The sequence below is a fragment of the Pteropus medius genome, unplaced genomic scaffold, assembly GCF_902729225.1.
Source record: "Pteropus medius unplaced genomic scaffold, Ma_sr-lr_union100, whole genome shotgun sequence".
NCBI lineage: Eukaryota > Metazoa > Chordata > Mammalia > Chiroptera > Pteropodidae > Pteropus > Pteropus medius.
Window position 1 is genome coordinate 26213801 of NW_024352787.1, and position 288358 is coordinate 26502158.

Below are 288358 nucleotides of genomic sequence, written 5' to 3' on the forward strand. Positions count from 1 at the left end.
TCTTTTGTCTTTCCCTAATAGAGTCTGAGTGGTGGCCAGGGGTCAAGTTTCCAAGCCTGTCCTCTCTGAGCAAATGCAGCCTTCAGTCCTAGGCACACAGCAACAAGCCTTCTTTATGGAAGAGAAACTAGAACAGAGACTGTGGAGATTGGCAACAAGCCTGCAACTCCTAATAGAAAGTAGTTGGCAGCCACAGGCCCACAAGGTCTAGACAAACCAAATGGTAACAAAGTCCAGACTGAAGACCTAGGCCCACAACACCGAGCCTGGCCCCGGTACCATAAAGTCTTGTGGAGACATTTGCCCACAGAACCAAGATGTCATCTCCCAGGAGTAAGAAGTACGGAGGATTCAGTTCACGGCACCAAGACTGTCCTCCCTTTAAAATATTTATGACAGAAATTTGGGCAGATGAAACCAAGCTTCTGTCATCCTAACAGTCCACTCAGCACAAACTGGTCCGAGGGTACCAAATTTCCCTTTTGCCATTGATTGAAAGTTGACTGTAATCTACAGCACAAAGCCTTATGCTGGTAAGAGGAGGTAATGTGAGCACTTATACATGTGGCACAAAGTCTAGACTCTTCTTTTAGGAATTTGAAAGGAGAGAATGGAAGCATGGCCAAGCAATGTTCCTATTTCTAGGAAGTAAAGTAGAGACCTTGCACCAGAGTATCTAGCCTAAATTTTCATAACGGAACCTTTGGTGGAGGATATGGCACACGTAACAAGACCGTCTTGGTAAAAAAAAAAAAAAAAAAGCATCCGATAGAAGTGCATGACCCAGGACCCTGTCTACTGCCTAGATCAGGGCAAGTAGAGTGGATGTTTTAAAACACGACACCATTCCAGTCTCATTTTCAAGGTAAACCCAAGTGGAAAATGTTTCACACACAGTCAAGCCTGGTTCGTTCTAAGAAGTATAGTGAAAATCTACACCCTCAAAAACAAAACCAGTAACCCGAGTAAGAAAGGAAACCCATGAGGTTTGCCATGACCCCCATGTGTATCCAGAGAGGTGTTAACGTGACCGGCACATAATTCCCTAGTTATTGCTACATGATTTTAAGGTGATTTCCACCTCATTCCTCTTCCCCTATCCTCAACCAAATATTTTCAAAACATTTCTCATAAACTGCACATTTTTAATATTTCAGCATTCATGCATGGGACTTTAACCGATTCCTCTCAAAGATAATGGCCTAAAGTATCCTCCAAGAATACTGGGAGAGTCACACCAGTAGCCTTTAAAAGTTATGCTCAAAATGACTCAGCATTTTGCTACAATAGAGCACAATGTAGGCTGCAGCTTCCTCCGCTCCAAAGTAGCCTGATCAAACCGACTCACCCTCCAAATTTCAAAGCGGTTAATGTGCGACAGCCCCTGCCCTTGCCTTTAAGCAGGTTTCCAGACCAAGCCATAACTTCAGGCCAATTATCTAAGGGTCATTGTTTGGTAGCTTACTGCTATTCTTAAGCCAGTCTTTCCATGTAGACCTGACCTTTCGATTAAATGGCAGTAGGTGGCTGTCTTGGCCATGCTCTGGTACACAAGGACTCTCCTTTTCACTGTGTTTATGTGAATTTTACCAAGGTATGGAGAAGGGTAACTCAAAATTGAGCGCCACACCATTACTCAATGTGACCAGATCAACCTATGATGCCCTCAGGCCATTCTTTAGATTGTCATGTGATTCCCCTGCAACAGGACATGAATATCGAGAGATCCCATGTCCTTGCTATGAGATTTTCAGGTGGTGTACACTTCATTTGTTGCTGCTGGCTAAAACAAGAATTTCAAAAACACGTTGAAGGAATTGCCTCAATGTCAATATCTCAGCTTTCTTTCCATGGTCGTAAAACCAATCCCTCTCAGAATTTGTAGTCTAAGGATTACTAGAGAGGAATTCTGAGGCAGCCGTTCTTTTCATCATAAAGAGGTATGTTCACAATGATTCAGCATATTACTTACAATACAGCAAGGTGGTAACTGCTGTTTCTATCACTCCAGAGTTCCTTCCTCAAGTAAACTCAGACTCCATATTTAAACACGGTTAATGTTTGGAGCAGCTCCCATCGCCTACAAGCAGGTTGCCTGACCACAACTGAAACCTCAGGCCAGTTATCTAAGAATCACTATCTGGCAGCCTACACTGCTGTCCTCAGGTAGTCTCCTCATGCAGAATTGATCTTTCCATTGAAGGGCAGTGAGGTGGCCTTCTTGGCCACGCTCTCGTTCACACGAACTCTTTTTCTCTGTTTTTATGTGAATGTTACCAAGGAATATAGAAGAGTAACTCAAAAGTGAGTGCCACACCATCACCCAATATCACGTGTCTCCCTGTGATGCCCTCAGGCCAGTCTCTTGAGTGTCATGTGTTTCCCACGTGGCAACCATGTGAATATCATGTGATTCCCGTGTAGTCGCTATATGATTTTCAGGGGACTTCCAACTCATTTTTCTCAGCTGGCCTAAACAAGGGTTTCCAGAACACGTTGAAGGAACTGGCTCAATGTCTAATTCTCACCTTCATTCCCATGGTCGTTAAGCAAATCCCTCTCAGAATTTGTAGTCTGAGGTTTGCTAGAGAGAAATTCTGAGGCAGCCGTTCTTTGTGCCATGAAGAGGTATCCACACAATAACTCAGCATTTTACCCACAGTCCAGCAAAATGGCAGCTGTTGTTTCCACCATTACCCAGTAGCTTCCTCACAGCACACTCAGTCACCAGGTTTCCTTGGGCTCCATATGAGACCCCCACCTCATTAACCATAAAGCAGTTTTTCTGACAATACACAAAAACTGAGGAGAATTAAGGATCCTTGTCTGGACACGTATACCGTTATCCACAAGTACATTTTGTGATGTGGATATGACATACGATTGGGGGGCAGTTAGGAGGCCTTCTTGGCCACCATTTAATGCACACAGAATAATGTTTTCTGTGTTTATGTGAATTTTATGAAATGATATGCTTTCGTCATTCCAATTCGTCACTATTTCATCCACATGTGTGACAAGATCTCCCTTTGTTTCATACAGGCAGGTCTTTGAAGGGCACCGAATTACCACAGAGTTGGGGGTCAGGAGATACTCTTGTGACTCTTGAGGGCCGATGGTCCCGAGGTTAACACTGTATTATTTTGAACAGACTACGCAAAAGCTCTACTCACACTACAAACTGTGTAGACCTTATGACAGAAACTATTGTGAAGTGCATGGCTCACAGACCAAAACTGTCTACTTACAGAAAACAAAGGAGACCTTTGTTCACGGTAACAGCACTGTCCTCCATTCCAACGAAGTAGATTGGAGACTTGCATCCATGACTGAAAGCTAGTCTCCTCCTAACAATAATACAATGGAGCCCTGGACTGCAGCCACCAAGCCTGTCCTCATTGAAAATTAGTAGTCTGGAGTCACTAATCGCAAGGCCAATCTTTTCTCTGGTAAGAATATCTTTCTTGTAGAACTAGAACCTTGGCTACATGCTTTTAATTTCTCTTATGAGTGAGAGTGGTGACTTTGGTTTGCAGTTCCAATCCCTTCACCTTATCCAGGAATTAGAGCTGAGACATATTCCCACAACATTTCTAATGTTATTTCCCAATAGAGTTTGAAGTGGTGCCCTGGGCCCACGGATCCAAGACTATCCTTCCTGAAAAAATATTGAGTGGTGTCCTAGGCTCACTGCAACTATTCTTTCTTTATGCAAAGGAAACTAGAATAAAGACTTAGGCCTAGTACACCAAGTCTGTAATCTCCTAACATGAATTGGAGTGCAGGCCTAGTTTCACAAGATCAAGACCGTCTAATTGATAACAGATTAGACTAAAAAACTTCTCACACTACACCCAAGTAGCCCCTGTGAGCAGAAACTCATGTGAACTTTACAGCTCACAAACATAGTTGTCTTCTCTGAACAAAAGGAAGAATGCAGGCCTACATTTGTGCCGTCAACACAGTCTTCTCTTGAAAGGATGTGTTGTGGTGACACAGGCACAAGGAACTTAGCCTGGCTTTTCCTGAGTATTAGTACCAGGAGACTGGTGCCCATGGCAATAAACCTGTGTCCTCTGAAAGCCAGTATAGAGGAGACCTTACCCCACAGAGCAAACCTGTCCTAAGGTAAGAGAACCTGATCTCAAGACCTAGGACCTTGATCCTGCCTAGATTTCTAATCGGACACCAGAGTGCCGACCTTGGTTTGCAGTTCCAATTTCTTCCCCTATTTTCAGGAACTAGAGTTTAGAACTTGACACACAGCATTTCTTCTGTCTTTCCCTAACAGAGACTGAAGTGGTGGCCTGGGGTCAAGGTTCCAAGCCTGTCCTCTCTGAATAAATGATGCCTTTGGTCCTCGACACACAGCAAAAGCCATCTTTTTAAAAGAGAAACTAGAATGGAGATCAGCACCAAGCCTGGAATTCCTAATAGAAAGTAGATGTCAGCCACAGTCCCACAAGGTCTAGACCAAGCAAATGGTAACAAAGTCCAGAATGAAGTCCTAGGCCCACAACACCCAGCTGGTCTGGTAACACAAACTCTTGGGGAGACATTGGCCCACAGAACCAAGATATCATCTCCTAGGAGCAGGAAGTACGAAGGACTTGGTCCACGGCACAGAGACTGTCCTCCCTTTAAAGTATTTATGATAGAAATTTGAGCCAATGAAACCAAACTTCTGTCATCCTAACAGTCCACTCAGCACAAACTGGTCCAACAGCACCGATTTTACCTTTTACCATTGATTAAAAGGTGACCATAACATACAGCACCAAGCTTTCCGCTGGTAAGAGGAGGTAGTATAGGCACTTATACATGTGGCACAAAGCCTGGACTCTTCTTTCAGGAATTCGAATAGGGAGATTGGAAGCACAGCCAAACATTGTTTCTATTTCCAGGAATTAGAGTGGAGAACTTGGGCCAGAATATCTCATCTATTTATTTATAACAGAACCTTTGGTGGAAAACTTGACACACATGACAAGACCGTCTTTGGGAAAAAAAAGCCAAGAGAAGTGCATGTCCCTGGACCCTGTCTACTGCCTGGATCAGGGCAAGTAGAGTGGATGATTTAAAACACAACACAATTCCAGTCTCATTTACAAAGTAAAGTCAAGTGGAAAACTTTTCACATTCAAACAAGCCTGGTTCATTCTAAGATGTAAAGTGAAAATCTACACCCTCAGAAATAAGACCGGTCACCTGAGTGACAAAATATTCCCACCAGGTTTACCTAGACCTCCATGTGTATCAGGCGAGGTGTTAACGTGACCGGCGCATGATTCTCTAGTTATTGCTACATGATTTTAAGGTAATTTCCACCTGATTCCTCCTCCTCTATTTTCAAACGAGTATTTTCAAAACTTTTTTCATAAACTGCACATTTTCAATATTTCAGCATGGATGCATTGGCCTTTAACCAATTCCTCTCAACTGCAGTGGCCAAAAGACCAACTCCAAGAATAGTGCAAGAATCACACCAGAAGCCTTTAAAAGTTATGCTCACAATGACTCAGCATTTTTGCTACAACAGAGCAAAATGGTGACTGCTGCTTCCTCTGCTCCAAAGTAGCTTGCTCAAGCTGACTCAGACCCAAATTTCACCGCGGTTAATGTGCAACAGCCTCTGCTCTTGCCTTCAAGCAGATTTCTGGACCACTCCGTAACCTAAGAGAAGTTATTGAAGAATCATTGTTTGGTATTCTACACCACGGTTCTCAAGCCAGACTTCTCATGTAGACCTGACCTTTCGATTAAATGCCAATAGGTGGCTGTCTTGGCCACGCTCTGGTACATAAGGACTCTCCGTTTCTCTGTGTTTATGTGAATTTTACCAAGGAATGTAGAAGGGTAACACAAAAGTGAGCACCACACCATCACCCAATGTGACCAAATCAACCTAAGATGCCCTAAGACTATTCTCTTGATGGTCATGTGATTCCCACTGGAAAAGACCTAAGTATCTAGAGATTCCATGTCCTTGCTATGAGATTTTCAGGTGGCATACACCTCATTTACCACTGCTGGCTAAAACAAGAAATTTCAACACATTGATGGAGTTGCTTCAATGTCAATATCTCAGCTTTCTTTCCATAGTCGTAAAACCAATCCCTATCAGACTTTGTAGTCTAAGGTTTGCTAGAGAGGAATTCTGAGGCAGCCGTTCTTTCCGTCATGAAGAAGTGTGTTCACAATGACTCAGCATTTTACTTACAATACAGCCAGGTGGTAACTGCTGTTTCTATCACTCTAAAGTACCTTCCTCAAGTAAACTCAGCCTCCATATTTGAATGCGGTTAATGTGTTGAGCCTCTCCCACTTCCTACAAGCAGGTGCCTGAGAACAACTGAAAACTCAGGCCCATTATCTAAGAATCATTGTCTGGTAGCCTACACTGCTGTCCTTAGTCTTCTCATGCAGAGTTGATCTTTCCATTGAAGGGCAGTGAGATGGCCTTCTCGGCCATGCACTCGTACATACAGACTCTCTTTTTCTCTGTATGTTTATCTGAATTTTTCCAAGGAACGTAGAAGGGTAACTCAAAAGTGAACACCAAGCCATCACCCAAAATCACATGATCTCCCTGTGATGCCCTCAGGCCAGTCTCTTGATGGTCACGTGATTCCTGCAGTGCAGCCACATGACTATCGCTAGATTCCCATGTGCTTCTTATAAGATTTTCAGGTGACTTCCACCTCATTTTCCTCAGCTGGCCTTAACAAGGGCTTCCAGAACGCATTGAAGGAACTGGCTCAATATCAAATTCTCAGCTTTCTTAACGTGGTCGTTAAGCCAATCCCTCAATGAATTTTTAGTCTAAGGTTTCCTAGAGAGAAATTCTGAGGCAGCCGTTCTTTACGTCATGAAGAGGTAACCACACAATGACTCAGCATTTAACCTACAGTTTCGCAAAATGGTGACTGTTGTTTCCAGCGTTATCCCGTTGCTTCCTCCCAGCACACTCAGCCACCCAGTTTCAACATGCTCAATATGTGACCCCCTGCTTCCTTTGCCATAAAGCAGTTTTCTTGACAACACACAAAACCAGAGACGAATTAAGGATCATTGTGTGGACACATAACCGTTGACCTCAAGTAAGTTTTGTGATGTGGATACGACATACAATTGGAGGTCAGTTAGGAGGTTGTCTCAACCACCTTCTGTTACACACAGTCTAATATTTTCTCAGTGTTTATGTGAATTTTATCAAGTGATACGCTCTTGACATTCCAATGCAAGCACTACGTTATCCCTATGTGTGACATGATCTCCCTTTGCTTCATACACGCAGGTCTCCTTGTGCACCGGATTCCCAAAGGGTGGTCAAGAGATTCTGTCGTGACTCTCAGGGGCCGATAGTCCAGAGTTGAACACTATCTAATTTTGAACAGACTATGCAGAAGACCTACTCACACTACAAACATCCTAGATCTGGTGACGGAAACTATTGTCAAGTGCACGGTCCACAGACCAAAGCTGTCTAATCATACAAAAAAAGAAAGGAGACCTTTGTTCATGGTAACAGCACTGTCCTCCATTCAAATGATGTAGACTGGAGACTCGTGCCCATGAATCAAAGCCAGTCTCTTCCTAATGATAATATAATGGAGCCCTGCACTAAAGCCACAAAACCTGTCTTCACTGAAAATTAGTAGTTGGAGATGTTCGATCGCAAGGCCAATCTTTCCTCTGGTAAGAATATCTTTCTTGTAGAGCTGGAACCTCGGCTACATACCTGGAATTTCTCTTATGAGCAAGAGTGGTGACTTTGGCTTGCAGTTCCAATCTCTTCACCTTATCCAGGAATTAAAGCTGAGACCTATTCCACAGCATTTCTTCTGTTTTATCCTAACAGAGTTTGAAGTAGTGGTCTGAGTCCACGGTTCCAAGCCTGTGCTCCCTGAACAAATGTCGAGTGGTGTCCTCAGCACACTTCAACAATCCTGTCTTTATGCAAGGAAAACTAGAATGAAGACTTAGGCCTGTGACTCCAAGCCTGGACATTCCAAACAGAAATTAGAGTGCTGGCCTAGCTTGGCAAGGTCAAAACTATCTAACTGATAACAGCTTAGACAAAACAATATGTCACACTACCCCCAAGTGAGCCCCTGTGAACAGAAATTCATGTGAACTTTACTGCTCACAAACAAAGTCGTCTTCTCTGAACAAAAGGAAGAATGGAGACCTACGTTCGTGCAGGCAACACAGTGTTTCCTTGAAAGGAAGTGTTGTGGCGACACAGGCCCAAAGCACAAAGCCTGGCTTTTTCTGAGTATTAATACCAAGGAGACTGGTATCCATGGCAATAAACCTGTTTTTTCTGAACACTAGTAGAGAGGAGACCTTACCCCACAGGGCAAGCCTGTCTTCAGGTAAGAGAACTTGATCTGAAGACCTAGGACCTTGTCTCCTACCTGGATTTCTAATCAGGAACCAGGGTGCTGACCTTGGTTTGCAGTTCCAATCCCTTCCCCTATTTTCAGGAAGTAGAGCTGAGAACTTGACCCACAGCATTTCTTCTGTCTTTCCGTAACAGAGACTGAAGCAGTGGCCTGGACCAAGATTCTAAGCCTGTCCTCTCTGAACGAATGCCGACTTTAGTCCTAGGCACACAACAAGAAGACTTCTTTATGGAAGAGAAACAAGAATGGAGACTGTGGAGATTGGCACCAAGCCTATAACTCATAATGGAAGGAGTTGGCAGCTATAGGCCCACAAGATCTAGACCAACCAAATGGTAACAATGTCCAGACTGAAGACCTAGGCCCACAACACCCAGCCTGGATCTTGGTATCAAAAATTTTTGAGGAGACATTGGCCCACAGAACCAAGATGTCATCTCCCAGGAGTAAGAAGTACGGAGGACTCAGTTCACGGCACCAAGACTGTTCTCCCTTTAAAATATTTATGATAAAATTTGGGCTGATGAAACCAAACTTCTGTCATCCTAATAGTCTACTCAGCACAAACTGGTCCCAGGGCACCAATTTTCCCTTTTGCCATTGATTGAAAGGTGACCGTAACCTACAGCACCAAGCCCTTCCACTGGCGAGAGAAGGTGGTTTGGTCACTGACACAGGTGGCACAAAGCCTGGACTCTTCTTTCAAGAATTTGAATGGGAACATTGGAAGCACAGCTAAGCATTGTTTTTATTTCCAGGAATTAGAGTAGAGACCTTGGGCCAGAGTATCTCGCCTGAATTCTCATAACGGAACCTTGGGTGGAGGACTTGGCAAATGTAACAAGACTATCTTGGTTAAAAATAATAATAAAAGTTGATAGAAGTGCATGGCCCAGGACCCTGTTTACTGCCTCGATCAGCAGAAGTTGAATGGATGTTTTCAAACACAACACCATTCGAGTCTCATTTTCAAGGTCAACTTGAGTGGAAAACGTTTCAAACACAACCAAGCCTGGTATGTTCTAAGAAGTATAGTGAAAACCTATGCCCTCAAAACAAGACCAGTCACCTGAGTGAAAAAGTATACCCACGGGATTTGCCATGACCCCATGTGTTTCCCGCGAGAGGTTAACATAACAGGCGCATGATTCCCTAGTTTTGCAACGTTTTTAAGGTGATTTCCACCTTATATCGTTTCCCCTATCCTCAAACAAGTGTTTTCACAACTTTTCTCATAAACTGTACATTTTCAATATTTCAGCATTGATGCATTGTCCATTAAGCAGTTCCCTCTCTACAGTAGTGGTCTGAGGTCCGAATCCAGGAATAGTGCAAAGGTTGCACCTGAAACCATAATAGTTATGCTCACAATGACTCATTATTTTTGCTACAATACAGTAATATGGCAGCTGCTGTTTCCACCGCTCTAAAGTACCTTCCTTAAGCAGACCCAGCCTCTTAATTTCAACTCGTTTAATGTACTACATAAACTCCCGTTGCCTTCCAGCAGGTTGACTGACCACAGCAAAAACCTTAGGTAAGATTGAAAGATCATTTGCTGGTAGACTAAACTTGCTTTATTCTTAAGCAAGTTTAGTCCTGCAGACCTGACCTGTCGATTGAAGGGCAGTGAGTTGGCTGTCTCGTCCACTCTTTTTTACTAACAGACTCCCCCTTTCTCAGTTTTTATGTGAATTTTACCAAAGAATATAGAGGGATAACTCAAAAGTGAGCGCCACACCATTAACCAATGTCACTCAATCTGCCTGCGATGCCCTCAGGCCAATCTTTTGATGGTCACATGATTCCCGCGAGGCTTCACCATGAATATCGTGAGATTCCCGTGTTCTTGCAATGAGACTTTCAGGTGACTTCCATCTCCTTTTCCTCTTCTGGCCTAATGCACAAGTTACCAGAACACATTGAAGGAACTGCCTTAATATCAACATCCCAGCTTTTTTTTTAAGGTCGTTAAGCCAGTCCGTATCAGAATTTGTACTGTGAAGTCTCCTATAGTGGAATTCGGAGGCAGCCATTGTGTACCACATGAGGAGGTATCCTACCAATAACTCAGTATTTTATCTACACTACAACAAAATGGCGGCTGCTCTTCCATCGCTATTCAGTTCCTTCCTCACAGCACATTCAGTCTCCAGGTTTCAACAGGCAATATGCAATTGCTGTCTCCACTGCCACAAAGCAAGTTTTCTGACGACAGACAAAACCTGAGGTGAACTAGGATCATTGTCTAACCTCGTATACCGTTCACCTCAAGGTTTGTAATATAAACACAATATTCGATTGCAGATCAGTTAGGAGGTTTGTAATATAAACACAACATTCGATTGCAGATCAGTTAGGAAGCTGTCTTGGCCACGAATGTAACACAGACTAATATTTTCTCAGTGTTTATATGAATTTTACCAAGTGATAGGCACTTGTCATTCCAAAGAGAGCATCACGTCATCCCCATCTGTCACATAATCTTCCTTTGTTTCATACAGGCCATTCTCTTGATGAGCACTGTATTCCTACGAGGCAATCACCTGATCTTGTCCTGACTCCCATGAGGCCATGGTCCCAAGGTTAACATTGTCTAATTTTGAACAGACTAGGAAAAGATCTGCTCACGTTACTAACAACTTAGACCCTATGATAAAAACTAATGAACAGTGCATGGCCCACAGACCACAGTTAATTCTTGTTACAGAAAACATAGAAGACCTCTTTTCGTGGTGACAGTACTGACCTACCTCCAAATGATGTAGACTGAAGACCAAGGCCCATGACACAAAGCCACTCTTTTTTTAACACTAAAACAACTGAACCCTGGTCTAAAGCTACCAAATCTGTCCTCGTTGAAAATTAGCAGATTAGAGACTTTAACATCAAGGCGAGTCTTTCCTCTGGTAAGAATAACTTTCTTAGAGAACTAAATCCTTGGCTCCTGTATGGAATTTCTCTTAGGCACAAGAGGAGTGACTTTGGCTTGCATTTCCAATCCCTTCATCTTTTACAGTGTGTAGAGCTGAGGGCACATCTCACAGATTTCTTCTGTCTTTTCCTAACAGATACTGAAATAGTGGCCAAGCCCATGGTTCTATGTCTGTCATCTCAGAACGAATGTCAAGTGGTGTCTTAGGCCCACAGCAACAAGCCTATCTTTATGCAAGGGAAACTAGAATGAAAACTTAAGCCTGTGACACCAAACCTGGACTCTCCTCACTGGAACTAGGGTGCAGACCCAGGTTCCCAAGGTCAAGACCGTCTAATTGATAACCAACTAGACAAAAGAAATACTCACACTATACCCAAAGTAGACCTTGTGAACAGAATCTCTTATGGAACACACACCCACAAACAAAGCTGTCTTCTCTAAACAAAAGGAAGAACAGAGGACTCCGTTTCTCCCAGCAACACTGTCTTATCTTGAAAGAATGTAGACTGTTGACACTGGCACAGTGCACAAAGCCTGTCTTCCCTAACAATAACTACAAGGGTGACTGGGACCCATGGCAAAAAACCTGTCCTCTCTGAAAATCTGTAGACAGAAAATCTCACCCCTCAGGGCAATCCTGTCTTCAGGTAAGAGAATTGTACCTAGAGCCCTAGGACCATGTCTTTTGGATTTCTAGTAAACTTCTAATCCAGAACCAGAGTGCTGACCTTGGTTTGCATTTCCAATCCATTCCCCTATTTCCAGGAAGTAGAGCTGAGAAATTAGACTACATCATTTCATCTGTTTTTCCTTACCAGAGACTAAAGGGATGGCCTGGGCGATTCTAAGTCTGTCCTCTCTGAATGAATGTCGCATAGAGTATTGCCACACAACAACAAGCCTTCCTTATGGAAGAGACACTAGGACGGAGACTGTGAAAATTAAAAACAAGCCTGGACCTCCTAAAAGGAACTAGTTCAAAACCTCAAGCCCACAAGGTCATAACCATCCAACTAGTAACAAAGTCCAGACTGAACACCTAGCCCCACACACCCAGCCTGTCAACAACTTCCAGAAACTCATGGGGAAACCTTTACCCACAGAACCATGATATCATAACCTAGGAGGAGGAAGAACGGAGGACTCAGTTCAAACACCAAGACTGTCCTCCCTTTAAAGAATTTGAGATAAAAATTTGGGGTAATGGCACCAAACTTGTGTCAGCCTAACACTCCATTCTGCAAAACCTGGTTCCACGTCACCGATTGTCCCTTTTGCCAATTATTGAAAGATAATCATAACCTACTGCACCAGCCTTTCTTTCCCCTTCTATGAGAAGGTAGTGTGGGCACTTCGAGGCTTGGCAAAAAGCCTGGACTCTTCTTTCACCAACACAACTGGGCAGCTTGGAAGCACGGCCAAGCATTGTTCCTAATTCCAATAAGTAGAGTAAAGTTTGTCCCACAAAACCTACCCTAAATATTCATAACGGAATCTTAGGTTGAGAACTTGGCACATGGTACAAGACCATCTTGGTAAAAATAAAAAGTCAATAGAAGTTCATGGCCCATGACACAGTCCTCTGCCTGGATCATGAGAAGTAGATTGGATGTCTGAAAAGAAGACACCATCCCGGTCTCATTTACAAGGTAAACTTGAGTGGAAAATGTTTTCAGACACACTCAAACCTGGTCCAGTAGAGTGAAAACCTACACCAACAGTAAGACTGCTAGTCACCTGGCAGACAAACAATTGCCGCGGGGTCTTCCAAGTCCCTCATGTGAATCCTGCCAGGTGTTCTCTTGACCGCCGCGTGATTCCCTACTGCCTGCTACGTGATTTTTGGGTGACTTCTACCTTATTCCCTATTCTCAACCAAATGTTTTCAAAACATATCTTATAAACTACACGTTTTCTATATTTCAGCATTGATGCATTGGCTTTTGCACAATTCCCTCTTGACAGTAGTGGCCTGAGGTCAGCATCCAAGAATACCACGGAAGTTTCACCTGAAGCCGTTAAGAGTTATGCTCACAGTGACTCAGCATTTTTGCTAGAATACTGCAATATGGTGACTGCTGTTTCAACCGCTCTAAACTACCTTCCTCAAGCAGACTCAGCCTCTTAGTTTTGAGGCGTTAATGTGCTACATCCACTCCCATTGCCTTCCACGAGGTTCGCTGACCACAGCCGAAACCTCAAGCCAGTTATCAAAGGATCATTTTCTGGTAGCCTACACCAATATCCTTAAGCAAGTCTAGTCAAGCAGACCTGACCTTTCGATTGAAGGGCAGTGAGTTGGCTGTCTCGTCCACTCTCTTTTACCAACAGACTCCCCTTTTCTCTCTGTTTATGTGAATTTTACCAAGGAATGTAAAAGGATAACTCAAAAGTGAGCAGCACACCATTACTCAATGACAAGTGATCTGTCTGTTATGCCCTCAGGCCAGTCTCTTGATGGTGATGTGATTCCTGCAGGGCATCTCCGTGAATATCATGAGATTTTCGCATTCTTGCAATGAGACTTTCAGATGACTTCTATCTCATTTTCCTCTTATGGCCTAATGCACGGATTTCCAGAACACGCTGAAGGAACTGCCTCAATGTCAGTATCTCAGCTTTCTTTTTATGGTCATTAAGCCAGTCCATATCAGAATTTGTAGTCTGAGGTCTTCTATAGAGGAATTCGGAGGCAGCCGTTCTGTCCACCATGAAGAGGTGTCCTCACAATGAGTCAACATTTTACCTACAGTGCAGCAAAATGGCAGCTGTCATTCCCATCGCTATACAATCCCTTCTTCACAGCACATTCAGCCTCTAGGTTTCAACATGGCCAATACGCAACTGCTGTCTCCACTGCCACAAAGCAGGTTTCCTGACAACAGACAAATCCTGAGGCAATAAAGATTCATTTTCTAGCCACATATACCATTGACCTCAACTAAGTTTTGTAATGTGGACACAACATTCCATTGAAGGTTATTTAGAAAGCTATCTTGGCCACATTTGTTACACCAAGACTAATGTTTTCTTAGTGTTTATGTGAATTTTGCCAAGTGATAGGCACTATCATTCCAAAGAATACACTATGTCATCCCCATCTATCACATGATCTTCCTGTGTTTCATATAGGCCAATCTCTTGATGGGCATGTGATTCCCATGGGCGGTCATGTGATCTGCCGTGATTCATGAGAGGCCATAGTCTCGAGGTTAACACTACCTAATTTTGAACAGACTAGGCAGAAGAACTGTTTACACTACTAATAACCTAGACCCTGTGCCAGAAACTAATGTACAGTGCATGGCACAACAGACCACAGTTATCTATTATTACAGAAAAAATAGGAGACCTCCATTCATGGTAACAGTACTGGCCTCCCACCAAATGATGTAGACTGAAGACTGGGGCCCATGACACAAAGCCACTTTTTTTTTTTTAACAATAATACAACTGAGCCCTGGTCTAAAGCTACCAAGCCTGCCCTTGTTGAAAATTAGTAGATTAGAGACTTTAACATCAAGGTGAGGCTTTCCTCTGGTAAGAATATCTTTCTTGGAGAACTAGAACCTTAACTTTATGTCTGGCATTTCTCTTAGGTGAGAGAGGGGTCACTTTGGCTTGCATTTCCAATTCCTTCACCTTTTACAGGGTGTAGAGCTAAGACCACATCCCACAGATTTCTTCTGTCTTTTCCGAACAGATACTGAAGTAATGGCCCAAACCCATGATTCTAATCCTGTCGAATCAGAACATATGTCCAATGGTGTGCTAGGCCCACAGCAACAAGCCTATCTTTATGCAAGGGAAACTAGAATGAAAACTTAAGCCTGTGGCGCCAAGCCTAGACTCTCCTCACAGGAACTAAGGTACAGGCCCAGGTTCCCAAGGTCAAGACCGTCTAATTGATAACCGAAAGAACTACTCACACTACACCCAAGGCAGCCTCTGTGAAAAGAATCTCATACGGAACGCAAGACCAACAAATAAAGCTGTCTTCTCTAAACAAAAGGAAGAACGAGGGCCTCTGTTTGACCTAGCAATGCTGTCTTATCTTGAAAGGTTTGGTCTGTTGATCCTGGCACAATGCACAAAGCCTGTCTTTCCTAACAATACCTACAAGGGTGACTTGTACCCATGGCAATAATCCTGTCCTCTTTGAAAATTAGTAGAGAGGAGACCTTACCATTCAGGGCAAGACTGTTTTCAGATAAGAGAATTGTAACTCGAACCTAGTACAATGTCTTTTAGATTCTAATCCAAATTTCTAATCTAGAAACCAGAGTTCTGACCTTGCTTTGCAGTTCCAATCCCTTCCCCTATTTTCAGGAAGTGTAGCAGAGAAATTGGACCACAGCATTATGTCTGTCTTTCCTTAACAGAGACTGAAGGACTGGCCAGCGCCTCCTATTCGAAGCCTATCCTCTTTGAATGAATGTCGCCTGAAGTCCTAGGCACATAGCAACAAGCCTTCCTTACAGAAGAGACACTAGAACGGAGACTGTGGAAAAAGGCAGCAAGCCTGTACCTTCTAAAAGGAACTAGTTGGCAACCCCAAGCCCACAAGGTCATGACCATCGAATTGGTAACAAAGTCTAGAATGAAGTCCTAGCCCTACAACCCAGCCTGGCCACTGCTTCAAGAAACTCATGGGGAAACCTTGGCCCACAGAACCGTGATGTCATCTCCTAGAAGAAGAAATAATGGAGGACTCAGTTCAAGCACCAAGATTGTCCTCTCTTTAAAGCATTTACGATAGAAATTGGGTGCGATGACACCAAACTTGTCATCCTAACCATTCATTCCGCACAACCTGGTTTCAGCATTGATGCATTGTCCATTAAGCAGTTCCCTCTCTACAGTAGTAGTCTGAGGTCCACATCCAGATATAGTGCGGAAGTTGCACCTGAAGCCGTTAAGAGTTATGCTCATGATAACTCAGCATTTTTGCTACACTATAGCAATATGGCGGCTGCTGTTTCAACCACTCTAAAGTACCTTCCTCAGGCAGACCCAGCCTCTTAATTTCAAAGCGGTTAATGTGCGACAGCTGCTGCCCTTGCCTTCAAGCAGGTTTCCTGAACAACCCGTTACCTCAGGCCAGTTATCTAAGGATCATAGTTTGGTAGCCTACATAGCTGTTCTCAAGCCAGTCTTCTCATATAGACTAGATCTTTCAATTAAATGGCAGTAGGTAGCTGTCTTGGCCACGCTCTGGTACACAAGGACCCTCCTTTTCTCTGTGTTTCTGTGAATTTTATCAAGGAATGTAAAAAGATAACACAAAAGTGAGTGCCACACCAACACCCAATGTGACCAGGTCAACCTATGATGCCCTCAGGCTATTCTCTTGATGGTCATGCGATTCCCACAGGAAAAGACCTGAGTATCTAGAGATCCCATCTCCTTGCTACGAAATTTACACCTCATTTGCCACTGCTGGCTAAAACGAGAAATTTCAACACATTGATGGAACTGCTTCAATGTCAATATCTCAGCTTTCTTTCCATGGTCGTAAAATCAATCCCTATCAGACTTTGAAGTCTAAGGTTTGCTAGAGAGGAATTCTGAGGCAGCCGTTCTTTCCTTCATGAAGATATATGTTTACAATGACTCAGCATATTACTTACAATACAGCAAGGTAGTAACTGCTGTTTCTATCACTCCAGAGTTCCTTCCTCAAGTAAACTCAGCCTCCATATTTAAACGTGGTTAATGTTTGGAGCAGCTCCCATCGCCTACAAGCAGGTTGCCTGACCACAACTGAAACCTCAGGCCAGTTATCTAAGAATCGTTGTCTGGTAGCCTATACTTCTGTCCTCAGGTAGTCCTCTCATGCAGAATTGATCTTTCCGTTGAATGACAATGAGGTGGTCTTCTCAGCCATGCTCTGCTACACACGAACTCTCTTTTTCTCTGTGTTTATGTGAATTTTACTAAGGAATACAGAAGGGTAACTCAAAAGTGAGCGCCACAACATCACCCAATATCAGGTGATCTCCCTGTGATGCCCTTAGGCCAGTCTCCTGATGATCACGTGATTCCCACAGGGCAGCCACATAAATATCGTGAGATTCCCACGTACTTGCTATAAGATTTTCAGGTGACTTCCACCTCATTTCCCTCAGCTGTCCTAAACAAGGGCTTCCAGGACATGTTGAAGGAACTGGCTCAATGTCAAATTCTCAGCTTTCTTCTATGGTCGTTAAGCCAATCCCTCTCAGAATTTGTAGTCTGAGGTTTGCTAGAAATTCTGAGGCAGCCATTCTTTGCACCACGAAGAGGTATCCACACAATGACTCAGCATTTGACCTACAGTCCAGAAAAATGGCGGATGTTGTTTCCACTGTTATCCAGTCGCTTCCTCAAAGCACACTAAGCTGCCAGGTTTCATTGCACTCCATATGCGACTGCTGCTTCCATTGCCATAAAGCAGGTTTCCTGACTGAAAAATAAAGAACCTGATGCAAAATAAGGATCCTTGTCTGGACGCGTATACCGTTGACCTCAAGTACATTTTGTGATGTGGATATGACATACAATTGGAGGTCAGTTAGTTGGCTGTCTTGGCCACCTTCTGTTGCACACAGACTAATGTTTTCTTGGTGTTTTTGTGAATTTTACCAAGTGATATGCACTCTTCATTTCAAAGAAAGCACTATGTCATCCCCATGAGTTACATGATCTCCCTTTGTTTCATACAGTCAGGTCTCCGATGGCCACCAGATGCCCACAGGGTGGTCAGGAGATACTGTTGTGACTTTCAGGGGCTGATGGTCCCAAGATTAACACTGTCTAATTTTGAACAGACTACGCAAAAGACTTACTCATACTACTAACATCATAGACCTTGTGACGGAAACTAATGTGAAGTGCATGGCCCACAGACCAAAGTTCTCTAATCTTCCAGAAAAAAAAGGAGACCTCCATTCATGGTAACAGTACTGACCTTCTCCAAATGATATAGACTGAAGACCAAGGCCCATGACACAAAGCCACTCTCTTTTTAACAATAATACAAATGAGCCCTAGTCTAAAGCTACCAAGCTTGTCTTCGTTGAAAGTTAGCAGGTTAGAGACTTTAACATCAAGGCGAGTCTTTCCTCTGGTAAGAATATCTTTTGTAAAAAACTAGAACCTTGGCTCCATAACTGGAATTTTTCTTAGGCACAAGAAGAGTGACTTTGGCTTGCATTTCCAATCCCTTCACCTTTTACAGTGTGTAGAGCTGAGGCCGCATCCCACAGATTTCTTCTGTTTTTTCTTAACAGAGACTGAAGTAGTGGCCCAGCCCATGGTTCTATGCCTGTCGTCTCAGAACGAATGACGAGTGGTGTCCTAAGCCCACAGTAAAAAGCCTATCTTTATGCAAGGGAAACTAGAATGAAAACTTAAGCCATTGACATCAACCCTGGACCCCACACAGTAAGTAGGGTGCAGCCCCAGTCCTCCAAGGTCAAGACCAGCTAATTGATAACCGATTGAATGAAAGAACTTCTCGTAATACACCCGAGGCAGCCCCTCTGAACAGAAACTCATATGGAACGTACGGCCCACAAACAAAGCTGCCTCCTCTAAACAAAAGTTTGAACAGAGGCCTTCGTTCGTCCCAGCAACACTGTCTTTTCTTGAAAGGATGTGGACTGGTGAACCTGGCACAAGGTGCAAAGCCTGACTTTCCTAACAATAACTACAAGGGTGACAGTAACCTATGGCAATAAACATATCCTCTTTGATAATTACTAGACAGGAAACCTTACCCCTCAGGGCAAGCCAGTCCTCAGGTATGAGAATCGTAACTTGAGACCTAGGGCCATGTCTTTTGGATTTCTAACCTGGATTTCTAATCCAGAACCAGAGTACTAATCTTGGTTTGCATTTCCAATCTCTTCCTCTATTTCCAGGAAGTGTAGCTGAGAAATTGAACCACAGCATTTCGTCTGTCTTTTCCTAAGAGAGACTGAAGAAGTGGCTTGGGCCCCCAAATCTAAACATGTCCTCTCTGAAAGAATGTTGCCTGAGTCCTAGGCACACAGCAACAAGCCTGCCTTATGGAAGAGACACTAGAACAGAGACTGTGGAAATCGGCAGCAAGCCTGGACCTCCTAAAAAAAGTAGTTGGCAACCCCAAGCCCACAAGGTCATGACCACGCAATTGGTAACAAAATCCAGACTGAAGACCAAGCCCACACACCCAGCCTGGCCCCTGCTTCCAGAAACTCATAGGGAGACCTTGGCACACAGAACCATGATGTCATCTCCTAGGAGGAGGAAGAACAGAGGACTCGCTTCCAGCACTAAGACTATTTTCGCTTTAAATCATTTACGAAAGAAATTTGGGCCGATGGCACCAAACTTGTGTCATCCTAACCCTCCGTTCTGCGCAACTTGCTTCAAGATCACCAATTTCCCCTTTTGCCAATTATTGAAAGATGGCCGTACCTACTGCACTAAGCCTTTTTCCCCCCCCTGGTAAGAGAAGGTAGTTGGGCACTTAAAGACTTGGCACAAAGCCTGGACTTTTCTTTCAGGAACTCGATTGGTGGCCTTAAGCATGGTCAAGCATTGTTACTAATTCCAATAAGTAGAGTGGAGACCTTGGCTCACAGAATCTCGCCTAAATATTCATAACAGAACCTTAGGTGGAGGACTTGGTACACAGTACAAGACCATCTTGGTAAAAATAAAAAGTCAGTAGAAGTCCATTTCCTTGATTCAGTCTTCTGCCTGGATCATGCGAAAACAGTGGTTGTCGAAAAAGAAAATACCATGCTGCTCTTAAATTCAAGGTAAATTTGAGTGAAAACGTTTCACACACATTCAAGCCTGGTTCATTCTAAGAAGTAGAGTGAAAGCCTACACCCACAGTAAGAAGACTAGTCACCTGATAGACAAACGATTCCCGTGGGGCCTTCCAAGACCCTCATGTGAATCCCGGGAAGTGTTCACGTGAATGCCACATAATTCCCTATTGCCTGCTACTTGATTTTCGTGTGGCTTCCACCTTATTCCTTTTCCCCTATCCTCAACCAAGGATTTTTATACATGTCGCATAAACTACACATTATTAATATTTCAGCATTGACGCATTGGCACTGAGCCATTCCCTCTCGACAGTAGTGGCCTGAGGTCCACATCCAAGAATAGTGTGCTAGTTGCACCTGAAACCAATAAAAGTTATGCTCACAATGACTCAGCATTTTTACTACAATACAATAATATGGCAGCTTCTGTTTCCACTGCTCTAAACTACCTTTCTCGAGCAGACTCAACTTCTTAATTTCAACATGTTTAAAGTGCTACATCCACTCCCAGCCATTGTTTCCAGCAGGTTGGTTTACCACAGGCAAAACCTCAGGCCAGATATTAAAGGATCATTTTCTGGTAGCCTACACCAATATCCTTAAGCAAGTCTAGTCAGGCAGACCTGACCTTTCGATTGAAGGGTAGTGAGTTGGCTGTCTCGTCCACTCTCTCTTACTAACGAATTCCCCTTTTCTCTCTGTTTATGTGAATTTTACCAAGGAATGTAAAAGGGTAACTCAAAAGTGAGCGCCACACTATTACCCAATGTCACGTGATCTGCCTGTGATGCCTTCAAGCCAGTCTCTTAATGGTGATGTAATTCTCGCTGGGCAGCCACGTAAATATTGTGAGATTTTCCCGTTCTTGCAACAAGACTTTCAGGTGACCTCCATCTCATTTTTCTCTTACGGCCTAATGCACGGGTTTCCAGAACATGCTGAAGGAACTGCCTCAATGTCAGTATCTCAGCTTTCTTTTTATGGTCATTAAGCCAGTCCCTATCAGAATTTATAGTCTGAGGTCTTCTATAGAGGAATTCGGAGGCAGCCGTTCTGTCCACCATGAAGAGGTGTCCTCACAATGACTCAGCATTTTATCTACAATACAGCAAAATGGCGGCGGCTGTTTCCATTGCTATCTAGTCCCTTCCCCACAGCACATTCAGCCTCCAGATTTCAACACGGCCAATATGCGACCGTTGTCTCCACTGCCATGAAGCAAATTTCCTAACAACAGACAAAACCTGAGGCGAATTAAGGATCTTTGGCCGCATAGACTGTTGACCTCAAGGAAGTTTTGTAATGTGGACAGGATGTTCGAATGGAGGTCAGTTAGAAGGCTGTCTCGGCCACGTCTGTTACACAGACACTAATGTTTTCTGTTTTGATGTGAATTTTACCGAAGACAGGCACTCATCATTCCAAAGAGAACACTGTGTCATCCGCATCTGTCACATGATCTCCCTGTGTTTCATACAGGCCAGTCTCCTGATGAGCACGTGATTCACATGGGGCAGTCATGTGATCTTGTCATGACTTCCACGAGACCATGTTCCCAAGGTTAACACTGTCTAATTTTGAACAGACTAAGCGAAAAACCTGCTCACACTACTAACAACCTAGACCCTGTGCCGGAAACTAATGGACAGTGCACAGCCCACCAACCACAGTTATCGATTGTTACAGAGAATATAGGAAACTTCCTTTCGTGATAAGTGTACTGACCTCCCTCCAAATGATGTAGACTGAAGACCAGGGCTCTGACACAAATCCACTCTCTTTTTAACAATAATACAGCTGAGCCTTGGTCTAAACCTACCACGCCTGTCCTCTTTGAAAATTAGTAGATTAAAGACTTTAACGTCAAGGTGGGTCTTTTCTCTGGTAAGAGTATCTTTCTTAGAAAACTAGAACCTTGGCTCCATGTCTGAAATTTTTCTTAGACATGAGAGAGGTGACTTTGGCTTGCATTTGCAATCCCTTCATCTTTTACAGGATGTAGAGCTGAGACTTCATCCCACAGATTTCTTCTGTCTTTTCCTAACAGAGACTGAAGTAGTGGCCCGAGCCCATGGCTCTAAGCCTGTCGAATCAGAACGAATGTCGAGTAGTGTCCTAGGCCCACAGCAACAAGCCTATATTTATGCAAGGGAAATTGGACCATCAAGCCTGTACTCTCTTCACGGGAACTAAGGTGCAGGCCCAGGCTCCCAAGGTCAAGACTGTCTAATGGATAACCATCTAGATGAAAGAACTCCTCACGCTACACCCAATGTAGCCCCCTGTGAACAGAAACTCTTATGGAACGCACAACCCACAAACAAAATTGTCTTCTTTAAACAAAAGGAAGAATAGAAGACTCCGTTCATCCCAGTAACACTGTCTTATCTTGAAAGGATGTGGACTGGTGACCCTGGCACAAGGCACAAAGCCTGTCTTTTCTAACAATAACTACAAAGGTGACTGGGACCCATGGCAATAAACCTGTCCTCTCTGAAAATCAGTGGAGAGAAGACCTTATGCCTCAGAGCAAGCCTGTCCTCAGGTAAGAAAATCTTAATTCAAGAACTAGGTCATTGTCTCCTGCCTGGATTTCTAATCCAGAACCAAAGTGCTGACCTTGGTTTGCAGTTCCAATCCCTTCTTCTATTTCCAGGAAGTGAAGCTGAGAAATTGGACCACAGCATTTCATCTGTCTTTTCCTAACAGAGCCCGAAGGAGTGGCCTGGGCCCACGATTCTATTCCTGTCCTTTCTGAACAAATGTCTCCTGGACTCCTAGGCACACAGCAACAAACCTTCCTTATGGAAGAGACAGTAGAACAGAGACTGTGAAAATCGGCCGCAAGCCTGGACCTCCTAAAACGAACTAATTGGCAGCCCCAAGCTCACGAGTTCATGACCATGCAATTGGTAACAAAGTCCAGACGGAAGACCTAGCCCCACACACCCAGCCCAGCCACTGCCTCCAGAAACTCATGAGGAGAACTTGGTTCACAGAACCATGATGTCATCTCCTAGGAAGAGGAAGAATGGAGGACTCAGTTCAAACACCAAGACTGTCCTCCCTTTAAAGCAGTTACAAAAGAAATTTGGGCCCATGGCACCAAACTTGCGTCATCCTAACCCTCCATTCCATACAACCTGATTCCACGTCATCGATTTTCCTTTTTACCAATTATCGAAAGCTGACCATATCCTACTGCACCAAGCCTTTCCCCTGGTAAGAGTAGGCAGTGTGGGCACTTAGAGACTTGGCATAAAGCCTGGACTCTTCTTTCAGGAACTCAACTAGGGTGCTTGGAATCACGTCCAAGCATTGTTCCTAATTCTATTAAGTACAGTGGAAACCTTGGCCCACAGAATCTCGCCTAAATATTGAGAACAGAACCTTAGGTGGAGGACTTGGCACATGGTACAAGACCATCTTGGTAGAAATAAAAAATCAATAGGAGTCCATGGGCCATGACCCAGTTCTCTGTCTGGATTGTGGGAAGTAGAGTGGACATCTGAAAAGAAGACACCATGCCAGTCTCATTTACAAGGTAAGCTCAAGTGAAAAACATTTCACACACACTCAAGCCTGGTTCATTCTAAGAAGTAGAGTGAAAGCCTATGCCCACAGTAAGACGACTAGTCACCTGGTAGACAAAAGATTCCCCCGGGGTCTTCCAAGACCCTCATGTGAATCCCGCAAGGTGTTCACGTGACTGCAGCATGATTCCCAATTGCCTGACGTGTGATTTTCAGGTGAATTCCACCTTATTCCTCTTCCCCTATCCTCAACCAAGTGTTTTCAAAATACATCTCATAAACTGCACATTTTCAATATTTCAGCATTGATGCATTGGCTGTTAAGCAATTCCCTCTCGACAGTAGTGGCTTGAGGCCCGCATCCTAGAATAGTACAGTAGTTGCACCTGAAATCATTAGAAGTTATGCTCACAATGACTCAGTATTGTTGCTACAATACAGCAATATGGTGGTTGCTGTTTCCACCACTCTAAAGTACTTTCCTCAAGCAGACCCAGACATAATTTTAACACGTTTAATGTGCTACATCCACTTTCATTGCCTTCCAGCAGGTTGGCTGACCACAGCAAAAACCTCAAGCTAGTTATCGAAGGATCATTTTCTGGTAGCCTGCAACGCTATCCTTAAGCAAGTCTAATCATGCAGACCTGACCTTTCGATTGAAGGGCAGTGAGGTGGATGTCTCAGCCATGTTGTTACACACGGACTCTCCTTTTCTCAGTGTTTATGTGAAGTTCACCAAGGAATGTAAAAGGGTAACTCAAAAGTGAGCGCCACACAATCACCCAATGTCACATGATCTCCCAGTAATGCCCTCAGGCCAGTCTCTTGACAGTCACATGATTCCTGCGGGGCAGCTACATGAATATCGAGAAATTTCCACATTTTTGCAACAAGATTTTCAGATGACTTCCACCTCATTTTCCTTGGTGGCCTAAAGAAAGAGTTTCTAGACCACATTGAAGGATCTGCTTCAATGTCAATGTCTCTGTTTTCTTTTTATGGACGTTAGGCCTGTCCCTATCAAAATTTGTAGTCTGAGCTCTGCTGTAGAGGAATTCGGAGAAAGCCGTTCTTTCCGCCATGAAGCTGTATATTCACAATGACTCAGCTTTTTTGCTACAATACAGCAAAATGGCGGCTGTTGTTTCCACCGCTATCCAGCACACTTCCTCACAGCACACTCAGGCTCCAGGTTTCAACGCGGCGAATATGCGACTACCAACTCCATGGCCACAAAACAGGTCTCTTGAATCAGACTAAACCTGAGGTGAATAAGGATCATTGTCTAGCCATATATACCATGGTCCTCAAGTAAGTTTTGTAATGTGGACACAACGCTCAATTGGAGATCAGTTAGGAGACTGTCTCGGACACCTTCTGTTACAGAGAGACTAGTATTTTCTCAGTGTTTTTTGTGAATTTTATCAAGTTATATGCACTCGTCATTCCAAAGGGAGCACTATGTCATCCCCATGTGTCACATGATCTCTCTGTGTATCTGGGACTCATGGCAATAAACCTGTCTACTCCAAAGCTAAGAGAGAGGAGACCTTACCCCTCAGGGCAAGCCTGTCTTCAGGTAAAAAATCTTAACTCAAGACCTAGGACTTGTCTCCTGCCTGGATTTCTAATCAGAAACTAGAGTGCTGACCTTGGTTTGCAGTTCCAATCCCTTACCCTATTTCCAGGAAGTGAAGCTGAGGAATTGGCCCACAGCATTTCTTCTGTCTTCTCTAACAGAGACTGATGGGGTACCCGGGCCCATGGTTCTAAGCTTGTCTTCTCTGAACGAATGTCTCCTGGAGTCCTAGGCACACAGCAACAAGCCTTCTTTATGGAAGACACACTAGAATAGAGATTGTGGAAACTGGCACTAAGCCTAGATCTCCTAAAGGGAAATAGTTGGCAACTCCAAGCCCACAAGGTCATGACCATCCAATTGGTAACTAAATCCAGATTGAAGACCTAACCCCACAACACCAACCTGGCCCCTTTCTCCAGAAACTCTTTGGGAGACCTTGGCCCGCAGAACCAAGGTGTCATCTCCTAGGAGGAGGAAGAAAGGAGGACTCGGTTCACAGCACCAAGACTGTCCTCACTTCAAAGTATTTACGATAGAAATTTGGGCTGATGGCACCAACTTTGTGTCATCCAAACAGTCCAGAACAGGGAAATACGTTTAGGTGTTTTTGGTTCTTTATGGTGTTGGATTAGCAAGCACCGAATCCAAGAGTGGATAGAGAGTTTATTGACACAGGGGCAACTCCCTCAGCATTTAACAACCTGGCAAGGAGCCAATTCCAACATGCTGCTTGGATGGCTCCATGAAGATTACATACGACAACAAAATATAATGAGTTGGAGATGCTGGAACTCCCTGTCTGAGAAAAGAGGAGGCTTGGACAACCCTCCCTGGGAGGGTTCAGAGGACTCTTTCTTCACTCAGGACAATAAGATATGCCCTGGTGAGGGATCTCTAGCATTTTTGAGAAGCTTGGGAAACTAGGCTACTCTGAAACTACAACTACACTCCCAATGCAGACTGTAGGCTCCCAGAACAGCAGAGCCAGGTGGTTGGACTTCATCTTCAGAAGCACAGTTGATGGGCTTGCTAGAACAGGAAGCAAGGCAAAAATAGTGCCTCAACACCAGCAATCCACGGCATTGGCCACCTGACCATGGTATTCCGAGGGATGAGATGTAAGGGCAGACACCTAGAATGCTTCCTCGATTAGAATAATTGTAAAAAATCTGGTGAGTGGAAGGCTGACATTGGTTAGTACACTGGAAAATTAATCCTTCACCAAGTTTTAAGATCTAAACCAGTTCTCAGAGTGGGGGAGGCTGGGTCCACTTGAGGAAGGACCCTGCAGAGCCACCACAAGCAGAGTCAAATAGTCTCCTTATCATTTCCCAAGAAACCTATGATTATTTACCAGAGTTAACTAGACAATGGAGAATGAGAATAACCAGATCTTCTAAGAGCTAGATACAGAGTCTGAGCTGGGGCTGGGGACAGGGGGTCGAATTCAATCTTCCCCTGCCTTTTTGTTCTTCAGACCCTCAGTGGGTTGAATGAGGCCCACACACACTGCGGAGGGCAATTTTCTCTGCTCAGTCTACAAATCCAAATGCTAATCTCTTCCAGAAGCACCTTTACAGACACACTCAGATATAACGCTTAAGAAATAATGCCTATCTGGGCATCTCGTGGCCCAGTTAAGTTGACACATAAAATCAACCATCACAATTATTACTATAATTATAAGACATTTATGTATTTATGAAATGAGTGTATAATTTTCAGCTACTCTTTCATGGGACTGTTTCTTTAAATTTATGGCCTCTGATTTTTCTGGTTTTAAGTCTCTGTTCTTTTGCAAACTGGCAATGCTGATAGAAAGTAGCCTTTTAAAAAATCTTTGTCAGAATTTAAAAATTTATAACTACATGTGTGTCTTTTGAATTTCTAAAACATTTTACTTTTAAGGAATATACAAAATACGGAATGGTGGTTTGAGATATGGGGGCTAAGGGGTACAAAGACAAACTCTACAATGTGAGTTATGACCACTGGGTGGCGATGCTTGCCTAGCAATTTTGTGACTCCCGATAATGTAGAAACAGGAAAAAAGCCTAAAAGCCGTTTCGGCCAATGAAAAGCTGGATTTATCGTCACAACTGGGCTTTTATTTTACTGTCAAAACCCGGTTGGCTTTATATGCTGGCTGTATGCTGGCAAATACAGTACTTGCATTTTAATCCAAATTGCTGTTCGGAATAGATGGTCCTACAGCAAAATATCAGCTACTCCAACATATTAAAATGTCTGCTAATGTTAGCCAAGCTAAACTTTCCCACCACCTATAAAGGCATTTTCCTGTAGATGGTCTAATTTTTTTGTTACTATGGAGTAGCTGAAATTCTCTAGTTTGGGAACAAGCAAACTTAATTAATCTTACATATTTTAATTTTTATTATTAAATTTTAATCATACAATTAACATGATTTTTACCTTTGTAAAAAATTAATAAAACACTATATTAACCACAGACACATATATGTCTAGTGCTATAGAAAAATATTATTTTTGTTATGTGTGTTTAAAGATAATTAGAATAATATGTATGCCATTCTGCAACTTTTTTCACTCAAAACTATATTGGATATAATTTTATAACAATTTGTTTGGGGCTACCTCATTCTTTTTCTCTCTTTCATATTAGTAGAAATAAATTACATCTTATTTAACCATTCTTCTCCAGGTGGACATTTGGGATGTTTCCATTTTTTGCTATTACAATGAATATTCTTGTTTGTTTCCTTTCATACCTGAGTATCTCCTGGGTAAATACTGATAAGCAGAACTGCTGGGTCATAAAAATGCACATATTAAAAAACTAAATAGATGTTTTCAGTTTGTTCTTCAAAAGTGTGCTTCAATAGTATATGAGTGAATTCATTGTTTCATATATCCAACACCTGATTACAAACTTTTTAAATGTTTGCCAATCTGATACCTAAAGCATATCTCATTGTTGATTTTACTTTGTATTTCTGTGACCTCTAGGGAGGTTGAACATTTGTGGTTACTGGCATTTCATGTTTCCTCTACTGAGAATTGTTTGTCTATTCATATCCTTGACCACATTTCTATTGGGTTCTCTCATTATTTTATAGAAGTAATTGATATATTCTGCATAGAAACATTTATGTTAAAATTTTTTACCTTTTTACTTAATTCATGGTCTTTTGTCCTACAAAATTTTATTTTGATGTAGTCAGTTTTATTAATTTTATCCATTAGAGCTTTTGCTTTCTGTTTGTTATTTAGGAAGACTATCTATATCCGAGATATAAAGATATTGTATTATATTCATAAAACACTTCATCTGATGCTTTTTTATATTTGATTTGGAGTTGATTTTTTCAAATGATATGAGACTAGATTGTATACTTATTGATACTGTTTCAATGAAATCAGATTGTATGTTTCCTGAAATTTTTTTTTCAGTTATCTGATTGTCCCAAAATAATGTATTGGCTATTTACAGACTTTACCTGAAGATTTGCGATGCCACTTATAACATATGATAAATTTCCATATTCATGGGTCAATTTCTGGAAACTATTTTGTTCTACTGATTTATTCTTGAACCAATATGACAAGGTTTCAACTGCTACAGCTTTGTAATATGCTCTGATTTTTATTCAATGAGGTCTCTCTTCTTTGTTCTTTTACAAAATTGCCTTTGCTATTCATAACATTTACTTTCACATAAATTTTAAAATCATCTTGTCAAGTTGCATTAAAAAATTCCACTGGGGTTTTTATTGGAATTGCTTTAAATTCATGAGCTAATTGAGAGAAATTAACTAGGAGAAATGACATTTTATAATCTTGAGTATTCTTATATCACATAAATGTGGTGTAATATTACTATTCCTCTAATAGTACCATTGGTTTCAGTCATCTACTTGAATGAATTCAGACCTCTGCTTGTAGATAAATTCTTCTTTCAGTTTTCCGAGAACAGGATCTTCCAACTCTTTAGGATAGTAGTCTCCAAATTATTTTGATTACACATTCCTATGGATAAAATTTGTGAGCATGAAAAAATACAAATTATTTACACACATTATTATACAGTTTAGAAAACATACAAAGTAATTATTTAAATAATAAGATACAGTTTAAATAAACAATGATTTTTAAAAACAAATATCTTGTTTTGCAAACCATTTGATCTCATTAAAAATCGCAGTGATTGGAAAATAGCAGTAATAAGATGATTTTAGCAAGAACAATGTGACCACATATACTTAAGTAGTTAACATTTCATAATATAGAAATGTGAACTGCTGATTTTTTTAAATTAACATAAAAATATACATAAGGGTATAATTTACGTATAATAAACTGCACTTGTTTAAATTGTACAGTTTGATAAATTTTGAAAAATGTGTAATGCATTCACCTGTTTGAGCATCACCACAATCAAGATACAGCATAATTCCATCCTCTGCAAAGCATCCTCATGTCCTTTGTAGTCAATCCATTTCTCCACCCCGGTGCTAAGAAATTGATATGTTTTTCACCACTATGAAATAGTTTGCACTTTCTAGAATCATATCATAAAATATGGACTCTGTTATGTGTGGCTTCTTTGATTCAGCATGATGATTTTGGAGATTAATCCATATTTTGGCATGTACTCAGAATTCGTTCTTTTTACTGCTATCACTCAATTATATGGACATACTATGATTTGTTTATTGATTTACCTGTTGATTGACATTTGGCTTGTTTCCTGCATCAGATATTATGAATAGAGCTGCTGTGAACATTCATGTACAAGTCTTTGTACTGATATATATTCTTATCTTAGGTAAATATCTGTGAGTGGAATGGCTACATCATATAGCAGGAAGGATTTTCACCTTAAATTTTTTTCATAATGAAATTTGTCATTCAAACAGTTTTTAAATGTGTAATTCAGTGACATTAAGTACATTCACAAAGTTATGCAATCATAACAACTTCAATATACAGAAATTTTCATGGCCCCTAACAGAGACTTTGTAATTAATTGTTAAAAAATAACTGCTCTTTCTCTCCTTCAACCCAGCTGCAGGTAACCTCTAATCTATTTCTGTCTCTATGAATTTGCCTATTCTAAGTACCTCATGTACATGGAATTATATAAAATTTGTTCTTTGTGTCTGGATTATTGTCCTTAGCATAATATCTTCAAGGTTCATTTTCGTGGTAGCTTTTATCAGAACTCCATTTTTTTTATGGCTGTATGCTATTTCATCATATGTATATGCCATATTTTGTTCATTCATTCATCTGTTCATGGACATGGGTTATTTCCACCTTATGGCTATTAGGAATAATGCTGCAATAAGCACTGGTGAACAAGCATTTGTTTGAGTCTCTGCTTTCAATCACTTTGGATATATACCTAGGAGTAGAATCGCTGGATCATATGATAATTCTATGTTTAGCTTTTTCAGGAACTACCAACATGTTCTCCAAAGCAGCTACGCTACTTTACATTTCTACCAGCAGTGTACAAGGGTTCCAACGTTTCCACATCTTCATCAACATGTTATTTTCTGGGTTTTTAAAAAAAGAATAACTGTCCTAATGGGTGTGAAGTAATATTTTATTGTGATTTTGATTTGCATTTTCCTAATGACCAGCAATATTGTGCATGTGCCTAATGGTCATTTGTATGTCTTCCTTAGAGGAAGAGTTATGCAAGTTCTTTGCCCATTTTTGAATTGGGTTGTGTGTTTTTATTGTTGTTGTTGTTGTTGTTGAGTTGTAGGAGTTCCTTACACAGTGTAATGCAGGGCCCCAGGCCTGGAACTTGCACCTGGGTTACGTATTCCAGAAGAACCACCAGGAGGACCAGAGGGGCGAGAAATGCTGTTTATTACAAGGCAGAGAAGCTTCAGCAGCAGCAAGAGCTGCAGAAAGAAGCTGCTCCCGACCAAATGCAAGCATAAAATTTAACTTTTATGCCCACAAGCAGGGGGAGGGTAATCTCATGGGGGAGCAGCCGCCTTCTCAGACATATGGGAGCAAGATGTGCTGCTCGGTTACAGGAGAAGATAACGTCCATGAGAGCAGGCATTGCTGAAAGCTTTTTGTGCGCACTGCCTTCCTTGGCTGCTGGCCAGGCAGCCAGCAGTCTTCTGAGTATATGGAGGGGCTATAGACTAAGTTCACCCTATGCATAGTCTGGATATTAATTCCTTATCAAATATATAATTTATAAATATTTTCTCCTATTCCATGGGTAGCAAAAAAGTTTTTAATTTTGATGAAGTTCAATTTATCTATTCCAACCAATGTTATAAAGTTTTTCCCCTATGTTTTTTTCTTCAGAATTTTGTAGTTTTACCTCTGTGTTTAGGTCTTTGATTCATTTTGAGTTAAATTTTATAAATACTGTAAAGTAAGGGTCCAACTTTATTCTTTTGCATGAGGATACCCAGTTTCCCCTGCACCATTTTGTTGAAACTGTCTTTTCCTTATTGTATGGTTTTGGCGCCCTTGTTGAAAATAAACAAAAGGAAAGAGTTCATTACCACTAGACCTGCCTTGCGAGAAATGCTCAAGTGAGTCCTGTCAACTGAAATGAAAGGACGTTCAACAGTAACTTGAAGCCATATGGAGAATTAAAGATCTCAATAAAGATGAATAAATGGGCAATTATAAAAGCAAGTATTATTGTAACAATAGTTTGTAATTTTGTTTTCTACATGATTTAAGAGATTAATACATTTAAAGAAAAATTAGTCTAAAAGCTAGTATTATTGTAATTTTGACTTGTTTTCTACATAATTTCAGAAAGTAATGCATTTAAAAGGACTATTAGAAATGCTTTTGGGCACACGATGTGTAAAGATGTAATTTTTGTGACTTCAACAACCAAAAGGGATGGGGATAGAGTTGTAAAGGAGCAGAGTTTTTGTATGCTATTAAAGTTAAGCTGGTATAAATTCAAATTAGAATGTTATAACTTTAGGATGTTAATTAATGTAATCCCCATAGTAACCACAAAGAAAATACACTCATTAGTCGCTTAATGATGGGGATGCACTCTGAGAAATGTGTTATTAGGTGATTTTTGTCATCGTGGGAACATCATAGAGTATACTTACACAAATCTGGATGATAAAGTCTACTATATACCTAGACTATATGGTATAACCTTTGCTCCTAGACTACAAGTTTACACAGTATATTACTTCACTGAATACTGAAGGCGGTTGTAATACAGAGGTATTTATATAAGTAAACATATATAAACATAGAAAAGATACAGAAAAATATGGTATAAAATATAAAAAATGTTACACCTGCATAGGGCATTTTCCATGAATAGAGCTTGCAGGACTAGAAGTTGCTCTGAGTGAGTCAGTGAGTGGGTGGTGAGTGAACGTGAAGGCCTAGGACATTACTAGACACTTCTGTCGACTTTATAAACAATGTACCTTTAGGCCACACTAATTTATTTTAAATTTTTTCTTCAATAATAAATTAATCTTAGTTTACTGTAACTTTTTGTTTATAAACTTTTTAATTTTTTAAACTCTTTCATAGAAACAGTTAAAACACAAACACATTGTACAGCTAGCTGTACAAAAATATTTTCTTTATATTCTTATTTTATAAACTTTTTTCTATTTTAAGACACGAACACACACATAAGCCTAGGCCTATACAAGGTCAGGATCATTAATATCACTATCTTCCACCTCTGCATCTTGTTTCACTGGAAGATCTTCAGGGACAATAACATGCGTGGAGCTGTCATCTTCTATAATACCAATGCCTTCTGCTGGAACACCTCCTGAAGGAACTGACTGAGGCTCTTCTTGAGGAGGTGTCACTATTTCAGAAATATGTCCTTGGCGTTTTGCTTGGTTTCTTTCTTTCTTTTTCTTTCTTTCTTTTTTTATCATAGATGTGTTTCTAAGCAGATGCTGCTTCCTGAACATTCTTTTCTATTGATGAAAATTTTCTTGGTGTTAGGGTGGATGTTTTCAAACCTTTTAAGGAGGTAATTGAGATCTATAAACGTTTCTGCTAAACCCTTCATTGTGAATTTTCTTGGGGGCTCTTCTTATGGGACCACTGTTGTATATGTGGTTCACCATTCGCTAAAATGTCATTCTGCAGCTCATGACTATAGCTATAGAATATACACAAAAGGAAATAATAAAGGAATTTAAATGTTTCATAATAGAAAATCGACTAAACAAAAGAAAACTGTAATGCAGAACATGAGGGACAATAAAGCTATAAGGCATATAGAAAACAAATAGCAAAATGTCAGTAGTTCCTCCTTATCACTAATTACTTTAAATGTAAATGAATTTAACTCGGCAATCAAAAGACAAATTGGCAGAATAAATAAAAACCATGATTCACCTATATGCTGTCTATGAGAGATTCAATGACACAAATTGATTGAAAGTTAAAGAATGAAAAAAATATATTCCATGCACATAGTAACCAAAAGAAAACAGGAGTGGCTATACTAATAGAAGACAAAATAGACTTTAAATCCAAAAAGCTTCCGAGAGACAGAGAAAAACATTATATGTTAATAAAAGTTTCAATACAGCAAGAAATATAACAATTATAAACACATATCTAATGACAGACCATCAAACTATATGAAGCAAAAACTGACACAACTGCAGGGAGAAATAGACATCTTGACAATAATAGTTAGAGACTTTAATACCCCTCTCACAATAATGAATAGAACAACCAGTAGAAGATAAGTAATGAAACAGAGGACTTAACACAATAAAGCAACTAAATCAGAGACATATACAGAATATAATTACAGAAATAAACTAGTCATAAAAAGACAAATGTTGTATGACTCCACTTACATAGGAAGTATTTAGAGTGTTTAGAAACAAAAAGTAGAGTAATAGTTGCCAGGGGTTGGGGGGAGGGGGAGTAAGAGTTCTTGTTTAATGGGTATGGGGTTTCAGTTATACCAGATGAAAAGAATTATGGAGATGAATGGTGATGGTTGCACTTTATAAAGGTATTGAATGCCACTGAACTGTACACTTTAAATGGTTAAGATGGTAAATTTGGTTTTAATATTTTTAAAAATTGAGAAAAAAGTTTATGGAGACTTTTACATCCATGTTCATGAGGGATATTGGTCTGTGCTTTACTTTTCTTATAATATCTGTCTGGTCTGGGTATCATGGCAATGCTGTCCTCATAGAATGAATTAGAAAGAATTTCCTTCAACTTTTGGAACTATTTTTTTAATAAATGTATTTATTTAGTTTCAAGTATAATGTACATTGGTTAGACATCTATATAGTTCATAAAATGATCCCCTCAATTGCTCCCTCCCTCCCCTGGCCCTCCACCTAGCCATCATATTAATGCTAACTGCATTCCCTGTGCTGTGGTCCCCATCCTCGTGCCCAACTATCAACTACTAATTTGTACTTCTTTAATCTTTCATCCTATTATCCCAGCCCCTCAACTCCTCTCCCCTCTGGAATGATTTCTTTTTACTTTAAACTTCTGGTAGAAATCACAGTGAAGTCACCTGGGGCTGGAATTTTCCATGTGAGAGAGTTTTTATCTAAATTTCAATTTCTTTGATACAAGGCATTCAAATTATCTATTTCTCTTGAGTGAGCTTTGATAATTTGTCTTTCAAGGCATTTGTTCATTTCACTAAAATTGGAAAATTTTGTGTCAAAAACTTGCTCATAATTTTCCCTTATGTATTTTGCTTGTTTGTTTTTTAGTAGTTTCAGGTGAGAGGATAAATCCAATTTTTGTTACTACATTTGGCCAAAGCATAAGTTAGAATCTGTACTCTTACTCTGAGATAAAAAGTTATTAGACAGTTTTGAGCAGAGGAATGAAATGAGTTACAAGTTACAGAAGTCTTCCAGATGTTGTGTTAAGAATAATCTGAAGAGGGTTAAGGGTGGAATCACAGAGAGAAATTAGTTATAATTGCAAGAGATTATGTTGATTTGGACCAGTATGATGATAGTAGTGATGGTGGTCAGAAAGTGGTAGAATCTTGGTTAAATTAGAACAGACTGAGTTGTCTGAAGGATTACTGCATGCTTTGGGAAAAGTAAAGGGAGCTTCTAATGTTTTTGGCCTGAGTAACTGGAAGAATGGAGTTCCAGTCATTGAAAAAGTGAAAACTTCAGGAGGAACTGGGGAGAGGGTAGGACATGTTATGCTTGGGATGCCTATTCATCTGCAAAGTGAAGATTTCAAAGTAGGCAGTTGGTTACATAGGCTGGAGTTGGGGTACATGTTCTGGGCTGGAGGCACATACTTGAGAGTCACAATCTTATCAATGGTATTTAAGGCCCCAAGACTGAATGAGATCATCTAAGGAGAGAAGACAGGAAGGAGATCCAAGACTAAACCCTGTTACTGCTTTATGGGGGCCTGGGGGCGGGCGGGGGGCCTGCAAGGGACTGTGGAAAACAGCCAGAAAAGTAGGCAGAACAACAGCCAATTGCGGTTTCTTAGGAGCCCAGAAGTATTTCAGAAGATGTAGTGATTGGTTATGTTAAATGCTGATACATCAAGTAATTCAGGCACTGAAAAATGACTATAGGATTTAGTAATGTGGAGCTCACTAGTCACCTTGGAAAAGGTTTTATGGAGTGGTGGGGGTTAACTGGAATAAGTTCAAGAAAGAATGAGAGGAGAGAAATTTCGTATTTGTGAATTCACCTACTCACTAAAATTTAATAGGGAAACCCAAAACCAATACTCGCAGTGCTTTCCCCAGCTTTTTGCAGGCACGGAGAGTGGCAAAAATTTTGAGTTGCCTCCAGCAGTTCCCAGCTGAGGTAGAACAAAGCGACGATTTTATTTGATTTTATTTCAGCTATCGCACTATCAACAAGTATCCTTTTCCTGGTCTGTTTAATGCTACACTGTTCATATTTTTGTGCTTTTTGTTGGTTTTGTTGTTTAAAATGTCCAAGTGTAATGCTAAAATGTTTAGATTTCCTAAGCACAAGGCTCTGATGTGCCTTACGCAGAAAATAACTGTTAGATAAGCTACCTTAGGCATGAGTTACAATGTTACTGGCCATGAGATCAACTACTAAATCAAACATATATATTAAATCAGGTGTCTTTAAACAGAAACACATAAAACAAGGATATGTATTGATATGGTCACAAAAATGTATTGATCAGAGCCTGGCAGAAACCTTGCTTTCCACCCTGGAAGCAGTGGTTCAGTCTCGCTAAGTGTTTGCTGCAACTTTATAGAACATAACTCTTCTGAATAAAAAGAATTAACATAACAGAAATATTTTCAAATCTTTTGAAAATGATGTCAAAAATGCAGATAATTGTTGAATTATCTTTGACAAGAGTTTTTAAAACAGCATCTGCTAGGAAGCATATCTTTGATAGCCACTTAAAAATGTCAGCAAATTTGAGACATTTCTTTTTGCAAAGGAAATTGTGTGTTACAACATATACTTACCTTTAGTCAAGGAAAGACAGAGGAATGAAAACGGTGCCTTCAATTGTATAATAGTTCTTTAAAATATGAAATAAATAAGGCATAATATCTTAAATCTGAGCAATGGGTAAGTGGTATCTGTAGTCTATTCTCCTTTTCGCATACTTTAAATATGAACCTGTAAATTAAATAACTCTTTTAACATTTGACTGCTTGCTAAAGGGCACTCATCGTCTGATGGCCAGCTCATAATTGGCTGGCTATGTCACTGACCGATGGAAAAGTCAAGACATGGTGTTATAACAAATAAGTCGACGGTTTTAAGGCAGCTTCACCGGTCACTGGCGTTGTGATCTCACTGCTCTAAAGCTATAGATTATGCTCCTGCTACAGTATTCTAAATAACAGCAAGAAAGCACGTCCACGTTTGGGGGCGGTGTCTAGGAAAGAGATCAGACACGTGCCAGCCATTCATCAAAGGCTGGAGATGGATGAGCAAGTCTGGCCTTCAGCTGAACGGGACTAGGAGCCTTCAAACAAACTCAGTGTGCAGCTAAACTGAATTCGACGGCACCGGAAACGGCAACTCCCACTTGGGGCGCTGCGGACACACGAGTTGAGGCTGCCTTCCAGGAAGCCAAAAAAAAAAAAAAAAGGAAAAAGAAAGAAAAAGGAGGGATAGTGGGGAGCAGGGCCTAGGCCGCCGCCCACACGCCGCACCCTAGCCTCCTCGTCGTCCGGGCTGCTGCCCGCGGCTTTTGGCAGCTCGCTGGTAGCCCAGCCCTCGGACCCCAGTGCCAGGCGGCCGTTGCCCGCCGGCGGGGACCTCAGGTGCGTACCCCGCCCCAGCCGCCATTAAAAGCGGATGCTTTTCTTGGAACTTTCTTCTCCCGCGGGCCTGGTGAAAGGGAGGCCATACGCCCAGGCGCACGAAGGGAAGCGCCCCTTTCTCCACCTGCCCAGCTGGTCCCCGAACCCTGTTGCCGAGAGCAGGGCCCCAGGAGTGGGGGTGGGGCAGGGAAGCCCTGCTGTGGGGGCAACGGTCGCACGCACGGAACGCGCATCCTTCTCCCTTCTGATTGGCTGTGTGGGGCAATGGGGCGGATGCTGCAAGCTCTGGGGCCCGGGGCCCGTGAGGTCACGCTCCGCCTGACGTGCGCGAGGCTCTCGTTCTGTGTGCGGACGTGTTTGATTGGTTGGGTGAGGGGGGCGGGGTCGCTGCAGTTGCTTGGTAACTGCCGGGCTCCGCCCCTCACATGCGCGTTACTGAGTACCCTGCGGCCTGAGTTTTGTTGTAGGTGTTGTCGGTCGAGCAGCCAGCGGCTTAGTTGGCAGAAAACCTATGCAGAGGCAGTAAGATTAGCCTCTGGCCCAGGTCTGAAGTCCATTATGGCTTAGAGATAAAGGGGAAAAAAGGCTCGTAGGTCTATTTTCTGCCCTTCAAACCCATGCTTTGCTATTTAATAACATTTTTGAGATACTCCATAAAATTTCACTATTTCAAAGTGCATAATTCAGTAGTTTTTAGTTTTTTCATAGAGTTTTGCAGTCACCTAATTCCAGAACATTTTTGTCACGGGAAAATAAACCCCATATCTTAATTAGGGAATCATTCTCCATTTCCCACCCCAGCCCTTGGCAACCGCTAATGTTCTCTCTGTCTCTATGGCTCTACCTGTTCTGGACATTTTTTCCTGCGGATGGAAAAAGGAGTCTTATGACTTCTTTCATTCTTTTTTAAGGCTGAATAATCATTATACGGGTATACCACATTTTCATTTTCCATCAGTTTATGGCAATTTGGGTTGTTTACACTTTTTTGGGCTGTTGAGACTAACGCTGCCATGAACATTCGTGTACACATTTTTGTGTGCATGTTTTTAACTCTCGGGTATATAACAAAGAGTGGAATTGCTGGGCCAAGATTTGTGTTTTAAGGGAGGAAATTATCATAATTTAGTTTCATGGTGGTAATTTGAAGTAAACAGGATGTCTAGATGTAAGTTTGGATGTTGGCAAATTGGATACTGCTCAGAGCCGCAGCTGAAGAATTGAGCATCCTTTCTCCATTTTTCCACTTGGAGAGGAAGGCTTGATCTTATATGCCTTTAGTGGACACAGGGCTTGGCCCCAGCTGCGGCAAGTATTAATCTTCAGTGGCAATTTGGAGTGAGTCACCATTCTTCTGTATGTTGTTTAGCTTCTGATGTTTGCTGGCCAGAACTCTGGGTTTTTGCACATTCCCTCATCCTGGACAAGCTCTTTCCTTGTTCTCAGGCTGCAAACCTTATGCGCCTTCACTCTGTTATCTCTCCAGTTGTTGACTCTGTCCTCACGTGCCCTGGACCATTTCAAGGATGTCTGGCTTTTGTTTTGCCTTTATTAACTGCTCTTCTGCCATGTCTGTGCAGGTCTGTCTCACTTGAGAGTGCAGGCGGTGCTCAGTATGTTTTTGGTTATTGTTGTTGTTTTAATTTTTATTAATTTATTTGGCTAAGCTAAACTTCTCAACTATATTAATCATTTAAATTTGTTCAAAAAGATATGTTATTCTAGTTTTCTTCCATTCTCCTTGGTCATTCTAGAATAGAATACTTTGCTGTCTTGAATACTTTGTTGTTATTCTTTTAAAAAAATGTTTTCAGTTTTATTGTGGTATAATTGACATACAATATTATATTCATTTTCGGTATACACCATAGTGATTTGATATATGTATGCATTGTGAATGATCACCACAGTAAGTTTAGTCAACATCCATCACATCACATAGTTTTATTTCTTGTGATGAGGACTTTTAAGATCTACTCTCTTAGCAATTTTCAAATATACCACACAGTATTGTTAACCATAGTCACCATGCTGTACATTACATCCCCGGGACTTATTTATTTTAAACTATAAGTCTGTTCCTTTTGACTGCCTCAGTACATTTTTCTTGAATGCTGAAAAGATTACGCTTGAGTTTGTAGTTTCCATTTACTGTAGGCCTGGGCTGAGCTGTGGAGAGGGTGGTACCTCAGGAACTTGTTAATTAAAATTAAGGCCTCAGAGACCTGAAAAATTAACCTTTAGAAAGGAAAACCTAGGAACACTTTAAAAAATAAACCAGGCCTATATTTCAAGATTTCAGAGGTTTGATAAATGAAATGGTTGATATTCCAAATGATGAAGACTGTAAGTGATGGAAATGAATTGTAGATCAAGGATGGGCAAACTTTTTCTGTCAAGGTCTAAATAATAAATATTTCAGCTTTGGGGACATGTGGTCTGTCACATGCATGCAGCCTTGCCTTTGAAGGAAAGCAACCATAGACAAGATGTAAACAAATGAGTGTGTTCTGTGTGCCAATAAAACTTTGTTTACAAAAATAGGTGGCAGTCTGGATTTGACCACAGACTGCAGATTATTGACCCCTGTTTGCTTTTCAGTAGTAAAATATGTTGAAAAAGCGAGAAAGTCCTCCAGGGTTGCTGGGAAAACTATGAGATTTTAGGGTCTTTTTAGTTTACATATCAGTTTTAAAAGCAAAAAATTAAGTATTATATAAAATCTGTGATCTAAATGAACGTTGCTGGTGCTTTAGATTTTAATAGAAAAGTAGTTAATTACCTTATAGACTGCAAGATTTTACTCTTGTGGTATAAGCCATCATCGTCAAGGATTTTTAGCTTTATTAGAATTCAGTGATTTATTTTTTTCCTCAGGGTAGGAAACACCAATTTGGCGTATAACCGTGTTTCTTTTTTTTTTTTGGTATTACTTTTTTTTTCCCCAGCTTTATTGCAATATAATAAACAATTACTTGCTTATATTTATATTGTACAATTCAGTAAGTTTTTTTTTTCAATTATAGTTGGTGTACAATAATAGTTTCAGTTGTACGACATAGTGATTAGAGATCTATATAACTCACAAAGCAATCACCCCAATAAATCTGGTACCTCTTCCCCCTTACAATTTATTATAACATCATTAACTATTTTCCTTATGCTAACACTTTATATCTCTATGTCTAATTTGTAACTATCCATTTGTACTTCTTAATCCCTTTGCCCTCTTTTGCTGTCCCCCCAACCCCCTTGCCATCTAGTAGCCCTCAAAATATCCTCTAGTCCTATGAGTTTATTTCCATTTTTGTTGTTGTTGTTGTTTATTTTGTTCTTTAGATTCCACATGTGTGTGAAATCATGCAGTGTTTGTCTTTCTCTGTCCTACCCACTTCATTCAGAATATGCATTGTGGCCACACCTATAATTGTGACCTCTCATTAAGTCCTTACAAACCAGCTTTTCATGCAGTATTGACATATATCATGATTTCTAACATGCATCATCCAATGAAGTAGTTTAGGTGTATAAAAACATGCATGTTTAAATGCTAGATTCACGTGTAGTGTTGTGAGATGCTCATGCTGAGAGGCCCCAGAGAACTGAGACCATTTGAGGGGCTAGCATATTCCAAGCTCTCATCTCATGCTCGCTCCTAAGTCAGGTGTTCCTATATCAGAATAGAAGAAAGTGCCTGCGATACTTAAATAGCTGTTTTTCTCATTTCATTTTTTCAGCTCAACCATGGTTAAACTCTCATAAGCTGAATGTATGTATGGCATGACTCCATTGTATCTATTATTTCTCAATTCTTTCCTTAGAGAAAATTTCAACAAAACCTTCCTCTAAAACACAAAAGTAAATTGCTTGATCAATATCTATTAGTGCCAGTGGCAAAGATACTGTTTCTGTCAATTACACCACTGTAATCCCTAAGAGGACCGTGATATCAAAACTCTGGTTTTCAACAGAAAATAAAATAATAGGCTGAACAAAACTAGGTGAAACTCATAAAGATTGAATGATCATTTTGACTATTTTTCTTCTTGCTGAATAAACAATGCAGACATAAATAATATTTGAGCTCATATATGAGTGTCCCAGTTTGATTGCTTTTTGGTCTGCTTCATAGAGAGACCTCTGAGCTTAAAGGTCATTTTAAGGACATACAACGTAATGTTCTAGTGATATTTTTCATTTCACAAACCACCCACATGGAAACATTTTATAGTGCATCCTCCAGACACTTGAGAGAGAAGGGAGCACTATTATTAATTTCACCTGCAATGCATAGTGAATAGAACTGTCCTGGCTGGGACTTGCGGTCACCCTAATCATGGGGCATCTGCCCCTGCAAGGTCCTTTATCTAGGCTCCAAGCGGTCTTCCATTTGCTTGTCTGCCCCTCCACTGCGGCCCCAGCCCCTGCTCTACCTTGAATCATCTGCACAACCCTGAGCAAGCTTCCTCTCCATTCTAGGTGCTTGCATGGAATAATTTTTCCCTTAGAAGGTGTGTGAGTATTAAATTGGATGATCAGAAAAGCACTGGCACCTGGTATGTGTTTACTGAGTGTTAATTTCCTTTTTCTCCATCCAACCTCTCTTTGATTTCATTTGATTTTTTGAAACAGCCTTACTGAGATAAAATTCACGTACCACACAGTTCACCCATTTAAAGTGTACAGTTCAGTGGTTTTTAGTGTATTCATAGAGTTGTGTAGTCATCATCACAGTCAATCCTGAAACTTTTTCATCATGCTAAAAAGATACCCTGTACTCTTTAGCTACCCCACCCCTCAGCCCTAAGCCACCATTGATCTGTCTCTAGAGATTTCCCTATTCTGGACATTTTATGTGGATAGACTTACATAATATGTGGTCCCCTTGATTTTAAATTGAGGGGGCTCAGAAAAAGTCAGAGGTGAAGGTGGTTGATTTAGTGTTTCCTTCATAGCAGAGCCTGAATGCAGGTCACTGGTGTCATAGAGCTGGTTAGTGGTCTTTGAAACCCACAACCTGGCTCTCATGGCTGCTGGTTCTGTGGGGACCAGCACGTCATGCCTCATGCTCTGTAAACTTATGTCACCAGCCTGGCCTGCTTTATTTCTCTTTTGCTTGCAAATATCATTAAGCCAGCTATGGCAGGGGCATGACACATCGACAAGTCTTTATTTTATATGCTTTATTTCAAAAATCTCTATGGTGTTGGAGAAACTTTTTCAAAGAAATTTCTTAGAGCTAACTTGATTTAGAGTTTAGCAAAATTTAGAGTAAGCTTTTATGCAGCAGAAGTCCTAGCAAAAAGGAAAGAAGGAGTTCTCTCTTCCATTCAAACCCACTTATCTCTCATGTGTCTGGCACTGCCATACTGAAATTAACAAAACATCATCGCATTGGTAAGGTTCATTTCCTTACCCATCTTATCTGGGAAGTAGTTAACTTGAATTTATTTTGTGAGGAGTTGATGTCTAGGTTTCTTGAAAGAGACATCATGTGAAAGTTAGCATTACTATACAGAGAACTTGGGAAAACTATTTAATACTTTTACATGTCAGTTTCTTCAACTCTAAAGGAAGGTTTGGAGTAGGTCATCTGTGAGGACCCTCACAGCTGTAACCCTATGTTTAGCAGGACACTGTGCATTTCTGCCATTCACTTTCTTCTTCTCTTGTACAGGGATCATGGCCCAAGTAGCAATGTCTGCTCTGCCAGTCGAAGATGAGGAGTCTTCGGAGAGCAGGATGGTGGTGACATTCCTCGTGTCTGCTCTTGAGTCTATGGTGAGACGGCTTCACAGTTCTATAAAACGTTCTATGGTTGGATCACTGTCGAAATAACAAAACTAGGAAACACTTCGCTGTCATTTTTAATGTTCGCCTTCAGTTTTGCATCCTATCTGTATGTGCCCACCCTTCTTCACAGAGGATAATGGGTTCATCAGATAACTTTTTAAAATTATTTATTTTTGTTTTTTGTACATTATTGATATGATATTAATTTAAGCTTTCCAGATCTGAAAATTTACTTGAGGAGAAGGCACCTGTGTTACCTTGTTTGAGAATATTTTTTTTGTCTAAATTCAATAATAACCCACTTTTATGTATCTGTTTACATACAAATGTAAACTTTACCTTGTGGGTGAAAATTTTATGGTAAATTTACATAACCTCAAAATAGCTTATCACAAGATACTTCTTGATTAAAAAGGGAAAATCAGTAACTTTATAAAAGTGAGGAAATCTGACAGATACCCCCTTAATGACGTGATCGAAGTGAACATCAGCAGTAATGGGACAGACTGACATCATGTGCCTCCTGACACGCTGCACTGAGAAGAAGCAGTACCACTTCTGTGGCATTCCTATCAAAAATATATAACCTGAATCTCATGAGGAAACATCAGACAAACCCAAATGATGGGACATTCTACAAAATAACTGGACTAGACTTATATAAATGCCAATGTCATGAAAGACAAAGAAAGGCTGGAGAGCTGGTCTAGATGGAAGGAGACCGAAGAGACAAGACACCAAATAGAAAGTGACCCTGGATTGATTCCTTGACCAGAAAAAACATAAACATAGATATTTATTTTTATTTTTCTATGAAGAACATTATTGGGCCAATTGGCAAAGTACCAAACTCAAATATACAAACATAACTCATACACACATGCACACACACACACGCCGCTAGACCCAACATATTTCAACTGTAGAAAACCAAATATAAAGAGAAATTTTGAAGGCAACCTATGATAAACTAGATAATGATCCCCAAAAATAGCCATATTCTAAACTCCAAGGCTGTGAATGTTGCATTCACCTGGCAAAAGGAACTCTAGAGATGTGATCAAGTGAGATGGGGAGATTATCCTAGCTTATTTGGGGATAAATAAAACTTTTTTTTCTTTTAAAACTTGGAATACATTTCAAAAGAAAGCATCAAGATCTATTTGAAGAGAACTAGAAATATCTTAACTTAGAACTGATCACATTGCTTTATTTCACAAATATTCATGAAGTGCCTCCTACATCTAGGCCCCTCTTCCAGGCACTGGGGCCACAAGACTTGAGAAGACAGATGAGCTCTCCCTCACAAAAATCCATCCTACTTGGAGAGAGAGACAGTAAGCAAGTTCTGTATGTGCATGTTTGTTTTAGTAAATATAATAAATATAAAGAAAAGGAAGGTCAAGAAACAGGTTTAGGGAAGAGAACAGATAGTGAGATGAACAGACAGTCATGGAGAAATTATGCAAAGACCTGGATGAAGTGAGTCATACCAGTATCCAGGGGCAGAGTGTTCAGAGTAGTGAGAACAGCTTGTGCAAAGGCCCTGAGGTGAGAACAAGTTTGTTATTTTCAAGGACCATCAAGAAGTCCAGTAATACTGGAGCAGAGTGAGCAAAGGAGAAGTGGTTAGAGGTAAGGTTCAAGAGGCACATCTGAGGCTGCAGGCAGCGGGCCTGCGGACCCGCGGACCGGCAGAAGGGACTCCACCTTGCTCCCTCCCTCGCTCCCTCCCGCGTGGCCGGCTTCCTTTTGTCTTTCTGGGCAGCGATGAGTGCAGGGCCGGGGCGGCAGCTGCGGGCGCTAAGAGGCCTAAGCTCCTAACCACCCTTCCCAGGCAGCGGCCTGCGTGCGAGGAGGGCATGGTCTAGTGGCCCGGACAAGGACGCGGAACCGGCCCCGGAGGTTCTGAGCCCTGCCCCATCCCCGCCTCCACTCGGTCTTGGGCGTAGGCACCCGCCCCCATGGGCCAGCAGAACAGCAAGCTGCGGCCCGAGGTGCAGCAGGACCTGCGTGAGAACACGGAGTTCACGGACCACGAGCTGCAGGATTGGTACAAGGGCTTCCTCAAGGACTGACCGAGCCGCCACCTGCCCGTGGACGAGTTCAAGAAGATCTACACTATCTTCTTCCCCAACGGCGACACCTCCAAGTTCGCGGAGCACATCTTCCGCACCTTTGACACCAGCGGCGATGGCACCACCGTCGCGCTGAGCGTCACCTCCCGCGGCAAGCTGGAGCAGAAGCTCAAGTGGGCCTTCAGCTTCTACGACCTGGATGGCAGAGGCTACATCAGCCGCAGCGAGAGGCTGGAGATCGTGCAGGCTATTTACAAAATGGTGTCCTCGGTGATAAAGATGCCAAGGAGGAGTTCAGCCCGGAAAAATGGACAGACAAGATCTTCAGGCAGATGGACACCAACAATGAAGACAAACTGTCCCTGGAGAATTTACTAAAGATGCCAAAAGTGACCCCTCCATCGTCCGGTTGTTACAGTGTGACCCCAGCAATGGAAGTCAGTTCTAAGAAAGCCCACGTCTGGACAGTTACAGGGAAACAGGATCGTCTCGCCGTTTAAGCTTTAATTGCAAAAGTGGATGCCTCCTCAATCATTCCCGCTCTCCCGGCCCAGGCCAGGTGACACGTGGCACCTGCCTAGCCCTGCGGTTGCACTTCCCTCCTCCTGGCCTTTTCCCACCGCCTCCCCGGTCCCTCCAGGGTGTCTAGGGCATCCCCGGGGATGTTTACATGCAGGGCTCAGTATTCTCACTTTCAGGGCACCTCCCTACCCGCAGGGAAGAGGACACGGCCAAGGACACTAGTGGGACTTTCTAACATGGCACCAAAGCCAGCTAATTTATTTTGTGACTGCAGGTGACTCTGCAGGTAAGGTGGGGAGAAAAACAGAGGGAGAGTAGATGATGGCAAGCCCTCCCCATGCACAGCACCACCTAGCTCATTAGTTTTCTCTGACTAAAGCCACTCGCACATTTATATATTATGGTCTCCTTTCTTTTAATATATAAATTATACATATGGTGAAGTGAAATGTCACTTGTAAGTCCCGTACTTAATGCCTCGATTGCCTTTGAAGCATGGTTCCCTTGTGGCCTGTGACCCCTCCAAGCCTGGTTATTTTGTGGTATTTACGCACTCAATCTGCCTGTTTCAATAGGAAATGCATGCATGCCTATTGCTGTGGAGACCCTCCGTGCAGGTAGTGAGTGATAAGGCATCTGTGTAAGGGTTATCCTCCTGTTGACTGTTCTGGCATTTCCGGTATTAAAATGATCAAATAAAAAAAAAAAAAAAAGGCACCTAGTTGTCAGATCATATAGAGCTTTGGACTTCTTTCCTCAGTGTGGTGGGAACCACCACTGGAAGGTTTTGAGTGAAAGGGTGATGTGGGGGAATGGCGCTTTTGAGAACAGAATCAACATGAAACAAGAGTGGAAGCAGGGAGATCAGTTAGCAGGCCATGGCTGTGGTTTGGCTAGGAAATTTCAGTGTCCTAGTCTAGGGTAGGAATGGTAGAGAAGGTAAGAAATGATCTGTTGAAGGGAGAGTTGATAGAACTTACTGGTGGATTGAATGTGAGCTATGAAGTTTTTCTGGGGGAAAATGAGAGGTTTTTGTTGTGATAAGATATATATCTCTCTCATAAAATTTACCATTTTAACCATTTTTAGTACACAGTTCAGTGGCATTAAGTACATTCACATTGTTGTGCGACCATCACCACCACCCCTCCCCAGAACTTTTTCATCTTCCTAAACTAGAGCACTTCCCCCTGTTTACCCTGCCCCTCCCTCAAGGAGTTTTGGAGGTTTTTTTAAATAAATTTTTATTTAGGAATTATAGAAAAATGGGAGAAGTACAGAGAGTTCCTATATACTTCTCACCCATAACTTATATAACTACAGTATGTTTTATATAATTATACTTCATTTCTCAAAAGTAATAGACCAGTATTGGCATATTACTATTAATTAACTCCAGACTTCATTCAAATTTCATCAGTTTTTTTCTATTCCAGGATCCACCCCATGGTACCACGTTGCTTTTAGTCATCATGTCTCCTTAATCACAGACACTCCTTTGAGGTGTCTGTGAGGGTGTTTTTGGAAGAAGGTAGCATTTGAATTGGTAACTTGAGTAAAGCAAATGGTTCTCCCAGTGTGGGTGTGCCTCATTCAATCTGTTGAAGGCCCCAATAGGAGAGAAAGATGGAAGAAAGTCAAATTTGTCCTCTGCCTGCCTGTTGAGCTGGAACGTTGATCTTTCCCTGCCCTCGGCACTCTTGGTTCTCAGGCCTTCAGACTTGGACTAGAATTTATGCCGTCAATTCTCCGGCTCTCAGGCCATTGAACTACACCACCAACTTTTCTGGGTCTCTAGCTTGCAGACAGCAGATTATGGGACTTCTCAGCTAATTACGTGAGCCAATTCCTTTAATAATGTATATAATATTCTGTCGGTTCTGTTTTTCTGGAGAACCCAGACTAATACAGGTAGCGTCTGCCATGTTACTCCATTGTCAAGTTATTTTGTGGTATTTACGCACTCAATCTGCCTGTTTCACTCTCCATGTCCTGTTCTGGGGAAGCGAGTCACTAAGCGCAGCCCCAAAATAATGATTCTTAGTGCTTGTAATGGAAGGTGACATGGCCTCTATCACAGTGCCGGTAGGAGTGTGAGCCCCACCTCTGAAATACTGTTTGTGATAAATTTCAAGAACCTTAAAAAAATGTATACCCTTTGACTCAGGTGTTCCACTTGTCTGAATTCATCCAATGGAAACAAACATGCACAGAAATATTTATGTTCTCGGATATTTATTATAGTATTATTTGTAATGGGAAAAAACTTTTCAAGGATGTTATGGTTAAACTGGCACATAGTGATTACGTTGGACCCAACTGGATAATCTAGGACAGAATATTATACATTTGTTCAGAAAATCATGTTTTTCAGTATTATAAATGCTCAAAAATAAATAAAGCAGAATGCCAACCTATATACGGTAGTATGGTTCTAATTTTATTCTTAAAAATTATGTGCGTATGTAGTTCAAGACATGAATAGTGGTTAATTCTGGATAATGGGATTATAGAGGATTTCTTTTTTTTCTTCTGTATACTTTTCCGTATCTACTAAAATTTTTAAAATATACATATTTCATGAGAAAAATTTCTTTTAAGAAGATCTTTTCTATTGAGGATGACCAAAGTAAGGCTAAAATCAATAATATCACCTGATATCAGAGTCTATATGTTAGAGTAACTGCTGAATTTTTGGCTCATTTGATAGAAACAGAGATTCGCCCCAAAGCTAATGGAGCCAGAGCTTCCGGGCTCCCCTCTTGCACTGGCCCCTTCTGTGGCCTTGGGAAAGTCCTAGCAATATGTGCACCTATGTTTCTGTATAGTTTGCTAAAACAAGGTATTTTAACCATATCAGTTAATGTCGCTGTCACCTTCTACTCTCTCTGCCACAGCCCCTGTACTAGTTTCCTGTGACTCATTACACAAACTTAGTGGCTTTAAATAATACATATTTATTATCTGACTGTCCTGGAGGTCAGAAGGCAGAAAAATGGGTTTACAGGGCTAAAATCAAGGTGTCAACAGGGCTATATTGCTTCTCTGGAGGCTTCTGAGGAGAACCTGGGCCTGGCCTTTTTCAACTTCTAGAAGCCTCTTGCATTCCTTGGCTTGTGGACCCTTCCAGCATGGGTACCACTTTACCCTTTGATTCCATTGTCCATCTCCTTCTTCTGCCTCCCTCCTGATAAGATCCTTGTGATTACATTTGGCCCCCATTATTCCAAGATAATCTCCCTATCTCAAGATCCCAAATGCAGTATCTTTTGCCACATAAGGTAACATATTCATTCATAGGCTCTGGGGGTTAGCACATGGACATCTTGGTGGGGTCATCATTCTGCTGATCATAACCCACTGTGTCAGATGATGTTGGAGGGGACATGGCATCCTTGGGGTCTTGAGAAAGGGAAGCTGGGCTGGGGATGCATTTAGTTTTAGTTTAGTAGTAAGTAAGTATTATGTGACTTACTGTTATTTTTGTGTCTGGGTAAGTTATTGCTAGATATCCCAATGTAGGAATGATTTCCAGGAATATTCTTATAGTCCACTATGTACACTCATCTGGTAACATGACATCGAGGGACAAGGCTTGAGGTTGTATTGTATCCAGAAATAGTTGGGTAGTAGGAGCAAAACAATGTTTTAAATGTACAGAGCTAGAAGCTAGTCTATGGAAAATTCTTCCAATCATTAAATAGGTAAAATTATAAACAGGATTTGTTTTTCACTGATATCTTGTCAAAACAGAAGTTTTTTTCTGGTCAGGAATATACCCAATAATGTAGCATATGCAATTATAAATACTCCATACATTTTTTTAAAATTTTTGAAAGGAATTACACAAAGTAGAATGTATCAGAATGCTTATCTGTAGGTCATAAACCTGTAGCACTATGAGGAGCAGCAAGTGTGTCTTTGTATGACTTCTTATGTTTTATGCATCTCTACCATCAATAATAAAAATGTAATCGGCCATGTTGGAAGAAATATTAAATTATTAAAATAATATTAAAAAATTATTGTCACAGGAAGAGGCAATCAAAGAGTCTGCAGCCAAAATACCATAAACATCATAAAACCCAGAGAAGAGGATAAGAAAAAGATGCTGCACCCAATTCCAATGTAGTGGAGAGGTTTCCCACACCAACAAGCAATTCTCCTCCAACGCCAGCTGGGTGTCCTACAATTCAACTCAGTTCTGACACTGTCTTCCCAGAGAGCATCTGATCCCACAGTTTACAGGCTCAGTCCCACAGGATTGCCCCACAAGATTGCCCCTTCTTCAGATGCCAGCTGCAAGTCAAGGTTGTCACTTGTGCTTCTGACCTATTAGCTATAAATAGGGGTTCCCACGACCCCCTCCTTGGGTTCGATTAATTTGCTAGAGTGGCTCACAGAATTGAGAGGAACATTTTATATATTAGACTACTGGTTTATTATAAAACGATGCAATTCAGAACAGCCAGATGGAAGAGATGCATAGGGCAGGAAATGGGGAAAGGGCACGTAATTTCCATGTTCTCTCTGGGCACACCACTCTCCCCAAATCACGTGTTCACCAGCCTAGAAGCTCCCCTATCTCGTCCTTTTGGGTTCTTACAGAGGCTTCATTACGTAGACATGATTGATTAAATCACTAGCCATTGGTGATTGAACTCAATCTCTTGTCCCTCTCTCCTCCGCAGAGGTCAGGGGGTGGCGCTGAAAGTTCCAACCCTCTAATCACCTAGTTGGTTCTCCTGGCACTCAGTCCCCATTCTTAGGTGCAGTCCAAAAATCAACTTAGTTAACATAACAAAAGACACTTTTTACCACTCTCTTCACTTAGAAAATTCCAAGGATTTTAGGAGTTCTGTGCCAGGAACAGTGGACAAAGACCAAATATATATTCCTTACTATAAATCACAATATCACAGGTGGTTAATAAAAAAAAATTCTTCTCTGGGTTTTATGATGTTTATGGTATTTGCATGATAAATTTGTTTTTTTTTCTTGGTTACTTTTCTCATTTTAAATAAATATTCAGTGTGTACCTATTTTATATTTTTTTCTTAAAGCAGACCTCTCAGGCCCCACAAAATCTGGATCTGCCATTGTATAAAACACTTCATTCTTTGTTTCTATTTCAGTGTAAAGAACTGGCCAAGTCCAAGGCAGAAGTGGCCTGCATCGCAGTGTATGAAACAGACGTGTTTGTCGTGGGAACTGAGAAAGGACGTGCATTTGTCAGTGCCAGGACAGACTTGCAGAAGGATTTTGCAGAATACTGTAGGTGTTAAAGATTTTATTCTTTGTATTAATACCTCTTAAAATATTTGTAGGCAAGTCTTATGTAATGTTTTCTTCTAAAATATCATAAACATCATACAAATGGTTCTGACATATCTCCTTTGACCTTGGCATACCACTGACTACTTAACACTGGCCAGCCCAAGAAACATGGTCAATGTATTTTTGTATTGTATCCTCAGCAGGCCTCTGTTTTGTAGACTAAATCTGAAGCACATAGAGTAAATTATCTTAGATCCCTAAAATAAAACCATGTTTAAAAAATCACTCTTATTTTACTCCTTCCCAAAGAAAAGGGAAAAAACTACTTGTGGGTTTGTTAGGTATTATTTTCAGTTAATAACTGAAAATTATAGTCCTTTTCCCTTCTTTTACTGGGGGCCTTCCAGAGCCTTCAGTATGCCAGTATGTGTTGTGAGTGCCAGGGAGTATTAGTGAGCATACCTGGCTATATGTGAGGGAAACTATAGTTTAAGGCAGCGGTTCCCAATCTCTTTGGCACCAGTGACCAGTGCTCCTATGAGAATCTAATGCCTGATGATCTGAGGTGGAGCTGAGGCAGTGATGCTAGTGCTGGGGAGCGGCTGCAAACACAGATGAAGCTTCACTCTTTCACCAGCCGCTCACCTCCTTCTGTGCAGCCTGGTTCCTAACAGGCCACAGACCAATACCAGTCCATGGTTTTGGGACCCCTGCTCTAAGGTGTTAAAACCTACACCTTATGTAACGTCTATCTCTACCACTGTAGGTCATCTACCAAGTATTGAGTTAACAATTTTGTATTTCCTGGAATCAAAAAAGGAAAAAAAAAATAGGGAAGTTTAATCAGAGGGTGAATATAGATATAGATACAGCTGTGTAGATATATAGATGTCTCCAAGGATTGGCAAAGGACATGTGTGTATATAATTTTACTACTAAACAAACATATATCTGTCTAAGATTCAATACACACACACATACACACACGCACACGCACACACATGAGAGAGAGAGAGAGAGAGTGAGACAGAGAGAGAGATTAATTGATTCAGATTGACTTCTAAAACCAAAATTTAGGGCCTCTACTATCAAAGATAGACTTAAGATTAAAGCAATCTTTAAAACATGGTGAGTATGTAATTGATGAACAAGAAAAGTTTTTTCAGTTCTTTAGCGTCAGCTGCCAATTGTATTTCTAATTGTTAAAATTTAATTACGGTTTTTTAGAAGTTTCAGAGTTGCATGCTAATTTTTCAGTTATAGGGCTATTCATATTTTCTATTTCTTCGTATACACATTTTAATAAACCTTATTTTTCAACTTTATTTTTAATTTGTTCATTTCATCTAAGTTGTCAAATTTGTTAGCACAAAATGGTTTTATAATATTTGCTTTATAATTTTAATCTCTGTATTGATGTCTTTACTTTTGCTCCTTTTATGTTGAGGTAGTTTCCTTTTTAAGCTTTTTGAGTGTTTTTATCATAAAAGAGGATTGAATCTTATCACATGCTTTTTCTGTATCAACTGAAATGCTTATGTGCTTTTGTCTTACATTCCGTTAATATTATAGTGATTGATTTTCATATGTTGAACCATCTTGCATTGAGGCATAAATCTCACTCAGTTATGGTATATAATCTTTTTAATATACTGGTGAATTCTGTTTGCTGTATTAGTATTTTTGAGGATTTTCACATCAATATTTGTCAGAGATATTAGTTTTTAGTTTTCTTATAGTATCTTTGTCTGGCTTTAGTATCAGGGTAATGCTGTCTCATAGAGTGAGTTAGAAAGTGTGCCCTTGTCTTCAATTTTTTGGAAGAGTTTCAGGAAATTGGTGTTAATTCTTTCAATATTAGAATTCTCCAGTGAATCCATCTGGTCTTGAGCTTTTCCTTGTTGAGAGGTTTCTGATTACTCATTCAATTTCACTCATTATTGGTTTGTTCAGACTTTATATTTCTTCCTACTTCAGTCTTGGTAGATTGTTTCTAGTAATTTATCAGTTTTTTCTAGGTTCTTCAATTTGTTTGTATACAAATGTTCATAATATTCTCTTGTAATTCTTTTTATATCTGAGGTACTCGTTATAATGTCCTTTTTTTATTTTTTATTTTAGTTATTTGAATCTTTTTTTTAATGTAGTTAAAGGGCTGTCAATTTTGTTCACCTTTTTAAAAAACTATCTTTCAGTTTTATTGATTTTTTTCTATTGTTTTTTAATTCTCTCTCTTGTGTTCTAATCTTTATTATTTCCTTCATTCTGCTAGCTTTGGGTTTAGTTTTCTAGTTTCTTGAGGTGTAAAAGTTTGTTGATTTGAGATCTTTCTTCTTTTTTAATGTACTCATTTATATCTATAAACTTCCCTTTTAGAACTGCTTTTGCTATATCCCATAAGTTTTGGTATGTTGCATTTTCATTTTCATTGTCTCAAGGTATTTTCTAATTTCCCTTGTGACTTTTTTGATCTCTTGTTTAACTTGCACATATTTGTGAGTTCTCCAGTTTTCCTTATGCAGTTGATTTCTAGTTTTGTTCCATTGTGATAAAAAAAAAAAAAAACTTCATATGACTTTGATCAATTTGAATTTGTTAAGTCTTGTTTTGTAGCCTAACATGTAGTCTATCCTGAAGAATAGTCTTATGCACTTGAGAAGAACACACATTCTACTATTACTGGGTGGAATGTTCATAATATTTGTTATGTCCAATTGGTTTACAGTGTGGTGCATTTCTTCTGTTTCCTTTTCGATCCTCAGTCTGATTGTCCTCTCCATTATTGAAAGCAGAAGTAATGAAGTCTCTTACATTATTGTATTGCTTTCTGTTTATCCCTTCATTTCTGTCAAAGTTTGCTTCATATATTTAGGAGCTCTGAGATTTAGTACATAAATATTAACAACTATTATATCTTCCTAATGAATCGACCTTTTTATTGTTATATAATGCCCTTTGTCTCTTATAATAGTTTTTGATTTAAGTCTATTTTGACTGATAGTATAGTATAGTATAGTATAGTATAGTATAGTATAGTATAGTATAGTATAGTATAGTATGGCTATACTACCATTACCATTACCTTTTGTATCTCTTTTGGTTATCATTTGCATAGAATACCTTTTTCTATCTTTTCACTTTCAGCCTATGTGTGTCTTTAAATCTAAAGTGAGTCTTATACATGATACTATATAGAAGGAACCCTAAAGATTCCACTAAAAAACTATTAGAACTGATAAATGAATTCAGAAAAGTAGCAGGATACAAAATTAAGATTCATAAATTAGTTGAATTTTTATACACCAATAATGAACTATCAGAAAGAGAAATGAAGAAAAGAATCCCATTAACAATTGCATCAAAAAAAAAATGAAATACCTAGGAATAAATTTAACCAAGGAGGTGAAAGACCTATACTTGGAAATTATAAGACATTGAAGAAAGAAACTGAAGAAGATACAAATAAATGGAAGCATATACCATGCTCCTGGATAGGAAGAATTAACACCATTAAATGGCTATACTACACAAAGCAATCTATAGATTGAATTCAGTCCTTATCGAAATGCCAGTGGCATTTTTCACAGAACTAAAACTTAAATCCTAAAGCTTATATAGAAACACAAAAGACCCCGAAGAGCCTTATCAATCTTGAGAAAGAACAAAATTGTAGGTATCATGCTACCTTATATCAAACTATACTCCAAGGCTATGGTAATCAAAACAGCATGATATTGGTGTAAAAACAGACACATAGATCAATGGAACAGAATAGAGTCCAGAAATAAACCCATGTCTGTATGCTCAATTAATTTATAACAAAGGAGGCAAGGATATAAAATAGAGAGACAGTCTTCAATAAATGATATTGGGAAAACTGGACAGATACATGCAAAAAAATAAAACTAGACCACCTTCTTACACCATATTTAAAAATCAGCTCAAAATGGAGTAAAGACTTATTTACAATAGCCAAGATGTGGAAGCAGCCTAAGTGCCCATCAACAGATAGTTGAATAAAGAAGAGGTGATACATATATACAATAGAATAGTACTCAAACACAAAAAAGAATGAAATCTTACCATTTGCAACAACATGGATGGATCTAGAGGGTATTAGGCTAAGTGGCATAAGACAGAGAAAGACAAATACCATATGATCTCATTTATATGTAGACCCTAAAGAACAAAATAAATGAACAAACAAAAACAGACACAGACTTATGATACAGAGAACAAACTGATGACTGGGTGGGAGGGGGCTGGGTGATAAAGGTGAAAAGATTAAGACGTAGAAATTGGTAGTCACAAAATAGTCATGGGGATATAAAGTTCAGTATAAGGAACATAGTCAATAACATTATAATAACTATGTATAGTGCCAGGTAGGTACTAGACTAATCAGAGAGATCACGTCGTAAATTATATAAATGTGTAACCACTCTGCTGTACACCTAAAACTAATATAAAATAATATTGAATGTCAACTAATTGAAAAAAATTTTTAAAGGAGTGAATGAGAGAAACGTATACTTAATTACTTAGAAAATAAATGTACCATCCATGGATTTTATTTGAAAGAAATTTATAATTTCATTTGTCCATAGCAGATCATTTTATACAGAACTGGGAGCATGTAATTAAAATGACAAACACGCTCATTTCAAAATTATCTCTCATTATTGTAAACTATTTACATTCTTAATGCAGATATTTTTTAATTCAAGGTAATTACTTTATTGCTCTTATAATGCATTTAAAAATATTACTGATGGTGAGAGAAGAATCAAAATATACACACAGAACAAAGTGGTTATTACTCTATATATGGTTTGATGAGAACAAATTTTTTTATTCTGTACTGAAATGAAATTCTATTTATATAAAAAGTAGATAAAGTGAGTCTTATAGATACCACAGTGTCCCATAAGTCCTTCAGGCTCTCTTCACTATTTTTTTTCATTCTTTTTTCTTTTGGCTCCACTGACTCTATGATTTCAAAAGACATGTTTTAGCGGTTGCTCATGCTTCTTTCTGCCTGATCAAGTAGGCTGTTGAACACCTCTAATGAAATCTTCAGTTCGATTGTATTTTTCAGCTCTAGAATTTGTTTGGTTATTTTTTATAGTTTCTATCCTTGTCAGTATTCTCATTTTGTTCATGAATCATTTAGTTGTCTACTTGTATTCTCTTTCAGCTCATTGAGCATCTTTGCACTATGTTATCATGACAGTTATTTTAAACTCTTTGTCGGGTGGTTCATAGATCTGCATTTCTTTAGAATTGGTTTCTGAATTTTTATTTTTTTAGTTTGTTCCTTTAATGGGCCTTGTTTCCCTGTATTTTCGTATGCCTTGTAATTTTTTTTTTTTTCCTGGAATTTGGGCATTTGAAGAAACAACTACCCCTCTCAGTCTTTGCATACTGGCTCCTGCAGGAGAAGACTTTCACCAATCAGCCTGGCTGGCTGTTCTAGGACTTCTCATACCTTTGTGGATCTCTCTCTCTCTCCCCCTGGTGTCTGCCAACAGAACTGCAGCTCTAACTTTCTGCTCACCTCTGTTTTCAGCAGCTTCCAAACTCAAGTGTTAATTCCATCTGTGCTCTGAAGCAAAACAGAATCCAGTTCCTCTGGCAGCCAACCCCCAGACAAGCCAGAATGTTGGACACACAGGCCACTCCCAAGGGGGGAGCCCCAGCATGGGTGGGTTTCCTCACAGGTGCTCTGCGCTATGCCACAGAGAGGGAGAGGCACAAACAGGTGCGCCACATGCCACATGCCCGGAATTTACCTACCCCTAGTGCTGGAATCCCTTCTTAGTTTAACAATGGCTTGGGTAGCTTCTCAACTGATGAGTGGAGGTCTCACAGGGGTGTTCTGGTCTATATATTATTATAATAATATATATATTATTATAATAATATATAGACCAGGGGTGTTCTGGTCTATATATTATTGCTGTGTATGTAGGGGAGGGAAGGCCTATTGCTTCTTAGCCATATTGCCCAAGACACCCTCTAGCTTTTGTTTGTGAAGAATATTTTTACTGGATATGGAATTCTAACTTGATAGATTTTTCCTTTCAGCCTTTTAAAAGTTTCATTTCACTGCCTTCTGGCTTCCATGGTTTTAGATACAAAGTCAGGTTAGAATTCTTATTTTTGTTTTTCTGAAGGTAATATATAATTTTCCTTAGCTCTGTTTAATTTTTAATTTGCAGTTTAGCCATGATATGTCTATTTGTTGTCTTCATCAATTTTGGACATTTTGGCCATTATCTCAAATATTTTTTCTGATCCTTTCTTTTCCTCATTTACACATATAGAAGAAAATTTCATATTGTCGCACATGTCATTAGACTCTGTTCCTTTTTTTTCCCCCATTCTTTTTTTCTACTCAAGCTTCAGATTAGATAGTTTCTATGACTTTTATTTGAGGCACTGATTCTTTCTTCAACAGTGTGCTGTTGTTAAGTCCATCCTGTGAAATTATCATTTCTGATTATTTTTCATTTCTAGAATTCTATTGTCTGTCTGTCTGTCTGTCTCTCTCTCTCTCTCTCTCTCTCTCTCTCTCTTTCTCTTTCCCTCTCCCTCTCTTTGATTCTTTTTTGTTAGCATTTTCATTTCTCTACTGGCCTGCAGTCAGTAGTTCCCTTATCCTTGGAGTAAACTCTGCAGGTAATATTGTCGGTTCTCTACTTCTCTATTCACCTCTTTATCCATAAGCCAAAATTGTTCAAATGACAAAACATACATAGGTTTTCTTCTGCTTCCTTCTTTTAGCCTAATTGACTGGTTCTACAATGTAAATGTGCATAAGAATATACACAAAACTGTATATTCTGTACTTGATAGATGACTGAAGGGTGTTCAGGTAACATTTTGCCTGTACACAGTATTTGCCTTAAATTATACTTGATCTTAGAACATAACTCCCGTATGGACCTCTCTAGCTCAAGAAAGCACTGTGTGACAATTTTCAGTGTGACAGTCATCAAGTTATTACCTCTTTGTGATATTAGAGCTGGGCCCTTTGGCAGCTGGCACAGTGTGTACCTTCGTCAGAAGAGGGCTGAGGAGGTCCCTGGAAGAGGAAGGAACTTCTCTTCCCGATTCCAATGGGTTCTCACCTGTTTGTTCCTGTGGCACCTGGTGACTAGTAACAGTTGAGATTCCCAGTGGCGCCCCTACCTCACATAGCACCTAGTCAGTTCCACCCACCCCAGCCGGCTTCCCAGCAAGTCTCAAAGAAATCTCAGAAAGTTCCAGAAGAAGGCCTCCCAGTGAATCTCAGCAGCACCAAGCCCACAGGCAGTTTCCCAGGAAAGCCCTCCAGAGCCCCAGAGGGTGGCTTTTCAGCAAGTTCTATTGGCATCACCCGCAGGTGGCTTATAGAGTTCCACCAACACTCCAAAAGACAGCTTCCTTGCAACACCCAGCAAGCTTTGCAGGCACCGGGGGGCAATTTGCCAGTGGTTTCCACTGGCACCCCCAGAGGGTGGGTCCCTGCTTGCCAGCCCCAGCTTGCTGCACCCCACCGACTTTCCACCATCCAGCAGGCCATGGCTGCATCCTCCCCAGAGAGCTCTGGATCTCAGCCCCACGGGCCCTTCTTCCAGATTAGTTCCTTCCTGGTGCTCTGCCTCAGCCCCAGAAGTGGGAGCTGCTCCCACTACATGCTGTACATGCTGTGTGTTCTTTAGAGTTCTCATTATCCCTCAATAGTCAGTCCTTTGTTGCTAGTTAATGATTCTTTTATCAAACTTTCCCTGTGCAAATTAACATGTAATTTCTGTCTCCCATCTGGCCCTGATTAAAATCATCAGTTTCAAAATTTTGGGAGTAGCACCTGATAGGGGGCCAGTTGGGGGAAGGGGGTTGATCCTGAACGTGTTCAGTGATGAGAGAGTCTTCCTACACAGCGGTTGTTACTTTTAGGCTGTATGGCAAATAACATGTCTGTTTAAAATAATTTCCTTTGAAACACTAATATTTCCTTATGCGTTGAATTACTTACAGTTTTTTACCAATAGATTCATTTCAGAGATGATCATGTTATATTGTCTTGTTCATCATAAATTGCCTATTCTTTATTTTTATTTACATAAACAAAGATCTTGTTTGATGTTTATTTTTTTCCCTTTTCCTTTCCATACCAGAAGCGTAGAGATTAAGGATGTGTGCCCCACAAATGCCTGGATGCTGACTTTGTGGCAATGACTCATTTACAGGCGTTGCGGAAGGCCTGCCTGAGACGAAACCCCCATGCCCTATGAACAGGATGCAGATGGACTCAGGAGAAAGAGAAATTCTCAGAAAAGCAGTCGAGGACTATTTCTGCTTCTGTTATGGTAAAGCGTTCTGAATAGTTCACGACAGAGTCAGACAGTGTTAGGTAATCAATCTTATTGGTGTGACCATTTAGAAGGTTTCTAACATTTGAAATTTTACAGTCTCATCAAGGAAGAGTCAGTCCTTAAGTACCAGATCAAGTCTTCTTACAAAGACAACTTGGCGTCTTCTGGTCTATTGAAAGCTTTGGATTGATCAGACTTCAATCTTTGCTCCCATTTTAGGGAAACCCCACTCCTTAGCCAACACAATTATTAGAGACAGTCAATGCTGTTCTGTCACCAACCTCACCCTCATTGGTCTCCCCACCTTCCCATGTCTTTCCATGGGCATTAAGACAGGGATTTTAAAAAAAGGACCTATACGATGTTTTAAAAAGCTAGATAACCAAATAACTATGCAACTGTTATACTTAATTGCAGCATAAGCACCTTCTCATCTTAGGGCCTTGTTTATCATTCCCAGACAGCTACACGCATTTATGTGACCTACAGGTCCCTGTGAGCATTTGAGAGAAATTTATATGAAGCCATTGAGTCTCCCACCTCTGCGACTCACTCCTTTCCAGGAGTTCCCCCTCAATTTCCAACCACAGTGGCACCAGGAAGAACCCAGCACAAGGGATCTTTGCATCTCAGGCTGTACTACTCTATGAGAAGTGGGACTCCAGCACCTTGGGGCTGGCTGGTCAGTGCAGAAAGAGTGACATGGCCCCCGATGGTGATGTGAGGCCATGTTGACTGTATAACTTTTCAACGGGCAGGTTGGCCTGACTTCTATGATGTGACATAGGGACAGTTAAGCTTTGACTGGGGCCTCTATCCTCTTTCAGCAGCAGCCTGAGTAACCACGGAGTGCTCTCCACAGCCCTGGGTGTGCCAGGGCGAGCACCCCAAATTGCACAACCTTCAAGAGAATGGAGAAAAAGACCTGTTAATTTGTGTGAAGGTTTAAAATAAACATTGTAAATTTTTTACTTTGGCCCTTTGGGAATTTTACTAACTTAGGATAGAGAGCAACAGGGTACCTTATGTTTTTAATGTATCTTCAAAGCCAGATGTCACCACCTGTGTTTATTACACTAAATGAAGTTGAGTGGCAGGGTTTTACACACATAACATTTAGAGACATCTTGCCTCTTCTTATAGGCAAAGCCTTAGGATCAACAGTGATGGTGCCTGTTCCGTATGAGGAGATGCTGCAAGACCAGGCAGCTGTGGCAGTGCAGGGGCTTCCAGAAGGAGTTGCCTTTCAACACCCGGAGAGCTATGATCTTGCAACTCTGAAATGGATTTTGGAGAACAAAGCGGGGATTTCATTCATCATTAACAGGTGACAGACTGTATCCCATCGTAATAGTCAGTTCATTGGAAAATAAACTGAGAGCTTAATTTCAATTAGTTAATTATGTCCTGTTACATTTAGAAGTTGGTTATTCAGATGTTTAATATCTTTCTTGTGTGTTCATGTTGCGTAATAGTATTGGTTTTCTTGCAGACCTTTCCTACGTCCAGTGAATCAGCTAGGTAAGTGACAACTTCTCATACTTAGTGACTGACTGCCTTTCGCTGCTAAACCAGTTCTGCTTTTCTTTTTTTTCTTTTTTCTTTTTTTTTATTTCAACCATCAATGGCATTTTATTTTGGAAGTTTCTATTTACTACATAGGTATTAACTTCCTTTCTCTCACCACCTCACCCCCTAAAAAATCAGAAAGATTAAAAAAAAAAAACATATAAAATCTTAGTTTCTCTAAAGTCTTAGGTTTAAAAAAAACTGAAGTGTTACTTCTCCTTAATGAGAATACTGCTTTTTAAGGAGACTTCAGTTTGTCCTTATGCTCAATACAGATTTCTACTCCATGGGGAAAAAAATGGTCAATGCTTCTGCTTCCTTTGAATAAATTCATTTCTTGATTATTACACATTATCGTTCCACATTTGACACCTTCTTAGAAACTTGATTGTTGGATGCGTTTTTCATTTGGCAAAAATCCAATGAGGCTTTGCGTGGGATGTCTGAGTGTCAGAAACAGCAGTGTTGATGTTCTGGTTTTGAGAGGGAAAATATATGGAGAGATGCATACATTCCCGGGAAGAAGAAATGCAGGAAACTGAAATATGGTGAGAAAGAGTTCAGAAGGCTGACAGACACTAGTTTTGAATTCTGTGGCCGTCAGCCACCAAAGACTGCAGTGTAGGTCAGAATATAAACCTCCGCAGGAAGAAGTTTGGTTCAGCACTGAAAAATGATGGAGTTGGCTTCATTTTGTTCTAGAATACTAGACTACTAGAGCAGATACACACAAAAAGGAACAGTATGGGTAGTGTGCGGTGAGCAGTAACCTGTATATAATCATATGTGGGCATTTCTGCCAATAGTCTGTCAACCCAGGCTCCAAGAGAAGAGAAAAGAAGCATCCTATTAAAACATACTTACATCTTTAACTCAACCAAGACCCCAGGCATCTTTAGCTCCATGCTTTTGCAAAGCCAAAGTGAAGTTTAGAGTTACATGTCATTCTAGGTCATCTGGAAGCTGGTTCCAGTTCCACTTTTCTTAATTAAAATACAAGTTCAGCACATTCTAAAGCTTGTTTATATTTTACTTTCTCCTCGCTGAGGCAGCCTCTGACATTCTAGGGTGGGTGGTTGTGGTATTTGCAGCTCAGGGAAAGACACACCCTGCCTAGAAAGCTGAGATGTCACCCTCCTCCCAGCTCACATGCCAGCGAGCCTCTGCATCCAGACCACAGACCGCAGTAGACCTGCCTTGTCCTCATGAGTGTGAGGATGCTGAGGTCACCTTATGGTCTTTAAACAATTGCCACGGGCCAGGCATTGTTGGGGTCAGGAGTGGGTCTAGGATGTGTGATTGTTCCCATGCTCCTGAAACTCACAGTCTCGGAGACGCAATGAGACTGTCCAGCAGAGATTCAGGGGTGATCCTTGGTGTTCTTAGAATGGCTGGAGGGAACTCCCCAAGAGTCCCTGGACATGGGTTAGAATTATGTGATTATAAGAGTTTCATGGAGGAGTTGACCCTGAAGATAAGCAGGGTCCATAAGCTGGTTCTTCTGGGAAGCCCATGTGATCAGGCAGAAAGCTATATGGAGGGGTGTTTGAGCCCATGTTTGGGAACACATGACCCCTTATAATCTGCTGAACTTAGGTTAATAGAGGGACTAAAACTTCGAAAAAATTAATTTACCAGAAACATTTAGAGATCTACCTAGGCCCATTTCCTATTTTCTCAGATTATTATCCTGAATGTAATTGGAAACGTTGGGCCAGAGCTATTTATGAAAGATCAGATCTAAAGAGACTGCATAGGTAGAGATGGCTGGGGGGTGCAGGGTGGGGGACACACAGTTCACAAGGCACACTGTGGAATACAGAGGAAAACGGGACACACACTCCGGTTCTTCTGAGCGTGGACTACTCATGGAGCAAATTCTGTTTCCGGAACAATTTTGAGCTCCTGGATCCTCTTTCTTACATTAAGGGAGAGACTTGAAGATGAGGATGGCAGGTGACCAGGTAATTGTTATGCCAGATGACTTGTATTTTCCTTATAGAATAATAACGGCTGATGCTTATTTAGTATTTATGATGTGCCAGAAACTGTTCTAAGAATTTTGCATGCATTAATTAACCCTACCCAACCACCATTTTTGGATGAGGAAACTGAGGCACAGGGAGATTTAGTAAGTTACTGGAGGTCACCCAGCTGATGAGCAGCAAGATGAGACCCACTCCTGTGCTGCAGCCCCAGTCTGCTCCTCGGTCCCCATTCTGCCCACACAAATGGCCTCAGAGCATGGGGCCTGGTTTGAGTTGGTCTCTCTCCCTTGCTATTCCATAATGACCCAGAGATAGAAATTCTGTTCTCTTTGTACGTGCTTTCACTTTATATGCCTTTGAATGTTGTCATATTTCAAGACACGGAAAAGGACTAGTGTGTCTCTTTTCACTTCTGTACAGGTGAGCCTGGGGTGGTAGTAGATGCTGAGAGATTAACAACATCGCCAAGTGAAAGGTAAAAAATAAATTAAAAAAAAAAATCCATATCTAGCCCCAAAGTGTTAGTTTTTAGACTATGGAAAGTCTTTCTTATTTTGTTACATGATTGACTCTTGAATAACATGAGTTTGAACTGCTCAGCTCCCCTTGTACGCATAGTGGACCAGTGCAGTTCGAACCCGTGTTGTTCAGGAGTCGACTGTATTTTCAATTCACTGTGGGAGTACGCCTTCGTGGAGAACCAAATTAAGTTACATTCGGATTTTCAGATTTTCAACCGCTTGATGGGTGGGCGCCCCCCAGGGTCAGTTGTATATTCTTTCTTCAAAAGACTGTTTGGGGTTACAAGGCTATATTCAACTGACACTTTAATTTTGTAACAAATTAAGAAAGTTAGTGGTCAAGCTGTGGCAGTTTTGCTTTCAGTTTGTGCGGGGAGGGAGAACTTGATGGCATGGAGACCTGGAGGATTCCACGTGTCCAAATGCCTGTGGTCAGTTCTTACCTGGCCTGTCTTTACCAGGTTTCCCTTCTCCTTTCAGTTGTGGCCCTGTCCATGTGAAAACAGAACCCATGGAAGATTCTGGTATGTACACCGATGCTTTTAGAATCAAGTATTTAGCAGGTTATCATTGGACCCCTTTTTTTGTTTTACTACAAAAAGAGTGGGAAGCCCATTTCATGTGAAGCCCATTTAGTTTTTTAGTAAACTGAGAACAGAGGAGAACTTCTTCAACTTAATTTTAAAAAATCTACAAAAAACTAACATCATACTCAATGGTGAGAAATTGGAATCTATCCTCCTAAGATCAGGAACAAGGCAGGTTTATCCCCTCTCACCACTCCTTTTCAACTTCGTGCTAAAAGTCCTAGCTAATGCAATAAGACAAGAAAAGGTATACGAGTTGGGAAGGAAGAAATAAAACTGTGTTCACACGTGACATGATTGTCTATGCAGAAAATCCCAAAGAAACAACAAAAAAAATGGGGATTAGGTTGCTAATTAACCTCCAGTGGGGCCTTATTTGCAGAATGGTCATATTTTACTCAGATTCTAGAAAAGAGCCTTCTAATTCAGTAAATATTAGGTACTTAATGTTATTAAATAGATATATTTGTGGACAAAATATTATTTTAATTTAAATTAGAACCAGACTGCAAAATGAGTTAAAAAGCCTTGCGTACACATTTGGAATTATGGCTTGATTTAGAAACAGAGCAGTGTTTTCATTTTTGAACATGTTTTACTGCTTTCCTGTACTCTTCTGTCATTTCTAAATGTTCTACAGTAGACATGCATTACAATGACAATGAATGTTGGGAGAAAAATCCCTCTTCTGTAGATGACAATGATTGATCCCTATCCCTGCCTCTCCTCACTCCTCAAAAAAAAAAAAAAAAAAGACATTAATTAGAGGAGAAATGTTAAAAGGTTAAAAATAGAATTCTTTGAAAACTCAAACGTTTAATCAAGAGGTGGGAAAATATTGAAAGCATTAAGAGTGGACAGGTTAGAAAACCTAAAGTAATCAAGTACGTAAAACTCAAACCTCAAAAAGATAAAAGTGAACACAAGCTGGTTATAAAAGGCTAAAACTAGAATTTAATAATGCTCTCAAAGCAACCTAGAATATGAAATATAAAGTTAAAATTAAATCTAACATAATCTGAAAGAAAGTCAATATTCAATATTAAGAAGAAAAGATGTAGAAAAAGGGAGAAGAGACATACCTATAGTAAAATGGAACACAGAGCACCAGCACCGTAAAGCTGTCAAGGTGTGGTTTATGTTCAGCGCCCCACCCCCCAAGTCCCTAGGGAGACCGCAGGACATGAGTGGACCAGTATCCAAGGGTTCCCTGCCCCTCCCCACAGCTGCAGGTGTTGTATCCCTCCCTTCCACATGTAAATATGTGCTTAGTAGAAGTTTCACCTTAAATGACAGTCTGAAAAATGATGGTGCTTGTCCACTTTAGTTATTCTAGGTAAAACCAATACAAGTCAACGAAAAGAAACAAGCCACGTTTCTCAGCTGAGCAGAATTCAGCTGTCCTGTCTTAATCTCACTTACTTACACATGACATGCCTTCAACTCTCACCCATTTAATCTTAGCCTTGGATGCTTTTCAAAGCTCCAATATGTTCTGCCTGCGGTCTCCTCTTAGAAACTGGGAAGACAAATGGTGGTGGGGGAGGGGAGTTGTCAGCTCTCTGTAGGAGCCCTTTCATAGATCTAGACCCAGCCTCCCCTCCCCTTTCTCATCAGCTGTTGGGTCCAATGAGCATTTCCTCTGTTGTTAAGGCCTCCTTTGGAAATGTGGTTCCGTTTAAACCGAAATATGCTCCCTATTAATGTGACTGTCTACCGTGGATTTTATTATGCAATATGAATTGCTTCCAGCTGCCTGCAGGCTTCTGAGAGCTGGCCATCAATCAGCCTTCTTTCTTGTGATATTTGTATAGCACTTGTTACACAGAAAAATGTTTAAATGGTTTAGAATTTTTTCTCTGTCTCTCCCTTTCCCTTCCTCTCTCTTTCCCTCTCTCTCTCTTTTATTTTGAGGAAAAGCTGAAGTAAATCTGTTTTCATTAGCATTTCAGAGAAATTCTACATTCTTACACTGTCGGGATTCAGTTGCCTGGATTATAAGGAGTTTTTCTTTGACAGCTGACACATGTTTATCAAATGTTTCTGTTAGTAGAGTCTTTAGTGCCTAACCCACTGGGACATGTACTTTAAAATTTTATTATAAAATATTACAAAAGTTAATACATGATTAAATTTTTTTTAATTCAGACAAAATAGTAATAAGGAAAATTCCTTTTTTTTACCCTTTCACTCTCTTCTCTCAAAACTCCATCCCCCCCCAAAATCTCCCTACACACCTCAAATCCCATCTCCATATTAGGGCCAACAGCTCTTACCCATCTGGTTGAAAATTCTTTCAGATCACTTACAGATAAACACATAAATAGCTGTTTTTATGCATAAGTAGACTTCCATTTGCCAACTTCCTTTAATCTTTCCATCAGATTACCTTTTTGTCCCACTTCTGAGCAAATTCCTCAACTTAACCTAACCATTTCAATACTATGGCTGTCAGCTGTGTCCATTCTGTTCCATAGCTGTTCTAATAGATTTTCGTTTTGATAATCACATTTTAAATATCCAACAGCTGTTAGTTTTCAGAAGACTCCTCAGAACTTGTAAATTGATGCTAAATAGTGAAGGCCGTGCTATGTCACAATTTTTGCTTTTGCTGTTTTAACATTCATGGTCAAATTATATGTATACTTTTGTAGCAGTTATCCATGGCTGTATTAAAAAGCACCAAAACTCAGTGGCTTCGATGATTTAGTCTTTCTCACAATTCTGTGTGTTTGTGCTGGCTCCTTACTGGGTCTGAAGCCTCAGCTGGGAGAGCCAGCTGGCCTGTCCCCTCCCCATCTCCTCAGGGCCTCACTCCTCCAGGAAGCTAGCCCAGCCTTGTTCACATGACAGCTCGGCTCCAAAAACAGCGGGCTCTGATGCACAAGCACTTTTTTAAGCCTCTGTTTGCATCCCATTAGCTTATGTCCCGTTGGCTAAAGCAAGTCATGTGGCCAGGTCTAGACTGAAAAGGTAGAGAAGGAGACTCCACTTATAGAAAATAGGAGTAGGAAAGTGACAGCACAAACAGGTGCCCATACTAGATGGGAGAAATTTGTGGCTAATTTTTGCAATCTACCACACCTTTCCCCAGTAAAGGCTTTTGGTTTCACTAATGTAGTTTCCCCAGGTTTTGAAGTCCATTTCATTGTAGTGGGTAAGTTAAGATTATATGTGCCAACTCAGGTCCCATTAGAGAAGGATGTTTTACAGTATTTCATGTAAATACGTGTGTATTCAGTCACCTTGAAAGGAAAATGTCCCCAAACTGGGATCTAGACCTCTTTTTCCTTCCCTTCTTTTCCTCCCTTCCTCCCTCCATTCTTTCCTTCATCCTTCTCTCCCTCTTTCCTTCTTTCTTTTTATATTGATTTTATATTATTTATATTTTTATGTGGGTAAGCCATTTGTTCATAGTGAATGAGCTACAATTTCTTTTACTGATTTATAATGTTCCTATGTTGATCAAAACAGAACTTGAAAATTCTTTCAGTAGTCATATTTCTCTGTTCGTGGGTTTGGCCTAACACGTAATTCTGTAATTTTCATTGCATTCAAAGGCATTTCACTGAAAGCAGCAGCTGTGTCAGTCAAGAAAGAATCAGAGGATCCTAATTACTATCGATATAATGTGCAAGGTAATACTATTTTATAATCCTTTTCTCCTCCGAAAGTTATTTGTGATGAAAAATTTTTATTACCACCCATCTGAAAAACAAGCAAAAACTGATAAAGAACCACGCACGATGACCTGTGCTCTAGCATCCTGTCACTTAGAATAAAAAGTTTTACAATCATTAGATGGATTCTGTTTAGCCTAGTTTACATGCTCCTAGGCATATATGACTGTAGAGGTATTTCAGGATGCCTTTTATTTGAGTTTGTCTATTGAATACTCTTATTTTGTGTGTTCTAAAATATTTCTCCCTTAATCATCTTCTGTCCAGCCTGACTCCTGTGTTACTGAAAAAAGATTCAAAGATAAAAGAGATGGAGATGAGAGTTAAGAAATTCAAATGCCAGTTCTTAATAATAGTTGCTTCATTGACATCATACAAGTTAAATGGGGAGAAGAAGACAATTATTACCAAATACACACAGTTTTCAAATGTGACAGAGTTAGGTGGTCCATGCAGTTCCTCTGCCCAAAGACCAGAATCCTGCTGGCCCCCTGCGTGATACCAGTTTGACCATACAATAGCTTCACGTCGACATGAATGTTGAAAGGATTCTGATGCTTTCTCCATCTTTGAGCTCCACTGTGAATGTGGGCAGAGTGCAGGACAATTTACAATTTCATTCCTCAAACATTATTACCAGATTTCAAGTATTTCCTATAAAATCTTAACTTCGAACTTTTCCTGCAGCATTGTATAGCTCCATAAATTTTACTAAAAAACTTTTTTCAAAATATCTAAAAGCAGAGATCAATGGAAGTGTCTGTTGTAATGGCTGCCCTGGGCCAGGCCCCCTACCTGCCTGTTGCAGGTCCCCAGTGATCAGCCCCCTTCCTTCTGGGCAGAGGGCCCCTTTTTATTCCATCCTACACCACTCCCTCCTCAAACAGTTATTTTCTGAAAACTGGGATCTGTCCACCGCCCTCCCTTGCTCACACATTGTGGCTCCCCACCACCTGCAGAGTCCCAGTTTACAGCGGCAGTTCTACTGCTCTTTCCAGCCTCCCTTCCTATGCCATCTGCCGCCCCCACCATCACCCTCCCTTAATTCTTTGGACATACTGCTCACTCTGGGGTTCTTTGGACACACTCCACAATCTGGTATTCCTTAAACAGGCCCTGAATCCTCCTTCCGCTTGGCTTTCATCTAAGCCCATCCTTCCGTGTAACTGCCTTTTACTTTGCAGACTTCTGATGAGTTCCATCCTTCTTTCTGGACACAGTCAGAATGTCAGCTTCCTAATCGCACACAGAGTTTAGTGTGGCCTGCTGTGTTCTGTTCATGCCTTTGCTGGGGACACCCTCAGCTAGCGGCAAGCTCCGGGCAGGAAGACCCAGCATCTTGCTCCAGCCCTAGAGACCCAAGCCTGGGCTGTGTACATACAGGGCACTTTATGTACTTGTTGAATTGAGCATGTTCCTCACAAAGTATCGGTGTAACCTCTTTCTAAATTACTTTGTTGTTTTGAAAAAAGTACTTATGTCTTGCTTCCCAAGAATATATTTTTGAACTTAAGTGATCTTGGTGTTGATCAAAAGGTATACAATCAGGGATATACTACTGTAGATTCTGCTCCCACAGGTAGTAGTAAAATACACAATTGGAGAGATGTACCTGCAGTCCTGTCTTTATAGTTTTTCAAAAAGAAGTACATTACGTTAAGAAAAACATTTAAGTTAAATGTATAATAGATAACATTTCTCCTGCTTGTCTTGGAAATGACAGAACTATTCAAGAGTTATTCTTTATAGCACTCCTTAAGTTGGGCAGCTTCCTTTCTTGATTCCCAGAGAGTTAAAAAGCCAGATATCACGGACCGTATTTTGTAACAGTGAATGTTTTTGTAGCCATTTAGGTTAAATACTCACATATTGAAGTATGTAAGGAAAAAAATTTTAAAACCATAAAAGCAACAAATGTGACCTGCTCATACTGGTGACTGGCCTTTGGGGAACCCCCAATAAAGTCAGCCATGGCCCCACAGTGCTTATAAACTCAAGTGGTGTTTCTGTAAACATCTGATTCCCCACTCCACCCGCACCAGGCCTCATGCTTTGTCTGCAGCACAGACCTCTTGGAAACTCCCTCCATCCACCCTCCACAAACACGCATTCACATCTTGTCCCCTGTGGAGCCCAGGAAGTCCCATAAGGTCATTTACATGTGCAAGAACCCAGTCTTCAGGGCCCCTTAAAGTGCAGAACGCATAGTACAAGCTTGGCTGAGATACACTACACCCAGGCTCATCTGACACTAGTGGATCTAAGAATATCAACACCATTCAGTTTTCTTCCCAGCTGACACTGTGTGATTTGGGGGAAGAGCTTTGCAAGCAGAGGGAGAAGTGGATGGAAAAGCCCAACTACAAAGAATTAATGTTATCTTCTCACATCACATCTGACACTGACTCTTCTGCATCCTCCTTCCACATTTAAATGACCCTTCTGATTACATTGAGCCCAGCTGGATAATGCAGGATAATCTCCTTTTCTGAAGGTCAGCTGATTGGCAGACTTAATCTATCTGCAACCTTAATTGCCCTTTGCCAAGTAACCTGGTATAGTCACAGGTTTTGAATATCTTTGTGGGAGCCATCTTCCTACCACAAATACTATGAACAATTGGAAGCCAACAAATTAACTAGATGAAATGGATAAGCTACTGAAACTAACTAAAAATAAAATACAAAATTTGAATAGTCATGTAACAAGTAAAGAGTTTGAATTAACAGTCAAAAAACTTCCTGCCAAAAAGCCCAGGACCAGATAACTTTACTTGTGAATTCCACCAAATATTTAAAGAAGAATTATTAATACCAATCTTTCATAAACTCTTCCAAAAAACTGAAAATGAAGAAACACTTCCTAACTCATTTTATAAGGCCAGTATTACCTTGATACCAAAACAAAACCAAAAAATTATAAGAAAACTATACTTAGATGTATGCAGTTACACTCTTAGATATATGCACAATTATACATATATACCCAAGATAATTGAAAATATATGTCTACACAAAAACTTGTACGTTCTTCCCAGTAGCCAAAAGATAAGAACAACCCAAGTGCCCATCAACTGATGAATGGATAAACAGAATGTGGTGTATTTATACAATGGAATATTATTCAGCCATAAAAAAAGAATGAAGTAGTGATGCATGCTATAACATGAATGAACCTTGAAAACACACTAAATGAAAGAAGCCAGACATAAAAATCTATAATTGTATGGATCCATTTATATGCAATGTCCAAAATAGGCAAATCTATAGAGACAGAAAGTAGATTAATAGTTACTTGAGTCTAGAGAGAGAAGGGGGTGGGGAGTGACTGCTAGTGGGTACATGGTTTCTTTTGGGGATGATGAAAATATTTTGGAAATAGTGGTGATCATTGTACAACCATGTGAATACCACTGAGTTGTACTCTTCAAAGGGTAGATTTTATGGTATGTGAATTACAACAATAAATTTAAAAAATAATCAGATTCAACGTTAGATTAACCTGTATCTATAATCTGTGTAAACAATCTGTATAAAATAAAATCTGTGAAATAATTTTAACTTTCGATTTGAAAAGACTGATTATCAGATCATTTTCAACATATGTGACACCCATTCAATATGTATGATTTTCACTGTTAAATTTCTAAACCAGAAAAATAATTTTGTTATAACTGGATAAATTTACCAAAGAGTTCTTGTCCTCCTAGTAAATTGACACTAGTCATCTTGTCACTTACATCCATTTTTTCCTAGCATTGCGCTAGAACATACATAACATAATATTTATCATTTTAACCATTTTTAAATGCATGGGTAAGTGGCATTAAGTACATTCACATTGTCGTATGCCCATCACTGCCATCCATCTCCAGAACTTTTATCATCTTCACAAGCAGAAACCCTACACCCATTAAACAGTCACTCCCTACTCCCCCTTCCTCTCCGCAATCACCATTCTGCTTTCTGTCTCTGAATTTGCCTATTCTAAGTACCTCATGTAAGTGAAATCGTACAGTATTTGTCTTTTTATGACCAGCTTATTTCATTTAGCATAATATCCTCAAGGTCCATCCTTGTAGCATGTGTCAGAATTTCCTTGCCGCTCATTTTATTTTTAATTTTGTTTTTTTTTTTAATGAAATGGCCTCTATTCTATATCTTTAACACAAATTTGATGACTAAATTTGTACTCCAAAGCAGGTTCTTTGAAAAGTTATCCTGCTGATGAAAAATTTCTCATTATTTCAAATGTACATCCTCTTCTACTTTCTGGAGCATGTCAGTATTTTAGAGCTAATACACATTGAATTTACTGAGTGTAATATTTTGTTCTGTATTTTGACTTTTTGAAATGGAAGAGAAGGAAAGAAAATACACTGGCCTACTTCTGTTTTTATGTAAACTTTATCTTGCTTAGACTTGAACCTAACAATGAGCAATTTGTTTTTAAATTATTTACCTCTACTGGCCTTTATATTTAAGTGATTTATATTTTGTAGTATTTGTGGCTCCATGTTGCATAGCATGAACAGTTCGATAATGCAGTGTTGAAGTTAGTTGGTGTTCTAGAAATGTACCAAAGATGACCTCTGTATATTAGCCCCGAGGTCATTTATTTCTTCACAGCAGGCTGAGACCTATTTGCTCAAAAGCCTGCTGGTGCCAAACTCAAAGTGCACTCAACATCTGCTAGGCTACATTAAGGAAAACCCCAGGGCTATAAAGACCCCCAGCCAAAACTGCCCCTCACAGCTCTCTGACTCAGAGACCCCCACCCCCCATGCTGCAATGTCACCTTAACACATAAGCCCCCTTTCCTATCTCCCTCTGCCCAGCCTTCCTTTACTCCTCACCCTTCTGCCTGGTGGTCCCCAAACTGAAGCCAACGGAGCTTTCTATTGGTGAGGGACTTTTCCTGGCATACAAACCTATCAGTTTTGCCCAAATAAAGTTGTGTGTGGTAGCGCCATCTCGTGGTCATATCTCTTTCCTGATCAGCCCTGAAATCCCTCGAATCCCTATCGCTTGGTCTTTAGTGGAATTGTGACAGATATAGGCGAATTGATGAAACGGTTTGTGAATTCAGTTGCCACACTATGCCCTTTGACTGTAGAAAGGCCATCACCTGTGTCTGTCCTGCCCGTGAGCAGCCCAAAATTTACTTGTCTTTCATGTCACCACAGAACCTGTGTAGCAGTGTGCTGAAGATTTAACAAGGTAATGAGAATCGTTGATTAAGAGGACCAGAGAGCCTGTGAATAGACAGACTCTAGTGAGTGCGGGCGGGAGGGCCCACCAGGGGTCTGTCATGGTCTCCTGGCCGCTGCCCCTCACCGTCTTACCAACAGCCTCTTCTCAGCTCACTCTCTGCTACCTCAGCCTCCCTCCTACTCCTTTTCTTCCAATATAACCAAACTTGGGGCAAGAGGCTGAAAAAAAAAAGCTTAAATATAATGTGTGCCTTGATATATACCGCCCCCCTACCCCCACACTTTCTTGAAAAATAATTGCAGAATTGGTAAATGAACAAAAAGTTAACTATGTTAGACTGTGGGCCCTCTTACAACAACCTGTTGGTTGTGAGTTTCCAACATGAAATATGCAAGTTTTCCTTTAAGACTTCATTTGCTCAGATTTCAGTCATGAGAATGGGAATTAAAGCCCCATGATGTTAGTCAGCACACACCTGGAAAACGATAATGTGACAAGTTTGTGTTTTGTCCCTCATTGGAAGAAACGCTTTACAGCAGACTCTAAAGTCCCATGTCTGCCCTTCACAATGAGGAAAAATATATAAGAAAAGCATAAAAGAAATGCTTTTGAGTTTTATTTGTTGTTGCTGTCACACAGACATTGATTAATAATTTTATAGTGTAGTTAGAATTATTGATAATAAAAACCAAAATTTATCAGCATTCCAATTTTTACCTAGCCAAATAACATATGTGCTGAATTCTTCACCTCTTTTTTTTTTAACTTAAGAGAATTTTGAGAAATAAAACATAAGGCTTTGAAAAAGAAGTCATAAGACATCTTCAATATTGCAGCCCCTAATGTAACAATGCATCTCAACAGTAACCACCAGTGGCTATTAAAACCATTCATAAAATGTTGATGAGACTTTATCACAAATGTATCAGGCTGATAGGTCCCAACTCACTGGTCCAGTTTTAACCTCACAAAGAGAGAGGTAACCAACACAACGGGATCCAGTAGGAAGTACGCTTTTGGGATTCTTGCCCCACAAAATCAAACCAAAGTCTGATCCAGCCTCTAGACCCAACCACCAATTTGCAAGACACGTAGGGGTACGGAACACATAGAAACAACAGCACAAGGACACAGGCAATAAAGTCCAGAAGGAGAGAACTCAACTACACAGTTATGCTGGTTTCTTCATCAAATAATAGCAATTTTTAAAAAAATGAAGACAAACCTATTTTGTAGTAAAAGGGATGTAAAAGGCATTTCAACCAAATGCAATGTGAGGGCTTCATTGGGATCCTGATTTGAGCAAATCAACTGCAAAAAGACATTTACTGCTCCCCATGGAATACCAAAAATGACTGGTAAATGGGGAGGGATGCTGAAATTAGAAAGTCATCATTTTGTAACCATTATGAAATAAGATTGGATCAAGAAGGAATCATCAGTGGATGCTAAATCTAGAGGAGAATTTAGAAAAGGAGTGGAATATTTATGTGATCTTTAGTTTCTCCCCACAGGTTGCTTGTTAGTTACAAGAGAGAGGGAAGAAAACAGTAATTATACAGTGGAGCAATCAAATAACACCGAGATCAGAGGATTAAAATTCATATCACCAGACAGGGACAGATAGACTCTGTCTTAGTCCAGAATAGCATAGTTCGGGTTGGGGGTCCTGGGAGTGGATTATAAACAAAAGAAATTTATTTCTCACAGTTCCGAAGGCTGGGAAGTCCAAATCAGGGTGCTGGCACATCCGGTGTCTGGTGAGAGCCCACTTCCTGATTCATAAACAGTTATCTCACTGTGTCCTCCCATGGTGGAAGGGACCAGGAAGCTCTTTGGGGTCTCTTTTATAATGGCACTGATCCCATTCATGAGGGCTCCACCCTCATAACCTAATTACCTCCCAAAGGCCCCACCTCCGCATACCATTCATTACACTGGAGGTTAAGATCTCAATATAGGAATTTGTGGACGACACAAACATTCAGTCTCTAGCAGACATCATATGCCTCCAGATGTGATATACCCTGAGAAGGACACACTATCTTCTAGGCAATATTCTGGCTGAAAATGGAAAATCTGAATCATAGCATAAAGAAACATCAAATTCAAAATAAGGACCATTCTGCTGGGGGTGGCGGAGATTCTATTCTTAAAAAATAGAAATGCCATAAAAATGGAAATGCCACAGACTATGGAACTGTTCCAGATTAAAGATGACTAAACAGACTTGACAACAAAAAACAATACCAGACCCCAAACTGGATCCTATACTTAAAGGAGAAGAGCTATAAAGGACATTTGGGGCAACTGACAAGATTGGAATACAGATGTTAAAATAAATAAAAGTATTGTTTCAATGTTAAATTCTGTGATTTTTATAACTGCTGTGATAACTGCTGGTGAGAGAGTATCCCTATTAGGAGATAAAGGGACACGATGTATGTAATTTTCTCTTGAATGGTACAGGAAAAATACAAAGTATGTATATATACATCTCTATAGATAGATTAAGGCAGGGGAGAAAGATTACAAATGGTAAAGGGAATGGTAAAATGTTAACATGTTTTCTGTGTAAAAGGTATATGGATCTTCTTGTACTGTTTTATTTTTGCAACTTCTTTGTAAGATTAAAATTACTTCAAGATAAAGTTTTTTTAGAAAAAGACATGAGACAATTGAAGAAATTTGAACGATGACTAGATATGAGATGATGATGAAGAATAATTGTTAATTTGGGGGGTCATCATGATATTGGAGTGGCACTGGAGGAAGAGAGCTGTTAAATCTTACTGGTACCTGCTCAGTATTTGCACATCGAATTCTACCATATCTAGGATTTACTTTAAACAACCAGTGAGGTGTGGTGAGTGAGCACAAAGGAACAGGGTCACACAAATCGATGACTGTGGGCACCCGCAGATGGGCACATGGCTTTATTATACCATCTCTCTACTTTTGTATGTTTGAAAATTTTCCAAAGTACAAAGAAAATAACAAAGAAAAAATATAAAGAAAGGAACATTTGTGCAAATTTTACTTCAAGGAGTCGAAGTATTTCATGTATATTTCCATGTGTGTCTTGAATTGTTTGCATTGTTTTAAATGATTTCTTTTTTTAAAATTTGTATTTCTACCTTTTTTATTTATTGTTTACTTTCCTTTCAGAAAGCCATCATTCTTCTGCAATCAGGGAAGTAATAGAAATGGAATCACCAATGGAAGGTTAGAAAAATGAGGCATTTTATTATTTTTAGTTTACAGTATTCTACGGAGAACACACTGAAACACATGCGTATGAAAATAGAGACGGGACTTCCTGGTGTGTTTTCTTAGAACACTAGCTGAGTTCTGGTCCTAAGATGTTGTAATGTTAAGAACTATCACTTTCTTACTTTCCTGATCTGGGAGTGATTCTACTTAAAGCCTCTGGATGTAGAAATGACAAGAAAACTTGGCACCGGTGCCGCATGTCACTTTATTTCATTGTGTCTTCTTGATGGGCATGACAAAATTCTTTTGAACAGAGTCAAAAAGTATTTAAGGAAATTCTTGAATTAGAAGTAAAATTTGATAATACTTCCCTCCATTCATTTATAAATCCAGACCATCATGTTTAACCCCTGAACCCCTAACATGGTTTATACATGTCCATGGTAACAATAGAGGAAACTTCCTCACCAAACCAAGAGGAATGGGACAACTTGGTCAGTTTACAGGCAAGATGACCTTGCTTTTAGGAATTGTGTGTGTATCTTAGTACCAAAATGATTTGTATTTTTCTCTAAATCAAAAGTGTTCTCCAGGAAACTGATTTGCAATTATTTTTAATGGCTTCTTCAATTTGGAGGCATCTGGAGTACTTAATTTTGGGGGACAGTTCCAACGGCCCCCTGAGCAATTTGTCCAATTCTCTGACTTAAAAGAATCTGATAAATTTTGCCAGAGAACATAATACAATAGAGTTCGGTCTTAGAATTATTTATTCACTCATAAAGTTTGTTATTTTGAATTTATTTGCTTTAAACCAAGAAGACAAGTTGACTTGGTCACTATTTAACATCTAAGTTATATATTTTACTATATATTATTTAATTATTTTAATGTATATTATTTTATTATATATTATTTTTCTAAATTATATATTTTTTTTCATTGTGGCCAAGGAAAAAAAAACACATAACATAAAATTTACCATCCTAACCATTGTTAAGTGTGAAGTTCAGTACTGGCTGAGTATTGAGTGTTAAGTATATTCAGATCATTGTGAAACAGATTCTCAGAACTTTTTCATCTTGCAAATCTATCCCCATTAAACAGCTCCTTTTCCTGACCCCCACAATCCCATTCTACTTTCTGCTGTATGAATTTGACTACTCTCTGTGTCTCAGATAAGTAAGATCATGTAGTATTTGTCTGTGACTGCTTATTTCATTGGGCATAATGCCTCAGGATTCATCCATGTTGTAGCATGTGACAGGAGTCTTTATTTTTTTTTTTTGTTTATATCTTTCTTTTCTTTTTCTTCAGTGCAATCTCTGACCTTCTCTGGATGTTGGGGAGGACAGTTATTTTTAATTTAGTTGAAATCTGTTTCTCCCTTATATTTTACTTCCCTTTATAAAACCTGTTAAGATATTATTTGGTCATTTTTTTTTTTAATGGTTAGATAGTATTTAAATAGAACAAAACCCACGTAGCAAACAATTGTAGAATGATGCTGAGTGAGAGTTAGAAAAGATTTCATTGGATGTTGGCCTTTGAATTATTTTATTTCCAAAGAGATTTTTATTATCACACTGTAGCGGGAAGCCCATTTATGATAGAGGTAAGTTAGTTTGATATTTTTTTACTTTCTATTTTTAAATAATCATAGATTCACAAGAAGCTGCAAGAATAGCACAGAGAGGTCCTGTGTACCTTCACTCATTTTTTCCTAAAGGTTACATCTTACATAACAATAGTATAATGTCAAAACAGCTAAATTAATTTTGAGTTCTAGTCTTTCTTCCTTTATGAACAATTAATATAAGTTTTGCTAAATCTTCCTGAAATGAACCAGAGTTAAATGAGATAATCTAGCCAGGCTTTTATCTATATAAGTCATAATTCTTGTCCACCAGAAAACTTGATCGTGCTTCCATGTAATAATAGATTGTGAATACCTGGGGGCTTCTGGTAGGATAAGATGGGAACTATTAATCAAAGAAAACGGCTTCTTTTTATCCTAGTAATTCCTGATGACAACAAGAAAACACTATGACCACATGAATTCCATTAGCTCAAATAGAAGGATATTCTGTGTTCATTAATGTGGGTAACTCCATATTATTTGATAATATCTGAAAGTTTCTTATCTCTCCTTATCACTTATATAAGATTATCCTTTATTACCCTATTATCCCTTTTAAAATTAAAATTACTTTATACTTAAACCTTTACATTTATTAAGTATGAAATGTATGTAAAATACCAAGATAAACAACTTTTTCGGTATAGGAGCAGTCAGATGTTGGAACATGAGAATACATAATAATGAATGTCATTTTAGAAATTTTTTTTTCAAGATTCTACTCAGCTTGTGCCTTCAGAAACAAGTGAGGAACCTGAAGCTGAGGTGAAAACTGAAGGTTAGTTTCCAAAAGCCTCATTCCATTCACACTGCTAAGTATAGTTTTTATTTCTTCCTAAAGGATTATTGTGGGAAAAAAATTGAAATCGATGTTTGTGTATGTAGGACCAGAGCAGCCCATGTTCCCATCAAGTACCCAGTGCCCTAAGCATTTTAGACAACAAATTAGGACATGCAGATTAGCACTGGGCCACTGTGAGACCAAACTGTACTCTCTCCAAGGGAGGAACAAATGCAGGGCGGGGAAGGGAAAAGGTAGAAAAGGACTAGTTCACTCAGAAACACATTCTCTTTTCTAGAGTGTGATAGAGTTCAAAAATGACAACCAATCAGGCCCGGAATCCGTGAACTCAGTTTAAGTGCAAGTATTTAAAGGAAGTGAAGTTCCTTTAAAAATATTTATTTTTTATGATCCACTACATAAGATTATTGTATTTTAAAATACTTAAAAACTGACAATCTGTTTGGTTTTTTGTTTGTATGTTTGTTTAAAAATTACATCCAATGGTTATGAACGTATCCTAAGGGGATTCTTTACAATTGAAAGTTTTTTTTAACATTTTTGATTTTTCTTAGAAATGATGAGACCATTTATTCTGGAATTTGCGAATTTTAAGCCCTAAATGTTAAAAGAATGTACCTATTTTATTTCATCGTGATTCATTTAATTATCTGCTAAAAAATATTTTTATCTCTGCTGCTGGAATATAAGCAGATCCATAGTGGCTTCCTAATATGAGAAGTTCTTTTATTTTACGTATTTAATAATGTTATGAGATCTCAGAATTAATGTCATTAGGTAGATAATTCTATCCTAACATTTAATGAAATCTCACTCATTTGAACAGATGTGATTTTGAATTAGTAAACTCTGAATTATAAAATAGCTTTAAATAATTGCAGGCTTATCTTTTTACATTGAAAAAATGATTTAACAAGAAGATCGTAGTATTTGGATAATAGTGTATAAACTATACAAATGACACTTTTAAAATAAACATTTATTCCCTCGAAGTTGCATTTACTTTTTTTTCTGAGTGAATCCTTTTTACTTAGAGATAATATTACTTCACTTGAAATATCACAGTGTCTGAACTGGTTTTGCCGTGACTGGGGGAATTTTCAGATTGAATGTTCCCATCCCAATTTGATTTTTATGTTGTACTTCATTTATTTGAATTCTAAAATTTCATCAAGTTGATTGTTTTAGGGTGGTAGAACTTTTCTCATTATTTTTTATAACAGAGAAAAAGTGGGTACAAAGTGCCCAACAGTTAAAAAAATGGATCATGGTAATCCATCTGGAAAAATAAATGCTCAGTACATTCAGTGAGAAACAAAACTATCTCACTCAAGACAAGTTACACACAAAACAGAGAGGGACCAAAAAAAATCACAATTTACAGTAGGATCTCAATTTTGTTTAGAAAAATTATTACATAGAAAGGAAAAATAAGAAAATATATTTAAAAAAAGAAACTATACCAATAGTATTAGAATTATGCAGGATTTTACTTTTCTTCCTTTCACTTTCACTGTTTCTTTAATTCTCCACAATAAGTGTATATTAAGCACGAAGGTGAAAATTTCAAGTATCGATTGGGCCTGTGTAAATGGACAGCTTTCCGTCATGCTTTAGCCCTAACCACTTTACTGGAAATTATGTACAATGCTCTCAGGGTGACTGAGCACTGAGGAGATGCTTCCTGTCCTAGGATAATGTTCCTGACCCACAAATGGATTTTCCATTAGTGAGGATGGATTTGTGCTGATTCATCTGTACTTGACGTCAATGGGGCCTGAGTAGGTTTATAGATGATAAAACATGATATTTACATGGCCTAGTTTGAGAGTCATCATAGGACGTCAGTGTGGCATCAGATTCCACTGTTCTGAGCTATATGGTGAGATTTATTTTTCTCCTTAAAATTCCACGAAAGGAAACGCTAAAAGTACATTTTAAAAATTTTGAGGTGAAATTGACATAACATAAAATTAACCGTTTTTAGAGTGAACAGTTCAGCGGCATTTAGTACATAACAGGGTGTTGTACAACCACCACCACCTATATCTGGTTCCAAAACATTTTCATCTCCCCAAAAGCAACCCCATACCCACTAGGCAGTTCCTCCCCATTCCCCGCTCCCACTCCACTAGCCCGTGGCAACCAGCGATTTCCTTTCTGTCTCTATCAAGTCACCTGTTCTACATATTTCGTACAGATGGAATTATTCAGTATGTGACCTTTTGTGTCTGGCTTCTTTCACTTAAAATCTTCAAGGTTCATCCATGTTACAGCATATGTCAAAACTCCCTTTCTTTTTAAGACTGAATAATATTCCATTCTGTGTATAAATCACAATTTATCCATTCTTTCATTGATAGACATTTGGGTTGTTTCTTAAAGTACTTTTAACACTATGAAGAGAAGAATCCCACATTGGAATCAAAGTCCAGCAATGATTTGAATGCCAGAAATGTCCTCCAAAGTAGCCCCTAGACTGTACTGCTGTCCTGTGGGGTGTCACAATTGTACAGCAAGTGCAAGCCGAATCATCCTTTTGTTCCGGATAGCAGTTGTTTTGTTCTGGATAGCAGTTGCCACAGAAAAATTAGGCATAAATTATTTGGTAAATAATTTAGCCACTAATAAGCGTGCATCTAGCAAAGGACCAAAACTTTTGGAAGTCCTTCTGTGGGAGTATTCTTGTCCTTCATCTGACAAGGATTATTATGATGGCTCATGGACTATGAGCCAGATGAGCAGTTTCAAACTGACTTATAAGGTAATTGAGCAGTCAACTCAAAAAGAATCATTGTTTATGTAAGTGTATTTTAGAGGAGTTAAGACTTGGACCTATTAGGGAAAATCCCATCCATTTACTTGAAATGTGCAGGGCAATTAAAATGAATTAACTTCCAGTTTATGCATTGATCATAATTGGATTTTGATCAGTTTTTAAATTGTGCTTCGTGTGTTTTGTGACAGATTTTTATATTTTGAAGAGTCAGTTTTAGTGGTAAAACATTACCAGTTCATCAAAACACAATGCCTCATCTTCTGACACTGTCTCTCTGTTGGTTCTGATGACCTGAATTTGGTTCTGGGTTTTGGAGGCTCAATGATGTTAAGTTCCCTGAATGATTTTTCTTGTTTCAAGGTAGTGATGGAACCTCACAGTACTTTCAGTAATCCCTTAGTGTTGAACCTGACTGTTAAGAATCAGACTTTCAGGATTTATTAGATTTATCAGAAAAAGGAGTAATTTTAAGGACAAGAGCAGCAAATTTTCTCACTTTTTCTCCAAAAATTTTGTGTCTGAAGCATCATGAAACTGCAGAAAAACCCAAGGGCTTTTGTTGCTGAAGTGGCTCCTGGGCGTTTGAGATTCTGATGTGTCTCTCTGAGGTCTTGCTCTTCAGATGCAGAATCTCAAATGCCCAGATGGTTCATCATTCACACAACACATGAACTGAGCTGTGAGTTCCTGGGAAAGGACTAGACAGGCTCATTCACATTTCTCAGCCTCCAACTTAAGTGAATGTTGTGTTTATCATTTGACAAAAAAAAAAAAAAAAGTGATAACATTAACTCTGCTTTTACTATTTAACCCTGTCTGAGACTTGCTGTGACTCTGTTAAATCACTGTTAATAAGATGTCTGTCTGCTACTTAAAGGTCCTCTTGGACACATTTATATGTCTGATTTCCTTTTTTCCTCCCTCTAAACTGAGAAAATAACTAAGGAAGTATGCTTTTAAGCACCCTCCTTTTAAAATATAATTAGACTGACTGAAGTATTGGGGCTATGAAATAAATAAAAGTAATTGTGCCCTTTCCCCTTTTACATCATTAAATTGCAGAGAGACTCAAATATCAATTAATTCCAAGCCACCTTGTTACTCTACAGCTCAGTGTTCTCTGGTTTTAAAAAAATCATTGTGGGCTTCTGATCAAAGTGGCACTTTGACATTTTTAGAGGAGAATTGGCCAAATTTCCTGTAAGTTCTAAATTTTAATTTCTGTTTTAAGGAAACACAAATTCATCCAGTATTACAAGTTCAGCAGCAGGTGTTGAAGATCTTAACATCGTCCAGGTGACAATTCCAGGTACGGAAGTTTATCTGGCTTTATCATAATTTATATTATGTTTTTTATTTTGTTATGTTTTAACCATTTTACAACATGGGTTAGTCTCTTGGAGTTATTTTCTGCTTAGTTCACCCTATCAACTAAGGAATGACAATTCAGGAATATAAAATATGCTTCAGATTGCCACACACCAAATATCTTGCTTATGTCGAACATTGTTAATCAGGTATATCGCTTCTCCCAGCCATGCCCTGGCATTACCTGGAAAATATACCTCAGGGCAGGCACTAGCTGCCATTGAATTGGAGCTGGCCAAGATTACTTGATGGCCTCTGCCCATCAAGTAATCATCTTTTCTGAATAAGTATATGTAAAATATGTCTGGAGAGATACAATAGAATCTAATAACATAATTCTTCCAGAGAAAAAAACTGAGAGCTGTGATAGACGTTTCACTATGCACTATTTTATGCCTCTTGAACTTTGAACCACATAGTTGCTTTAGTTGTTCAAAATAGAATTAAAATTTTAAGTATTAAAAAACATTCTCTTCTAATCTCAATACATCTTATTCCTTTTACATGTCATATTGCATTGGCTAGGATTTCTATTATTATGTTGAAGAGTAGTGGTGAAAGTGGAGTTCCTTGTCTTGCATGATATTGAAAATGTTCCCAAAAGTAGTTGTGGTATGTTTACATAAAGTTATAATCAGGAAAATTATCTACCATGTGTGATGGCTTCCATCTACAAATTTCCAAAATGCTTAATTTTTGCTAAAACTAAACTGAATAATAAGCCACATAAAGTGCTTTTTCATATGCTAACAGGCATTTCCTCCAATAGCTTTCTTTGGGGCAAATACATTAATAACCCTAGTTTTCTTATTTGTTTAATTATTTTTAGATAATGAGAAGGAAAGATTATCAAGCATAGAAAAGATAAAACAACTAAGAGAACAAGTCAATGACCTCTTTAGCCGAAAATTTGGTAAGTTTTATTTCTTTTTAATTGAATACTTTATCTAGGAAACTGATCTTTCTGTGAAGGAGCTTTGATCAAGATTAGTGTGTATTTTTACTGAAGAGCTTATACATGGAAGAACTAATTACAATAGTAATGATAATAATAATAATAATAGCTATCTTTGATTTACTGAGTTTTACCATGGTCGAGCATTGTTTTTAGTGCTCAACACGTGACTAATAATTTAATACTCACAAAAACCTTTTTTGGTACATACCATGATAATCCCTATTTAATAGAGAACGAAACTGAGTCTGCTATACGACCCATTGCCAATTTCAAAATCAATAAAATTTTTCATACACCATAGTAACACTGTAAGAAATCAAAGCTGATCACCAAGTGTTGTCATTTGATGTGAATGATTTTAAAATCTTGACATTAAAGATAAAGCGTGGTTTGAGAAAAGCAAATGACAAAAGCAACTGGTTTTTTGCTGTTTTGTCTCATCACAGGTGAAGCCATTGGAGTAGATTTCCCTGTGAAAGTCCCCTACAGGAAAATCACATTCAACCCTGGCTGTGTGGTCATCGATGGCATGCCCCCAGGGGTGGTATTCAAAGCCCCTGGTTACCTAGAAATCAGTTCCATGAGAAGGATTTTGGATGCTGCAGAATTTATCAAATTCACAGTCATTAGGTAAGTGAGAGTTTCCCTCTTGGTCATGAGCATGATTCTGCAGATCATAACTTGCCTTGATAAGTGGATAAGCAGTGGCAGAGGGATTTTTTACCCCAGGAGGCGGGTGGTGGGTCCCTGCAGTCAGTTGCTGTGCCAAGTTGTCTCTCACACTCATTTTATCATATTCTACATCTGCAAGCTATGTGACCCTGTTCCTGTTTCTTGGTCATCATGAGTAGCCTCTCAGTTTTCTCTCCCATTGTGCCCAACATAAAGTTGACTCTCACAGAAGTTTGTCAAATGGAACTAAATGGACAAGAGAGGAAAATGAGTGTTGTTGTATTCACCAGTGTCTCTTTCTCTTCAGACCACTTCCAGGCCTTGAGCTTAGCAATGGTGAGTATTTGGGTGGTGAGAAAATCATTCCAGCACCCGCTGTTCAGTGTGAAGTGTTTTAGCAGACACTCACCACTGCGTCCTTGCTTCTTGAGCCTTAGAGCAAAGCATGCTGCTCTTTATATGCATTTTATTTTTCCTGCTTGTTACAAGGTCTTTTAATTATCTTTCTTGAGTTTTATTAGCCAGACATTTTTTCTCCTATCAGTTTGATGGAGCTTGCTCCACATCAGACTGTGTGTGACTTGTGACGTAGCACACTCTTATCCGAGAACCTTTAATGGTAGGGGCTCATATCATAATACTGAACTACTTCACCTCAGTTGGTAGATAGTGCCTGCCTGGCCACCCCAGCCCCACCCCTGGGGGCCCCCACCCCCAAACTCCCATAGTTCAGAACCAAAAGGGGTACCACCTGGCACAGCTTGGACTCCCAGAACTACCCTACCCCATCCCCAGTGCTGAGGGCAACATCTGTTCTGGTAGAGCAATGCCCCAGCCACTCTGCTGGTTAAATATTTTGAATGTTTTGGAGTCCTGAATGTCTTGAATGTCCCTGGAGTCCTTGCAAGCAAGTCAGTATTCTGTAGGGTGGGTAAGGCAGAAGATGTAGAGATGTTCTCAAGAGCTTGAGTCACTTAAGGAACCTCCTCATTTTTTTTTTTTTTTTTTTTTTTTTACATCTACAGCACCTGGTCTTCCTAGGTGATCTCCCATCCAAATACTAACCAGGCCCGACCCTGCTTAGCTTCTGAGATCAGACGGGATCGGGTGTGTTCAAGGTGGCATGGCAGTAGACAGGAACCTCCTCATTTAAAGTTTGGAAACTAAAGTATTCTTTTCAAATGCTCAGTTATTAGTCCTAAACTTATGTGGTGGCGAACTGGTTTTTCACATTTTTAATAGCTTTATTGAGGCATGATTTACATGCCAGAAAATTCACTTGTGTAGAATGTACACAATTCAGTGGTTTTTAGTAAATTTATGGAGTTGTGCAACTGTCACCACAATCTAATATTAGAATATTTCCATCACTCCCAAAAAGATTCCTCCTACCCATTTTCAGTCATTTCCTGTTCCCACCCCCAGCCCCAGGCAACCACTAAATTGACTTTCTGTCCTGCTTACATTTTCTTAAAGTGAATTATTATGTCTGTGTTCTCTCAAAGAAAAGCTTACCTGCATCATGGCCAGGTTCTTTAAACTTAAAACAAGTAAGTTTTTTGCGGTTCTGTGGCTATCACCAATGTCTTTTGTGACTCACAGCAAGTAAATCATATACCTGTGTTCATTTTCTTTTCTGATTTCGATATTTTCTTGAGAATCAAATGAAAAAAATATGTTAAAATGCAAATATATTTTTAAATCATTCCTGTTTAAACCGGATGTGGCAAACAGAGCCACTAAAGATGTCTTTTGTTTGGCTCACATACATTTTTAAAATGGGAAGTAGTAACCAACATTAAATAGCCAGGGACTTTTTCATGAAAATCGATTTCCAGGTTTTCTTCAGAAATCTGAAGATCTGGCCCCAGTGGACCCATGTTCCCTCTGGTAGCAGTTTGCTGGAGCTGAGTGTCAGCCGCCTCTCTCTACAGGAGCAGGTTACTCTCCAGCTAACCAGGCCCCCAGCCACTTTATCGCTCCTGTTTATCATTGTCCTTTTGCTGCTGCTTTTCGAATAGTAGAGTTAAGAGAAAAATGAAATATTTCTTGTCTCCATGTTTCTATCAAAAGTGGGAAAAAGAAAGATAGACCAAGAGGGCCGTGTATTTCAAGAAAAGTGGGAGAGAGCATATTTCTTCGTGGAAGTGCAGAATATTCCTACATGTTTAATATGCAAACAGAGCATGTCCGTGTCAAAAGAATACAACTTAAGACGCCATTATCAGACCAACCACAGTAAGCACTATGACCAGTACACTGAGAAGGTGCGTGACGAGAAGCTTCATGAGCTGAAAAAAGGACTCAGAAAGTATCTCTTAGGGTCATCAGAAATCGTGTGTCCTGAGCAAAAACAAGTGTTTTCAAATGAGAGTCCCAAGGAAAATGCTGCCATTCAGCCTGTAGAAGATGTGGCTGGGAACTTATGGGAGAAATTACGTGAAAAAATCAAATCATTTGTGGCATATTCTATTGCAATTGATGAGATCACAGATATAAATAATACCAGCCAGTTAGCCATATTCATCCGTGGTGTCGATGAGAATTTTGATGTATCAGAAGAACTTTTGGATACAGTGCCCATGACAGGTACAAAATCTGGAAATGAGATATTTTTGCGTGTCGAGAAGAGTCTTAAGAAGTTTAATATTGACTGGTCAAAATTAGTAAGCGTGGCCTCAACTGGCACCCCTGCCATGGTAGATGCGAACGATGGACTTGTTACAAAACTTAAGTCCAAGGTGGCAATGGTTTGCAAGGGCTCGGATCTGAAGTCCGTTTGCTGCATTATTCACCCAGAATCACTTTGCGCTCAAAAGTTAAAGATGGACCACGTCATGAATGTGGTAGTTAACTCTGTGAACTGGATATGCTCCCGTGGACTGAACCACAGCGAGTTCACAACTTTGCTTTACGAACTGGACAGCCAGTATGGCAGCCTTCTGTACTACACAGAGATCAAGTGGCTCAGTCGTGGGCTGGTGCTGAAGAGATTTTTTGAATCATTGGAAGAAATTGATTCCTTTATGTCATCCAGAGGAAAGCCCTTGCCTCAACTGAGCTCTCAAGACTGGATCAAAGACTTGGCCTTCCTGGTCGATATGACGATGCATTTGAACACTTTGAACATATCTCTTCAAGGGCATTCACAAATCATTACACAAATGTATGACTTGATTCGAGCGTTTCTGGCAAAACTGTGCCTTTGGGAAACTCATTTAGCAAGGAATAATCTGGCCCACTTTCCCACACTGAAATCGGTTTCCAGAAATGAAAGCGATGGCCTGAACTACATTCCCAAAATCGTGGAATTAAAGACTGAATTCCAGAAAAGGTTGTCCGATTTCAAACTCTATGAAAGTGAACTGACCGTGTTTAGCTCCCCTTTCTCCATGAAAATCGAAAGCGTGCATGAAGCATTGCAGATGGAGGTTATTGATCTGCAGTGTAACACAGTACTGAAAACCAAATACGACAAGGTGGGAATACCGGAATTCTATAAATACCTCTGGAGTAGCTACCCAAGATATAAAAACCACTGTGCAAAGATTCTCTCCATGTTTGGGAGTACCTACATTTGTGAACAGCTGTTTTCCATTATGAAACTGAGTAAAACGAAATACTGCTCCCAGTTAAAGGCCTCACAGTGGGACTCCGTACTCCACATCGCCACATGATGAAGAACACGCTCCCGGCAACACCCTTGGGATGTAAGACTAGAATCATCTAGGCCCAAGGGATTGTGAGATGGGAAAATGAATTATGAACTACTTCTGTTTTTTCAGTTTTTCCCACTATGACTTGGAAATGTAATTTCCAGTATCATACCTACTTGTATGCCATTTTATGCTTCCGTATAGTTCAGTAAAAATCAAGAAAGTTTTCTTGTATTTCTAGTAGTTGACTTCTTTTATGCCTGGCCTTTGTCACTCACTCACATACTCACCTGACCTCTGTAGGCACTGGGGCTGGCATCTCGAGGCTTAAATCAATCAACAGAGAACAGAGAGAGACAGAGGTGTGTATTCATTAAGGGCACATACACACACACATTTATCTTTCCCCCCCACCTTCACATGGTGTTTCTTGTGATCTAACATAATTCTAAGTAAGGAGTCAGTTGGAGACATTATCACAGGCAATAGTGCTCCTGTTATCAGCCTCTGCCTCCACATGAACCCAGAAATATAGGGCTTAAAATAGAAAACCCCAAAACAAATAACATTTGCCTCGAAAAGGCAAACAAAGTTAAGGTTTGGAGGTTGTCTTTTTCTTTTAACTTTATTTTGAAATTCAAATTTACAGGAGAATTGCAGCAATAAAAATCGTATGAAGAACACTGAATGTGCCTTTTAGACAGATTTTCATATTGTAACATTTTACCTCTATGTTTTATCATGTTTGCTTTCTCTCCCCCACCCTTTTCGTGTGCATGTGTGTGTACAACATTGCCTATAAGTGTATAAATGAATGTCTAAGTATCTATAATGTTTACATAAATATATGCGCAAAATTTTTTTCTGAACTATTTAAAGGAAAGTTACATACATCATTTACACCTAAATACTTTAGGGAGTATTTTCTAAGAATAGGGCTATTCTCTTGCATTACCATAATTTAGTTACCAACTCAGACATTGATGCAATACTCTTATCTAGTCTACCATTCATACTCCAGTTTTGTCAGTTGACCCAATAATGTCCTTTCTTTTAGAGCATTTTCCCCTTGCTGAGTTGTCATTTGAAAGCATATATGTGTGTATGTATATGTGTGTGTATGTATATATGCATGTATCTGTGTTCTCAGCGTCTATTTGCCACTGGAATTAGTGACCCAAAATTGTGAATACTTTCTAAGTTGGAGGAATTAATCTGACTAAGATGCAAAAAGGCTGAGGATACTGACCTGATGACCCATTCAGGAAGCAGTGAAGAAGAAGGCTTTTATAAAAGTAAAGGGAGATTGCAGGTGGGAGAGACCAACCTCCAGGTGGTTACCTGCACAAGGCCCCAGCCCCAGTTAAAGCCTGAATGCATGTCCTCAGACACAGGGGAAATACCCCAACTCCAGCCGTTCCTGTCATTGGGAGGTTGACTGCAGGTACAGCTGGGTCTCGTTAGCTCAGAGGCTCACTTCCTTGTGGAGGGATCCAGGATGAACTGGTTTACAATGGGGGTCAGAGGGACCAGCTCCCGGTGCACCTGAACAGATGTGTACCCAGAATATCAGAGGTGGGGTGCTGCATCAGTCAGACTTGCCCGGGACTCCCAGCTCTCTTGGATTTGGGATCTCACATAATCTTCAAACATCCCAGCGTGGCTGACAGGAAAAGATCTGTATCCTCATTTTACAGGCAACTGAGGCTCAGAGTGGTTGAGTGGCCTGCCCTAGGCCACACAGCCAGTAGAGGAATCTTCAGGATTCAATCCCAGGTCCATGTGACTCTAAAGTCCACATTCTTCCTTTTCTAAGTGGCCACTGTGCCTGATGTGGAAACCTACCAGGTGTCTGTTGTACAGCCTCAGCTCATAGTCTGTCATGTGTGTGGCTTTCTGGTGGTTGGCCCATTGGCGATAGGGAAGGGACAGCAGAGTTTGGCCTGGACTACCTTCTGTTGATGGGGGCATTAATAGGATGATTTGAACCAACTCCTAAGGCCCCTAGATTCTTTCTTTACCCTGCAATGTGTGTCGGGACCAGGGTGGCTTGACCAGCACTGTCACTCATGTGACTAAGCCAAGACTGGGGGAAATGACTGAATTAGTGGGGTGGTTTCAGTAGCCATGGTGATGCAGTGCTACAAATGGGAGCACTTACGAGTGCTGTGATCACAGAGATGGGGGCTGGATTTGGTGGGTCCCTGTAAGTTCCCAGGGCAGAGGGTGTACTGCATCTGCTCCAAAGTCCTGTCTTTCCATCCGGAGTGGGCAGAGGGAAAGAGCTGGTTACTCCTCCAGGACAGGACCCAGAAGTGGGGACTAGAGAGGGCTCTGGAAGCCAGGCCACATTACACTCCCCACTCTCAGCATCCCTCAGCCAGCGCACCACCCACCAGGACTGACGCACAGATCATGAGCTCTGTGGTGTCAGGATAATGGAGTGGGTTCAGAAGGGCTTTGGAATCAGGAAAAAAAAAAAAAAAAGCCTGGATCCACCTCCCAGCTCGGCCACCTACTTGCCCTATTACCTTAAACAAATCACCTACATTTTCTGAGTCTTGGTTTTCTCATTCATAAAATACCTACCTGACAAGAGTTGTTCTCAGAGCTAGAGACAATGTAAAGAGCCCAGCACTATGCCTAGACTCAAGAAAACTGGCTGCACAGACAGTGCAGGCCTAACTCAGACCCAGGTGCCTGCAGGGTACAACCACCCGTTCTTGTCTGCTTCTCTGTGCATGGCAGAGGCCCATCTGGAGTGCCCTACTGACCTCAGGAATACCCACTACCGGAGCCTCCACACACACCAGCACGCTGTCATGGGACCAGCACAAGATCACCTCCGGGGGATCAGAGATACAGAAAAACATAAGGAAAATGTTTGATCAGGACTTTATCTTTAAAAAAAAAAACTAAAAATTATGAAAATAAGTATTTTATCCTATGCCGTATTTAATTATTTAAGTTACAACTGCAACTGAACAAGCAAAGAGGTTGGGGTTGCCTGTGGTTAATTTTTTCACAGCTTCCTATGACAGTCCTTGATGCCAGACTTTAGCAAACAGATCTGCAAAAAGCAAAAAGTTAGGGGCCCAAGTGGTTTTCTCAAGGTCTCTCTGAATCGTTTGATGGCCAATTATTCTCTTGAGAAGCATCTGTCCCCTTGCAGATTTTCTCTCATCTCTAAGGAAACCAGCTTTGCCTAGCCAGAAGCAGCTGTCCATGCCACCCATGGCCTTTGTGACAAGCTGCATCTTTTGCAATATTCACAGCTCCAGTTTGCACCTTACTGTCTTTGCATTTTAGGAAAGACTCACCAGCAAAGCCTTTGAGGCCATGGGCTGGCAGTCATACTAGAGTAAGTAGTGAGGATCTGTTCATCATTGAATATTTGCTTTCTGGCACAGCCTCCTACACAAGGTCACGCACCGTGCTTACCCCCCTGACCATGCACTGTGTCCACCCTGTTCTGCTGTGGGGCCAGAGTTCAAACAGGCAGTTTCTGTCCAAATGGCCAGCGGGGGCCGGTAGTTCATCTTGCAACTGGCCTTGCGCAAATTTGATCTTGTGCAAATTTGACCAAGGACAGGGCAGTATGCAACCTGACCTCAGCCACTGCAACTTCTCCCCAGAAGAGCTCACAGCAATCAGTCCTAATTCTAGAAATACACCTAAGGGCGGGGCCCAGCACCCCCAGCGTCTCTGCAGAGCCTCTGTCCATTCCAAGCAACGTTTACTGAGTGTGGCCGAAAGCTAGGTGATGTAGAGGCGGGGGCTCTATACACATAGACAGGGATTCTGGCGGAGGGGGCGGAAGAGCCAAGGCGCCATCTGGGGGCGGTGTCCCGGATCAGACAGCTGACGCCAGCTTCCGCTTGGTGCTTTCGCTGCAGCGGTGCAGGATGAGGTCGGCGCTGGGCCGCGGGGGAACCGCCGGCTGCGGCTTCGGGCGCTCGGTCAGCGGCTGCTCCTCTACTAGCAGACAGCGCGGTCAAGTGAGAGGCCCCGCCCCCGGCCCCGTCTCTCATTACCCTCCGGACCCGCCCCTCCCCTAAGCCCGGGCGGACAACGCAGAGCTCTGCGGTCCGGAAGCGCCTGGCCCCGCCCCCAGGCCCCGCCCCGCCCCCTGGCTCCGTCGGACACTCACTCCGCGGGCTCCCTGCGTTCTGCGGCCCGAGCCGCGCTTGACGGCGGCGCTGTTGCAAATAGCGGACGCTGTTGCGCCGATAGGCGTCCTGGCTGAGGCGCTTCCGCGATCGCTGGTGGATGCTGTGCGCGTTGCGGATGGACGACCTGGGCCCAGCGGAGTGGGGGCATTGGTCATCGCCCCGGCGTCCGCGCGCTCACGTCCCTGCCCACGGGGACTCGTAGGGCCACCCCTGGGGTCCAACGGCTGGACCAAGGAAGTAGGGACGGGCAGAGGGAAGAGGGGAAGGGGAGGTCTGGCACGGCCAGAGGCGACTGCCCTTTGACGCGGACCCCTGCCGCGCCGCAGAGTCAAGGCCCATTTCCCACGCCCCTCGCCAGCCTTCAGGCGGCCTCCTCCTGGAAGCCCTCTGGACTGCCTCACGGACCATCCCCAAGGACTCAGGTCATCGGCGCCTTCTCCACCTTACACTTGCTTTCCAACGCCTCGGTGTCAGCCCCACGGTGCAAGGTCGGAGGAGGGGCATGTCCGGGCTCTTGACCCGGTGAAGGTGCCTCCTCCCTCTCCAGGCTCGGAGCTCTTGCCCTATCTCACCTGTTCTAACCCTGCCAATCCAGGACCGACCGAAGGAACGCAGCTACACCCTCCCCAGCCCCGCCCAGTGCCCCAGCTCCAGGGATTCGCTCACCTGCGGGGCGGCGCCCCTCGCTTCTTGATCTGGCATTGAGCCTGGGTTATGTCCTGCCCTGCCTTCTGTAGGTACATAGATGGAAAGTAGCCGGTGACATCTTCTTTCCTGCAACAGAGACAGAAGCCCCGGCAGTGGGGATATCAGGGTTCCCGCTAAACAATTGGGGTCAAGGCAGCTGGGATGTTGCAGACACCTGTACTGGCCAACACCAGACCCTGTCCTTCTGGGCCTCAGTTTCCTCATCTGTGCAACACAGGCCTTCCCAGCTGTGACATTGGAAGGGGGAGGAAATTTGCAGATCCAAATCTCCCCAGGGAGATTTGCTGTAAAATATCTGCAATACTATATTTGTTAGTATTTCTTTATATGGTGATCGCCTTGTGTGTCCTAAGAAACTTGCTTGCCCAACTCCACATCACCAACTTCTCCTAGGAAAAGCTTTTTTCCAAAAGCTTTTCAGTTTGGGTTTTTGTGCTTGGTAAAACCTGTGATCCATCATCCCAAATGTGTATGGTGTGAGGTAGGTGTCTAGCTCTGTTGTTGTTGTTGTTGTTGTTGTTGTTGTTGTTGTTGATGATGATGATGTTGTTCCAGCACCATTTGTTGAAAAGATTTTTTTCATTCTCACTATTACATTCGGGAGTGAAAAAAATGTTGACTAATACACACTTCACTCAGTAAAACTGATTCTTCTTGCCCAGTGGGAGCATCACAAGCAGATTCCCAGGGGTGCATGAAGGGGGTTAACTGAGTGTGGGTCTAATAGGTTGAGAAACCCTGTCTCAAAGCCTCCAAACCAGGGCCATGCTGAGGATGAGTGTTGTGGCCACAAGTTCACTGGGATCATGGACCGGCCCTGTGACCCAAGACTCTGAAAGCATGTGCAAGGACCTGGGGAGGCCCAGTGGCTCTAGGGAAATGGCTCTACAAGCCCCGGGGATTCTGCTTTCCCCAGAACTGGTGGGGAAGGGGAGATCAGTATTCCTGCATTCATTTGGAGGAATAACAAGGGAATTGCAATGAAAGATGTAAAAGGAAAAGGGATGACAAATCTGTTCTACCAGTTATCAAGCATAATGATTAATACAGCAATTTGTTGTGTTGCTGAAGAAGGAATAATAGATGGACCAGTCAGGGGAAGTGACCTCAAGTCACAAAGGAAAAATGTACCCACTCTGACAAGGACACTGGATCTGAGAGATAGGGTGGGATTATCATTCATCTGCTACCATAATGGAAGCTGAGCCCAAAGAGGGCCAGAGGCTTACCCAGTGTCACACAACCAAGTGGACATCAGCACTGAGCCCAAACAGCCCTGCCACAGGCCAGGGCTGACTCTCAGGGCAGGCATAGTGAAGGGAGGGTGTGCTCTCCTACCTGATGACCCACCAGCCGTCCAGGAGCTTATGAATGACCTCTATGGTTTCGCCCTGCTGCAGGGATACTTCATCGTCCATTACAGCAGCGTAGGCTCTGATGGTGACGTAGGGCTCTCCTGGTCCACGGCGGGGGAAGGGGCAAGGTATGAGGATCTGCCTAGCATGAGGTTCGCCACCTCTCCTGTCCTCTCTGGGCCTGGGGCTTCCTCCAGCTGGTCCTTTTTGGTCTCTTTCTGTAGGCTCCTTCCAGCAACTTGTGGGGCACCCTGGAGTTCTGCCCTCTACCCACTCGACTCAGGGCAATTTGCCCACTCTCAACCACCACCATTCACACCAGGGGCCAGGAACTCCCATGACTGCTGAGGCCTTGTCAGGCACCTAAGTAGAGGAGAAGTCGGATGGGAAGTATGGGGGTGGAGCACCCATCTACATGGCACCTTAGCCACTCGACTCCAGCCAACTGTTGGCATAGGGGGCTTCGGGCCCAGTGTACACACCTTTTCCAGTTTTTAAAGAGGAACCAAAAATCCATATAAAATTATGAAATCTCAATTTTAAATTATGGGTAACCTTATTTTTTTCAAACTCCACAAGAGCCCCATCCACGCCTTCTAATCTGTGAAAATGCCACCTCCTCCAGGCAGCCCTCCTTCCTGAGCCTCAGGTCTGCTCATTATTCAGCTTCCCACTGGACCTGGCCCCAGCCAACTGCCACCTCTATTCCACCTCCTGATTCCCTGCTTTGACCAAGAGCATTGCCTCCTACCAAAACCAAGCCAGACTGTGGGTCTTAACCCTGACTCCCCCTCTGCCCAGCCTTCGACATGTTTGACCCCAAAGTAGTCACTTGTGGCTTTTCAATATCCCCAGGCCCTTCCCGCTCCTTCCTCCCATACCCCTACTGCCATGGAGGTCAGAGGGCACCTGCATAGTTGGGTTCTGGGTCCTCTGCCTCGTCAGGACTGTCCAAAGGCTCCAAGTAGGATGCCGGGACCCAGCCACGCTTTGTCTTCATTTGGCAGAACCACCAACCTGTGTCAGGGGCATAGGGTGGTAAGTCAGGTCTGGCCTGGCAGCCTCCCTCAGCCATCAGGTGGTGAGGACACTCAGACACAGACCCACCAACATCCAACACTCGGATTCAGAAATATCACCTTCACCATACTCCACATCAAAGTCATACACACCCACACACACACAATCACAGAATTGCAGCTCGGAACCCACTTCACACATGTGATGAGGAATTCGCCCGCCCCACCTGAATGCGATCCCCAGAGGTGCACAGCGAGGTACACAATACGTGCAGACACCCACAGCCACAGGGTACACGCTCAGAAAGAGGGTGATCCACAATGTGGGGAGGACAGTCAAGGCCCAAATGGGCCAGGTGGGGAGGAGGCCCGAGGCTGCCTGAGAGGCAGAGCCTTGGTGGGGGCTGTGTCCATTAGCCCAGGCAACAGGGGAGGGCGGTTCAGGCAGGGCAGGAGGCTGACCACTCTCGCTCTTCTCCACGACGTCCACCACGTCACCCATGGCCAGAGCCATCTCAGAGCCTGAGCTCTTCTCATAGTCAGCGATGGCCCGGTAGGTTTGCAGGATGATGGGGCCTGTGATGTCTGGGCAGAGGGAGGGCAGAGTGAGTGGACACACTGCAGGGGTGGGCTGCCTCTTCCTGGCTCTCCCACAACTGGCACTGGCATCCCAACCCCACCCAGCTCCAGGCAAGTCACAGGTGGACACGCCTTGCAAGCTGGAAAGCAACAAAAACAAGTTAATCTTTGCAGGCCTTCATTTAGTGAGCACCTAGTGTGTCCCAGATGGTAGTCACACAATTTAAGCACATTCTCTTTTTCATTCGATGAGGTTAGCAAGCAGGCCTGCACATGAATCCCCCAGGGGTCATGCTAAAACAAGGTTCTGATTCCATTAGTGTGGTCTGAGAGTCTGCATTTCCAGTGAACCTCCTGGCAATGCTGCTGCTGCTGCTTATTATGGGCTGAATTGTATCTGTCCCTACCCCCCAGAATTCATACACTGAAGCCCTAACCCCCAGTACCTTAGAATCTGACTGTATTTGGAAACAGAGCCTTTAAGGAAGCAATTAAGGTTAAACAAGGTCATAAAGGTGGGGCCCTGATCCAATAGGACTGGTGTTCTTATAAGAAGAAGAAACACAAGGGATGTGTGTGCACAGAGGAAAGGCCACGTGAGGACACAGAGAGAAGGCCGCCATCTGCAAGTCAAGAGGAGAGACCTCAGCAGGAACCCACCCTGCTCACACCTTGATCTCAGACTTCCAGCCTCCAGAACTGTGAGAAATAAATGTCTTGTTTAAGTCCCCCAGTCTGTGATACTTTGTTATGGAAGCCCAAGCTGGCTAAGTAAGATACTGCTGGTCCCTGGACCACACTTTGAGTGGCCCAGAGTACTCGCCCGGGCATCCCACTGACTGGTGGAAAGCCTGCTCCACATTTAGTAGCTGTGTGACCTTTGGTGAGACTCTCAAATTAAATCAAGCCTCAATGTATCCAGCTGTAAAATGAGGATCATAGCACTACAGTACCTATTTCATATTGTAATAAAGATGATTACATGAGTTAATACACGGACAACATTTAAAATAATGTCTGGCACAGAGTAAGCGCTAGATAAATGTTAGGTAGTATTATTAACAATTATCATGCAATAAAGATTAAATACTGTCATGCCCCTATGGCACCCATGAAGGTCGCCTTTGCCCCTAAACCTGTTCATTCAGCCACAATATCCCCCAGGGTCTGTGCTGAGTTCTGCAGCCACGGAGGCAGGGGAAGCACCTTCCTTTCCAAGGAGCTCTCTGCTGTCCAGTGACCCTCAAAGATCTCAACTCTTTAGTGTGGCCACCAACACTCTTCTTGGCTGCTCTCACCTCCTGCCCTTTTCCCTGCACACCCCACACTCAGGTCCCTGATCATAACAACAGTCTCCTTAGGGTGACCTGCACTGGCTGCCCCTGGGCCTCTCACCTGCAACATTACTCTTGCCATCTTTAGGCACCAGGTATGTCTCTGGCTTTTTCACCCTGCAGGAGAGAACAGTCTGGGTTAGACACTCGGCTTCCCACAGGGGAATGGAACACTCCCGGTGGACCTACAGAAGAATTTCCCACAAGGAAAAGGAATGTGGAAATGAGGGCCAATACAGAGAGAAGGTAGTGACGGGACCGGCAAGGAAAGGGCATTGGGAAGGACAGGGCAGCTGCTTGGCCAGCCCAAGGAGGGACCTAAGCCTTCGGCAGACCCCAAGGAGAAGGTGCCAGCTGTTGAAGAGAGCAAGGGCCTCATTCCCCAGCCGGCTAGAGCAATGCGCTGGGTCTGGGAAAGGCTCCTGGCAGCTCCTGGGCTGGCTCCCTGGACCAGAGCCCATAGGAAGTGGGCTCTCTCACCAACGGGGCTGGTAGGAGCTGTCCTTCCCTGCACCAGGAGTGCATTCAGGGGCTAATAAGCACTGGCTGGAGCAATCCTGTCTGCCTATGGCCGTCCTGTCTTCTGGTCAGTGACCAGAGAGGGACAGAGGGAGGGACCTTCAGCCTGTTCCCCTGGAATCTCATTCAGCCTCTCAGATGCCTTCCACACAGGGCCCTGAGGACAGGAGACCCTAGGGCAGAGGCAAGCAGAGAATGAGGTGACAAAAGGGAGCCAGGGGCCTGAGACTTGCTCAGCAATTAACAGAGGCCACTGCCACATTCCTCTGGGCTCTCACTTCACCTTCTGTAATCACTCTCCACTGTGCCCAGGACTACATTTGGCCCTCGCCCCCATCACACGTAGAGAAACTGCTTTCAGAAGGTTTTCAAGCCTCTGGCCCAGAGTACCTCCCCCGGCTCCATGACACTCAAGGGGGTCCAGATGGAGACTTGGAAATGATGCTGGTTGGCTCCAGATAACATGGGCCAGAGTTGGAACCATGCCTCCTTCTCTTTCCAGCTGTGTGACTTTAGGCAAGTTGCTTCCCCGCCCGAGCTTCGGTCTCCTCATCTGTAACATGGGGAAAGTCCCGCCCGCCTCCAGGGTGGGGTTCACCACCTCATTTCGTCTCCCACCTGCCTGGGAACGGGACAAGGAGGCCACTCACTGGCTGTCCGTGGGGAGCTTGAGGTCGTCGGGGCGCACCTTGAAGAAGTCCAGGAGTTGTGGGCAGCGGGAGATCTTAACAGGCAGGCCCATGAGTGCGTTGTAGTATTCAGTGAGTGTGCCCTGGCGGCTCTCGGCTACCCGCTGCCCATCAAACCACCGTGGTGCTAACCAGACCAGAAGGGGCACCAAAGAAGCGGTGAGCACATTCTCAAGATCAAGTCTAAGCGGGAGTAGGGGGTGAAGGGGCAGTTTAGAGGGCAGGTGTGGGGAGCCAGGACAAGTAACCCGGCCCAGGTGACTGAGCCCCTCACCTGGCAGGTGGGGAATGATCCTGTTCTCTGGGTTGATGTCCCCAGCCTCAATAGGAAACATTTCCTTTAAGGTTTTCTGCACAGAAAAGAAGATATTAAGGAATATTTCTTATTACAACACTGTAAAAGCACAAAATGGAAATGACCTAAATACCCTTCTAGTCACTCGGGCAGAAAGTTCTGGTGGCATCCTTGATTCCTCTTTCTTTCCCGCCTCACATCCAAGCTACCAGCAAATCCTTTCGATTCTACTCCCAGTATCTACCCAGAGAATCTGACCCTTCTCACTACCCACACTGCTACCACCCTGGGCCGAGCTTCCACCAGGCCTGGATTTCACAACATCCCCTTCCACCCTTGTCTGTCCTCAGTCCAGCACCCAGATAGAGAAGGAAGCCAGTGGCACACTGATAGCTTTTATATAGACTACAGGAAATGCATGTTCAACACTACTGCATATTGCTCTTGGGCTGTGTGTGTGTGTGTGTGTGTGTGTGCGCGCGCGCGCGCGTGCACGCAGTCACCCAGGGTAGGAGCTGGGATGGGGTATGGGATAAAGAGAGCCTTCCACTTCTTTTATAATGCTTTATTTCCCTTATCTTAAAAAAGTCTTGTAGCAAACAGCCCAGTGACATCAGTTGTGATGCCAAGTGCTAGGGGTACAGGGCTGGTTATAGTCTTCTTCGCATTTAATGTATTTCACTTTCATTTCTCACATAAGAGGAACCCACACAGTCCAGGACTCCCTCTCCAGTTAGGAAGGGCCCTATGTGTAGAGTGGGTTCTTGGGAGACCCATCTGGCTTCTGTGGACCTCCATCCACTTTACCCTATCTCAGACCAGGAACCAGCAGCCAAGCTCTGCACACTATAACCCCACAAATGACCACCCTCAATTCCATCCAGCAGTCACTGGTGTGAGGATCCTATGGAGTTTAGAGCCTATGGGATTTGCTCATGTAAAACTTGGTAACAGCAGGCACCCATAAAGAAGAGGACCCGGTTTCTTGGATGTCATGATTGTCAACCCTCCTTCTGATCCACCAGCAATCCTCATCAGGCCAGAGACCCTGAGCAAAAGTCTAAGCTCCTGGGATGACAACCATGATGGTGACACTGGCCAGGTTGCCCGCTGCAGGGATAAAGCAAGCACATGCCTGAAGAGTGCCCCCTTGGGTTCATCCTGAATGGATACAGTTTCTGTGTAGGAAGATGAAAATATTTTACAGATGGATGATGGTGATCATCACACTACGCTGTGAATATACTTAATGCCACTGAGTTGAACACTTAAAATTGTTAAAATGGTAAATTTATGTTAGGTATATTTTACCACAATAAAAATACTTTAAGTAAAATGTTTTTAAAGTTAGAAACATGCCCCCTTAACTGTGGGCTGGTGGTGGGGAGCCTCTGGGTTCTTCAGCTCCCAGTCAGCACCTGGGGCAATCTCCTCCCCAAAAGGCAGAGCTGAGACTGGGTGTGGCGTCCCCTCCCTGAACCCTTCCCACTGAGCACTCACGTGGAACTCATAGATCTCGGTGAACCGCCGGTAGACCACCTTCTCAGACAGGTCCTGCCACTTCACTAGGAACATGTACACCTGGGGGGCAGCCAGGGTGAGAGGACCTCGTTCAGCTTCCAACAGGGCCTTGCCATGCACTGGGCAGCACCCCACCCCCGGTGGAAGTCTAGAGGACTGGAAGTTGGGGGAGAGTGCTTTTGGGGGCAACCTGGGCCATAGGAAGGGCGCCAACTTCATGGACCCCAGAGCTGTCACTCTCCAGCTTCAGGACCCAGGGCAAGATAATCGGCTTCTCTCTTACTAACTCTAATTCCTCATCTGTCAATTGGAGATAAAAGTAGGACCTCACGCTAGGGCTAGTATGAGTTTCAGGACATAAGATATAGAAAGAGCCGAACTCAAACAATACAAGAACTCAATAAGGTATTGTATGGTTCCATTTACATTAAATGTCCAGAATAGACAAGTCTGTAGTGACAGAAAGTAGATTAGTGGTTGCCAGGAACAGTGGGGTGTAGAGGGGGGTGGGAAATGAGAAATAACTGCAGTGGGTACAGGGTTTCCTTTGGGGTGATGAAAATCTACTAAAATTGATTGTGGTGATGATTGCACAACTCTGAGAATATACTAAAAACCACTGACTTGTACACCTACGCAGGTGAACTATATTATATGGGAATTATATCTCAATAAAGCCATTATTTTAAAAAATCAGTAAAGAAAAATAAACCTACGAAATAGCTAGAATACTACTCAGCCACAAAAAGAAACAAATTGCTGATGTATGCAACAACCTGGATTAATCTCAAAAGCATTAGTGAAAAAAGTCAAACATCTCTCACACCTGTTAGAAAAGCTATAATCAACAGAACAAATAATAACAAATGTTGGAGAGGATGTGGAGAAAAAGGGACCTTCACACACTGCTGGTGGGACTGCAAATTGGTATAGCCACTACGGAAAACAGTAAGGAGGGTCCTCAAAAAACTAAGAAGTGATCTATCATATGATCCAGCAATTATATTTAATGCAAAGACTTGAAAACTCATATCCGAAAAGATATTTGCACACCAATGTTCATAGCAGCATTATTCACAGTAGTCAGGACATGGAAGCAACCAAAGTGTCCTACAATAGATGACTGGATAAAGAAACTGTGGTACATATATACAATGGAATATTACTCAGCCATAAGAAGAGATGAAATACTGCCATTTGTGGCAACATGGATGGATCTCGAGTTAATCATGCTAAGCGAAAACCCAGACAGGAAAAGTTGAAAATCACATGATATCACTTATATGTGGGATATAAACCTAAAAGCAACAAATGAACAGGACAAACAAACAGAGACTCATGGACATGGACTGTAGACTAGTGGATACCAGAGGGTAAGAGGGAGAAGAGTGGGGGGAGGTAGACGGTGTAAAGAGGGTCAAATATGTGGTGAGAGAAAGAAATCTAACTATGGAAGGTGTACACACACTGTAAATATATATATATGCCTTACTGTTAAAGTGTACAGCTGAAACTTATTGGATTTCATTAACCAATGTCACCATAAATTAATTAATCGATTAATTAATTAATTAATTAATTTTAATTAATTTAAGAAAAAGGAAGAAAAAAGTCAAACACCAAAGGCCACACAGTGTATGAGTCTATATCCAGGACTTTCCACAGCAAGTGCAACTAATTTAAGACAGAAAAACATCAGAACAGTGGTTATCTCTGGAGGACAAGAAAGGAATGACTGGGGCATGAGGGAATGTTCTGGAGTGATGGTAACATTCTCTGTCTTGATGAGGGTTTGGGTTACATAGGGACATGCACCATCATAAACTCAGTAAATATATCTCTAAGATTGATGGATTTTATTTTATGTTAGTTTTATATCAAAACCCAAAAAAAAAACTATAAACAATACTAAACTCTAGTGATACGTATGCCGAAGTATTTAAGGCAAAGAATACTGATTTTTGCCCTTTGCTTTAAAATGCACTGAAAATAAGACAGATGATGGATGGGTGGATAGATAAGTGATTAAGCAAATATAAGAAAATGTAAATGGTATTGCCTAGGTAGTGGGTGTATGAGTGGCTGGTTTGGGGTGGGGGTTATTTTTGTTTTGTTTGTGAAATAATTTCCACTTAGCTGTAACTGTGTTTGAAAATTTTCAGAATAAAATCTTGGGGGAATAAAAAGAATAGCTACCAAAGAATACAAGGTTTCTTTGGTGATGATAAAAATGTTCTAAAAACTAGATTATGGTGATAGTTGGACAACTTGGTAAATATACCAAAAAAAATCCTCTTTCACTTTAAATGGCTGACCTATTTGGTGTATAAATTATGTCAATAAAGCCGTTTAAGAGGAAGACGAGTATGATGAACTTCAGGCAGCTTTCAGGATAAACTACAAGTGACTCTAATGTTCACGATTAGATATGAGCATTCTAATTCAGATCTCAGACAAGGGGACTCAACAAACTTCTCTGTAAAGAGCCACATAGTAAATACTTCAGGCTCTGCAGGCTCTCCAGTCTCTGTCCTAACAACTCGACTCTGTCATTTATGCACGAAAACAACCATACAGAGATGTAAATAAATAAGCCTGGGGGCAAAATAATAGCTAAAAAGGAAGAGGTATGTGAGAGACTATCCCTGTCATATATTAAAACAGACTATAAAACCTTTATAATTAAAACAGTGTGCTTCACACCAGTTAGGAGAGCTGCTATTTAAAAATATGGAAAACAGGAAGAAAAAAACAAGTGCTGGCAAGGATATGGAGAAATTGGAACCCTTGTGCTTTGCTGTTAGATATGTAAAATGGGGCGGTGCTGTGAAAAACAGCATGGCAGTTCTTCAAAAAAATTAAACATATACCATATAATCCAGCAATTCCATTTCTGGTTATATATCCAAAAGATTTGAAAGTAGGGTCTTGAAGAGATATTTGTACACCCACGTTCATAGCAACATTATTCACAATAGATAAAAGGTGGAAGCAACCCAAGTGTCCTTTGACAGATGAGTAAATAAACAAAATATGGTACATACATACAATAGGATACATTCAGCCTTCAAAAGGAAGGAAATTCTGATAGACACTACAACATGGATTAACCTTGAAAACATTATGCTAAGTGAAATAAGGGAGACACACACACACAAACAAACATGATATGATTCCATAAATATGAGATAACCCAAACAGCCAAATTCATAGAGACAGAAAGTGGAATGGTGGGTGCCAGGGACTGGGGTGGAGGGATAGGAAGTTAGTTAGTGTTTAATGGGTACAGAGTTTCAGTCTGTGATGAGTGAAAAAGTTCTAGAGATGGATGGTGGCGATGGTTGCACAACAATGTGAATATACTTAATTCCACCAAACTTACACTTAAAAATGGTTGATAAATTTTATTATGTATATTTTATCACAATAACTTTAAAAAACAGCAGCATCATACTATAAAGGAAAAAACCGTGGTACAAAATAGAAAATCTAGAAATAGATCAAGTATTTACGTAAATTTAGGATATGATAAAAATGGCATTTCAAATCACAGAAGTAAAGGTGGATTGTTTAAAAATTGGTGTTGGGACAACTAACTAGCCTTTTAGGAAAAGGTAAAATTGGATTAGTTTCTCACACCACACAGCACAATAAACTCCAAATGAATCAGAGATCTAAATGAAAAAATTGAAACCATATAAGTGCAAGTGAAACTGGTCCTCACACTGAAATCCAGGTGGCCCCCGAGGGACCTAACACTGAAACCAGACCATAATAGTTTTATTTCCTCTTTTTTAGCGATTTTCAGTAGTTAACACCAGGCTTCTTCATAGTACTCCAGAGACCAGCAGACCTAGACACATCAAACTAGTCCCAGAGGCTTGAGCAGGTACAGTTAGCAGCCAAATGACCCTAAGCTGACGTCAAGAGCATAATGGATCCAAAGTTCTTGGAACTCAAGTAACAGAGGTGCCGCTGTTTGCCATCGGAACCCTTTAAGAAGCGAGAGTTCCATCGGTAAGGAAGAACCCTTATTGATTAAACATGAACACATATAGGACTACTGACCAGTCAAAATCTGCCAGATTGAAATTACTTTGTTCTGTCCTGCTCTCTTTCACATTGCTGACCTTCGATGGCTTAGTTCCAAGACGATCTAGAATTAATTAATTAATATGCATAGCCCCTCCTCACCTTGCTCTTTAAATTTGCTTCAGATTTTTATTTGGGGAGACAAATTTGGGGTTTCTCCCTCTCTCCTCATCCAGCTGCCTCAGGAACAAAACCTACTTTTCTCTGCGATAAACCTGTCGCTCCAGAATAAAGCCCCTCTGTATGTGACTGACAAAGGACCCACCAACTTTGGTTGGTAACACAAGAAGGAAACATGGATATATGGGAAGATGTTCTATCTGACTCAAAACCTGAACGCAAGAAAGAAAAGATGCCTGTTTCAAATACATCAAAAATTTTCCAAACTTTTGCATATAAAACCATAAGTAAAGCCAAAGTACAAACAATAAACAGAAAATAGTTTCAATACAATACATAAATGATTAATGTTCCTAATATAAAATTTTTTTTTTTAATTTGAAGGAAAGAAGACAAAAACTCTGATAGAAAAATGAGCAAAAGGCATCGGATGTTTCATGGCACACACATGTATATATGTAACCCTTAAACATGTAAAGAGATGTTCAACTTTACTCATAATAATATAAATGCAGGATGATTAGGTGATTGCAGATTAGTAAAAAACTATCTAAGTGGTTGTTTGGAGAAACCATGGCATAATCACACAATGGAAAATTATAAAGATGCAAAAAAATTAGAGACTCAATGAATTAATTTGGAGAGAACTCTCGGATATTATAGGAAAATGAAAAAAAGTACATATACTATGTCTCCTTGTTTGTTATCTGTGTGTAGTTAGGACAGAATAATAAGAAAATATTCACATATGTATGCACTTAATTTTGCGAAGAGAAATACAGACAACATGAACCAGAATGAGTCTTTGAGTATATTTTTATGAAGTTTTGATATCTGATCACATGTGAATATTTTACATATTTAAAAATAAAATCCACAAGGAGGAGCTTTCTGGTCCAAGATGGTGGTGTAGGAAGACACTGAACTCACCTTCTCCCACGAACACAACAAATTTACACCTACAGACAGAGCAGTTCCCCCTGAAGAAGAACCGAGGGCTGACTGAACAGCTTTTGCACAACAAACAAGAGTGACCACACAGAAGAAACTGGTAGGAAATTTAGAGAGATGGCGCTGAGGGCACCCCACCCCACCCCCCCTCCTTGCAGGCAGGAGGGTCCCGGAAGGGCCCAAGTAGACATGTCTGCCCTGGGGCACAGCAGAAAAAAACTGGTTTAAAGCAGGGATCCTCAAGTATTGGTCTGGGCCTGTTAGGAACCAGGCAGCACAGCAGGAGGTGAGCGACACATGAGCAAGCGAAGCTTCATCTGTATTTGCATCCGCTCCCCATCGCTGCCTCAGCTCTATCTCAGATCATCAGGCATTAGATTCTCATAGGAGCACCACCAGTCCCTGATGCCAAAATGGTTGGGGACTGCTGGTTTAAAAAGATACCTATGCTATACAGGAGGGAAATTCATTTACTAACCCTAGAGTATCTGCCAAGCTGGAGGGGAGCTGCGGGAACTCTCCCCAGAGTTGCAGGCATCAGACTAGCACCATTTGTGGCCTTCTCCCTCCCCCTTGATGACAAAGGGAAGAGCTTGATCCAAGAACTCATCATAGGCCAAAGCCATCCCAGTGAGCACCCCCCCCACCCCCGACCCAAAGCAGCTCCACTGCTTGCCCCAGGACTTCCTTCAGCTTCGCACATGCCCTAGCTACAGTTCCCACCTAGGTGTGGCTTGTCCCCAGGACTTCCTGCAGACCACATAGGCTTCAGCTCCAGGCCCTGGTTCAGCTTGCCCCTGGGACTACCTGAAGCCTGAGCCTGCTCCAACTGGCCTGTTACAGCTCCAATTGGCCTGCCAAGGCAGTCCCAGCACAGCTTGCCCCTAGGGACTTCCCCTGGCCTGTGACCATTCCAGCTACAGCTCCAGGCCCCAATAAAGCTTGATCCTGGAACTCCCTTCATCCCACAAATACTCCAGCTCTAGCTGGCCTGCCAAAGACAGCATTTGCATTCTACAAAGGGGTAGCTGCTACACAAGGCCACTCCTTCAAGACTGGGAGAGGTTGCTCTTTCACCTAATTCATAGAAAGAAACAGAGAAACAGCCAAAACGAGCAAACAGAAAAATACGTCTCAAACAAAAGATCAGGACAAAACCCCAGAAAAGAAACCTAAATGAAATAGAGACAAGCAATCTATAAAATAAAGAGTTCAAAACACTGGTTCTAAAGATGCTCAATGAATTAGAGAGGAGAATAGATGAACTCAGTGAGATAACAAAGAGATAGAAACCATGAAAATGAACCAGTCAGGAATGAAGAATACAATAACTGAAATGAATACATTAGAGCTTGAAGGAGCTCCCACTGGCCAAATCTGGGACAATCTGAGCATCAAAATAAGTAATGATAGTAATGGATTATATAACCCATTGAATGAATCAAAATCCATACTGACAGAAGTAAATAAATAAATAGAGAGGAGAAAAGACCCTTACAATAAAATATTAACTAAAAATGCAGAAGGAATGACAGGGTTTAAAAATCACTATTTGGCAATCATTACAGTAATTTGATTCAGGCAAGAGCCATCAATGTACTATAAAAACAGAATGCTCGCATAGCTTCAAATAATCTCCCCACCAGTTAGTTGTTAATTTCAAAGGGGAAAATAGTAACTTTACAGTAGGGAAACTTGGAAGACATGTCCAGGACATGACGATCAACTTAGCATCACCAACATGAGAACAAGTTGCAACTGTCTGCCACCTGATAGGATCAATGAGAAGAACACAGCTCACTTCTGGTGTATTCCTGTCACCTATGCATAACCTGCATCTAACTAAGTATCAGATGAACTCAAATCAAAGGACCTTCTACAAAACAACTGGCCCCATCTCTTCAAAATGTCAAATTTGAGAAGGACACAGAAAGGCTCATTAAGACTGATCCAGATGAAAGAAGGCTGAAGAGACATGACAACTGAAATGTAGCAGGTGATCTTGGATTGGATCCTGGACCTAAAAATTCTTACTACAGAGGACAAATAGGACAATGAGTGAAATCTGAATAAAGTCTGTGGGCTGGATAACAGTGTCGTAACAATGTTAATTTCCTGATTTTGACACATTTGCACTGTGGTTATGTAAGAGAATGTCTTTGATTTTAAGTATTTGGAGGTTAAGAAACATAATGTCTCCAACTTACTCTGAAGTGTTTCAGAAAATTTATATGCAGAGAAGGAAGGAAATGGGGAGGGAGAAAGAGAAAGAGGGAAGGAGGGAGGGAAGGAGAGGGAGGGAGAGAGGGATGGAAGAAGGGAGGGAGAGAGGGAGGGAGAGAAAGAGAAAGAGAAAGAGAAAGAGAATATATCTGGATCTTCCCTGGACTTCTTCTGAGCTTGGGGAACCTATAGTGGGGTGGTCATGTCTGGGCGGACACTTCCCCACCCCAGGGGCAAGAGTGGGGAGTGGGGATATTTTTCCCTCCTTCTCCTATGGTGGTGTCACTCTACTGGCAGAAATACGACTCTGAGGAAACCAATTCCACAGGCAGCTGGGAGGACAGAAAGCCAGCCACCAGCCCTCCAGATCAGTCCCTAAGAATGGGGATGGTCAGGCAGGGCTGCCCATAGGAACACACCGTGGATGTGAGCGCTGGCTGACTGCTGGGAAGGGCACAAAGGACTCCTGGCTGGGGCAAGGGAGCGGCGTGTTTTTAAGGGGCCCATGTCCACTGAGGGCCCAGATCGGCAGACTGAGGCCCAGAGACCGGGAGCCATTTGCCCACAATCCCCACTACTCACATAGTGCTGGCTGGGGACAAAGCGCTTCTCGAAGCCCAGGAGGGCGATGTGGCGGATGAAGGTATCTCCCATGGCGATGCTGGTGCTGCCTGTGGCCTCACTACTCTGTGTGCTCCCAGCTGGGCCTTAAATGGGCTAGAAAGAGGAAGTCGCTGCTGTCGCAGCTGGGCTAGGCGCAGGAGGGAGCTGGAGCGGGGCGCAGAAAGGGCTTCCTTCTTTCAGTTTATGGGACTCCCCAGGCGCCCATGGTGGCAACGTGGCTGGCCACACGCACGCATGTGTGCGAGGACATGCTTGTCTTTGTCCTCCCTGTGGCCTGCAAGGCCCCACGGGTTGGAGGGTGCCCATCTGCTGCCCAACTCCTCCTGGCTCCCTCTGCCCCCAGCCCACCACCACTGGCCTCTCTGCTGCTCCTGGAACACAAAACTGCCCCCACCTCAGCGCCTTCCCTGTCGGGCTCCATCGGGACCACCTTCTCCAGATCTGTAACTCCCTCCCTCACTTTCTCCAGGTTTCTACTCAAATGGCACCTCCTCCGAGAGACTTTCCATGATAACTACATATAAAATATCAAAACTTCATGTTTCCGCCATGCTTCTTTTCTGTCTTTATTCAAAGCACTTATCACAACTGGCATATTACCTATTGTATTTTATTTTTACAATGTCTCTCCTTACTACAGTGTGAGCCCCATTAGAGCAAGGACTTGGCCTACATTGGCACCCAGTGGGCCCTCCACAAATATTTGCATAGTAACTGCATCTTTCACTGAGTGAATGAATACCTCCACGGGAGTGTGTGCAAGCCTTAGGTGTATCTCTAGTGTGTGAGCCCGGCTGAGTGCCAGTGGCAGCTGGAACAGACATTCTGACCTTAATTTAAATTTTGCTCAAAGAATGGACACTCAGAGCTCACTCAATTTCCTCCTGAGTGAAATGGGATTACCATCTCTGCCCAGAAAGGGATTTGGTAGGAAGAGGTGAGGAGGGGAGCAGCATGCCTGAAGAGAGGTTGGGGCCTCTCTCACTAAAGCCTGGGGCTCTAGAGTCAGGTAGATGTGGTCTGGGAGGCTCAGAGGTTATAGAACTGGTCCAAGGTCACATAGCAAGTGGCTCAAATCCAGACAGTTTTGACTGCAGGCTCAGGTGGGCAGGACTAGTTAGTGGCCCAGATTGGCAGATTGCAAGGTTGAGAGACATGGCAAAGGCAGTTGGCACTGAAAGCACTCAGAGTCATGGTCCCCTTGGACTATTGTGGGCAAGGACTGACACCGGCTCAGAAAGATTTGTGCGGCAGGTCCCCTCCGGTCACTGCTGCCCTCCTTCCCCACCCTGAAAGTCACCAGCCTTGGGTATGACCAGCCTTGCAAGTTCTTTCTCTGGTCATTTTCATTTACATACCTAGGATTTTCCTACACAGAAGGACACACGACTCAGCAGTGAAAAGGAAATCCCACACACATGGATGAAACTTCCAGACACAATGTGGTGGGAGAGAGAAGGCAGGTGCAAAGCACACTTACATAAGACGTATACCAAGCTCAAAACTGCCCAGACCAGTCTATGGTGTTGGAAGCCAGATGACCTGGGTCGGGGACGGGGTTTCAGTAGTGTCTAGAGGGGAGCAGGAGGTGGCAGGTGATAGACCTTTTCTTGATAACATTTGTTCCACAAGTGTGCTCACTTTCTGAAAATTAACATAGCCCAGCAGGCTTGTGGATGGCTCTATTCCGTATGTTTTACTTTAATAAAAAGTTCAAAACAAAGAATGGATTGAGTGGGGTCATATAATGAATGACTGTCCTCACTTAACTTCATGTCAGGAGGGTAGCCCCTGGCAGCACAGGGCACTTGGCTTACTGCTGAGCAGCTGTCTTAATTATTCGGTTAATGTCCCCTCCATGATGGACACTCAGTTTGTCTCTGGTCTTCTCTGTCCCACGATGTTGCCTTGAGGTCCCTGCACAGACGCCAGACTCACAGCATTGCTCACTTGGGCATGGTGAGGGGAAGGGTAGAGGAAGTCAGCCAGCAGGGCTTGCTGCAAGCAGGACCTCCTCATGGGTGCAGGGTCTATGACCCTCAGCACTTCCTCCCCTTCCTCCCAGTGGTCTTTCCGGTCTTTCCACTCTTGCTTAACTGCCTGGCCAGGCTGCCCTGTCCTATGCACTCTAGCCACAGCAGCCCCAGGCCATCAGCTGCTACCTTTCCACTTCCCTCCTGTGGCCTCCCCATGGCTTGCCTTGCTCCTCACATGGCACTCAGCAGAGAAGACATGCCCAAAGCATGAAGTGACAGGAATTCATGTTTTACCTTAGTGACCTCCGTCAGCGGGCTCATAGTCTTGTCAGAATGATAGGATTTACTTTAATGCACAGATGAAACAAGTGAGTGTTCAAATGATTAAAAAGAACGAAAATGAAGAAGGTAATGAATAAATATAAGATTGGGGGGCACAAAATACAAACTTTAAACTTTTAAAACTTTTAAATTGTGAAATAATAGAAAATTGCAAGAAAATGTACAATTTAACTAATCATTATAAACTTTTGCTTATAATAAAGCAGATATCTAGTTATATATCATCTGGTATGAGATCAACACTGAGCCCCCAGAATCCCTCCGCTTTCCCACTGAGTGCTAGAGGAGGCCCTACCCTTGGTCAGGAGTGCTATCTATAACCACATCTTATCCTCACAACAGAGGCTCTCAGGTAGGTACAATTTCCCCACTTTGCACATGGGGAAACTGAGGCATAGAGAAGTAAATAGGTTGTCACAACTGGTAAGCATAGAGCTGGAACTTGAACACAGGGAGTCAGCAATAAGGCAGGGCTTCCCTGCCTTATTCTTGAATATGTGAATGAACGATGATTGAGGGGTTCATAAGGGAGGAGCCAGCCTGCATGAACACCCTAAAAGAAGGACATGTTCACATCAGGCCGGAGTGGAGGGGAGGCAGGGCTTCCCAGCCTGGCCTCAAGAATCTTCACTTTTTGCCATTTTCTCCAGCCTCAGGCCTTACCCAGTTTGGCTGGGCTAGTCAATTCCTCAACCAGGAAATCCTCAAGGCTGGACCATGGAGACAGGCTGTGTGGAGGGGGGTTTGGCATCAGAGCCTAAAGGCCAAGTATTGCCCTCTGTGACCTCTGTCAGGTCACAGAAGAGGGTCTTTAGGGCTTCTCAGGATTGGAATAAATCAGCCCTCACTCTGCAACAGTTCTTCCCCAAGTCTAACTTAAAGCCCTCCTGCCACTTCTCAAGCAAACACAGCTTGGATTCCCATACCAGGCCCTGTGATGAAAGCCTCCTGGGACAACCCACAGGACCAGTTCTTACCTGGAGCCTAGAGTAAATATGGTCCCTGAGTCACTGCTGACTGGTAGCCAGAGGAGCCACTTGGTGGTGACACTGGCTGTGTGGGGCTGAGGCTCTAACAGCAAGCAGGGTCTCTGTGTAGAAATGTAGGCCACTCACAATCTGTTTCCCAATGGACACTGAGTCTTTCTTTCTCAGCAAAATCAGACCAGGAATGGGCTATGGCTTGGTCAGGGATGGACCTTGAAGTCTCATCAGAAGGGAACCAGGTGCCTACACTCGAGATACAGGCTCAGGACACACCCTCGTCACACCCCTGGGATCCACGCACTGTGGGAATTCCTTCATCCCTTGGCCCAGGGACATGGGAGTACATGCATGCACTGGCCACTGGCTATGGGCATGGTGGCCCTATACTCATGAACCTGCTTGGAACCGTGACTCCACTAGTTGTGTGCTTCTTGGCAAGTTAACTCAAGCATGAAACCTGTTTTTTCACCTGTAAAATGGCACTAACAAGTGTTTCTATTTCTGGGGTCACTGCATCCCACAAGAACAGGCATTCCAGATTGCTGAGACCACCTGCACAAGGCTCGGGACCCCACACGGTAGGCTTGTGTTCTCTGTGAGAACTGTAGGTGAAGAGGTACGTGGAAGTGTGGGGTGCACTTGTCTGCAGCGGGGAGAGCTTAGCCTTTGCTCTGCCTGGGCATGGAGCAGAGGGAAGGCCCTAAAGGGGGTAAGATGGAGGTTTTCCCAGACCAGGTTGGGCTGAAGACAGCAAGATCATAAACAGGAGCCTGGGAGTCCTGGGGGCGGGGCAGGGCGGGGCAGGGCAGGGCTGTGTGTCTCACTGCGCTGCAGCATCTGGCAGAGCTCCTGACACTAACTGGGCCCTCGGCAAACATCTAATGAATGGTGACTACAAGCCAGTCTGCTCCAAAGCCAAGGTCACCAGGGAGGCCCCAGGGCCTGGCCTGCGTCTGTTCCACCTCCGCTCTTCCTTGCTGAGTGGGTCCAGATGTGTCTTGTGGTTATTTGAATATCAACCAACCACCAAGGCTAAATCCAGCAGCAAGCTGCAACCACAAGTAGCTTTGTGATGTTTGAACTTGAAACTAATTCCAGTAATGAGTAAACCATGTCTCTGGATCCAGTCACCAGGGCTGCGAGATCATTTCTGTACCCCTCAGCCCTGAGACAGAGTGCAGGAAAGTCACCTGGCAGTTTGATGAAGTCAGGCTGGGACTTGCCAATGGCTCAGTACCTTTGCCAATTCTAAAGGGATACAGGAGAGCAGACACACATGTCTGGACTGACGGGGCAGGTCTCTTGCGGACAGTTGGCTTACAAATGTGTGAAGTGGCTGGTTATTCCATCTTGCAAGAACCAGGCTAAAAATGCTACCTGCGAGACTGAAGCTCATCTCTTGAAGGCCAACAAAGCCAACACCTGCTATGGCTTTATGACCGTACAGCATACACCTGCTCTAACCATGCCCTTTTGGAAACCTGCACTTGCTTTTATCAAGGATTCTCCCTAGATCGAGGCTGTTCATCATATGGGGTAGGACATTTTTAGTCTAAATTGCAGAGGATGAATAGACCTTTTCACAATCTAGGAGGTGGGCGTTCTGTTCCTCTGCTGCCTCTGGGTGGGTCTACCCGTTTTTAACTGAAATGAGTGGAACACTCATCAGATCCTCCAGGTACTACCAAGGGCATGGTTTTGATAAGTCATTATGCTTTATAGAATTTGAAGCACTGCAGGGTTCAGACGAGCAGCCTTGAGACCACTCATGATGTTGATACTACAAAATTCCCATCAACCATCTACTCTTGCCTCTTGAGAAAGAAATCCGGAGGAAACACCTTTACAAATGGGTATTGTATCATAGCTTACTTTCAATGGTAACTTTCTGACACTTCCTCAAAATAAAACCACAGGTATGTGTGGTTGGGGTTGAGACAGGGCAGGAGGGGGGAGGCAAGACACGAGGCGTTATTGCTGAGGGAAACCATGAGTGAATCAACCCTCCTTTGCTGTTTTCAAGAGTTCTAGGGCTGAGGAAGCCCCTCTGGAGCAGCCAGGCAAGGCTAGGTCCACTCAACTGTTTTCAGTAACAGGCCACCAGGTTCCTAGACACTCGATTTCTACCATCAGCTGCAATCTGCTTCAAATCTATTCTTTGAACAAAGGTTTACAGCCATGAGGTGAAGTGCAGAAAGCTAATTATGTCTTGTCACATACTGGAGTAAAACAGAATCCAAACTGCAGAGGCTGGGCAAAGCAACTCCTGTAGAGGTCAAAACAGAAGGAAAAAAATTGTGCTCGACCCACTGGAATGAACATAGGTCTGAGCAGCACAGGGAAGAGCTGACACACTAAAGTGGCCCATAGGTCACATAAAATTCCTAAAATCTCGCCTCCTTCCTTCTGGGGAAACCAAGGCATCCCTGGGAGAACTCGTCTCCCAAACACATACCAGTGAAGAAATGGGGCTTCCACTGAGGAAGACGAGTACTGGGCAGTGTGTTTCCGGGCAAGCTCCCTGGTGTTAATAACCATCTGCCCACCAGTGGTTAGGCCATGTGCAACTCCCCTGAATTTTAGACCAGTGTTAAGTAGAAACTGGAAAGATCTGGTCAATCTTCCTTCCCTTTTGGTCCCTGCGGGGGAAAGTAAGAAGAGAGAGGGGCTAACTTACTCCAAAAGGGAACTAGAGCTGCCTGCTATAGTGTGGGAAGACTGAGTGTTACAGACCTGGGCTGAAGTGAGAGCTCTGTCTCGAGAGGAGTGGGGAGAGGGGGGAAGAGAAGGGGTAAGAGAGGGGAAAGGAGACTGAGGTAACTACTTGACTGTCTTTACTTCTTCATTTCTGAAGTTTCAAAGCAACCTTGGCAACACCACCTGTGAGCACAGTAAATATACCTAACCTCACTTCACATATCATAGGTGGTTTAAACCAATGGGGGAAAAAAAAATCAAGGTCCCTTATGGTGTGCCTGCTGCTGGAAAGGGCAAGCTTCTGTGCATTGAGTATGAGTCTAGACAGGATGGGCAAAGGACAGAAGCATGCCTCAGCCCCACCCGCAGGGGCTGCACTCTAGCCTAAGGGCACAGGCTGCTCCAGGGACGTAGCTTTGCTTTCCCCACCCCCACCGTGGAAGGTCCAAAGCTTGAGATGAGGGCAGCATTTAGCCCAGCTCCACTGACAATTTAATTTGTACTATATACATATTTCTTCCGTTTTATTGTCTTTCTGATGAAAATATACTTGAGAACAGCTGTCTAGAAGCTTGGATTTGGTCATGAAGGCTGTTTTCAGTCACTCTACATTCCCTGGTAAAATAATGTTTAACTTTGAACTATTACGAAATCAGGATGTTGTTTTAGAAACACTAAGCACACTGAATTACTGATAAGACCTACTGGAACTGTATTTTGTTTTTTAGTCTGGTCCTTATTGAACTCATAAAGATCTTGGTGGGCAAGTTTAATCCCCACAAGGAATCATACTATTTATCTTCTCATTTATGGATGCACCGCCTGCCTATTCATTAACACAGGTAGCTGATGGCTTCATCTTACAGACTGCTCCTGGGCACGGATGCAGCAAGCCAGGGTGACACCGCCACCCACCTTTAAACAAGCCCACAGCAGTGGTACCAGGGCTTATTTTGCCACTGCAGGTAAGGAGGCAATCTGGTAAGGTAGTCCCCTTGCCAGGAACAGTGCTGTTCTAAGGGAGGCTTTACTCAGAAACATCCGACTGTAAGAGAGCAGAGACTGAGACACATCACGATTCGGGAGACAGTAAGTTAACAGGAATGACTTATCCCACCGCCACACTCTGCCAGAAGACAGATGCAGCACAGTGCCCCTTACCTGATGTTCAACATTTCTTGAAGAAATTAAGCTTGTTTTTTAGAGGAGAGCCAGAATAGGGTAGGAGAGCATTCCTTAAACCTTAAAAAAGTTATGTGGAGGATGTGACACTGATTCCATGCTGTGTACAGAGTACAGGAATTGGTCTACTTGGCAGATGTTGAGAACATTTAAAAAAAAATGCTTTCATAGTACACATAAAAAATCTGTATGCACGCATATATAATTTTCATACTGGATATACTTATACTGGACAAGAAAACAAATATCCTTGGTTAAGTCTGCGAACCCACAAAATTTTTGTTAAAAAAGTTACGTATAGGAGCTTAACTCCCTTTTTAAAAGCAGCTTTTGGATGGACATGATTCTCCAGTAGCTGGGATGGGAGGTGTGAGTGACAGCATGGTTGTATATACTTTATCTCCTCCTAATGTCTGTTGGTAGATTAATAACAAATTGGTTTTCCTGAGCACAAATCTGTAGAGTACACGAGAGGCAGAGGGCTACGCTAAGACAACAGAAACTATCTGGCGCCAATGTAATTTGTACACAAGAAGAGCTAATGTATGTGCTCTGCCTGGGGTGGGACTCTGACCTCAAAATCATACTCCAGCTGCACACAGTTGGCATGTCACAGATAAAAAGTTGGAGGCTCCAGACTCAGCTTGAACTAGATGCATAGTGGTCTCAGAAACACCATGAACGATGGTGTCCTTGTGAGGACCTGAGCCTCCAAACAGTGCCGACCTAACCCTCATCTTGTATTCCACCTACCACCAACCACCCGCCAAGTTTCCCCACACATAATCATGAAAACACCTTAGAAAGAAATGAATTAGTGTGTGAAAGGCATGGATGGATTTTATTTATTACCCTATATCTACATTTTAATTTGAGGTAAAATATAAGCAACACATAAAAATGCCTATCCCTGCTACCATGTAATATAATTCTCCATTGTGAATATTGTGATAAAGCTAATGAACACTCTATGCCATCACATACTCTAGCTTTTCATATAGCTTGGATTTTACAACTCTTATTGTCTGTGAAATCTCAACATGTGTAAGATTCTCCTACAAATGGCGCAGAATATCAGTGGGTGCATAATTAGCTTATGACCCTTCATTCCCCACACTGGAGCCTCAATTTTACAAGTAGAATTATAAAATAATGACGGCAATGAAAACCCCTTGAGATTGATTCAAGCTGGAACAGTGTTCCAAAGAAATCCACACCACAACAGGTTACATGATAGTGAGGCTTTAGTGTCATTTAGCTTGCCCAAACAGTCATACCTGATCTTAAACTTCTGGTACACCATGCATTTTATTTGGATGAAAAGTAAATGTGGAAGAGGTTCTCTGTATTCCATCTATAAGCCACACACTGAGATACTGACCTCTTACCGGCTATTAGATAATCCAGATGGTTGTTTTTTAATTATGATAAAAAACGTATGAACCATGATAGATAGCTTAGGAAAAGGTTTAGTCAAATATACAGATACTAACTGTTCACTCAGTCATTAAGGAGAGCCGTGAACAAAAGGATCATTTAAATGATTTTTCAAATAGAAAAACTAAAGAACTAAACTATCACAGGTGTTTTCTTCACTGCAGAAGCTGAGATGTTCCAGTAAGAGATATCTTCACTTGATTGGAAAATAAACACCATAGCTGAAGGCTCTGCTGAATCCATAAAAAAAATCTGGTGAGATTCATCCCTGTCATTTTCCCTGTCGTTTTTCCAGCATTGCTGTAAAATCCTTATAATACATTCCAAAGTAAACCAGCCATTCCAAATCTACAGTCACTCTGCTCTTTAATTCAATTCACAGAACTGCTGAAAAAGTAGACATTTCTATCTAAAAGTAGAAAAAAAGGTTTGTATAGAAGGTATTTCTGTTATACAAGTATATTACACAGCTTGGGGCAGTAACAGGTCCGAAAAGCTCTTCTCACCCACTGATACTTTAAGCTAAAACAGGAGAGAAAACAAACAAGCAAGAAAACAGGTTAATCTGATTATAGAAATTTAACATTCATACATATCACAACTTAGCACTTAAATCCATGAACTGATAATACATAGCAAATAGCATGACAAAAAAAGTCTCAGTATAAAAAAATGCCTTGTCAGGTACAGATCAATACTGTCAAGCTGTGTCCTGTTAACTATCACCTAAACATTCAACAGCTCAGGCTTAGTGAAATTCAATAGAAATGAGAACCAAGTTTTGCTGACTGCCAATCTAGTGACTCCTATTATCAACCTGGCCAAGTTTAAGAAGTCTAGAATAATAGGATCAGGCATGTAACTTAACTACACAACAAGAAGCACAATGGACTGTGCAGCTCAGCCAGACTCTGCAAATACTACCATGACGATCAGGGGAAAAGTCAGCGTAGTAATACTGACTTGGTGAATTCCAATGGCGAGGACAAGATTTACCCTGCTGACCAAAACAAAATATTTTCTTTTTAAGGCAAAAGTACATTTACATCTTTGATTGACAGACATATATTGATCCAAGGAAAATCTCTGCTTGAATCTTCTAGCTCAAACCAAGTGATATGGCTTATACTTGGACCTCACATGCCCTGAAGGTGAGGTCACCATTTATGGCTGAAGCAGGGAAAACAAATTAGCTTATGAATATGCAGGTGTGTTCAGATGGACACTACATGGCATCCCAGACACAGAAGTTGAGTTACCCTAGGAGGGAAGAGGTCTACCACGTAGGGTCTGGTTCTTGCTTGATCTGAGAGCTTCCATCAGACTCCTTTATTTCTATCAAGAAAAACAAAAGGGAACTGTTTCATTGTATTATTAATGTAAACTTGCTCAATTATAAATCCACTCATACCAAACTATTTACTAATATGATTTAAAAGAAATAACAAGGCACTAAAAATAATGTTTTCAGAGATTTCAACAATGTTTCTCTAGCAGTAAGTTTTAAAATTTGCTACCATGTTTTCAAAGTAACAAACATCTTATTACTTATGTATGTAAAAGATCAGCACTATCGAGGTTATATAGTAGTCATTCCACTGTTTCAGAATTCATGAAGAGTCATTTAGGGGAAATGGAGCAAAAGAAACCATGAGTCATCTCTGAACACAATGTTTCTGGGCATAAGCTACAAATCCAATTCACCCAAAAACAAAAGAACAAAACCACTACAGTTCTAGTTTAAAAGATATAAAAACACAATAAGTCCTTTGTCCTAATAAAAGTCTTAAGGAACTTCATTTTTTGACAACCAGACTACCCTTTTTACCTTCTGTTGCAGGAACCTCCAACTGGCTTGGTTCAGCTGATTCTGAAGAGAAACACAAAAAGATTTACTGTAACACTGTTCGAAAATGGCTTTCAATTATTTAAAGAGTAAGAGGGAGGAAGAGGAGAGAAAGTTCTCCAGTCTAAGATGAAACAACAGCCACAGGTTCTTGGGATTAAACACACAATTACTCAACTAAACTTTCAAAATTCTACTTTTCTAAAACTTTTTAAGTTAGCATATACAAGCAAAAGCAGTCTTAAATAATAATCTTAATTGGCACAGTTCTAATGTGAAAGAAAGAAGCTCCTTCTTTATGTCTTCCCACCCCACTTTCTTCTGTGAGCTTCCTTTTAATAAAAGCTTTTCATTACTTTCAATGAATCAGAGTAGCAAGCCCAATCACTTTTTTCTAAGAAAAATTTAAAACTATAATATACGCGTTTCTTCCTAGCACAGTTTGGCTGACAATTACCACTAGAAACAAATGGCATAAAGAGTAAAGTTAAAAGATGACCTTCTCATTCAAAAATTACATTCTACGCCATCGGTTTTAAGGTTCCTGACTTATTTTACCTGACCTAGGACAGTGGGATCAAATGGCTTGTGGTCCAGTTCTCAATCAGGACCTACAGATTGAGATTATACAGGTTTTCAAACGTAGGAGTCAAAGAAACAAAGAGAGAGAGAGAGAGAGAGAGAGGAGAGAGAGAGAGCGATGTGTGTGTGTGTGTGTGTGTGTGTGTACACACACTTATGTGTTCTGTGTAACTGACTCCTTAAGTTAGGCAAATGTAAGAATGTAAGGCCACATAATCTTATCTAATCCATTTTACTGAAAAAGTAGGAATATTTCTACGTTTTACCCTGCTTAATTTACCTTGGATCACTGGGCTTTCTGACTCATTCTGATCAACCAACTCTGAAAATAAAACAAATTTGTTTAGTAATTAATGACATGATGTTATATTTTAAAAGCATTTTTACATACATTCTCTATTTTGATATTCTAATTTTGTCATAACATAATAGGCACTATTTTCCTTACGACAAGAAGGGAACAAACATTAAGAATTCTGGTATGTCCTATCAAAATAACTTATTCATAATAATTACTACAAAATTATATTAGACTACTGTACAAGGATAAGAACAAAATTAAACATTTTAAACATAAAAGGGGCAGAAAAAGCTTAAAATACAATGTTCTTTAAAAATTACAAAGATAGGTGAATTAAGATTAATAAAAAAATTTGAAAGAAAAAAAATAAATAATGGGATTTTTTTAAATGAACAAAGTTCCCTGGTGTGATTAAAGCTGAATGTCACAAACATGATTTAAAATCTATCAGGTAAGATATACCTCTCTTTAATTACTGATATTACCAGGTACTAACATACTTGGTCAAAAGAGAGGGTATACTAAAAACAGAATCCATAAAAAAAAGAACTCAGGGATTGGGAGTACAAACAAATGAATAAATTTTATGATAAAGCAGAACTCAAAACTTGGAGGCAGAAGAGATGTAACCAAATCCTTGACCCTGAAAAATGAAAGTCAGAGAACAGGGTCAACAGTGTGAAGAAATACAGAATGGCAGGGAACAGGTCTAATGACAGCACGTATCTCAGGTCGGGGGGCAAACCAATTCATAAGGCTCTGCTGCTCAATGGTCACTGAAAACTCCTGAACGTGAAATTAAAGAGGCTTACACTTTCCCAATGAATAAACTATAGAGTGAATACTCAATGGATTTTAAAGAGTTAGAATAATAACACCAATTAGAAAAAAAAAAACTGAAATGCCAATGGTATTAGAAAAGGATCATTCTCACTTTATAAAGTTTAATAAAGTTAATAGAACATAAAACATTCTAGCACACTTAAGTTTTGCTAAAAACACTGTTTAAAATAATATGAGCACCAGGGAACTGGAAGAACACTTCAATTTGTTCATGCAACAATAGTTAGGAGCACAATGTCTACCAGATGCCATGCTTAATAGTAATATAAGCAAAATAAATCCCATTTAAAAGACTACTACTTATTCCAATACAGCAATTATATAACAACAGCAAAAGTAACAACAGTAGTAGTAATAATAACGAATATAGATTGTATTTACTGAGGACATTCGCTAAGGCTGGGCACTGTTCTAAGTTAGGGGTAAACAAACTTTTCCATAAAGTGCCAGTTAGTAAATTTTAGGATTTGCAGGTCACAAATTCTCTGTTGCAACTTCTTAATTCTTGCCATAAGCAAATAGGCCTGGTAGTGTTTTAATAAAACTTATTTACAAGCATGGGCAGGAGATTGCTGATTCCTGTTTTAGATGCCTGACATATGAGTCATTTAAAATGCTCTAAAACTCTCCAAATGGGTACTAATATCACTACCATTTTGTGAATGAATAAACTGAGATTTTAAAAGTTAAGCAACTTGCCCAATTTTATGTCTAGAAGGTGCCTGGTGCTTTAACACTGAGGGCTAAACTTACTATGAGTCTGCATTTGCATGGTTACTGTGACAGGTGAAATAAAATTTTATGCTCTGTGAGCTAAGTGCATAAGTACACATCCAACTTTCTCACATTCCAGAAAAGAAAACAAGACTTATGAAGTACTCACGGTTATTAATCACAAGTCCTGGAAATGGTCTAAGGAAAGAAATTATAAGTTTATATTCACTCTACAAGAATTTACAAGTATATTCAGTTTATACAACTAATATTTAACCCGTCACAAGTGATAAAATGAAAAATATTATCTACTACTTTTTAATCTTATACTTTTTAATCGATAAATATAAAAATAAATGAAGAGCTAATATAGAACATTATTAGAAAATGTTACATTAAAGGTGGTAGAAAAACAAAAAAATAGAAACAAGGAAAAGGGACTAGAGTAATTCTAATGAAATGGTTTAATGAAAGTAGGCCTTTTCTCAGATCCCTGGGTAAACATTGGTTAAGTGGGACAAAAACATGGAATTTTTAGCGAAAGGGTAATGAAAGGAGATGGGACTGGATAAGAAAAAGACTTGGGAAGGTAATACATTAGCTATTTCGGAGTGTAGTGCTAAGTATTTTATACTAGAGACAGTGGGAACTTGATAATGAACTGACTGGGGCAGATTTATTGATTGCCAAGTTTTTGTGAGTTAGAAGAGAAGACTGAAGATACCTTGGGACTTTTTCCTTAGGTGGAGAGCAAAGAGAACATCTACTGAATACTTACTGTGATAAGCACATACTAGTAATGTAATTCTCATAATGCTGTTAGAGGGTGGGTATAATCATCATGCCTACTCTGTGGGTAAGGAGCTGATGATGCTCTCAAAGGAAACCTTTACAATTTTATCGTACAGACGAAGAAACAGAAATGACCCAGCTGCCTTAGGATTGAATTCCTGAGATGCCTAGGACAGGAGCTGGCATAAGTTTTCTGTAAAGGGCCAGATAATAAATATTTAAGACTTTGCACAGACCATACTGCCTTTGCCCCAACAACTCAGTTTTACCACTATCACATGAAAGTAGCTACAGACAACAAAATGTAAATAAACGGATGTGACTGTGTTTGAACAAGACTTTATAAAAACAGGAGGCAGGCTGGATCTGGTCAACAGGCAGGCCATGGTTTGCTAACACCTTGCCTTAAAAACTGGAGAATTAAAAGAATCAGCAGAGAGAGGAGAGAATCTAACAGTATAATAACTAAAGTATTTTATTTGTTCGTTTCATTACATGGTAAACTTGATTCTATTACTACATATGACTACCTTCTGGAGGATGACTTAGCATCATGATCTGCAGGTTCATTCTGATGACCAAGCAGGGAACTCTCACTCACCTAATGACTGTGAACTTAATGAACTCAGCAGAATCTAAAATCCTTCTCATGGAACTGATTTCCAGGTAGCTGGGAGCTTTGAATGACACTCCAGGAGGCATGCCATCAACTACCACACAGCCAGGGTTAATTGTGATTTTCCTGTAGGGAACTTTCACAGGGAAACCCATACCAATAGCTTCACCTATAATGAGACAAACAGCATAAAAACACAGATTAACCTATCATCTTAGGGAATGTTTAAAAAGCACATGGCCAACATTTATTTTAAAGACTTCCTCCACTGTTAAGTAAGGTTTTTGTACACTTCAAACAGCCTTACATATAAGCTTTAGCAAAACCAAAATAGTTATAATTTTATTTTTTTATAGCAAGATTACAACTATCTGAGCATAATTTACTGTTAAAATAACATTGAAACAAAATTTCCTTGTTTTGCAAGTTGTACTATACAAATGAAAAACTTACCGAATTTTCGACTGAAGAGGTCATTAACTTGTTCTCTTAGCTGTCTAGCTTTTTCAACTTTAGACAGTCTTTCATTATCATCGTCTAAAAACAGTTAAAACATGAAACTTAATAATGCTATTTTAGTCCAAGTAAATTTTTATGTGTAACTCATTTTTTGGAATATTTTAAACAGGTCAAGATTAAAATGATTTAACCAAACGATTTAACAAAAACACCACCACCACCAACAACAACAATGCTACAGCTTTATTCTTATCATAAAAAGTTTTACTACTGCTTTATACTGATTTTTTAAACACACTAGGCATCTGGGTGGTGGTCAACAGGTTTTACATGGCAAGTCCATTAATGCCTAGAAATGTTTAGAAATAAACTGACAAAGTAATGTATTTGGTTAACAATTTGTTGGGGGCGGGAAAGAGAACTCAGCAAGGTGCTATTATACTTGACATCCCTGAATGACTTGAGCAAATTCCAGTGACCATTATCATGAAAGTGAAAAAAACTGAATAGGAAAACACTCCACAAACTATGCTAAAGGCAGAGAAATCATACCTGGAATTGTCACCTGAATGATGTTAAGATCTTCAACACCTGATGCAGTAGTATTAACATTGGGCGACGAATTTATTTTTCCTTAAAATAGAAATTTAAGATTACAACATGTACAAAATATAGTATCTTCTCTAATAATGTGCTTATAATTCAGACTACACAAAAATAGCATTTTAACCCAACTTTTATTGAAGGTTTGTTTTTTTCATGTAATGTTTTGTCACTCAGCATCATTAAGCTTCCTGAAAGACTGTTTTTAACCTTTTCTTTTCCTTCTGATGCTTAGTACAGCATCAGTCACGTACAAATTCTCAATTAACAAAGGACTGAAATCATAAACTAGTCACAACCCCAATTCTGAATGAGCTTTCCTGGTTTTATCTCAATAGCTATTCTTTAAACAATTTTTCAACCACTGCTACAAAACCAATTTCTAACAGTATGTTTTCTGTAGCAAGAACACTTACTTGGAGGGCTCTTAGAGGAGGAGGTGCTCTCCTTAATTGCTGTCTCAAACATTTCGGGCCTAAAAACAAAAGAAAAAACATGTGTGCTAATAATCCAATAGTAAAACATTAAAAATTAAACAAGTAAATGATTTGAAAAGCCAGTAATTCTCTATAAGTATACATTAGGTCTTTAGTAATAAAGAACAACAAAAAAGCAAGGTTCTCTAAAGGAACACATACAAAAAGACTAATTATAACATCCCCCTCAGCACTATCTAATTTAAATGGTTCTTCCCATGGTTTCATGATACCCTGGATATATTCAGTGCTAGACTTGAGAATGGAAATAGGAAGCGCCCTGCATGCGAGTACCATGGAAACTTAAGATAGGCTGTCAAAACTTGAGCAAAGGAGTCTTTCTGTATCAGGAAGGGGAAACAGAGGCCACACCTCTACAGACCTGGACAAAATTACAAAAGGTGACCATCATGCTTGGCGATGTCAGCTTTGATTATCTAACAACATCTCTAGGCGACTCAAAATTAAGTGTTAACAAAACCTAAAGTTCATTTCAATTAACTTTAAATAATTTTTGAATATCTATAGGTATTTTCTAATTCTAACTATTCCCATCTATTTCAACTGTGTTGACTTAATTCATATATCTCCAAGTAAATAGGAGAGAAATTTAAAATACTATTTAAGTTGGAGGAATAAAAGGGTTTTATATAACTGAACCACTGCTTAGATTACATCAGCATTACCATTAAAAATATGACTGTGGGCAGATTTAACAAAATCAATTTGTTACTCCTCTGATAAGCTAGAGCCCTCCTTACTCTTTCAACCAAATATGGAAAATTTAAAACATATATAAAAGTACAGCCTAAAAGAGCCTTTTTGACACTAGGGTTAAAAGTTGGCCCTGCTGCAAAGGTGAATCCATGCACCGATCTCCCAGTGGCAAACACTCTCAACTCACGGTCAATACTAATTCATCTAATTTCCTTACTTTTTAATAATGAACTTAATTTTGGCTTTGTTTCTGAGTATCTTCTCCAGCCTTGGAATGCCAAAAGTAGATGGTCGACGAAATGGCACACCCTCCGGTAAGCCTTCTACATAAAAGTCTTCTGGGAAAGACTCAAATAATGCAAATGGCACTTTCACAGCTTGTTTAAGGCCGAGAGCTTCACCTATAAAATACACACATACATTTCTCATATTTGTAACTTATTAAAAACTAAACCTTTTTAAAAAAATATATTTTAAATTATATGTTGTGGCTACTAAAATTACATTCTTTTTAAAAGTCACATTAATTTTAATTTTTAAAAATTTCTTTGTGCTCAGAAAAGCAGGAAAGATTATGAAATTCATGCTTGCAAAACCCGTACACCTCCAACAACAGCATAATTTAAGTGTTGAACATTTTACTCTGCTCACGTTCTTCTATTTAAAAAAGCTATCTTAGGATTGCGGGGCTGGGAGAATGGGGTGAAGAGTTAAAGAAGTACAAATTAGTAGTTGACAGATGGGGAGCACAGCATAGGGAATGCAGTCAGCATTAATGTAATGGCTAGGTGGAGAGCCAGAGGAGAGAAAGAGCAATGAGGGGGATCGTTTTATAAACTATATAAACATCTGACCAATGTACTGTATACTTGAAACTAATAATAAATTTTTTTAAAAGCTACCTTATATTTTAATAATAATGTTTCAAAATAAACTTACCACATTTTTCATTGAAAAGATTTTCAACTTTTTGTTTTAGGTCTGTGATTTTGGCATTCCATGCCTCTGCATGTAAAAAAACAAAATAATTAAGTTGTTAGTAATATTTACCAATACATATCCATGATCAGGATTTTTCATCTTATTTTATTGTACATCTTTAAGAAGTATAAGATAAGAAAATACACAAGTTTTTAAGTCATGTCTTGATAACTACTTTAATCTTGACACATTATTAAAATGTTTTATTATATAACTAATATGTTGGCTACAAATAAATGACATATGCTAAAGTAAATTAAAAAACAAAGCAGAAAAAATCTCCCAAAAGACAATTATAGTATCTACTATGGGCCAGGTATAATTCTACCCATTAAATATTTTAGTATTTAAAATCCTCATAACCCGATGAAGCAGGAAGTAATGCTATCCCCATTTACAAAAAAGGAAACTGAGGCACAGAAAAGTTAAGCAGTTTGCCCAAGGTTACAGAATTATAACTATAATGGCACCGAATTTAAACTCAAGCAGTCTGACTCTATAGTCTGTGTGCCTTTGACTGTTAATATATACTGACTTACAAAAACAATTCGCCTAGTAAAATATTTGTATTAATTCCTTTTATTTAAAATTATGAAATAAAAAAAATAAAATGGACATTTACCAAAGGAAAACTCTCTCCCTCGAGGCTTAAAAGGAACATTAGAACCATTAGTCTGGGTAGGGGTTCGCACAGCTGAGGTCTGAGGGTTGTTGTTATTAGGGCCTAAAGAAGAATTAAAAAGCAAACAACATAATCACCACACATATTTAATCATTCTTATTGAAGTCTAGCATATACTGACAAACAAAGTTAAGTTCAAATGGTATATAAGCACCCTGCAATGAAAAGAGGCACTGCTGCTAGCTCCATAGACCTCCATCCATTTTTCTACTTCCATCCTTACAATCAGGCATTCTCCTCCAAAACAGAATTAGCTTTCTGGCTCATCTGAGATACGTTCAATTTACTTAATGCTTTGTCATGCCCTCTTGGAGCCATGTAATTTTTGGTTACCTATGTTTGATTATATGGTTTTCTTTCAACTCTTGAACATAAACACAACATCAGGTGTAATTATATTATCTCCACTAAGAAGTTTTCCTTTAGATTACCTAGCTGACTCACATATTCTTTCTTTGAATTCATAGTACGTCTTAAAAACAATGTTATAAGTAATTAGTTGTTTTCCATTAAATGAAAATGAATGTTAGTTTCAGTTCTTCTCATAACCCCCCGGCCCTAACTCTTCTTTATGCAGGTCATCTAATGCTTAAACAACAAACTTATCTTAAGCTGAAGTAAGTCAACAATTTTAAAAAAGAGCCAAGATAATAAGAAATTAAGCATCTTCAGATTTCTTTATAAAATAATCAACATTCTAACGATGCATTCTGAAATTGGATTTTCCAATTAAAAAAATATTTGTATAGGCTCTGGGCTTTCACCTGATTTATCATTCTATTAAGTCATCTACTTCTTATGGCTACCCTTCACATAAAGACTTTTGCTTGATGAGTAATTTCTGCAGTAATGTTACTAACAGCTAGAAATACATACCAGTCACTATACCAAATATATGTATTAATTAAGTTTTTACAGACATCGGTACCATCTCCACTTTACTGATGGAGAAATTGAGTCATGGGGACTATGTAACTTATAGTCAATCACACTGCTGGTAAGTGGTGGAGTTGGAACACCAACCTTCAAAGTCTGAGTCCTCGGCCTTCGCCACTACATTATCTCCCCAGCATACTTATGGACAGGGCTTTCATGAATCATTTCCTAGATCTAAATAATGGATGTCAAATACACAGCATACATATAGCCACTCTTATCTTCTTTACTTAACCTAGATATGGACTCAGAATCCATAAGAGTACTAGGAATTTCTGATGGGAATGGGGGATGAAGATGAAATTTATCTGTCATCCCCCATAAAATGTCAACATTCAACATTCTTTATCTCAAAACTCCTGGATAAAAAACACAGCTACTTTAGATAGTATGTGATGAAAGCAAAGTGTTTCTGGACCACCTGGCCCTAGCAACCTGGTTTACCTGATACGCATAATAATAATACAGAGGAAATAAGTACATTCCATTAACTATAGTTCTGTAATGGGCTATTAAAGTCATCCAACTAACATCTCTGCTTAAATTCCATGCTCTTGAAGCAACCTCTTAATATTGACAGGGCAAAACAGGAAGAAACTTGTGATTGGCTGACAGAATTTAGTTGGCTAAAATATCTAGTTCATATTCTAAATCAATAAACTGCAATTCTGGTTTACGCTTGAGTGAAATAACACTATACACCACAAGAATAGCTAAAATCTTTTTCTTTTTTTACTCCTACAGCACCAGGTCTTCCTAGGTGGTCTCCCATCCAAGTACTAACCAGGCCCGACCCTGCTTAGCTTCCGAGATCAGACAGGATTGGGCTTGTTCAGGGTGGCATGGCTGTATACAAGAAAAGCTAAATTTTTAAAAATGACAATACCAAGTACTGTGAGGATGTGTAGCAACTGGAATTCCGACACACGCCTGGCAGGAGTTTAAAATAATACAACCACACTGATATAAACTGTTGGGCAATTTCTTAGTAAAATAGAAACCCAGCAATTCCACTCCTAAATATCTACTCATGAGAAGAAAAGCATATGACATATTCGATACACAAATATTCATGATGTCTTTATTAGACAAACGCTGGAAATAAACCCAAATGTCCACTGACAAATGTATAAGCAAAATATGGGGAATCCATACAAGACAGTGATCCTCAGTAATAAAAGGAAATACAACAGGCAACAATAATTATAAATTTAAAAACATTATGCTGAGCATAAGATGCCAACCATAAAAAGGATACAGTAATATTCCACTTATATGAAATTCTACAATAGGCAGAAGTATTCTGTGGTGACGAAAAGTAGATCAGTGGTTGCCTATGGCCTGGACTTGCAAGATACTGACTGCTGAGGAGCATGGGAGAAACATTTTAGGGTGATGGAAATTGTTCTATATGTTAACTAAAGTGATGATACAAACATTTTTCAAAACTCAAACTGTATAACTAAAATGGGTGCATTTTCTCACATATAAATTATATGTAATAAACTGCATTTTTAAAGTAATAAAAAATTCCACTTCTAAGCATGATGTATTATTTAAAACAAAATATAAATAAAGGTACAAACAAAATAACTCCTTCTTATCACTAAACTGACAAAAGGTTCCTGGATATAGACATAATTATTCACTAGTAAAATCACTTTAAAATACTAACAACTATTTTATAGTATTTTAACCTATATAAATTAAATTCAGAGTGCACTTATAAAAAGCTACCGTAGGATAAGTCATCAGGGGCTGGGGTGAGGGGGGAAAGGGAGAGTTACTGTTTAACAGAATTTGGTAGGGAAAATGAAAAAGATCTGGAGATGAGCGGCAGTTATGATTATACAGCAACATGAATGTACTAATGCCACAAAACTGTACACTTAAAAATGGTTCAAGCAGTAAAATTTAGGTCATACATATTTAACCACCATTTTTTAAAAGTTGCAGTGGATGGAGTACTGGCATATGGTACAACAGAGATGACCCTGGAAAATATTATGCTAAATAAAAGAAGCCAGTCATGAAGAACCACATATTATATGATTCCACTTATATGAAATGTCCAGGATAGGCATATCCATGGAAACAAAAATGTAGATCAGTGGTAGGGAGATGGGGTGCGACTGTGAATGAATATGGTTTTTTTCCTAGGTGATAAAAATGTTCTGGAATTAGACAGTACTGGTGGTTGTACAACCTTATGTATATACTAAAAATTACTCAATGGTGTATTTTAAAATGGTGAATTTTGTTTTGTGATTTATATCTCAACTGAAAAACAGCTTGAGTTAACTACTACTCTTACTGCCAATTTACAGATCTACTAGCTAAAACAGAGATTTTAGTAATTTACCTAACTGATAGAGCCAAAATTTAAATCCAAATGTATTGGCTTTGAAAGCTTGTGCTTTAAGTTCTCCTTCCTCACCGCCCCTCCTCCCCCTCCCCTTCAAACAGACTCAAGCAAAAACCTGCCAGGGGATTCTAGAAAGGTGTCCTGCTTTTTCTAACAATGAGTCCAGGCAGGGCTGAATATCTTCTATCTATATCTTGCCATGAATGTAGATGTGATCACTGAACTCAAGTGGTCATTCTGTACCCATACAGACAGGGCCTAGAGGAAACAGAGAAGCTATTCTCCTAGTTTTTGAAACTACTGAAGGTAACCTACCTTCAAAAATATTTTTATGTAAGAAAAACAAGTATGTCTTTGTTTGTAAAATCACTGTTAGATGCAATAGTGATTTTTTTTTGCAATCCTAAAGTAATACCTGGTAACCTTATGTCTATAGGCCTAATCATTTTAACCCATTATATTAACTCTTCTTTTTCTAACACTTAATTAAACAGGAATTTATTTATACTTAGTAAGCTTTAACAGCTCAATGGATCAAAAACTTGAAAATACAAGAGTAATAACCTCCAGAAGTATATACCTAGTGTGCCAACTGATAAGTGCAAATTAATCTATTTTTTAAAAATGTGCTGTTTGTAATGCGCTATTACTGTACAGCACCTATAAAAACGGTACATATCAACTGTTTCATTTTCCCCCAACTTTAATATTTAACACCCACAGATTAATTTGAGATCAGGACACTGTTGTATACACAATGTAACTTTATACTAGTTAAAGAGGAGAAAAAACAATTTAGAAGCTGTAGTGAGCTTTACTAAATATTATCCTCTGTGTATAGGTTTTAAGCCTTTCTTAATGTTCAGAATGTCCTAAAATAAGTTTGTAGCTCTGACAGGGTTCTTTGACACAGTAGTCTCTCTTTTTTTGAGGTACATACTGTTTTTTTTTTTATGTCACCCTTACTTCTATCAAAGAATATACTTACATTGCAAAACACCTTTTCTATCTCTTAACCTAAGCATGTGTTATTCAACTTCATGGTAGCCTGTCATCTTAGCACTCCGCCTTTCCTTCTGAACTCACTCTGTGACCTCTAATCTCACAACCCTAGTGAAGTTATGGGACCATTACTCCCTTAATTGCTTTACTCATTCATCTATCAAATGAAGACAACATGGATTGATCCTTTGAAGAACACAACTGTTATGACACTAGAATCAGCTAGTTCTTCTGGCCACTGATACCTTAAAAATTCCTAACAAGTACAGTTGGAACAAGATACAAAACTATGCTCCTGAGAATATGAGATTATTAGTCATTAGTCAAACTGTGTTACTGTATTTAATCAGCACCTTTGCTCACGCTAGGCTCTCTCTCAGGAACAGCATTCCTGTGTCTCTGCCTGGAGATATTCTACTCATAATTTACATGTAACCTTCTTTATGAGCTTCCATCAACACCTTATGCAGTATCACACTGTTCATATTGTTGAAATCTTTTACGGTTCCTAGCCCTGATCTGTCTGATTGCTCAGTATCTGTGTATTTCTAATACAAGTACACCACAAGCAACTTACTTTTTACTTATGAGTTCCTTCAGGAAAGTATGCTAAACTTGTGTATTAGAGACATCTTCCTCAGATCTTATTCAAAAAGAGGAAAGAACTGAGTACATTTTACTTTAATTCTTGGCAATTTTTAACAGAAATGATTAAACCAGTGTATGATATCCATAAATTGCCCAAGGAGCCCTGATGCCTTTCATGTGAAAAAGTAAGTTCTCTGTTGAATATATAAGATAACTAAATGGGGGTGGACTAAGGTTCTACTCACTATCAACAAGAAAATTCTTATTACAAAACTTGAGATCATGTGACAAAAAGAATTATCTTAATGAAGTTGTCCTTTCCTTTTACTTAATGAAGAGACAGAAGGAGCTATCCACACCTAAGAGGAAGCTGAATATTGTCTATAATATCATATGAAGTACTTTAATACTGTGAACATGAAAAAGAATCCCACAGATCCAATGGGAGTGGAGAGAAGAGAGTGAACCTGAGGATGCAGAAGAAACTAGTTTAATCCAAGGTACTGCTGTTTAAACCATCTCTAAACTTCCTTTCCTGAAAAGAATAGGAAAAAATGGAGATAAGAAAAAAATTCCATACATTCTTGTCTGCATCTATACTGCATTATTAGGAAAGAAAGGCATTTTAGAGTTTACTATATGCTCAAGAAATATCATGTTGACCCTTTTGAAAATTTCAATTAGAAACATTCAGAAACTTAGTTTTAATCACAGGTAGCTAATTCATACCGAAAACCAGTTTTATAAAAACTCATGTGCATAAAAATATAAATAGTAATCGGAAGAATCAAGAGATATAACTAGTGAAGAAATGGAGAATCAACACAAGCATGCCACAAATTGGCCTTACCTTCCACAGTGACCTCAATTTCAGGAACTTTTGAATTACTCCCAGGGCTTCGTGGTCTTTTCGGGGACTGCAAGGCTGTAAATGTAAAGTAAGCACACGATTACTTTTGCATATTGTAAAAGAAACAGGAGGGGATGCTTTAGAAGAGCAGAGTATTAAAATTCATACAGCTTGGCTCTTTTCAAAGTAATCTGAAGAATTAAACTGGTAGTGTAATCCTCCACATGAGTCTCAACAAAGCTGTGGAAACATTAATGAAGGAGGATTGCAAACATGAAATTTTCAATGAAAATTTTTTTGGAGGTGGAAAAAGGTCCATTAATTAAAATATAACTTAAAATATTGGCCACTGATTCAGTATGACTTAGGTAATGCTGATAAAGAATGTTTTATTGCACTGAAGTATAATAAAGAGTATATATAATCTCTTACCTTTAGTGTTTATTTTACTAGCCATTCCAGGAGGCAAGTAGGAAATAACTAGTTCAGGTCTAGAGAGAAAACCAAGAAGCATTACAGTAACCAGTGCAATATTGGTTTTCACAGCTAGTAGAAATGATCATGACCAATGGTTTTTATAAAGGCGATCACAGAATCATTCTGTTTGCAACAATAATATCGATCTTTCTGAACAAAAAATCTCTCACTTTTCCTTCCCTTAACTACCTGCAAAATGATTTTAGGGAGAGTAAATAACTGCTTTCATGAAAATGAAAATTAATACTAGTTTCTTCAGCTACTAAATTTCTGGAGACATACAGATGAGGAACTTGATCACTGAAATTCAGTTGCCCAGAAGTTTAACCAGGAATAAGAGCGAAGATAAAAATTAGCATTTTCATCCTCCAATCAAGTATTTAGGAATATTAAGAACATCAGTGTCTCTACCCAACTAACCACCATTGTGAGGCAGGTGGTACAAGTCTCCCTGCACTAATGGAGAAAAACCAAGTACATGTGAAAAGATTTATTTGCAAAGGCAATGAACAATGCCAGCACTGTAGCTCAGGGCTATGTTTTTCCATCATGGACGTCAAAGCCTTAGCTGTCAAATACAGCTAGAATTTAAATATAAATATAACCTTATCATTTTAACATCAGAAATGACTACATTGGCAAATAGAACTTACTTTTTAACAACAAACTTGATTTTATTACTGCCACGGACAATCCTTTCAAGTCGTGGAATTCCAAACCAGGTAGGACTTCGAAAGGGAATTCCTTCTGGCAAGCCTTCTACGTAAAGGAACTCAGGATTTGATTCAAACACAGGATATGGTACTTTTACTGCCTCTGTGAGTCCAAGAGCTTGAGCTGAAATTATAAGAAAACATAATTTATGGAAGGTAAAGTTTAATCTTTTATTTTTTATTGAGGAATAACTGACACAATATTATATTAATTTCTGGTATACAACACAATGATACAGTATTTGTATATACTGCAAAATGATTACCACAATAAGTCACATCCAGGCAGTCTCAAATATGTTATACAGAAGTTCCCTACGATCCAGTAATATCCACTTAATATGAAGGCATTTTGCTTAGTATATTGTACAAAACTGAAGAACAAGCCTAAAAAATAAGTACTTTTAAGAGGAACATTTTAACACTTCAAATCAAAAGGATGGTTATATTGTTAGTCAAAATTATCTCTGTGCTCTGAGCAGAAGTGAACTATAGCCATTCCACACTGAAATGGCACCTACCCAGCCTTTGTGTTGTCATCTAGATGCAAGTTTGCTGTTTAAACAATAAGAGTTGCATAGATGCATCTAAGCAGAACCCACCAAGTTAGAGAGATCAGAGGCAGAGTATTCAAAATTCCTGAACTAGGACACAAATGTCAATACGAGGTATTAAAATGACAGATGGGAACACCCCGGGAATAATGCTATTACTCCCACTCCTTACTTCCTTCTCCATGACAGACACACCCAATCAACTGAAACACTTGCTGAGCCTCCTCAGAATCCTTCTCAAGACAGCGCTCCAGGAAACCGCTGTCAACAAATCTAAGTTGAAACAAATGGTGAAACCTATTTGCCATATGGTGTTAGCCAGATTAGAAGTACAGACAGTGGAACTGAGATTTATCCCAACTCCTCCCTTCCTTTCCCGTTTTGACACATGAGAAAACTGAATCCAAGAGAAGTAAAGTAACTTGCTTGGTTTAAGTGGCAAATTTAGTAGCAGAAATAAACTAAAACTCAGTTTCGGGACTTTCCTTCTTTAGGTCCTCAACTGCTATAATTCATTCAGGACACTGCCTCTCATTTGTTTTTAAACAGACATAATCACTGTGTTTTACTTACCAAATTTCAAATTAAAAATCTCTTCCACTTGCTTTCGTAGTTTAGTAATTCTGACATTCCAATCTTCTTTGACTAGAAAGTAAAAATAAATCTAATTAACAATGCTCCTTATTGGTGCTAACATAAAATTAGATTGGATGCCATTATTTCCAGTGATGGTCTTTTTAAAAAATTGAAAGTAACTGACATATTAACATTGTATTAGCTTTAGGTATAGAATCCAGTGTTACTCTTAATTCAACTTTAAGAACAAAAATTTTGGGTCTTAAGGAAAAGAATGATTTCCTGTACTTGTCAAATATCAGAACTGAGGGAGACAATTCAAATTTAAGTTCACACTGTAAGTAAATAAAAACATGTTTGCACAAGTGCTCTAAGTGAGTGGTTTTCAAATATTATTCTTTTGAGAAACATCAAGAGAATCCTTAGGGGACAGGGAAGACCGGTTGTGTAAAGCTCCAGGGCTCCTATACCAGGTAGCACCACAACAGCTGCACTTGTATTTGCTTTCTGTACAAGCATTCCTTGTTTTATCAAACAGGTATGTGCCTAAAAACCCACACAGAGCAAAACTTTACTAATCATAGCAAGTAATAAATGGTAAAGGAATGAAAATAAATGGCAGAAATAAATGTTAAAGGGATTAGGGAGTTGTCATTCAACACTACTCACATCTACAACTTGGTTTATTTCATTACCCCTTATTTATTAGACAATCATTTCTTTTTAAATGTAATATTTAAAAAAGCTCTTACAAAAGACATGTTAAGATGTCACTTATTTGGACAGATAATCAGGGCCTATTTGATGAAGCTGAGAATGGAGAGGATGGACTTTGGGGATAAAGGAAGATAACGGGGGGTATTGGATAAAGAAAGGAGGGAGAGAGAAATGGGGTAGGGGACGGAAGGGCAGAGAGTACAAGAATCACATCAAGTATGGAAGTCACTGTGTTTGCCGAGAAAGGCAGTGGGAAACGTTGAAGTTCTGAAAACACTGCCAAAAGTCGGTGGCCTCAGAAAATCTTTTAACATTTCTTTTACTTTATTTTCACTGTAGGTCTTTAAAACCTTCACTTAAAAAAACCCCTAGCATTTCAAGGGTTTAACATGGTAGCTCAACCATTCAGCCAGAGTAATTCTGGTATAAACCAAATCTGAATCGTTACTATAAAGGTACCTAGGCTCTCCTTTTCCAAGGCTTCTGTTAACTCGTTGCTCAGTCACCCCATTTGACTCAATCGTACACTTCCTTCTCCGGTATTTGCTACTCTAATACCAAAGATCTCCAACTCTTCCTCCTCCTCACACGAGCTAAGTAACATCTCCTTGTTCTTCCCCTTCAAAGCTCAATTACCTGGCTAGCTCTACTTTCTCGCACATGACATGTATTTTTTACCTAATTGAGGGAAAGGTGTACCCACAGTGTATTTAAGCATACGACTATTATTTAATCCCAGGTCATGCCAAGAATTAAGTAGACATTGCTGATGGTAATAGTGACTAACAAAATTCTTTTGTCATGTCATCTACGACTTGAGTTGGGCCAGCAAAAGGCTATTAATGCCTAGTTCACTGGCAGACCAAGTATATATTTTGATGGAATGAAGAGTGATAACCTGAATTCTTTCCAAAGTCTTCTATGAATGATAGAAGGCCAAATATTGTTAATGATTCAGAGTATCAAGATTCTTCTTTTGATAATAGGCCTTTAACTGATCTATGCTAGAAGACAGCACTTCAAGTACTGCTGAAAATATTAATCAGGCCTTGGAGTAATATCTATGGTGTCTGTATATCCTTTCAATGATACAAGTTTAACATTCTCAGTTTGCAGCCACTACTAGAATTGTCCCTAATAAAAGCAGTGATTACATTAATCATAACACTGAAATTGAGGTCTGTCTTGAAAAAGGAAGACTTTCATCATATTCTGGCCAATTCATATTAAAGCTCTACCTTTGGGGATGTTTCTTTCCATTACTTCTCTTAGCAAAGTCTGTATCATCTCCGACCTTCAATTCATCACCAATACTTTCTTTCCCTAAATCAAAAGCATGCTGAGGAAGTTGTTAATTTTGATTCGCAACCTGAGTTAAGCACTGATTATACCTTCTCCTCTGCAGAATTCCTGTCACAGGATAATTTTGTTACCCTAGGTATTTCTCAACCACTTTTCATGCCATGATAAACACAAGATTATATAACCCATCTGGCATACTGGCTGACCTTTACCAGCTGCTCTCAGGTACTCTAAGAGCTGAAGGATCAGTATTTTAGTACAGACAACTCCATCTTGTGTAACAGTTCACCTTACTATTTACAAGAATGATTAACTACATGAATTCAGAAACCACCATTGGTTTTTGACAACAAAAGTTCTTAGGGTTGTAGAAGATCTGTAAGTTGTGGTCACTTTTCTGACATTATGCAATGGTAAACAAAAAGGTGGGAAACAAATAAAAGCATATTTATAGCTCAAATAGAGAAAATAAAACTATTTATACAACTGAGACTTGAAAGTTCTTTTCTACTGGGTAATAATGTCAGTGAAGCTGCCAGAATTATAGTGTTTGTCATATAAAAAACGGTCTATGTGAATAAAGATTAAAGTCTAAATCTTCATGGTATGATACAGTCAAGTGATTACTTGAAACACGGCTAGTTAAATTGAGATAGCATACAAAATTATACATGGAAGTTTAAAAAATGTAAATATATGAAATGAAAAATGTAAATTCCTTCATCATGTATTTATATTGATTACAGGTTGAAACATAAGATCTCACTACTAGAGAATTTTAAATGACAGATGTGGCTGGCATTTGTGACACATATTATTTTTCTAGTGAACACCACTGATCTAAATTCAATGCTCAAGCTTTCGCAAAACTGCTTATTTTCATATTGATAAATCAAGGAGTCTCTGTATTGAGCTTCCACAAAAGATATTTTGGGAGGAAGGAGCCCCAAAATATCTTTCACTTTAAAAGATTTTTTAAAAGCTTGAAAACCTCTGATCTAATAAGAGGAATTTACAATTGTTTTACCTGGTGTATTCGTTCTTGGCTGAGTAACTTCAGTAGTACTGTGAGTCAGAAGTTCTGGTCTGTAAAAATGCGGTTGATATTAGTAACAGAGCATTTAGGAATGCCTTAGAGGCCTTCCACACAGCTGTGCACTGCCACTGATTTTAAATGTCGTTCATTCGCCTTCTGCAGTGAAAATGATCATTTTGGTGACTCCAGATTATTTTGAAAATAGCAATTTTCACAGATTTCAGGTCCTCAAAGGCATTTTAAGCTTAACTGTACAAAAGAGTCACCTTTTCCCCTAACCAGCTCAACTTTGTTTCTAAACCTCACATGAACTATACCTCAATACAGCTAGAAATATCTAGCTTTGTCATCCTAAGGTTGCCCCTCTGTTATAAAATTAGTACCAACACACATACAGAAATGAACAACCTCTAAACAGTAAAAGTACTAGAGTCTATCCCCACCACAATCCTTCTGTTTTAAAGCAGGTCTTCTGTTCACACTCCCTACTCCCAAATTACCTATTTTGCCATCCTTCAAATCCAAGCCAAAATAACATTTAAAAAATGCAAACCCAAATTATTTTAAGGGGAATCAGCTTTAAAACTTTTTAATTACTCCACTGACTGTGTAGGTTATTAGGCCTTTTTCCACTTGGCCACCTTAGTTTACCACAAAGCAACTCACTCATTTCACAATGAATGGTGGGGTTAAGTAAACATTCAAGTACATTTGACACTTCCCTGCCCCTACTTATCTTATTTCCTTTCCTCCATTCTCCATATACAACTGACCAATCTACATGCCACCTGTCTTCTCAAAAGTGCTCAGTAATACTTTATTGTATTTATCTCTGTAATAAGCCTCCCAAAGACAGGGTTCTTGTTGATCTCAATTTTGTACATCTGGTGCCTGGTACTAAATCAACATTTGCTCAATAAATGAATCTAAAAGTAATACCTTAATTTTGAATATAAGAGTCAGTCCAACTGAGAAAGTAACAAAAGGCTCATTTACATGAAATGAATCTTTTCTTAAAGAAAACATTAACTTTGTTTCTACAGATTATAATATTACCTTTTAATAACAAATTTAATTCGATTGCCCACTTGAATGATTTTTTCAAGCCTTGGGATTCCATACCACGAGGGACTTCTAAAAGGAATGTTTTCTGGAAGTCCTTCCACATAGAGATCATTAGGATGTGCCTCGAATTTCTGGTAAGGTACAGCCTTGGCTTCAGTACTCCCCAAGGCTTCAGCTTTACAGAAGAAAAGCAAAAGGAGATTAAGTTTTTGCTGAAATCATATTTTTGTACAATCCATAGCAAAGTCAACTTTTTGAAAAGCCAAGTATACTCTGGAAACATATATAATAACTACTGAAATAGACTTAATACAGCAAATTCAAGTATTAAAGGCTTCTGTTCAAGGGTAACTTGGGGTGAACTTGTTTCCTGATTCTAAGACCATATATATTAACAGCTCTAAGATCTTATAAAAAATTTTTTCAATATCTTTGGGAAGAAATAAAAACAAAATCATGCATGACGCAATAAATAATGCAACTTAAACACTACTTTTTCAAACATCTGAAGGCAGATTTTTGCTACTTAATGTTGTATGAACATAATAATCATTTTATTGGCTCCTACACACTAAGTTATTTTAGGCTATACCTTTATTTGACTGTAACCATGAGATTATTTCTTTACCCCTTAAACATCATGAGTGAACCATTTTAAAAGGAAATAACTTTGCACAAAGAATTCATGGAATGGGAAATAAAATAGTAAGCAGAGACCTGTTTAGATTAAGAGACACATCAACCAAAGTAAACAAATGAACCTTGTTTACATACAGATTCAAAGCAAAAACTTTAAATAGACTTTCTGGATGAATGAGGAAATTCAAGGATGGACTAGATAACAGTGGATACAAAGAAACAGTCAATTCCGTCAGGTGTGATGACACTGTGTGTAAGGAAATGTCAACACTGTTTACGGCTGCACACTAAACAAATAAAATGACATAATGCCTATGATTTGCTTTACAAGAATCCTATAAAGAGAAAAAAGAGAAACTACCAAATGTGGAAAAAGTCATAAATGATCACTGAATATGAAATTAGGCATATGGGAATTCATTGTACTTTTTTCCCTGCTTTTCAACAGACACAGAATTGAAGTTCTGTAAAGTTCTGTACTTTTTTTCCTGCTTTTCAATAGATACAGAATTGAAGAAATGTAAAAATGAAATTACGAATCCTTGCTCTGAAACCACATCCAAACAGAGCTTTTATAAGATTCGGACAATTTACACAATATCAGTATATATAGGTTTCCCTTGTATTCTGTACGATACATTTAAATATTCTACAATCTGATGGTTTAAGAGTGCTTCTTTGAAGAATTATTTGCATTTCTTTGATTCTTAGATTGACTTTCCTTTCAAAATTAAAGGCCTTCTGTGTGAATTTTTTCCATGAAAAATTCAAGATTTATAGTGTTTGACAGTTATAGAGAATCTAGGTTTTCTTCTTTCTCTTTTAGGGACCTTAACTTAAAGCAGCAATTCTGCTGGCATTCTAAGTAGCTACAGTCCTAGACGCACCTAAGGCCATTAACCTCAACTAAAAAGAGCCAAGTTTTTGTTGTTTGTAATGCCACAATACATAATCTCTTACCTATTTTCTTAGCTCTGATAGATTGTCAAAGTACTTTCCACTGACCATTTTTTCCTTGTAAGAACACTAACTTGTCAACAGCCTCCTCTTTTCATGAGACAAAAGTCAGCTTGCTTGGAAAGCATCAATGATCCTAATAGGTTTGGCTGCTTCTTTTCCCAGGCTCAATTTCCAGAACTAAACATGAGGGCAAAGTTAAGGCCTGTTCATGGGGATACTCATTATCATATGTCACTCGTGAGTTACAATGAAAGTATGGTGGCATTTCTAATGACAAACAATGTTCATCATCTGATTTATTTTATCAAATACCTTGGAAATATGATTTTTAAAGTGCTGAAGATTATTTATTGTTCATTAGCTGATTAAGAGGAGATAAATTATCACTAAGGTCCTATATTTGTGGTAGGCAGTCAAGGATATCAAAGAGGAGAAAAACCTTAAAATTCTGATAGATTGTCAAAGTACTGATGCATTAAATTCTAGGGGAGTTAAACAGTATAAGTACAAGAGAAGTACAGGATTCTGCAAACAATACATGATTAGTGATCTCCATTTGTACCAATCACCTGTGTTGCCCCTAAAAACTGGTTTCCTGGGACTTTAAGACCAAGTGCCATGCACTCCTCTTGGAAACCATAGGACAAACAAGAATCCTCACCCAGGAGACTTGGCTCTTTTTGTGGTGCAATTCCAATGGTTTCTTTCACAAAACAGTGAGGACCACTGTGGTCCTTGGGATTCTCACACACAGCTCTCCACTGTAGCCTTTCTTGCCCGTGATAGCTGTGGCACTTCTGTACTTTGGTCTTCTCAATACTATTATTTAATGAGGCCCAATGCACAGTATGTAACTGAAAGGTTCAGTGATAGGTATCTGAGGGCTTTAGAAGACACTTTAATGACACCGGTCCATTCAGTAAATATTTGTTGAGCACCTGACCAAGCACGAAGCACAGTTCTAGCAATAAACAAGACAGACAAGGTCTAGACTGTCATATCTATATGTTACATTGGGAGAAGATAGACAACCATTAGTACCATTTTTTGAGGAAAATAAAAAGGGTGATGAGCTACAGCATGCTTAGTGATTTATGTTAGGATACTCAGTAAAGACCTCTCCAATGTGGCTGCATTTAAACTGAGATGTAAATAAAAAAGAGACGCACAAGAACACCTGAGACAGAGCAGTACAGAGACAAGAACAAGAATGGTACAACAGTGCAAGCAGGGTATGAGCTCAGAAAAAAAGAGAACAAGTAGATGGTCATTATAGCTGGTACGAAATGAACAAGTGAGATAGAAAATGAGATGACATTAGAAGTAAGGCAGGATGACTGTGTTTACTCTATCCAATGGACTCAGAAGTATGCCACGTGATGCTACCTAAAAGTCAAAATTTTAAAAAATGGAACATGTGTATTATGTGGCCAATGTCTTCACTCTAACTCAGTTATGACACTAAAACCATTCCTTACTGCTCTTACATGTTGAAGAAATCACCTGAGGGAGAAGATGGATGATCAGTTGTCACATCAAAGGAAAAAGATGATTCTAGCAGCATCCATTTTTGTTTAAGCCTTCCACTATTAGATCTGTTACATGATATAGTTTATGCTCCTAACTGATATGGCTAGAGACATAGTACTGAATTAACAGCATCTGCCTAACAGAAAATGTGATGTATTTTATGCATGTCAATAAAGGAATGACCTGTTCTTATTCTACAAAGAATGGAAATTAGAAAACGATCTTTGTATTCCAAAATAAGAGTCTCAAATATTTTGTAATTTTCATTTAAATTTTAGAAGGCTTGGAGCTATCAATTTATCTTCCAATACATTGTTTAATATAGCACCGAATAAATGATGCAAGTTGTCAATGGATGAGCGATCAACTAATAGCTCTGCCAGTAACTGATTTATTTTTCTTCAATAAAGTTGCATAAACCAAAAAAAGAAAAAAGAAAACAGAAAGTAATCAGGATAAAGATAATATATTATTTTTAAGATATAAGATGAAGTGACTACCTGTGGAGAAAGCATAGCAAGAAAGAAAAAAAGGCGGCTCAGGACTGAGCTGTAGAGAACCATTCCCAAAATTTAAAGAATGAACAAAGGGAGGTGACGTCAAGAGAAATAAAATGACAGTCAATGAGACAGGAAGAAACTATGAGTCAATAATTTTCCATAAAAGTAGTTTAAAATAGTTTTAAGAAGAAAAATAAGACAACTATGTTGAATGCCGTTGAGAAGTAGGATAAAGCAGGGGAAAGAGTGACTTTTGGTAACAAAACATGTTGCAATGATAAACCAAACCTAAGTATTTTAACTGTTCAGGGATACAAGCACAGCGAGCACAACAAACAAGATTACTACAAGAGTCTGGGACACGTAACATTTTCTGATAACCAGGTGTGCTAACTAAACACTCCAGTGATACACTGCCACTGAAGGTCTCTTTTATTCCAGAGCAGCAAAACATTTTTAAAAGGTCCCAAGACAAAAGGTTTCTAAAATGTGAAATGCACTATGCTGAATAACCTATAGTGTACAAAATATTTACTCAGTAAAGAGTGTATGGGGGTTCATTACACTATTCTCTCCCCTTTTGCACAGGTTTAAAACTTTTCATCATAAATATTTGAAAAGAATAAAAGAAAATTGGAAGTCGCATTCATTGTATTTACTTTCTTAAAGTAAAATTTGGGAAAAATTATTGTATAATATACTTTAGTTGGGGGAAAAAATTAGACTTACCAAATTTTTTGCAGAAAAGCTGATCTACCATCTTTCGTAATTTAGTGATTCTGGCATACCACTCTTCCTTTACTGTAAGAGTAACAAATATACACATTTCCTCGATTTGATGGCATTAATATACTATAATTATAAAATAGGCAGCACTTTTGTTTTTGACTAAAATTATTTCTAAGATTTCAGAATGTGTTTATTAAAACAGCGCTGACACTGAATAAAAGAACAAATGAAACACTGACAAAATGGAAGTTTGTAATTTAAGAGTAATTTTACACAGGTACTCTAAAGTTTAACAACTGAAGGCAGGAAATACCACAATTCAGTTTACTCAAGAACAGCTAGCAGGTGATTTCTACAATGATAAATTTAGGCATATAAGACGGCTAGTAATCCTTCCAATGTACAAATTCTAAGTGATGCAACTTCCATTTCAGATATATACCCCACTCCACTCAAAATCAAAAGCAAGTAAGAGAGCAAATCACAATTATACTTCCTTCAAGTCACATCTAACAAACAAGTGATGAAAATGCTAGCTTTTTGCTTTAAGAAGTAAATCTTTTTACGTCCTGGGTATGATGATGAATGATTATTCAATTGAGTAATGCAGACTTGGGTAATAAATTATTCAGATAAAATCTGAATCTCAAAAGTAAAACAGACAGGCTTCTTTTAGTCTACTCAGAAATGTGATGTTGGCACTTATTTATAATGGGTTATTAAGAAGAAAATGAGTTATTCTTCTAGAAAATATTGGACAATATTTTGACAGTGTTTGTTTCTTATACATAATATTCTGATCTGACACACAATTTGACACAGACTGGAGTAGAGACCTACCTCCTGAAGCTGGTTTATCAAGTTGTAGGTCTTCACGTGTTGAATTCAGAAGTTCGTGTCTGAAAGGTGAGAAAACATACTAAATATTTACAGGTAATATTGAGTAAAAAAGTAGTAACTACTAGTACTTATTTAATATTCAATCAAGACCAGTTTAAAAAGAAAAGACAATCTGGACTCTTGAGTACGATTAAATCTCAATTTCTTGAGATTTCCAGAATAAAAATAAATGGTACCTACATATTGTTTCATAAGGTACTTCACAGAACATGTGTCCTCACAGAAATTAAATTAACTTGTAACCCAAAGGCATTTTATAAAAGCATAACACCAAAGGAAGTAAATAATAAAAACTTTAAATGGATCCTTTAATTTTACATTACATTGACTATCTTAACTTCAGCATATATAAATTGTTTATAACTACCCTAAATATATTTCAATACTAACATTTACAAGATAATACACTTGCTTTTTTATTTTTCAGAATATGTAAACAGCTTATAAAACATAATTTATAGATGACAATTTCCACAATCTAAATTCCATATCCTATATCACTCTATTTTGTTGTAATGGCCTAAAGTAATGGGGAAGAGGGGAGAGGAGGAGGAGATACCACAGAAAAGTATACCTAGATTAACAATAATCCAAGAAATGATGGAAACTAATACAAGATTGAGTCAATGGTGTATATAATATTTGACCAATATTAGTGAGTTGTGAAATAAAACATTTGCTCAACTCTACAGATAATCTACTAAATAAACAAAATAGTTTATGTTTAGCAAGCCTTACCACATTAATCTTTGGGGAAAGGCTTTAAAAAGTCCATAAAAAGATGGCTTCCCATAAATGAGTACTAGAAGGACTTGAAACAGGATATACATAGCATAAAGTACCTCTGATAAGCTTGCATAAACATTTAAACATCCAAATATAGTTTTATAAGCTTTAAGGTTAGCAAACATAAGCAAAACCTGAAAAATATTTTAGATTTATTTAAAATAAAATTTAAAACTTTTAACAAGTTAAAAAACAAAATGACAGTACAAGAGTCCTTAAAACAAGAAACTTATTAATATATCAGTGTGAAGGGAGAAGGATGATTCTTGTATATGGTTCTAGGCTAGTGTCAGGGTTTTAGAACAAGATAGTATGTCTACAAATCGATTTCATGAGAGACTACTAAATCTTTAAACTACAATTTATTGGAAAGAAAAATAACTGTTAGCAATAAGCTCCTCCCTGTGGAGGATAGTTCACCTATTATCTTGAGATATTCCTTGGGCTTTTTTTCATCTCTACTTAAATCTTAAAAGCTCCTGTCATTATTTAATGCCAATATAAGCTGGCTTGGTTTTACTTTTTGATCAAGATGGTTGTTAATTTCTCCATTTTCTCAACAGTACCAGAGCATTATTACAGTAACGAAGTTGAGCACCTTTCCAAATGATGTGACTATTATCCTACTAATGTATTCACTTTGTTTATAGCTTAAAGATGTTAGAAAAAAAAAAAACTGTATCAGTTGTAATATGCACATGACTCAAAAAACAAACAAACAAACAAAACACCTCACCAATAGAAGGACTTAACATGAAAGCCATGTATTTCGAAAGAAGTGAACCATCCCCACTCCCTGGGGGATGAATATTGCTTAGTCTAAACCCATCATGTTATCTTTCCCATGCCCAGATGAGGAATAAGCACTTGATACAATTCTAACTGGAGAATTACAGCTATGTTCCAAGGTTGACTTGCTCTCAAAAAAAACACAGGAAGCTGCTGTTTCTCTCCTTCATAGATGTGTCTGGCTGTGAGGCCTAAAACTATTGTATCCAACTCAAGACCAGTCTAAGAAAACTATCAGCAAAAGGAAAGAAAAATGAGCAAAGCCCCATGTGCCACATTTTAACCATCCTATCTTTGACTTCCTTGCGAGGAGAGAGAAGCATCTTACCTTATAAAGCTAACTTGAATAAGGGTTTTTGTTACTCACTTCTGGAGACATCTTAACTGCTACCTTTCCTTTTTCAAGTCAGAAAATCTCTATGTGCTTTCATACATGTTTGGCAAGTCTGACTGGCTAGAGAATCTAAAGTTGAAATCATTTCCACCTAGAACGTGGAAAGAATTGCTTAATAGTGTTACATCATCCATTAATGCTCAAAGCAGGTTTATCATCAGTGTGATTTTCATTCTTTATGGATGACCTGATTTTACTCTCTAGAGTCTAATGATTTTTTCCCCCTATCCTCAGGGCACTGAAACTTTATGAAGTAGTTCATTTTTGATGCTCTCCCTTTTCTACTTTAAGTCAAATATAACTAGATGAAGACTCAATATTCTTTCTCATCTTTCATATATACAATCTTCTTTACAATTTATAAGACTAACAACTCTCTAGTCCTATCATTAAAATTTTTAGTTTAGTAATTATATTTTATCATTTGAAGAAATAATTTCCAATTATTTCTTTTTATAAATATTCTAGTTCTTGTTCCATGGATGTAAAGTAATAGGAAATTTCCATATATTTGCATTGCTAAATCTGTTGATAAATACCTTCTTAGTTTTTTAAACCTTTTATTATAATCTTAATAGAATCTAAGAGAACAGAAAATGTGGCTGCCATTTTTAAATGGAAGCATTTACACTTCCAATTCCAATTGCTGCACTTTCTTTTAAACTATCCTTGCTGCACTCTTTACGTCAATGCTAAAGAACAGCATTCTTGCTATCTTAGTTTCTTCCCATTCTTACGTCTATTGTTCATTTATTTTTTACAATTTACATATATTTCCACATATGCTTTAAAAAATTCAGACCTAAAAATAAGACACTGACATCGTATTACTTATTTTCTTTAGCATGCTTGTCAGAAAATTAGAAAAGAAAATGATGGTTGTATGGCAATCAAGCATGAGCAGGAGTTCATGTTCCAAAAGCCAACTCTGCCATGACCAACAAAAACTTATACACAGATACATGAAGACGTAAAAAATAAGATGACGTATAATAATTTAAACTTAATTGAAATATAGCCCTGGTAGTTAATAAATATTTGTCAACAATATGAAAAGATGTACTAATCAAGAACAAAGAAAAGAATCTAAGAGTCTTACTTCTTAATCACAAAACGAATCCTTTCCTTTGCAAGTAATATTCTCTCAAGGCGAGGAATTCCATAAGTAGATGGCCTTCTAAAAGGAATTCCTTCTGGAAGTCCTTCCACATATAGATCTTCAACATGTGACTGGAAAAGAGGGTATGGGATCGTCACAGGACCTTTGGCTTTTATAGCTTGAGCTTTAAGGGTAAAAACAGAAGAACAAACATCATTACATGACAAGGACTAAGCACAATTTGCAGAAAAGAATAATAGTTGAATATATATTGCTCTTAATATTCGTAATTTTTATAACTGCTTCTGTTAATTATAATTGAATCAGAGAAAAATAGTACAAAAGAACTAAAAGGAAACACCAAAGATGCTACTGCTCAATTTAACCAAATCCACAATGAACTAACATGATTGTGAGGTAATGTACATATATAGTCAGACTTTCTACTGAAATCTAAATCACGAATGAACCCAGAAAAAATATACCAGTTAATATCAGCTAATACATACAATATGTAATGAGAGAGGCAGTATTTTTAAAACATTTAAAATGTTAGTGTAAAAAGGATATTTTTAAAAAAATAACAAACAGAAGATTTAACTATAAAAATTCTGATAAGATTTATCTCCCCTAAAGTAAAATAATGCAACAATTGCAAAAATTTAAAAGCATAGGGAATGTTAGAATCAAATATAGTTGATAATACTGTAATGACTTTGTATGATCATGGTGATCACTTCTTAAGGTATAAATGTCAAGTCATTATATACTGCATACCTGAAACTAATATAATAATGTATGTCAACTACATTTTAGTTTAACAAAAGAAATCAACTATAATGAGTAGATACTGATTTTATTAAACTATATAGGGTAGTTTTCCTAAACAATAAGGGACATTCAAATATCACTGGCTATTAAATATAATGTTTTTAGATGTGATAATGAAACTGAGATTAAGACAATGCCTTCTTTTTACCCAATTCCCCAACTGAAATACAGATTTCTGAGGGGTAAAATACCATCACATCAGAATTTTTAAATATTCTTGCATCAAAAAGAGATGGGACAAGAGAAGAAAGGAAATATTGTAAAATGTTAAAGTTGAACTTGGGTGATAGATACTTTGAGGGTTTTTGTATTCTTTTGTTTTTGTGTGGCAATTTTCATTATTAAAAGGTATTAAAAAGCATCAGTTGTGTTCAATTACAACATGGGAATATTTATAGTTTGTAGTAATAATTTCACAAGTAAAGCCTTTTGACACCAAGTAAAGCAATGCCAAATTCTCTATGACTGCAGACAAATACCACTATTCTTTTCAAAGGCTTCTAGTTCATTTAATTCACACACAGTTACCAAAAATGCTTTCCAGTAAAAGGAAAGAACAGCAGAGGTACAACGAACACTGCCAAAAAGGTCCCAAAGCAAAAATGACTCCTACAGACTCCCCTCAACCCTTTCTCCCTTAGGAATTGCCATCGGAACAGCTCCACTTTTTGCTGGTATTTTATGTAAAAGTCTATTTGCTAAACATTAATATCTGTACTAAAGTTTCAAGTGTACTATATTATACATTAATGAATTAGATTTAACATCTTTTGTTAATATAATACATCTGAAAATCATATTCACATATAACAATGAAAATAGCTTCCCTTAAGGCAATCACCATTGACCATGTTATAGTGCTTTCCATGTAGAATATGTTATGAGTTTCTGCTTCGAAATGGACCAGTTAAGATCACTAGCAAAAGGCTCTGACTATTGAAAAGTAGGATAAATACTAAAAAAAAAAAAAACTTAAGGAAATAACTGAAAATATTTAGGAAAAGTTATTGAACTCATTAAATTTACCCTAATTCTAAATCTTTGTTAAGGGATAGGATATCTATGATAAAGAGAGAAATGTTCATGTTAAGTTTATTAAAGTAAATAATGCCAGCATAGTTTATCATTTAAAAACTTCACTTAGAAAAATTCAGTGATGCAGGACAGCACTAGAGAAATTATATTTTCAAGTTAAAATTTGGTATATTATAGAATTTTACAGTTGATTGCAAAAAATCGTCCAAATAACAATCCTCTTCCCCCAACAAAACAGATGATATTATTAAATGACTGCTATTTTTAGGTGACCATCAGGTGATAACGAATTGCTTATTTCTTTGATCACTATATAAAGAACAGTGAAATAAAAGGGAAAGAATTTGATATTTAACTTAAACTCAGTTATATATCATGAGAAAACAAGAGTACCTAAATGCATCTAGATTTAATATAACACATTAAGAAAGACTATTATTTAAGAAAGTAATGTTCATTAAATCTCCAAGATCTAGGATTTTGCAACAAATATATAAATAAACTCTCAAATATACATGCTGCAAGTTTAAAAGAAATGCTAATTGATACTTAAACAACAACAAAAAAAACATTTCCTAAGCTTTGTAGTAATCTAGAAACAAAGTTTCTAATATTTGGACAGATATTATCCAAGGACCTTTCACATCATAAATATGTAAGTAAGGTACAATTCACTGGCAGAACTGAACTTGTTCACATTAAATGTAAAGGAATTCCATTGTTGAAAAGCTTATGAACAAAATATTACAAGAATTTTTGAGTTTAGACTTACCATATTTTCTTTCAAACAACTCTTCGACTTGTTTACGCAGATCAGTAATTCGAGCATTCCATTTCTCTGAAAATTGAGAGAAGTTAAATCTCAATAATAAATCCCTGTTTGGGGCACTAATAAGTTTTTAAGATGATCCAATATCTAATGACTTATTTTCCACACAATATATCTTAATTTTTAATAATCTATCTCCATCTATATAATTTTACTGCTTTCCTGAGACCTTTGTCATTTTTAGTGGTTCTTAGAATTGGTTCAATATGAGATTACAGGGGATGTTTTAAAATTTATTTTTGAAAAACTTCATACCACTTTTAGTCCTGTAATTTCTGAAAAGCGGGAGGGCAGGAAAGTCCAGTATGATAGAGCACTACAAAATGGAGGCAAAAAGGGAGCATTTGAGATCTTGCTCCCAAACATGTTATAAATTTGGCTCAAATAAACTCGTAAAAATTCTTTACAGGTTTGGACAGTTCTTATGTGGACTGGAGAATTAGACAACTAGAATCTGTAGAGCTGATGGGAAGATGAGAACTACTCAGAGAAAGATCTCCAAATCTACAGAGGGGCACCTTTGAGTTTTTGCATTCTTTCCAGACTACTCTCATCTTTGTTCCTGGGTTGCTAATGCCACCAGAGGACCACGCTGACAGAGGAATGGCTCCGTGAAGTACAACAGACCGCCCTAGAACTCTCCGGTAGCCCCTGGAGTGAGTAATGCCCAGATTTTCCCTTAAATACCCTAAAATAGACTGAGAAGGCAAAGTAGTTTTGAAGGTGTTAATCTGCTGCCTTCTCAGATCACTGGTGCTCTGACAATAAATGATTATTTTCAATATTGCCCCCCCCACCAAAAAAAAAAAATACAGAGGCAAAAAAAGAAGGAATCTCTTAGATCATTCAGGAAAATTTCTAAAATATCTTTAAGTTATACAGAAATAAGACTTTATACATAGTTGCAACTTATAATCAAGTGTTGAAGAATTTATGTAAACTTGCTATATAAATCCAATTTATATCCAGTCTGTGACAATGACAAATTAAAATATTAAAGTGTTATTTTAAAAAATATAAATGTTAAATGTTCTATCTATTCATAATAAAGATCACAAACACAATTTATCATTAATATTTAGTCCCCTCAAAAGACTACATCATCCTCTGGGTTTGGTTAGATTAACTGATGGCCGTTACACAGAAAAAGAAAAATCAAGATACGAAATTTATCTTAAATAAAGGTTTTAAAGCTAAGAAAAATAACTGAATTACCAAGTCATTAACACTGATTTAAAGTCTACTAATTATAATTAATAATACAATGTCTTTTGCTCTGGTAAACCCAAACTATGTTTAAACTATGTCTGTAAAGTTACTTCCCTCAGATTAGAATATAAAGCAATAATACATTTTAAAGCATCCCTTTAAAGAATGATGTAACTTTTATCAGTAACATAAAGAGTTCAGAATCAAAAAAGGCCTGCATTTAGTCAAGAACTCACCAAAGTTGAACTCTCTCACTTTCCGTTTTCCGGCATTGGCGGGTTCTGTGACTGGTGGCTGGGGTGGCTCATTGCTCTTTGGTCTCTTAGTAGGTGGAGAATAATCATCATCTTGAAAAAGAAAACTGTCATCACTGGAGGAACAAACTAAATAAGTTATAGCCACCACCTGTTAAGTTCTCAATATTTAAAAAATGCGGGGGCTTTAAAATTGTTTGGAATATCAATCATTTCTGTAGTCATTTTCGGCATAGTTTTCCTACTATTTTGGGGTATGCTCAAGTGGATATTCCTCATTTTCCCTGTCTTATTTCACTTTTTTTTTTACTTCATTTAACTTGAACAAAGTCATAAATTTCCTCCTCTCCTCCCATAACTCCTGAGATGGCTGCATAGAATTATAGTCTAATTTAAGTCTTTCAAGAAAAAGGTTTTAATGGAGACAACTACATAAATATATGCGAATATGTAGCTTGAATGACAAAAAAAAATTAAGCTTATATAAAATCCAAGCATACATAAGCAAGGAAGGTTGGATAACTGAATGCCAAACACTTTTTACAAACATGGAATTTACAGAATTAAAAAAATAGATCTGCAATATTTGTGAAACAGGTAATGTTGATTCAGTCAATACAAAAACCTATGTAGAAACAGGCAATCAGATATTTAAGCACAGAATACAGACTTCTCAAGACATCTGTAGTAAGAGTTCATGCTAATCTCTTCATGGATATGTCTGCAATTCAAATCTGCTATACTTTCATATATCTAATGCTAAAATTAAGGACATTTGGCTCAAATAAGATTATCACTTATACTCCCTGAAAATGTCAAGTGGCACACTACTAAGACGTCTGCTCAAACGCCATGTGTAAATTATTGAAAATATCATTTAAAGATGTCTGTACTTAAAAATATGAGGTAGAGAACAAAATTACTATTAAAGACACAGCAATAACAAAAAGATAACATTAAAATACAAGTTACCTTTTCAGATCAGTATTATTTTCATTCTCATTTTATAGCTAAAGAAACAGGCTCAGAGAATGTTATGTGACTTAACCATGTTACATTACTAGTTAGTGCAGTTAAGATTAGATTAAGGGCATAACTCTTTCCCTAAACTAATAGTTTAACTCTCAAACAGATAACAAGGAATCCAAAGTCAGTATATTATATATACAATGTTCCCTGGGACAGAAATGGATAACTTTTATATACTTTGTATGTCAATCAAGAAAAAAACCTGAATGCAGCCTAAAATACTTATATTTCTTTGCTATCATAGCATCAGAAAACACAGACATAGTTGCCCTGGTGCACTGACTTTGGGTTCTTTTTATAATGCCAACAGATATTTTGGTAACCTGAAATCATTTACTGATTGACTATTCCAACCAATAGACAAAGAAGGTACCAATAACACCAATACCAGATAAAGCCACGTCAGGACACAATTATACGTTGGGAAAGACAAAAATGCTAATTTAGGGGACACTATTTTAGAAAAACGACATCATACAAACAACTTACGACACTATAAAACTTTCATGTGTTGGATGCCACTGTAAAAATCCATGTTCATATTCAGGGGGGAAAATCTACGGTGGAAAACTACTTAAAAATGACAAACTACCAGTAAAATAAAACTTGACTATGTCACCTAGGCTTTATAACTATTAAATTAGTACAAGGATTAAAAATGCTCAGAAGACCTATAATAGATTACTAAATTTAATATTAGAGTTAAACCTAAGTAGATACATTCTGGAAAACATATTAGGTATCATTAATATGTTTAGCCTTCAATTCTGAAAATACGCTCAAAAGAAAACCCTCTACTTTCCAACTTCCGTTTATAGAAGCCTAAAAGTATTTTTATGCTAGTTTCTAATGGGTAAAATGAAATATACTAGTTTCACCTATGACTATTACCAAAGCATTTTAAATGCTTAATATTAATATTTCTTCCCAAACATTAAACAATAACATTTCAAACAAAATTATTTTCCCTAAAGGCTACTGTCACCTAAATATATCTAAAGATCATCATTTAAACTGATTGTTAAACTGAATTGTATAAAATAAAAATTGAAAGAGTATAAAATGAAAAAGAAAATATAGCTACATGATGAAAATCTCAGTTATAATCTAAACTGAATTTGAGGCCTAGGTAAAATGCCAAGAGCGCTTTTCTTTAGTGTGAAGACCTCACTTCTTAAATCAGTCTAACCTATTTTAGAACACAAAGGACTTATTAGTATAAATATATTTTATAAAAGTAAACTCACTGACCATAAACAGAAAACAGACAAATATGGGGGTAAATTTTTTAACAAAACAACAATTTAACATAGATTATAAAATATTAAAAAGTGATGTCACATTCAAGTGATAAGTAATGACGTTCAATCTATTAAATGTGAACAAATACAAAGAGATAAATTTAATTATTTCTGATAAAGTATCACACCACAAGTTCTATTGAAAAGAGTAACCCATTTAAATCGTAGTTGAAACAGGGAATTAAATCATAAGAGTAGCTATGAACTTAGCCACACCTTCCATTTTTCTCCACTCTGCTGATAAAAACTCCTTGGTATTGAGAAACTATGAGAAAATGTTACTTTTGACCTCAAAATCCTTTTCACAAAGATCAAGATTATTTCTCTTTAGCAGAAAATATCAAGTAAAGCTCTAAGAGTTTACCTCTAATAATCGAGTCCAGCAGATAGCACTGTTTTCTAATTATCATGGTATGGTGTTTCAATGTTATAAAAAACTACATATTTCAAGATACTTCAAAATCAAGCACAAACTAAAAATGTTTACAGCATCAAAACCAAAAGCCTATAAAATGAATTTCAAAATATTTTAACATGCAAAAGCTATTATTCGGGAATATGTAAGTTATTGTATCAGTACTAACAAAAGTAGCTCCCACACCTCAAAAAGGGCAACAACTTAAAATTTGCATTCAGAAAAAGACCATTTTCCTTTTAACATCATATTTACAAATATGCCTATAGATAATACAAACTTGAGAGCTAAAATTTTATCACTGCATTCTCAATGGTGAATGCATTAATAGAATACGAAACGAATTTTTTGATACTCTTAATTTCAACATGACCAAATTGGTAATGATTTTTTATCAATTTAAAGAAGAAAATTTAATGAACACAGTAACGTTCACAGTAGAATAACACCTAAACAATCTGACACTATTCAAAATTAAACACAAATCAAAATAAACCAGGCGCTGTATCTCTTTTAAAATTACTCAGAGCCATTAATTACTCTACACATTTCAAATTAATAAATGGCATTTTCCACCCATGGGTCCAGGTTATGATTCCTCTAAAACTCCAATTTTTACATAAGTAATTGAATGGTCATTAAGTGACTCTTCAAAGCACAGAATCTTCAAATGGTAACCTACCCAATTACATAGATTCTATGAACTCTCCAATAACATTTATAAAATAAGCACTGTACTTAAACAATGACAAACAGCAAAACCTATTGGCTCTATTCTTCAGAACTCGACCCAGAATTCGACTTATGTCAACTACCACCATCCTGTTCTAAAGCACTATGTTCTCTGTTCTAGATAACTGCAATAGCCTTCTAAACTAGATTCTTGCTTCTACTATGATCTGCTGTCTTTTGCAACACAGCAGCTTTGTTTCTTCAAAGTGAAGTACAGAACCTGGCCCTCCTTTGTTCAAAACCCGCCAATGGACTTATCTATCTTGTTTATTCCTAAATCTCTGGCACGTAATACAGTCCCCAGCACATACAAAGTGTTTGGTATTTGTGAAATGATTAAATGGATATTTGAATAGTCCTTAATTATATGCAGCAACCAAATATTTATCAAGGACCTAAGCATGAATTTCACAAAAAAGGATACCACCAGAGGATGACATAATCCAACTACTGAAGCTCTGAAACAGTATTATCCAAATTGCAGTCCAATGTAAACCAATTATATGTAGAACTGAATTTCTATGTTGAAATATTTATGTATATTTTTCAATTTATACGAGAAAGAAATAAAATTTAAAATTTCAAGGATAGTTTTACTTTGGAAGATGTAAATTAATTTTTAAATGAATTTATTTAAATAATTAATTTAAAGAAAAAAGTGATGAACAGAGTAAGGTTAGGCCACAGCAGAATGAACATATGTGAATGTCTCAGGTTTGGGAAACAATGCCCTAGAAGAGAACCACGTGACAAGGAAACCTCTTTTAAAGCAAAAAACTACCCATTACTAGCCTGCCATGACAACTAGACCTCAATTTTTGAGGTAAGATGTTCTCTGCACTTATCAAAGATATGCACATATCAAAGTCATGACAGCAGTTTCATTTTACCCCAAAATGTAGTTGTGATATTTACGAAATCAAGGACTGCGTGGTCCCATTATTCCAAGGGCTATTTCTCAAACCTGTCACATAAGTTATGAATGTGTACTACTAACTTCACGTACAAGTGAATCACCACAAATGAAAGAGCACACTGCTGGCAATGGGTGAATGTTATGCTTCAGAGATAATGCATTTGTATCAGTGTCAATTAGCCCCTTCATAACTCCACTTAATTTCAAATGAAGATATCAAAGTTGAAGTACTGCAAGAAATCTGACAAACTTACTCGATGACAAAGTTTTTTTTTTTTTTTAATCTTTTCTATAAGCTATTTGGGAAACAGAAAGATACAAATGGAGAAAATAAAAGTCATCCACATGAATATTATCTTCATTTATATTCTAGTATTTTCTTAAACAAAATTAACATTTTCTAAATACAATTTTCCTTTTAAAACCTTGTCTTGTTCGTGAAAGAGAATTTCTTTTTATCCACTAAACATATTACAATAGAGGTCTTTTTTTGGATGACTTACATTAAAAAAAAAAAATCATTATTTCAGTGCCTGTATCATTCTTTTCTGTATCATTTTTATCATTATGAGGCTATACCAAAACTTAATTTTCTTACTATATTTAACTAGTTTCTACCTACCATTCTGCAATTATCTTTCCAGAAAAAATAAATTATATCCTTATCAAACAAATGCATAAGTTCTCATTTGATCTTCCTTATTAATATCATACTTAAACTTTACCCTCCTTAACATATAGATAAAAAATGATTAGCAATTTAATTAACTCTATTATATAGTTTGTTCATGAACATATATATACCATGGAAAATTAACTACTCTACACAGATCTAGTATTTCCCTGGTCTTCTAAACATAAATAAGCTACTTATATAGCAAAATTCTCCTACTTGTTGACAAATTTGGATGATAAATCAAGCTTCTTGTAGTATGTTTTAGTATAAGAAAATAAGATTTCTCACTCCATCCAAATAGTTAAAATCAAAACAACTGACGTTTCAGGTTCACGAGCCATCTATTTTGTGATTATCATTAACATCGTTTTAAAGATCTTATATTATAAAAGCATGTATTTAAACAATTTTAATACTGTCTTTATCTACTTTTAAGATATGATAAAATTGACTTGGTTATTTTTCCTATTTAAAAACTTTGTCTTGTCTGATCTCGGAAGCTAAGCAGGGTTGGGCCTGGTTAGTACTTGGATGGGAGACCACCTAGGAAGACCAGGTGTCATAGGCATAAAAAATAAAAAAATAAGGAATAGTAAGCTAACAGGTCCTTGCAATCTGTGAGGTCAACCAAGGGTTGCCTCCTCTAAAAAAGAAAAAAAGTAAAAATAAAAATTTTGTCCTAATTATTAATGATCATCTATTTTTTTCTATCTGTATAGAAAGGACAAAGTTCTGAGTGTTTATAATATTTATACGCTCTTAATATTTTCTTCTCTGATGAGATTTCTAAATAAAACCAATTAAATTCAATTATATAATGCTAGACTATAAACAATTCAAAACTGCTTTTAGGTTAGTAAAATTATATTGATAAAATATATATATTAGAGATACTAGTTGGAAGTATGAGAAAAATTCTATTAGGTAAAAGCTATCAATCAACTTATATTTTAGAAGCAATGAAGACAAACATTTTGAATAGTTAGAAGTAGCCAAACACTATACAAGTGATACCTGTAGAAGATATATTATTAGAGAGAGAGCGAGAGAGAGAAAGAGATCAAGAAAGGTTATGCAGCAATTGAAGAAAAAAAAACAAACAAGTAACAAGATGTGTGGTTATGGAAAAAAAACCTACAGGAAATGTGACATATGTATATTTTAAATGTTTATTATAATGTATTCTGAAAGCATCTATATATTTTTATAAAACTATGTATACATCAAAGTATTTTTAAATGTATTATATACACAATAAACTGAGTATAGGGATTTTAGAGCAGGGCAGGGAGAAATAAAACTTTACATATACAATTTGCTGTGCTGTTTCAATATTTTATCTTAATAAAGAATTACTTTGAGGGGAAAATTTTATAGAGTAGTATAAGACTATTTTAAAAGGAAAAAATCAATATGTATTTAATTTTTAAATATGAAATGTGATACTGTTAATATTAGCTCAATTTTTAAATAGCTCAGGACATACTGGCTCATCTGCATTCATGCACTATCTTTGATGAAAAACATAGGTTTGAAGCAACTTTAGCTATAGAGATCAATTTAGAATATATCTGTAGCTACTGATTTAAAAACAGTTTTTAAGAACAGATTATACGTTCGCTTCTAATAACATTTTAGGAGGGAACTCACTTTAAAAACTGAACTATCAACACTTTCTCTTCCACTTTACTCAAGTAGATATCAGGGGTTATACTGATACTAATTAGGTCTCTTCTATCACAACCCAGTAACAGGTTACAGAATCTGGTTTCATGTGCATCCAATCTGGTCATAGTTTTCATTTTGTTCTCGATTCCCAATGATAGGAAGTATAGCTTGGTCCACCACTCATTCATGGCTTACTTCTGTTGCCTAAATCTCCCAAAGCACTGGGTGTGCTGCTGGGAAGTGGGCTACTTTGGTCACACATACACATATATGCTTCAATTTTTATCACAAGTTTCCTTTAAGAATGAATGAAATGCATACTTAGAAATGTGAATGTGACAAGTGTTCTTATGACCAGAAGTAAACTTTTGGAATCAAGGCTTTTCAATAACTAACCTTCAATAGTCACCTCAACTTCGGGGTCCTCACTTGTTTCTGAAGGGACATGTTGAGTAGAATCTTGAAAAAAATAAAATTCTAAAATGACATTCATTATAAAGCACTTTCTTTATGTTCCAACATTTTATTGATCTGATACTCCAAAAGCAGCCTACTATAAAATTTTACTGGCATCTTAATTCATCTCATATTTATTAAAATATCTGACCCTTTTAATTATAAGTAGGGATAAGAAAAAATAAAAATTAGAAAAACTCTGGAAAACTATTAAATAATACCAAGTTATCTGTAATAATGGATTAAAAAAAAGTTGTATTTTTAGAGAATAAAATTATAATAAAGTCACAATTATTTTCCTGCTGTAACTAGCAAATGCTAGAATAAAAACAAAGATTTTTTTCTTTTTTTCCTTTTTCTTTTTTTTTTTTACTATTTCTTCTCTGCTTTCAGAAATTCTAGGAGTGGTTCATATTGTTAAATAAAACAATTTTCTGCAATGGGGCCTTCAGATCAAGACAATGACTACAGCAAATGCATATAGGACTATATTCCCTAACTTTATATGCAAGATACTTTTAAAAATTAAAATTTTATTAATATTTGTGTTACTACACAAAACAAATGTACATCAGAATGTTAGTGCTAGAAGTTCAGCTAGAAAGTATCTTCATCAATTCTCTTTCATTTTGCAAAGGTTGAGAGATTAATTGATTTGCCAAAGATCATGTTCATTGGTTAGTAAAGGAATAAAGACCAGAACCCAGGTTTGATTCAACTCTATTAACTTTGCAATACGACAATTAAAATATCCTCGAAAACAAAATACTTCAAAGCCTAATATCTAATTACAGAATTATAAACTGTGAAATGAAGTAATTCACATTGCCTGATGAACCCTGTACCATATGTCTATACATAGGTATTTTGTTGTTGTGAATACCACCTATCCAAAACAGAGAATTTTGTTACAGAGGAAATATCTAATTACCTTCACACAGTAAAACATTAAAAAAAAAAAAAATTCATCCACATTATCTTCTATGAAAAGATGTAAAAAAGAAATGTAAAATATTATTTAAAATGAGCATGTCAATATTTCTGCAAGAAACATATTCCAGTTAGAAACCCTAATTCTAAAAATGAATTTGAAAAGATTAGCCAACATTCCAAGGACCTTAAGAACTCTCTCTACCCAAAAAGGGTAATAGATCAAATTAATGATTTTAAAAAATAAAAAAGCAAATAAAATAAAAAGTTACAAAACAGACTTCAATTTTATCCTAGAAAAATAAGGTACAACATGACCAGTTTATGAGAGAAATAAAATTCTAAAACAAGATAGTTATCTTACCAGTCATTTTCTTTGGGAGCAAGCTAAAAAATTCTTTTGAAACTACATAAACCACTTAAAAATAGGAAGCCATTCTACATAACAGTTTAACTCAAGATTCCAATAAGTAAAAAGCTGTACCACAGTTAAATATTCATTCAATCCTAAGAGCAAAAGAGGGTAACTGCTAAATAGGCAAAGTAGTTCATGGGGTAGTTGGAGGTATAAAAACAAGTAGAGAGGACATCTCTCCTTTATTAATCTTATGTAGAATAAATACATTGCCTTACTTTTAAAAATGGCACCATTAAATAGTATGTTTAAAAATGAAACATGAACAGAGCCAGTAATAATTGTAATTCTAAAATACTAAAGCCATTCTTTCTTTAAAAAATTTTAATATGGCACAAAATGACCAGTACAAACGGTGAGAATTTTGCATCAGGAAGAGTTTTACTTACCGTTTAAGTTTTCATCCCCATATGCTTTATTATTCAGTACAGTAAAAGAGGTATATTATATCTTAAGACTTAAGCATAATACAAATACAGCAAAATAAAAATCCCTTTATTTCTAACCTTCTGCTGGTACTTCCATTTCTGTTCCATCATTGCCCTCTGAAGAATGATGGCTTCCTAGAAGGAAAATAAACCTCATATAATAAATCAATAAAAAATTACATTGAAAGAAGAGAAACTAGGTAACAATGTAAATAATTTAAAACATATAACATAACATATACAAACTGACTCTTTAACTCCTTAGCAGCTAATTCAGACAATGTGAGCTAATTCAGAAAATATTTAACACTTGAAAATGCAAAAATTACTTTAAAATGTAAACATATACAGTGAACCTAAGTAGTTTTGGGGATTTAAAGTTAGTTACTGTAACTAAACATATAATTACTCATAGATGTTAGAATCTGAGAAACAGAACAATTGTTTCAAAGTACCATGCTCATCTGTCAATGACGCACACACACAAACACAAATTAGAGCAAATTCTTTCTTTGCTCATAGACTCTATTAAGTTTAAATAAACAAGTTCAGGTTTTGCCGTGAAATGTTTCCTGCTTTCCAGTTTTACTATGGTGGAAGCTATGGAAACTCAATCCCCATTATTTATTCAAAATTGTACTTAAAGGAAATTTTAAGTTAAAATTTAAGATACTACCTTTAGTCTGAAAAGCAATTTAATTCAGGTAATATAATCTGCCTGCTTCTAAAAACTGGAACATAAAGCAATGTATCAGGTTAGGCAGTCACAAGGTAAACAGGCTCATCCTACTAGAGCAGAAGCTTTACTCATAAATAGGAAAGAAGTAATCTAAAACATTAGAGAGCCACTTAAAATTAAGTACCCAAACTGCCCCTAAATATTCATCATCTGACCTTAAACGTCTGAGCTACTGGAAAAGGTTGAAAATCACTGCCTTTGTGTATAAATATATTACCTAAGAGTAAGAATAAATCACAGGGGGGAAGGGGAGAAGCAAAATCAAGTCTATTTTGTCATACACTGAAAACTAATTTCAGAAACTGTACTAAATGTACATCACTCAGATACAGGTTTTAAATATATTTTATCTTTATTTTTAAATATCATTAACTACAGTTAAAAAAAACTGTCATTCAGTGTCTAGTACCTTTGAATTTAAAATGCAATACTAAGGTCAAATATTTTTGGTTTTCAATGTCTAGCATTATAATCAATTACCTTGGGATTCATTTCCACTTACTTCATATAATAAAAACTCACCTAAGCTCAAAACGCTAGGTTAATCTATAAATCTAGAGCACTGAATTATTCTTTAATTTTTTAAATATGCTTTCTCAGCACATAGTCCGTTCCCTCCTCTGTTTAAACTTTAACATTAGAATTTATGGAGCATTAGGTTATTTGACTCTAATGTCGAAGAAAACACAGGTGTGAAGTTAAAGGAACAAGAGATAATGGAGATGAGACCAGTACTTAAAACAGAAATACTGGGTAAAGAATAAGGACACTTAAGATGGTTGTTCCACCTTCGCAATATTACAAGAGTGCATGTAAACTGTGATTCTACGTCTTTTTTTATATCTGAAATAAGCAATTACATTTATATTAAAAGTAAAGCTAAAGAAAATAAATCTTATGCACTCAAAGCCAGGATAGACAGAAGTAAAAGCCATCACAAACAGCCTATGTCACCAAGTATGGGAGTACTATACAAAAATTTCCCAAAAAGGTATTCAATTAATAAACTTAGGTAGGGATTTATAAGTGGTATTTTACAATCTTTCAAAAAGCTAAATATCAACATGACCTTATCAATATTTACATTACTAGCGATACAATAAACACCTTACTTCTGACTATTCTGATATAAGGTATAAATGTGTACTTTACCTTAAATATGAAAGTGTGTCATGTACCCATTTCGAGATTCATTACTAGATTCACAAAAGGGAAAATTGGTTTTGAAAAATTGTTGCTTGTGAAGTTCATTTATGTTTTTTTTTTTTAAAAAAGGCCAATACATTTCTTTTTCCTTTTCCATTTAGAAAAGTAATAACAGATATAAATACTAAAACACAGTCTGTCCAATATAAAGAAACATTAAATAAAAACAGCATGTGGGAAAATGGAAGTGAAAAAGTTATACCTTGCAAAGACTTCGAAAGGGGGAGTTTGTCATCAACATCATCAGTTTCAGAAGGGCCTGCTTTGGAATACAAAGATAATACTTCAAAAGTAATCCCAAAACTATTTTTTGGGTCACTTTAGTAAAGAAATTTGGGTGAAAGATATGGAGTGATACGGCCTTTTCGTGAACAAAAAAGGCAAAATAAAAAAATGACTGAATATGAATGGTGTCAACTTACGGTCTCAGTGAATAGAAAAGGTGTGCTCAGATAAATTTATATATAGACAGTTAAAAGAAGCTTTAAAAATGACTAGACATATGGATTGAATGGGAATGAGATGTCTAAAATGGTGAATATGGTTTTTTTTAAACAGTAAAGGTTCATAACAGCAAACTGCAACTTTTATGTCATACAGATTGTTAAGTGCAGGGTTATCTTACAAGGTGTACTTTGTTCCTTCCTTGACAAATATTTGCTTAACCTTTAACTCTTGTCATACTGAAGAAAAATGCAGAATAAATTATTATACCTTTCTTAGACTCTCCAAAATCATGTGATTAAAGTTTCAGTAAGCTTGAATCTCCATTGAAATAGAAACATGACAAACTAACAGTTAATTCTAAATCCCCCTTTCCTGAAAATCCATGAGTTTTTTAATAACATAGTTCTTTCAAATTATTAATATGTAAAGTGTTTAGGTTAATTACACCTTCACAAAATGCTATAGAAATCATGGTAACACATTTGAGTGTATTATTCAAACATTTTAGTGATAAAAGATTTTAAAAAGAAAAGACGTGTTTTCAATGGTTATGTAACATAAAACATGTTCTTTTATGACTATGAATACAAACCACTTCACCAACTAACTCTGAATTTTATTTGGAAAATAGCCTGAGACTTTTGGAAAGCTTGCTAATACATGAGAACTTTCACAAAGCACTAAAGCACACATTATAAGCAAAGGACACATCGTAGAGGAAAATAATTTCATTGAAAATACAAAAAGTTTGTATTTGGAATCTCAACTAAGAGCAAGACACTGAATTAAAGAGACCTGAATTCAAATGCCAGATTCACTGCTTCCTAGTCATGTAATCCTGGGTAAAAATACACAGAAAAAAAAATGAGTAATAGCTAAGTAGCACATCTGACCTTCACACTCAAAATGCTACAGTCACTGTGAAAATCAAACATTACCAAAGCTCACATCTGAGTATCACTATCTTAGAGGAAGGCTGACACATGCAGAGATGTCCAAGCCTATTTGGGAATACCAAAATTTTTGAGAGAAAACATAAACGTCCTTATGTAGAAGAATGAACAAATTGATCACATGATATAACTACCACAATGATGGTACTAAGTCTACATGAGACAAAAGATGTAAATCTTGAAAATTTATATTGAATGACTGACACACAAAAACATATAACAACATATATAGTATGACATCACTTGCGTCAAGATTAAAAACTGAGAAACTACTATACATAAAATGATGTGTATGGACATATATACGGATACTTCTGTGGGGATATATACACAGTAAAAGTATAAAATCATTATCAGAAAGGACAACTCTCAATTTTAAGAAAATGGTTAACAGGAGGAAGAGAGAAAAAAAGTGGAAATCTGAAAGACCTCAAAGAAGGCTGTCAATTACATATTTAACATGTTACATCATGTGGGAGTTAGGGGACAACAAAATATTAAGGTTCAGTAAACCCAGGCAGATTTACATTATGTATGCAGATTTTAAATATTCCATTTAAAAAATATTTTAGAAACACAATATAGCAATGCAAATAAATTAAGTACACCCAACAATGCGTCTCACAAATTATGTTTTACAAATGAAGCCTGAAACAAGAGTATATGCTGAAAGACTGTTTATATTAAATACAAAAACAAACAAAACTAATCTAGGTTGTTACAAGTCAGGACAAGGGTTACCACTGTACGGGGGTCGGGGATGGTGCCTGGAAAAGAGCCCAAGGGAAAGGAGCTTCTAGGATACTGACAACTAACAACAGATCTTCAGAATGCATAAAGCACGACTGGCAGAACTGAAAGGAGAAACAGATAAATCCACAAGAGGTGGTCGAACATTTCAATACTCTTGTAACTGATAGAACAAGCAGACAAAAGTAATAGTAAGGATATAGGAGACATGTACCACTCTACCTACCAAGCTTAACAAAGTTAAAATAACTGAAATTATGCAAAGAATGTTCTCTAAACATAATGAAAATAAACTGAAAATAAGTAACAGAAAGTTATCTGTAAAGTCCACAAGTACGTGAAAATTAAAACTACACACTACTACATAAACCACAGGACAAAGAGGAAATCACAAGGGAAACTAAAAATGTTTTGAACTGAATGAAAATAAATACAAATTAAAGATTATGGGGTAGCTAATGCCTAAGAGGGAAGTTTATGGCATTAAGTGCTTGTATTGGAAACGATCTCGAATCAGTGATTTAAGCTTCTATCTTAAGAAACATTAAAAAAATTAAAATTAAAATTAAAGCAAGCAGAAAAAAAGAAACATTAAGAGCAAACCACTGAATGTAAACGCTAGATCTTTGAGGGCAAAAAAAATTTTGAGAAAACTCTAGAGCTGGACCAATGGTTCTCTACTGGGAATGATATGTGTCCCCCAAAGGATATGGCAATGTCTAGAGACAGTTTTGAGTGTCACATCTAGAAAGATGCTACTTATATCTCTACTGGTTAGAGTTCATGGAGGCTACTAAACATTCCACAATGCACAGCATATATCAGATGCCCACAACAATAAAGTGGTTGATCTAAATGTCAATATTGCCAAGCTTGACAAACCCTGAGCTAGACCAACGAAGGAAAAAAAGGAAAGACACAAATTACAAAATTGGAAATGAGAAAGACATCATGATAGAACTTGCAAACATTTTTTTAAAAAGGAAACTTATGAGTAGACAAATTCCTTAAAAGAATCTGCCAAATCAAGAACAGAACAGTCCTATAACTATTAAAATAAATTTTAAAATTAAAAAATAACATCTGTTAAGAATATTCAATGATGTATAAAAAGAATTATACTTCATAACTAACTAGTGTTTATTATTCCAGGAATACTTGGCAGGTTAACATTTGAAAATTAATGTCAATTACCATTTGAACAGACTAAACAAGAAAAACAATATAATCACCTGGATAGATGCAGAAAGACCTTTCACAAATTTTAACGCCCAATCATAACACAAACTCTTCACAAATTGAAACAAGGACACTTTCTCAAACTGATTAAGGGCATCAACAAAAAACTCACAGCTATCATACTGAAAGATTTCCTTCTTAAACTGTGAACAAGGTAAGGATGTCTGCTCTCACTACTTATTCAACATAACACTAGATGATCCGAGCCAGTGCAATTAACACAAGAAAAAGAAAGGAATTTATTAAATTTATGCACGTTAGAAAATCCCAAAGATTTAAACAAAAAGTTGGTAGAATAAGTGAATTTTAATTAGGTTACAAGACATGAGGTCAGCACATATAAATCTATTGTATGTAGTTCTATACATTAGCAATAAACAGTTGGGAGCTGAAATGTAGAAGAATAGTACCATTTATGGTAACACCAGAAAACATTAACTACTTAAGATATAAATCTTACAAAGTATGTACAACATCTGTATGCTGAAAACCAAATACTGATAAAAGAAATCAAGGAAGAACTGAATAGAATAGATAAGATAAACACACACAAACACAACATGCTCATGAATCAGAAGATTTAATATTAAGATATTCAACCCAAGCAAGAGATTCAGCACGACCACCACCACTGATATTTTTTTAAACCAATCAACAAACTGATTTTTAAAATTTATATGAAAAAGGAGCTAAAACAGGCAAAATAATATTTAAGAAAAACAATTTTGGAGGACTCTCACAATTTCATTTTAAGACTTACTATAATATAAAGTACTCAAGACAATGAAATTTTGACAAAGATCAATGTAACAATATACTCAAGAAACTGATAGATGTAAAGGTAATACAATGGAAAAAGAACAGTCTTTTCAACAGATGGTGTCAGGAAAACTCGATATGCATAAGTTTCAACTCACTATCTTGCACACTATATAAAAACAAGGCCTACATCAATCACAGATCTAACTGTAAAACCATAAAAAATTTTTATGAAACATAGAAGAAAATCTGTGACACTAGGTCAGGCCAAGATTTCTTAGCTACGATACTTAAGCGCAATCCATATAAGGAAAAATCATCCATAAATTCGACTTCATTAAACTGAACTATTTGCAAATAACACACCATAAAGGACTCTTATTCAGAATATACAAAGAATTGTCAAGATGCAATTATTACAAAAAGTGTCCAAACTGCATGGACTGTATCTCTCAGCCTGTGAGATAAAAAACTAGTTGTCTAGCTCTCATCTTCTTCAACTGAACTTAGAAAATTATCCCTTCAGGCAATCTTTCTCCTCACTAAATTTATTTCCAACTCTTTATTACAAAGGCATCACCTTAAAATCACTCATATGCCCAATTTCAAAAGGGGGCAAAAAAACTTCTAATATCATGGTTGATAACAGCAACACTAAAAGATAACACCAAAGACAAACTTTTTATTTTAAAAATTAAACATAACCTCTATTAAAAATATATATTTTATTAAATAGCATTTATTAAATTTATGCACTTATGTTAGTAAGGTAGCAACAACTGCTATGAAGTCTAAATATTTTCCAAAATATTAATGTATTAACTAAAAATCCTCAGAATTATCTCAGGCTTGTAGCCATGCAATTCCTAATGTCATAAGCAATATTCAAAACTGACAGATAAAAGTCATGAAATTCACTATGAAACGGTTTAAAATATGTATACAGATATGTGTATGATTACAAACCAAAATAAATTTATTCATAATGTTTTTATAATGTTCCAGAACTGATAAAGGATTATCTTTTTATATAAACTAAACCTATAAGGCAAATATATTAAAACCAAAATGAAGTATCATAAGGCACCTACTAAAGTAGCTAAAAAGAATAAGACTGACCATACAAGTGTTGACAAGGAAGTGGAACAACTAAAACTACTGTACACTGCTGAAGGAAATATAAAATAGTACAAGTACTGTGGAAGACAGTTTGGCAGTTTCTTAAGAAGTTAAATACCTACCATACGTCCCAGCTATTCCATTTCTACGAATCTACTCAGGAGAAATGAAGACATTGTTCCACACAAAAATTTACCCACAAAGGTTGACAGAATTTATTTTTAATAGCCCCAAACTGGAAACAACCAAAAGATCCATCAATAGACAAAAGAGATAAATTGTAGTATAGCCATAAAATGGAATAATGCTCAGCAATAAAATGGAATTAGCTACTGATATATGCAACATTATGGATGAATTTCAAAACAATTATGTGAAATGAAGCAGGTCACAGCACCCCACCCCAAGAAAACAGTACATACTTTATGATGATTCCATTTATACAAATTTCTAAAAAATGGAAACTAATCTAAAATGACAGAAAATAGATCAGTGATGGGCAGTGAATGACAAAGAGACAAAAGGAAACTTGGAGGTTATGGACATTTCATTATCTTGATTGCAATAAAGATGGTTTTATAGGAATAAACATAAAACTAATCAGATTTTATAATTTGAAAGTTTTAATGTACTTTATGCATGTATAAAAATTACTATTAAATATGGAAAACATTTTTCTAAACTAAAACCCATTGATGTATAAAAGCAAATTGCATTGTGAAATTATAACCTGATTCCTTCTTCATCATCATCAAGCAAAAAGATATGTAACAAAATAAAAAATAACTACAACTTATTAATGTCTCACTTTTTATAGATTTTTGTAAGATAATGACAATGTTTACAGTTATTGCTGCTGCAAAAATAGAGCCATTAAAGATTCAGAAGACCTCTCATGCCTTGCAAATAACATAAGAAACTGGAATTGAATTCTAAATTGGGCCACTTTTGCTTGTCCTCAAGAAAATTAATGGCTATTTTACATTACCCCTGTAATTGTTTGAATTTACTGTATTGTCCTATTTTTTAAATCTATTTTATTCTAGTGATAAATTATAACTACACATGCCAATCAAAAAACAATCAACGAAAAGTATTTAAGGAACCCAGGCAATTCATAAATTTTAATTTTAATCACTAATAACATTTGAAAAAAATTATATTAGATAATAATACCTTGAATGTTATATTGATAGTAATCAGGATCTTCTGATTCTTCCTTTACTGTCACAGCTGCCATTTCCAAGGAAATACCTGTAAAAGCAAATAAAATTATATGATTATATTTCAGGGCATTCAGTTAAATGGTACAGGGAAATCCCTTTTAACCCCCTAATAATGCAGCGTAATGTGTATATATTTTAAAGACTATGAAAGGACACAACTATGCTAGGTAACAGGAAGATAAAAACCACCAAAAAGCCAACCTAGACAAAGTTTTACCACTAAGTAATATTCTGGAATTATTTGCTGCTAATTTTTTTCTCTGACAAGTTCTTTCTTTGGAATTGAAAAAAATTAGTCACACTCTATATTCATTCACTATTAAAAATACTTCTATCAACCATTAAAAATCATTTGCAGATATCAACTTTAATGACTCAATATTCCAGAGTAAAGATGGCATCATTTTTACCCATTTTATATGAGATATATTGGTTTTGTTCCTCCTAAAAAATTCCTTTGTTAACAAAGGTACAAAGTGCACTTTTCTGCGGAAACCTGTGCCCACAATTAGGACAGGTAATTTAAAGTGGACCTTTGTGGCTGGATATAAAAGAGCACATGTTGTATAATTCCACATATAGGAAGGTCAAAACAGGAAAATCTTTGTTATTAAAACACAAGTAATATCAATTATATCTCAATAAAGCAGAAGAAAACAAAATGCACATAACTCTGATTAAAAAATACTCCAGTAAGTGACTGACTTTGGGAGAAGAGTAATGAAACAGGGAGAGGAGAGGGCCTTCTTGGGGTGCTATGTTCGGTCTCTTGATATGAGTATTAGGTTACAGAGGTGTGTATATTATTTATTTATTTATATATAAGCTATATACTTATACTTGCATCATACTGTATTATACGTCAATTAAAAGTTTTAGGAAAGAAAAAAAATCTTATCTAATAAATTCTTATTAAAGATATATTCCCCATAAATTGTTCAAAAATAAATATCCCTTGCTGAGCTGTCTACTGGCAGCTGACAGCAGGGATTTTCAAAAATAAAATCCTGATTTCATGGTATGATCGCAGTTGTTGGTAATACTCTGAGAAGTTTAAGAAATGAACAACCAATGAGTATCTGTACACATTTCAGACTAAGATATTCAACCACAATCATACCAGTCCTGTGATGAACTTAATACTGAGTTGATGCTATGTGATTTGAGAAGCTTTGTAGAGAACATTTAAGAACATTTTAAATTGAATTGAAGAAATAGCTCGGAAAGAGAGTTAGCTGGATGTATTTATCCCTAAAGCGACAAGCAAAGAAGGCGGTTATTCTATGGGCTACAATTACCTATGAGAAATTGGTTTGCTGTCACAAGATGGTGGCAGGGAACACGTCTGGAAGCCGTGGGATTCTGTGGGCTGTCTCTTTAGTATAACCACGTTCATCGGTGAAAGTTAATAGAAAAACAAAGCAAACAAAACAGGCAAATCTACTGGGGATTCAGATCCTTCAGGAGTGAAGATTTAGGTCACTTTAATTAGGTTAAAAACCTTACTGGCTAAGGTCTTGGCTAAAAGCAAAGGATATAATATAATGGGTAATGATTTAAGGAAGGTTATAAAATCTTATGATAAGTTGCAGAAATGTGGACACTGCATATTATCTTCCTTGTTATAAGTGCTTCTGTAAATATTATGTATTTAGATATATTAACTGTTCTCACTTCTCCTTCACATTATATTTACAGCAGTTTTTGTTGGCATTTCATTTACCATTTAGCCTTTAAATAAGAATATTCAAATAGGTTGGGAGTGAATATGAGGAGTAATTACTATAGTCATGACTGTGTGGCAGCCTGACCCTGCCTGACCATTTCCTGCTCGAACGAGTTAGTTCCTGACCGCACATCCTTTACCCAGGACTCTCCGGCTGACACGGCAGTCCAAAAACCGCTTAAACGATTAAGCCAGTTTCCTTATAGTTCGGCAGTTGATGTTCTCCTTATGTTTTCCTTCCTTATATGTGTAGGAATGAGGAAGTACAAGATTGTATAAAACTGCCACCATGTTACAAGTAGGGCTCAGCCTTTGGATAAGAATCCTTTGAGCGGGCACTGGCATCAACGAACGACTGCTTCTTGCTTACAGCCTCGGTGTCTCGACTCTCTGAGAATCTCGCTACAACTGGACCGTAAATCAATGACTACTGAAACATTGTGTTTTGGGTAAGAGTAAAAAATGAATGACTGTGTAGGAAGGAAAGCTGCATCAAAGACGAGAACAGTTGTTTTGGCGTTTGGAAGTCCAAGTATGTGGAAAAGGGTGTGTTTGGATGCTGAGTAACTGAAGCGGTAGCCTGTGCCATCAGAAAGCTGTTGTCCCAGTTCCAGGCCCAACCTCTTAGGCTGCTGAAGTTTGGACTGAATACCAGTTGGCTGCTTGGAGGTTTTTTTTGCCACAAAGGAACACAGCAAGGAGGCTAGAGGAGAGAAAAGGTATCTGCGCCTTCCTTTGGCTTGTCTGTATACTGCTCCAATCAGGGTCACTCAGGGCTTGGTACACTATTCCAAACTAGCAAAAGCACACCCTTTCCACAGGAACTACTGGACCTACTTTTAATTTTTCCAATGCTACCAGAACCAGTTTCGACATGTCCCCTCAGACACCAGGACCACCTTACAAGTCAGAATAAAAGCTCTAGGGGGGTCAGCCAATTCCTTGAGTTGTTACATGATTTTTATTACAAAGTTAATAAATACAACTATTTAATCTTTACATTAAAATTTCTCCAAATAACTGGTATGACTTTTTTCTCCTGACTGGACGATGACTGTTATACAAAGAAATATAAAAAATCAAATGAAAAGGATATATTAAAAAGAAATTTCTAGATAAACTGAATGTAAAGATACACAGTATAGAAAAATGGCATAGATAAGAGGCTTTGTTCATCCCCTCTTGTCACCAAATCAAAGTTGTGACAGAAACACAGAGCAAACAGCAAGCAGAGTTGCCTGGGGTCTAGATGAACAGAAGCCCTACAACTAGGGAGAGAAATAAAAAAATCACCATGAAACAGGAGGAGGCAGGAGGCGGGGGGTGGCGGGGAACTGGAGGCTACCCAGTCCAGAGCAGATGAGTGGGATAGAGGCTGTAGAAGCAGCAGTCGGCAGCTGAAGACACCTATTAAAGCGGCCCTGTCCACAACTGGACTTTCGCAGTGACAGATCTGCTTGCTCTGAGCACAAGGGTCAGAGGCGAGGCTTTCTCCCAGGCAGAAGTGCTGGCAGTATCCGTTGAGCCCTCCCCGCTCCCAGTATGGGAACACAGGCGCTGCCATAACTGAGACTCATCAAACTAGATAACAGAGGTCACTCTTCACAGGATTCCTTAAAAACCCACCTCACCCATCTCGTGGCCGCACCTAAGCCACGTTCGGTTGTATCCTCGGCTGAGTCCCGTGCTCCGTGCTGAGCACCTCCAAGACCCCCACTGGTGGCAGCTGGCCTCGGTTTCCAGTATGGCCTTGAGACAACTATAATCACAGGATCTGTGAATTGCTTGCTGATTCTTAACAGGTGTCCCCAGAAGGGCACAGGCTGAGGCTAAACTTGGCCTGCAGCTGAACCTCTCTCAGGACTGTGTCACTGGATGCCTACTACTAAAGCCATGCTAATGAGACTGGGAGACTTGGGAGCTTTGCTTAGTACACAGAAACAGACATGGAAAGGCAGCCAAAACAGGAAGACAAAGAAGCAGAAACCATATAAGAGAACAGAAAAGAGATCCAGGAATAATGGAGTCAAGCAATCTAACAGATACAGAGTTCAAAACACTGGTTATGAAGATGCTCAATGAACTTAGGAGAAGTATAGATGAACTCAGTGAGAACTTCAACGAAAAAATTAAAAAAACATAAAATGGAAATGGAAATTATAAGAGAACCAGTCAGAAATGAAGAATATACTACCTGAGATGAAGAGTATATTAGAGGGAATCAACAGAGTAAATGAAGAGGAGGATCGAACCACTGGTACAGAGGATGAGGAAGCCAAGGACACCCAACCAGAAAAGCAAGAAAAAAGTAACCAAGAATATAATAATAATTTAAGGGGCCTATGGGACAAAATTAAATGGTAAAAACCTTCATGTCATAGGGGTACCTGAAGAAGAAGAGGGAGAACAAGAAGCTGAAAAGCTATCTGAAGAAATAATGATGAAAAACTTCCCTAATCTGGTGAAGGAAATAGACATACACCACCACGAAGCTCAGAGTCCCAAACAAGATGAACCCGAAGATGCCCACACCAAGACACATTATAATTAAAATGCCAAATGTTAAATACAAAGAGAACTTTAAAAGTAGGAAGAGAAAAGCAGTTAATTACCTACAAGAGAGCACCCATAAGACTGGCAGCTGATTTCTCAAAAGAAACTATTCAGGACAGAAGGCCTTGGCACAAAATATCTGATGTGATGAAAACCCAGTATCTACAACCAAGAATACTTTATCCAGCAAAGCTTCCATTTAGAGTTAAAGGACAAATAAAGAGCTTCTCAGGCAAAAATATGCTCAAGGAATTTATCAACACCAAGTCAGTGTTACTCAAAATGTTGTAGGGACTTCTTTAAGAAGAAAAAATATGAAAAACAGGAATAAACAATGGTAACAACTACATTCCTATCAACAAGTACCTCAAGTGGAAAAGAATTAAGTGCTTCAACCAAAAAACAGAATGGATGAATGGATAAGAAAACAAGACCCCTACATATGCTGTCTACAAGAGACTCACTTCAGATTAAAAGACACACACAGACTAAAAGGAAGGGGATGAAATAAGATATTGCTTTGAAGGACGTAGAGGGTAGTGAGCTGAATGAAGTAAGTCAGATAAAGACAAATACCACATGATTTCACTACATGTGGAACAAAATCAATAACAAAATGGAAACAAACTCATAGAAACAGAGAACATTTTGAGGGCTACTAGATGGGAGGGAGATGGGAGGGACGGTAAAAAAAAAAAGAACCAAGGGATTAAGAAGTACAAATGGATAGTTACAAAATAGGCATGGAGATATAAAGTGTAGCATAAGGAAAACAGTTAACAATGTTGGAATAAATATGTAAGGAGGAAGAGGGGTACTAGATTTAGTGGGGTGATCACTTTGTGACTCATATAGATCTCTAATCACCAACTATGCTGTACAATTGAAACTAATATATTATTGTATGCCAATTATAATTGGGAAAAATAAATTCATTGAATTGTACAATGTAAATATGAATAGTTAATTGTCTGTTACATTTCAAAAAAGCCAGGGGAAAAAAGATACAAAGTATAAAGCAGAAAAGAGAAATCTCTAAGATGACGATGCATACTTTTCTAGCCATACATAAAAATGGTTAAAGAATTCAATAAAATATTTTTCTTGTTTCAGCATGTTTATTTTTAGATGCAAAATATGCAGGAGATGAATATATGAATAAAGGGGAGATATTTTGTGAAATGATTTTGGCACAATCGACTAAAAACTAAACAGAAAAATAAGATTTACTGTGGCATTAATAAAGAAAAAAGAAACATCTTCTGAAAAACAGGGTAATAGATTCAAACACTTTTTTCTCAGAAAAGACAATTCAACACTATCTTTCTTGCAGATCATCAAAAAACTAATGGTTCTATAACACTGATAAAAGTTGTCATTGATTCACACACAGAATTAACACAGCCCTTCCCCTTTCCCCAACAATTCATTCCAAAAACCATTATATGGTGCTGAGCAAGGTAGGTGCATCAGGGAGGTTCCATGGCCTAGAGCAGGGTGGCAAAAGAAGATTTATATGAGAGGGCAGGGAAAATTGTGTGAAGGCTTTGGGAGACTCAGGGGGCAAGCATGAGTGGTTATAGCCCAACAAGGAGTGTCAGAGTGTAAGCAAAGTATGGAGGGTGGCAATGAGATGTGGGCTGAACAACAGGACATGAGTTAAATGAAATAAATATACTAAGAATATTCAGTTGCCATGGTTCTGTGACAGAATAGAATTATACAGAAAAGGGAGGAGGAAAAAACCTTGGAGTGTTAACAGGCTGATAAAAGCATTAAAAAAATAGATGTAAATGTATGTATGTATTCATATATATATTTATCTGTATGTAAACATCCACACACAGAGATTCCCTAGCTTTGTCCACTCAGAAGCAGAGCCATTCCAACCGCAATAAGCACATCTAGCACCAAGATACTGATTTCTTTATACCACTCTCCTCAAAAAGGAACCAGGGCTTCTTGTTAGAATGGCTGATTCTAGAGCTGAATTAGGGAAAGATGAAACTTGACCACCCTGTTTTGCAAGAAAGTAAAAAATAAAAAGTTCTATAAAAATAATGGTGATATTTTCAATGACCCAAGGACCAGAAAAGGACCCAGAGGACAACCTGAAGTGGCTCCAACGGCCAAAGCAAGAACTATTGGCAAATCAAAATAATGATAATAATGGATTGTGATGCACTGAATAAAACAGAAATACATGGGTGTACTCTCATATAAATGAACTGACTTTAATTCAAAGTCTGATCAGGAGTGGTACATATTTCCACTGTCTCAGAAAAACTCCCATGAATGTATTTATTACAAAGGAAAAGTAAATTCACAGTGGAGAAGCCTAGAAAAACTAACCAATCCCATAAATAAGATATCATCAGTAAAGGCGTAAATGGAAATCAACTGCCAACTGACAATATTAAAGAACACAAAACACATCTGACATTTTTGCAAAACACACACACACACACACAAATTATATAAATCTAATCATGAGGAAATATCACACTTTATTCAAAAGTGTCAAGGTCAAAGGAAAGACAAAAACTACTGTAAAGAAGCCATTAATGAAAAAATTGGCAATTTTTTTGAAATTCTGAAAAAGGGTTTGAGAATTAGATAAGAATTATTTTCCTTATTTTGATGATCATATTGTTTGTATTATTGTTCGTATATCCTTGTTTGTAAGAATTACTCTGAAGTAGTTAAAAGAATGATAGGGTATAATATTGGCAACTTATTGTCAAATGGTACAGGAAAAAGTTCCTTACACTATGTGCAGGTTTTCTATTTGCAATAATTTCAAAATGGAACATTTTAAAGTAAAAATTTTAAGTATTACACTATTCATCTCTTTGACATCTTGCTTTTCTCCAACTAACTAGTAGTCTGTCTTACAGATACTTATCAATAGATAACACTTATCTTACTGTGTTTAACGGCAACAGGAATTCCACTGATGAAGCTGTATGTTAAATGCCATTTTTGCAAGGCAGCAATGGATCAAAGAACATATGCATCTTAAAATGATAAAAAATGTCAAGGTATCATCCATAAGAGAGCAACAACTTATACACACATCGAGAACTTCTAAATTTGCTGTTTCTCCATACCTTTTACTAAGAGTGAGTATGAGTAGAATTTAATGTTTGCCAATCTCCTGGGTGTAAAACTATCTTTCTTGGAATTTTTACCTCCATTTCTTTAATTAGACTGAACATTTTCTCTTGTTTCTTGAATATTTGGTCATTTATATTTTGGATTAGCTCTTTGTAAGTCAGACAAAACAACTCTTTGTCATTTGTCTTACAGATATTCCCTGTCTTACGTACCCTTTGACACATTTTGGCTGATTTTGCCACATTAAATTTTTAGATTTTTCCCTAGTCAAATTTATTGCTTAGAAAGCATTCAAAGGATTATTAACTTTTTTCATGTCCTTTTAATCTAAACTTTCATTACATCTGGAATTTTTAACACTTCTTAAAGTAAAAATCAGATTATAAATGTTTTGTTTTCAGTAGTAGCCTCGTTGACTCTCCTGTAAAAGTTGCTGGTGCCCTTCATTTTCTAATTACTTACACCTCATATTTGTACTGGTTTGTACATCTAGAACACTGGTATGAAACAGGGGTAAATGTGCTACTTTGTCTTATGAGGAGTGCTTCTAGTAGTTCACTAGGTTGGCATTTACAATTATATGCAATATTCCAACCAATCATGTTAAGGATTTCTGCTGCCTTTTCATCATCTATCCAGATTTTTTTTTTTAAAAAACGCCTATAGCACCTGGTATTCCTAGGCAGTCTCCCATCCAAGTACTAACCAGGCCCGACCCTGTTTAGCTTCTGAGACCTGACAAGATCGAGCACATTCAGGGCAGCATGGCTGTAGCATCTATCCAGATATTATTTCTCATTAGTTCAATAATATAAGAAAGTGAGTTAAGAGATTTTCTAATAAAACCATCGCTGTATTCCTAGATGAATCCTAAATCTAAAATTCACCGCATAAGATAAATTTTTAACTAATTTGAGAGCATAGTAAAAGCCCCACAATGATAGGCTCTGCAACAGAATTCAGATGTAAAAATTATCAACTGGCTCCCAACCTCTGCAAGAGGTTAAACTGGAGATGTCATTATTTTACAATGGTATGAACCTGCATTTAATGCAATTGAAATTTTAAGACCCCACTTATAGCCTATGTTCAGGTTATTAAGTTTACACATTTCTTTACTATGAAAATACTGTAAATACGTTTTTCTTTGCCAACCGCTAAGGCTAATTATAAAATATATTCCTAGTAATAATTCAATGATCTTTTAAAACTATATATTATTTTTAAAAGATGAAGTTGCTTTCAATCTTTTATCATGCAACCAGAATAACAATTATAACAATAAAATTGTAATCAAGTCAGGAATAGCTGTGTGCTTTAAATAAGCAAAAAATTCTGTGCCCTAAAAATGAAACATGGCAAGAAAGCAAACATTAAGTAAAATTTTCAAGATCACACTTAGATCTCAAATAACTTGAACAGTAAAAATCAATTTATAGTAAAAGTGGGGGGGACTGAAAGTAAAATAATGACATCTTCATTTTCCGTATGTTAAATAAAACCTTAAAACTACATGAAATACAACATGGTACTGGCATAGAAGTAGGTATTAGAGTTCAAGGGAACAGAAATTAAAGTGCAGAAGTAAACTTGGTCAAGTGACCTCTGACAAAGGTGCTGAGGCAATCCAATGGAGAAAAGATATCTTTTCAACAAACAGTGCTGGGACAACAGTATATCCACATGCAAAATGATTAATTAGACCTTTACTTCACAACATGCACAAAATTGACTCAAAATAGATCTTAGATCTAACCAATAAGAGCTAACACTATAAAACTCAAGAAGAAAACGTAAGTGTAAAAATCTTTATGACCTTAGGTGGGCAGTTTTTCTAATTTAACACTAAAAGCACAAACAAGGGGAAAAAACTGGAAAACTCGACTGCATTGAAATTAACTTTTTTTAGGCTTCAACATACACCATTAAGAAAACAAAAAAACAAGCCATAGAGTGAAAATTATATTTACAAAACCTTATTTCTGATAAAAGACTTGTACCCAGAATATATAAAGAACTCATATAACTCAAAAAAAAAAAAAAGAAAAGAAACAACCCAATTAAAAAAAGAGAAAATTATATTTACAAAATTATATTTACAAAAGCTTTTTTGCTTTTCTGAGTATTAGGGAAAATGAATAGGCAGAGCACAGAAAATTTTTAGGAACATGAACTACAAAAAGGATACTGTAATAGTGCATTTGTCAAAACCCACAGAATATACATGACTGACCCTAAACTATGGAATTTGGGTGATTATGTGTCAAGGTAGATTCATTAATTTGACTAAATGTACCTCTGATGTAGGATGTTAATAGCAGGGGACAGAATGTGTTGGGACAGAAGGTATATTGGGAACATTCTGTAATTTCTGTCCAATTTTGCTGTGACTAAAACTGCTCTAAAAATAGAAAGTCTATTTAAAAGCAAAAGGAAACAAACACTCACCCACTAGGATAGCTATAATCAAAAAAGACAATAACAAGTGCTGGCCCAGATATGGAGAAACTGAAACTCTCATACACTGCTGCTAAGAAAATGAAATAGTGTAACCACTTGGGAAAACAGTTTATCAGTAACTCAAAAGTTAAGCATAGAGTTTCCATAGAACCAGCAATTCACTCCTAGGTTACCTATTCAAGAGAAACAGAGACATATTTCTACACAAAGACACATACGTGGCTGTTCACAGCAGTGGTATTCAAAACAACCAAAAAGTAGAAACAACTTATATGTCTACCAGTAAACAGAAGGTAATATATCTGTACAGTGGACTAACATTCAGGTATGAACTACTTAAATATGCTTCACTTTTTTGAAGATGGGCCTCAAAACATGCAGAGTAAAAGAAGCAAAATGCAAAACATCATGTAATGTTATGATTCTTCTTATATGCCTATGAAACTTGAATTAGTTGGGGAGGGGGTATAAGGAGTGCCTGCAAATGGAACCAAGCTTCTATTTGGAGTGACGGAAATGTTCTAAAATCAGATTGTGGTAACAACTGTAAAGCTCTGTATATTTACTTAAAATATTATTGAATTATATACTTAAGACCGGTAAAATTCTGTGGCACATAAATTATATCTCAATAAAGCTATCCAAAAAATCTGTATGAAATATCAGTATAAACATAACATTTAAAAATAAGGAATTAAATAGCAAAAAAAGTTTAGAGCTAAAAACAGTTTCCTTGGAGAGTAGAAAATGGGAGTGCAAAGGGAAAAGGAGAGTAAGAAGGTACTTACTGCTCCCTGAATACCACTGCTGTGATTTTTGTAAAAAGCACTATAGAACTAGCTGACATTTTATACTACTATTCCTGTACAACTGGAAAAAATTATTAATAAACTTAATACAAATATGTAATTAGCAACAAACTTCCAGCTACCATTTATCAAGCAAATTATCATTTTGGGTTTCATATAATAAGACGCATTAACAAATAATATCACCATTGGAATGAATTTGTCCTTTTCTCATCAAAATAAAAGGATAAGTAATGAATCAGAATATAACCTTCTAAATTGAGGAAAAGGCTCCCTTAATTTTCATAATTGATTCTAAAAGCACTAGTACGTACCAGAATCTTCTGTGGGTTCAGTTTTCACTTTGATGGGGCCACAACTGAAAGGAAAAGGGAACGCTGATAAAGCTATGCATTAGTGAGGGCAGCTCACACAGTATTCAAATGCACTGGTTCATCATAAAATCACTCACCTGACCAAGCTGAATGCATAACTGACTCAAGTTTAAAATTTACATTCTTATTTCTCATATAAATATGACTTGTCAACTAAATTTAGTACTTTAATTCCAATTTAAACTTTTTTAGAAGTATAACAAAATATTAGTGTAGCATACTAACTTTCAAATTCCACTTTACTATAAGGCCTTCCTATCCACAATGTGATCATTAGACAATCACATCGGCTTTACCCAGGAACAACTACCATACAGAACTAGGTCAAAAACTGCATTTTCACAGGATCCCCAAACAATTCGACTGCATATTAAACTTCAAAATGTGCAATATAGGCCTTTTTAATATTCGAACTCCTCAATAATCAAAAACTTAAACTTGGTAAAGTGTGGAAGTTTATTAGTACTAATGAAATATGTTTTACCTTCCACCTGAAGATAGCATTGACCTTTCAGCATCTGTTACCATCACGCGAGCACCTATGTACAAAAAAAAATTAGATTTAGGTTCTTCCAATTCTTCAAATATGACTAATATTCTCTAAGATCCTAAATATAGAATGAACTGAGAGAGGGGGACTTCATAGCTCTGGGTCACACTAGAATGAGCACTGCATTAGTTATAAAAGTATCCTTTGTTCTCCCTTATAAAATAACTAGAGATGACACTCATCTAACAATTTTCAGCCCCTTACACACCCTCTCTTTAATGAAAAAGCTCTTATTTTTACCAGTGAAGCAAATACAGCAATATACTATTACTCTGGTAATGTAAACTAAGACTACTGATGTATAAACAATAATAAAGATTTCTATTAAGAGCAGCAGATCTGGCTCTGAAGAATGAGAAAACGATGATTGCTAATGGGTACAAACTTTCTTTTTAGAGTGATGAAAATGTTCTGTAATTAGACAGCAGCAATAGTACATCTTGTACATATACTAAGACTCACTGAATTGTACAATGTAACATTGTAAATTTTGTTGAATGAAAAAAAAGACTGACTCCAATGCTGATGAAGATATACAACAATTCTCACATTGTTAGTGGGAACAGAAGTCATGTAAAAAGTCATTTGGCAGTTTCTTAAAAAGTTAAATATATAACTACCATATGATCTAACCATTTCAACTTTAAGTATTTACCAAAGAGAAATGTGAATATATGTCCACATGAAGACTTGCACTCAAATATTCATAGTCCTTTCTTTACAATAGCCAAGAAACAGACACTCAAATTTTCATAGACAGAATGAGTAAACAAACTGTAGTGTATCTACACAATGGAATACTACTAAGCAATAAAAAAAAAATATATGAACTACTGAAACATGAAACAACCTGGGTAAGTCTCAAAATAAGTCAAATATAAAAAAGGTATATACTATATGACTCCATTTATATTAAAAAATCTAGAAGATGTAAACAAATCTACAGTGACAGCAAGATTAGTGGTTGCCTCAGGACAAGGGCTGGAAGGAGCAAAGGAAAGAATTAACTAAGGGGTATAAAAAATTTGGGGGTGAAAGATGTGTTCACTATCTTGACTGTAGTGGTTTTTCTCAGTGTATACGTGTGTCAAAACTTACCAAATTATCCATTTAAAATATGTATAGTTTATTGTATGTAAATTATATCTCAAAAGAGCTGTTAATTTTAAAAACTGGAAAATGAAATCCCATTACAATCACAATATTTCAATTACTTTGAGAGTTGGTATGGCAAAAAAAACCCCGAGTCATACAAACCTACCCACTTGGACCACTCATTAATAAACACCCTATAGAAATAGTCATTAATTAACATCAGGCCCCAATGTTTCAAAACAAGTTTCTAGAATAAAAGATATCACAAAATACAAAAGACAGAGTAATGCAAACCTAGAAAACTTCAGGGGAAAAATTAGTGATCATGAAAAAGTATGAATTTTTACTTAAACATCACAAAGCAATCTTTTCAAGGACATATATAAAACACCAACAGCTAACATCATAATGGTGAACGCCTAAATGCCTTCCAGCTAATATAGAGAACAAGGTGATGTCTTCCATCCTCACTTCTATTTGATACTGTATTGGATGTTATAGCCCAAGCAATAGGATTAAGAAATAAAAGTCAATCATTGTAAAGAGGTAAACTGTCTTGATTCACACACGATTCACTTGATTCATTATGTAGAAGGCCCAGAAATAAACAGTCAAGGTCAACTATCCTTTATAAAGATGCCAAAGCAACTCCAGAGGAAAGGATAGTCTTTTCAACAACTTGTGCTGGCACAATCGGAAGATGAATTTATACCCTTACCATGTATCATAAACAAAAATTAACTCAAATTTGATTGTAGATCTAAATATATGAACTAAATCTAAAACATTATAGAAGGAAACGTAACAGTCTTCATGACCTTGGGTTAGGCAACAGTTTCTTAAATAATGACATCAAAAGCACAGTGATAAAGAATAAACTGGACTTCGTAAGAAATAAAAATTTTTGTTCTTCAAATGACATTATCAAGCAAGTAAAAAGACAACTTGTAGAACTGGAGAAAATATACATAGCGAGACTGTATGAAAAACTCTTCCAACTCAATAATAAAAATACAAATAACCCAATTAAAACATGGGAAAATATCTGAATACGTATTTCTCCAAAGAATATAAATAACTAATAAGCACATGAAAAGATACCCAACATTAGTAATTAGGGACACATAAATCAAAACCACAATGAGATACCATGTCACACCCATTAAGATGGCAAAAATCAAACCCAAAAGACAATTAAATGCTGACAGGGATGTGGAGGAACTTGAACCTTCAAATGATGTTAGTAGGAATATAAAATGGTGCATCCACTTTGGAAAATAGTTGGCAATTTCTTAGTTAAATGTAAAATTACCCTATGACACAGCAATTCCACTCCTAGGGATATATATCTAAGAGAAATTAAAGTATTATGTCCAAATAAAAACTTATTTAATTATGCTTATAGCAATATTGACACTAGTGGAAACAATCTAAATGTCTACCAACTGATGAATGGATAGATCGGTGGTATATTTATACAATGGAATATGTACTATTCAGCAATAAAAAGGAAAAAACTATCAATATACTCAACAACATGGATGAACCTCAATTAAACTATGCTGAGTGAAAAAAGTTAATTTCAAAAGATTACATACTATCTACTTCATTTATATAACATTCATGCATTAACAGATGGGTAAGACGAAAATATTCTAAAATTAGACCGTGGCAATGGATATAAAATTTTTTAAGTTTTTTAATTGTACAGCTACCAAAAACCACTGAATTATATACTTAAAACGGGTGAATTCTATGGCATGTCATAGAATTATATGACAATTAAACCTCAATAAAGCTTCTAAAAAATTAATCTTTGCATCATGGAGGGGACAAAACAAAGGTTATTTAACAGAAAACAAAATGTTTAGGTGTGTCTATTATTGTCCTTGCATCCTTACGTTGGTTACGTTGCCAATGATAATGGTTATTTACTTTCAAAGTCTCAAATAAATGCGGCTCCAAGGGGTACCAGTCTTCTAAATATCACTATTCCCTTCAAATGAAATGGCTGAATTTCCCAAGAAAAAGTCCTCTTGAAATCCTCCTCATTCTTCAAAAGGGCCCATCTTAATGCCCTGTTTGCATGAAAGCCTTCCTGGGCTATAAAAGAATCTTTCCTCCAACGACTTCTCCAACCATAGTGCTTTCTCTAACCATTCCTGCAGTGTGTACTTTATGCTCTTGCTGTGGTGACTTCATGGACTTTTTATCTCTTCCATGAGACCTACTTAAAAGCTTTAAAACTTGTACAGTTGTGTATCCCCTCTCCACCCAATCTTGTGCCCAATAATTCCATGCTTGTTCAATGAACATTAAGTTAAATCATACTCATAATTCTGGGAAATGAGAGCAAATATAGAATATGATCTTATATATTGCAAACATAAAACCTTAAATACATCATAAAGCCAGTAGCAGAACTAAAAATAAAAAACAAGTCTCTACTTTTTCAGCTCGATGACTTTTCATTGGTTTATATGAACATCCTAATATCCCACTCCAAAATGTCTTATTCATATTCTCAAAGAAAACATTAAAATATATTAAATTTGGCAAAATAGGTTTAGGAATCCATCTGGCTATTGTATAAGCAAAGCAATCACTTACCTAGGTGCTTCTTTGGCTCCAGGAAAGGTCTGCATTAAAACAAAACAAAACAAAAACTATACATAAATATACAAAACAAAATTACTATAAGGCATAAATTTAAATGAGTCTTACAGTAAGCATGAATTTTTAAAGTATATTAAAATAAGCTGAATAATCAATTTCATAAGAATAAACTGTTGGTGGTCAAAGAAGAAAGAAAGTACTTCACCTCTTAATGATAAATGAAATCCCTGCTTTGTTCTCCAAAATCCATTTCAGAGTTGCAAGATCATAGTTCTCAGGGTGTTTAAAGGCAACTCCTTCTGGAAGCCCCTGCACTACCACAGCAGACTGATCTCGTAGCATCTTCTCATACGGAACAGGCACCACTGTTGATTTGCCTAAAGCTTTCCCTGGGGGTGAGGAACAAGGGGTGAGGTAAGGAGGAAGGAGGATAAACACCATTAAATGCTAAGATCAAAAACTAAACCATCATTAGTTTATCATGGCTTAATAAATGGCATGCTTTCTTCTAATAGCTGATTTTGAAATTACTTTGAAATACGATAAGGCCCTAACTCCTATGTTCGCAGAAGAGCTACTATACCTGCAACGAATCCAAAGGGCCAAAATGAAAAGTATGTTAAGATATTTATATTAAAATAAAACCTACATGAAAGGAAAAATGGCTGATTTCTTGCACTATTCTCTTTCTTCATGATGGTCTCACCCTGGTATAACACAATCTTTTCATATATAATTCAGCCTCAGAACATGGAAGCCTGACAAATCCAACTGTTACTATACCAGGCAATTTTTCGTTAATATTCTCATTGAAAACTTATTAGATGAACACAATCTACGTTCACAAATGATTGTATCCTGTCAGGCTGTTGGTGTGTACCAGGCAGTGAGTCCAGATACTAGAAACCCCATTCACCAGAGTTGAATTTTATCTACAACCTCACAATGTAACCTCTATCTTCCCCCTGTTTACACATAACTGGATTAACAAAAAGTGGTTTTTAGGAGAATTGGCACACATGTCAAAAATAAGCGAACTCTCTTTGGGTGATTATGATGTGCTGATGCAGGTCCTCTGGAGGGGAATGCTGATAGTAAAGTGTTACACATGTGTAAAGGACGATGTTATATGGGAAATCTTTGTACCCTCCTCTTAAATTTGCTGTGAAATCTAAAACTACTCTAAAAAAGAAAACAGTTCTAATAGCTGTATTAGTTTCTGGGTTCCTTCAAGCTGGAAATGGAAAGTAAGGTTCTTCCTAATGCTAACCCAATTATATGGAAATTAATCCATTCAATTTGTGAAAGTGTTATATTTTATTAAATTTACCCTTTAGAAAACTCAATTACATTATGTATCTTTTAGAAAATTCAAGTGTATAACCTACCATAGCAAAAGCAGAAATAGTCCTCAACTGTTTTTCTGAGTGTTTCAATCTCTACAGCATCTACACTCATCCGATTTGCCTGGGTTGTAGATTTCATTTTATGCATCTCTGCCGCCTTTTCTTCTTCTTCAACACCTGTAAAATAATTAATGCTATAAAAGGCCTGTATCCATTATCTTAACATCTGGCTTTTAATAAGAATATTTTTTCCTATATTTTAACATTTATGATGTATTATATAAAAACAGAAAGGATAAGGAAAAATGTAATTTTAAAAATAAAAATCTAAAAGACATGAATGAAAATACTAAGAGATGATCATCTCTGAAATAAGTGTAGCTATAACTAAAAATCCTACAAATTAGCTACTAGTGTTTTTAAAAAGAAAATTATCATACCAGTAATTTATCAGCTACAAACAAATATGGGAAGATTATCACTACAAAAAATGTTCTAAGCTTGCAAAGTCCAACACAATAGCAACTGGACACCTGTGGCTACTGAGCACTTGAAATATGACAGTCCAAATTAAGAGGTATTGTAAATTTACAATATACGCTGGATTTTGAAGACTCAGTACAAAAAAAAGTAGGCAAAATACCCATACCCCATTAATAATTTTTTACATTGATTACATGTTGAATAATATTTTAGATGTATCACATTAAAATATAACCACTAAAAGGAATTTCATTTTTCTCCTTACTTTTTATCAATGTAATGACTAGAAATTTTTAGATTATATGAGTGATTAATATTATATTACTTTTATTGGATACTGCTTTTCTAAACTCTGAAAAAGAGCTTAGAATTCTTTTCAAAATTTTCTAAAACTGATTTACAAACCTATTAATTAGGCTTCAGAAGACCACTACGATGAGCCCTATCTGTGAAATAATTTATAGAAATATTAGGTACTTAAGAATTCTATCCAAAGGTTATTCTCCATGGCATCAAATTACTGGTAACAATAAAAATGCATGAATAGTAATAGGCAGGGGCTACAATTTGAAACTGAGGACAGTTGCCCTAATGCTTAGTTCTAAACCACTGGAGAACCAACTAAGCAAGGCAGTATAGAAAAGATGAATATAAACACAGCTGCCAGTGGGATTATAGTATTCATGGGACAGATGGCAGCTGATATAAACATAATCAAAGAAACATTATTAGTATAAACTTAAATATAAACATAATCAAAGCCTTAAAAATTCTCAAAATAATAAAAAATAAGAAAAATATTTAAAAGTAGATTACTGCCGTAAAGTTTAAAAGATCACATCTGGTGGGGAGTAAGGCATATAATGTAGAGAAGATACATTTTTTTAAAAGGACTAAAAATACAATTGAGAACTAAAGTTAATGAATAAAGAAACCTATTTTTATTTACCAATGATCTGCTCGATTTATCATGAACTGGATCTAACTTGATAATAGAAATTTAAGTCTGGATCTTAAAGACACATATATTAAATGGCTATAGATATACTCTTTTTTGTTCTCTTTCCATGTTTAAGAAAATGCTGTATCAGAGTTAATATAAAACCTAAGGGCAGTGTTAGATTAAACACAGATATAAAACTGTCATACTGTGAAGGGTCATAGTATTACCACCCTACAATAGATTGGAGGACCACAAAACCTGCTGAGGACTCTTGACAAATTGATTCTACTGAGGGAGTCAGGGAGACCTGTTTAACTTTGCATCATGGTTACAAAAATGTAATGCATAGAAAGAGACTTGTTTTCAACATACCTACTAGTTATCGAGAAAAGAAATGCTTATCTGGATAAGAACTTTTAATCGATCCAGAATTTGTCTAATTTCTCTCTAATGTGTTTCACCAATCCAGAGTAATGCCAAGCAAGGAGCAGAGTACAATAAACATTTACCATTTTCTTAAACTCTTCAGTATTTACTCTCATATATTACCATGTGATTCATTTTGAGCATCTTAACCCATTTCTCGTTTGCCCCGAGAACACTCAGCGGCAGCAGCGCTTACAGCTGCAACATTTGCCCTGAGATAACAAGCGATTACAGTCCTATCCTTACCCTCAAAGTCTGCCACGAAGTATTTCGCTTTTATTATTATTTTCACATCACTCTAGTATATCGATAGTCTTTGGAAGCAAATTACATCATTCTATTTATAGCATTCTGTTTTTAGTAGCGGTACATTCGTTTCTAAAAGTAATCCTTGATTGCTGATAATGTCAAATCCTAGAAAACATAACACTCCTATGCGTAATGTTAAATTAAGGCTGGCAGTGAGCTGCACTTTTTTTTCCCTAAGTGCGAAAAAAGTTAAAATGTCTCCATGGACATTTCAGAAAGTATTTTTTTAATATAAATCTCGTTCTGCTTTAGAATAAAATAAGACATGTTATACATAAATGTTTAAGTTTAGTATTTATGAAATACAAAACATAAAAATACAATACTTACAGTATTTCACAAAATCTTTCTGAAAATCCTTTCTGGTGTTGACAAAAGCCCGTCCTCTCTCAGTTCCAACGACAAACACATCTGTTTCATACACTGCAATGCAGGCCACTTCTGCCTTGGACTTGGCCAGTTCTTTACACTAAAATACAATAGCAAACCTTATTAAACACAGATGTAATTCGAAAGCACTGCTTCTGCTGGAGGGATAGAAAATCTTATCACTTACACTGTCTTAATACATAAACTGGAAATGGATAAAGTTCCTAGCTTCTGGCCTTATCATATATTAAAAAAAAAAAAAGTCTTCATTACCTCTCTTTCTACAAAGATTTTAACCCTGATTTTAAACAGAAGAAAACACAGAATTTGTAAGGAAAAAGGCAGTGATCCCCTGTAATTTGTTACTGTTCAAATAACAGACTCAGATTTGTACACAGGCTTATGGGAGAGTACTCTCAATGACAACACCTGTGAGGTGTTAGAGGAACAGGATTCGGCAGAGGGAGAATTAAATGGCAGAGTCTGAGAGAGCTGAAAGTTGATGCACCTGCATCAGAACTCTGGCACTTGAATGGCCCTCCCCAAGGAAGGGGAGAGACCTTGGGTAGGGCTGCCTCTAACACACACAACGGCTGGGGTGATTAGTGCCATCAGTCTTAAAGAGGAGTCTGGAAGATACAGTACAACATCCACTACAATCTCACCTCCAGAAGTATCTCCATATGTATACGCAATAAGAATCACATTTAGGTGAGTATACTTTATTAAGTATGACTTTTACTTAGTATATCCCTATGAGATTAAATATTCTTTAAAATCTGAACAGTACGTAACATTCCATCTCATGGATATACAATAATTCATTTCATTACTGAAAATGTTAGAAGTGATTCCAATTTTCACTCCTAAAATTAACACTGAAATAATGATCTGGGAACAAAATATTTATGTGTATTTTGAATGACTTTCTCAGAACAGAGTCAGAGATATGAAACAACAGAGTCAAAGAGTTTTGACTAGGAATGTAAATACTTTTAAGGTTCTCAAAACCTATTGCAAATTGCTTTCTAATGAAGGCTCTATCAGTTCACACTCCCAGCTGCACTTCTAGAAGAGCTAACTCACAATATACTAACAAATGTTATAGTGCAACTCTTCCAGAAACATTTTAAAAGGGTGCCTAGTACAGTCAATAATCCACTGACGTATTAAAATGAAAGAGTATTGTACCTTAGATATTTTTCTGTAAATTAGCATATCCTTTACTTATTTTTCTAGTATGTTAGTAGTGTTTCCTCACTGATATATAAAAATACCTCACTGATTTTTGGCATAGAAAAGATGCTTATGCAATTAAATACACAATTACAATTTTCCTCTGACTTTTTAGTTTATCTTAATATAACTACTGTTTTAGAACTTCTAGAATTTAACTTGGCACAAGATAAAGACTTGAATTTTTTTTTTTTTTTTTTGCCAAATAGCCTATGTTCTCACAGTATCATTTGTCAAAAACTACAGCTCTCCATTTGTTTTTGATTTGTACAATAACCATCCTCTACATTTCTTAAATGAAAATGACTTGCATAATATTGCTTTAAAACGTCATCTTGAATAAATAATGTTATATACCTACTGCGATGATCAGAAATCTTCAATAAAAGATTAATATCAACAGAGTAGGATTTAATCTCTAAATTATTTTAACAGGATAGCCACAAATTTTGGCTGGTTTTATGATCACAAGGCAGAAATAAGTGACATTCAGAAAATAATAAATAGCCACTAACCATTTTAAATTTCTCTTTCCAAAGATAATTTTTAAAATTCTTAAATAGTAAAAAAAAAGGAAAGAATTGCCTTAATGGGAAAACAAAAGAATCTACAAATTATGTCATACTGAAACCTATGAGATAAACAATATCTAATACCAGTCAAAACTTAGAAAATACATAGCTTCTTCCTACTTAGAATAATTTCAATGTGTCAAAAAATATCTAAGTCTGATGCTTTTTAAATTTATGAAATCGAATACTAGAATTCCAGATACATATCCATAAAAATCTAAGCAAACTGTATTACTATCACCAAAGTAATACAAAAAATACAGTAAAATACTTAATATTTTGCTATAATTTGCTACGTATGATACAGATATTTTAAAAATAAAGAGCTAACACACTACATATTTAGTAAAAGGTGGCAGAGTAAGGACAACTGTGAATGCATAGCACAATAAAATATAGATATGAAATTGTGACTATGCTCTCATGGCTCATAATTCTAATAATGTTCTTTATACAGCTACGATGAAACACTAGCACTACACCATGTAATACCAAACTTATTCTGAGAAACTTCAACTATTGCACATAAATTCAAAGTTAATGCTTACAAAACAAGGGATTGCCTAAGATATTGGTTGGTAAAAGTTGAAATTAAATGTAAAATATTAAGCATTAAAATAAGAATATTCTGAAACATGGTAATAAAATTTGATTTAAAGGCTTAAACCCATAACTATTATTCAAGCAAAAAAAAAACTATTAATAAACCAAAAAAACATGTTTTAAAAAAACAAATCAAGTTCATCCACAAGCCCAATCTCATCCAACCATGGAACGTTTTATATAACTGTAAAGCCATCTCACCATGGACTCTAGAGCAGACATGAGGAATGTCACCACCATCCTGCTCTCTGAAGACTCTTCATCTTCTACTGGCAGGGTAGACATTGCTACTTGGGCCATGATCCCTGCACAAAAAAATTAAGAAGAAAGTGAGTGGCAGAGATCCACAGTGTCCTACTAAACAAAATATTATAGCGGTGAGGGTCCTCCAAAGACTGCCTAATTTAGTTTTCCTGCACGAGAAAAAAATAAGGCTCAGAAACCAAGTATTATTCGCCCAAAACTCCTATAAGATAGAACATCTAGCTCCTAACTTTCCATCTAATTTGGTCAGCATCACCCCAAAGTAAATTCCAATGTCACCCAGAACCAGTTAAAATTCCTCCCAAGTAAGAGGAGGAGGTAATACACCTCGCAACTCAGCAAGTTCATCACAATTCAACACAGATGCAAAGTTCCCTTTCTCTCATACAAACAGTGATAATAGAAAAGAGAATAAAAAGCAGACTGAGGCTGGGTGAAGAGAATTTCTTCTTTCTTACTGAAAAGGAAGTAGTTTGCAGGACAAGTGCCATCTAAGATTCCTTTACAATACAGCATATTGTTCTCCTTAAAAAACATTTTCTGATACTTTGGTATCAATAAAAAACCTCAGCTGAATTTCAAACACCTAAAAATACAACACATAAACAGTAAACAACTAAGTGTTGGCAAAGATGTGGAAAAACTGGAACCCTGTACATTGCTGTTAGAAATGTAAAATGGTACATCCACTGCAGAAACAATTTGGCAGTTCTTGAAAAATTAAACAGAATTACCAAGATACAGCAATCCCACTTCTGGGTGTATACCCAAGAAGAACTGAAAGCAGGGACTTCAACAAATATTTATACACCCACATTCATAGTAGCATTATTCACACTAGCCAAAAGGTGGAAACGACCCAAATGTCCATTGTCAGATAAATGAATAAACAAAATGTGATATATACACACTATATAATTGAACCTTAACAAGGAATGAGTTCTGATCATGCTATAACATAGATGAACATTGGAAATATTATTCTAAGTGAAATAACTTAGACACAAAAGAACAAATATTGTGTAATTCCACTAACATGAAATACATGTATTAGTCAAATACACTGAGAAAGAAAGTAGAATGGTAGTGGCCAGGGACTGAGGATGAGAGTAAGGGAGAGTTATTTTTTAATACGTACAGAGATTTAGTTTGGGATGATGAAAAGGTTATGAAAATAACAGTGATGGTCGCGCAATAACGAGAAGGCACTTAATGCCAAGGAACTGTATATTTAAAAATGGTTAAAACGGTGAATTTTGTTATGCATATTTTATCGAAAAGTTAAAAAGCAAAAATACACCACGTCAAGATACTCTAAGGCAAAATCTAAAGCAAAATTTTAAAAATTCTAATATAAAAATATTGTTTAATTCTTGTTTTAGCAAGAGATCAAATAATCAAATGAACTTAATATGAAATAATGTCTAAAAAATTATGGACAAGAATGGGAATTCTTAAAACACATCTATGTATATAATTTACTGAATACCTGAGTATCCCTTAACTGAAACCCCAATAATCCAGAGAACACAGAGCTGAGAGCATAAAAATAATTTTGGTTAAAAATGTACCTAATCTTTTCCTTATTACTAAAAACTGATCTATTTCCCATCTATTATCATGTGAATTAACTTCTAAACTGGATTTAGGAATCCACAAAGTAATAACGTATACGTACCAGGAAATTAAAACTTGGTAATAAAAACAATTGACACTTACCTCCATATATCTATGAGCAAATAGAAGCAATTTTGTATCTGAACGGATAGAATCAGGAAAAGCATCAAGAGAATGATCAAAATCATAGAAATTATTTTCCCTAATTCTTTTCTTTTAGATGAGTCAATTTAAATAAACTTATATTAAACTATGGTTCAGTCAAAATGGACAACAAAAGCATATTACTTTTCCATAATCAGAACATTCATGTAGAATATAGTCGTTATTTGTGAAAGTTCTTACTTCTTAATGTCACTTTTCCTTTAATTCTCCAGCAAAATAAAAAGATGATGTGTTCTCATTTTACAAATGTAAGGATTTGTCAAGGTCATACAGCCACTATCAGAACCAGAACATAACACTAGGACAATTTTCTGCCTACTGCTATTTCCACTTCTTACCTTAAAACTGTCATAAATTTGATATGATGTCATTCATACTCAATGTTAAGAAACATAAGACAGATGTCACACCAACAGCACCACAGGTATGCTACAGGCAATAAGAGGTCTTGTTTCATTACCAGAACTTTTCAGGAAACATCACAGAATTTTTCAAAGGTAAGAACCTTGGAGGTGACAGAGTCCAATGAGGCTTAATGCAAAAAGATGCATTTTTGTTTGGGGCTTTCTGCTCTCTAGAAAAGGGTGAATTTGGATTACAACAGAAATTCGCTGAACTGTTCTTTGCCAGTCTAAAGAGGTTATTTCCCTGGGTAGTCTTTAGTCAAGATTATTCATGAAATATTCTGTGAACCCCTCATTCAGTGACTGCTTCCTCTTCTCCCTTTCCCAGAAAGTAACTGCCTCACATAGTGGTGTTAACGACGAACACCAGAGGACACACTAGGCCAAGCTAGTGATGCAAGCTTACTGAATATTAGGCATGAGCAACTGGTCCTCACAGAAACAGCAGCCAAAAAAGCCAGGTTGCCCAGACCACTAACAAAATCTATGACCGCAGTGGGCTGTGCCCAGGCTCCTCTTCTATGAACAAAGAGACCCTAAATCAACCACATACCTTAACAGTTCCTTTCACCTCTGACCTTTTATGAGCCCCTTCATTTTAAAATAAGAGTTGGACCCAAAAAAAAAAAAAAAGAAATAAAGAAATAAACATCTATTAAATATACCTATCGTGTTTTATTGGTCATCTTTTCACAATGACCCTGTGAAGAAGAGGAATAGCAAAAAAGCAAAATAGGAGTATCCTAGAAAAAAGACCTTTAAAGGAGACAATGTTCCATAAGCCACTGGAGCAGGGCCGATGCAGTTTTTCTAAGGATTAAACAGGGTCTCTGTGTTTGTGTGTATATCACCAGAAATGAACAATTTAAAAAAATCAACATGACATAATCTATCCTGTAATGTCAAAACTGGTTAAGTCTCCCAGTAAAAGCCATAAAACAAAAAATTTAAAGCAACTATCATAGGACAGGTAGCTCTGCACTCATAAGGAATGCAAATAGGCATGACTTCTACTTCTGAAATTCATTAGTTAATAGTTCTTTGGAACAACAAAAAAATGACCTAAATGATCATGTAAAGCCAAAATTTTTACACTGCTACCAGAAATGTTTATATATACTAAATTCATCAGTCTCATCAACATTTTGGAGAGCCATGATTTATCACTATGAATATCTCATTATTACTAAAATAGTTGAATTTCTTTGCTGACTAAAGAAACACTTTTCATAGTTTTTGTATTTCTTCCGGGTTGACTCATCAACCTAGGTCCTATGCCCATTTACTAAACTGAAGTCTGATTGATAATCATTCTACTTATCTGCATAAATGATCTATAATTTTCGATCCTAGTCATTCTTTTAATCCTTAATGTTATATTATTTTTGCTTCAATTTTACATTTTGATTTAACCACAAATTTGTCACTTTGCTCATTCTTTCTTGCATCTCACTTTCCTTCTGCTTGAAGTTAATCCCATAGAATGTCTTTCTCATGGCAAACTTAAAATTTCCTTTCTTTTTAAAAGATATTTTCACTGAAATCAAAATCTAGGTTGACAATTATTTTCTTTCAGCAAACTAAGGTTGTTTCATTATCTTTTGGCTTCGTTATCTCATGTTGCTATTCAGAAGTCATATGTAGTCTCTTGATGGTAATTTCCATCCCCACCCCTGCTGTTTTTGTTTCCTCTTCAGTTTTCTACATTTTCACTACTTATCTAGATGTAGATTTTGTTTCATCCGCTGTTCGTCATTCACTGGGCTTCTTGATTTAGGATTACCATCCTTCGGTTGTGGAAAATTCTCAGCTATAATCTCTTCAGGTAGTCCTGCCCCATTCTCTATCTCCTACTAAAACTCAGATTAAAGGTATGTCAGTCCTTAAATCCTTTACATTCTTGTATATTTTTCTCATGTTTTTCTCTCTGAACTAAACTATTTCTTCTAACTTACCTTCTATTTCACTCATTCTGTAGTCATCTGTGCTTATCCTATTATTAAAACCACCTACTGGGTTTTTTATTTTGTTTATAATTTTCATTCTAGAATTTCTATTTGTCTCTATATAATATTTTAGAGTTTCCTACTCCTTAAAGATTTTCAAGCTTGACATATTTCTTTAAACATAATAGGGATAATTGTTTTAGAGTCTCTGGTTACTCAAAAATCTCATTTTTGCAGGTATCTTTCTGTTGTTTCTGGTGGTTCCTGCTCATACTCAAGGTACCTGATTCCACGTATGCCTGATTATCTTTTACTATGTCCTGGTAACTTTACATTAAAAAATTATTTTAAATTTGAGGCCTACAATGAAGGTAGCTCCTCCAGGTGTCTTAGAATACTACCTATCTGCAATCACCACAATCTCAGTACAAGGCTTCAGTTTCCTTGGACTGCCCAGGAGATGTTAACCCAGCCCACAAACAGGGATGTAAGCTGGTTTACTTCTCAATCACCTTTACCTAATTTACAGTCTTGGCTTACTGAGAAGAAGGGTCTCCTATTTGACCCCTGAATTTTGTTGCAGGTTCCGGACAGATTTCTGAGCCTCTCATCCCACAAGGTTTTCAAAACTCAAGTTCACGTGGTGAAATTGGCAAATGCTTTCAGGGCAAAGGTAATTCTAACCTCTATTATCTGAGTTCCCGTTTTCTTTTCAATATTAGCCTTTTCATATTACTCCTTTGAAATTCCTATCTTATGTACTTTTTAGCATTTTTATAAACATTTTGCTTTATAATTTTAGAATATTCTTATTAGTTCTATCAACTTTAGGAACCACACCTTTTAATATTCTTTATTCTCAAGAACAAGTTATGAATTAGCCAGAACTATTATATTACAAAGTTACAAATTCCCAATTCAAGCCACCTCAAGTAAAGATGGGAATTTCTATTACTTTTTTTAATTATTCAGTCTAAAGGTTGCACTGACTCCACACACAGCTAGATCCAGAAACAAGACATGTCATTGAAGTTCCCTCTGTTCTCTCCTTGTGAGCCTGCCTCACTTATTCAACAGATGGGTTTCTTCCCTAAAACATGCATCTTTAAGTTTACCACGCACCTACCTGTACTGTAATCCCAGAGGCAATAAATACCGTCATATCTTCTTGCTATTGTTTACACAAAAGTTCGAGGGGTTTGTGTCACAAGTTTATCCTATTCCAAGCCCAAATACCAAGGCTAGTTAAAAAAAGATTATACGGGATACACTTTGATTAGCAGTGTAGCTAGAACCACATGGAATGGGAAGGTATGCAGCTACTCAAAAGGCAAAGCACTGTTATCAAGAGAAAAGGGATGAGAAAGGATGCCACCAAAACGAAACATACCAGTTGCCTGAGTCTGCTATATCTTCTTTACCATTTTTTCAATTTAACTTAATTCTTACATTTGGAATGTTTTGTTTATCTTTTGTATCCTGATTTGATTTTAATTCTCCATTATGAGTTTCAAATATGAACTAACTGGCCTGTTACTGTTTCATTTCTTTATCATTTATCCTGGTCAGTCAGCTATTGTTTAATAGATGTGATGGTCTTCTTTTACGTCTCTGAAAACAGACTCCAGCCATTCTTTAAAACCTTCTTATGTTTCTTGTTCGGAGATCCATTTCAGGGATTAGGTTTATCTGTGTCCTTACTGTTCTGATCTCTTCTACTTCAAAATATGCCAATAATTAATTCCACATAAACTTTTTTCATTTGATCATAATTCTGCTTTGAATTTATTGATCCTTACTGTTAATAATGAACAGCTAAATGAAAATTGTTTGTGAGTCAAAGAGCTCTTGAACATTTTCACGCACGCCATCATCACTCTTAAAAAAAAACTGATGTTAATATTTTTTATTATGCTGTTCTCTAAATATTACTAAATAGTTAACATACTTCCACTTCAAATTAAGCTTCAGCTCAGACTGGTAAATAGGGGAGATACCATAACACTGACCTTGTTTTTTTATTACATTCACGCCCTATTTCTTCTTTGTGTTATTGTTATTTTCAACAAAGAAATTTCCTTTTCAATCTTAAAACATACAATCTTAGATCAAGAAGGAAATTCAAGATACTTTAGTGCAACCACTTTATTCAATTATTTTGTAAATGAGAAGCCCATCCCATAAAGATTAGCCATCTTGCTAATACAGGTAATTTTATAACAAGGGACTAGAATCCCTATCTCCAAGTAATAATCAAAGAAAGGCAGGTTTAAAAAAAAAATCCAAAGTAAATAAATACATGGTGATTAGAACTGTAATACTAGGCAATCTTTATAAAACAGCAAATTAACTGCCACTCATCATAAACAAACTGAAGCAAAAGTATATTTTTTGCCCATAAAGTGAAGATTATGGTTGACATTGATAAGTACTTTACATATGAACATCAGTTACATTCTATGAAGAAAATAAAGAATCTGGTTCAAAGAAAAACACATGAATGAGTTACAGAATTGTCCATTTGAACACATAACTTATGTCATAAAACACTGCTGACAAGTACTATCAGGTAAACATATCTCCTTTAACAGTGGTGGTAAACAGACATAAGAGTTAAGTTTAAACAACAGTTTCATTTAGTAAAACTTAATATCCAAGACCCAAGACCCACCCTCAACTAGGAGGAAATAGATTTAAAATGATCATTTTCTTCGGGGGGGGAAAAAAACATGCTCACAATTTTCTGCAGATTGCTAAAGCAGTCTCAGTTATTTTTACTTCTAATAAGTAATTAAGATCTACCCTGTACATTTACTTAAATATGGTGAAATAAAGTTCAAGATTGCAAAAATCAGTAACTTTCCTAAGTCAATGTTTGGTACTAGAGCCCTAAGCACTAAACCCCAGATACGTGGATCAATTAAAACTGAGAAACTCTTCAAAATAAGCTACAATATCTACCACTAGGATATTGCCCAAGGAAGGCTTCAGACAATATTAAGGACAGGTAATGGTACTCAATTAAGTTATTATTCAACAGGCTTAAAGGTCAAAGTTGGGGAAACTTTTACCAGGAATATCTTTCAACCAAACTTAAGTTTTTAACCTCTATTCCAAAAACTGCAGTGTGACTTGCGTGCACTGTGGATGTTCCTTTTCTGGGCTAGATTTTAAGAGGAGCTATCTCTTATTTTTTAGTCTTCTGATTATCTCCATTCTTTGAGATTTAATCTCAAGTTATTTTTTGTATACGAATTAAAACTCAAATTTACCAAGTGATTTTACTAAGAGCCAGTAAAACCAAGTTTCAACAAAATTAATGACTATAGGTACCATCATAGCATTAAATATATACACTAAGAGAAACAGTTTCAGTGAGAAATGTAAAATAATTTCAAGTATCACTTAATTCTAAGGAAAACAGAATCTCAAACTTTTAAAAAATATAAATTCTTATTTATAAAAGTAATTTATTTCAAAATAATGAGTACCTATTTAAAAGTCATCATCTAAGATGTTACACATTTTGTCATAAGATGGTGCCTAAAATGAATGTAAAAGATCTAATAATTGAATCAGCTGACTTCATCCTAAACAAGACTCAGTCGCATTAAAATTATTTAGATTATTATGTAATACTATCTTCTGGCAATCTTTTAAGGTTGCCTAAGTATTTCTACCTCTGAAATCAATAGTATTTAAATACTTCCATGTTCAAACTATAATTACTATAATTACCTCTCCTTTTTCAGGAGAGGAAACATTCATCCCTAAAATGTCAGCACACATTTAGTACAATCAGTTCAGATTTTGGACACAATTTATAAATGTCTTAAATATTTTCAATATACTACCATTTGTTCTAGTTATGTCCACTTAGTAGTCTCTATAGAAAACGTGTTTAAAGTAATTCATTGACCCTATGAGCTTGTCTTCTGAATTATACCAAAGAAATTAACTTGTATCTTGGTGACATCTGCCTGACACATTTTACAAAGCAGGCCTTTTTTAAAAAACATAAAAACAGCTGATAACTTGGAAAAACAATATAAATTGCCCAAGATTGCAGCATTAAATAGAATCTAATTTAGACCTGACTGCTCTTAATTCTCCATGTTCTTTCAAACCACAACATACACTATAAGATTTAATCTAATTTTTAACATTTTCTATAATATCTAAATCTTAAAAAAACATTACTCTCTCAAGGACTGGGACAACAACTATAACGGAATTTTTAAGTCCATGCACTAACTTTCATTCCTAAAAAGCAAAAAAATTCCCAGCCTCAAGAGAAAAAAAAGAGGATTCCACAATTCTAAAAAGCAGATATTCTCATTATCCCAAAGTACTGCCACATACAATACTTATTAACAAAGGAAAACAAAGCACACAACCATCTTAACCGAGTGATCCAATCCAACAGAATACAATGAAAACCCTGCCCAATATGCACTGGACAAACCCAGGTTGAGAGATATTCTATAAAATGACGGCTCTATAACCTTCAAAAAGGTCAAAGGCAAGAAACTCAAAGACTGAGGAACTATTCTAAAGTGAAATATATTAGAGACAACTGGGTGAAAACATTATCCTGGATTAGACCCTTCTGCTGTTAAGTGACATTTGGCAAAACTGAATGGGGTTTCTATGTGGGAAATTTTGTTTGTTTACTGTTCTTGAACCTACAGTTGACCCTTAACAACACAGGTTTGAACTGCACAGGTCCACTTACATGCAGCTTTGTTTTTTTTTTTTGCATTTTTCAATAAATACATACAGTGCTGTAAATTTATTTTCTTTTCCTTATGATTTCCTTAATAACATTTCCTTTTCTCTAGCTCAGGGATCCCCAATGCTCGGGCTGTGGACTAGTACTGGTCTATGGCCTGTCAGGAACTGGACCACACCGCAGGAGGTGAGTGGCAGACCAGCAAGCAGAAGCTTCACCTCTGTCTGCAGCCGCTCCCTAGCTAGCATCACCACAGATCATCATCAGGCTTTAGATTCTCATAGGAGCCCTGGTTCCTGGTGCCAGAAAGGTTGGGGACCGCTCATCTAGCATACTTCAAGGTAAGAATACAATATATAACACATATACAAAATGTGTACTAATCAACTGTTTATGTTATCAGTAAGGCTTCTGCTCAACAGTAAACTATATTAATAGTTAAGCTCTGGAGAGGAGTCAAAAGTTGTAAGGGATTTTCAACTGCCAGGGTTGGCCGCACCCCCTAACACCATGCTGTTCAAGGGTTAACTGTATTTTGTGAGTTTAAAAGTGTTCCAAGGTAATTTTTAAAGCATATTAAAATTTCTCCTACTTTTGCATTATTTCATGCGTTTTTAATTCTTGTAATTTTTGCTGTCTGTCACAGGTGTTTAAAACATCTTAACTGGGAGAAGAGCTAAGGACATTAAATAGTAAGCTACTGATTACAATCTGTCTCTATCAGCTAAATAAAATTGGAAATAGGTTGTTTTTCTTCTTGCATTTTAAGGAGGCAATGATTAGAAATTCATAAAGGTAAGTATGTCCGAAAATATAAACAACCTAAAGTTTATCAAATAAAGCTCTATAGACTGCACAACAACCAGTAAATCTCAGTACTTTCCAATAGGAAATAAATTAGGTTGGTGTTTCATTCACATGTTCCATTTTAGAAATATTTAATAACAATATAAATTATCACAATTTATATTAAGATGTTAACAATGTTAATATTAATTATATATAACATACATATTTAATATAGATACTTCAGCAAACAGGAAAAACAGCCAGATAGCCGATTTTAGTTCATTCAACTTTTATTAAGTTTTAGAAATAACATGGAGTGGCAAGTACTTAAAAATAAAACTAGAAATCCCTAAGACAAACCTTTGACCAAGATTTTAAGTCAAGGCTTTTAAGTTTTTATTAGCAGACTGTTTACATTTTAATATACTAAATTCTTAATTTCTATCTGCTGAAATAAAGCTGGTAATTATATCAATAAAAACCAAGTGATCTCTCAAGATGACATAAAATACATTTGAAGGGTTAAGATATGAAATGATGTGCGACTGTGTTACATTTAACACCATTTCCAAAAAAATGTTGAGATCTAACAAAAATAGCTAACTTTTTTCTAAGCTAGGCAAAGGGAAGAATGACAAAATAAAAAGAAGCCAGGAAAGAGGATGTGCCCAGTTAGTTGGTGGGTCACAAGTTAAATTCTAAGTTTCACAGTAGCCAAAACAATGTCCTTGAAAAACAAACAAATAAACAAAACTTATCAGCTATTCAGGAACACCCACTCTTCTGGGCCCTACAGTTTAAGAGAAAAATTTCACAAATGCATAAATTATACTTTTAAATTGATAGTCCAGATTTTTAAACAGCAGCTTCCTCTGTCAATACATAAAGAATGTATCCCTTTGACCTTACCCCAAAATTTAAAAACTATTTGGTACAGGAAAAGTTGGATCACTTGTTCCTTTTCTAACTTTCTACAAATTGGAAGGGGAAGTGAAAATGAAGTAATTATGGTCTAAAAGTCCATCTTTATTTTTTTAAAAGTACTGTCCCCAGAAGGCAGGCAACAAAGCAAAAAGCTGTTATGAACACCAACTCTGGAATAAGGCCAAAGTTCTGAATTCAAGTTGACCTTGGGATTCTTTAATCCTAAACATACTAGTCTGGAAAAAGACAAAAATATGTATATTTACCTCACAAGGTTGTCAACAGAATGTATTAAGTACCTGACAGAATGCTTCACACAGCATTCAGTAAATTGAGTAAGCATTTAAAATGTAAATATTATTAAAAGTTTTTTATCTACATATAAACTCTCCGAATTCAAATTTGATAAAATGAAAATTTCCCAACTAACTGCTTTGATTAACATTGCTAAATAAAATAATCTATATTCTGACAGAGCAGGAAAATTCATCAGAAAAGTGTTAAAATAAATCACTGGATTTTTTCATATTTATTTTTACTTATTTTTCCCAACTTTATTGAGGTATAATTGACATAACATTGTGTAAGCTTAAGATATACAATAAATCGCTGCTTTGAAATAAAGTATACGCACCTTTTAAAACGTGCATGTGCAAAAGCATGAAATTTTGCTTACATCTAACATACTCAGATTGTTTTAAAATTTAAATTTAAAAAAATCACCTTACTCTAAATATCTAAAGAAATAAATGAGACAATATACAAACTAAAGAGTCTTTATCCTTAAGCTCTCAAAAAACAATATAAATTTGCCCATACCGTTATTTTCAAGAAACATTGTATCCTGGAGCCTCAGAATACTTACCCCCAACCATACTGAAGGCCCTCAATATGTTGGGTAACTGGATAACTGAGTAAGTACTAAGAAAGGATCCCTTCTTTTCCTAAGCTTAAAATCTAGAAGCTGAATAGTGAACAATAGCTCAAACATTCATTTTGCTATTTTTTCTACAGATAAGGCTACAGATATAGGAAAAAGTTATGAAATAACTTGAAAAGTAGTTGAGTAAAGTGACTACCCCACTGTTTTACAAAATGCCCGAAAAACTTACTCTAAAAGTTATACAGAAGCAATGAACATGATAAAAATACATAATCAGAAAACAATTTTAACTTACTGTAAAAAATACTATAATCTCTAAGAACCATGTATGTAAATGCAATTAAAAAAGAAAACATTAATTCTCAAAAATGAGACCTATACAATGAGAACTCTTCATAGGCTGTCTAACCAGAGCTTGTTTTAACCAATTCATCACTACTCTCTGCTTCTACAATTACAATATAATCTTATACGCTAGCTTTTTAAAAATTATTTGCTTTGCCATACTACAAAAACTTCAAAAATCGCTGAGTATTAAAAAGGAAATTCTGACATCCTACAACATAGATGAACCTTGAGGACATATGCTAAGTGAAATAAACATCACAAAAGGACAAATTCTGTATAATCCCATTTATATAAAGTACCTAAAATAGTCAAGTTCATAGAGACAGTAGAATGGTGCGTGCAAGGAACTGGTGGAAGGGATTACTGTTTAATGGGCGATTTCAGTTTAGGAAGATGAAAACATTTTGGACATGTGATTGTTGTACAACAATGTGATCGGACTTAATGCCACTGAGCTATGCAGTTAAAGATCAGGAAAATGGTTTTGTTATGTATATTTTACCAAAAAAAAATTTTTAAACCCTATAAGGAACCTCTTGAAACAAAGTACTCATGGTAGAAATGGCAAGCACATTTAATCTTCACAAAAAGACAAACTCGTTTTACAAGGATTTTCTATCCTGTTAGAGATTTGTTCAGTTCCGTACAAATATTTCTGCCCCAAGGAAAGCATTAAAAAGAAAAATACAATGACTCAGCAATTCCACTCCTAAGTACATATGCTAAAGATCTGAAAAGAGGGATTCAAAATATACTGTACACCAATGTTACAGCTGCAATATTCGTAAAAGCCAAAAGGTAGAAACGATCTAAATGTGCATCAACAGATGAATGGAGAAATGTGGTATATCATACAAAGGAACCTTATTTAACCATAAAAAGGAATGAGGTTCAAAATACGCTACAACATATATGAACCCTGGAAACAACATACTAAGTGCAATAAGCCAGACACAAAATGACAAATACAGTATGATTCCATTTGTATGAAATATCTAAAATAGGCAAGTTCATAGAGAAGGAGAGTAGATTAGAGGTTACCAGGGACTAAGGGGAGGGAGGAATATAGAGTTATTGCTTAGCGGGTACAGAGTTTCTATTTGGGCTGATGAGATTTTAGAAGTAGTAGTGATGGTTTTAACAACACTGAATGTAATTAATGCCACTTAATTAAAAATGCTTAAAATGGCAAATAAAAAATAATAAGAATACAAGGAAGAAGTTGAGCTAATGGATTTCCTTTAACCCCTTTAGCCAATTTTAAATTAATTCTAGTACTAGGGTCAGTTTCTCTGTTCTTTCCCCAAGTATAAAGTGGAGTATAATATATGCTGTCATCCTTTCTCAAATTATCATTTTACAACTAAAATAATGTAACCTAAGTGTTTTAAAGTCTGAAGCTAAGACCATTTATTAATTTTAGTTCGGTTCCAACACTTCATTTTCTTTAAACCAATTTTGGTGTAAAAACCCAATCCAGACAAAATTCTATTCACGTTTATGTTGTAGTCAATAGTAAGAGCTTTATTAACAAATTCTTTATAACAATGCAGGAGCAAAGTTTTCTCAGCTTTCATCAAACTGTCAATTTCTAGTAAAAACATCTGAATGGGACCTAGCCAAAATAAGATAGCTAAGCCTCTATCTCCTTTAATTATCCTATAAAAGCAAAGAAATTGCAACTACCGTTCAACTCCTTTACTAGTTTCTGCCTCAAATACATCATCTTCAACAGGGAAAGAAGGCACTACCTCTAAGACTTAGAATAGAGATAGAAAATAGGTGAATTTATCTGTTGAGTAACCAGTTCCAGAGACTATTTCAATTATATATTCACCATCTGCAAGGTAGACGGACTCTATAATACATTATATATACACATTAGAAATATATAGGTTCTGCCTATTAACCGTGGCTCATTTTAACCAGATACCCTAAACAGAACCAAACTCTTCACTACTCTCTGATTCTACAATTATACTGTATTATAGTCATATATAGTACTTTTTAAGGGGGGTGGGGGGGACATTTCCCTTACCATTACTACAAAAGCAAAAACAATTTGTCACAAGGGGAAAATCTCAGGAAGAACAAGTCCTTGCCTTCATAGACTTCATATTCTCCAGTTTCTGGAGATTAACCTTGTAGTCAGTATTAGTAGTAAAAATTTTATTTCTTTAGAAAATTCAATTTCTCAGGGGTGGCTCCATAGTGTAGTGGTTAGTACGTCTGTTTTACACACAGAAGGTCCCGGGTTTGCACCCCAGGTAGAGCCACGGACCACACCATGATGGGTGCCAGGCCCTGGGTGCACGCTCAGAGCGTGTGGGAGGAGATGCCCCGCCTTCAGAGATCCAGTTCTTAAGGGGAAATGGCAAAATCCATAAGCGGAAATGGCAAAATCCATAGGTCAGGAGTAGAGGTGGGGAGTAATTAAAAAGAGGAGGAAAAAAAATTCGATCTCTCAAAAGTATCAAACATAGTATTTTTATGGCTAATATTTATTGACTGTTTACTGTACACCTGATACCATGTTAAGCATTTTTAACTCATTCTATCTTCACGACAACCCTATAAGAGAAACAGGTTCTATTATCATCATCCCATTTTTTAAAATAGAGAAACTGAGACACAAAGATGTGAAGTAAACTGCCCAAGGTAACACAACCAGGAGTGGCAAGGACCAGGATTTGAATCTAGGCAGTCTAATTTCAGAATCTACGCCCACAAAACGATATTCCTTCTCTCAATTATAAATTCATTTTGCTTCTCCAGTTACATTTTTAAAATAATCCAATTCTTTAAAATCCTATATAACACTTAACCAAAGCACAACCAACTCCTCCATCAACTGACAATCCATGACTCTATCGAACTCTGTCTTACTTTCCCACTAGGCCAAAGTGGGAAACAGCAGAGTAGTAGTGTCAGAAACATGCATGGAATACTAAAAGGATTGTAGAAACGAAGAGAAAAAAGTAAAAACAAAAACAGGAAAACTGCAGTAATGAGAATTCCAGTAAAGGACAAGAGAGAAGAAAAATGGTAAAGGCAGAAAGAGGAAAAAAAGAGAAAAACATCAAGATAATACCCTGATTTATCCACATAATTTTTCCAGTATACATACATCCTCTAAAATACTAACTCTTAATTTTATTCCACCAGACAGGTAGCCTCAGCTATACTTTGGTTAATCGAGTATTATTCTTCATATTGCTATACTGGCATTTTAAGCCCATTGATTACAATGAATGTCATGACACTACAATCACAATGAAATGATTAACTGCATTTCCTGCTTTCTTTCAGTCAGTAACAAATAACCGTAACCCAATAAATGTATTTTTGAAGAAAAATACTATGAATGATCTTTAGTAGACTGCCATTAATTCTTAGCAATAATCTTTCAGGTAAATTGCCTCTAATGCATTTCTAAAAAATAAAATAGCATTCTCAGAGTATTCAAAACAACTTCAAAAAAGTTTCCCTTAGACATCCATAAAAAGCACTAGATCAGCATCTGTTTAACCCAAAAGTTAAGACAATTTTATGTTAATTATAACCACAACTGTTAAGAGGATTGAAATATTTAAAAACTCATTTTCAGTAAAGAATGAAATAATGGTAGAACTGAATGAGGTAGAATGAAATGAAAATAGGCCAGTCACCAGTAATAAAAGAAAAGGCTAAATGTTTAGTAATTTTTCGGTGTTTTATTTACTGCTCCTATAGATAATAACACTGGGATTAGGGACCTTGTCTTTTATATTTTGTTTTGGAACATATCATCAATCTATGGGTCATCAAAAATGACAGAACATAACTGTAACTAATCCCATTTCTCCTACCTAATGTGAGATTACTTTATCAACAAGACTTGTACCCCAAGAACCTTAAAGCCTACAACTTTAATGACAAAGTCTTAAAAGTAAGCCAAATTCTTGGAGGTGTGGGGGCGGAGCTCTGGCTGTTCAGCCCCAGCTGCTCAGCCAACCCCTGCCGGGCCCAACTTATCTCAGTGCCAAGCACAGGCCTATCACCCCACCCCGTCTAGCTTCTTAGACTTTATATTCAGATGGGATGCTTTAAGCATCTCAGGAGGGAGATAAATTCCTGTGCCATGAGTAAATTAAAAAATGAATGATGGTGGAAAAAAGACCAAAATTATTAGATTTGTAATTTTATTCATACTTAAATATCCATAGCTTTTTTAAACTGGACTTTTTAAACTTTCAATTTTGTAATCATGACTAATAAAATAACTCAGTTTTCCAAGCAATCTACAGTAAACAGTTCAAGCTATTTTTAGTTAAGATCTAGTTTTATAGTAATAAAAAGCAAACATCTACAATAAATTCTCCTCACTTAAAACTTAATTTGGACGTAGTTCCATAGTGTAGTGGTTAGCACGTCTGCTTTACACGCAGAAGGTCCTGGGTTCGCACCCCAGTGGAGCCATGGTCCATGACCCTGGAAGCTAAGCAAGGTTGGGCCTGGTTAGTACTTGGATGGGAGACCACCTAGGAAGACCAGGTGCTGTAGGCATAAATAATAAATTTAAAAAAGAAAAAAAACTTAATTTGCACCATGGTGAATGGTTCTCAAGCTTCAGGGCCACCAGGACACTAGTTAGTAATACAAACATGCCCCCTTTCCTCTCTCCAGACCTGCAGAATCAAAGGTCTGGGGTGGTACTTAGTGATTCTGTTTTAACAAGCCCTCCAGAAGATGCTGATGCTCACTGCTGGAGTTTGAGAACCACTGGCTTAGGGGGTAAGAGTCAAAATGCCTATATTCAAATCTTGAAGTCAAGGTTTACTTGCTTGGTAATCAAGAGTACATTACCCAGCTTCTCTAGGCTTGTTCCTATCTTTAAAATGGAATTACCGGATTACTTTGAAGATTAAATTTTTAAAAAAAGGATTAAGAGCAATGCCAGGCACATAGGAAATATTCAAATGTTAACTGTTATTACTATGTGCAAAGCACTTTGACAGCTGTAGACTGTAAGGGGGAGAGAGACTAAGGCAGAAAAGGCTTAATCCCTACCTAACTAGGAGTTTAATACCTAGTGACTAGCCCAGACTCATGTACACAATGCAGAACCAAACACACTCCTAGAGAAAATAAATATGACTTCGCAAGAGGAACAAACAAGTTAGGATAACTTAAGAAGAACAGCAAATTCTGACCAAACAACATAAGGGAAGGCTTTAAAAAAGAAGTGACTGCATATAAGAAAAAGTTCCACAGCCTGAAAAGAAAAAAGTCACTCCAGCCTAAAGGTATGAGCCAAGATGCCAAGAAGCAAGCCAAAGGAAAGCACAAGGCAGTAGATCACAGTAGCTTAAGAATGGACGAAGCAAAAATATGTACAGTAGTCCCCCCTTATCCAAAGGGGCTATGTTCCAAGATCCCCACTGGATGCCTGAAACTTCGAATAATACTGAACCCTAAATATACTGTTTTTGCCTATACATACATACCTTCCTCCTTAATCAACTTCTTCAACTCTGCCGGAAATGTGGCAGTAGCTTCTTCATCAGCAGACGCAGCCTCTGCAGTAATTTTTATGTTTCTCAGTCCAAACCTATTCCTGAATCTGTGTAACCATCCCTTACTTGCAGTAAATGGCTTGGTGTCATTCCTTTCAGAGGATCCTTTGAAGTCTTCATATAGGCTCAGTGCTTTCTGGCGCAACATGCTGCCGTCAACCGGAACACATTTTCTGTTCATATCTTCCACCCACAAACTTAATGCCTTTTCCATCTTAACTAAGCATTTATCACGCACTGTGGCCGTAACTTTTGCAGTTTGAGGTGCCACAGCAAAACTAGCACGAATTTCTTTTTCCTTCTTCACAATTTCACGGATAGAAGATTCGTTCTTACTGTAGATCTTGGCAACCTCAGCATAAGATTTTTTTTCTTTCCTTATTAAGTCAAGAATTTTCACCTTTTCACTTAAAGGAAGCACTTTACGGCTTCTCTTTGGCATATTCGAATTGCCAGCATCACTACTCTTGCTCTTTGGGGCCATTATCAAGGAAAATAAGTGTTACTTGAACACAGGCACTGCAATACGAAACCGAGATGGCTACTTAGTGACGAGCAGCTGGTAGCGCATACAGCGTGGATACGCTGGACAAAGAGATGATTCACGTCCCGGGCGGGACAGAGCAGGACCTCATCGCGCTACTCAGAACGGCGCGAGAAATTTAAAACTTATGAACTGTTTATTTCTGGAATTTTCAGTTTAAAATTTTCTGACCTCAACTATAACTGTAGGAAGTGAAACCGCGGATAAGGGGGGGAGGGGAGTCTACTGTATCAAGATATAAGATCAGTCATCCCAAAACATAGGCCTTAGCCCAGGGGAAAACACCCTGCCACCTTAGTACACACTAATGTACATTACCATTTGCAAACTAACTTCCCCTTTTGTTTTGTCAACACCCAGAGACTACTTTCAGGCATTGTGGCCTAACAAGCCCTTGTCTGCAGCAAAGTTGAATGCAGAGGGTGAGAAGTCTGCACGGGTGGGGGAGCCCGCATTCGCAGGAGTGAGCACTACTTGAACAGGACCCGACATCATCTGAACACTCCCAGCCGCAAATTAGCGCAAAACCATAACACTAAAAAAAAACAAAACAACAACAAAAAAACCTCGCTTTAATAAAGACAGAACTTGGATAAGCAAAAGCGGAGGAGACGAGGAAGGGGAAAGAAGACAGTTTTTTGTCTCCTTCCTCCCCTGAAACCCCGTCTGGGTGCGGGCCCAATCTAGACGGCTTATTTTCGTAGCCTAAAGGCTGAGGTTTTCCTTCCGGTCATTGTGTTTACTTCCCCCCAAGAACAGGCCCAGCGGGGAAGGCGCGCCCGCCGGGCCGGGACAAAGCCCTCTCCGGGCTCCACCTGGGTGCAGGCAGAGAAGGGCAGGGGTGGGGACTGGGAGGGGCCGCGCTCCCCCGCCTGCCGGCCGCAGTTACCAGGCAGCGCAGCACCGCCCCTGCCGCCCGCCGGCCAATCCTGAGCGTCGGCTGCCCGGGCGCACGAGCCCCAGAGACACCAGGCTGAAGCGCGACCCCACCGCTCGAGCCTGGCACCGCGCGCGCACCCGCACCACTCGAGCCGGCCAATCAGCGGCCGGGCATGCGCAGCCACAGGCTCGCTCGCGCGCAGGCCTCACGCGTGAGACCCCCCCCCACGAGGCGCCGGCGCGCGCACCCCTCCCCCATGCGTACACAGGCGCGCGCGTGCAACTGTCGTCCCCCGCGACCGCGTCTGCTCCTGCCCCACCCCCAACGCCGGCAGCCCGAGGTGGGGGGGCTGGGTACCCCAACACGGCTGCCGACGGTCCCCAGACTCCTGCCCCTGCAGGCCCCGCAGGGGGAGTCTCAAATAAAGGCCCTGCTCGCGATGGCAACTGGGGAGGGGGACGGGGTATAAGGCGACAGGGACTCACCCGAGTGCAGCCGCCTCCAGGCAGCGCTGGGGTCGGGGTGCCGAAGGGAAGCGAGTGTGGGCCGTGCACGAGCTGCGGCCGCGGTGGAGCAGCCTCGGGGTGAGGCGAGCTGGCTAGCGGACAGGAGGTGAGAGGGCGAGGGGCCCGTGCGTCTCAACCGAGCTCCTGTCACCGCCGCATGGCCGCCCTAGCAGGGCCTCGCTCAGCGCCTAGATCCAATCAGAAGGGACCGTGAGAGAGGCCCAGGTAACCGCGGCAGGCGGGCGGCCACGGCTAAAGAGCGCGTGCGGAGAAGCGGGGGGGCGACCGGTGGCCCCTTTTCTCTGCTCACCGAGCTTCTCTCTCACCCTCCTCTTTTTTTTTTTTTTTGTTCCTCGAAGGCGCGCTGCGCGTGCGCACTGGCAGCACCGCCCAGCGGGAGTTGTAGTTTCTGATTCGTCCCCATCAACGCAATGGCGGGGGCGATGGACTACGACTCCCAGGAAGCGTCGCGCGGGCGAACCCCAAGTCCGGGGACGCGGAGAGTGCGGCGCCCGGCCCTCTCCGGCAAGGACTGTCAATGGAGGCGCGGGTGGTGGGATCGAGAACATGGCTGCACCTGGGGCCTGCGCGGCCGCTCGGGTGGGGGAGGGGAGCCGGGGCTCAGGGGCGAAAATCTAGGCTGATGATAGTTCCAGCCTGCTCCCTGCGGCGCTCCAGCCCCCTCAGCTGCTGTCCAAGACTGGCAGTTACTCTTGCACGCGAGATTCTCTGCAAATTGGGAAGCCAGAACACGGGAAAGTCCGGGGAGCCTCAGGCCGGCCTGCCGGCCTCCGTGCTCCGCTAGGAGAATTCCTCTGCCCTGCACCACCCTCTGGGACACAAAGAACTATTCGTTTTGAAAGCTTACCTCAAAAGAGAATGTTGCTCCAACTTTGGACGGGCAAGGGGAAAGGACGCTTCTGTTTCTATTTACCTCCCCGAAGGCCGCTCAAGCTCTCACTCGACATTTAAAAAGAAAGTTGAGGAAAAGCCATGGAATGAGAGCAGAAAACCTGATTTGTAGCCCGTTTTATTCTGTCAACCGCTGAGCAATTTTACTCAAATCCATCCCCCAGGTTATTTTTTGCTTCTCAACTTTCATTAGCTCATGAATTTTGAAAATGCTGAGACATTACTGTTCACTTAAATTAAACTCAAAAGTTTAAAAAACTCGAGCCTAAAGATTTTAGATGTGTATGTAAAGCACAAAATGGAGTAATTTTGTAGTTTTTTCCTCACCGGAGATTCCAGCCAGGGAAGCTATTCGATCCCCCTTTTTTCTTCCCTTTCTGTAAGTGGCGACTACATCGCCTTTTCCAGCCTCTGTTGCTGGCAAGAAAACTTTCCAACAGCCAGTCTTTTGATGTACAGTAATCCCCCCTTATCCGCGGGAAATAAGTTTCAAGACACCACCCCACCTCCAGTAGATGCCAAAACTGCTAATGGGACTGAACTCTATATATACACTATGTTTTCCTATACATACATACCTTCTTCCTCCTTATTCAACTTAACTCTGCAGGAAATGTGGCAGTAGCTTTTTCATCAGCAGAGATATCCTCTACAGTAATTTTTGTGTTTCTCAGTCCAAACCTATTGCTGAATCTGTGTAACCATCCCTTACTTGCAGTAAATGGCTTGGTGTCATTCATTTCAGAGGATTCCTTGAAGTCGTCATACAGGCTCAGTGCTTTCTGGCACAACATGCTGCCATCAACCAGGACATAGTTCCTGTTCATGTCTTCTACCCACTTAATGCATTTTCCATCCTAACTAAGCACTTATCACGCACTGTGACCGTAACTTTTGCAGTTTGAGGTGCCACAGCAAAACTAGCATGAATTTCTTTTTCCTTCTTCACAATTTCACGGATAGAAGATTCGTTCTTACTGTAGATCTTGGCAACCTCAGCATAAGATTTTTTTTCTTTCCTTATTAAGTCAAGAATTTTCACCTTTTCACTTAAAGGAAGCACTTTATGGCTTCTCTTTGGCATATTCGAATTGCCAGCATCACTACTCTTGTTCTTTGGGGCCATTATTAAGTAAAACAAGGGTTACTTGAACAAGCACTGCAATACCCAGACAGTCTATCTGATAACAGAGACTGAGACGGCCACTAAGTGACTAATGGGCGGGAGTGTCTACAGTGTGGCGACGCTGGGGAAAACATTGGGAGAGGGTTAGAAAAGTGAGTTGTTAAGACAAAAGTTCATTTAGTCAAGATTACCCTTGTCATCATTAAAACGTTGGGTGATAGTCCCGCTTCTTTGAATATGTTTAACACTTGGAGTGAAATTTTGCTGCTGCTTCACAACCAACTTCAACTTTTTTGATGTTGAAGCAGTTTCTAAAGCTGTTACATTATAAAGCAGTTCCTAAAATTTCAGCTGGCTTTGAATTGCCTCTAGACAGAAAGTTGGCCCTTTTGGGACAATGAACAGTATATGGATCTGTGCATGGTTTGAAATGCATGTGGAGGCCAAGGCTTTTTCTCAGTGTACTGCTATTGACAGGTCTGTAGTCATAAATGTCATGCTTTTTCAGTCTTCCCTAAGGCCTGGCCCACTACCCTTATTGGCACATTTGTTGCTATTCGTTAGCCAATTTCTCCCTTACCTCATTGGTACAAATGCTTTGTTAATTGTAATCATAGTTATAAGCCACTTCGGATACCATCTCTCAGGTCAGCCAATTATTCTTCCTACACAGGATCATATTGATGTCTTTTGGGTTGAGGAACAGATGAAAAAAATTATTGTTTTGTGTTTAGGAATAATGTAGTATGAAATCTTCCTTTGTTTAAAACACATTCAGGCTACTTTTTTTAGAATAACATTAAACATAACAAGATGTTGTTCCAAGACCGAGATTGCAGAAAGAGCAAATTTGCAGCTCTTTACTCATTCTCACTTAAGACATACTGCACAGAGCCAAACAGCTGGCAGAATCTTGCACATTATTTATTTCAAATTATTTGAAATATTTTTCTTGTTGAACCTAGTATATGAAATCCTGTAGATGAGTGTTCATATAATATGACACCTCCATTCTATTGTATACTTGGGAGACAAAAACAAAATCGAAAGGGCCTAGGCCAGGCTAGAGGTGTTTCTAAACCAAGTGTGAGCTCTTTCACCAACTCAAATGCATCTTCACATAGACTGAACTTACAGCTTTGTTGACTGCTTTTAAATAGCAAGTGATCTGGTGGTATTTGAATGTCTTCATCAGTCCTAAAGAATAATCACCTTCTCCTTGAGTTCTTAATACTTGGTATCAGGAGTGGACCTTCTCCATTATCATGTGACCCACACATGCTGACAAAACCACACTTTACACACTCGGTCAAAGTTATAGTTGTTGAGATTATTTAGTGCTCTTTTTAAAGATGCTCGTTTGACTTCAAACTGAATAATTGAATCTTTTTGTCACTCTGTCGTATATTTTAAATTGCCCAAAACCATATTTCTAGCAAAAGTTGAGATACTCTTGACACAATTATTTTTCTCAATGCATCTAGTCTTTTGATGAAAAGTGAACAGAGATCTTTTCTTCTCATAACTGCTCGATGAAGGCCCCAAATTTTCTAAGTCCAATTTCTTGGGCTTCTTTACAGTATACATCAATGGTCTCCAAACTTTTTGGCACCAGGTACTGGTGCTCATATGAGAATTTAATGCTCAATGATCTGAGGTAGAGCTGAGGCTGTCATGCTAGCGCTGGGGCACTGCTGCAAATAGAGATGCAACTTTGCTCAGTGGCCCACCACTCGCCTCCTGCTGTGCGGCTTGGTTCCTAACAGATTGAGGACCTCTTGTATTCATAGTACAGTATATATAGAGAATGGGATGTCAAATATATACCATTTGTAAGATAGCAGTTTGATCTTTTAGATCAGTGTTCCCAATTAGGATTTGCATGCCCAGTCCCTATCATATGGATAGGGCCACAGTGACATGACATCTTTAGCTGTCAGATAATGTCTGCATTCTAGGAGGTAATACCTTTTTTATTACAAGGATGCTTTTCTAACTGATTATAAAACACTGTTTTTGAACAGCTTTTTTGTTTGCATAATTTAATATTTGGATAGTTAGAAACTTGGATAAATGACCTTTTACATACTTTTCCAAAGGTGGGGAAAAAAACTAAATCCAAGTTATAATTTATTCATAATAATTAATAATGTAGATATGATCTAAATAGACCTTCCAGCTCTTCCTATGCCTTTTGTACAAACATCTGCCCTATGCAGTAAACCTAATATTCATGTAACACCAATCAAACAGTTTTATCAGATTTAGATTTAGATTATCTTCTATTTGGTATATTGCTGTAATTGTGTAAGTTAATTTTTAAAAAGTAAAATATCTATTATTTCCTCTGCCTCCTTTCAGACACTTTGGGGGATCAGATGATATGTAAATAAAAATACTTTAAAAACTTAATTAAATGTTATATAAATATCAGATGGTAATAAGTTAGCATTTGAAACATTATTTACAAATATCTCTTGAACAAAATGTCCATGTTTCTAACTAAAGAAATATCTTGCTCATTTTAAAATTTTTCTTTAAATTTTTTTTTTTATTTCCAATATTAACATCATTAAGTTTCTTGATTCTTTATCTTTGCATATTTACCAAGTCTTTTCTCTTTTTCTGGTAAGTCTTAACAACCCTTTTAACCTCCTTCAAGACCTTGTGTTTATTAAGGTCGATATACTTGGGAAAGTTGTCATCTAAGAATAAAGGAAATGTTTGAACAATGGATTAAAGGGAGAAAAAGAAGCAATAATAATGATGCTGTTCAAATGTAAAATTAACCCACCATCAGTGTGTCAAGTACTTTTAATTTTTTTTCAGCAGTGGGAAAGTGTTCAATCATCTTCTCCCTTCCTCCCGAACCTAGGGAAGGAGGCTGGCCAGGCTCTGAATTGTACCTGTGGCCTTTGATTATATTAATTCCAGCAAACTGTGCTCTCTGCTCCCAAATGAACTCAGATTGGCCCCTGCATAATGGGGGGAGTGAGGAGCAACTGGAAAGAATCTGAGCACCTATAAAATTCTGAAAAGTCAGAAACTCTCTCTGTCCTATAGAAATGTATAATAATGGCTAACATTTATTGAGCATTCCTTTGATGCTAAACACTGGGCTCAACACTTAATAGATTATCTCATTGCATGCTGACAAACTAAGCACCCCTGTGGTAGGTGCTTAGAGCCTCCTCATATGTTAAAAAGGTTCAGAAAGGTTAAGTTACGTTGCCAAAGATACACAGAGGGCAAAATCCAGATTCTAATCTAAGTTGGCCTGTGTCCTAGCCTGAATTCTTAACTACTGCTGTCTATTTTTAGGCTACAGCCATCTCATCCAGACAGATATAATAAATGAATCAAATACAAGATATGCTCAAGTAAACGTCATAACATAGTATGAGAAAGTTGAAGATGAAGCAGGAACTTTTTTCATGGAGGAAGTAGAATTACAATTAGTATTAAAAGATGGATGAAATTTTTAAAAATAAAATAACAGGAGGAATTCTTTTAGCCTTCTAATATTTCAAAGGCATCTTTCAAAAAAAATTATGCTTATACTGGGCATATGCCCATCCTTTAAAAATGTATAGAAATGAGCTCATACTATGTATATTATTCTTATCAGTCTCCTATGATGGACATTTAGGTTGTTTCTTCTATTTTTGCTACATTGTTATTTGGCATGTTTTTATGAGTATATTTTTAAAGCAAATTTGTGCAAAATTATCACAAAAGATCTGTGCACCTAAAATAATTGATACGCATTGCCAATTTACTGTCCAAAAAGATTGGACCACTGTTAATTCTAGTGGAAAGTAGCATTTTTGTGTGTGTGGTTCTGATATGCATATTAATTATAAGCAGAGTTGGGCATCTTTTCATATTTTTGATAGCCATTTGCATTTATGTTTCTGCAAACAAGATGTCGTTTATATTTTCACAATTAGATCCTACGTGGGGTTTTTTTGGTTTTTTGGGGTTTTTTTTTGTCCTTATTCCCTTGTATGGGTGCTTTATAAATGAAAGAAAATCGCCTGTTTTTGTTATGGTACAAAGTTTTCCTAGTTTCCCTTTTGACTGTGAGATCTTTTTATGTTGTTGTTATATTGAAGTTTCATTTTTACTTGGTCAAAGTTATCATTTTTCTCCTTCGTCTTCGGTGTTATAAAATCAATGGTAGAAAAAGCCTCCCCCACACCAAGCTAGAAAAAGATATAAAGACAGAGATAAGGAGATATACGTTATATGTATGTACATACACACATATATATTCTTCCCATAGCAAGATTTCTACATTTCTATCTCTAGCATCTTCCTCATTTTAGTGGGCTGGCTGGTGCTTTTCATTTCGGGGGCCCTTTAAGGCTCTGCCTCAAGGTAGACTGAGCATTCCCGCGTGGGGGCATCCTTTTCGCTGCCGCTCTCGGCGTGAGGCCGCCTCCCAGTACTCGCTGGGCTCCCAGCGCAGAACCCGCAGCCTCATCACTTCCCTTGCAGCCCAGGGCCATCGTTTTCCAGGAGCGGCGGAAGTCCTCCTCCACTCTGCACCTGCAGCCCTGCCCTTCTCACAGGCTCCCAACACTGCCTTCTCAGCTTCATCGGTGGCTGGAAGCGTGCTGGTTCTGGGCGCCCCTCATAAATCCCAGAAGCACGTGGCCGAAAGAGTGTTTCAAGGGTACTTACGTGCAAGGTGAGGAGGTGGGAGAAAGGGACCATGATACTCCTGAATCCTAATGCAATCTCGGGCACCTGGCCAACTACTGGGAAAATCCCTACCTAGAGATTTACAATTTCATACGGCTTTGAACGAAAGCCCAGTTGGACCTTCTGACAATTCTGTTTCTTATTATAAACTGTGAATAGGTATCCTGGTTTTACAGTTCAGTTTGTGTGAGCTTGCTTAGGAGTTAGCCTCCCCAATCCCACTCCAGCCCTGCTGAGCCAGTTAACACCGTTGACCTAAATAGTGAACACGTGCTCTTTCAGTCTTTCTAACTAATTGAAGAGAAAGTCTCAGTTTGGAATGGATTTTGTTTTTGTTTTATTGTGGTAAAATATATACAACATAAAGTTTACCATTTAAACCATTTTTAACTGTGTAATTCAGTGGTATTGAGTCCATTAACAATGTTGTGTAATCCTCACCATGATGAACTTTGTCATTGCCTAACAATAACTACTCATTAAGCTGTAACTCCCCATTCTTCTTTCTTCCCCTGCCCCTGGTAGCCTTTATTCCACAGTGTTTCTATGAATTCCCCTGTTCTAGATATCTCGTAAAAGTGAAAACCCGGTATTTGTCCTTTTGTGACTGGCTTGTTTCATATAGCATGTTTTCAATGTTACATGTTGTAGCATGTATCAGAAATTCATTATTTTTTATGGCTAATTAATATTCCTTTGTATGTATATACCATATTTGGTTTCTCCCCTCATCTCTTGGGTTATTTCCACCTTTCGACTATTACATTGAGGTATGTTCCCTCTATTCCCACTTTGCTGAGAGTTTTTATCATAAATGGATGCTGGATTTTGTCGAACACTTTTTCCGCATCTATTCATATGATCATATGGTTTTTATCTTTCGATTTATTAATGGGTGTTTCACATTAATTGATTTGTGGGTAGTGAACCAACCTTGCATCCCAGGAATAAATCCAACTTGATCATGGTGTATGATATTTTTAATGTATTGCTGAATTCAGTTTGCTAATATTTTGTTGAGGATTTTTGCATCATTGTTCATAAGAGATATTGGCCTATAGTTTTCTTTTTTTGTAATGTCTTTGCCTGGTTTCAGAATCAATGTAATGGTGGCCTCATAAAAGGAGTTAAGGAGCCTTCCCTCTTCTTGAATTTTTTGGAATGGTTTGAGAAGAATAGGTGATAATTCTTCTTTGAATGTTCGGTAAAATTCGCCTATGAAGCCATCTGGTCCAGGACTTTTATTTTTTTGGGAGGCTTTTGGTTACTGATTCTATTTCATTGGTGGTAATTGGTCAGTTCAGATTTTCTGTTTCTTGACTCAGTCTTGGGAGATTGTATGTTTCTAGGAATGTGTCCATTTCTTCCAGATTGTCCAATTTGTTGGCATATAATTGCTTGTAATATTTTACGATTCATTGTATTTCTGTGGAGTCTGTGTTTATTTCTCCTCTTTTATTTCTGATTTTATTTATTTGAGTCCTCTCTCTTTTTTCCTTGATGAGTCTGGCTAAAGGTCTGTCAATTTTGTTTATCATTTCAAAGAACCAGCTCTTGGTTTCATTAATCTTTTGTATTGTTTTTCTAGACTCTATTTCATTTATTTCCACTGATGACCTTTATTATTTCCTTTCTTCTATTCACTTTGGGCTTTGTTTTCTGTTATTTTTCTAGTTCTTTTAATTGTAAGGTTAGATTGTTTATTTGGGCTTTTTCTTGTTTTTTGAGGTAGGCCTGTATTGCTATGATTTTTCCTCTTAGGCCTGCTTTCGCTGTGTCCCATGAATTTCGAGTCATTGTGTTTTCATTTTCATTTGTCTCTAGGTATCTTTTGATTTCTTCCTTGATCTCATTAATAACCCATTCATTGTTTAATAGCATGTTATTTAGCCTCCATGTGTTTGTGTATTTTCCAGTTTTTTCTTGTAGTTGATACCTAGTTTCATATTATTGTGATCAGAGAAGACGGTTGACATGATTTCAATCTTCTTAAATTTATTGAAACTTGATTTGTGTCCTAACATGTGGTCTATTCTTGAAAATGTTCCATGTGCACTTGAGAAAAACGTAGATTTTGCTGCTTTGGGGTAAAATGCTCTGAAAATATCTATTAAGTCCATCTGGTCTACTTTTAGGCCCATTGTTTCCTTGTTGATTCTTTGCCTGGAGGATCTGTCCATTGGTGTCAATGGGATGTTAAAGTCTCCTACTATGAGTGAATTACTATTGATCTCTCCTTTTATGTCAGTCAATAATTGCTTTATGTATGTACGTGCTCCTATGTTGGGTGCGTATATGTTTACTAGGATTATGTCCTTGATTTATTGATTTCTTTATTATTATGTAATGCCTTTTTTTGTTTCTTATTATAGCCTTTATTTTAAAGTCTATTTTATCTGATATAAGTATTGCTACCCCGGCTTTTTTTTTTATTTCCATTTGCGTGAAATATCTTTTTCTATCCTTTTACTTTCAGTCTGCGAGTGTCGTTTGATCTGAATTGGATCTCCTGTAGACAGCTTATGCATGGGTCTTGTTTTCTTATCCATTCAGTTACCCTATGCCTTTTGATTGGAGCATTTAATCCATTTACATTTAAAGTAATTACTGATAGGTACATTGTTACTGCCATTTTATTATTCATATTTGTTATTTCTATTTTCTTTTTTACACCTTCTCTTTTTACAGAAGACCCTCAACATTTCTTGTAATGCTGGCTTGTTGGTGATGAATTCCTTAAGCTTTTTCCTGTCTGGGAAGCTCTTTATCTCACCTTCCATTTTAATTGAAAGTTTTAGGTCAAAAGAATACCCTAAATAGTGATAGTTAATTCTCAAGGTATCTTCCTTTGGTGAACTATCTTAGCGGTCATTTGGCTTTTCTCAAGTAATACTCTGTCTCACTGCACACCTTCTACAAACTTTTGCAAAGTCCAAATGAAACTCGCTTCAAGAAATTTTCTGGGACATGGTTCCATAGTGTAGCGGTTAGCACATCTGCTTTACACGCAGAAGATCCTGGGTTCATGCCCCTGTGGAGCCATGGTCCATGGTCTACGGCCATGCCACCCTGAACAAGCCTGATGTCTGATCTCGGAAGCTAAGCAGGGTTGAGCCTGGTTAGTACATGGATGAGAGACCACCTAGGAAGACCAGGTGCTATAGGCGTTTAAAAAAAAAAAACAAGTGGGGACAAATATTTATGAATAAGTAGATTTAGCTTACATTATTCATAATAGGAGAAAAGTACAAATAATCTAAATGCTCAACAATAGGTCAATAAATAAAATAATGCTAGTACATCTATATTATAAGATAAAATACAGCAATTTTAAAAGTCAAACAATAATGACATAGAAAATGCTCACACCATATCTTGGGCAGCTGAAAGCAAGCTATAAGTATGAAATAAGTATGATTTTATTATGATATACACATAAAAAAAGATTGAAAAGAATATACCAAAATGTGGAGATATTATGGTTGAATGTTTCAAAATAGTCTTTTACATGTTTGACTCTTCTCATTTTTCTGTGATGAGAATGTTTTATTTTATAGTTGTAAAAAACTGGTAAAAGCCTCAATGAGCTCTCCATTGAGATGTGATTTTTCCCTTCTATGGAATTTTATGGCTTTTTATAAATTTGTTAGGATACTTATCACATTCTAGCTTGTATTACAAATATCTGTAGGCTTCTCTTATTTTACTTTTTTGATTTTAATTTCTTGAGAACAGAGATCTCGTCTTATTCATTTTTCGATCCTGAGTCCTGGGACAGTGCAGGTCCCTGCCACATGACAGATGCCTGATAAAATAAATATTAGCCATCTATTTGTTGCCAGTCGGGAACATAGGTCCCTGTCACCAGATTTTTTGATTAAGAGAAACCAGAAATTTGGATTTTGGTAGAACTCTCTTGATTTTAACCATGTAAATATTCAGAGTTAAAAGAGAAAAAAAGTAAAATAAATATGAAAGGAAGGAATTTACAAATGAATATCATTGATACTAGAATAATGCTAACTCGTTAGCATGCAGAATTGACTGGTTTGGGGTTTCTGGAATCCGAAGACATCTCCGGACCTCATTTACCAAAGTGACATTCTTGTGTGTGTTCACCTAGTCACATTTAGCACCCAAATATTGTTTAGTAAACAAACAAAACAAGAAATCAAAGGTGCCAACTGGGAAATGAACCGTGGGGAAAATTTTGTTTTTAAAGTTCATTTTTAAAAGAGATTTTGCTTTTTTAATTGAAATATGTTTGACATATATCACTGTGTAAGCTTAACGTGTACATGTTGATTTCATACATTTAAATATCATAATATGATTGGCAGTGTAGCCTTAGTACATCTATCACATCACATTATTATCAATTTGTTTTTTGTGGTGTGAATAATTAGGATCTAGTCCCTTAGGTAGTTTGATGTATTTGTTTCTTTATTGAACAAAAATGTAAGAACAAATTGAAACAATCATATTGGGTAAAATTCTAAGAAATTAATCAATTAAAATAGATACAGGTAGTCTTATAGATTACCTTAGGACAGCAGGTCCAATATGTTGACTAAGTTAAATGAAACAATTCATTTAATAAAGTAGAATTAAGACCTAAAAACAGATTTTATCTTATTGTCACCACTTGCTGGTTTACAGAAGATAAAGCATAAATAGATAAAAGTCTCTCATTTTATATAAAAAGGGTACTGAAATTTGGTTTCATCACATTTTTTATTTTTGTTGATTTTTTTTTTGTTCGATGTGTTTTTAATTTTGTTAATGTATATAGGCAAGTGCACAAATAGTTTTACAAACTTTTTAAGTGAGCACATCATGTAATCAGAACTCGGATGAAGAAATAGAACAATGACAATATCCCAGAAGCTCCCCTGGGCTCCTCGCAGTCACCGCCTCCACCCATGATAACTACTTCCCTGACTTCCTTTCCCACAAATCCATTTGCCCCTTTTTGAACTTTATGTAAGTGAAATCATGACATGTATATACTCTTTTGTATTCTTTTTTCTCAATATTACGTTTATGGGATTCATCCATGTGGTTATAAGTAGCAATAATTTGGTTTCATCATATTTTCATGATAGGTTTAATTCTTATAAAAACAAAGTAAAACATAGGTGCTAATTTCTAAATTGTGTTATTCTGGGTGGTAGTATGAAGTAAAATATATAGCACAATTTTATCTCTTCTACCAATGACTTGGAAAGGAGGAGAAAACAAGTAAAACTTGGCCCCAAATAAAGGTTTACTTTGTTTTCAAGTGAAGTGAAATGATCTCTGAGCTATTTCCTGACATATTGCAGACAGACATAGGAAATTAAAGATTTTTTAAAAAAATCTGACTAGGAAAGTTCACTCTCTCTAAATCGAGTTTCACAAAACAAAATGGACAAAACTTATTCATAACAAATATCTGGACATTTACTGTATTCCAGCTCTGTTCTAGACAGAGCAGAGCCATTACATTTATAAACTGACAGAGAACCTTATGTTTGGCTCCTTATGTGTATGGTAGCTGCATACTCCCAACTCAAATTCTAGCAAAAATGCAATAATGCTAGCATAAACCTAGTTAATAAAACCAACCAGATTTTTGTAATAAAATACAAAACACAGCTGTGACTGGAAGCCCACCAAAGAACTATAAATCCATTGGCCAAACTATTCCCTTCAATCCGTAGCTTGCTGCTTCCTTTGAGATGGAGTGTGTTAAGGTTCCATGGATTATGTCCATCTGTGGTGACGGGAGACAGGGAGTGATGGTGGGCATCTGCTGCACATACTGGTACATACTGGTGCAGACAGCAGAGGGAAGGAAAGGTAGCTTGTATTCATTCATTCTCGTTTCCATTCAGTATATGTTTCTATTTGTAAGCTTTTTCCTATTTAAGCTCCCTGAAGATAGCAACTGAGCTGTCCAAGCCTAGGACAGTGCCTAGAACATAGTACGCATTTGGTATTTATTTACTGAGTGAATGAAAGTAAAGAACACAGGCTTTAAAACCTTAGATTTAACTGTCACATTCTGCCTTTAGGATCTTCATCATCATTGCCAAAACTCTGAGTCATATTTTTCTCATTGGCAAGTTGGGGAGAAGAGCATCTATTAGGGAGGCTGTGAGAATTTATTTAGCAAATTGGCCTACCATATTGCTTAATAGGCATTCAAGGAACATTTTGTTGCTATGTTTTAGGGATGTGCTAGGGACTTTGGGGGATGCAGAGAGAACTATGGCACTGTCCTTGACCTCAAGAAGTTTGTAGACTCGCAGGACAGAGTAGTAAACAGGTTACAATACAGTATAATACGGCAACTGTAATGAGAGCCCAGGGAGGGACACTTGAGTCAGGCTTTGAAGGATGTGTCACAGTTTACTAGCAAAAAAGGTGGAAGTGGGGGTATTGAAGGTAAGAAGAAGAGTATGTCGAAGATATGAAAGTGTCAAAGTGCTCAGCTCCCAGAGAGAATAGCAAGCAGTTTGTGCTGGCTGGGGCTCAGGGCCAAAAGCAGATCAGGGCTCAGGGCTGGAGGGAGACTCTGGTCTGATCACAATGGGCCTTCTGTGCCACCTAAGTAGTTTGTGCTGGACACGTTGATCAGGATGCCTGTCATTCCAGTCTCCATTTCTAGGCGAACTTGTGCCACCCACTCAGGGAAGCTGGAATAAGCTGTTTAAAAAAAAAAAATAACAAAAACTCTATCCAGGTATGTTATTTACACAGGATAAATGATTCATTTTTATGTGTTTAGTTAAATGAGTTTTGACAAATGTATTTACCCCTACCACGATCAAGATATAGAACATTTCTAGCATTCTAGAAAGTTCCCTTGTGCTCTCTTGCATTTGGTTAACCTCCTCCCTTGCACTCTAGGCTCTGGCAATCACTGATCTGCTTTCTGTCACTAGTTTATCCACTCCAGAATTTCATATAAACGGATTCACTCAGTATGTAACTTTTTGTGTCAGGCTTATTTCACTCTCTCAGCCTGATGTTTTATTGTAATTGTATGCGTTAATAATCCATTCCTTTTACCGCTAAGTGGTACTCCTTTGCATGGATGTGCCACAATTTGTTCATCCCCAGTGAACACCTGGATTGCGCCCAGTTATGGTTATTATGGATAAAGCTGCTATGGATGTTCTTATGTAAGTCTTTGTGTGTACACCTTCTCTTGGGTAAATAGATGGAAGTGGGATTGTTGGGTCTTAGGGTAAACGTACACTTAACTTTTAAAAACCTGTTTGAGAGGGAGAGAAAATAAAAGGGGTGGGAAGCGGGAAGAGAGAGAGAGAATGGAGAAAGGAAAGAGGAGAGAGGAAAGAGACGGAGGAGGAAGAGCAGGAGGACGGAGCTCCCTGCCAGCTGACATTCAGCTTCCCTCAGGCCAGTGGGGGAATCAATGGTGGGAGAAAGCAGCCAGATTATCTGGGAGAGAGGAGGAGACACATGGGGCATCCTCACATCACTCATCCGCACACCCACATCGCAGTCTCAGCCCATACTACCATTGCCATCACTAACACCCTAAGTAAGTCATCTGTCCAAATATCTGAGCCACGCAAAATAGTACATTGGACTCTAGGAACCCCCATGAAAACTCCAGGGCAGGTGGGGCTTCGAGTCCTCCTAGACCTGAGGCAGGCAGTCGGGACCTCCCAGGAACAAGGTCTGGGGAAAGCAGGAGGGCAAGACAGGGTGGGAGTATGGGGCTGGTGAGGAAGTGGTGCCCAGCAGGCATTCAGAGGCCTCACAAAGACATGGGCTTATAATGGAGGCGCCTCCTCAGTGAGCCCACCTGCCAGGCCTCAAAAGCAGCCTTTTGGAGAGCACCCAGGGTGCTCCTTCCTGGCCCTGCACAGGTGGCCAGTTCCTTGCAAACCTTCCAGGTATAAAAGGGAGGATGGAACTATCTGGATAAATTACACAGCAACAAAGGCAAAGGGGTAGGGGAAGGGTAACAGTCCTGAGGCCTCGGTAAGGGCCCCTCCCCACCTGCATCCATGATGCCCTACCTTCAGAACGGGAAAGAAACCGCAAGTGGGCATGGCTGCTGGTGTCCCCTAGCAGTGCAGTACATCCAGGCTGCAGGCCCATGCTTGGCCCCACTCTGCCCCTGCCACCAGCGGGATAGCCAGTAGCACTTTCTACCCAGGAGCAAAGTTTCCAGAACATTTTGTAAAATAAGAACACAGTGGTTTTCAGCTTGGAGACAGTGAGAAGCTGTTCCTAAGAGGCTTCCTGTCACAGTCCTTAGGGCACCTGCTCACCAGTTCCTCTTGGATCCAGCCTACCTCGATTCTGGGCCACGTTGGCACCACAGGTGCAAATAATTGGGAGGCACAGGAACAAATCCTCAAAGGCAAACCTGCAGAACCAGATGAGTCTTTTATGAAATTCCCAGGCCAGCGTTCTGAGCCCCAGGCCTCTCTGCACACCTGGCCCTGGTTTGATCTCTGAGGTGGCTGCTGTTCCCTTTTGCAACTGGTTTCATGTCAGGTTTCAGCTCCAGGTTGTGTCCTGAGAACCTTCTCTGCAGGTCCATTCTTGTATAACTTGAAAGAACTTGACCTTTCCCAGTTGGCACATGTACACCTCTCTTCTGCTCATCCAAATGAAACACCTAGAGTAGCAGTTTCACAAAACAGGCCACAGTGGCCCCTACAGATGGATTTCGTCCCAAGCTCAGTTCTATAAAAAGTGTGTTTCTGCGAGTATGTATTTATGAGTGAAAAGATATTTAAGTATCTTTTACATACTTACATGTAAAGCTTAAGTTTTCAGATCTTCTGCCTTCTGTCTGTGAACTTGATGTGACACAATTTTGGTTAAAAACGCTTGCACAAAAAAGACAAACACTGTATGATTCCACTTATATGCGGTACTTAGAGTAGTCAATTCATAGAGACAGAAAATAGAATGGTGGTTGCCAGGGGTGAGGGGATGGGGTGTTGTTTAATGCATAAAAAGTTTCAGGTTTGCATGATGAAAGTTCTGGAAATTGATTGTACAACAATGTGAATGTATTTAATACTACTGACCTATACACTTAAAAATGGATAAAACGGCACATTTTATGTTATGTGCATTTTGCCACAGTTAAAAAACAATTTATTTGGTCTACATAAGATGGTGAATGTTTTGTGGCTTTGTAAGAGCTAACAGTGGAAGGCTTTGTGTATAAGGATAGTTGTCAAATACAAGTTCTTTGCAGGCATAGAGTATGATCAGTTAGGATGGGCCATTGATGTAGTTAGGGTAATAAAACAAAGGTGCTGCAGATAGGCAGTGTGGCACATGCCAGTGGATGTGTGGCCCCTAATAGAAACATACTTGGACTCTAGCAGTCTGAGTTCTCCTTTAGGCCAGAAGTTGTTACTATGGGCTGCCTTGGTTTCCAAGGCTGCAGGACAGAAAGTGTCTCTGTTTTGAAAAGGGGAAGTTCAGTGCATATTTATTTTCTACCAAGACATATCAGGACCACATTTTACCACAAGGCCTTGTTTCATTTGCCTGGAAAGGAAAGGTGAATGAAAATTGTTTTGGTTTTAATACAGAATAGTTTTTTTTTAATGTAGGGCTTATTTTGAAAAATTATGAGATCATTTCAAATGTATGCAGATACCTTCCAGAGAAAGGTAATATTACAGCAAATTATTCTTGATCGTATAGCATGGAGAAAATTTCTGGGATATTCATATTTGAAGATTTCTTATTAATGAATGCCTTTGACTTAAAACTAACCAAAAGTTGCTAATATTTTCTTTAGAGGTTTAAAAATTCTGTTGCAACAAATAAAGTACTTAAATTGCTAAAGAAAACCTCTGAATTTAAGCATCATTTTGAGGAAGAGCTGGGCTAGCCATAGAAGAGGAAAGGAGGGAGGTGTTGAAATCATGTATTGGAGTAGTTTTTTAGTGCAGTCAGTTATTTGGACATTAATTTCAGAAGTTCCTTGTAATTATATTAAATATCTCTCAAATTATAGGCCACAGATACCCACTTTCAATGTTGAATAATTCTACAAAGAGAGTACTTAAAATGCTGCTCAAATCTCAGAATGAGAGTATGACCATTTAACTCAGTGGGGTCAGGCCAGCCTTATACCCCAGGGATCTGTTAGGTTGAATTTGAAGCAGCTGTTTAACAGATTCATTTAAGCAACAGCTTTGGTTTCTTGGCCGGCAGTGTCCTCAGCAAGGAAACCATGTGACCACTCGGGGTAAAGCAGAGTCTCTTCAAGGACATTCAGAGGGTTTATGAAGTGGCTGTTTCAAGATCCAGCCCCACCCCAGAGGGACAGTGACAATTGCCCCTGGGTGGGACAAGGGCTCCCGGGTGATTCTGATGTGCAGCCAGGTGTAAGAACCAACCAAGAACTGATTGACAACAGAATGGTAACTTTGATTTTACTTCCACTATCTTTCTTGTGTGGGAGACAGGGAGAGGGAAAAAAAGCCAGTGGGTAAAAATATTTTGGTAACCTGATAAATATTTGCTATAACTCCAACCTAACTTAAGAGTTTTAGAAGTGTTTTCAAGGACATTCTCCCCTTTGCACTCTACAATCCTGTGAATAGATATTGTCGTCTTTACATTCATGGCTGAAAAAACTGGTAGAGAGATCAGGTGAGGGGCCCATCTGGTAAGAGGCGGAGCCAGGGCTCAGACTGGCCTAATCCATCTGCCCCTTTGTTCTGAGTCTGAAACAATTCTCTTCTGTAAGGGCTCATCCATTCTACTTTTTGTTCTCTGCTGCCATTCAGCTAGCTTGATTCTTTTCTTATTCTTTTTTTACTCACAGTGTAAACTGAGATCAGTGTAATTTCTGAGAAATAGAAATTAACAGGGCAGCCAGCTTCGGAGTGGAAAGTCAGGGACACACTCAATCGGCCTTGAAGCATGAAACACATCCAGATGCCAAAATCACTCACTGCTTGCTTCACTTTTTTTGGCAGGGCTAAAATTAAATACTGCTTTCCAGTAGCTGTGGTGGGAATTGAATTTTGCGTCTTCATTAGACCATCTGGAGATGACCTTAAAAGATAGGAGAACCTCAATTTGTGTTATTTGGTAGAAAATATCAAGAAAACAGCAACATGTGAACACAGCTTCAATTTTTAAATCATGATATTTTTAAATCATAAATTTTCTTTAAAAACAGGCAAAGTTCAAGTGTATGAACGTGATCAGTGATCTCTTTAGTAAGAGGAAGGGAAGGAGGGAGAGAGGGAGAGAGAATTTCAAGCAAGATTACATTTTCCACAACTACTTGAAGAACTGCTGCCACCTCATGGAAAATTTTTAGAAACTTCCAGTTTAGGCAAGAATCCACCTTTGCTGTCTTCCACAGTCTTCCTCCAGTCGCTGCTACTAGAGGAAGGTATTTTGGTCTGTTCCCTCAGAGCAAAACGCCTTGGAGTCTTTGGCACGCACGGGGCAGTTTTTATGTCATTGTAGGTCAGCTCAAAAGTGGTTAGATTATCAGAGAAACAATGTGATTAGAAATCAGATATTTCTTTTAAAAATATTTTAAATGTAAACATTTTAAATTTAAATTTAAATATTTATTTTTAAAGAAAGAAATATTATTTCAGTTATAATCCAAATGAGCAGAGGACATAATGATTAAGAAAACTGTTCCGTCTCTCTTTATCCCTCTTATTTTAAGGAGAACACTTCTGTAACAAATAGACCGATGCCAGCTGAACACAATGAGCCTCTTCATTCCTGTCTGCTTTCACACATACCTGAAATGACCTTCTCACTGTTGGGTTTGACTGAATTCTTTTCTCAAGGCTTAGCTAAGGAATGGTTCCTCCATGGAAACGTCCTTCAACTCATCCTGGTAGAACGGGTTGTGCTCCCCTCTTTGTTTCTGCAAGACTTTCTCCCCATGGCCAGAGTCGTATTCATTGTTACCATATTTACTGCTGGAGCATTTTATTTGTTTTACGGTGATAGTTTTGTAGAGAGAATGAATAACGTGAGAACTAAGAGCTTCCACTTCAGGTTCAAATTCCAACTCTCCGAGTACTAGCTTTGTAACCTTGGGTAAGTTTTCTCTGCTGCAAAAGGAAGATAATAATGTTACCTCAAAGGGTTGTAGTGAGCCTTAAATCAGTTAATATTCATTCATCAGGTGCTTAGAGCAGGACCTGGCACAGAGGGAGCACTATGGAGGTATGAACCCTCACTGCTACTGTCTATACAATAATTGCCCACGTGCAGGTCACTCTCTCCCACAAGACTGGTTTCTGCAGAGAAGGATGGGCCTTGTTCATCTTTGATACCCCTATGCTGAACAGACTATGTCAAGCAGTGCTCAGATGTGTTTGATGGATGCAGATGTGCACAAGTGAGACATTAAAAAACTAATTTTTCACAGAAATAGCCTCAAAATAATGATCTCGCAGTGAGCGTGTGTGCTGGAGCCACAGCTCTCTCGCCACTGCCCTACCATGTTCTAGTTCCACATGCCAAGTCCAGCCCCAACATGTGCAAGTGAGTGGGGGGGGGGGCAGGCTCCAGGCAGCCCCAGGCATGCAAAGTTGACAACAACGAATCTATAACCCAGAGCAGAACTGGTAATGTGCACATAATGGTAACACATATGTGTCAGAAGTCCAATATGGAAAGTAACGTTTCCTTTACAGACCCTAAACAAGAGACACTGCCTGTTGCCTCCCAATATCTCCATTTTCCCTTTCTTAGTTATTGTGTTAATTTCCTAGGGCTGCCGTGACCAAGGACTATAAACTAGGTGACTTTAAAATATCAGAAATTTATTGTCTCATAGTTCCAGAGGCTAGAAGTCCAAAATCAACATCTTAGCAGTGTTGGTTTCTTCTGAGGGTGGTGAGTGAGAATCTGTCCCAGGCCTCTCTCTTAGCTTCTGGTGGTTTACCAGCTGTCTTTGGCATTTCTTTGCTTTCACATGGTGTTCTCCTGTGTCTCTTCACAACATCTTCCCCCTCTGTGTGTCTATCTTGGTCCAAATTTACCCTTTTGAAAAGGACAGCAGTCATATTGGATTAGGGCCAACTCTAATGATGTCATTGTAACTTAATTACCTCTGTGAAGACCTTACTTCCAAATGAGGTCACATTCAGAGGTACTGGGGGTTAGGACTTCCAACATGTCTTTTCGGGAAGATACAATTCAACCCATAACAGTTACGGGGATTTGAAGATAGTACTGCTGAAGGATTGGCAGAATTTTTACATTCTTAAGCTTCACGAGTAAAGTTGAAGCTGACATGACATAGTATTTCAGATTTGGGGACTACTATTTTTTTTCCAGTTTTATTGAGATGCAATTGACATCTGAGCACTGTGTAAGTTTCAAGCATAATGACTTGACTTACGTATATATAGTAAAATACTATTTGGTTTAAAAAGGCATGGAGGTCAGCACAGATGTTCATTGCTAGGTTATTTATAATGGTAAAATAGAGGACATATCTAAGTGTCCCACAGTAGGAAGATGGTTAAGTAGATGATGATGACAACAATGACAATGATGATGATGATAATTACTGTTCTGCATGGCTTACTCTGTGCCAACACTGTGCCAGAGCCTTTGTATGAAAATTACCGTTTAAGCGTTAAGTTATGGTTTCTCAGCCTGATAAAGGTCATCTACAACCGCCCCCGCCCCCACAGCTGACATCATACTTAATTGTGAGAGACTAAAAGCTTTTCCTCTAATATCAGGAACATGATGAGGATATCCATTCTCACCATTGCTATTCAACCTTGTACTGGATGTTCTATCCAGAGCAGTTAGGAAGAAGAAATGAAAAGCATACAGGTTGGAAAGAAAGAATTAAGTTACTTTTACTTGCAGATGACATGATCATGTATATATAAATCCCAAGGAACCCATAAACACACACACACACACACACACACACACACACACACATTACCTAAGGCTAATAATAAATGAGCTGAGCAAGTTTGCAAGATACAAGACTAATATACAAAGAAATCAATTGTATTCAATCCAAAATGAAATGCAGAAAATAATTTTACTTATAATAGCATTAAAAAGAATAAAATATTTAGGAATAATTTTTTTTTTTTAAATGTGAGATCTTCACACTGAAGACGATAACACATCTATTACAGAAATGAAAGAAAACCTCAATTACTGTAAGGATAGTACATGTTCATGGATCAGAGACTTGATATTGTTAAGATGGCAATACTCTCTGATTGATTCACAGATTCAAAGTGATCACTATCAAAATCCTAATTAGTTTTTTTGTAGAAATTGATAAGCTGATTCTAGATTTATATGGAAATGTAAGGGACCCAGAATAGCCAAAACAAAGAACAAAGTTGGAGGACTCACTACTTCTTGATTTCAAAACTACTACAAAGTTATAGTAATCAATAGAGTGCAGTTCTGGCATGAGGATAGACATATATATCAATGGAATAGAATTGAGAGCCCAGAAATAAGCTCACTTTGATGGTCAATTGATCCTCAACAAGGATGCCAAGACCACTCAATTACGGGAGGGGGCCCCAGTCTTTTCAACAAATGAGGCTGATAATTGTGTGCGTATACATAAACATTTACATATATGCAAAAAAAAATTAGACCCCTATTTCACATCATACACAAAAATTAACTCAGAATGGGACGTAGACCTAAATGTAAGAGAGAAAATCATAACAGTCTCAGAGGAAAACAGTAAATCTTTGTGACCTTGGATTAGGCAGTGGTTTCTTAGAAATTACAACTAAAACATAAGCAACAGTAGATCAAATAAATTGGACATCACTAAAATTTTTTTAAATTATACTTTAAAAGACACCATCAAGAAAGTGAAAAGACAACCCACAGAGTGGAAGAAATTTTTATAAATCATATATCTGATAAGAAACTTGTATCTAGAATATATAAAGAACTCTTATATCTATAATAAAAAGACAACCCAATTAAAAAATGGGCAAGGAGCTTAAATAGCCATTTCTCTAAAGAAGATACAAATGGCCAATAAGCATATGAAAAGTGGATCAGTATCATTAGCCATCAGAGAAGTGCAAATCAAAATGACAAGTACAATTTCATATCCAGTAGGATAGCTAAAATTAGAAAAGACAGATGATAACAAGTATTGACAATGATGTGGAGAAATTGGAACCCTCTTACACTGAAGGTGGAAATATAAACTGGTGCAGCCACTTTGAAAAGTAGTCTGGCAATTCCTTGAATGATTAAACATAGAGTTACCATATGATGCAGCAATTCCACTCCCAAGATAAATGAAAACATACTTTCACACACTAACTTGTATATGAATATTCATAGTGACATACTTACAATGAACTGAATGTTTATCTTCCTCCAAAATTCATATGTTGAAACATAGTCCCGTGACATGATGACATATGGAGCTGGGTGGGGCTTTTTATAGGTTTTTTCGTTATGAAATTACAACCCTCATGAATGGAATTAGTTCCCTTTTAAAAGAGATCCAAAGAACTCCCTTCTTGCTTCTGTTATCTGAAATTACAGTGAGAAGATGGCCCTCAATGAGGAGGTTGGTTTTCATCAGACATGGAATCTGCTCGTGCCTTAATCTTGGACTTCCCAGCCTCCAGAAGTATGAGAAATAAACTTCTGTTTATATGCTACCTAGTATTTTGTTATAGTTGCCCAAATGAACTAAGAAAATATCCATAATAGCCCCCAAATGGAAACAACACAAATGTCCAATGACTGGTGAATAGATTTTTTAAAATGTAGTATATCCATACAATTGAATATTATTCGGCCATGAAACGAAATAAAATATTAATTCATGCTATAACAGGGATGAACCTTGAAAACATTATGCCAGGTGAAAGAAGCCAGTCACAAAGGACCACATATTGTATGATACCAGTTATATAAAATGTCCAGAATAGGAAAATCCATAGAAAACAGAAAGATTCATGGTTGCCTAGGGCTGTGGGGGTTGGGGGAAAATGGGGTGTGACTGCTAATGGGTATGCTGTTTCTTTCTGAAAATGTTCTGAAATTGTGATATTTGCACAACTGTGAATATACTAAAACCCATTGAAATGTACAGTTGAAACAAATGAATTTCATCTCAATATAACTGTTATAAGAAGTAAATTGTGCTATATCTGCTTGTTGGACTATTATATGGCTATTTATTTGTAAAAAAAAAGTTTGAAAGAATATGTTCATAATATGATGTTCAGTAAAAAACAATAAGTATACAAAATTGTATCATATCAACTATCTAAATATATCTGTGTTGGAGACACTATGGGCAGCCAACCCAGCCTCCTTTTCTTCTTTGTCCAACCTAACAGACCATGTAACTCGGGGAAGCTGTCCCAGCTCTGGGGATGATTGCTCTAAGCCAGTGGCTATAATTCCACCTTATCTGGTTCACACTGGTCAGTTAGCAGATGGCATTCCCAATGACAGTGATTGGCTCAGGAGTGAACCGGGTTGGCCCAATCAGACTGAATGGGAAAACTTTTAGCCCCTTCAATCTCTCCCTGCTCTAAGAGGTGAAAAAGATGCTACATTTGTAGGTGCTATTGCAGAATAACCCTTGCGACGAAGTCAAAGTTTGAATGGCCCAGGAGAAAAAGTTTCAAATTTTTCTAAAATTAGCATGTGTTACACTTTTAGTCAGGGTAAAAACTTAAGTTTTTGTAAAAGAAAAAGGAAATCTAAAAGAATACGTGCTCGCCTGTGGTAGCCAGCCACTGGGGAAACATGGCCCCAATGTTCCCCGCCTCCTGGTGTTCACACCCTTGTGTAGTCTTCTCTCATATTGTACTGGGGCTTGTCTATGTGATCAGCAGTATAAGGCAAAAGTGATGATGTTCGATTATAAAAAAGGCTGTGACTTCTGTCTTGGGTGCTCACTTTCTCTCTTGAATCACTCTTTCTGGAGGAAGCATGCTGCAATATTGTGGGCAGTCCTATGGAGAGGCTCACGTGCTGGGAAACTGAAGCCTCTGGCCAACAGCCATCAAGGAACTTAGGTTTGCCAACAGCCATGTGAATGAACTTGGAAGCAGATTCTCCTGCCCCAACTGAACCTTCAGGTGACTGCAGCCCAACCAACTGCTTGAGTGCAACATCCTGGAGACTCTGACCCAGAACCACCCATCTAAGCTACTCCTGAATTTCTGACCCTCAGATTCTATATTAGATAGTAAATATTTGTTATTTTAAGCTATTAAGTTTCAAGGTAAATTTTCCATAGCAATAGATAACAAATAGATACCATACTCTTTCATTTAGCAAGCCACTTTAGGTAAATCTAAACTTCAGAAATAGAAGCACTAGCACCAAAGGATGTATCTACAAGGATTTTTATTGCCACTATCTTTGTTTTAGAAAAATATTGTGTGTAATTATAAATTATGGTGGTATCACTTTGTGGGACCATTGTGTAGCTTTTGATAGAAATGAGGTAACCAATATGCATTAATCTGGAAAGATTCATGGCGTATCAAGTGGAGAGAAAACTAAGGTGCAGAATAACATGTATGGTATGTGGGTAGGCATTGCCAAATGTGTCTCCCCACTATCTATACTCCCCTTCTTCCTCATTTACAGGCCGTGTACCTAGCTTCAAAAATAAATCTTGATTTCTCAGCTTCCCTTGCAGCTAGGCACCGCCACATGACATATTTCTGGCTAATGAGATATAAGTGGAAATGTACAGAGAAGAACTGGAAAAACTACCGTTTTTTTAGTAGCATGCGTTACACATGCTTTTAATCAGGGTCAACTGGTAGGTGCCTGTCTTTTGCCTTCCCTCTTCTTCCTGCCTGGAACATGGACTCAGTGCCTGGTGGAAAGAGCCATCTCGTGACCATGGGGACCAAAGTCACACTCTTGGGATAGGGAAGCATAAGGAGATGGAGCATGTGTCTTAGCAGCCACAGCAATCTGCACCATCTAATAAAACACATTTCTTATTTAAGCCACTGTTTAGGTGCTGAATGTTCTGATTACCTTATGACCCATTTTCATTTTTTAAAAAAAGGGAGGAAAATCATATGTATGATTAGTTATATGAGCCTAAAGATGAAGGATATATATCTCGCCATTAACACTGACCGTTAACAGAAAGGAATAGAGTGGAGGCAAAGGAGCAATTATGAAGTTTTTTTTTCACTCTGTGTAGTTTACATTGTTACATCAAACACTTGTTAATTTCATGATAAAATATATTAATGTTCAAAAGTCTTATAAACAGAGGAAGAAAGAAAAAGGGTATAACGGCATTCTGCAATTACCTGTTATCATTCATCCAGCTCAGGCTCAAGGCAAACTGGGCCCCATTGGCTGGGTAGGTACTGGGCAGAGTGCGGGGGAAGCCAGACAGGGATGGAAGATTCATCAAAGCTGTGCAGTTTGAGCCAACCCCACCAGCTTCATAGTTGTTCTGCAACTCTGTGGAACAGATGTGGAGGGTCAGGCCCCAGCCCATCAGCCTCACACTGTAGGCACCCAGGAGACTATCAGAGCCTCATCTGCAGCAGGAGGCCCAGAGGGGCAGATGCAGCCTGGAAAAGGAGGGAAGTGGCCAGGAGAAGCTGGGGTCCAGGGTAAGGGGCTACAATGCAGGACTTGTGGCCCCAAGCTCCCCAGAGGGGAGTTCTTGCTTTCAGGAGCAGGGTTCAGTTACCCTTCCTACTCTGGAGACCTGGGCTTAAAACTGAATCCTCCCTTTCATGAAGCCGAGCAGGTCCGGGGCACACACGAGCCAGGTGTGTAGCCCAAATCACAAGCAAAATCATGCAGCTGATGTGCTCATGATTTGTCTTCTCAGTCAGTGGCTCTGCTTCCTGGGGCCTTCGTGGCACCCACTCTGTATAGCCAAGGGGTTGGGGGAGGGGGCAGCCCTGCTCCAGTCCTGAATCACCTGCCCCATCACTGTCTACCTGTTCCAATTTCCTCTGTCTTAGCAGCTTCCTTACTTCTCTCTCAGCATCTTAGTGCAAGTGTCTGGATTGCTTCTGCTCTTGAAAACTCAGGCTGAGACCAAGTGGAGAGCCTCTGGTATTGTTCACAGGGGCACCATGGAAGGAATGGCAGCTTAGCTCAGCAGGGCTCAGCTAGGTTTTGGGGGAGGCAATGCAGGAATTTTCCTGCCGCCATTTTCTTGAACCAGGCCTGACTGCTCTGCTTCTTCCTCCTCCCTCCCCCACTCAAAGGCCTTCTGTTTGTAGATAACAGAGTCTGTCTCCTAAAGTAGGGCTGCCAGAAAAATACAGGAAGCTTAGTGCAATGTGAATTTCAGATAAACAACAAATAACTTTTTTTTTTAATATATTTTATGTCCCAAATATTGCATGGAACATACTTATACTAAAGAATTACTTGTTATTTATCTGAAATTCACATTTAACTGAACATCCTGTATTTTTATTTACTAAATCTGGCAATCTGATTCTAAGATGGCTCAGCTTTCAAAGTTTTAATCAGATTTCCCAGAAAGGAAAGAGGGGGAGGAGGAAACAGCACAAAAGAAAAACAAATCTCCACAAAGAGAACATGCGCGTGACTCACAGCTGCCCCTCGGAGCTAAGGGCAGAGGGACCTCCTGTGGGCCCAAAGGTGGGTGCTCCCAGGAGAGAGGACCAGGCTGGCAGGGGGAATCAGGTGACAATCTTGGCTCAGCTGCCAACTTCCTGTGGGTCACCCTGGGCAGGGCTGGGCCTCCCTGACTCTTTGGCTAGCACCTATAGCCTCCAGCAGTCATTTCATTCATCACACTTGTCCCCAGACACCCCCTCTAGGAGAAGAGCAGGACTCCTGGGGCCCTTGAGAAGCTGGACAGCAGTTGGCATGTGGAGGATACAGACAAGAAAGCGGATCCCCATGATCCAGGGGAGACAGAATTTCTGCTTCTCTCCTTCAGATGGAGAGTTACTTGGCCCCCACTGGACCCTGCACCTGCCCTCTGCCTGGTGCCAGTGTCTACTCAGGAGTCTGCACAGAGTGCCTATGGGTAGCATCAGCTGCCGTGTCACTTCTCAAAATACCCAGCGTTGGCACTGCCATGGTCAACAAAAAGCCGTCTATGCAGCCATTCTTTCTCTTGCAGGCTGTAGGATGGCAGTAGTGAGCTTCATGAGCAGAAATGTGTTCTGGAGGGACTGCTTTCCCTGGACTAGCTGGGTTGGGTTGGGTTGAGGCAAGCTTGGGTCTCCCAGATGCCCACCTATAGGTGTCCTGGGGCTTCAGATCACTTGGCGGAGCAGGGACAAGACCGAAGTGGGAGACTTTGAATGGCAAGCTGAGGCTGGTATGGTCAACATTACTTGCTTTATCCAGCATGGATGGATAGCAGGAAAAAAGGGAGAGAATCTGATTTTGATAACCAAGGGGATACTCTAGAAGCCACCATTCTCTACACAGAAGCCAAAGTGCTCAAAAAAATTTTTTTTATTGTGGTAAGATATATGTATAACATAACATTAACTATTTAGGTGGACAACTCAGTGGCATTAAGTACATTCACAATGTCGTGTAACTATCACCACTATTTCCAGAACTTTTTCATTACGCCAAACAGAAATTTTCTACCTATTAAACAATAATTCCCCATTTCTCCCCCTTCTTTCCATCGGGGTTTAGAGCTAGTTACCCCAAGGTGTGCCTGTGTGGTATGCAGATTGTTTTGAGCTAAAGGCAACTTTAGCACGGGCTCAAGAGAAATTTCTGCCCCTCTCTTAACTACCTAGAACTTGAATTAGGTGCCTTGACCATAATAAGCAATGATCAGAGATGACTTCTTTTGACCTATCTACAGGACAGGACAAACGTTTGTTATTAAGCATCTGCTCTTCTTATTCTGCAATGACCCTTTGAAGCCCTCAAGACATCTTACCTCATCCCTAGCTCAGAATGTCTTATATATCTGAGTTCCCTTTCTATCTCTGAACCTCTCCTGCATGTGGGGTTTCTGATTTCCTCAAGTGTGTATTAAATTTGTTTATTTTCTCTTGCCAATCTGTCTCATGTCTATTTAATTATTAGACCAACCAGAAGGAACTTGAGAGTAGAGGAAAGTTTGTTCCTCCCCCATGCCTCCCAATCCCTGATAACTTCTAATCTACTTCTGTCTCTATGAATTTGTCTGTTCTCAATACCTTATATAAGTGGAACCATAAAATATGTCATTTTGTGTCTGACTTCTTTCACTCAGCATAATGTTTTTAAGATTCATCCATGCTATAGCATGTGTGAGAACTTCATTCTTTTTTATGGTTGCGTAATATTCTGTGGTACAGATATACTACATTTTGTTTATCACTTCATTGTTGGTGGATACTGCATTGTTTTCATCTTTTGGCTATTGTGAATGATGCTGCAATGAACACTGACACACAAGTATCTGTTTGAGTCTCTGTTTTCAATTATTTAGGGTATATGCCTAGAGAAGGATTGCTGGGTGAAAAGGAAAAACTCTTGTGTTTCTCCTCTACTACAATACTCTATACTTCTGGTCCTACCCCAAGCAATCCTCAGACACTAGCTTGGTGTCCTATGATTTAACTCAATTCTGACACTCTCTACTTGGAGATAGCCTTAGATCCCACAGATTAAGGGCTCAGTCCCACAAGACTGCCCTCACTCCATATGCCAATTACAAGCCCAGGTTGTCGCCTGTGCTGGCAGATTGGCTATAAAACGAAAGTTCCCACAACCCCCTCCTTGGGTTCAGTCATTTGCTAGAGTGGCTCACAGAACTCAGGAAAACAGTTTACTTCTAGATTTCTGGTTTATTACAAAGGATATTAAAAGGTACAAATGAAGGTTCCCATTTCCCAAAAGAGTCCAGAGCCCAGGGACTTCCATCCCCATGGAGTTTGAGGTGTGCCACCATCCTGGCATGTGGATAGATTCTTGTTCACCAACCTGGAAGCTCTCTGAACTTGAACTGTAGGAATTTTTATGGAGGCTTCATTACATAGGCATGACTGATTAAATCATTGGCCATGGTCATTAATTCAACCTGCCTCCCTGCCCCACACTGCCTCTGGCCCCTGAGGTCAGGGAGTGGGGCTGAAAGTTCCAACCTTCTAATCACATGGTCGGTTCACCTGGCAACCAACATCCATCCTTAGGTGCAGTCCAAAAGTCACCTCATTAGCATAAACTCAGGGGTGGTTGAAAGGGCTTGTTATGAATAATAAATGACACCTTTGTTGAGCTCATCACTTAGGAATTCCAAGGGTTTTAAGAGCTGGTGCCAGGAACAAACGTAAAGACCAAAATACATATTTCTTGTTATATCACAATATCACACTGGATCATATGATAATTCTGTTTAGCTTTTTAAAAAACTACCAGTTGTTTCCCACAGCAGCTGCACCATTTTACATTCCACCAGCAAGGCATAAATGTTCCATTTCCCCACGTCTTCACTAATACTTTATTTTCTGTTTTATTTTTTATAGTAGTCATCCTAATGAGTGTGAAATGGCATCTCACTGTGGTTTTGATTTGCATTTCCCTAATGATTAATGATGCTGAGGATCTTTTCATGTACTGATTGATCATCTGTATATTTTCTTTGGAGAGATGTCCTCTCGAGTCTTTGCACATTTCTCAGCTGGGCTGCGTGTTTTTGTTGTTGTTGAGTTGTAGGAATTCTTTATGTTCTCCACACAGCAACCAGAGTGATTTTTTTTTTTTTTCTTAAAGCATAAATCGGATTGTGTTACTGCCTGACTAGAACTCTTTGGCAGTGTCCCGGGCCACTCTGAGAGAAGTCTGCCTCTCTTTGCCTTTCCAGCTTCACAACTCTTTCCCCTTAACTCGCAACTCAGCACGTTCTCAGAATGAAGCAGGCCTCCTCCCTCCTCCCTACCTCAGGGCCGTGGGTGCTGTTCCCTCTCCTTTTGCTCTTTGCCTGGCTGACTCCTACTGACTCTTTGGGACTTGACTTCACCCTGTCTTTGCGGAGAGGGCTTCCCTGGCAGACCTCAGCCTCAGTCCCTATACCTTGTTCATTTTCTTCACTGCTCTGGTCTTCCTTTGTAATTATATGTTCACTGTTCACTTGCTGCTTCTTGTCCATCAGAAAAAGGAGACCCAGAGTCTTAGTAGGGCATGTGGGAGATGCTTCAAGAACTCTTGTTTAATGACTAAATAAGCTGATGAATTATCTCTCTGAAGGGCCTTTCCGGAAGACACTGTGCTCACTTCCGCTTCCTAGCCCTGACAGCCAACCTAAGGGGCCAAGTCTCACAAATTTACTGAAGCCGCAGCAGGTGACTCTCTAAGTCTCTGCGGTCCCTCCCCCTTTTCCAGATTCATGTCAAATCATTCTCTTCCTTTGGGCCCAGGGAACCAGATGCTGAGGCCGTGAGGGTGCCCAAGATCCTGAAAGGAGGAAGCCCCTTAGGTCATGGGCAGGGCAAGTCTGCGAGCCTACTCAGAGCTTAGGAGCATTTCCTCTGACAGGAGGTAGGGGCAGCAGCAAGAGAGAGAGAAGGGAGGAGGCAGAAACCGAGGGAGCAGGGCCAAGCTGCCTGTCAAGCTGATTGACCCGCAGGACCTCACTGGATGGCAGAGCAGGGAGAGCTTGTGGGGAAGGACAAAGTGCCAGAGACCAAAAAACGTGAGGCTTCAACAACCTACTGAATGAGAGAAAATATTTGCAAATCATATATTTGATAAAGGGTATTTAATATCAAAATGTATAAAGAACTCAAATAACTCAATAGAAAGAAAACAAACAATCCAATTTAAAAATAGGCCAAGGGTCTGAATTGACATTTTCCCAAAAAGACATACAGGTGGCCAACAGGTACATGTATAGGTGCTCAATATCACTAATTATCAGGTAAATGCAAATTAAAGCCACAATGAGACATCACCTCACACCTATCAGAATGGCTATTATCAAAAAGGCAACGAATACCAAGTGTTGGCGACTATATGGAGGGAAAGGGAACCCTTGCACACTGTTGGTGGGAATGTAAATTAGTGCAGCCACTATGGAAAACAGTATGGAGGTTCCTCAAAATAGTAAAAATAGAACTACCATATGACCTAGCAATTCCACTTCTGGGTATTTATCTAAATAAAACAAAAACAGTAACTTAAAAAGATATCTGCACCCCCGTGTTCATTGCAGCATTATTTACAATAGCCAAGCCATGGAAACAACCTAAATGTCCATTGATGGATGAATGGTAAAGAAAAAGTGGTACATATACACGATAGAATATTATTTAGCCATGAAAAAAGAAAGGAGAGCCTGCCATTTGTGAGAACATGGGTGGACCTTGAGGGTATTATGCTACGTGAAATAAGTTAGAGAAAGATATATGTGGAATCTAAAAATAAAACAAAACCCAGAAAAACTAAACTCATAGATACAGAGAACAAGTCAGAGGTGAGGGTGGGGGGTGGGGTGGGGTGGGGTGAGGTGTGGGGGTGAGAGGTGAGGTTGGCAAAATGGGTGAAAGGGGTTGGGAGGTACAAACTTCTAGTTATAAAATAAACAAGTCCTGGGGATGTATATATATAGCATGATGAACAAGAGCAGCTACAAGAGGAATGGCAGATTTCCTGAGTGAAGAAGGCCTCTGTCTTCAAGCTTGTATGGCATGACGTCTGGAAGGCTACAGAGAAGGCTTCTTTTTTCTGGGGCATACTGAGGAGATATTAGGAGCTTGCATTTCAGGCCATGTGTTAAATAAGCTATTTTTTAGAGGACAATAGCACATTGTGTTACATGCTCTGAGAGTCGCAGCTGGGCCAAGACCTCCTGGGTCTGCACAGAGAGGACCCTACTGCTGGATTGTAAAGCAGGGCAGACCTTTGTCAAGCAAAAAAAAGGGGGGGGGAGTGTCAGCCAGGTGAAGTCCAGGGTAGTGGCAGGGAGGTCTGAGAGGCTCCAGAATGTTCTGAGAACAGAGAGGACATGGTTTGGCTGGAGTCCAGGGCACACTGGGAGAAACATCAGTGAGTTGTTGGGGGCTGGGCCTCAGATGCCAGAGTGAGGCCTCTGGATTTCCTTGTGAAACAGTGGAGGCCGGCAGGCAAGCGTAAGCCTGGGTGGGGCATGCTCAGAGCTGTGGGTGAGTGTGACTCCTCACTGCCGTGTTCTCTTCTTCAGGTGCCATTTTTTAAATATCTGTGAGCCAAGCGCTGTGCTATAATTGGGGATTGTGATAATACCTCTAATTGACAGTTTTTATTTGTGTGTGTGTATGTGCAAGAGTGTGTCGCTGTGTGCATGTGAGTGTATATATGTGAGTATATGTGTATGAGTGTGTATATGACTGTAAGTGTATGTGTATGTATGCGTGCACAACTGTATGTGAGTGAATATATATGCATATGTGTGTGTGTGTGAGTGAGTATATGTGCGTATGAGTGTATGTGTGTCTTTCTAGCTGTGGCCTCCCACTGACGTCCCTGTCCTGTGGACTGAGAGTAGTGTCTGGTCTGAGCAAACCTGATCTAGCTGGCAGCCATTTTTTTTGTTGTTGTTCTCAAATGCACCTCTCTTCTTCAAGCAAGGGGGAAATCAGAGAAAACTCTGCTTTTTTGCCACTGCTTTTCCCTCTCCTGCAGGGAAGGGCAATAGCAGGCGGGATCCACCCTGGGATAGACTTAGTGGCCTGAGTCTTTGAGTCAGGGGCCCTGGCTTTGAATCCTGGCTTGGTGCTTACATTTTCCCGGTTGTATAACCCCCTGGATACAGTCTTTGATCTTTCTGAACCTCAGATTCTTTATCTGAAAAAGGAAGAAATATTTACTTTGCAGGGCTATGAGGATTAACAGTGCATACAAAAGATCTTGCCTAATGGCTGTGACACTGTAGACGATAAGTACATAGTAGCTGTTTTTACTATTATCTGCAAAAATGTAAGCAAGGCGGAGTGTTTTTGGTGCCCCAGAGGTAGTGGCCTCCTCTGCCTCTTCCACACTCAGTGTTTATCATGGGTCCCATTTCCCATATCTTAGGTGGGCTGTTTCAGGGACATTGATGTTGAAATCTAGGGCTCCTGGATCCAAACACTTGACCAGAAATAAAGAAAATAAGCTTCAATGGTAGAAGAACAAGTAGAGGCACCAGTTTGTTTCCCCATACATGGATCTTGGGAGTGGGGTGGGAGCAAGTTTTCTGGAATCATTGTGGAAGGAAAATTTAGAGTTAAGGGAACACTCATTTTCTGCTCCCTGTGGACATGGGCGTAGTTGATTTATGCATCCATGTGGATCACATTTAGTGAGTAGCCCCTTGTCCCATGTCTGTGGTAGGTGCTAGGCTATAACAATGAGCAGATGGACACCATGCCTGGCATCATAAAGCTAAAGTAGGGCATACAGCCAGAAAAGTAACTGCACAGAAAGCAAAGTATTACGCATGGTAGCAATAACATGATTTTTGAAAAAGGATAAGAAATTTAGAAATTATGAGGTGAGGGGTATCTGCTTTAGACTGAGTGTTCTGGAAAGGCCTCTGAGGAAGGGACATTCAGTGACATTTCGGTGCAAGGTAAAATAGGAAGGAGCTGCCACAGGAATTGGGAGAAGGAGGCCGTTTTGAGGAAATGAAATAAGGACCCCTAACCCCATGTGACAGAAGTGTGGTGCTGTGGATACGGCCCTGGGGATGAGGCCAGAGAAGCATGGGGCAGAGGCCTAATCATGCAAACAGTCTCAAGGTTGTTGGGATCTTGTTTTAATCCACATTTCAACTTTTACGCAATTCCTACTTCTGCATCCTCAAATCTCGGTCACCCAGTGCATTGCCAACAAGAGTGGTGCTTGTGTCCTAAGAGCTGCTTGCCAAAAACCATCGACCTCCAGCGCTGCTCCTTCACTGTCTTCGTGCTTCAGTTTCCCCACTGAAAAATTGTTAATATTTTTCTCCAAAACATTCACCTTTCACTGAACCACTACATGAGGCTTAAAAGAGGGGCTATCAATTCTCTCCATCTTTTTCTTTTTTCTCCTTCTTTGCCTGGGTCAGAGAGGGGACCCTGCACACTGGGGGCAGCAGACCATCATTAATAAAACTTTGACTTCTTAAAAAAAAAAAAAAAGATATCTTGCAGGATTGTTGTGAAGCCCCTGCCACTGGAGCTCAGGATCACTCACCTTCTTTTGGCAGAGAGGAGGCAGGCACCTGGCCGGTGAGGGAGGCTACAGCGTGGAAGCAGGTGCAGTGAGAGCTGCTGGCTGTCCCTGTCTTCCTACACCCCCCGCCCCACACCCCCTAGTTTTGTCCCTGCACCATTATTGCTTTATTACTGTTTTCAGTCATATATAATTCCAGCATTTTCTATAATCTCAATCTTTTCATTGATACCAGATTTTTATACAAAGATCTGTATATAAAATGATTATGTACCCACCAGAATACATTCCCCAGCAATTAGAACGTTTAAAATGCAGCTCCTCACACTCCTTCTACACATTCCTCATTTATTACTTTTGAAAGTGTTTTGTAATTTTTTTTGTGTGTGTGGATATGTTTACAAATCCAATAACAATTCTCATTTAGAGTTGCACAACACGGAGCCATTTTGAACCCAGACAGATGGCAGCTAAATGAAGTTTAATTAAAGAATGAGTGCTTTGAATCAAATCACTTTAGAAAGTACAGTACACTGAGATTCTGGAGAGGTTGCATAAACAGCATCTGGGCTGTTCTGCAGAAAGCAGGGCCTGTTTGAGAGGAAATACTTGGAAAGGCATCCCCATTGGATCAGGGGCTGAGCAAAGAGAGAAGGCAGGCGGCCAGCGGCCCCCAAGCTCGTCCTCTATCCTCTGTCCTCTGCCTGGACACGTCTCCCAAAGCCCTGAGCAACCAGGACAGGAGAGGAAACTGACGCAGGCCATCTCTCAGTTCAAAGGATTTGGCTGGGCGGAGGCGGGAGGGGTTATCCCCTTCTGATTTTATGGAATGAGGTCGAGCACCAAGGCGCGAGGGTTTGCTGTACCAATCCACTTAATTGCATGCGCGTCCGTAGTGACAGTGAAAGGAGACAGATGCGGGAGGCTCCGCAGGCAGCAGCGCGGCTGGATTGGGGTATAAGGCCCTTCCCCTGGGCTCCACGCCTCTCCCGGCAGCCGCCCGGGGCGCAGGCTCTCTGCCTGTCTCGCTTACGTGGAGCCGGGCTAAACGCCTCCTCCTGCCAGCCCGGCCCGGCGGGAGCCGCTTCCGGCTCTGGCCTCTGATCTGAGCGTTGGGGCGAGGGCGGCCCGGGCGGGTCTAGACGACGGAGAGGCGCCAGCCGACTGCGGCGGGGAGACGCTGCGGGGGCGCCAGGTGGGCCCAAGCCCTGGGCGGTCCTAGGGGAGCCTGGTGCCCAGGTAGCAGCACTCACTGCTCGGTGTGGCTGCCTTGGCAAAGAAAGGGGCCAGAGGCCTGGAATGCTGGGTTTAGAAGTTTGCACTGGTGCTGTGGGGTAGGTAAAGAATGGAGGTTTTTAATTCAGGGAGATGCAGGGTTAAATGGGAGAAGGATGGGTCACAGGGAAGCAGGGCTCGAAGGCAAGGTGTCAGCTGCTAGGCTGGCCTTGATTTCCTGGGCAGTTTCTGCCTTGAGGGTGGTAGTCAATGTAGGTCTTTGACCTTTCCCTGCTCCTGGAGAGAAAAGGAAGCCTTCCTGGCCCAGGGCAGAGGCCTGAGGATGGAGTGGAGGGCCCTGGGGACACTGGGATGAGGGAGGAAGTGGTGGCACCAGCAGAGAGAGGAGCAGTTTGGGTTGGGTGTGCCAAACTTGTGGTTTCTGGCTTCTTGCATCTTTCCAGGAGGAAGCAGAGTCCGGAAGGCTGGGATGGGGCCTTTCCTCCCATTTCTGGGCATGAGGTTGACCCAGAGGGCTGGCAGAAGCTCCTGGACTGTTTGGATCATATACTTAGCTGACTAATTACTCAGTTCCTCCGAGACTTAGTCTTCTTGCTGGAACTTGGCTGGATCCTGTGGTCACCCTGACTCCTCCACACCACAGCACTCCTGACCAATTGACCTTCAAGTTCTGTTGGCTGACCTTTTTATTCTCCACCTGGCCCAAACCACTGCCAGCTCTCACTGGAACTCTAAGAGCCTCCCACATGGTCTTCTAATTTTTCCTCGCCTCTGACATTCTCTCTGAAAGAGGGCTGATACTTCCCAAATGAGGTTCTGGTCATGGCTTCCCCTGATACTGTTTGCTGTGGCTCTCACCCCCACCCCCAGCACACACACACACACACACTCTACGCACACACACTAGCCTGTGAGAAAAAGGATGCAGTCTGGCTTCAGAGTGCACAGCTGGGCCAGCAGAACCAAGGATGCATTTCTGTCCCCACTCACTCCTTCAGTGCAGCACTGTATTCACAGCTTGCTGACTGCCTTTACCTACCCCTCCATCTTACTACCAACCACTCTCCTCGAGCCTTCTGCTCTGGTGGCTCCTTCTTGTTCCTGGAATGCCCAAGTTCTCAGTCCAACTTCACTCCCTTTGGACATGTGGCTCTCTCCTCCTAGAACACCACCTGCCCCTCCCCTCCCCACTTGGTCCCACCAACTCTTAAATGCTCTTCGTCTCAGCTTCAAGGACTCTTTACTGATGCTACACTAGATAAGGTTGCCCTGCCTTGTGCTCCCAGGGCACTCTGTCCTTCCCTACCAGGACACTAGCACCGCATGCCTATCTTCCCCACTGGGAGTGAACGAACAGCCATGTAGTATGCCAGGCCCCAGACAACTGCCAGGCCCTTTCGACTTGTGTGTTTCTGCCTCCAGTCCTACCCCTTCCTCCACCTTTCCACTTGCCACCCAAAGTGGTCTTTCTGAGACACAACTGTGACCCATCATTCTGCTGCTCAAATGCCCTGAGCTTTATCAAAAATCCACCCCACCCTCCAGGCCCCACTTAAAGCCTGTTCTTCAAGATGTCTTCCCCTCTAGCCATAAAACCCCCACGCTTGATCATACTTGACACGTCTGACTTCACCTGAGTTATTGGGACCAAGACAGCCTCCTACCACACCATGCACTCCCTGAGGCCAAGGGGCCAGTCTGGCACTTGGCTTTCCATGGCACCTCATCTTGAGGTCACGTGGGCCCAGCAGCAGAGAAATGACTGGAATCTGTGCCCAGACATCAGGGCCCAAATTCAGAAATACCACCTCTGTGTTCGCAGGCCAGCTGAGCTGGGGTTCCTAACCCCTTCCTATGGCCGTAGCCGCAATTCCAAAAGAGAAAACGCAACAGTTAAGAGCAAAGGCAATTTTTTTTTCTTTTTTTTACTTATTTAAAAAGGCCTTGGTGGCAGGAATATAGTGTAAAAATCATTGGAAAAACTAAAAGGCATTGATACATATCCGAATATACACTTTGTACATAAATTACATTTCCTTTAGTCTTTCTGAGTGAGGTCCTGATTCAGCACTGAGGTCTAGTAATTCAGAGGTCCTGGCAGCTGCACGTTCAGGCCGGCATAGTCCACCATATACATTGGCCATTGCTAGAGAGACGGGGACAAACAGTCTGGGTTAGGACTCTAGGTGATATGGGAAAAACACCAGAACACTTAGCTCTGCTTTCTGAAGGGCTTCCTCATATACTATTCATTTTGAGGCTGCTGAAGGCTCAGAGGGATCATGAAATTCACCAGTGGCCATGGAGCCTGGGTTGGAGCCTTCTGACCTATTTCCACCTGTGTCCCAGAGGCTAATCATGTGGACCAGACATGAAGGCCAGAGGGAATGTGAGATTGGCTCAGAACGGGTGGTTATGCTATCAACTCAGCCTCCTCTAGGCCTCGTGTGCCAATGAAGCCGTCATGTCTCTCTGGGGGTGTGGGGGGTGGGGGGAGCTAGTGACCCGCTGTGGGCACTCACGCACCCAGAAAAGGAGACCGGCAAAGCCTGAACTTTGGAGTTTTCCAGGAAGGGGTTGAAGGGAAACATGGCCAAAGGATAAATAAACCCTAAAATCCACAAGTAAAAAAAATTCTATAACTATGTATGGTGACGGATGTTAACTAGACTTATTGTGGGAATCACTTCCATAATATATACAGATATTGAATCATGATGTTGTACACATGAAACTAATATAACGTTGTATGTCAATTATACCTCAAAAAAAACCCCTAAAATCTTTTCCAGATGTGTTCCAATACTGTCCCCATTTGGACTCAGGATTTCAAAGCTAATTTTTGAAAGAACTCTCAAGTGTGTGCTCTTAGTGAAGTTTTCATCTTGGGTGGGAGAAACCAAACCCAGCCACATGGAAGAACAGGCAGAGTTTGCAGGTGGGTTCTCTGTCCACCACTGACTGCACAGTGAGGCTGCAGAATCAGTTGGCCTCAGATGCTCCTTCCTCGTCTGTACTCTTCGGGTAATACCCACACCTCCCAGGGCTGTGAGCACATGCTGTGAGCAGAGATTAACCAAGCACCTGACTGCCCCAGGGACCTGGGCCTCTGCTCAGGGTCCTTCTGCTCTGTCACTGCCCAGGACAGTGGGTCCTTTCCCTCTTAGCCTCCGCTTGCCCACCTGCCTGGTGGGGATGCGACTTCCTGCCTGGGTAACTGTGAGCCTTGATGAGAGGGGTGGGCTATCTTGTGGGGAGATCAGGCAGATGTGTCTGTGACCATGAGGTTGTGGAGCCCATTCAGAGCCCAATGCCTCCCCAAACCCACGTCCCACAGTGGAGGGTCCTGCCCGAGTGTGGGGTGAAGGCCAGAGAGGAGTAGTCAGGTCCAGATCTGTGCAACTTTACCACGAGTGAGATCTGGTTGGTGGATGCCACGGACTCCGGGTTGGAGGACGAGGATGAGGAAGACGAGGAGGAAGAGGAGACTGAGTTCCCTTCAGAGACCCGCTTCCTCTTGCGCTTGGGGATGCTGTCTTTGGCTGGTGGGAGAAAAGGCTGCTGATGCCAGATGCCAAGGCCATTGTGTCTCAGCCTCCTAGACACCCCCTGGAGAAGGCCTTTGTTTTCAGCTTTAAGTCTCCTTCCCAGCATTCAAGGCTCCCAGACCACCATCTGAGGCCCATCTCTCCAGCCTCCTTTCCTTACCAGGCCTCACAGCCCATTTGCCCACCTTCTGCTCCAGCTCACCTGCCTGCCTTTGCTAACACATATCCTCACCCCTGAGGTAGGCCTCCCCACTAGGCTCAGTTCAGGCCCAGGTCCTCCCTTCTGCCCTCCCCAGACCATCAGGCCTGTGGGTCCTGGCCTCTCCAGAACTCCCAGAGTCCCTCCTGGGGCCCTGCATCCCAAGAGCATGGCCTCCCAAGCAGCACAGACTTGGGCCTTGGGGAGAATCACTTAATAGCCCTGCGCCTTCATTTCCTTGTGAGTAAAATGTGTATAAGATCCTGTCGGGTTGCTAGGAGGATCCCATGAGATAATGTGCCTGGCCTCCAGTAAGTACTCAGAAACAGAACTGGTATTGACATTGTTACTGTTACAGTGGATGTGTGATGACCCTGACCTGAAAATGCTGTGACAGATGACAGTTCACAGGTATCAGTGGACAAGTTGTGTCCCAGTGGTGGGGGAGAAACCCCTCCAGTTTAGAGCCAGAAGTCCTAAGTTAAAATTCCACTGCTGCTACTTACTAGCTGTGTGACCCTGGGAAATTGATTAACCTCTCTGAGCCAAAAGGGGAAAAACTGTGTGATGTGAGACTCGAATAAGATTGTGTGTATGAAAGAGCCCAGTACCAAGCTCAGAACAGAGTCAGGACTCAGCAGGTGTTTTGTTGCTGCTTAATTAAATTGATGTGAATAGGGAAGACTTATAAAAAAGATTTACAACTATGTGCTACATAAGTGGGGTTTGGGGCTTGACTGAATGGACGGATGACTAAATAGAAACCTAACAGGGCCCACTAGAAGGGTCTTAATGACAGTGTGAGGGTAGGCTGGGCCCAGGGGGCAATTGTTTGTCTAGCTGGTGAAGAAAAACCAGAGCCTGGGAGTCGGCAATATGGTATAAATAAAGACCCTGGGAAACAGAAGGCTCTGGAGGCTACAGGAGCCACGCTATGAGCTGGGGACGAGTGAATTTTGTGGGAGGCAGGCGGGCGCTGCTGAAACTGGCTGAAGCCCCTGGATTCTGCCTGTATTTGTAAGGCACATACCTATATCAGACCTTGGGCTTTTAGAATCAGTTCGCAGGACCTAGGAGACCTTTCTTTACCTCCACGTGAAAAGAAGTCAGAAGTGCTGGCCCAGAGTTGTGGCCAGCCCGGGGTCACTAGAAGATCCTAATGATGGTCGTGGTGGGGGAGTGGTAGATCTAAGTGATGGCGTCCACCCTCTGATAATCTGTCCCAAATTTTCCTCCTCCCTAAGGCCTTCTCTGTCTCTGCCTTTGACCTGGGAGCAGCTCCCAAACCTCCCTACCCCGAGTGCCTGGTGCCCTGCCTGGCCCTTGAGATGAGCACATGACAGAAGGAGGTGGTCTCTGGTTGGGCATTGCCACCCCAGGCAGTGGAGCTTCAGGTGAACCTGGACCCATCTGGAATTGGGACCTCAGGTTTCAGGCTGGGGTGGGGCAGCCTTGCTGAACCTCCATCGCTGTTTCCACTGAGCAGCCATACTGAGGCCTATAGTCCTCCATGGCCTTCGGTTCATATGGGTGGTCTGGACACAGGGCTCTAGGTGGCCACCAACTCATTATGTGGCTTGGCAAGTCCTTTTCTCATTTCAGGCCTCAGTTGCATAGCTGTACAATGAAGGCACACCTCCCAATCACAGAGAGGTACATCTTCCTGAGTCCTATCTCACACCTCCTCAGTCAGAACCATTGTACCAGTCTTCCAGGTTCCTGTGAATTGAAAGGTTCTAAAAGTCCAGGGGCTGGTGCAGGAGTGTGCCCTGCAAATGCAGGCAGAATTAAGGGGGTCCAGCCAATCTGGCAGTACTCACCGGCCTTATCCTTGCCAGTCTCATGTCACCCTTTCTCTCCCCATGTGGCTGGCCTCCATGATCCTACCTGATATCCCCTCCTTCTGACTCCAACCTGCCCTTCATCCTCTCTCTCTAGCTGATCTGACACCATCAGCCATGCTGTGGCAGGGTCCTGCTCCAAGGACAACTACAGGATTCCTGGGGCCTTCTGGGAATACTGGCCCTGCAGATGGAGATCTCCAGCTCTCTGGAGAGGTACTGGATGGAGGGGGCATATATTTTTCTCTAGGTGGTCAGCCACCTATTGTGTGCCACCTGTTGTATGTCCACAGATTGGTCCTTGAGAGGTAGAAAGGTGGCTTCTTCAGCTACCTATTTACCTGGCACCTTGGCATCATTGCAAATTTCTGCAAAAGGTCTGAAAAAGAAAGAAATGAGGTAGCAGTTAAAAAATGAAGTTTTCTATTCTTCTCACCTGCTCCCTGAATATGGGTGATATCTCTCTTGAGATGAGACGCTGCTGCTGCTGGAGCATTAGGTAAGACTCAGATGAAAATGGTTAGCACCCCTACCACAGAGCAGGCAGATGAACAATCGCCAGCCTGGAGCTGTCAGTGCTGTGCCAGGCAAATTGCCCCTTGTGGTCTGGTTTCCTCATCTACAAAGCAAGTGTGTTGTCTGACAAAGGGTTCGGAAATGTGTGTCTAAATAGATATTCATTACAGTATTATTTTTTACAAACCTTTTAATTTTTACTTTATTTGCAGCATTATTTCTATGAACCCCCCCAAAATTAGCCACAACCCAAATGTCCATCAGTAGAGGACAATACGGTTCATCCGTACAGTCGTTAAAGGGAATGATCATGGGCATAAGGTAATGCTCAAATGCGTTCAAGACATTTACTATCTACAGATAAATACTGTATGATCTCAGCTTCATCTTCCCCAAATGCACATCTAATAGGCATTACGAGAAAAGTGGAAACGTGGAAGGAAAGCCCCAAAATGTCTTTGATGGTTCTCTCTGGGAGGTCCAGGTGGGCACCTTCTCCTACGGTTTCCTGTATTTTCCAGTAGTTACTTCACAGGGTGGGCTGTAGGTAGGAGGAGAAGGAAACCTCTACTTTTCATCTGAGATCTTTCTGAATAATTTGGTTTTTTTTTTGGGGAAGGGACACATGTAAATATTATTTTAATTTTAAAATATCTAGTGTAAAATTGAAAAGAACATATGTATGGGGAAAAATACAGGAGAAATGCATCACAGCGTTAACTCTGGAGAGGAGAGTTATGGGTTATCTTTTCTTCTACCTTTTTGAATTTCCCTAGTTTGCTATGTGTATTGTTTTTAAATCCAAAAATAATCAAATAAACTATTCTATTAAAAAAAAGTCTAGGATGGGGTCCCATAGTGTAGCAGTTAGCATGTCTGCTTTACATGCAAAAGGTCCTGGGTTCATGTCCCAGTGGAGCCATGGTCCATGGTCTATGGCCATGCCACGCTCGGAACCTAAGCAGGGTTGGGCCTGGTTAGCACTTGGATGGGAGACCACCTAGGAAGACCAGGTGCTGTAGGCATAAGAAAAAAAAAAAGTCTAAAAGGGTATATAGTAAAATATGGACAGAGGTTATTGCTGGATAATGAGAGTACTAAATGAGTGTTATTTTCTAAATATTTGAAAATGGGTAAAAACTAATGATTTATTTAAAGAAAGTAAAATTAAACTAAAATTTTAAAAATAAACATCCATGAATGTTGAAGCTGTGTGTTTCAGTAAGAAAGGGGTTGTAATCAGGACACCTGGTGCTACAGACTGAATGTCTGTGTCCCCCTCAAATTCCTGTGTTGAAACCAAACCCCCAATGTGATGATATTAGGAGCTGGGGCCTTTGAAGGTGATTAGGTCATGAGGGTAGAGCCCTCATGAATGAGATTAATGCCTTGTAAAAGAGACACCAGAAAGCTGCGTGTCCCTTCCAACTGAGAACACAGGAAGAAGTTGGCCACCTATAAATCTGGAAGCGGGCCCTAACCAGACACTGAATCTACCGACACCTTCCCAGCCTCCAGAACTATGAGAAATAAACTTCTGTTGTTTAAGCCACCCTGTCTATGGTATTGTTATAGCAGCCTGGAGGGAGTAAGATACCTGGGTCTGGAGCCAAGCTGACTCACTGTGACTTACACCGCCCCTTTCCTCACTCTGGGTATCAATTTCCTCATCTTTAAGATGACAGTGTTAAGCTAACCCATCTCTTGGATTCTGAACAAATGAATGGCAAATGAATGATAGGTATGTTTTTCTGTCTCTCTCCTTCCCACAGCTCCTGGCTGGGCCCGCTTTGGGGATTCCCCTCCAGAATCCATGCAGCACCCTTGCCTGCTTTGCCCACCCTGCTCCAGGTGCGGGGAGCACTCACTGGAGCTGGTTGATGATGACCATTCGGACATGCTCCCGGGCCTTCAGGATCTTCTCCAGCCGGTGGATGTCATAGGTGTTGGGGTTCCGGAAAGGGATGTCGTCAGGTAGGCCTGTGACCTCGACGGCATCTGGGCTGTCTCGGATCAGTTTGTAAGGGACCAGCACAGGCCGGTTCAGGCCCAGGGCCTCACCTAGAAGGTACATGTGGTCAGGGCGAGAGGAAGATGTCCCCTGTTAAAGGCCAAGCCCTCTGGGAAAGGGCTGGAACCTGGCACAGTCCAGATAAGCAGTTACCATGCTCTAGAGAGAGTTTAAAAGTCAACACACACACCATTTCAAAAAACCTAATTAGCAAAACTAAAACCTTAATACCCAATGCTTATAATGAAACAAGTACCATTACATGTGCCTAGTGCAAAGATTTGTTAAATGTGCACACCTAGAATTGACAAATGAGGACTTGATGTCTGCTTAAAATCCACACTTGTGTTAGAAAAAATTAAATACTTAAGTACTTATGGATGAAATGATGTATCTTAGATTTGTTTCAAAGTACTAAAAATATCAAGTGAGTATGTGAAGTAGATAAAATAAGATGAGCGAAATACTGGTAATCACAGAACCTGGCTTTGGGTTACACGTGGGCCAGCACGTCATTCTTTCTGTTTTTGTGTACGTTTGAAAATTGGTTCCAAAATAAAAAGTGAAAAAGACAACAGCACAAACCACAAGCAGAGTCTCTTCCCGTTACTCTCAAAATGAAACTCTAACTTATGTCAGGCCTGCCCACCTCTCCCCGCAACCAGAAGCCTCCCCAACCTACTTGCTCACACTCCTGGCCCTCTGGTCTTCCTATTGGTCCCCAGTCACAGGGCTGCTCCCTCTGCCTGGAAAGCTTTCCCTCGAATGTTTGTCTCCTTTTGACATTCAAGTCTCAGCTAAAACACCCCCTCTTCGAGGGACTTTCCTGTTCACTGGTCCAGAGAGGCCCTGGCCTCCCACTTCCTAACCCCAGCACTCCTGGTCACACTACTACATTTTCTTCTTTTTCTCATTCTCTGAAATTTTTTTTTTTAAAAATTTACTGTTATGTCTCTTCTGCTACAATGTAAAATGGAGATAATAATACTAAATTTGCCACAAATAAAATGTAATGTATGCAGACCACCTGGTACATTAATCTGGAAAGGGTCATATCAATTGTAATGATTATCAGCTCTCCCATCCTACGTTCTGCCTTGGCACCCTGAATGCCTTCAGCACAGGGCCTAGCATCGCCTGACTCTCATCTATTCCATGTCCATCCCCCTCAACAGACTCTGAGCCCCCTGACAGTGGGAGCAGACTCCTTGCTTTGGAGTCAAGGCTAAGCGCCTGTTGGGTAGACAGGCATCAGCATTAACAAGCTCTTGGATGTGGGCCATGGCCTCTGCCACACAGCCCAGCCCTAAAGGAGCAGAAATGCTGAACACTGTCTTTGCCCTGAGCACCACAGACTGGGGCTCTTTCCCTGTTCTCAGACAGGGGGAATGAGGGATCAGTTTCCATCAACCACAGCCTGAGAAACTTTGTCCCCAGGGGGCTGGCAGGCCAGCTGGGGGCAACTGGAGGCCAGGCTGGCTGCAGAGGGAGGAGGGGCCAACCAGGAAGGCTGGCCCCAGAGACCTTGCCCCATGGGCCCTGCCCTCCGCACTGACCGTATTTCTCATTGAAGAGTTCCTTCACCTGCTCCCTCAGGATCACCTTTTCCCCGAGTCTGTTGGCATCATCTTCATCTACAAGAGGAAGACAAGGGGGAGTGAGGGTCAGCACAGGCTAGGCCACTGTCCTTGACTCTCACCTGCTAGAACAGTATCTCTAGGCCCTACCTACTCCCCTGCAGCCTGTTTCTGGCCTCAGCTGTCTGTCTGCATATCCATCCATCCATCCATCCATCCCGAATTCTCTGAACAGCTCCCCAAGCACAGGCCCCATGTTGCACATGAAGCATCCTTAGGAGAGGGAGGCAGGGCCCTTCCCTCAAGGAACTCACAGCCTAGGGTAGCACAGTTACAGTGCCCACTCAAAAGTATAACAGGAGACATGGGGCATGAATCAGGGTGCTCACCCCATCTGTGTAAGTCTGGGGAGGCCCCCTGGGAGAACAGGATATCTTAAGTGGTCTCTTGGAAGGCAGGTTTGTGATAGATGGGCTGGGGCTGGGAAAAGACACCCAGGTAGGACTGGCCCATGCACAGCAGCAAAGGGTGAAAGGTCACAGCATGATGGATGTGGCTAACGCACAGGGCGCGGTGCCAGGGGAGGCCCAGCAGCAGGTGCTAGTGTGACTGAGCTGGGCTAGCAGGCACTCACCCTGGCTGCCTAGCAGACCGAGAGCTCCAGGCCTGTGACAGGGAGACAGAGAGCTCTGGGTGTGGGGGCTGCACACTCTCCCTGCCCATTGTCCAGGGCAGCCCTCTGTGGGCACCAGCTGCTTGGACCTGTGCTCCCCTCACCCCTCTCCTCAGCCTAGAGGAGTGGCTGGGGTCAGGGGAGTCCCAGAGACAGGGCCTGGGCTGGGGGCTGTGGGGAGAGGGAGAGGCCAGGGAAGTGGCTGGGATGGAACAGGTCCTGGGGACAGAGCGGCCTGTGGGCTTGTGGCCTGGTGTAGGGAGGGAGCTGGAGTTCCAGGAAGGGCACTTTGCACCATGACATGGAAACCACACTGGCTGGCATCTAGGGTGGGGGTGGAGCTGGACACAGGCAGGGAGCCAGGGCCTGGGAGATAAGGGGAAGAACAGACAGAATGGGACTGTGGAGAAAAACTCCGGTTTCATCTGGAAAATCGCACAGAACTCAGTTCTACTTAGGAGGCCAACTCGGGGACTGTGTCTCCCAGGCAGGGGCTCTGTGCCTCTGTGTCTATTGCTCCTTCTTGCATATCGCATCCCAACCAGAAGGCCTAGCCCTCCCCATGTACCTACTGCCAGGGAGGAGACCCCATTCCCAGTCTGGGGGCTGCCCCTCAGAGCAGAGACCTTCCGGCATTGCCCGATGCCCCCTCCTCCCAGCGCTCTTTCACCCACTGCCCTGGGCCTGCCGATTCCCACGGTCCCTAGTCTAGTTCCTTTCATGGCCACATTCCTGACTGTGGAATCTAGATCTGCCACGTCTCAAAGTTCCAGCACCTCCCTTTTCAACCACAGTTAACCTGAGACACTGCAAACATCAGGCATCCCAGTTCTCCTCCTCCTCCTATGTCCCCATTTCAGGGAGTAATGGCCCTAATTCAGCTGCACCAAGACCCCAAACTAAGTACTCCTCATGGCCCCTCCAGATGGTTTTCAGGGCCCTAGACATGGCAAGAATCGACCTGACCCTTCTCCAGGTCCCAGGCAGACTACTATGACAGAGTTCTGGGCCCAAGGGCCATCTAGAGTCTGCAGGGAGGTGGTGGACACTTTCCACCTAACCCCTGGCTACCTAGGATTCCTCTGGCAGCCAGGATTCTGCGCAGGCACTGCATCACTATACAGGACAGGGAAAGGAGGGCCTGGATTCACACTAACGTATGCCAGATACTCTGCTGGCTGCTTTCCCGGACACAATCATGGCTACCTCTCACCACAGCCGAGGACAGAGGCTGAGGATCAGAAAGGTTAAGTAATTTGCCCGAGGTCACACAGCTGCTAAAGTGCCAGAAATACTCTATCTGACCACAAAGCCCTGTTCTTTCACTCCACTATGAACCCTGGATTTCCTAAAGACTCTATTTCTTCATCTGTGAAAAGAAGAGTTGATTGTTAAGGTGTTTCCTCTAAATCTCTTGTTTTATCAGCTCATAGCTCTAGGTCTACCTCCTCTTGAGCCCAGGACAGGGCCAGACTTCATCGGTTGACAAAGCCTGCTGGATTGAAAGGAAGTGGACAGCATTCAAAAGATAAGCCCAATAAGCTGTGGTTGCAGATGTTGCTGGACACAGCTGTCTCTGTGCACACATGTATGCCTGAGTGGGTATTTCTTACATACCCACCCTACCTCCCCCTTGAGGCTCTTGTTGCCATGTGGGTGGAGAGACCAAGACAAGGCAGCCTTGCCTTGGGAGAGGCGATGCCAGGCCCCAGGACACAGAACTTGGAGTCAGAAACCTGGGCTACTGGGTCATGTGACGTCAGCACTCAGGATTTCTGCTCACTGCTCATTTGCCCCCTGAACAAATATTTCATAAGCACAATCCCACTTGGATGTGGTGATGTTCCTGGGCACTTAGCAGAGAACAGAAAACAGCCCTAGCCTGCGTCAGCAGTGGTGAGGAAAGCTCAGTGACCCACCACCAGGCTTAAACACTGTTACTGAAGGGGCTGTGGGAGCACATGGGGATGCAACCCAGCCAGGGATCAGGGAGCATTTCCCAGGGGAGGTGTCCGCTGTGTGGCCTCATCCGCACACTGGGGCTCCAGGCATCCTGTGGGCGCTCAACATGTTAAGACGTGAAAACTTTCTCCTCTCCTTCCAAGTCCTGCCTGGTTTGAGGGGGAGAGCACCCCCAAATCAGGCTGCAGCTGACAGGTAGTTACACCATGGTGCAGCCAACAGGAGGAACACTAGGGTGCTAGGCGGTAAACTAGAAATGGTGAGAACAGTTAAATGTCAGGAGAGTAAGACTCAGGCTGCCTCGGGGACGGTGGTGACACTGGGAGGTGTCCTGAACACCTCTGGAGTATGGTGGGGGGCTAGATGTCTGTTGATAATACTGAGAATAATCACAGTTGCTGTTATGTACCAAACACATACTACATAAGACTGTGCCTGGCCCGCAACACGTCATCACTAGGTTCTCCTGGCTCAGCATCAGGCTTCAGAAAAGATGCCTCTTGGCTTCTCCCCACCTCTTTGTTTTTATTTAATTTGGAGGAAGTTCCATTTCTCTTAAAGGATCAAATGAATCAGGCTGGGTAGGTTCTGGTAGGGGCTGGAGGGGAGAGTGCCCCTGTCCCTCTGGGAACTCAGAGGAAACAGGAGGCAGCTCCTTGGGCTCTATGGGCAAAGGAGTGACCCACTTTCTGGGAGGGAACCCAAACCAGAGGTGAAGAAGCCTTGCTGTGACCCTGTTCTAGGCTCATCCTGCCCAGCTCTGTGCAAGGGAGAGGGCAACTTGCCAATCCCAACATGTTGCGGCTCGGAGGTGCCCAGAACAGAGCTGGTCTCCCCTCCCCTGATGTAAATTGTGGCCGCTGTCCATGGCTGATGCAGCTTGCCCCGGCATCCTGGTTACTCCTGGGGCGGAAGCTGTTGGGGGGTGCTATGTTCCATAGTCTAAAGGCTAGTTGTTACTGTTCTGAACCCTGAGTCAGCAAACCTCTTCTTGGGGGATCTTCCTGAGCTCCCCTGAACCCAGGTTGGCTGTAAAAGACACCAATTTAAAAAATTTTTTTTTTTTTTTTTTTTCCCACCCTCGACCACCAGGTCTTCCTAGGTGGTCTCCCATCCAAGTACTAACCAGGCCTGACCCTGCTTAGCTTCCGAGATCAGACATTGGGCTTGTTCAGGGCAGCATGGCTGTAGACTAAAAGATACCAATTTTTGCAAGCATTTCAGAAAGCCCTTCATCTGGAAACGTCATAGTTAGGGTTCGATGCAGAGTGTGTGCGTGTCCTTAATGTGTACCTGCTTGAATGCCTGCATACTGCGGGGAGGAAGAGGGCTCCCAGGACAGTGACAGGGAAGGTCCCTGGCCCAGCAGACTGCAAGGCAATCTTGATTGTAACACTAATGCTCTGTGGAATTTCGAAAATCACTCAACCGCCTGTTGGGAGGACCCAATAATATCGCATAAAAAAATCTGAAGTCTCACGCCATCAAAGTCAAGTTGTTGATGTCATTGAGGCATTATCCTGTAGCCTCAGGAAATTAAATTGTATACGAGACTCTTCCAGATACTGGAAGTTGATTCTTTTAATACCCTGGGTTTGTTATACCCACTTTAGGTAGAGCATTTTCTAAAACGCATCGAGTACCCTTTTCTTATTAAGCACACCTTGGGAGAGATTACCCTCATGATCTGTCCCCCAGTGCCATCCAGAAAGTGCTGCTGGACCTACCCCGCAGTAGTGACCTGTGCCCCACTGCCTCTGCCCCATCCATCCTGCGGGCACTTCTTCCTCTTCCTGATCATCTCCCCTCTCTCACCACTGTCTGCCCCAGCAGTTCTCATCTTGTCCTTTCTAATCTGCTGTTAGCCTGAGGATTAAACAAATTTTGCCTGGAGAAAGAAAGCAACCAAGCTTATTAAATCACAGCCATCCTAGCTAGGTACACAATTTTAAGCCAATGAGCTCAGCCTGATGCCTGGGGTGGCCCCACAGCCCTCTCCTGGGGCAAAGTACAAGAACCCTGAATAGCCTGGCCTTTTTCTGCTTAGCTGAGTTTGAGGTCTGTAGCTCAGATTGATGACTGTAGGCTGATAATCATGATCATAAACACAGAGGCACAGAAGCATCCAGCAGCGAGGGAAGGACTGTTTAAGAGGCGAGAAACTGAGATCTGTCCAGAAGGGTGGAATGAATATTCCTCCTCTCCTCTCTGCTAGGCCTGGGCTGGCATCAAGCAGCCCCAGGTGGACCTGGCCCTCCAGAGAACAGAGGGCAGATATCTGCAGATGCTCCACCCAGCAGGGAGCTGGGGCCACTCGGGTTGGGGACAAGCCATATCCCTCCCTTAGGCCTGAAGCTTGTACAACAGACCTCCCTTCCCTGGCACCAGACCGTCACAAGAATAAGAAGATGCACTTGGATTCACCTTTTAACCCTTTCTGGGCCTGCAGGTAGGTGCAGCAGGAACTGTCATCTCTGTTTTACAGATGGAGAAACTAAGACTCAGAGAGGGGATGGCTATGCTGCAGTGGGGTAGAGGCCCTTGCCCAGGCCTGTGATCTCACGTACCCAAGGGAAACTTTTGTACACGTGCAAAAGGAAACATGTTCAAGGGCGCTAACAGCAAGACCATGGAAGCAACATAAATCGGCCTAGGACAGGAGGAAGATGAGTTCATGGTGGTACAGCCACTTGATGGATTACGGACCAGCGAAAACAAACAAGCTACAGCTACACATTTCGCATTATGCTACATAAGGTTAAGTGATAGAAGTCCCAGACTTGATACAATAGGATACCCCGGTTATAAAAGTAAAAAAACACGGAAATGAAACAATTTTGGTTTAGGCAAATGTCATATGCAATAAAACCATTTAAAAAATCGACCTGTGAAAAATGACTATGTCATGGGGGAAAACAGCCATAAAAGACATTTTGGGGAATTTGAATATAGACTGTGTATTAGATGAGAGGGAGCTATTAAGTTTCATAAGTGTTATAATAGTACTGTGGCTATGTAAAAGAATAGCATTGTTCTGAGGAGACACGTGTTGAAATATTTAGTCATGAAGAGTCAAGGTGTCTGCAGCTTACTTCAAATGGAGAAAGAGACAGAGAGACAGAAATAAATGGGGTGGGGGAGATGGAGGGACGTGGAAGGGAAACATGACAAAATGTTAAGAATGAATGAATCCAGAGAAAGGATATACAGGCAGTCATTACACTATTCTTTCTTTTTTTTTCCCCTGCAGTTTTAAAATTCTGCAGGCAAAAATTATGAGAATGACATACACAACATTCAGGATATTTGTTCTGGGGAGAGAGGAGGACAGGATGAGAGAGCACGTGGCCAGGTGTACATTATTGATACTGTTCTAATTCTTAGATGGGTGCTGGGTTCATGGGTGTTCATGTAGCATATATTAACAAGTGAGCAGACAAATATAAGGGAATACAAATGAAAGAATAAAAACAAATGAATACTAAGTGCAATGTGGTATTCTGGACTGGATTCTGGAACATAAAAAAGACCAGTGGAAAAACTGATGAGATCTAAAAAAAGTCTGTAGTTTAGTTAATTGAATTGCACCAATCCATATTAATTTCTTAGTTTTGACAAATACACTGTGGTTATGTAAGATATTAACATCCCATATGGGTCAAACAGTATTTGGAAATTCTATACTATCTTTGTAATTATTTGTAAATTAAAAATTATTTCAAAGTTAAAAGTTATAGCAATTAATTGATTATTACATGCAAGATCAATGGCAGAGCAATTGATGTGATCAGTGCATGAGGTCTACTGAGAAGGGGGAGAGGGGGAATAAAGTAAGCCTCTTCCCCCAGTTCATTCAGGCCAGGCTCTGTGCCTCCATCTCCCTTCCCTACGGATGGGTAGGCCACAGCTTGTGCTCTGTGCTCCTCCCTGGACCCCAGCTGTCTGGACCCCAGCTGTCTGGCCTCCAGCTGCACACAAGGGGCTGGACAATGGCTGACAGGAGGTTCTGGCTGGGGCCTCCCCTGTTGGGACTACCAGGCTCTTCCATTGCCCCCTCAGCTGCCAACACAAGGATGCAAATCCCACATCTGCTGATTACATGCCCACTGAAGACTGTGCCTGGCCATTTATACAGTGATGCCTTCTACTCTTCATGACAAGCGTGACTACTAGGTGTTGTGTTCCCCATTTTATAGATAAGAAAGCTGAGGCTCAGAGAAGTCAAGTTGCCTGCCCAAAGCCACCAAGGACCAGTCTGCAATTGGTGGCACTAGGAATTGAACCCAGGTCTTTCTGACCCCTAGGTACTGCTTTCCTGTTTGAGAACAGCCCAGCACCTTCTGGGTGGGCTGTCTAACAAATTCTCCTTCAGCCCTATGGTTGTGTCTACAAGCCAGGCTGGGCCAAGCAGGTACCTGGTTTTCTCATGGGGGTTCTATACTGGACAGACAGACAATCCTGAGTCCAGCCACACGCATGGCCCTTCCCAAGGGAAAATGCCTCCTTCCCTTCCCTCTCCCTTCCTTCACGGTCTCAGCTACACAGCTGACTGGGCCAGGGACAGCACTGACCCAAGGCCGGCCAAGGCCCAGGCAGAACTGTGGCCACACTGGCCGGGCACAGAATGCCATGCACTTAGCATGATAAGCAGGACATCGGCGCCTCTCTTGGGAAAGGTGGACAGATTTGGGCAGCTGACCATATAGGCTAGAGCAGAAAGGATGCACACACTCCTACATCACCTGGCTGACTCTGAAGACATATCCTCATGCTATGCAGCAGTAGCAGCAGCCAATGCTACAGACGACAAAAGAATGGACACTCCCTGGGGGCTGAGGTTGTGGTCTGTTTTTAGCTATCTGTTCACGATTATAGCCCCAGCACCTACAATAATGTCCGACACATTATAGGTGCCCAATAAATGTAAGGGAAATCAAGCTCTTATGTACCAGGCACTGTTCTTAGATCTTTGCATGGATTCATTCACTTAATCCTTCCAACAATCTTATGAGGCTATATCTATGAGTATCTCCATTTCACAGATGAGGAAACTGAGGCTCAGAGGCAGCGGCCTGCCCCAGGTTACACAGTGAGTGAGATGAGGAGCCGGGATTTATCCCTGACTCCTAATCACCTCATAGTACAGCCTCTCTCTGTCCTTGTTGCAAGGTGTCCAAAACCCAGGCTTATAATCATGCTGACTGCTTATTAGGGCCTTGTTTCCACATGTGGGGAAGGGAGGAGCAGATCCTCCTACTTTGTTCACACTGTAGCTCATTCCTTCTCCACTTGCAACCCTCAAACCCACAAGCACCCTGTATTCTGCACATCCCCAAATGGCCTCTATGTGTCCCAACCTGTTTCTCCTCCCTCTCCTCTCATGGGTCCCTGGTCCCACTCTCCCACGTGGGTGCTCAAGAAAGACACTGTGGCTGTCTCTAACCCCTGATGGGCTGAGTAGTGGCCCCAAACGTGTCTACGTCCTAATCCCCGGGGCCTGTGACTACGTTTCTTTATATGGCAGAAAGGACTTTGCTAGTATGATTCAGTTGAGGATCTCGGGATGGGAAGATTATCCTGGATGATTCAAGTGAGCTTTAAATATAACGTAAGAGTCCATTAAAGGAAGCAAGGTCAAAAGCAGGAGATGGGACAACAGAAGCAAAGATTGGAATGATGTGCTTTGAAGATGGAGGAGAGGCCTCTAGAAGCTGGAAAAGCCAAGAAAATGACTCCTTCTTACAGCCTACAGAAGGAACCTATCCTACTGATGCCCTGGCTTTAGCCCTGCAAGGTTCATTTTGGACTTCTGACCTCTCCAAACGTAAGGGAATAAATCTGTACTGCTTTAAGCCACTAGTTTAGGTAATTTGTTACAGCAGCCACAGAAAACTAATACAAACTCCCTGTGTCTCCTCGCTTCCATCTACAAATCCAGGTGGTCACCACGATGGGTCCCTTTCCCGGAGAAACTTCACACAGGTCCAGCCCAAGGATAAGTTAGGCCTTGTCTCCACTGAGGCAAGAACTTCTCACCTGGCCTCCCTGAATCCATTCTCTGAGCTGCAAGCCATGTTGCTCTTTCTAAACAGTCTATCTGACTATGTCATTCCCTTACTTAAAGCCTGCTGAGGACCCTTTGTTGTCCACAAGGCAAATCCATCTTTCTCCTCCTGGCAAACAAGACCTTTTGCTGATACTATTCTTTTTTGTTTTCCACCTATATAATATGTTCTGCCTGCCATTCCCCAGGCCACCACCTGAGAGGTCGTGGGAAATGTGCTGTTTCATGGAACAGATAATGGAAATTTGGGGCCCTCTATGTCATGGAATGTGAAGAGGGAACCTCCTTTTCCTGCCTCGCCTTATGTGGCATCTATAATCCTGCACTGAGGGGTGGGGGAAGAGGTGGGCTGCAACTATGAAGGGATATTTTTCTTTGTGCCCAAGACAGGATCCTTCTAAAAAGCCATCACTGCTCAGGGCCTGACCCCAACCACCCCGCAAGATGCTCAGCCAAGTCCCTGGGCTCTGGAATCCTCATGGCCACAAGGAGAGAAGGCTCTCCCCCAAGGAGAAATGGGGTTTTACACCGGCTGCAGGATACCGCCCACCTCACCAGTTTCTCCTTATCTTCCTGACCCATGATGCTGAAGGCACTAGGACCCCTGCTCTGACTTGACTCACTCCCGGTGATCTCATTCTGCTTTTGGGCTTTAAATACCAATGATATGCTTGTGATTCCCCAAGTTATACAGTTATACCTCACGCCTGGACTGCTTACCTTAACCCTCGATTTGTGCACTAAACTGCTACTGGATGACACCCCTGACTTAACATGCCGCAGACTGAATGCCTGACATTCCAGCCCTCTGTTGGTTCCTCCTGCATCATCCCCATCTCAGCTACAGGCACTTTCGTCCTTCCAGCTCAGCTCAAATCCCCGAAGTCAAATTCGACTCCTCTCTCTCACAGCCACATCAGCAAGTTCCGTTGGCTTTAGCTACAAAATATACCTGGAGCCAATGACTCACCACTGGGTCTCACCTCCTTCCATTTCTCCTTGTTTCCACCCTGTTTGTCCTCACCCATAGGCAGGAGGGATCCCGTTAAATCCTAAACTGCATTCTTTCTTCTGCTCACAAGCCTGAGCTGATTCCTAGCTCACTTGAAACAAAAGGCAGCAGTCTGATCCAGCCCCACACAATCTGCATTCTCTCCTCAGTTCTACCTCATCTCCTACCACATGCCCACTGCCTTCCTCCAATACCCTGGCAGGTGATCTCCCGGCCTTTGTAGTTTCTGTTCTTTATGCCTACACTGCTTTTCTTGTCCTCCCACCCCCTGCCCCCAGCTCACTACCGCCCCTTTCAGGCTTTTACTCAAAGGCCCTTCCTGGACACACCTCTCTAATATTGTAACCTAAAATAAACACACCCTCTCCCATCTACTTCTCTGCTTCTCTTTAGGGCTCACATCTAACTTGCTTTATGCTTCACACTTTGTTTATTGTCTGCATCCACACCAGAATGCAAGCTCCATGAGGCAGGGTGTTTTTTTTTTTAAATTGGTGTTGATCAAAAAGCCCAGCACCCAGCCCAGTACCTGGTCTCATAAACATCCTGGAACTGTTCATGAACCAAGTAACTGCACCTGAGCCCTAAAAGCATCAAAGCCCCTCTGTGGGCTATGTTATCCTGGTCCCCAGGCCGGGGACCTGTAGAGGGTTAGGGCTGCAAGTCTCCATCCTCCATCCCCCACCTCTTACCATGAAGCCTATTTGTCACCAGACCCCTCCCCAGGAGGTTGGAGAGGTGGAATCTACCCCAGTAAACCACATGTACTGAGCCATACTTAGTGCCCCGCCCCCACGCCTCCACTTTGTGGCTCAAAGACGCATTTATCAGCTAGCGAGAGCTTCTGTTCAGCACACAGTGCCTGGTGGCCCCTCAAGCTGATTTGATTCCAGCACAAATAAAGGCAATGGTTGTTCCTGTCAGCTTGGGTGGTCCCAGCTGGGGAAATAGTTTCAGTGAGGTCTTCTGGAATGTTGCAGAAGAGTCAGAAGCCCCCCACTGCTCCCTTCTGGGGTTTGCTGAGGCCCCTGTCAAAAACTGCTGGGAACCTTTAGGTCCTCCGCCCCCACCCAACCAAACAGCGGCAGGATGGGGCTGTAATCAGCCAGCTGAGCCCCCACCGACTGGGAAATAGGCGGGGACTCCTGACATCACATCGTTCCATCGCCCACCGTGCCGCCTCGCCTGGAAGAAAGGAGGCAGCAGGCCAATTTTGGGACTGGCATCCAGGCGTCTGTCTGCCCACAAAGGCCTCCAAGCCCCGCCCAGCAGATGCCAGCTCATCCCAGGAAGGCAGAAGGAAGATCATTACTGGAGCCTAATTAACAAAGAAAAGTAGAGATAATTAAGTGGAGAAACATGTGGCTGGCACTGGAATTGTGATATCTTTAGAAACTTGAGAAAGGATGGTTTTATTTTCAGCTCTCAAGAACCTGACAGGGTTAGGAGGGTGGCGAGTGAGTGGAAAAGGCCGAGAGGGCCGAGGAGTGTGTGCCTGGGGGTGGGGAAATGACCCTCAGGTCAGTGGGTGGTGGAAGGCGGGCAGACCTGCTCCCTGTGACCTCAAGGCCCAGAGACAATAAGTTAATTTGTCTGAGATCATAGACAGTAAGTTAACTTACCCAAGATTACAGACAGTTAACTTATCTAAGATCGCACAGTTCAGAAGTGGTGGAACCAGTTTCTGAAGGGGTAGAGGGGACCTGTTCCTGCTCTTGTTTAGCTTCCCCCTCCCCCAAACATCCTCTGCTGAGGTCAACACCACCCTGACATCCAGATCCAGCTCAGAGCCTCTTTTCCAAGCCCACTCCCACTAAATGACAGTAATAGGAGAGAGGCATGAGAACTATGCAAGTTGACTAAATATTAAAGTAGGCTGTATTCAGAGCCTGCTGCTACATGCTGCTAGACACGGGAACCTAGCTGATGCCAGACCACAGGAAACCTACAGAAAGATTCCTGCTGAGATCACTAACTACCACCCCACACACCTTTAAAGCTGCATACCCACCCCATGAAAGGAAACAAACAAAAACTCAATTCCTCAAGCATGGGGGTCTCATTCTCTGGCTTTGAGAGGAGACCACGTCTCTATCTGTGGAGCATTATTCCTTCTCTAATAAGCTTTACTTTGTCTCTAACTCTGGTGTGCTCTTGAATTCTTTCCTGCATGGAGCCAAAGACCCTCTCCTGCATCAACAGGAGACTACATAGGAGAGATCCAGCAGGAGCCCCAATGGGATCAGTGACAAGAGGTGCCACCCCATTTGGGGCTAGGGGTTTTCCTTATTTGTATCTTCCCCCCAACAGGGTAATAGCCCTTCACTTGGCAGTCCCTTCACCAACGGCTGAGCTTCTTGAACTGGGCTTCAGGCAACGCTGTAGGGTGTGGAGTGAGTGAAGCAGAATCGTCTATTTCCCTCAGCAGAATGTAATTTAACATACACGGTAGTTCCTTAAATTAGAACTAAAGAAGAGTTTACAAAATAGACTATGTGAGGACTTCCTAGACAAGGATGGGGCTGGCCAAGAACTTCGGCCCTGGCCCTTGGGGATGCTCCGGCAACAGCTGCAGAGACATCAGCAGAAGAGCTTGCCAAGGCCGAGTTTGCAGGGTCTAGTCTGTGCTGCAAGCCAGGCCTCCCAGGCCCTCCACGCTCCAGCCTGGCCAGCCTCTACCTCACCAACTCCTGTTCTCGATAGGCCTTTCGTTCTCCTTGCCCTTGCCTTGGTTATGCGCCCCAGGAAGGCCTTGGCATGGGACTTTTCCATTTTACAAGTAGGGAAACTGAGGCCCAGGCAGGCAACCCTGACTTACTGGAGTCAGACAGGAAGTCAGCGGCTCTGCTGTGTCTCTGGGGTCCAGAGCCCCTGCTTTAGGGTGGGGACGGTGTGGAGAGGGGCTGCTCACCTGAAAGTTCCCTCAAGCTGGCAGGGAACCAAAAGGAGAGGAAGCTGGGGCAGGGCAGTGGGGCTTGTCACTCTGGTTATCATTTGGTTCCCAAGCCCAAGAGATGCTATGGGGAAGTTTGGAGCTGGGCAGCAGAGGGAAGCGATTCAGTGGGGTTGACGGGGAGCCCTCCCTCTGTACCCTCCCCTCCCTGGTTCCGAAGGGCCTGGGCTCTCACTTCCCAGGCAGGTGGGTAATACACAAACCAAAGGTATGCCAGCTGGGAAAGCCTTTCTCTCCTCTCCTGCAGGGCACCCTGTGGGAAGCATCCTCTCAAGTGACTGTAATGTAGGGAGAAGAATTAAAATGTTAATCAAGTCACAATCAGAGACTGCAGAGAATGCTGATCAACCCTGCAGCCAGGCCAGGAGGACACCTGCAGAACAAAGGAAGATTTCTGCTGGGATCCCTAACAACCCATTCCCCACACCTATGAAGGGGAATTAGGAACCGAGAATCATTCTCTATGATTCAAACCATGGGAAACCTATGGATTAAAGGCTGGGAGCTGCCAGCAGGCCTTTCCCTCTACATAGTCTTACCTTTTCATGCCACATATTCTTCCCCTTTCTCACTGTATGTCCATATCAAAGGAAATGGGAACTAAAGAATGACATATACACTGAATTCCCTGAATACTCAGGGTCCCTCTCATGGCCCTCTGTCTCTCTGTCCTCATCTGTATTGTCTGTCTCTCTCGGTGCCTTTACTCTGGTCTCTCATTGTTTCTCTCACTGTCCCTCTCACTCTCTGCCTCTGAGAGGAGACCACAGTGTTATCCCTTTTCTAATAAACTCTCCTTTTGACTCTAACTTTGGCGTGTGTGTTGAATTCTTTTTACACTCTCCGCCAAAGGACCCTCTTCTCTTGATACAGGGCTTGCCCCCCTCCCCACTTGGGGAAATCTGCCCTGCCCTGCATCAATTGGATGCTAACTCTCTGCTCAACTGCCTCTAGTAACAAGGAATTTCCTACCTAACAAGGCTTTTTCTTAAAGCCACTGCTCTTTGAGAACAGTTCTAGAATGTCTTTTATTTTTTTGATCCCTCTCGTGTTGCCCAGAACTCTGCTCTCTCTTATACCTCTTCTAACTGGCAAATGCCTCCACACCCTCCCTCTGTTCCTTCACAGGCTCTTTTCCTTCAAGGTCCCTTGTAGGCCAGTGTACTCTGGGCTCTGCCCTGGGCCCTCCTCTGCTAGCTTGGCATTCCTGGTTATGCAACTGCCACTTCACACCGACCATGCCAGCCCCATTGCCACCCTGCTAGCTCTAAGTACCATTCGGGTCCTGCCAACTGCACATTTGGCCCTGGATGTCTCACAGGCCTGCAGACCAAGCCTTGGGCTTGGGTACCACACTCACCCTTAAGAAACCTGCTTTCCCTCCTGCCTCACTCTGCCGTGACCTCTAGGTCCTAACTCCACCCATCTCTGGGTCCTGCAGCCCACTGCTTGGCTTCACTGCCCCAGTTTTGCCTTATACGATCCACCCATGGTGGGTGGAAATGTGGTTACCATGGTAACCGCGGGACAAAACAAATCCGATCCTATCATTTTGACTGGAAAAACCTCCAATGTTACAAGATAAAGCTTGAGTCACCAGCGCTTAGGTCAAGGCCTTTTATAATTCTGGCCTCATTCTTTTCTTACCCTCCTTCCCCACTGCCCAACAACTCCCGCCCACCCCATACTCAGGTTCCAGAGTAGCACAGATCTGAGTATGGCTTTAGCTTGGTGCTAACTATGTGACTTTGCCTCTTTCAGCCTTAGTGTGCTCAGCTGCAAAATGGGAATGATGGCAGCATTGATCTCACAGGCTTGTGTGAAAGGCACAGGGCCTAGCTTACTGTGGGCTCACTAAAGGTTGGACATCGTCATTTCATGGCTCCCTACCTTTGTGATGTCCCCCGTCCCTGGTCTAGAATTCCCCAGCTCCCTAGGGAGCTTGCCCTGACCCCCAGATGCAGCTGGTTCTCCTGGGGGAGAAGGGCTGGTCTTTGCCTACGACTGACACTGAACTTACATGACGGTTGGGGCTCAGGAAACCCACTGCTCCTCTCATTTCCTGGGGATCGACCTGCATGCGGACAAGGCTTCCATGCCCCTGGCCCTCTGTTCCCCAACTTCCTCCCCTCCCTCTAACCACATCTAAACCTTTGGTTATCAATAGCGCAGCAGTGGCCTTTCCGTGGTATCCACGCCATACATCCTTCCCTGTCCTTTCTCATCTTTCTAACCGTCACCTCTAGGGCCCTGATGCCAAGAGTCTTTTATCCCCGTTGGGACCTATAATCCCCCACTCTAGTCATGCTGCGGAGTTGGCAAAGAGGCTCTTGCACAAACGCTCAGCAATCCCCCTTTTGCCCATCCTATTTCTTTGGGGGATGCCCCTCTTCTCACCATTCACCCCACCCTCTCGGATGCATCACTCGTTTTTCTCTAAAATAACGCTATTGCTATTCACACCTCTAAGACCCTTTCCTGATTCATTTCACCATGCAGCTCCCGCCCCATCTTCTCCTGCCCCTAAAGGGTCGTCTGTCCCTGGGGAGTTCCATTTCTCTTCTTGTACTCTTCTGAGCCTACTACTCCACACAGGTCCCCACCCCTTCTGGAAACTGCCCTTAACCAAGCTGCCTGTGACCTCTGAATTGCTCGATCCTACAGTCTTGACATCTGAATTGCTCAATCCTACAGTCCTGTTTCAGGTCTGTACTTGACCTCTCAGCAGCACTTGGTCCAGGTGATCACTCTCCTTCAACAGTTTTGGACATCACACCCTCCAGGTGATCCACCTCTCTCTTCAACACCTAACTGCTGGAGGGCCCCAGGGCTCAGCTTTGCACTCCTTCCAGCTATTTACACTCATCCCCCGCTATGTCCAGTTTCATGACTTAAGTATGTTAAATACAGAATGGCTCTCCACTGCTTGACTTGCCTGTCCACTTGAGGGTCAAACTTGCTCACCACTCAGATCCTACCCCCTCTCCCCCTCTAGGTGCTCCGGACAAAATCTTGATGCTGTGGGGGTTCAGAAAGACTCACCCAAGATGTCCCTCTGTGGTATGCAGATTGTTTGAGCTAAAGGCAACTTCAGCACAGGCTCAAGAGAAACCTCTGCCCCCCTCCCCGTCAAAACAATCTAGAAGAACTTGAATTAGAGGCCTTGTCCATAATAAGCAATTATCAGAGATGACTTTTAACCTATCTATAGGACAAGACAAACTTCTATTTACTAAATGTCTGCTCTTACTATCCTGCAATGGCCCTTTGAAGCCCCAGGTGAGTTACCTTATCCCTAGCTCAGGATGTCTTACGTTACCTTAATCCTCCTTTCTACCTCTGAACCTCCCCTGCATGTGGGATCTCTGTCTCTCTCATGTGTGTATTAAATTTGTTTTTTTGTCTTGGTAATCTGTCTTATGTCTATTTGATTATTAGACCAGTCAGAAGAACCTTGAAGGTAGAGGAAAGTTTGTTCCTCCCCAACAATGTCATCTTTGACCTCCTTTTCTCACATCCCACATCCACTATATCAGCGATCTTGTTGGTTCTACTTTAAAAACACATCTAGAGCCCCAGGACCTTTGCAATGATTGGCCCCACCCCCTGGATGTTTGGACCAGGATTTTAACATGGCTCATTCCCTCACTTCTTTCAGGCCTTAATTCTGGGTCGCCTGTTTAAAATTATCCTCTCAACAGATAGTCCTACCTCTGTTGTATTTGTCTCCATGGCACTAGTCACTATTGAATATACTATTTTTTCTTACTATTTGTCTCCCCTACAAGAATATAAGCACCACAAGGGTAGAGATTTTTGTCTATTTTGTATTCCCATATCTTGCTTGGCACAGAGCAGACTCTAATTTTTGTTGTATAAATAAATGAACTCAAAGCATTAATTGTGAGCCTAAAGAGTTAGATAGGATCAATGTTATAGATTATGCTGGCAACCAGAAGGGGGCAGCAAAGAACTTCGTAGTGTAAATGAAAGAGCAGAGTAGGGAGCGCATGAGCACATGCTGTGTGACTTTGAACAAGTTCCTTAACCTCTCTGAGCCTGTTTCCTCCTGTAATACTGGTTATTGGGGGAGATCACATGTGCCGGTATGGGAAGGCTTTGTAATTGGCAAATCGTAAGCATGTGGATATTAGGTGTCCATGTTGTGAAGAGTTACCCAAACGTCCACAGTCGAGGAACAAGGCAGCCTGATGAGGGAATATTATAAAGTGTTTTTAAAGACGTGGGGAAACGCCTATGTTTTAAGTTTATTTGTATGTAAATATCATAGAAAGAACAACTGTGAGATGTAAAATTAATAGGCTTGTGGAAAATTTTGGAAGAAACACAGCATCATAAAAATGAACAGCCATCTGAACAGTTAGATTTCTGTGGTTTCCGAATTTTTACCATGGACATGTATCTGCGATTCTGTTTAGGTTTTTATGACCCACTAGAAGAATTTTCTGTGGTTGTTCCTATACCTACTACCTGGACAGAGGGCCTCTTCTTTCTTAGTCACCACTACTTCTTCCTACATATCTTGAACAGCTTCCTTTGCTGTCCTGAATTTTTGGATCTTGGGGCCCCTCTGGATTTTGGGAGATGTCGCCTTGACTTGGTACTGCTGAGGACACAGAGGGCTGTCAGGCTCTCCCAGAGCCTCCTCCACAGCAAACATCCCTGCAGTATTCTGTGCATTTGCCTGCTAGGAGTCTGATGACCTGTGGCCCCTGGAGCATATATGTTCCCAAGAGCCAAGATGCTCCGTTGCTATTCCTAGCCACCCATCTTTCTGGCCCCTGGCCCAGTCTCCCTACTTTAATTCAGTGGTCCTGTAGGCAGGTGGGTGAGGTGGGGAGCAGCCCAACAAGGCAGCAAGGAGCTACCCATGGTATGCACCTCTCCAGGCCTCATTCACTTGGGCTCCTGGGGTCAGATCTGGGTTAAGTCAGCCCCTTGAAGTCCAGGCTGGAGCTCACTCAGTACAAGCAGAGTGCCTGGCCCCACCACTGTCTGTAGCCACAGGCTCCTCCAGCCCATCCCTCAGGGATCCTTTGAAGTCCTGACCCACAACTCCCTTGGCTAGAAGCCTAAACGCTGCCTCCTCCCCTCTTTTCCCTGAGGCTCAGTTGGAGCCTGTCTACCTCTCTAGTCAGGTGCCTACCACCATTCGGTAGGAGAGGAGGACAGGCTACCAGACACCAGTGGTGAAACCAAGGGCAGATGTGTACCAAGTTGGGACAACACTAAAGGCCCAGGAATGGCTGAACCCTCGACCCTCTCTGGGCCAGCCCACCGTTCCGGGTCTCATTGTGAAATCTCCAGATTTGACAACCAATTTATCTTCAAAGCATAGTTTCCTTCTTTACAATTCACCTTCACAGAATGGTTCTGTAAGGAAAGGCTTCCATGAAGCCTTCCATACATGACTGAGGAAATCTGAGAGCCATCCTTAACAGGGTTCGCCCCTCCCCAGGGAAGTCACCCTCTTTGCCAAGCCTCGCCCTCTGAGCGCCTTGTTCCCCTATGGACCCGGACTCCCTGAGCACCAGTTGGCTCATGTTCAACCCTCTGCAGTGTGGCAGTGACTGCAGAAATGGGCTTCATAGAAGGTTCCAGGCCCTTGGCAGGGGTGGGGGTGGGGGGCTCAATGTGTAAGAACAAGGGGCATCTTTCTAATCAACTGAGTGGACAGGTGCCTTCCATGTGCCAATGTGGATATGTGACATTCAAGACGTGATGGGCCCCTTCCCCTAACCTGGCATTATGAAACTCTCTGGAACATAGTCACAACCCAGGGATAAGGGGATCCTAAGTAAACTTAGATTAAGTTTCTGCCACTATGTAATGGGGATTTTTGGTAGAAATCTATTTCAATTTTAGAAAAATAAAAAAGAAAGTTTACATGTCTTACACTTCTGAGTTTGCAGACTAAAGTCCATTCCGACTTTATTTTTAGAAGAGGACGTAAGAAAAAGGAAAAAGTTTCAAAGTTCCCACTGTGCCTGGGATAAGGCCTGCCTCTTTGTCATTACAAGCCACATCCTTCTGTTTGCACTGGCTCTATCTCCTACTGGACAGCTCTGTACTTTCGCCTAGGCTGTGCCCTGTGTCAGCACCACACACTGTTCTGCTCACCTCCAAGGCCCAGTTCAATGTCACCTCCTCCAGGAAGCCTTCCAGAGTCCCAGGAATAACAATAAACACCACCCCCACAGCTAGTCCAGGGCTGAAGGCTTTACAAACATCTCACTCAAGTGTCAGGACAAAGCCTGCCCAGAGCAGCAGGGAAACTGTGCTCCAGAGCTCACCCAACACTGTCCACCACTTGCCCAATTCAGATCACCTTGGGAGGCAGGTCTGACTCCATCTTACCGATGAGTTAGTGTTGGCTCGGGGATGTGAAATAATGAGCTCAGGCATATGGCTAGTAAGAGGGTACAGGGATTTGAATCCAGGTCTCTCTGAGTACCAGCCTGTGCTCTCCCATGGCCCATATCCCCAAAGACGACATCTGCCACCTCTCTACATGCCCAGGGCACCTGCTAGCATTCCACCTTCCCCAGAGACCTGAGCTCCTGCTCCAACATCACTCCCAGATGCTGGCCTGTGCCAGGCTTCAGGGATTTTCTCATGGAAGGTTTGGAACAGCCCTTTCTGGAACAGGAACAGTACTCAATGACCTCTGGTAAACCCTTGGAGGCCCGTGAGTCTGGACATTTTCCCAGTGCAGCGTGACAAGCAGCATGAGTAAGTATGGAGCTGGCCTGCAAGTCAGTCTGCCTGGCCCCTCCAGGCTGCCACCAGGCCCAGGGTGCCAATGCCTGGAAAGGTGCTGGCAGTTCCATCCCTGAGGGCTGGGGCCAGAGCCACTTTCCCATCTCCTCTTCCAGGCAGCCTGCCATACTCTCCCACAGCACATGGGCAGAGAAAGCATTTCCAAGGTTTCTCTTTGTACAGAGGTGCCAAAGGGAAGGTCAATGGGCAGGCAGACTGGTAGAGACTTTGGGACAACGGCTGAGATCAAGAAGTTGCTCGAATAGCAGCAAGATGGGCCTCTCGGCTCTCCTAGCTGGAGGGAGAGCTCTACTCAGTGAAAGGGGTCACTCCCAGAAGGGCCCAGGAGCTCTGTGGTCTGTGTAAAGGCTCTTGGCTGACTTTCTGTGCCCGGTTTTTCTCCCCAAAGCCTGACATTCCACTTTTCAGTGACTGCTCTGAATTATGTACGCTGTGCCCGTATTCCATGGGCTTCCCTGACAGAATGCAGGGAGCCAGGCTTTGGAGCCAACAGCTCCTTCACTATAGGTGGGGCATCCCAAGCCTGTCACTGAAGTTCCCACCATCCATAAAAAGGGACATAAAAAGGTGACAGTGCAAAGCACTGGACTTATGGCCCAGTATACATCAGGTGTCATAAATGACTTCCTTTCCTACTTTCCAAGCTCATTAAAAATGTGTATGTCCCTCAAGCGGCTGTATTTTCAGGCTTCTGCAGGGACCTTTCCTTCCTGGAAGGTGGGGCTGAGGAACACAGAGGAGCAGAGGGAAGGCAAGAAGCTGCCTCATTGCATTTCTACTCGCCATCAGCAGAGGGAAGCCTGGCCATGCTTCCTGCTGCTCGTGGGAGTGGGCCCAGCGCTGACACCGACTTAGGCAGAAACCCAAGTTCTATCACAGCAGGCAGTGGCACCAGCACTGATATCTATCAGCCCTGGAGCCAGGCGAGTGAACCACAGGCCGTCACGCACGGTCCTGGAGCAAGGTAGGTCCACAGAGAGCCAAGCAGTCTGTCACAGAGAACTGGTGTGTTCTGGTTCCTATGGCCAGTGAGAAGGCAGCTTAGTGCCTAAGGTCGCAACACAGCGACCCTAGTGCCTAGTGCCTAGAGGCCCAAGGAGGGCCTTGGAAATGGGTAAAACGAACCCACGTGAGGCGGGTCTGACACCCAATGATCTCTTGGCAAGCTTTCACCCAGGGCCACCGTGGCAGCATTTTGCTGCTACTTCCTTCCACCATCTCCACCTTTTCCTACCTCTGAGAGTTCTGGGAAAACACCTCTGGGGTAAGCCTTGGATTCCTGCTGCCTACCCACCAGATGCCTCTCTCTTCTCCCCTTTCCAAGTCCTGCCTCTCCCTGAGGCCCAACCAGAGCCTTCCTCCCCAGGAAACCCTCCCCAGCCTCTCTCCACTCTCACTCCCCTTCCTGCGGTGGGGGGTCACTGCAGCCTAACAGCAGGTGCCACATGACTACCCCCTTAGGAAGTCTTGCTCCCTCCAGTTTGATGGGCTCTCAGCTCTTCTCCAGAAGCCCAAGCCAGGCCTGGGCACGGGGAGTGAACATCTCCAGGGAGCAGGGGAGAGTGTGCATGCACCCAAGTGAAAGGTGATATCACAGGACTGTGAAAACGGATTCCTGTACCACAGGCTTCCTCTGATCTGGGTATGCTGTGACTGCTCACCCATTTCCAGTACGTTGGCACAGCCCCCCCAAGGGCACAGGTTGGCTAGTTTTCACACCAGCAGTGGCTCCTGGGGTGGGCATGGGATGGGGGTGAGGTGGCAGGGCTCCTCTCCCCTCCATATACAGGCTCTGGGGTCAATGCTTCAGTAATATGCAGCCTTCTCCCCGGAGGCCCGGGCAAGTCTGGAATGCTCACCCAAAGGGACAGCTTCTCTCATTCAGGATTTGAGAGGGCCAGGACACAGCCCATGGAGGAGATGGAAGGGGACAGATGCCTTGAAAGGGGCTCAAGAGAAGCATTTCACCATCTAAAGTTGAGTGGGCACCTCTTACATCTTACCGCCAAGCTCACAGGTCCCCATGTGGACCTCCATCCCTTTGAAGTTAGAAACCTACCTGCCATCAACCTCACCTACTCACCAAGGGCAACTAGGCCCCTTCATCAGGGGTGTACTGACCTAGCCCCTTCCTCCTGAACTCTGGCTGGGTGAAGCTTAAAAGTTGCCAAGACCGCCTACCACCCCCTTCTCTGCCCAGGTTCCAGTTTGACCTTCCTCCTCCTGCCTCCTCCTTCAGGGCCCCACAACCTGTGTCCCACAGTAAGCTCTGCTCTAGCCTCTGGCCCCCCACCCTCAGCCAGTGCCTCTTACCAGGCTTTGGGATGAGTCCTTGAAAAGGTCTGGAAAAGAAACAGAGAGGAAAGTATCAGGGGGAGGACCTGGGGGCTCATTAGAAAGGTTTGGGCCCATCCCAGACCTATTGCCATTTTAACGAGGTACCTAGTAATTCATGTACAAGAGGGTGACAAGGGTCTCCCACTGGCTCTGCCCTGGCTGGCTCTGCCCTGGCTGGCTCTGTGACCTTGGGCTAATCACTTGTCTAGGTTTCCTCCCCTCTGAAGTGAGCCTAACGCCTCTCCCAGGGGGCTAGGAGTGCAGTGAACAGGTACTGTGGGCAGGCAGTAGATGAAGGCTGCCCCTGCTGTGATGGTTGAGGTGTGGTGGCTGGTCTCACCTCTGTGGGGCCTTCTGCACCCCAGTTGGCCTGCAGGCCTCCCCCCAACCTCCAGGACCCAGGATGGTGCTGGGAGAGCCACCCTGTCCAGCAGAAAGGGCAGACTGACTAACTGAAAGAAAGGCCAAAGGTCCCCGAGTACCCGCCCCGACCCATGCTAGTCTTAACTCCTCTCCCCTGCCCTTCCCCTGAGTACCTGGTGACTGTGAACTTAATCTTGTCAGCCACCGCGAGGATCCTCTCCAGGTTCTGCGAGCCAAAGGTGCAGGGCTTTCGGAACGGGATTCCTGGGGGCAGCCCTTCGATGATCACTGAGCCAGGATTACTCTTGATCCGCTTGTAGGGGACCTGTACTGGGTACTTGATGCCCAAGGCTTCCCCTGTGGATGAGGACAGAGGAAGTACCATCAGGAGCCAGAGGCAGTGCTGGATGTGGGGGTGTGTAAGGGTGCTCTGTGCACAAGTGTAAAAGAGAAAGCTGTCACGTAGCATCGAGGAAAGGTGCAATCAGTGGGGGACTGAGGTTAGGGTGTGTGAGTCTGCCTGGGCTGGGCAGAGGAGTGGGCAGGAGACGTGTAGCTACGACTGCTGGGGAGAGGGCAGTGGCTAATATTTCTTAGCCTACTAGCCTGAGAATCTGAAAGGCCATCTCAAGGATGGTACATTCTGAGCATGGTCAGTCCTTCCCACCACGCCTGAGCCTCCATCAACCTCAGGGCTCTGCTTCACCCTGGTTCAGGACCAGCCTGGCCTGAGAGGGCATATTGCATCTGGAAGCAAGGAAAGCAGTCTGAGGCCAGCCAGGGTACAGCTCAGACGTCAAGGTCCAGCTCAGACCTCAGGGTCCTCTTTCTGCATCTGAGCATTGGCCTCACTCCTGTCAACAAACTTCCGTGTAGTGCTGTGTTGTGTCCATCCCAGTTGACAGTACTTTTGTCCCACAGTCAGTTTAGGAGCAGTCCTGGGGCCATTGCTACCCCACTCTCAGCCGAGGCCTGCCGCCTGCTGTCAGGGGCCACCTGTAAGGCCACAGCCCGGCTGGTCCTCCCGTGGTTCTTGCCCACAGAGCCAAGAACACAGGTGCATGCAGTGCAGCCTTGGATGATATGAGGCTGACTTGAAAGTCCACGGCTTTCCCAGGCTTAGATGAGATCCACCACTGAAGCCCCTTTCTGAACGAGGGCTGAGCTCACTGTGACTCTTCTGAGCGGTTGGTTGAGAGCATCATCCTCAGTGTTGCAGGATGTCCTTTTATGAAGACACGCTGCAGAAATCTCCATGTCTTGCACTAGGAGGAATAGCTGAACTTTTCGTGCAATAAATTAATTTTTATCTCACAGACATTGGGAATGGTAAAACTTGCCTCATTTCCCTTTTTGCTCTGACTTTTAAGGAAATTCAGGGCCTGTATCCATGCCCTGCATCTAGCAAGTACAGAATTTCTCAGTCTTCATGTCACCCTGGGCTTTGTGCCATTGTTTCAGCTTGTTTGGTTTTATTTAATTAAGATACAATTCATACATCATAAAATTCACCATTTTAAAGTGTTCAATCCAGTCGTTTTTAGTATATTCATGAGGTTGTGAAATTATCACTACTATCTAATTCCAGGACATTTTCACCACCATAAAAAGAAACTCTGTACCCTCAACAGTCACCCCCTCCTAACACCCTGGCATCCACTAATCTATTTTCTGTATCTATGGATTTTCAGCCTGCTTTTAATTTTTATCTTGATTTTGTTGTTGACTAGTTTATAAGTTACTGCAAAGAGATCTTTTTTGGAAAAAAAAAAATCGGACCGAAAGGAAAATTTATACTCATAAACCATTAAAGGAAACACTGCCATCTCTACTTTTCCTCTTGCCTCCAAAATGGCTTTTGCCACCATGACTCATGGCCTCTCCTTGGTGTCCATGACCCAACACTTTCCTGGTTTCCTCTCTTTCTGGCCACTCCTCCTCCTCCTAGACCTGACCTCTAACCACAGGCTCCTTGATCTTTGGTCTGGGTCCTCTTTCTGCCCTCTCTGCATCCCCAGGGGTGTCTCCTCCACTTCTATGACCTAATTTTACCATCCTCCAATCCAGATACCCCTTCTATACAGCTGACTTGTGTGTATCTCCGCTTGCCTATGGGTCAACTTCACTCACTCCTCAAACTCACCACATCCCAGCTGGAACCCATTACCTCCACCCTCTAACTTCCCACCTCAGTGAGGGTGCTGCCCCTTCTCCCTGACAGTTTGGGTGTCCGCCTGACCTTGGTGCACCATGTGCTCCACCCCTCCCCCTTGTCACGGTGACAGGTCCAGGTAACCTAATGAGCATGTGGTGTTTCCCTGTCATGGCGACTGAGTCAGGAATGGACAGATGACTCAGTGGGGACTAATGAGAAACTAGGGGAGAGCTCAGGGAATTCTGGGGAAGAAATAACCTGGCTCTCTTGAGAAAGCCTATGGAAGAGCCAGCCTTCTCCCTCCTTCCAGAATGTAGAGATGGGATGTCTGGACCTGCTGTGGCCATTCTGCCAGCCTGAGATGATGCTGACACTATGGAAAGACACAAAGGACATTCCTAGGCTACTGGCTCCAGCAGACTGAAAGCCATCTTACTGCCAGACATCCTGTGTTAGGAGCTATGGCTGACTACACTGTCCAAAGACAGCTACATTACTCTTTCTCCCATCCCACATGTTCCTCTTACAGTGTAGCATGGACACTCCTCCACAGCCTTGACCACTAGAGTATAACAAAGGTGACACTGCACAACCTGAGGCAAAACAGTTTACATCTGGGTCTCCCTCTCAGGACACATGCCTCAGGGGCCCTGACTGACAAGTAGGAAATCCAGCTACCGTGAAGTCACTATGCAGGAAAGCCAACGGGGAGGGATCACACAGAAATTGTCAGAGATGGCTGAGGGGCCCAGCTGTTTCAGCACCAGCTGTTTCCCAGCCCAGGGGTCAGACATGTGGGTCAGGAGGCTGTCCAGATGATCCCAGCCTAAGCTACCTTCTCACTGCAACCTCAGGAGATACCCTGAGCAAGAGCCACCCAGCTGAGCTGCTCCCAAATTCCTGACTCACTGACACCATGAGATCATAAATGGTCATTGTTATTTTAGGCCACTGTTTTCGGGTGATCTGTTCTGTAGTCATAGTAACTGAACCACAAACCAATTAACTCCTTTTATTGTTGAAACCAGTTTGAGTTTGTTTTTGTTACTTGAGACCATAGAGCATCTTAACTGATTCAAGCCAGGACTCAATTGGAGGCCTCTGTTTTCTTCCCACTCTGCCAATTCAGCACCAATGATTCTTCCTCTGAACACATCTTGACTTTCCTTCCATCCACTTTCCTTCAGCACCAAGGCCAGGGCCCCAACCAAGATCGTTGTTCCGGCCTGAACTACCACTTCACCTTCTGAGCTGGTCTCCCGGCATGTACCCTCGCCCTCCTGTACCCATTCACCTTCCTCACAGCAGCCAGGAAGATACTTCAAGTGTAAAGTGACTCCAGTCACATCTGCCCTTCCGACGAAATACAAAGCTGATACCATGGATGATATCCTGGCCAGCTCCATGGGGGTCCCTCCTTCCTTAACCTGTACCCCCATGCTTTGGCTTTCTCCTCTTCTTAGAACAAGCCTCAGGGCCTTTGCACACGCCATTACCTCAGCTGGAATGTCTTTCCTTCACACTCTGCTTGATTAACTCCTTATCTCCTTCAGTTCTTTCTTCAAAGAGGCCTTCCCTGGCTCCCATTTTAAGTAAGCACCCAAGTTATTGCCTCTTGAACAGCTTGCTTTTTTCCTCTATGATCATGGAGCCATTCTTCATTGTCACTAGATTCTGTGTATAGTGGATGACTGTCTGTCTCACCCCAACTATTTACGGGGCCCATGAGGGCAGGGACTGTGTGTTTTCCTCACTGCTGTATCGCCAGTGCCTGGCGGGTGAATGGTTTTCCCAGAGGTGACCATGGCTGGACCTGGGAAGGTCCTCTTCCCACCCGGCCGACTCCCCTTCTACCCAGGAGCCCAGGACTCACCATATTTCTTATTGAACAGATCCTGGACTTGCTCCCTCAGTGTGTTGGCGATGTCGATCCTGGAGAGTCTGGCGTCATAATTTTCTGCAAAGTGAAGAACAATTATGGAATGGGCTGTTAAATTAAAAGGCACTTGGTGACTTTTAAGGAATGTGATTTTCTAATTATGGGGAGCTCCTCTCTGGCAATTATCAGATCCTTGGAGTGGGCCCCTCAGACTCCTTCAGAGCTAACGTCTTGACAGAGACGTGTGTTTTCCCGGAAGGACGCACGGTGTTGCGACAACAGCAATGAGTTGGAAATTAAGTTAATTGTTGGCATTTGAAACACCACAGCAATAAATAAGCCCCGGAGATGAGAGACACCAGGAAGAGGAGCGGTCCCTGGGCCACGGTGGGGGACGTGAGCTCAGATGACTGGGCAGCTCCCTGAGAGGCAGGGAGCCAGCAAGTAGCTCCCAATGGTCACTCACTCACCCAGAGGGTGCTTGTTAAGAAGCCCATGTGCCAGCATGTGCCGGGGGGCCCCAGACAGGCCTCTGCCCTTGGGGAGATTACTGTGTTGTGGGAAGAGAGAGGTGAGGGGGAAGGGAGGAAGTGGATCTCAGGGTGACTGGATTGTGGGGCGTGGTGAGGACCCCAGTCTTCTAAGAGGGCTGGGTATGAGGAACCATGGGGTGAAGTGAGAGACTCAACTCTCCTCACCACAGAAAGTTCCGGGTGCCTGGGAAAGAGTGAGAGAGACTAGGCAGTGAGTAATCTTGGGTCCTATCTCTTGAGGCTCCGCCACTGCCAGGGCTGGCCCTTCTTGGCACTGGTCTCACTGACTCATTTTCTCCTTAGAGCCACAGTGACCACCCAGGGCCCACCTGGGGAATGCCACACCCAGAGCTGCCCCAACAGGCTCATGGATGGATATTCTGTGCCCGCTCACTGATGCTTAATCTCAACCAAAAGGCTGAGAAGTGATACTGCACCCCTACTGATGGGAGAGAAAGAGCACCTCCCCTCGGAGCCTGGCCCCTTCCTGCTTCTGTTTCTCATGTATGGTCTGCATTCCATGCCTTTACTCAAGCTTCCCTGCTTTTTCCACCCCTCTCCCTCCACACTCGCTCCTTCTCATCCCTTCTCAGCCCAGCTGCAGTTCCCCTCCTCTAGGGAGCCCTCCTTGCCCTTGAAGACCTCCCCTTCCTCTGATTTCAAAGCAGTAAGAGCACAGCTGACTGCCTCATATGCAGTGGGCAGGTCAGCTGCCTCCCCAGATGGACAGTGGGTGACTCCTGCATCCTGTGCCCTGTCACCCACCACAAACCAGCACTCCTGCGGAGCCTCTCACTCAGAGCTGGCAGGCTACAGCCCTGTCCTAGCTGCCAGTCCATCTCACTTGGCCCCCCAGACCCAGAGGTTGTAAACAGCCCCACTCCTCCAAACCCAAGCCAGGTCAAGGTCATGGCGATGGGACAGCTGACCCCATCCTGAACTGCAACCTTACCTTGAAAGCCCTGTCTCTTCAGGCTCTCGTCCACAAAAGGGTCCCCGGAATCCCTCTCTGGGGGCGGGGGGGAGAGAAGCCAGGGTGAGCAGGAGGCTAGCTCTTGAGACTCAGGGACAAAGGTGGCAACCAGTTGGGGCAAACCCAATGAGGAGGGCAGTGGGAGAATGCCAGGGGAGGACAGGACCAGGACAGAGGAAGCAGAAGGAGGGGAGGTGGCAGAGGCCTGGGACCCCTCCCATGCCCAGCCTACGCCTCGGCCCATGACCCTGTGCAGGGTACCTTGGCTGTCCGTGATGGGCTCTTTGACTCCCTCGGTGAGCAGCTCGGGCCTGGAAAACACAAGTGGGGCTATCACCAAGGTCCCTCCAGGCTTCCCTCATTCTGCACAGCCCTCCTTTCTGGGCCTCAGTCTATACATCTGTGCAATGGGCCCTCCTGGCTCTGACAGTCCAGACCTGGAGTCCCTGTCCCCACCCCCCTGCAGCTGTTCTGCTGACTGACCCACAGTGTGAGATCTTGGGGGGCTGTGCTGGGCTGAGCATTCAGCTGGGAGTGAGACCAGCCTGGTTCTGGCCTGGTGGGGCTGACACCCTCACTCTCAGTTCCAAGTCACTGTATGACTTCACTATCCAGGGTCAAAGCACATGATCTGGGGAACTCCCCACAGAGATACTGTTAAGTGTAGAAGCCATGAGGCCTGTCTATGTGGGAAGTTCTCAGAGATGCAGGGGAGGCCCGAGGTTTCTGGCTGATACCTGAGAGCTGTCAATTCACTTAGGAGAAAGGGGCCTTGGGTGTTAGGCCCAGCTTTACACTTTAGACCCCACAAAGCCCTTCCCAGACATGAGGCAACCTGCCCAATGTCCTTGACATAGATATTGTTTCCAATATCTCGTTCTCAGGATGAGGACACTGAGGCATCGGGAAGGTGAGTCGCATGCCCGAGACCACACAATTTGAAGGGCAGAGTTGCAATTTAGGTGGCCCTCTCCTCCTCACCCACAGCCTTTCCAAAGAGACAGCCTCTCCCTACCCTGGGCCTCTGTTTCCTCAGATAAATGAAATAACAACCATGCTTTGGCTCAAACAGAGAGGAGCAGGCCTTATAAATCCAAGTTTGTGGAGGCGACAGAGGAACACGGAAAGCACTTTGGCCTGGGTCAGGAGCCCTGATCAGATGCTCAAAGGTGACTGTACGGACATCATTCTACTTTCTGAGCCTCAATTTCCATAAGGAGAAGGGAGAGGTAACGGTGGGGGCTCTGACTGCAGTCTGAGGCCTTTTCAATTCTTGAGACTGTGGTCCAAGGCAGGGCTATGCCTCCTTCTTCGCCTGCCCCGGGAGCCTAGTTCTGTGCCAGGCATGGAGTTGATGCCCAGATGCCTGATGCCAGAACAGGCACCAAATCCTCATCCACTGGCCACCTGACCTGGGGGTGGGGTGCCCTGAGAGCCTTACTCCCAGTCAGGGTAGGGTTTCTGTATCGCTGCTTGGCCATGCCTGTGACAGAGAGTTCATCACCTCTGCAGGCAGCCTCACTACAGACCCATCCTCACACTGAACTCTGGTCCAGCATCCCTTCCCTTCAGATTTGAATAAGTGGTTCTGCTGCCAGTCCCCCTCTACCAAGCCCTGTTGGTCTTCCTCTGGCCAGCGTGACCTTCCCAGTGTACTCAGACTGCCACCAACCCCAGGCCTTTCCCCTGCCCCCTACCCCCCCAGCCAACCTGCTCTAGCTGGACAAAGTTGCACTAAAAATGAGGCATTTAGAATCAGTGCGGTATAAAGAGCTTGCTGGTCTTTGTCCCTCCAAATCTTTGGAATTTCTCGAGTGACAGGAGTGTCTTTGTTAGTCATTGTGGGCCCCCTGGATCATACCTACATTTATGCTAACGTGATAACTCAGGATTAAGGAAGAACGACGATGTGATTCGAGGACTGGAGCTTTGAGCCATCTGACATCAGCCCAACCTCCCAACTTCTAGGGAGGGGAGAGCCTGGAGACTGAGTTCAATCATAAGGCTAATAATCCAACCAAGCCAAAGTAATGCACTCCAATAAAAACTGTGGATACTGAAGCTCGGTGGAGCTGCTTGGTTGGTGGACAATCAATGTGCTGTGCTGGTAGGGTCATGTGCCCTGATTTCACAGGGAGAAGGTGTGGAAGCTCTGCGTTGGTACCCTCCCAGACTTCATCCTTTGTGTCTCTTCAATTGGCTGGTCTTGATTTGCATTCTTTATATAAAACTGTAATTGTAATACAGCCTAACCATATGAGTTGTTCTAGCTAATTACTAAACTTAGAGGAATCATGGGAAGTCCTGAATTTGAAGCCAGTTGTTTGGAAGTGAAGGTAGCCTAGGGCCCCTCGAACTTGGGACTGGTATGTGAAGTGGGGGAGGTCTTCCTGGAGCCTGTGCCCCAAACATATGGGGTCTGCTAACTCCCAGGTGGTCAGCATCAGAACTGCACTGCAGCACTACGATCAGACAGAACCTTCCGTCACTACTTTCCTGGACCTCAGTCTCCCATGATGAGAGTCCACGCATGGTTTTAAATTTCCTAAGGGTTTTTAATTTTGGAGAATTTGACAAAAACAAATTTCTATTCAGAAGAATGCACAAAATATGAAAATTCTGCATACAAATTCAAGGATTTCAGTTAAGAATGTTTTTTGACCAAAGGTTTAGAAAGTTTAACTTCATTTTTTGCCAACTCTCACTGACTGGTAGTGGTTGTCTGGAGTATTGTTTAGAAGGATGTAGAGGTCAGGTTCAGGCAGGATGAGTGTCAATCAATTACTGATGTCTCCTGCAGGTGATGATTTGTCATATATAAAAACACAGATATTTTTGAGTTGACTTTTGTTCCTCCAAATTTCATAGGTGATGCCCTAATCTCAGAACCTCAGAAAGTGACTGTATTTGAAGATAGTCTTTAAAGAGGTGATTAAATTTAAATAAGGACTTTAAGATGGGCCCTAATCCATCTGACTGGCGTCCTTATAAGAGATTAGGTCATGCAGAGAGAGACACTGGGGAAGTGAGCACACAGAGAAAAGACTGCTTGAGACACGGTGAGGAGATGGCCATCTGCAAACCAAGGAGAAAGGCCTCAGGAAAAAGCACATCTGCCAGCACTTTGATTTTAACTTCTAGCCTCCAGAACTGTGAGAAATAAATTTCTGCTGTTTAAGCCACCTAGTCAGTAGTACTCTGTTATGGCAGCCCCAGCACAATAACATATACACATATATATATATACATATATACAAATATACATACACATATAAGACATATATATATATATATATATACATATATATATATATATATATATATATATATATGCTTTACTGAGATGTAATTCACACACCGTAAATAAAATCCACTTTTAAACTATACCAATCAGTGGATTTTAAGATATTCAAAGTTTTTATGCAGCCATACTTCTAATTCTAGAACACTTATATTATCCCTAAAATGTATCCTTTTTTAAAAGATTGATGAGAAATGGCTATTTTTCACTTAATAGTCTCAGCCGTATTTTTGTTACTTTTTAAAATGAGGAATAACAAAACACACTCAGGTGTTCACTCTCCCTCCTTCGATCATCTCTTAAAATCACCCCGACCAGTCTTTAGTCCCACTGCCCTCCTTGCTTGTGACATCCAACAAGGTTAATCGCTCTCTCCCACTTGAATCTGTTTCTTCACCTGGCTTTCAGGAAACTGGAGTTAAACTAACTTTTTAAAACTGATATATTTTTAAAGAAATGAACTCCTCATCCAGGCAACCACATGGATGAATCTCGAAAGCTAAATGGAAGAACCCAGACACCAAAGGCCGTACACCGTATCGTTCCATTTATGGGACTTTCTGAAAAAGGCAAAATGATGACGAAACATTGATCAGTGGTTGCCAGAAGTGGACACAGGAAGTTTTTGGAGACTGCTTTGTATCTCGATTGTGGTGGCGGTTTATATGGCTATATGAGTTTGTCAAAGTTCAAAGAGCTGCACATTTAAAAAGGGCAAATTTTACTGAATGTAAATTAAACTTCCTAAGGGTTTTTTAAAAACCCTGACATTAAAAAAACCACATCTTGACTGATTCCTTACAGTGTGCCAAGTTCTTTGCAAGCCTTGCTCTCTACTGTTACTCTGTGATTTGGTACAGTGCACCCCATTTAACACCCTGAGCAATCTGCCCAGGGTCACAGGGAATAACTGGACTGAGACCCAGGAGACTGTCTCTCAGGTTTGCCAAAGAGACACTGGGCTCATGTGACTCCTTTCCTAAATATAAAATAGCATTTAAAAATGCTCAGGAGCAAGGGGAGAGGCCGTCTCTGCAGGTAAACAATGAGAAAGGTCGGTTCATGAGGATTTGTGGTTGATTTGGCTCCCGCCTTTGAGCTGCCCAAGAGCTTCCAGTTCTGGGTTTGGAGAGATGGACGTGGCAAGCAACCCCCATGTGCTATATCCCTCCTGAATGCTGACAGCTCCTAATGTTCTGTCCACACCCTGACCTCTACCGAGCATTGGGACTCTAAGTCCTGATATCCATCTACCATCCCTCCCTGGAAGGCCTGACACATCTTAAACCTAACACACATCAGCCCCAAGTCGAGTGCAGCCTCCATCCTCACGTCTCCATCTCAGAAAATGGCATCCCCACCAGCCTGGTTGTTCAGGCCTCTTCCTCGCACACCCCGCATCCAATATATCAGCATATTCTACCAGCTCATCTTCAAATCATTGCCTGAATCTGACAACTTTCACCACTCCCACCCTACCTTCACCCAGACCAAGCTGCTGCTCTGTTCCCTGGGCCAGAATATAGCCTCCTTACTGGTCCGTGCTTCTGCCTCTGCCCGTCTCCCCCAGCCTTACCCTTCTCAGCAGTATTTTTGTTACTTCTGCCTCACAACTGGAAAAATTAAAAATAAAAAAATAGACCAGATCATGTCATACCCTCTTTAAAATCTTCCAGTGAGTACTCATTGAGTTTGAAATAAAATCAAAACTCTTTAAGCCAGCCCAAAACCCTGTGTAATCTGGCCCCTGCTGTCTCTTGGGCCTCACCACTCACCACTCTTCCCTTACTCACTCTGCACCAGCCATGCTGCACCTTCCTAGTCTTCAAACACACAAGCACGTCCCTGCCTCAGGGCCTCTGTACCTGATGTTCCCTCTGCCTGAACACTCTTCCACCAAATATTGGCATGGCTTGCTTCATTGGGTCTCCTGAGACAGGTTCCCTCTCTGCCCCCTTACTCTGCATTATAGCACTTATCTCGACTTGACATTATATTGTGACTTTATTTGGTGAGACTGGCCAACTCAAGGGCAGCACTCAGTGGCATCTGCTGTTTTATCATAGCCTGGCACATGGCTGGCACTCAAGATGCATTTGTTGAAGGAAGGAACGAGGTAACCACTATTTGCGTCTCCTGGAGCACCACCTTCCCTACTCCTCCTGGTACAAACCAGACCCCATAGGGCAGCCCCTGTCCCTCACTCCATCACCAGCCTGCCACTCTGGGTGTGAACACTGAATTTCTTAACTTGGGAGCTATCTACTCCTCTAGGAAACAAACCTTTGTCTCCTTTTCTTGCTACTTTCAACCAAACCAAACCTAAATTTACAAGATATGACAGTAACACACAGAAGCAACAAACACAAAACAGGTTACGCAAGTTCCTCCCCCTCTTAAAAATTAATAGCTGCCTCCTCCTCCTCCAGAGGGACTTACTTTATAGCCAAGTTGGGCACATAGCTCTACTGGGTCTTCACTGACCAAACTGAGATGCCCAAAGAAACAAAAAGGGCCTAGAAATGCCACCATCTTTTCCAATCCAGGGATAATGGGACATTGCCCTCAGCAATGCTCTGATGCCCCTGGCTCAGGACACCAACACATCTACCCAGCAGAGGCTCAGAATGGTCTAGCAGAGCAAGCCGGTGGGCACATTCCCATTCCACCTGTTGGCAAACTGGGAACTG

The 288358-nt window shown here is 40.3% G+C and overlaps 4 protein-coding genes and 4 pseudogenes across 19 annotated transcripts in view; 2 read left to right on the plus strand and 6 right to left on the minus strand.

Annotated features, from left to right (window-relative positions):
- Positions 1 to 37398: 37398 nt before the first annotated feature.
- Positions 37399 to 88454, plus strand: GTF2IRD2B (GTF2I repeat domain containing 2B). 4 transcript variants are annotated; one of them, XM_039849095.1, is made up of 16 exons: positions 37399 to 37539; positions 43217 to 43320; positions 51068 to 51206; positions 59444 to 59563; positions 60713 to 60896; positions 61062 to 61090; positions 63547 to 63601; positions 64128 to 64171; positions 67795 to 67872; positions 76296 to 76352; positions 78695 to 78757; positions 82792 to 82869; positions 83758 to 83841; positions 84333 to 84516; positions 84866 to 84894; positions 86632 to 88454. In XM_039849095.1, the coding sequence occupies exons 2-16, from the start codon at positions 43222 to 43224 to the stop codon at positions 88233 to 88235; spliced, it is 2847 nt and encodes a 948-aa protein (XP_039705029.1). In that variant the 5' UTR covers positions 37399 to 37539; positions 43217 to 43221; the 3' UTR covers positions 88236 to 88454. The 4 variants fall into 4 exon arrangements, with proteins under 4 accessions (XP_039705029.1, XP_039705032.1, XP_039705031.1 ...); XM_039849098.1 differs by lacking the exon at positions 86632 to 88454 and adding an exon at positions 85584 to 86625; XM_039849097.1 differs by lacking the exon at positions 84866 to 84894 and having other exon boundaries at positions 86632 to 88097.
- LOC120591577 (hippocalcin-like protein 1) lies at positions 45049 to 46645 on the plus strand (annotated as a pseudogene).
- Positions 85575 to 85693, minus strand: LOC120592003 (uncharacterized; annotated as a pseudogene).
- A 2697-nt stretch (positions 88455 to 91151) lies between the features above and the next one.
- Positions 91152 to 108865, minus strand: NCF1 (neutrophil cytosolic factor 1). 2 transcript variants are annotated; one of them, XM_039849099.1, is made up of 11 exons: positions 108374 to 108865; positions 100385 to 100465; positions 98864 to 98939; positions 98551 to 98716; positions 97443 to 97498; positions 95931 to 96053; positions 95359 to 95466; positions 94433 to 94550; positions 93053 to 93160; positions 92365 to 92510; positions 91152 to 92192 (listed from the first exon to the last, which is right to left on the minus strand). In XM_039849099.1, exons 1-11 carry the CDS (start codon positions 108443 to 108445, stop codon positions 92068 to 92070), a joined length of 1179 nt encoding a protein of 392 aa, XP_039705033.1. In that variant the 5' UTR covers positions 108446 to 108865; the 3' UTR covers positions 91152 to 92067. The 2 variants fall into 2 exon arrangements, with proteins under 2 accessions (XP_039705033.1, XP_039705034.1); XM_039849100.1 differs by having other exon boundaries at positions 91152 to 92189; positions 108374 to 108862.
- Positions 108866 to 116412: 7547 nt separating this feature from the next.
- Positions 116413 to 210208, minus strand: GTF2I (general transcription factor IIi). 11 transcript variants are annotated; one of them, XM_039849084.1, is made up of 36 exons: positions 209840 to 210208; positions 207862 to 209009; positions 190505 to 190608; positions 187854 to 187992; positions 185405 to 185539; positions 184222 to 184405; positions 184011 to 184039; positions 180240 to 180294; positions 179696 to 179739; positions 168667 to 168744; positions 162426 to 162482; positions 160357 to 160413; positions 158446 to 158508; positions 151295 to 151405; positions 149793 to 149858; positions 147155 to 147338; positions 144027 to 144085; positions 143187 to 143258; positions 138820 to 139003; positions 137755 to 137813; positions 134706 to 134777; positions 133519 to 133702; positions 132821 to 132879; positions 132389 to 132463; positions 126588 to 126689; positions 125924 to 125989; positions 125202 to 125385; positions 124208 to 124266; positions 123741 to 123821; positions 123183 to 123266; positions 122715 to 122898; positions 121491 to 121519; positions 119744 to 119785; positions 118864 to 118905; positions 118295 to 118370; positions 116413 to 117557 (listed from the first exon to the last, which is right to left on the minus strand). In XM_039849084.1, the coding sequence occupies exons 2-35, from the start codon at positions 208412 to 208414 to the stop codon at positions 118312 to 118314; spliced, it is 3555 nt and encodes a 1184-aa protein (XP_039705018.1). In that variant the 5' UTR covers positions 208415 to 209009; positions 209840 to 210208; the 3' UTR covers positions 116413 to 117557; positions 118295 to 118311. The 11 variants fall into 11 exon arrangements, with proteins under 11 accessions (XP_039705018.1, XP_039705017.1, XP_039705023.1 ...); XM_039849083.1 differs by having other exon boundaries at positions 162426 to 162485; XM_039849089.1 differs by lacking the exon at positions 207862 to 209009 and having other exon boundaries at positions 162426 to 162485.
- Positions 128319 to 128437, minus strand: LOC120591854 (uncharacterized; annotated as a pseudogene).
- Positions 176770 to 176888, minus strand: LOC120592020 (uncharacterized; annotated as a pseudogene).
- A 36667-nt stretch (positions 210209 to 246875) lies between the features above and the next one.
- GTF2IRD1 (GTF2I repeat domain containing 1) overlaps positions 246876 to 288358 on the minus strand; it is a 103447-nt gene continuing 61964 nt past the window's right edge. Inside the window, exons 18-27 of one of the 2 annotated variants that reach the window (XM_039849521.1) lie at positions 282629 to 282678; positions 282347 to 282403; positions 280856 to 280939; positions 277001 to 277184; positions 276441 to 276469; positions 254642 to 254719; positions 252943 to 253135; positions 250900 to 250937; positions 248379 to 248512; positions 246876 to 247116 (exon numbers count right to left, since the gene is read on the minus strand). In XM_039849521.1, the coding sequence (XP_039705455.1) occupies positions 247048 to 247116; positions 248379 to 248512; positions 250900 to 250937; positions 252943 to 253135; positions 254642 to 254719; positions 276441 to 276469; positions 277001 to 277184; positions 280856 to 280939; positions 282347 to 282403; positions 282629 to 282678 (916 nt within the window). In that variant the 3' untranslated portion in view covers positions 246876 to 247047. The remainder of the gene's footprint in view (positions 247117 to 248378; positions 248513 to 250899; positions 250938 to 252942; positions 253136 to 254641; positions 254720 to 276440; positions 276470 to 277000; positions 277185 to 280855; positions 280940 to 282346; positions 282404 to 282628; positions 282679 to 288358) is intronic. The other variant, XM_039849522.1, reaches the window with a different exon arrangement.

What these genes read in the sequence shown, in the direction of transcription:
- GTF2IRD2B (XM_039849095.1), top strand. Translation starts at nt 43,222, where the DNA reads ATGGCCCAAGTAGCAATGTCTGCTCTGCCAGTCGAAGATGAGGAGTCT. An exon ending in TGTCTGCTCTTGAGTCTATG is followed by an intron (nt 43,321 to 51,067) that starts GTGAGACGGCTT and finishes TTTCTATTTCAG; the next exon opens with TGTAAAGAACTGGCCAAGTC. An exon ending in ACAACATCGCCAAGTGAAAG is followed by an intron (nt 63,602 to 64,127) that starts GTAAAAAATAAA and finishes TTCTCCTTTCAG; the next exon opens with TTGTGGCCCTGTCCATGTGA.
- NCF1 (XM_039849099.1), bottom strand. Translation starts at nt 108,445, where the DNA reads ATGGGAGATACCTTCATCCGCCACATCGCCCTCCTGGGCTTCGAGAAG. An exon ending in CCCAGAACCCAACTATGCAG is followed by an intron (nt 94,551 to 95,358) that starts GTGCCCTCTGAC and finishes GCCGTGGACCAG; the next exon opens with GAGAGCCCTACGTCACCATC. An exon ending in GACGGCTGGTGGGTCATCAG is followed by an intron (nt 93,161 to 94,432) that starts GTAGGAGAGCAC and finishes TCTCTGTTGCAG; the next exon opens with GAAAGAAGATGTCACCGGCT.
- GTF2I (XM_039849083.1), bottom strand. Translation starts at nt 208,414, where the DNA reads ATGGCCCCAAAGAGCAAGAGTAGTGATGCTGGCAATTCGAATATGCCA. An exon ending in ATTCGTTTTGTGATTAAGAA is followed by an intron (nt 144,086 to 147,154) that starts GTAAGACTCTTA and finishes CTCACCTTTCAG; the next exon opens with ACACGAACTTCTGAATTCAA. An exon ending in TGATAAACCAGCTTCAGGAG is followed by an intron (nt 143,259 to 144,026) that starts GTAGGTCTCTAC and finishes TTACTCTTACAG; the next exon opens with TAAAGGAAGAGTGGTATGCC.